Source organism: Eumetopias jubatus, unplaced genomic scaffold (assembly GCF_037043125.1).
Source record: "Eumetopias jubatus isolate StellerSeaLion01/CBP00866 unplaced genomic scaffold, mEumJub1_p1.0 scaffold_2, whole genome shotgun sequence".
Lineage (NCBI taxonomy): Eukaryota > Metazoa > Chordata > Mammalia > Carnivora > Otariidae > Eumetopias > Eumetopias jubatus.
The window spans coordinates 169,523,688-169,766,651 of record NW_028274808.1 but is presented as its reverse complement, the minus strand read 5'-3'; the positions used below and the strand labels follow the sequence as shown (position 1 = coordinate 169,766,651).

Sequence of the window (242,964 nt, the reverse complement as noted above, 5' to 3'; positions counted from 1 at the left end):
ACTTCCACATTACTTTGAGCAAGAAAAAGAAGCAAGTAGATCTGTCTCCGAGACAAGGTTCATAGTAATGAGCATATGATGATAAATGGGATAAATTATATTAGATCTTTGAATTTTAAAATGCGTTGAAACTGTTTAAAGTTATTTATTTGAAAATAGAACATTATTTGGCTATGTCCTACTCCAAAATTTAGAGTAATCCAGAGTGAATTGATACTGAAGGTAATGTTTATTCTGTTTTCATCTATGCACACAAGTAAATCTGGAAAGGAGGGTGCCTGTTCCCATGGAAAAGACTCTTGAATTGTTTCAGAAAGACCTGGGTTACTATTCTTGGATTATCCCCTGCCTCTAATACTGATAATTAAAAGAGACAATTGGTTAGGGTTTGTACTAGTTTTTTTACATGGCAAAACTGATTGTTACTTTATGTCTCTAGGGCATTCATAACCAGCTTTCAGCAGACCTATGACTTTTCTGTAGCCTGGAGATGGAATTGCTCCTGATGGGAATATCAGTATGAAGTGCTCTTTTCATGGAGCAAGCTGGATCTTTACATATTAAATCAAGAATAACATATGGAATTCAAGTGAGCTTTCATACCAACCCCTAGCAAAGGATGGTCAGATTTATAGGGTAGTAAACACTTGGTATAAGTTTTGTTTCAGTTATCAAAGAATTAAAGATTTTCAGTGAGATAACATGAATTCTCTAATACCTCATAGGAGTATGTCCTACAGTAATATACTATCCATGCATTCATGTTGTAATGTTCATTTTACCCCATTTCAGTAAAAAGACATTAAAGCACAACTGTATTCTAATCTCCGTATTGTAAAGTACCTTTTAATAAGATACAGAACCAAAGTCAAAAAGGCCAAGCTGTTTACATACTCAGTGTACAATATTTATAGAGCCTTTTATTAATAAAGGTAAAATAAGACAAATACTATGAAACTTAGACATTTGAGAAACCCAAAGTATATTTGGGTTAATATACCTAATACTTTGTTTCTCATTTACAGCATAAAAGCTTTGCTGCATGTACAGAGTATGCCTAACGAGTTAAGGGCAACTAGTAGTGCCTTTTCACTCACAACTAACAGCTCTTTAATTATTGTATTTATTCCTCAGTTCATTTTTAATATGTGAAGTACATGTATTCCTTTTTATGCACATTATTATTTGCATTATATTAGATGAATGACCTTGTGTCCTGAGCAATATTGAGGAACAAGAGTAATGGCATTGACATTGCACTGGTATCTCCTAACAATATTTATAGAATTGTATAATTTTAAGGGAAAAGGGGGAGCTTCCAGGCTCACTTTTTTTTTTTAATATAGAAAATTAAATGACTTGGATACCTAGAGTCACAAGGTTTTTGTTGTAGAAACCCCATCATATTAATTTATGTGTGCCTACTAGGTAGCGTTTTTAAGACGTTTTAATGCTATTCTTGTTTTCCTTAAAAATAGGAAATATGAAGGGATCATTTGCAAGCATGAAAAGGAAAACCAGTTCAGGTGGGAGTAAGGTCTTCAAGGAAAATGTACCCAAACCAGTCAAATCAATGGTATGAATTGAACAGAATATTTTGGTAAACTAGCTTCAACTGTATTTAAGGTTCCATGACTTCTTTTGAAGTTGCTTTACATGTACCAAACATACTATTTTCTGTTTTTGTAATAGAATAAATAGCAGTGTTCTTGGTTTATGGAGCCCATAGAAGATGATTTTTTAAACCACAAAATCTAATTGGCTCTAAAAACTATTTTATTCCATTTGTTTTAATATTTTATTCCACTACAGATACTTCAGTTCATAATTGAATAATGTCATACTTCTGTTTCTATGAGAAAGGTGTAGCTCATTTCAGGTTAACCTTACTAAGATGTCATGACATTAAGGTAAAATCAAAAGGCAAAATTTTTATAAAGGAACAAATGTGGGGCACCTAGCTGGTTCAGTAGGTAGAGTATGTGACTCTTGATCTTGGGGTCGTAATTTCAAGCCCCACATTGGACGTAGAGTTTATTTAGAAAAACAAAAAATGAATTCAGGATGATAGTCTGCTGAGGTGATTATTAGCATGGTTGATTTTCCTTTAAAAAATATGTTTTCCAAATGATAAACATGGATTTTTAACAAGAAGAAGTAGTGAAGAATTCATAATGGGAAATCTGTAGTCCTCTTCCTACCTGTAGTACTAATCCATTGAGAAAGTAGCTTTTAAATGTTTCTGGTTTTCCTTTTTAGGTTACCTCTAGGCTTTGTAACACCTATATTAATTACATTTCTGTTCCATCAATTATACGTAGTATCTCTTCACTCCTATTTTATCCCTAACCTTCATTTAGTACAGATAGTCCCTGACTTTCAGTGGTTTAATTTACAATTTTTTTTTTACCTTATGATGGTGCAAAAGCAATTTGCATTCTTTAGAAACCATACTTCAAATTTTGAATTATTATCGTTTTCTGGCTTAGTAGTTTGCAGTATGATAGTCTCTTGTGATGCTGGGCAGTAGCAGTGAGCTGCAGCTCCCAGTTAGCCACGTAATACAAGGGTAAATAATGATAGAATGATTCTGTACACATAGCCATCCTGTTTTTCACTTTCAATACAGTATTCAATAAATTACATGATATATTCAGCACTTTATTTCAGAATAGGCTTTGTGTTAGAGATTTTACCCAACTGTATGCTAATGTGTTTTGAGCACGTTTAAAAGAGGCCTAACTGGGGCGCCTGGGAGGGTGGCTCAGTTGATTAAGCGTCTGCCTTCGACTCAATGTGATCCCGGGGTTCTGGGATCAAGCCCCGCCTCAGGCTCCCTGCTCAGTGGGGAGTCTGCTTCTCCCTCTCCCTCTGCACCTGCTTGTGCTCACTCTCTCATTCAAATAAATAAAATCTTTTAAAAATTTAAAAAAATAGGCTAAACTAAGCTGTGATACTAGGTAATATTAAGTGCATTTTCAGTTTATGGTATTTTCAGCTTACTATTGTTTTATTGGTATGTAACTCCATTGTAAGTTGATGAGGATCTACAATGGAATTTAGGTTGAGGGAGGGTTGTTACATGCATGAAAGCATTGAGAAAGTAGGGTGACTTTGGGGGCAGGACATGGATAGGTAAGGGGCACCTACTCATTGGAACTGAAGTAGAAATAAGGAATGACTGAAACAAGGAAATTATATCTAGATTAGGGTAATAATTAGAAGAAGATATAATGGAGAGACCATGAAAGGAAGAAAGAAAAAGCAAAATGTAGTAAAAGATCAAGACTGTAAACCTGAGGAGGTCAGGAGAGGAAGGGAAAGGAGAGCTATGTTGGAAGACATCCATGTAGGGAGTGCAGCCAAAAATGGGGCCCTAAGTGGTAATCCTTTTAATGTGCTCAAGTTGCTGTACCAACCTTCTATCCCCAACTCTCTCAGTTGAGTAGATTAATACTTTCTTCACTGGGCCTTTGAGGAGCTTCTCTTCCCAGACAAACTTCTTTATATTCTTTATTTCCATGGTTCTTAGATGATTTTTTCATCATCCAGCAGTTCTTTATTCCAATGCCTTTTTCCATTAAACTGTTCATGCTTTTATTTTTTTCCCCTACTTTCTGTCACACTGAACAAAATGGTGCTTCCTGAATAGTTTGCTTCCTTAACCTTTTCTTTATTTAATTCTCAAATTTTGGGTCTTGGCCTCCATTATAATACTAAAGTTGGCCTGAAAATTCTGCAGCCCTTCAAATTACAGATATAAAAAAATGAGGTCTTTACTTGCCCAAAAGTAACCTGATGACTGATGTTATTAGATTGAGAATTTGGGTTTTCTATCCACTATACTTCTTTATTTTTAAAAGCATTTGTATGTGTGTGTATAATAAAAATATGCTCATTCAGGGAACTTAAAAATAAGTCCCAAAAAAAGTCCTAATCCTACTACCTCCTAGACTTAATATTCTGGAGTATTCTCTTCTTTACTGTTTTAATGCAACTAAGGTAATCCTATATAATTATCAATATTCAGCTTTTTTTTTTTAAGATTTTTTTTTTTTTTTTTTGAGACAGAAAGAGAGAGCACATGAGAGGGGGGAGGGTCAGAGGAAGAAGCAGACTCTGCTGCGCAGGGAGCCTGATGCGGGACTTGATCCAGGGACTCCTGGATCATCACCTGAGCCAAAGGCAGTCGCTTAACCAACTGAGCCACCCAGGCGCCCAACATTCAGCTTTTTAAAACTGATAATCACAGCTCTTAAACTTTATGTAAATATTTTGAATGGCTAAAGACAGGCCATTGAATAGGGTTACCATATTTTACATACCAGTTACCTATTTGATGTGCAAATTGTTTTCAATTACACATTATGCTGCAGGGGCTTCTGATTAAACATGATGCCTACAACAAATGCTTTAATGCTAGCTTCCTCCTAAAACTCAACTGAAATGACATATTTTTAAAAATAGAAATCAGTAGGGATGCCTGGGTGGCTCAGTCGGCTGAGAGTCTGCCTTAAGCTCAGGTCATGATCCCAGGGTTCTGGGATGGAGTCCCACATCGGGCTCCTTGCTCATTGGGGAGCCTGCTTCTCCCTCTGCCTGCTGCTCCCACCTGCTTGTGCTGTCAAATAAATGAATAAAATCTTAAAAAAAAAAAAAAATATATATATATAGTAGTAACCTAGCTATTCTCTTAACTACTGTACTCTTACCATGGAAGGAGAATTACTCTTGAGAATTTAAAATAAGTCTTCAGACAGATACCAGTTATAGTTTGAAAATGAAGATCAATTAAAATTCAGTATATTGGATAATAGATTCCTAGTTTCTAGAATGCTGACAGTTAAATCTCAGGGAAAGGGAGACAGGATCCTTACCCCACCCCCACCCCCAAGTGTGCTCCATGCCCAGCATGGAGTACAATGCAGGGATTGAATTCATGACTGAGATCCAGACCTGAGCAGAGATCAAGAGTTAGACACTTAACTGATTTGAGCTACCCAGGTGCCCTGGGAGGATCCTTTCCTATAGAAACTCCATGATCCCAGAGAAAAGACCTTCAAAGGGATTCAGACATTTGAAGGTTTTCCAGTGAGAAAGCAGAGTGCCCTACACAATGAGCCTCAAAGTATGAACAAACTCAAAAATTACCAATTTTTTTAAAAGATTTTATGTGTTTTAGAGAGTGGGCGGGGTGGGGGGGGGACAATCTCAAGCGACTGCACTGAGTGTGGAGCTCACTATGGGACTCCATCTCACGACCCTGAGATCATGACCTGAGTTGAAATTAAGAGTCGATCACTCAACTGACTGAGCCACTCAGGCGCCCCAGCAAGCACCAGGTTTGTGAAAATTGCCCCAAGGCTAATGACCAAGACCAAAACAAGATCAGTACAGGGAGAAGAAAATCTGAAAATACAACTACCTTCAAAGACAAGATAAGCTCTTGGGTCCATGAGAAAAGTACAGAATGCTTTATAAAATAGATTTTATAAATTACTACGACAAAATTTAGTTAAAACATTTGAAGTTTAATAAGTACAACAATAAAGGGGCGCCAGGGTGGCTTTGTCTCTTAACATCCAACTCTTGATTTCAGCTCGGCTCATGGTCTCAGGGTCATGAGATCGAGCCCCTTATCAGGCCCTTCCGTCTGCCCCTCCCCTGGCTCTCTTGCATGTTCTCTCTCTCTAATCTTTTTTTAAAAAAATAGGTAAAATAAAAATTAAAAAATACAAAATGTTTAAAATTACAGGATCACTCCAGAAGGTCCAACATCTAATAGGAACTTTTTTTTTTTAAGATTTTTAATTTATTTATTTGACAGAGAGTGTACAAGCAGGGGCAGCAGCAGGCAGAGGGAGAGGGAGAAGCAGGCTCCCCGCTGAGCAGGGAGCCCGATGATGATGCGGGGCTCGATCCCAGGACCCTGGGATCATGACCCAAGCTGAAGGCAGTTGCCCCAGGCGCCCTAGGAACTTTTTTAAAAAATTTTCTTTATTTTAGAGAGAGCACGAACTGGGGAAGAGGGAGAGAGAATCTCAGACTCCACACAGAGCTCAACACAGGACCTGAGCTAAAACCAATAGTTGGTTGCTTAACCAACTGAGCCACCCAGGCACCCTTAATAGGAACTTAAGAAAATGGAATGAGGCAAAGTATTAAAACAATCAGGGACATTTCAGGACACTGTACTGTGAGGGAGCCTATTGAGCACCCAACACAATGGGAAAAGACCCACAGTGAGGCATGTTTTGTTTCAAAACATTAGGAAAATGAGACCGCCCAAAAAATGGAATTGGGGGTTTGGGAAATAGGCCCCTTAAATGAACGGGGGATAAGAATGTCCTCAAGTGGAATTCTTAATCTCAGGAAAAAAACTGAGGGTTGCTGGAGTGGTGGGGGGTGGGAGGTATGGGGTGGCTGGGTGATAGACATCGGGGAGGGTATGTGCTACGGTGAGCGCTGTGAATTGTGTAAGACTGATGAGCCACAGACCTGTACCTCTGAAACAGTACATTATATGTTAAAAGTAGGAAGGGAAAAATGAAGGGGGGAAATCGTAGTGGGAGACGAACCATGAGAGACTTTGGACTCTCAGAAACAAACTGAGGGTTCTAGAGGGGAGGCGAGTGGGGGGATGGGTTAGCCTGGTGATGGGCATTAAGGGCACGTATTGAATGGAGCACTAGGTGTTAATGTGCAAACAATGAATCATGGAACACTACATTAAAAACTAATGATGTTATGTATGGTGATTAACATAACAAAAATTGGGAAAAAAATGTCAAGTTTCTCAGCAGTGATATGGGAAGCTAGGACAATGAAGATTGAGAAGTTTTGAGTGAAAAATTATTTCTAAATTCTGTTCCCAGGTGAGGTGTCAGTGTAGGCTAAAGATAGTTTTGGGCACCTGGATGGCTCAGTTGGATGCCTGGGTGGCTCAGTTGGTTAAGCGACTGCCTTCGGCTCAGGTCATGATTCTGGAGTCCCGGGATTAAGTCCCGCATCTGGCTCCCTGCTCAGCAGGGAGTCTGCTTCTCCCTCTGGCCCTCCCCCCTCTTGTGCTCTCCCTCTCTCAAATAAATAAATAAAATCTTTTTTTAAAAAAAATTTCACATATTCAAGTCTCAAAACATTTTTGTCTTTTATTGTCTTTTTTTTGGGAAGCACCTGAATCATGCACTCACCAAAATGGAGGAATAAGCTGTGCAAAAGAAAGACATGAGATACAATATAGGAGCTGGTTGTTTCTGGAATGAGTGAAGGGAAATCCAAATGCCAGTTGTGCAGCAGGCTTGAACAGCCATTCCAATATATAGAGGGCCCACCAGAAGGATGAAATAGTCTGGAGAAGATCAACAAAATGAAAGGAACTGATAGATTATCTAATATATTTTACCATATGTGAAATTACATTGGAATTAATTAGAGTGCAAGGAAAAAATAGTAGTAGGTATACAGAAAGCTAATTAAAAAAAAGATGTGGGGCACTGCAGTGGCTCAGTCGGTTAAGCAGCTGACTTGATTTCGGCTCAGATCATGATCTCAGTGTCCTGGGATTGGGCCCCAAGTTGAGCTCAGTACTCAGTGGAGAGTCTGCTTCAGAATTCTCCCTCTCCCTCTGCTGCTCCCCTTGATTGCTCTTGCGTTCTTGCTCTCTCTCTAAAATAAATCTTAGGGCGCCTGGGTGGCTCAGTCGTTAAGCGTCTGCCTTCGGCTCAGGTCATCCCAGGGTCCTGGGATCAAGTCCCACATCGGGCTCCCTGCTTGGCAGGAAGTCTGCTTCTCCCTCTCCCACTGCCCCTGCTTGTGTTCCCTCTCTCGCTGTGTCTCTCTCTGTCGGATAAATAAAATCTTTAAAAATAATAATAAATAAATCTTAGAAAAAAGATGTAATTGTTCTAGGAAAATAAAGATGTAAAAAACATTCAAAGCATGGTCATTTAGCAATCAATAACCACATAGTCATAATGTAAACTATTTTACCAGATTTGCCAAATACTAAAACATGAAGAATGGAAGGGGGATGGATGATCTAAGAGAGCTAAGAACTTGTCTACCTTTAAAGTATGTTTTAAGTCAATGAATAAAAATATAGTCGTGTAAGTATATTTTGAAAATGTTTGCCCTTAAATGAAATTATAGGCTGTGTGTGTCAAGATAAGCTATGTGTGTGTTTTTAACAGACTTGGTGAGATGTAATTCACATACCATATCATTTGCCCATTTAAAATGTACAGTTCAGGGGTGCCTGGGTGGCTGTTGGTTGGGCATCTGCCTTCGACTCAGGTCATGATCCTGGGGTCCTGGGATTGAGCCCTGTGTTGGGCTCCCTGCTCCAGGGGGGGCCTGCTTCTCCCTCTCCTGCCTGCTGCTCCCCCTGCTTGTGCACTCTCTCTCTGTCAAATAAATGAACCTTTAAAAAAATAAAATGTAAAAAAATATATATATACAGTTCAGGGGTGCCTGGGTGGCTCAGTCCATTAAGCTTCTGCCTTTGGCTCAGGCCATGATCCCTGGGGTCCTGGGATTGAGGCCTGCATTGAGCAGGGAGCCTGCTTCTCCCTCTCCCCCTGCTTGTCTTTTGCTCTCTGTCAAATAAATAAATAAAATCTTAAAATACACAGTTCACTGGCTTTTAGTATATTCACATTGTGCATCTCTTAGCTCATTTTAGTCATTTTCATTACTCCAAAACAGCCTTTACTAGTTGTTTTTTAAAAATAATCCTTTAGTTGACTTAAAATCTATATATACTACTTCGATAAAATGAAAAATGCCATATTGAATCACTTTGTATGCATTTCAGATTATTTCCTTAATTAAGGACAATCTGCAGGAGCACCTGGTTGGCTCAGTGAGGCATGTGACTCTTCATTTCGGGGTTATGAGTTTGATCCCCATATTGGGTGTAAAGATTACCTAAAAAATAAAAATTAAAGGGACTCCTGGGTGGCACAGTTGGTTATGAACATCAGACTCTTGGTTTCAGATCAAGTTGTGATCTCAGGGTCATGAGATTGAGCCTCGTGTCAGGCTCCACACTCAACACAGAGTCTGCTTGGGACACTCCCTCCCTCTGCCCCTCCTTCCCCATGCTCACTTGTGCTCTCTGTCTCTCACTGAAATAAATCTTTAAATAAAAATAAATTTTAAAAAAGGACAATTTGTAGGGGTTTGCTTTATTGCTAAAATACTTTCCTATGATGTACTAATTAATATTACCACTAACATACATGAAAGGGTCACCCCACTCTTTCTGAAATGTAAGTGATTCATTTAAAAAATACTGTTGGGCTCTCTGCTCAGCAGGGAGCCTGCTTTTCCCTCTCCCTCTGCCTGCCTCTCTGTCAAATAAAATCGTAAAAAACTGCGAAGGTGCAAGTAATGTGGGTTTGTTTTTTAAGGTATACTGTGATTGCTTGTCATTTCAAGGGTTAATTTGCATTGGTATTCCTCTCTGTTCAGGTCCCTTGTTCACTTGAATTTTGCAGTCTTAAGTATTTCTTAAGAAATTAGAATAATCTTAGCATTGTTTTTCAAAGCAGAATGTGAATTAATACTGGGTTTTTACTTTAGATGGCATTTTATTTAATTTTTTAAAGATTTTATTTATTTGTTAGAGACAGAGCACAAGCATGGGGGAGTGGCAGGCAGAGGGAGAAGCAGGCTCCCTGTTGAGCAAGGAGCCTGATGTAGGACTCGATCCCAGGACCCTGGATCATGACCTGAGCCGAAGGCAGATGCTTAATTACTGAGCCACCCAGGCATCCTCAGGTGGCATTTTAGATATTATGTATTATCTCACTTAATACTTCAAAACAAATGGAGTACTTTTTAAATTCTATTTGTTTTACACTGAAGAAACAGGATGAGCAGCTGACCAGGACTCAATGAATAGTAACCCAACTTCCTGTTTTATCTTCCTGTTAAGAGACACCTTAAATGGGGCACCTGGGTGGCTCAGTTTTAAGTGTTTGCCTTCAGCTCAGGTCATGATCCCAGGGTCCTGGGATCCAGCCCCACATCGGGCTTCCTGCTCGGCAGGAAGCCTGCTTCTCCCTCTCCCACTCCCCCTGCTTGTGTTCCGTCTCTCACTGTGTCTCTCTCTGTCAAATAAATGAATAAAATCTTAAAAAAAAAAAAAAGACACCTTAGTTATTTTCAAAACTACATTAAATATCTGATTTCTCTCTTTAGCATTTCAGTGCTGACTTCTGATTAAAGCTAAAATGGATTGGTATATTTATCCTTCATTTCTTTTAAAAGATCACATTTAAAGGAATACAAGGGGGGCGCCTGGGTGGCTCAGTCGGTTAAGTTGTCTGCCTTCAGCTCAGGTCATGATGCCAGAGTCCTGGGATCAAGCCCCACATCAGGCTCTCTGCTCAGCAGGAAGTCTGTTTCTCTCTCTATCCTCTCCCTCTCTCTCTATCAAATAAAAATTTTTTTTAAAAAAGGAATACAAGGTAATTATACATATAAGCTGACAACAATAAAGAAAATAGGATAGACTCAACAGTGGATAAGGCAAAATCCTGCAAAGTATTATCCAATGGGTGTGAAGTAATGCTACATAATGGTAAAAGCCACAGCTTAGCTAGAATGCAGAGAGCTTTGAACTGTGGAAAAGGATGGGCCTTGAAGAACCTAGGTATTGTGTGAAGATATAAGTTGGATAAGAGGCTTAAAATGTGAATTAAGTGAAAATGAGGATATATAACTTAATCCCCACCCTGCATGATTATCTGTTTTATTTTTTTAAGATTTTATTTGTCTCAGAGAAAGACTACAAGCACAAGCAGGGCAATCGGCAGGCAGAGGGAGAAGCAGGCTCCCCACTGAGCAAGGAGCCCGACATGGGACTTGATCCCAGGACCCTGGGATCATGACCCGAGCTGAATGCAGACACTTAGCTGACTGAGCCACCCAGGCATCCCAATTATATATATTTTTTTTACTTTAAACTTTACTTAGTTAACAGATTACCTTTTTTTTTTTTTAAGATTTTATTTATTTGAGACGGAGCACAGAGGGAGAATAAGAGAAGCAGACTTGCTGCCAAGCAGAGAGCCTGATGTGGGGCTCAGTCCAAGGACCCCAAGATCATGACCTGAGCTGAAGGCAGGCGGTCAACTGACTGAACCACCCAGGTGCCCCCTGCACGATTATCTTAAAGGAAAAGCCTGACAGTCAATAACTATAGTCACAGTACTCTTAATCTATCTTTCGGTGCCTCACTACTAGCCATATGCAGAAAACTAAGATAAAGATTAGAGAAAAGTCTTCAACATGAAAGAAACCAATGTAAAAAGAAAAAAATCAACCTGGAAGAAATAACATAGGGAACAGAAGAGTAGTTAAAACAAATCTAGTTAAGAATTCGTTGCACCCATCCAAAAAGAACAGGATGCTATGAAAAAGGAACTTAGAATAACAAAGCACTTAAAAATTTTAATGCTTACATAGTTAAAAAAGTAAATTTGATTTTCCCCCAGTTTTAAGGGACACCCAAAACATTCCTTGTAATACTGGTAAGACCACCACCATCTGTCACCCACTTCATCACAACAAACTGCCTAAGAAACTGATCCCAATAAGGAAGCTATAATCCCAACTGATTACCCAACCTCTAAAACTTTTCAAGACTTAATCCCATCATGCTTTTCGTCTTGGTTTACCCCATTCACCCAGTTCAAGATTTTTTTTTTTAAGATTTTATTTATTTATTTGACAGAGAGAGAGAGGGAACACAAGCAGTGGGAGTGGGAGAGGGAGGAGCAGGCTCCCCACTGAGCAAGGAGCCTAATGTGGGGCTCCATCCCAGGACCCTGGATCATGACTTGAGCCAAAGGCAGATGCTTAACCAACTGAGCTACCCAGGCACCCCAGTTCAAGACTCTTAAAGTTATTTGACGACACCTAGACTTTATACCCTATAAAGCTATTGCCTGATCTGACCCAGTCTTACTAACTGACCCTCTCCACCTCTTTCCACCATGCCCTAATTCATAGAATTCTCAGGAGCAAAATTGAATCTTGATTACTTCCTGAAACCACTGTTTTCTCTGGAGTCTCCTCAATTGGTGGTTATACTTTAAAAAAAAAAAAATTATTTTTTTTTAAGTAGGCTGTACACCCAACATGGAACTTGAACTCATCACCCCAGATCAAGAGTTGTGTGCTCAAAAAAAAAAAAAAAAAAAAAGTTGTGTGCTCTACTGACTGAGCCAGCCAGGCACCATCTGGACCTAGGATATTCTTTTTTGGAAGATTTTTAGGTACAAATTTGATGTCTTTAGTGGATATAGAACAATTCAGATTGTCTCTTCTTGAGTGAGTTTTGTTGTTTTCGAGGAAGGAAGTGGTCCATGTCATCTAAGATGTTGAATTTACGGGTATAGAGATTTCTGTAGTATTCCCTTATTATTCTTTGAATGTCTTTGGGATTTCTAGTGATAGCTCTTTTTTCATTGCTGATATTGGTAATATTTATCTTCTCCATTTTTTCTCAGTCATTTGGGCTAGAGCTTTATCAATCTTATTGCTTTATGAAACAAGCTTTAAGTTTCATTTACTTTTTTGCTTTTTTTATTTTCACTTTCATTACTTTCCCTTTAATCTTTATTTACTTCTGTTTGTTTTGGGTTTAGTTTGCTTATTTTTCTTAAGGTGGAGGCTTAAGTTACTGATTTTAGATCTTTCTTTTTTTTCTTAATATAAACATTTAATGCTGTAGGTTTTCCTCTAAGCACTGCTTTAGATGTAGCTCACAAATTTTACTGTGTTGTATTTTCATTTCCTTTCAGACTAAATTGTTTTTTTAAGTTCTCTTGAGACTTCCTCTTTGATCTAAGGACTAGATAGTTTATTGTTTAATTCCAAATATTTGGGAATTTTCTAAATATTTCTATTGATTTTAAATTTAGTTCTGTTATAGTCTGAGAACATATATTTTCAAATTTTTGTTGCTTAAATTTGTTAAGATTTGCCGTATGGCCCAGAACATGGTCCATGTTGGGAAGGATTCCATGTATACTTGGAAAGAATGTATAATCTGACATTTTGGGGCAGAGTATTCTGAATGTCAGGTCAAGTTGGTTGATAGTGTTGTTCAGGTCATCTCTATCCTTACTAATTTTCTGCCTACTTGTTAATTACTGAGAGCATAATGTTGAAGTCTCCAGTTATACTTATGGATTTATATATTTTTATTTTCGTGTCTATTTTTGCTTTGTGTATATTGAAGTTCATTTATTTTAGGTGCTTGTACATTTAGGTTGTCCTTTGTTGGAGAATTGACATCTGTCATTTTCTAATATCCCTCTTTGTCTCTGATAGTATTCCTAGTTCGTAAGTCTGTTTATCTGAGGTTAATTAAATACTCCAGCTTTCTTTTGGCTTGTGTTTGCATGATATAGCTCTCTCTATCCTTTTACTTTTATTTATTTATTTATTTACTTATTTATTTTATTCTTATTTTTTAAGATTTTTTATTTATTTATTTGACAGAGAGAGACACAATGAGAGAGGGAACACAAGTAGGGGGAGTGGGAGAGGGAGAAGCAGGCTTCCTGCCGAACAGGGAGCGCGTTGTGGGGCTCGATCCTAGGACCCTGGGATCATGACCTGAGCCGAAGCCAGACGCTTAACGACTGAGCCACCCAGGCACCCCTTTATTTTTTTTAAGATTTTATTTATTTGACAGAGAGAGACACAGTAAGAGGGGGAACACAAGCAGGGGGAGTGGGAGAGGGAGAAGCAGGCTTCCCACAGAGCAAGGAGCCTGATGCGGGGCTCAATCCCAGGACCCAGGGATCATGACCTGAGCTGACAGCAGACGCTTCACCAACTGAGCCACCCAGGCGCCCCTATCCTTTTACTTTTAACATGTCTATCTCTTTATATTTAAAGTGCGTTTCTTATAATTAGCATATATAGAGTTGGATCTTGCTTTTTAATCTACTCTAACAATCTATTTTTTAATTTTTTAAAGATTTTGTTTTTTAAAGTAATCTCTACACTCACTGCGGCACTTGAACCCACAACTCCAAAATCAAAAGTCATACTCCACTGACTGAGCCAGCCAGGTGCTGCCACCCCCCACCCCTTTTTAAAGATTTTATTTACAATCTCTGTCTTTTAATTTGTATGTTTAGACCATTTACATCTAAAGCAATCATTGATATGGTTGATGTAAAATTCTCAGTAGCTGTTTTTAATTTCACAGCCCAAATTCCTGAAGGTGAGGCATGTATACTTGTTATTCACCTTCCTCTTTACCCAACTTAGTTTCCATGGGCCATCATCATATATTTATCTCTTGCCCCTTACTTCCTGATCTCCCTTGCAAAATCTCATGTGTCTGCCTACTCAACTCCTATAACTTCATAGCAGAAATAACTGGAGAAAAACACACACAGTTAAGCTAAATGTTCTCACTGTGATCTGGTCACTGTTATTTTCAAGTGTGCCTTTAGCACTTAGCTTCAATCTTATATCTCCCCAAACATTTCAATCTTCTATTCTCTGAGGTGACTATTGTACAACTTACTTGCCTCCATCTCCATCAGCTACTTCTAATTCTTCATAGCTAATGAACTAACTTCTTATATTACTGAGAAATAGAAGCAAGGAGCACTGCATCTTTTTATCATCAAATGTATCTGCCCACCTGTTTATATACTTGCAAACTCATAATATACATATATACTTGCAAACTCATAATATTTCCATCTTAAAGAGAAAAAGGAAAGCTTTATTGTCTCCATACCCCATCTGGTCCAGGATTTGAACTCATGTAGACCATCTCCATGCTTTAACCACTGTGCAGGACATTTCAAACTTAGGTTTAAAAAAAAAACAAAATCTGGGGCGCCTGGGCGACTCAGTCGTTAAACATCTGCCTTCAGCTTGGGTCATGATCCCAGGGTCCTGGGATCGAGTCCCACATCAGGCTCCCTGCTCAGCAGGAGCACTCACCCTGCTTGTGTTCCTTCTCTCGCTGTGTCTCTCTCTGTCAAATAAATAAAAAAATCGTAAAAATAAATAAATAAATAAAGTCTTTTTAAAAAAAAATCTTTTTTCCCTCTACCTCCATCTAAATCTGCTGCTTCCTCCATCTTTCCTTAGGCATTTGAAAGGTACCATTATTTATCCAGTTGCTCAAGCCAGCCCCCTCCACCCCAATCACCCTTCACTCCTTTCTCTGCATTATGACCTATATTCATTAGCAACTCTTACTATGTCAGCCTTTAAGTATGCAGCTGACCTTTGAACAGCACAGCGTTGAACTGTATGAGTCCACTCTGGATTTTTTTCCCAATGACTACATTACAAGTGCTGTAAATATATATTTTTTAATTTTTTTTAAGATTTTATTAGAGAGCACAAGCAGGGGGAGGAGGGGCAGAGGGACAGGGAGAAGCAGACTCCCCACTGAGTAGAGAGCCCCATGTGGGATTTATCACCAGGGGCTAATCATGAAGGTGTGGGTAAGAGTGCAGAGATACCTCCAGGGAGAGTGCAGAAGCACAGGGCTGAGTAGTGCTTCTCAAACTCTGAATTCTTTTTTTTTTTTTTTAAGATTGTATTTATTTATTTGTCAGAGAGAGGGAGGGAGGGAGAGAGCACAAGCAAGGAGAGCAGCCTGCAGAGGGAGAAGCAGGCTCCCTGCTGAGCAAGGAGCCTGATGCAGGACTCAATCCCAGGACCCTGGGATTATGACCTGAGCTGAAGGCAGATGCTTAACCAACTGAGCCACCCAAGTGCCCCTGAATATATTTTATGATTTTCTAAACATTATTTTTTCTATATGATAAGAATACAGTTTATAATATATATAAAAGTACAAACTTTGTGTTAGTCAACTGTTTATGTCATCTGTAAGGCTTCTGGTCAGCAGTAAGCTATTAGAAGTTAAGTTGAGGAAGTCAAAAATTATATGTGAATTTTCAACTGCCCAGGGGTTTGGTGCCTCTAACCTCCACATCGTTCAAGCATCAACTGTATTCTGGTTCTGATTTCCACTTACTGCTATCACTGCCTCCCTAAGAAGCCACTTTTTTTTTTTAAAGATTTTATTTTATTTATTTGAGAGAGAGAGAATGAGAGATAGAGAGCACGAGAGGGAAGAGGGTCAGAGGGAGAAGCAGACTCCCTGCTGAGCAGGGAGCCTGATGTGGGACTCGATCCCGGGACTCCAGGATCATGACCTGAGCCGAAGGCAGTCGCTTAACCAACTGAGCCACCCAGGCGCCCCCTAACAAGCCACTATTACATTTGCTTTGACTATTAAACATCCTCCCTCCTTCCACTCTTGAGCTTCTATAGTCCGTCTGCCACATAGCAGCCAGAATGGTTTTTTTAAAGTGGTACTTCCAGCTCAAAATGACTTTTAACTAAATTTAGAATAAAATCCATGTTCCTTATCATGGCCACAATGTTCTATGTTACCTTACTACCTGTTCTGCTCCTAACCATTCCTCCAGCTTTATCCTTTTCTTCTCTCCCGTGCTCACCCTCCATTAGATGTACTAGCCTCATGGTATTTGTCAGTCACACCAGGCTTCTTAAAACCTCAGGTCCTTTGAATAGCCTGTTCTATCTGACTGGAATGCTCTTCTCCCAGATCCTCACATATCTCGCTCAATCATTTAATTCCTGTTATTGTTCAAATGTCAGACCTTTCCTGACCATCCTAATTAAAAACTTCTGCCTCCATTCACCTCTAGTTGCCCTCTACTTGTTAATTTTTTTTTTTAGGGCACTTACTATTAACCTACTTTTTAAAATTTTGTCCAACATGAGGATTGAGATTTGTTTTATTCACTACTTTATCTGCAATGCCCAGAACATTGCCTGGAACATAAAAAATATATAGTAAGTCATTCATCAGTAAATATTTGTTGAGCAAATGAATGAATAGAAGGGTAATTAATAAAGTAGATGTCTCAGTGGGGGTAAAAAAGGCAGAAAATAGAAGCAAGAATATGAGGAATGTACTGGATCAACTCAGAACATTCAGCAACTGATCCCGGTAAGAGAACAAACTCTATCAAAAGAGATTTTTAAAAATGTATTATATTACCAAATAAATAGTACAAGAACATCTCAGAGCTGAAGGACACAAATTTCCTGATTGAAAGATTCACCAGCTCAGTGCTATCAATGAAAAAAGACAAGGATCTTTGTAAAATTTTAGAGCACTGGGCAGAAGCAAATTTCCTAAATGTCCTTGAAAGAAAAGAGCAAGAATCAATAGCATTAGATTTCTTAAAAACTCATTGTATTCTGGAAGACAGATAAAAAGACTGATAAAAAAATTTTTCCATTTAAATTTTTATCAGTTCTTTAGAATAAAACCTTTTCTTTTTACATGAAAAGATTCAGAAATACACACCATTGTAAGAAATTGCTTGTAGATAGTCTGCTGTAGGAAAATGGAGTGTATCAAGAAATAAAGACACTTTGAGTCAAAGAAACAGTATCTAATCCAGAAGAGCAATATAGGAAGAACGCATTAACAAAGCACAAAGCCCGCAGCTTTATTAGAGCAGGACAGGGGCTTTGGGTGGAAGGACTCTTAGAAAAGAGGATTTGGTAAAATACTTGATATGGAAACAGATTGCCTTATTGCATAACCTCATTTATTCTTACCAGGTGAGTGGGGCCCCTGCAGTTGTACAGTTCATGTCCTACTTGGATGAAGCAACTGGAAATGCACAAGAGAAGGACCATTGTAAACCTTAGAACAAGACCCTATAATAATAGGAATAGCTAACTTTTTTTTACACTGTATACTAAGTGCCAGTAATTGTTCTGAGTACTTTTACATGCAATAACTCATTTCATTTGATTTTACAATTGTGTAGATCCTGTCCTCATTTTACAGATGAGGAAATGGGCAGAAAGATTAAATAATTTGCTCAAAGTTAACACAGCTAGAAAGTGCCATATCCAGAGTTTGAATTCCAGTATGGCTGCAGAGCTGGTACTCCTAACTAATATTCTGTATGTCCTCTCAAGAGAAGAAGTATAATTAAAATGCACAACTAGCTTTTTATGAGCCAAACACTTGCAAGGCAATAAATACTTGATAATCAACTTAACCAAATGTAGTGATAAATCTGTATTGCAAGTTGGGGGGAACTCTAAAAATGCCAGATTTTCATCTTTTAGAGCACATTGTAGTTATATGCAGAATTTATATAGGAAGAAATAGTATTCAAAGCATATTATTTAAAAATATGACAACTCCTGGGGTGCCTGGGTGGCTTAGTAGGTTAAGTGTTCCTGACTCTTAATTTTGGCTCCAGTCATAATCTCAGGGTTGAGATTGAGCCCCAAATTGGGCCTGCTTAAGATCCTCTCTCTCCCCTCTCCCTCTCCCTCTGCCCCTCCCCCAGCCACACATGCAAGCAATCTCTTTCAAAAAAAAAATATGTCACTCGGTGAAGAAACAGTTAAGAGAGCTTGTCTCTCAAGAGTAGGCCAGAGACTGGAAAAGGTTGGGCAGAGGAGATATTTTCATTATAAGCCTGTTCTTTCTTTAACCACCACTTTATTCTTTGCACAAAAATCAAAGTTTTTTTTAAGATTTTTATTTATTTGTCAGAGAGAACACAAGCTGGAGGAGTGGCAGGTGCCCCGCTGAGCAAGGAGCCCGAAGTGGGACTCAATCCCAGGACCCTGGACTATGACCTGAGCCGAAGGCAGATGCTTAACTGACTGAGCCACCCAGATGCCCCCAAAATAAAAGTTTATATTAGAAGGTCTTTCATTTTCTCCCTATAGTAATGTTTCTCTAAGTACACATTGTGCTTCCTGCCTCTTTATGTTTAAAATTACTGTTGCTTCTTTTGCATATGATTCTCTTCCATTTCAATAAATTGAAATCTTATCCTTCAAATCTGCCCTCAAATGCTGCCACCTCCATGAACCTTCCCAAATCTCTTATGGAACTTTATAAGTTCCACTGCATATGTACATTCTACCTTATATTCTTTTTTTTTTTTAAAGATTTATTTATTTGACAGAGAGACACAGCGAGAGAGGGAACACAAGCAGGGGGAGTGGGAGAGGGAGAAGCAGGCTTCCTGTGGAGCAGAGAGCCCGATGCAGGGCTCGATCCCAGCACCCTGGGACCATGACCTGAGCCGAAGGCAGACGCTTAACTGACTGGGCCACCCAGGCGCTCCTCTACCTTATATTCTTGCTGTTTTTTTCCCCTGCTTGATTGTAAACTCCTTAAACAATCTTGGTGCTCAATAAATGTCAAATGTGCACTGAAGAAATATCAAAAGCAGAGGAAATGGGACTAAGAAGGGCCCTATCAGCAACATTAATGGCATCAGAATGATGGAGCAGATGAGAGCTAGTCATTGCATATTGGCAATGGTTTCAGCATTTTGTTAGTTTTCTTCCAGTATCTGAGCAGTTTTCACAAACTGATGGAATTAACAATCAGCTTAGAAGTTAGAGAATGGTGAGCTAAAATAGAGAAGTTTGGCTATTAAAAAGGGAACTAAAATAATTACCAAGTATTGTCAGGTGAAGGTTTGCTTTCTAAGGCGAGAAAAACTTGTGCCTGGGCACATTTTGTGACAAAAAGAAGTCACTGGGGAGAGAGAAATTAAAGATGCTGGGAAGATGGAAAATGATCTCTCGGTGAGAAAAGGACTCAGAACAAATATGGATTCTATAATCAAAAATATATAAAGGGGTGCCTGACTGTCTCAGTTCGTGGAGCCTGTGACTCTTGATCTCAGGATTGTTGAGTTTGAGCCCCACATTGGGTGTAGAGACTACTTAAAAATAAAATCTTTAGGGGTGGGAGGCGGAGCAAGATGGCGGAGGAGTAGGAGACCTAGATTTCGTCTGGTCTCAGGAATTCAGCTGAATAGGGATCAAACCATTCTGAACACCTACGAACTCAACAGGAGATTGAAGAGGAGAGTAGCAACAACTCTGAACAGAGAAGCGACCACTTACTGGAAGATCTGTACTTCTGAAACAAATAATGCAACATATTTTAAGAAAAAAGAAAAAGAAGAAGATAACAGGAGAGGAAGAATGAAGGGGAGTAAGTCAGAGGGGGAGACGAACCAGGAGAGACGATGGACTCTGAAAAACAAACAGGGTTCTAGAGGGGAGGAGGGTAGGGGGATGGGTTAGCCTGGTGATGGGTATTAAAGAGGGCATGTTCTGCATGGAGCACTGGGTGTTATGAACAAACAATGAATCATGGAACACTACATCAAAAACTAATGATGTAATATATGGTGATTAACATAACAATAAAAAAATTAAAATCTTTAGGGGTGCCTAAGTGGCTCAGTCAGTTAAGTATCCTAAGATTCTGGGATCAAGCTCCGCATCAGCAGGGAGCCTACTTCTCCCTCTGCCACTCCCCCTGCTTGTGCTCTCTGGTTCTCTCTCCCTCAAATAAATAAAAATCTTTAAAAAATAAATAAAATCTTTTTTTTTAAAGATTTTATTTACTCATTTCACAGAGAGAGAGAGAACACAAGCAGGGGGAGTGGGAGAGGGAGAAGCAGGCTTCCCGCCGAGCAGGGAGCCTGATGTGGGGCTCGATCCCAGGACCCTGGGATCATGACCTCAGCTGAAGGCAGATGCTTAATGGCTGAGCCACCCAGGCGCCCCAATAAATAAAATCTTTAAAAAATATATACTATATGTATTAATTTATATATATAAATTGATATAAAATGCTGTTTGATGTGTTGTAACTATTTTGAAGGAATTATTGTCTGAAGTATAGATGACTACAAATGTACCCTGTCAGTAGGAGGAACCATAGAGATCTTTGAGACAGATCTCATTTTGCTGGTGAGAAATTCAAGCTGAATTGTGATTTGCCTAAGGTCATTTACACATTGTTAATGAATCACGTAGCTGGGATTTGTAGTTTCCAAATCTATATTCTCCCTATTTCCCTAGCCAGTCTAAAATACCTGTCTCCCTCCTGACGAAATCCTATTTAACTAAATGTCAGTTTTCTGAAACCTTTTTATGTTTCTTTAAACTCTCTCTCAGGCACAGTAAATTTTTTCTAGACTCCTATTTTTTTGTGTAAACTTTTATTATAGCACACATCACACGGCATTAACACAATTTATTTTCATGTCAGTCATTTCCACTTTAAGGGTTGGAATCATGTCTTCTTTACTTTTATCCCTAGCTCAAAGACGGGCAGAGCACTTGTGCTCAGCCATGTCTTCAGATTGGAATTCTTGTTATGAATCATTTTGATCTGTGGAAATTGTCCCACGGGTGCTATTTATAAGCCATGCCAAAGATATCCAGGCATTTTATGCTTGTGGACAAAATTTTGGAAGCATAAGGCATTTAAATAGCAAACAGAAATGTGAGGTGTCTCAAGCCCCCAAGGACTTGGATAATTCTAGTGATCAGGATTTTAGGCCTCTGTGAAAGGCAAGTGAAGGGCTATTCTCAGAAATGAGTTGGAAAAAAAGGTAAGTGAAATTGAGTGTAACAAAGCTCTGTTTATAAGGGTTGTATATTGTATTTTTCTTTTAAGGGTCTATTCCTACTTTTCCTTCTTCCCATATTTCTTATCTGTACCTTTAGAAGTACCAAAAAAGACTTGAGGCAAGTTTTAAGAGCAAGTAAAATAATTGTATTAGGTCCAAGGAAAAGAAAACTATGCAAGCACGAAATTATTATACATCCTAAGTGCTTATGTCCTCTTAAAGGGACCAAATCAAATACCATTAGTACTGTGTCCTGGCCTAAGTCTAAGATCTCTGGGTAATGTCTGTTTCTCTTTTTAATCTGATCCTGTCTAGATACTATGTAACCTGTGGAAACTTACTTTGAAAACTTAATTGCAAAACATTCTCTATATAAAATAGTGCAGAAAAGTGGAAAATAGCTTAAAATATATAAATATAATTTAAATTTTATATAAATTACTGAAATATGTAAATGTTATTCAAATCATATAGCAAAAAACCATAGTTCATTGCTGCTTCTTATATCTGCAACTGGTCAATGACACAGTAGCTGACAAGTGTCACCATTATGATTTCCCTTTATTACAAATTCACCTTCCATTAGCTAGCTCTTCAATAGATTAGGCAGCTTATTATAGAACACTAGTTTCCCTAGATCCCCCCAAACCCCTTTCTGCCACTCTTGTGGAACAGTAACATATTTCCATACTTGGTAATATAGATCATTCACCCCAAACAATTCTGTAACATTTTCTATTGGTGACATACCCAGTGTATTTAATACCTGGAGTGAATAATTTTTTAAACAGCTTTTATGCTACAAAATTATTTTCAGTAATCATGTAATAAATACAAACAAACTGAACATTTTCTTTTATTGAACATCATTTATGTATAATCATGTTATAAAATTTTGCAGTACAAAAGAGGAAAAGTAGTAGACTAATGATTTTAAATTACCTTAGTATCTTTTTTGAGACGAGGGGAAAATCTGTTAGTCTTGCACAGTGAATAATGTTGCGATTTCTATCTTTGTTTTAAGGATTTATTTATTTTAGAGAGAGTGTAAGCCTGAGCAGGAAGGGCAGAGGGACAGGTAGAGAGAATCACAAGCTGAGTGCAGAGCCGCAGTCGGGGCTTGATCCCATGACCCTGAGGTCATGACCTGAGTCAAAATCAAGAGTCGGGGCACTTAACCAACTGTGCCACGTAGGTGCCCTGATATTTCTTTCTTTCTTTTTTTTCTTTTTCTTTTTTTTTTTTTTTTGCCTGACTTCCCATCTATTTATTTTGCAATTTCTTTTTTTTTATTTTTAAAATTTTAATTCCAGGGGTGCTTGGGTGGCTCAGTCGTTAAGCGTCTGCCTTCGGCTCAGGTCATGATCCCAGGGTCCTGGGATCGAGCCCCGCATCAGGCTCCCTGCTCCGCGGGAAGCCTGCTTCTCCCTCTCCCACTCCTCCTGCTTGTGTTCCCGCTCTCTCTGTGTCTGTCAAATAAATAAAATCTTTAAAAAAAGTCATCCTAAAATTTGAATTCCAGTGTAATTAACATACAGTGTCATATTAATTTCAGGTGTGCAATTTAGTGATTCAACAATTCTGTACCATACTCAGTGCTCATCATGATAAGCATCCTCTTAATCCCCTTCACCTATTTCGCCCTTACCCCCAACCCATCTCCCTCTGGTAATCATTAGTTTGTTCTCTATAGTTTATTTATTTTTAAAGATTTATTTAAAGATTATTTATTTATTTATTTATTTATTTATTGAGAGAGAGAGCACGCTGCCTGGGCGAGGGAAGGGACAGAGGGAGAGGGAGAGGGAGGGGAAAGAATCTCAAGACTCCCTGCTGAGCGCAGAGCCCCAGGCGGGGCTCGATCTCACGCCCTGAGATCATGACTCCAGCAGAAAACAAGAGTTGGAGGTGCCACCAATTGAGCTACCCAGGCGCCCCGGTTCTCTAAAGTGTCTGTTTTTTGGTTTGTCTTTTTGTTTTGTTTTGTTTCTCAAATTCCACATATGAGTCTTTCTCTGACTTATTTCACTTAGCATTATACACTCTAGATTCATCCATGTTGTTGCAAATGGCAAGATTTCATTCTTTTTCATGTCTAAGTAATATATATATATATTATATATATATATTTATAAGAAGATTTGCCATATCATTTATTTATTCATCTATCAATGGACACTTTGGACATTTATCAATGGACACAGGTGCATCTATCTTTTCAAATTAATGTTTTTGTATTTTTTGGGTAAATACCCAGTGGTGGAATTACTAGATCATATGGTAGTTCTATTTTTAATTTTTTGAGGAACCTTGATACTGTTTTCCATGGCGACTGCACCTGTTTGCATCTCCACTAACAGTGCATGAGGGTTCCTTTTTGTCTACATCCCCACCAATCTTTGTTGTTTCTTGTGTTTTTGATTCCAGCCATTTTGACAGGTGTGAGGTGATAACTCGCTGTGGTTTTGATTTGCAATTCTCTGATGATTAGTGATGTTGACATTTTTTCATGTGTCTATTGGCCATCCATATGTCTTCTTTGGAGAAATGCCTGTTCATGTCTTCTGCCCATTTTATTTTATTTTATTTCATTTTTTATGTTATTTATTTATTTTAGAGGGAGAGAGCGTGGGGAGGGGTAGAGGGAGAGAGAGGGAGAAAGAATCTCAAGCTGACTCTGCACTCAGTGCAGAGCCCAACACAGGGCCCAGTTTCATGACCCCAAGATCATGACCCTAGCTGAAATTGAGTCAGACACCCAACTGACTGAGCCACCCAGGTGCCCCTCTTCTGCCCATTTTTTTAAATTTTTTATTGTTATGTTAATCACCATATATTACATCATTTGTTTTGGTGTAGTGTTCCATGATTCATTGTTTGTTCATAACACCCAGTGCTCCATGCAGAATGTGCCCTCTTTAATACCCATCACCAGGCTAACCCATCCCCCTACCCTCCTCCCCTCTAGAAACCTCAGTTTGTTTTTCAGAGTCCATCATCTCTCCTGGTTCGTCTCCCCCTCTGACTTACTCCCCTTCATTCTTCCTCTCCTGCTATCTTCTTCTTTTTCTTTTTTCTTAAAATATGTTGCGTTATTTGTTTCAGAAGCACAGATCTGTGATTCAACAGTCTTACACAATTCACAGCGCTCACCGTAGCACATACCCTCCCCAATGTCTATCACCCAGCCACCCCATCCCTCCCACCCCCGACCACTCCAGCAACCCTCAGTTTGTTCCTGAGATTAAGAATTCCTCATATCAGTGAGGTCATATGATACATGTCTTTCTCTGATTGACTTATTTCACTCAGCATAACACCCTCCAGTTCCATCCACGTCGTTGCAAATGGCAAGATCTCATTCCTTTTGATGGCTGCATAATATTCCATTGTGTATATATACCACATCTTCTTTATCCATTCATCTGTCGATGGACATCTTGCCTCTTTCCACAGTTTGGCTATTGTGGACATTGCTGCTATAAACATTGGGGTGCACGTACCCCTTCGGGTCCCTACATTTGTATCTTTGGGGTAAATACCCAGTAGTTCTTCTGCCCATTTTTAAATTGGATTATTTGTTATTTGGTGTTGAGTTGTGTAAGTTCTTGATATATTTTGGATACTAACCCTTATTCAGATATGTCATTTGCAAATATCTTTTCCCATTCAGTAGGTTGTCCTTTAGATTTGTTGATTGTTTCCTTTGCTGTGCAGAAGACCTTTATTTTAATGTAGTTCTGATAGTTTATTTTTGCTTTTGTTTCCCTTGCCTCGGGAGACATATCTAGAAAAATGTTACTACAGCTAATGTCAGAGAAATTACTGCCTGTGCTGTCTTCTAGGATTTTTATTGTTCAGGTCTCACATTTAGGTCTTTCATTTATTTTGAGTTTATTTTTGTGTATGGTGTAAGAAAGTGGTCCAGTTTCATTTTTTTGCATGCAGCTGTCCAGTTTTCCCAACACCATTTTTTTTTAGAAGATTTTATTTATTTGTTTGAGAGAGAGAGAGAGAGAGAGAATGAGCAGTGGGAAGGGCCAGAGGCGGAGAGAGAGAAGCAGACATTCTGCTGAGCAAGAAGCCTGATGTAGGGCTCAGTCCCAGGACCTGGAGATCATGACCTGAGCCAAAGGCAGACACTTAACCAACCGAGCCACCCAGGCACCCTTCCCAACACCATTTGTTGAAGGAGACTGTCTTTTTTCCCATTGCATGTTCTTGCTGCCTTTGTTGAAGATTAATTGACCATATAATGGATTTATTTCTGAGCTCTCTGTTTTGTTCTATTGATTTATGTGTCTATTTTTATGCCAGTACCATACTGTTTTGATTAATATAGCTTTGTTTTGTTTTAAAGATTTTATTTATTTATTTGACAGAAAGACAGCGAGAGAGGGAACACAAGCAGGGTGAGTTTGAGAGGGAGAAGGAGGCTTCCCGCTGAGCAGGGGACCTGATGTGGGACTCGATCCTAGGACCCTGGGATCATGACCTGAGCCAAAGGCAGACGATTAATGACTGAGCCACTCAGGTGCCCCGATTAATACAGCTTTGTAATATATCTTGAAATCTGGGATTTTGATACCTTTTTTTTTTTTTCAAGATTGCTTTGGCTATTTGGTGTCTTTTATGGTTCCATATACATTTTAGGATTCTTTGTTCTAGTTCTGTGAAAAACACTGTTGGTATTTGGTAGGGATTGTATTAAATCTGTAGATTGTGGGGTGCCTGGGTGGCACCCCACAGTTTGTTAAGTGTCTGCCTTCAGCTCAAGTCATGATCCCAGGGTCCTGGAATGGAGCCCTGCATAGGGCTCCCTGCTCAGCAGGGAGTCTGCTTCTCTCTCTGCCCCTCTCCCTGCTCATGCTTGTGTGCTCTCTCTGTAGATTGCTTTGGGTAGTATGGACATTTTAATATTTGTTCTTCCAATCCATGATCATGGCATGTCTTTCCATTTATATCATCTTAGTTTCTTTCATCAATGTTCTGTAGTTTTCAGAGTACAGGTCTTTCACCTCCTTGGTTAAGTTTATTCCTAGGTATTATTTTTGATGCAGTTGAAAACGGGACTGTTTTCTTAATTTCTCTTTCCTGCCACTTCATTATTTGTGTATAGAAATGCAATGGATTTCTGTATATTGATTTTGTATCCTGTGACCTTACTGAATCCATTTATTAGTTCTAATAGTTTTTTGGTGGAGGTTTTTCTTTTTCTTTTTCTTTTTCAAGATTTTATTTATTTATTTGAGAGAGAGACCGAGAGAGCTTGGGCAGGGGAGGGACAGAGGCAGAGGGAGAGCACAAGCAGATTCCCCACTGAGTGCAGAGCCCAACGCAGGGCTCGATCCCAGGACCCTGAGATCATGACCCGAGCTGAATTCAGACACCTAACTGACTGAGCCACCCAGGCACGCCCTAGGTTTTTATATATATAGTAGTATCATGTCATTTGCAAATAGTGAAAATTTTACTTCTTCTTTGCCAATTTGGATACCTTTTATTCCTTTCTCTTGTCTGATTGCTGTGGCTAGGACTTCCAGTACTTTGTTGAGTAAAAGTGGTGAGAGTGGACATCCTTGTCTTGTTCCTGATATTAGGGCAAAAGCTCTCAGTTTCTCACCATTTTGTATCATGTTAGTTGTGAGTTTTTCATAGATGCCCTTTATTATGTTGAGGTATGTTTTCTCTAAACCTATTTTATTGAGGGTTTTCTTTAATGAATGGATGTTGTACTTTGTCAGATGCTTTTTCTGCATTGGTTGGGTTGATCATATGGTTTTTATCTTTTCTTTTAATGTAATGTATCATGTTGATTGATTTGCAAGTGTTGAACTACACTTGCATCCCAGGAATAAATCCCACGTGATTGTATTGAATCATTTTTGTAATGATTCAGTTTGCTAATATTTCGTTGAGGATATTTGTATCTATTTTTCTTGGATATTGTCCAGAGTTCTCTTTTTTTGTTGTGTCTTTATCTGGTTTTGGTATCAGGGTAATGCTGACCTCATAGAATGAATTTTTGAGCTTTCCTTCCTCTTCTATTTTTGGAATAGTTTGAGAAGAATAAGTATTAACTCTTCTTTAAATATTTGATAGGTTTCACCTATGAAGCTTTCTGGTCCTGGACTTTTGTTCGGAAGTTTCTGATTACTGATTCAATTTCATTGCTGGTAATCAGTCTGGTCAAATTTTCTCCTTCTTCTTGATTAAGTTTTGGTAGGTTATGTATTTATAGGAATTTATTCATTGCTTCTAGGTTGTCCAGTTTGTTGGCATATAATTTTTATAATATTCTCTTGGGCACCTGGGTGGCTCAGTCGGTTGAGCGTCTGCCTTTGGCTCAGGTCATGATCCCAGAGTCCTGTGATTGAGCCCACATTGGGCTCCCTGCTCAGCAGGGAGTCTAATTCTTCCCTTCCCCTCTGCTTGTGCTCTCTCTCAAATAAATAAAATCTTAAAAAAATAATATTCTCATAGAATCATTTGTATTTCTGTGGAGTTAGTTATTTTTCCTCTTTCATTTCTGATTTTGTTTGAGTCCTCTCTTTCTCTCTCTTTTTGTTGTTGTTACTGTTGTGTGTTTCTTTTTTGATGAGTCTGGCTAAGGGTTAATCACTTTTGATTTTTTTTTAAGATTTATTTATTTTAGAGAGTATGAGTGGGGGAGGGGTGGAGGGAGAGGGAGAGAAGCATACTTTCTACTGGTTTCGGGTTTTGTTTGCTCTTTTCTAGCTCCTTTAGGTGTAAGGTTAGGTTGCTTATTTAAGTTTTTTTTGTTTTTTGGGTTTTTTTGGCTTCTTAAGGTAGGCCTGTAATGCTATAAACTTCCTTCCCTCTTAGAACAGCTCTTGCTGCATCCCAAGGATTTTGGACTGTTTCATTTTCATTTGTCTCCATATGTATTTTTTAATTTCCTCTTTGATTTCTTGATTGACCCATTCATTATTTAGTAGCATGTTATTTAACCTCCATGTCTGTGTTTTTTCCAGATTTTTTTCTTGTGATAGATTTCTAGTTTCATTGCTTTATGGACAGAAAAGATGCATGGTATGACTTCAGTCTTTTTTAATTTGTTGAGACTTCTTTTCTGGCCCCACATGTGATCTGTTCTGGAGAACGTTTCATGTATACTTGAAAAGAATGTGTATTGTGGGGTGCCTGGGTGGCTCAGTTGGTTAGGTGTCTGTTTTCAGCTTGGGTCATGATCCCAGAGTCCCAGGATCGAGTCCCACATCGGGCTCTCTGCTCAATGGGGAGTCTCCTTCATCCTCTGACCCTCCCCCATCTTGTGCTTTCTCTCACTCTCTCTCTCAAATAAATAAATATATTTTTAAAAAAAGAATGTGTACTGTGCTGCCAATGTGTCTATCAAAGCCACTGTTTCCTTGTTATCTGTTTGATATATCCATTGATGTAAGTGGGCTGTTAAAGCCCCCTACTATTATTGTATTACTATTGATAACTTCTTTTATGTTTGTTATTAGCCACTTTATGTATTTGAGTACATAAATACTTATAATTGCTATATCTTCTTGTATTATTCTTATGATTATATAGTGTTCTTCCTGTCTCTTGTTCTTTTCACTTCCGTTTGCATGATAAATGCTTTCCCATCCCCTTGATTTCAACCTGCATGTGTCTTTAGGTCTGAGATGAGTCACACTCAAACAACTAAGTCACCCAGGTACCCCAAGTGTCTTGCTCTTGTATCCATTCCATCATCCTATGTCTTTTGATTGGAGCATTTAGTCCATTTACATTCAAAGTAATTATTGATAGGTATGTATTTATTGCCATTTTGTTATTTGTTTTATGGTTGTTTTTGTAGTGTTTGTACCCTTCTCTTGCTCTCTCATGGCTTGCTGGCTTTAATGATATAGTTGGATTCCTTTCTTTTTATTTTTGCATATCTATTACTCATTTTTTATTTGTGGCTACCAAGAGGTTTATATATAATACCTTATGCATGTAGCAGTCTGTATTAAGTTGATGGTTGCTTAAGTTTGAACCCATTCTAAAAGTACTAAATTTGTACTCCTCTTCCTTCCACCATGTTTTAGGTAAAATTGTCATGCTTTATATCCTATTATTTTGTGAACCCCTTGACTGATTTTTATAGAGATAGTTAACTTTATTGCTTTTGTGCTTCCTACTTTTCTTACTCCTGCTTTGTTTCTTTTCCACTCAAAGAGTCCCCTTTAACGTTTCTTGAAGGGCTGGCTTAGTGGTGATCAATACCTTTAACTTTTGTTTGTGTGGAACTTTTTTTTAAGATTTTTTTTTTTTTAATTTTAAGTAATCTCCATACCCAACGTGGGGTTTGCACTTACAACCCTGAGATCAAGAGTCACACACTACCAATTTAGACAGCCAGGCGCCTCTGTCTGGGAAACCCTTTATATCTCCTTTTATTTTGAATGATACCTTTGCTGGATTGAGTATTCTTGGTTGCACGTTGTTTTCTTTCAGCACCTCGAATATATCATGCCACTATTCTCGGCCTGCAAAGTTTATGCTGAAAAATCAGCTTATAGCCTTATGGGGTTTCCCTTCTATGTATCTGTTTTCTTTTTTTCTTGCAGCTTTTAAAATTCTCTATCACTGCTTTATGTCATTTCAGTTCCTATGTATCTTGGTGTGGACCTCCTTGGGTTGATTTTGTTGGGGCCTCTGTGTGCCTTCTGGATCCATATTTCTGTTTCCTTCATTTGGGAAGTTTTCAGCTATTATTTATTTCTTCAAGTAAATTTTCTGCACCCCTTTTCTCTCTCTCCTTCTTCTGGGATCCCTATAATGTGCATGTTATTATGCTTGATAGTGTTGCTGAATTTCCTTAATACATTTTCATTTTTTAGTATTATTTTTTCTCTCTCCTGTTTAACTCGATTGCTTTCTGTTATTCTGTCCTCCAGGTTGCTGATCTGTTCTTCTGCTTCCTGTAGTCTTATTTATCCCCTCTGGTGTATTTTTGATGATTTTTTTTTTTTAATTTCAGAGATAGCGTGCACAAGCATGAGTGGGGGGATGGAGAAAGGGAGAAGAAGACTCCCTCTTGAGCAAAGAGCCCCATGCGGGGCTTGATCCCAGGACCCTGGGATCATGACCTGAGCCAAAGGCAGATGTTTAACTGAATAAACCACCCAGACACCCCCCTTTTTATTTTACATTTTTCTTTTCTTTCTTTCTTTCTTTTTTTAAAAGTAATTTCTGGGGGCGCCTGCGTGGCTCGATTGGTTAAAGCAACTGCCTTCAGCTAAGGTCATGGTCCTGGAGTCCCGGGATCGAGTCCCATGTCAGGCTCCCTGCTCGGCGAGGAGCCTGCTTCTCCCTCTGACCCTGCCCCCTCTCATGTACTCTCTCTCTCTCATTCTCACTCTCTCAAATAAATAAATCTTAAAAAAAAAAAAGTAATTTCTGTACCCAGTAGGGGGGATCAAACTCATGACCCCGAGATCAAGAGTCATATGCTCTACCAACTGAGCCAGACAGGTGCCCTCTAGTGTATTTTAAATTTTAGTTATTGAGTTCTTCATCTCTGACTTTTTTTTAATGTTTTCTCTTTGTTGATGATCTCACTGAAGTCCTCCACTTTTTTTTATTCTTCCCAGTACAGTGAGTATCTTTATGAGCATTTCTTTAGATTATTTGTTAGGTATATTACTTATCTCCATTTCATTTAGCTCTTGCTGTGATTTTGTCCTGTTCTTTCATTTGGGACATATTCCTCTCCCTCCTCACTTTGTCTAACTCTTTGTTTCTATGTGTTTGGAAATTCAGATACATCTCTTGCATCTTCCTGCTTGAAACTAGTGGCCTTATGAAGAGAGATCCTCCAGTGCCCTGCAGTGTATTGTCTCTTGTTTACCAGAACCTGGTGCTTCAAGGATGTCTCCTATGTGTGTCACATGGTGCCAGGAGGGTCCTCATCATTCTGCTGTAGGAGGGGCCTTGCAGCTGCCTGAGAAAGCTGCATAGGGTGGGATGGAGGGGACATGTCCACAGGAGAGCATGGGGTAGGATGCACTGTTAACAAGCTAGGTGGAGAGTGTTCATGCTGTGCTGGTTCCTATGGTGTCCATGTATCTAGGCTGGGGGATGTGAGAGGGAAATGGCACCTGCCAGCTATATTGTTCTTGGAGAAATCTCCCAAAAATCCCTGTTCCTCCAGCACTTGCTATGAGATTAGTAAATGAATCTTCCCGTATACCTCAGGCATTTCTCAAACTGCTGCTGCTTTGCTGTATCTCAGTGGGGCTGTTTGTTGTGCTGTCTCTTCAAGGGTGAGGACTCAGTTTCCTTTCACTTTCCTGTCTCTCCCAGAGCCAGACCCAGTGATTTTAAAGTTCCAGGTGTTAAGCCCCACTGATTGTAAGAACTCAAAGTTAGGCCCGTCTGTTTTTCAAAGCCGAATGTTATAGAGATGCATCTTCTAAGTGTGGGTTTCTTGTGCATGGCATGCCTGATGTGGTGGGATCTTCTCCTCTCCACTCTCCATGTTCTCGGAGTCCTGTCAGTCTTCAGGTTATTTTCTGGGTTATTTACACTGATGTGGGTGTTATCTAGGTGTATCTGTGGGATGAGGTGACCTTAGGATCCTCATACTCTGCCTTCTTCCCTGAAGTTCTCTCACAATTTCTGTTTATTGAGCCTTAAGTTCTTTAAATTTATTAATAGTATTGTCAAAATTTTTTATATTGTTCAAAAAAGACTATACCCAGATTTGTCATCTACCCTCACTCATAGTTAAGCAAACACTATTTATTTTAATTTTGAAAAGTATTGCATGAATCAAGAGATCAATAAATTATAGGAAAAGTCTGAAGCATAAGTTTACATGTGTCAGAATTTCATAAAAGTCTCGTGTCACGGGCGCCTGGGTGGCTCAGTTGGTTAAGCGACTACCTTCGGCTCAGGTCATGATCCTGGAGTCCCGGGATCGAGTCCCGCATCGGGCTCCCTGCTCGGCAGGGAGTCTGTTTCTCCCTCTGACCCTCTTCCCTCTCGTGCTCTCTATCTCTCATTCTCTCTATCTCAAATAAATAAATAAAATCTTAAAAAAAAAAAAAGTCTCGTGTCACAATATATTCCAGAGATTGCAATATTGTTAGTGTTTTTGCTTTTGAGGATTGATTCTAGCAATTCTAATAGAGAACAATTCAAACACAAAAACTCCAAGTTGTCATAGAGAATGACGAGGCTGATATAACTGAGGTACATTTCTTTATTTGATTATTTTGAATCTAGGAGCTTCTGTCTCCTGCCTAGAAGGTGAAGAAAGCTGTAAAGAGGGTGATTACTGCTAATCTGCAAAGTCATTTTCTTGAACCCATCAAAGAAGTGAAGTAACCAGATGGCCTGAAATCTAAACAAAGGTGCCTCAGACACAAGGGGTTTTCATCTACACATGGGTGCTTTCACGTGTCATTCAGTAACACTCACAGGGACCGTTGGGCACAGGTGGAGGCCAGAGAAAAGCCTTTCTTGGTGGTGCAGGCCTGGGAAGGTGAGCACCTGCTGCTGTGTCAAAGTAACCAAGCCCTGCCTGGACTCTTACCCTATGTAACAAAACTCATAGTTGCTGGGAAAGGAAAGCAACTCTTCACCCCTGAGTATAGGTGAAGATCAGATAAGGTTGGGGAAAGAAAAAGATCCCTGTCCCATGGGGAAGGAGCAGAAAACCATCCTGGAACCAGACCTTTAGAGGCTCCTATTGCTGGGAGAGGTCAGGATCACAGAAGAAGTCCCATCTCATGGAATGTTTCCTACCAGGGGATCTGTTTTCTGGCGAGGCCTCTCTTCCTGGATTGCAGCTGGCCATCTTCTCTCACGGCCTTTCCTCCGTGTGCACAGCTGGACAGAGTACACAAGTGAGTTCTCTGATGTCTCATAAGAACAGAAACTCCTAAGAGAAGGAACTGATCAGTCACTGAATATGGTGGCCTCTTGTTTATACATAGTCTTTTGTATCTTTGGTTAATAAAGTCAGTTGTGGCCATGACCACAGTGGAGAAAATGGTTTCCAGACCTGCCTAACTGAGAACCAGATTGACTCCAGCAAGTAACCCTGTGAGGAGTGGAACTCACTGATGAGAAGGGTGCTTTTTTTTTTTTTTAAGATTTTATTTATTTATTTGACAGAGAGAGACACAGCGAGAGGGAACACAAGCAGGGGGCGTGGGGGAGGGAGAAGCAGGCTCCCCGCCGAGCAGGGAGCCCAACGTGGGGCTCGAGCCCAGGACTCTGAGATCATGACCTGAGCGGAAGGCAGATGCTTAACGACTGAGCCACCCAGGCACCCTGAGAAGGGTGCTTTGCCTGCAAATTCAGATATTGTTAATAATGGTGTTTTTGACATGATGTGGGTTTGACAGTCAGGTTACTTAAGTGGATGCTGCATTGCTTTGCATAGTTAAAGATTTTTTGAAGATGTCTCATTTATCTTTTTTTTTTCTTTTATGTAATCTCTACTCCCAAGGTGGGGCTTAAATTTAAGACCCAGAGATCAAGAGTCGCATGTTCTATGGACTGAGCCAGCCAGGTGCCCCGTGTCTCATTTATCTTAAAGTTTATCGAGTTATAACTTACCATAAAATATAATTCAGTGGTTTTTAGTAAATTTATTGAGTTGTGTGATAATCACTGCATTCCAGTTTTAGAACACTTCCATCACTCTGATAAGATCCCATGAGCCCATTTACAGTTAATCCCTGCTCTTAGCCCTAGCCAACCACTATTCTACTTTATATCTCTATAGATCTTGCTTCTCTGGATATTTCATATACATGGAAGCATAGTAGTTCTTTGTGTCTGGCTTTTTTCACTTAGCCTTGGGATTTCACTGGGATTTATCTATCTTGTAGCATGATTAGTATTTCCTTCCTTTTTATTGCTTAGGATTCCATTGTATATACACATCACCACCTCATTGCTGTCTCACTGAACCCAAGCTTTCCAGAGTTCCTGCCTGAATTCCCAGAGCAAATGTCTTCTTTGCATCTCGGCAATCCGTACTCTCAATGATTCAGCTTTCCTAGGGGCAGAGATTCTAGTTGCAATGCCAGCCCTTTCTGAGCCTCTTTGCTCAACTATTATTGTTGAAAAATATTGATCACAAGCAGGGATATTAAAATGGACATGAACTCAGGCAGAAATCTTTCTAATCTGTTCCTTCCCACATCCAGAACCTTATTCTCCCCAAACCCAAATAGCAAGGAAGGCCATGTTTCCAAAATGGCTTTATTCATAACTCCCTCATCCTTCCATAGGAATTGTAATATTTAGGTAGTTCTCACCCTCAAAACACAATGCCAAAATTATCAGTAAGATAGAAATGCATTGGTGAAGATCAGGTCTTTGGGCAACAAACATTTTGCTATTTATGTTGCTATCATCACAAAAAGGTGGAACCAGCAGGAGATTGGAGATGATGTAATATTTGGTTTATAAAATATTTGTGAAAGTTTTCCTCTGAATCAGCTTTGGAGACTGAGATCTGCTTGACTATCATGACATGGTGGATGCCTTGTGATCAACAGAAGATCCTAGTTGTGCGAATGTGTAGAGAGAGTGAAAAGCAATGGGATCTGTCTAGTTTTGATCCCAGTGAGCTCTGACTTCTAAAAAGAGGGAGGCCCTTCTGTTCATAATTCTAAGATTCCATGGGCAGACCAAGCTGGGCCTGTTCTACATAGGATATTTAAAAGAACCTCTGTAAAATGGTTACAAGTTAGGTGGCTTTAGGGGTACCAGCCTTCTGCCTTTCAGTTCTTAGCCTGAGGTAGGTTGCAAAGGGGCAGGTTCCTCTTGTGTTCTGAAGCTGGCCTGTCTCTGGAAGGTACACTCCATTGTAAGTCAGGTGAAACCACATGGCAAAACCGCCAAACCTTTTAGAGGAAAATGGTCTCAGGCACTTTTTTGGGTTAAGGATGTATGGCCATCAGAGTGAGTCTCTTCTAAAAAGGCTGAGAACAAAACTAAAAGAGGTGCTTCAAGGTGACACTGCCTGGGTCTCCACCAGAATTTGCTTTTTGGAGAAGCACAGTAAGGCGCTGCGGTTACAGAGAGTTTGTCCAAAGAAGCCACAGGGATTGTCAGCACACCCAAATTTGTGCTTGGGAAGGGAGTGCACTGAGGACAGCAGGTGAGCAAGGTTTGGGGGCTGGGACCTGGTCTTGCAGTTTACAGAAGGAGTAATGCTTCACACATGGTAAGTGCTCAGTGTTTGCACTGCTCAACTAGCAGGCTTCTTTCTGGTCTTTCCCCAGCTGGACTTTGCCCTTCCTTACCGTCACCTTTGCCCAGGGGGTCCTCAACCTGAAAAGCCACCTCCTGCATCAGATCTAGCTCATTGTGAGGCAGAGGCTTGCTCAGCCCAGTCCTTTTTTAGGAACCTACATCTCCGCTAACACTTCTCAGAGTTGCATTTCTTTATATAGAAAAGGTAGGTTTTGTTTCTACAGCATCTATCAGGGCTCTGAAGTCCAGACAATATAGAACTTGAAACACTCATAGCTGTCTGTTGTGCCATTTGCTTTATATTGCTAGTCCTTCTAACGCCCCAAACTAGTGTTTTCAGTGTCAGCCCCTGGCATTGTGCCTAGTCTGTACAGATTAAATAAATAAATACCTGTAATGAGGAAATTGCTCACTACTCCTTTCCCTTCAGTTTTTACTGGCTTCCATAGACTTGGACCTTGCTCCTTACATGGATTAATGACCTCTAATTGATTGCTTTCCAAGCTTCTTGCAAAATTTGATACAGTGCTATTTCCTAAAAGGAATGGATTTTATTCAGAATGCATGGTCTTTACTAGAGAACAGGAGTAACTAGAGAATGAGGGGGAAGGAAAGTGCCTTTAGTTGGCAATCAAGTTCGATAAATGTTATTTGAGAAATTCCCCCAAATTGAAATCCTGATTACCAGCCTGGCACAGATTCCTTAGAAATGGGACCCACATGTTCTTGTTGGCGTTTCATCTTTTTAAATTTGAGAGAGAGAAAGAGAGAGAGAGAGAGGAAGTGTGCACAAGCAGGGGGAGCAGGAGAAGCAGGGTCCCCACTGAGCAGAGAGCCCGATGTGGGGCTCAATCCCAGGACCCCAAGATCATGACCTGAGCTGAAGTCAGATGCTTAACTGACTCAGCCACCCAGGCATCCCCATCGGCCTTTCAAATAAGACACAAAATGAAGTAAAGAAGGTTTATTACTCTTATGGAAGTGAAAAATTAGAGCTCTGTTTACAGGCTGAGGAGGTATGTGATTATGCACATTCATTTCCATTGTTCTACACTGTTGCTGGCTTACGACCTTTTTACTTCTTGTGAGCACGCCATCATTATTATTGAGGCAGGCTGCAAAGCTTGTCGTCAGACTGTTAAGAGACTTGCTGGTCTCCAGTGGTTTCTATGAACAGTTTATCCATGTGAATAGTGAAGGCAGAAAAGTCTTGACAATACAAATATCAAGGTGTTGAACGATAATCCCACTGAGGGTAAAATACAGAACCAGGCAGGATAGCTAGCTTTATTTCTCATTCTGTTCATTTCTTATTCCGGATACATGCAATTTACTTGCTCTTCATCAGTTTTTAAAATAAATGTGCATGTCCAAAATTTGCAATAAATAGATGTATCATAGTATAAATGGAAGGCCACTTTTAGTTCTTGGGTTAAAAAGCAACTTCTAAAGTTTCCCAAATGTCTATCAGAATTTATCATCTATTATGTTCTCCCTGTCACTGTAGGTCAGATCAGCGTACATAGCCAGGAAGTTTGAAGGTTTTTTTGATTTATGATTACATTTGATTTCTTATAAGGACATGCAGACTCCAGAATCCAAAGAGAAAATATGCAAATATTTTATCAGCTTGTGACATTCCAGGGGGTACATGAATATTCAGGGTTCCACACTACTATATAATGCTGCATTTCTTGGTTTTATTTGAAACAATGCATATTTTTAGCATTTTATGGTAGGATTTTACACTCATCATTTACACAAATTACAAGGTTCTGCTTCAAGTCTTTAAAAATTTTTTTTTAAAAATTCAGCCCATGTGCAGCACAAGAATATGCAAAACTACTTTACATTATACACACTTTTTATCAAAGGAGATACAAAATTCTGGCTTGTAGTTTTAGACAAATACAAGAAGCTTCAAACTAGACACAAAGGGTTAACATTAATTCTCAAATATAAGTCTGCACTTTGTGTTGTATTTCTCTGAGATGTGAATATCAAATTCCTAAGGGATTTAACTTTTTCCTTTTTGCAAAGGAAAACTGACAAATGTCCCTTAAGTCCCTCCCCATCATCTCAATCTTGTTATCCTCCTACTCTCCCTTCCCTTAGTGCCAGATGCATCATATTATGAAACCAGGGGCGCCATTTACATACACCTGAGGACCAGATCCTTTTAGCTAAACTCCTCTCCTGCAAAAAATCGAAGCAGCCACAAACAGATGCAAAGGGTTCTGCTACATTGTTATAAATATGACTTAACACTAGGTAATCTAGTCAGCTGTGACACTGAGTAATCAAAAGGAGTTGAAAAAGGTCCCTACTAGTGTGCTTTTTATTGGTGACAGATCAGTGGCCTTAAGAATCAACTTGTCTGATGCTAAGAGCACTTTAAAATCTTTCTAAATATACATGTCCACTGTTTGCTTGAGGGACTTCTCTGATGCTTATGCATAGATATTCTTTTTCAGCATGTTGGAGGCAATGTTTTATACTTCTAAAGGGTAATGAAGAGGCAATAAGAAGAGTGAGGGCTTTTCCTGCCCTTTTAAAAGGTATTGTTTTCTATCACTTGTATCCACTGTTCCCTAACCATCATCCGATACCTAAATGTGTGTACATGCGTATTTGAAAGAATTACCCATCTTTCACTGAGTCAATATACAGCCAACTCTTGATTATCTATAAGTGACACTACTAGCAAATTTCACATTTAACATAATCATTCTTTTTTGACATAGCTCACATTCACTGTTTTACATCCCTTGCAGACTACAGCCTTGCAAGACCAACTTCTAACACAAGTGTCATTTGTGTCTTCTGACCCTCACTAGGAATGTGCAAGGCAACTGAGTGAGCACATTCAGTTAGGGCTTCGGGAAAGAGCCTCAGGTACAGAATGGGGGCAGATACAACTCTGAGCATAAAGAAGGACAAATCTCAAGTTCCTCTTGAAATAGCTCTTGCAATATACTTGGTTTCATTAAGTTTGTGATTTAAATTGTGACTGCAAAACTCAAAACCTGAGGCATAGCCACTATTTTATATAGATAATGGAGAGTTGGCTGTAATCATGTTGTTTCTTTATGACTTTATTAGCCCTTTCACATAAAAACAAACTCACAAGAAAACATAATATGATAAAGAGATTAAAAAAGACTACCATATGACATCTAAAAGCATTTATTTTATGCAAAAAACTTAAATATGATTATGTGTACACAAAAAGTGCACACATTACCTATGCTGAACAATGCCAAGAAACAATATATTGATGCAACAGTTGTCTTCTAAAATAAACATAAAAACTGAGCCCAGATTGGCAGACAAAAGCAAAATACTTATTTCCCAACAGCACAATGCTGAAGATTGACAGCAATCCTAAACACCTCCAACTTCCTTACAAAGCTGCCAAAGTCCAACTATTTAAAAAAATTGACTTTTTCTTTACATCAATAATAAAAATCTGGTGACAAACATTATAAAACCAAATGCTGGGCAGTTTTTACTCCTTTAAAATTCCAAATATTCCAACATAATCACAGGAGTAAAAACCATTTTAAAGTGATATGCTTTATGAAACAAACAACAATATGTACATTTATTGCAAATTATATTAAGCTAAAATGGAGGGGAAATCAAAATATGAAGTGATATGAAATCAATAATAATTTTATTTTCTCACTCTGATAAAAATCAGAAAGCAACATTTATAAAATTGCCACCACATCACTTTTCATAGCAGGGAACTGAAATCTGTACATCTCATTTTTGCAGAAAAGTAGGCAGGCAGAAAGAATTATACATAAAAGTTTCCAAAAGGAAAAACAAAGAAATATTTAATCTGATCTCTTCTAAAAAATTAATTCAGTAGACTTTTATTTTTTTTCTGTGTAACATGGGAATTCCTGGCTCTAAAATTGATGAATTTTCAGTGTCAGTGTAAGGACATCTTGTTACTTTCTTTAAAATAAAAACTGCAGCATGGAAATTAATGGTGTATTATGCCTTTAAACTCCAGATATGCAGGAACTGGAACCAAGTGTTAAGCAATTTGCTTAATTATTGACTTTTCGTGAGAAAAGTCTAGGGGGGAGGGTAGAATAGAGTTGCTTTTAGCTTCTCTCTCAAGAGTTTCTGCTGTACACTTCCATCAAAGGACTTGTGGTCATGTAAAAGGAAGTAATAGTTTCTTTCAGTTTTCAAGGCAGAAAGTGTATTCTGAAGTTAACTTCATTTTCTGTTCAGGGACATTTGAATCCAAGTTTTTGCAGAAGCTGAAGCCTGCTTCTGTTTGGCTTTCATTTTCTCCCTTTGCAAATGAGTTTTCTTTTTACCTTGGGGAGGGAAGTAGAAGAAAGAAAAGTTAGAAAAGATGTAAACACACCAAACGAGAATTATTTCATTTCTATAGTTATTATCTAAAAATCTCAAAATTATTTTCCCATTTTCCACCTGAGACCTTGTTTTAAGGAATCTTTCTCTAAACTATATAAACACAGGGTGCCTGGGTGGCTCAGCTGGTTAAGCGACTGCCTTCGGCTCAGGTCATGATCCTGGAGTCCCGGGATCGAGTCCCGCATCTGGCTCCCTGCTCGGCAAGGAGTCTGCTTCTCCCTCTGACCCGCTTCCCTCTCATGCTATCTCTCATTCTCTCTCAAATAAATAAAATCTTTAAAAATATATATATATAAACACAGACAAAAAAAGAAATACAAATCTTGGGCCCCAAATAGAACTTGTAACTCAGAAACTCTGGGAACCAGTTATCTGTGTTTTAACAAGCCCTCCATGTGATTTTGAAACATATACAAGTTTGCAAGCCAGTGGCTTGGACCAAGTCATAATGCATAGTTTCTTCTACAAATAAAAAGGTATTGGAAAAAAAGAATAATGGAGGGAGTATATAAGTTATATTAATTGTATTTTCTGAAAATTATGAAGGACACTTTACCAATCCACTGATGTTAGTATGATGGTAATAAGTTCATAACTTCTTTAAGCCATATTTGAGACTCAGACATAAGATATTTTCTTTTTGCTTAATGTAATATACATCAGTTTTTAAACTATTATTCATTATATACTCACTCTTCAAGTATGGAAATGGCTATAAGTAAGATATTGATACAATTTAGGGGCGCCTGGGTGGCTCAGCTGTTAAGCGTCTGCCTTCAGCTCAGGTCATGACCCCAGGGTCCTGAGATCAAGCCCCGCATCAGGCTCCCTGCTCAGCGGGAAGCCTGCTTCTCCCTCTCCCACTCCCCCTGCTTGTGTTCCCTCTCTCGCTGTCTCTCTGTCAAATAAATAAAATCTTAAAAAAAAAGATATTGATACAATTTATAAAAAATTGAAATAACATGTCTACCTTGAACATAAAAAAAAAACCAATGAAGAAGTTTTTATTTTCAACCATTAGGTGCTGCTACCCAATGGCAGATTTGCTTACAATAATAAAACAATAAAAGCTATTTATTTGAAATAACTGTAATTTGTCATTAGTATTACTTCAAAATGGTATTACAAAAAAAAGTTACTGGACATTTATTTATAAGCAGCAAAAAGAAGTTCTCGCTTCCAGACTGGGTAAACACATACATCTTATTGGTTTTTTTTTCAAATATTTTGAGACAGAGCATGAGGAGGGTGGTAGCGGCAGGCAGAGGGAGCAGCAGACTCCCTGTTGAGCATGGAGACTGATGTGGGGCTCGATCCCAGGACCCTGGGACCATGACTTGAGGCAAAGTCAGACACTCAACCAACAGCCACCCAGGGGCCCCAAACACCTACATTTTAGTATACTAACAAAAAAAACCAAAAACCAAAAAAAAAAAAAAACCAAGGAGGAAAATTTAGCTTAATTCTGTTAAAGAGGTCAGAGGAATCAAATCCCCACTGGTCCTATTACCCTAGTAAGGAGAGAGAGTCTGATTTTTGGAAGCATGAGCATGGGGGATATGGTCTCTCTTCTCTCACCTAACTCCTCTTTGGGAGGAGGAAGAACCCATCTAATTTTAATAGGTGAGGGGTGAGGGGTGGGAGGAACTATAAGCATGCTGGGCTTGTCCTCTCCTGGATTTGTTTTCTTTTGCCTCCAAAAGGGGCATTCAGGTCAGCCTGTGGTGGTTCAATTTAGAGGCAAGGCATTAGTAGCCACCTGGCCTGTCAATTTCCACATCTTTCATCAGCCGTATCAGTATTAAAACTGGTCTCCTTCGCAACAATTCCAAACTTGGGAGAAAGATAAGGGAGTTGTTTACTTGTATTCCACTACATGTACATTTTATTAAGATGACAATGCTTAAAAAACAAGTGATTAAGATTCTTACGGAGACTTGTTATATAAAACAGATTTAATAATGTGATATCAAAGAATCCCCTGGAAGCTGCCTGCTTCAACTTCAGGAAGCTTCCCTTTACCAGCTCTGAGTCCTCAGTATCTTCCTGGCTGCTCTCACAAACTTTTAAATGATCCAGATCACTGGAAGAATTTCATGGACTTGATTCCATGTCCAAAAGTGAACTGTCATCACATCCAAGCACCTGGTTTCTAAGAAATGTCATACTATTTTGATAAAAATTCACCGGTTACTGAAAAAGTATTCATATCAAAGTAATACATTGTTGGGTAATACATGAGGATACATACTTAGGGATTACTATGATTTTAAGATGTGAACCCAGGCAATGACAGGAAACTTTCTCAATATACAAATGAGTACAGGAAGTACGAAATTCTTTGCTTAAAAAAAAAAAAAATCCAAGATTCTTGAACACTTCCACACTAAGCATGCTAAGCAAAACATATTCATCCAAAGATGGGAAAACTATAATGTTTTCCTATAGGTAATTTCTTTCTATTTAGTTTCCCCAGAAGTCCCAAATTTAAGGACTGTTTCTCCCCTGGTGTTTCCTGATAGTCTCTTCCTTGTGGAAGAATTTAGCCTTATAAGTGTAAGCAAAACATACTGAAGAATCAGTAGACCTATAAAAATACATTTTCAATGTAAAATGTTTGGAATTGTTTGCCATCTCAAAAACACAAAGGAAAAACAAGTAAACTAAATATTTGAAATGATGATCTACCCTTCACCCAAAACTCAGAAAGCCAACATTAACTGTCCAGTTGTCAGATACTGTTTCCTGACCGTATTACACAAATGGCTATTATAAATGTATAGGGTAAATCCAGGAATTTTCTCAAAAGAAGTAACAATTCCAAATAGAGCCCAAAATACAGAAGGGAACATTTACTGGAATGAATGTGCGCGCGTGCGCGCACACACACACACACTAGCTGAGGGAATAATACATTTACTGGAAAAATCCAAGGGGATCTAAAAATTTTACAGTTAAGTTTACAAGTTAAAACGCTCAGCATCAACTCTCAGATTAAGAAGTAAAATCTAGGGGCGCCTGGGTGGCTCAGTCATTAAGGGTCTGCCTTCAGCTCGGGTCATGATCCCAGGGTCCTGGGATCGAGCCCTGCATCGGGCTCCGCAGGAAGCCTGCTTCTCCCTCTCCCACTCCCCCTGCTGTGTTCCTGCTCTCACTCTCTCTCTCTGTCAAATAAATAAATAAAATATTTTTTAAAAAAAGACTAATTTTACCTTAAAATACAATATAGCATGGCAGTTACAAACCCTGGAGGGACACTGCCTGGGTTTAATCCTGGCCCCACTATATAAGCAGAGACCAAAAGCTACATGGGGCCCCTATACCTGGGTTTCCTCCTCTTTGTAAGCTGGGAATAATGGTACAACTTACCACCAAGAGGTGTTTTGAGGATTTAATAGGTTAACAAAGAGCTTAAAATTGAGCCTGGCTCATAATCAGTACTATATTAGTATTAGAGTATTATTCCTATGTAGCAATTTTTTTATTGTAGTAAAATTTATATGACCTAACATTTACCATTTTAACCATTTTTAAGTACATGGTGGCATTAAGTACATTCACAATGTTGTACAATCAAGGTGATTCATTTCTAGAATGTTTTCATCTTCCCCAAATGAAACTCTGTACACCCACTAAACACTAAAGCCTACTCCCCCTTCGTCCTGGTAACCACCATTCCACTTTCGGTCTATATGAACGTAATGGCAAGTGCCTCATCTAAATGGAATCATACGGTATTTGTCCTTTGGGGTATGGCTCATTTCACTTAGCATAAATGTCCTTAAGGTCCATCCATGTTGTAGCAGGTGTCGGAATTTCATTCTGTTTTATATAGTAATTACCAAAAAAGTCCTATACTTTTACTGTATCAACTAATGTGAAAGTTTTCTGGTTTCTTCTGGAGTTGACAAGCTAGGGAGATAAACTCTTTGAGGGCAAGAACCTTTCTACTTTGGATACATTTGCACTGCCAACACCCAGCATGATGCTTAGCACTCTTATCAGTTGAGTATTTGTTAAAAGAATGAACGACAAGGAGCAATACTGATGTGCCTACAAGGCATTCAATTCTATACAAGAGGGGATCATGAGCCGTACAGTTTGTGGAGTAAGTGAGCTTTCACTCAACAGTTCATCAGGATTCCAAGCCAAGCTTAAGTCAAATGCTAGAACGTAAAGGCAGAGTTGTATATTAGGTTTAAGAAAAGACAAAGGGAAGCTTGGGAGAAAGTTTCAGAATGTACTTCTATATTTTGTTAAATTAGTAGCAGACAGTTCAATCACAAGTTTCTGAAATACGTGTGCAAAATATTTGATCTATTCTACTGAGTTAACACAGTACAGAGTTGTCAAGAACATCTAATTTAACCACCTAGCTTCACTAAGAATATAAAACCATCACAGAACTCTGTTTTGGCTAACACACTGCCCCCCCCGTGACCTAATAGCCAGCATACTTGAGACTTCTAAGGTGTTTTTCACTCAAGACATTTTTAGATTTTCAAGAAGGCTCAGTGCTATTCTTAACCAGTCTCTGGCACCGAAGCTGCTTCTGTTGGTTTGATGATGTTGGGGCACATGATGCAGCAAATTAAGAGCGGGGGCTTTACCAGGCGCTAATCAGAGACAAGGTCTGGTGGCTCAAGTGGCCTGTGTGTGATGATCAGTACTAATGGAACGCCCAGAATAGAATTTTAGAAACCCTTCAGAAAATTCTGGCCATCTCAAAGGAAAGTGTTCAACTTTTGTGTAACTGAAAAGTGTATTAAGGGGTAGAGACTCTAGAATTCAAAACAATGGCTACAACAATGAGCATTTATTCTGTGAAAGGCACTTGGTTAAGTGCTTTATATTTACTGATCCATTTAATTCTTAGGACAGTCCTTTGAAGAAGGTATTATTATGCTGTCTTATTGAAGACAAAGAGGGGGCTGAAGTTAAATATGATCTAGATCTGAGGAGAAAAATAATAAATATGCCCCCAATAGCTTTCATTATTACACTTACTACACATAAAACTAGAAGTGAGTAGGAGAAACACCCATTACTTAGATCAGGTTTGGGCCTGAATCTGCTCCCATGAGATGTTGTAAAAGGTAGCTTGAGACACTTAAAATATAAGATTTAACATGAATGGTAATTTAAAAAATGTACTTGTTAACACAAGGCAACACCATACTTTATAAAAATACTGAAGCACGATGGTAGGATCATCCTGAGATGATCAAAACTGTCTCCTTCCTACAAGGAATTCAGATGCTTACAGTCTAATTCAAGGGGAGATGAGTTAGGTACAGACATACAAAGAAAAAAGAAGGGGGTAGGGCTAAGTTCTCTAACTATAGGCCAAGGCTCAGAGGAGCCAACTTCTAGATCTTCAGCTGGACCACCACCATTACAGGGTAGAGAAGCTGAAGTCCCAGCCCAAGAATGATCAAAGATGAGCAGCTCTGAGGTGGTTTCACTGGAGAGTGGGGGGAAGAGTTAAGTTGTTGACTTATATTAAAATTAACTCTTAACTAAAGAGGAATTCAAGAGCAGGATATACCTGTTTGTGTGTCATGACTTGAGACTCCCTCCACCCCCTTTTAAAGATTTTATTTATTTACTGACAGAGAGTGAGAGCACACAAGCAGGGGGAGCAGCAGAGGGAGAGGGAGAAGCAGGCTCCCCACTGAGCAAGGAGCCCGAGCAGGCACTCAATCCCAGGACCCTGGGATCATGACCTGAGCCAAAGGCAGATTCTTAACTGACTGGGCCACCCAGGTGCCCCATTCTGAGACCTTTTCACCCAAAAGGTAGACCTTTAAATTAAGTAAAGCCCATGTAACTATGTGAAGGATACCAAGCAAAATTTAATATTGTCCTTGCTAGTAAGCAGAAATACAAAACATGATATCCTAATTAAAAATTAACCAAAAGAAACAAGATCTCTCTTCAAATTGGCATCCTGGAAGTTATGAGACCAAAACAAATGCCATTATAACCTACTCAGGAAAACCAAGGGCAGTTTTCAGTCCCAAATGCCTAGGTGTTTAGGGGTGACCGGCACATACTAAGAATAAAACAAAATGTCTAAATTCACAGTCCAGAAAGAATGGTGTCCATTACCTTTGTAAGTCAATCTGTCTTTCTGCTGGTGCTGCCTTTTTGGCTCCGTCTTGCAGTTTGGGCGCTTTGGCATTACCTGCTTCCAGACCCCCAGGGCTTTCCTGACTGACTGCAGCTCTCTTTCTTCCCTTGCCCAGAGGTTTGTTTATGTCATCAGTTTTGGTTGCATTGCCCTGAGATTCAGACTTGGGTCGGCGCCCTCTCCTGGGTTTTGAAGGGGCAGGTGGTCCTGATTCGTCTACTTTCTCATCTGTTTTTTGTTGGATGTTCTCTGCTCCAGATGCCGCTACACTTCTTTTCTTTCCTCGGTCACTGCTGATGTTGCCCTGGGTAGTTTGATCAGAATTGATCTCCTAAAAGAGCACAAAACAATTCTATAAACATAAATTCCTTATATATCAATGATCTGTATTGGAAAGAAGTATTTTGAAAGTTATTTTCGAGGAGCTAGAATTCCAAGTCTTCTAATGAACTCCTCGAGGGTAAGGACCTGAGAGCAGGGCCTGCCATGGGGCTTGGCATATATAATCTATGCCATAAATGCTTATTAAAATGCACAGGTGGTATATATAGAGAAAATCTACTCAGTTTTGCTTTCACACTCATTCTAAATGAAAAGGTCCTTTTAATCGATGGTATGCTCTAAATTTATCACTTTTTAAAAAAGGGGAGCATGTCTGCATAATTGAATATGCTCTTTATCTATGATGCTCCTTTGACTATAATAATTTCTGTAATTCTGCATAAGGTTCTTCAATTTCTCACTCCATTCATACATCCTAATTTTTGTCACTTTTTGCTGCAATCATTAACCTACTTTTTTTCTGAACATTTTTTTTAGTTTATCAAATATATGTGTTAAGTCATCTAAAATGTTCAAATCCCATTTTAATATAACATATAATGGACATTAATAGTATTTAGAATCGAAAGTGACCTTATACAAAGGATATTTAGGAGTCATAATTTTAACTGATAAAATTTTAATTGATTAAAGGAAGACAATGGAGCACTATTATCGTCCAAAAAATCAGTTATCTTTCCTATTAACTAATTTTCATTTCCCCCAGAAAATCTTTTCAGAATGACTGGGTAAAAAATATTTATAAATCTTTCATGATTCAAGAAAATTTACTTAAATGAAAACTCATGAAAATAGTAATTTAAGTGAAAAAATTCACAAATCAGTGTTCCACCTTGCTGGGTAGCAATGTCAAGTGTTCCACGTCTTCAAGGAAGCAATATGGAAACATCTAAAATCTGCAATACATTTTACTCTTTGACTCAGCAATCCCACTACTAGAAAGTAAGCCCATAGAAATAAAAAATCACCAGTAAATGTTTGATGCACATTTAATTTTTAATGCAACATTGTTTGTAGTGACAAAAAAGGGGAAGGGAAATATTTATGTGTATATACACGTGAAAATGTAAGACAAGAAAAAAATTAATACAGATTACTTTTTTTTTAAGATTTTATTTATTTATTTGACAGAGAGAGACACAGCGAAAGCAGGAACACAAGCAGGGGGAGTGGGAGAGGGAGAAGCAGACTCCCCGCTGAGCAGGGAGCCCGATGCAGGGCTTGATCCCAGCACCCTGGGATCATGACCTGAGCCGAAGGCAGACGCTTAACGACTGAGCCACTCAGGCACTCCGATACAGATTACTTTTTAAAAGGAACAAAAGCTGCATTAAAAATCATGCACATGACTGTATTTACACATTTATGAATATTATGTACATGTGCATATGTTTAAAGAACTCATTAAAAGACAAATGAAAGAGGAAACCCATTGGTCAGCCACAGGTATGAAGAAAAAGAAGACTCCTTCAGGACAACACTGGTAACACTGCTTGCCTGAATCCATGGGGTATGTCTTGCTTCTTTTAACCACCTCCCTTACTCATCCTTCATATTACAATTTGATTTCCCTCACAGAGTAAATAACAAGAGAGAATGTCCTGATTTTTTTTTTTTTAAGAGATAGGGAGGGGCAGTAGAAAAGGGAGAGAGAGAATCTTAAGCAGGTTCCACACCCAGCACAGAGCCCAATGTGGGGCTCAACAGCACAACCCTGAGATCTTGAGCTGAGCTGAAATCAAGAGTTGGACACTTAACTGACTGAGCCACTCAGGTGTCCCAAGAATGTCCTGATTTGTAAACGCCCATATCTAATTTGCTGGATAATTTTTATACACATAATAAACTGGTTTACGCATTAATCTCTTCGAAAAATTGGTTAGCAAGAAACACTCTCTTCGATCTTTATCTTCTTTTAGTATACCAAGACAGTTTCTTGAGCCTAGCCGACTTTGGAAAGAAATGACAATTTATGGGAGACCTGACTGGGAAGTGACTAAGTTTTGTCAAAATACAACCCCTGTGTGTTCAAGGCTATAGTGAATTTGTTGAAACATTCTTTGGAGGGGCGCTTGGGTGGCTCAGTCGGTTAAGCGTCTGCCTTTGGCTCAGGTCATGATCCCAGGGTCCCTGCTCATTGGGGAGCCTGCTTCTCCCTCTGCCCCTCACCCTGCTCGTGCTCAAATAAATGAATGGAATCTTTAAGGAAAAAAAAAAAAAGAAACATTCTTAAAAAAATTCTTTGGAAGTGTGAAAAAGTTAAAGTAAGGGTTTGGAACACTATTATAGATTATTGGAACACTATTATAGATTAATCATAAAGTAACATTTTGGCTTCTCAAAAATTACAATTTAAATATCACATTTATCTTTTCTATTATTCAAGTATAACTGACATATAACTTCAATTTATATCTTACATAGAATTTTATATCACAGGCTAGAAAAGTTATAGTTGTTTGTGCCAGAAAAAACTTTTTTATCCCTGTACCACCTCTTCCTACACATTTAAGTATGTTTAAATGAATGTCTGTGGTAATATGCATTTCTGTATGTAAGTTTGTTTAGGTGAAAACTGTTTAATTCTATACAAGAACCCCACAATATTCAAGTCTATTGGTTTCTGAATTCCAAGAGTCTGACAGTGAGAGGGCTCCCTGTTGTTTGAATCTACTGACATACTGAACTTCAGATGACAAACAGCAAGAGGTTGAATAGTAAGAGACTGATCTAAAAATGTATCATCACCTATTCAGTTTGAATTCAGATAATGAGTTTGCATAGTTCAGCTATTGTGGAATAACTGTACAGTCTTGTATTTTATGTATCCGAGGGTGATTCCTAAAACATTTGATGAATACTATAAATATATGGTGGGCAATAAAAAGATAAATATGTTGAGAATATGATTCTGTAGGAAAAGAAGTAATAGTTATTTCCATACCATTGCTACTGAGGTAAGTTACCAGTCTCATTCTATAGTTTAATGAAGCTCAGAGAAGCCCAGCAATCTCCCTAAGTAAACACACAGCCAATGAGTGGCAGAGCCAGGATTCAGGGTCTGATTCTTACCAATGTTTCTCTCCTGCCACAAAACTGTTAAAATTGGGTGCCATAATTATAAGGTCAACAATAAAGAATGTAGCTGTTACACAGAAACTCAAATACATTTTAAAAGATTAACTCATAAATTTAACTTTTAAAAAATAGAAAAAAAAACAGTGTATACCTCTCTTATAGGAGTCAATAAACTTGAAAGTAAGATCTCAAAAACTCTCAATTCCTACTCTTTAAGTTTTGGGAGTAGTAGTGCGGGAGAAGGGTACTATTATAGGTGGCTACATCAACTCTTGAAATGGGTGGATGTAGGCAGTGGAAGCACGGTAAGTGTAGTGAGAGGTGGTATACACAAATGTAGAATATGTAGTATATATTAACTTGTCAAGTGGGGGTTTCTTAACATCTACCATGAAACTGTAATAATCTCTGGGAGAATTCCATTTGTTAAATTTTAAAAATTTACCTTATTCTTTACCGGGTCAATATTCTTTACAGGTGTGACAGAAATAATCCTCACAGGGTTCTCTTCATTTTCACTAACTCCAGTTTCTACTGCCTCTGAACTCTGTTCCCTGTTGAAGAAAAATAAACCAAAGCTTCTTTATTTCACCACATGGACAGACAGCCTACCCTTTCACTAACCAATAAGGAAACAGAAGCTTAGGCTAGTTTAGAAGCCCAGCCAATTGAAGCAACATTAGCAAGATTCAGATCTTCTGTGGTTATAAGACCACTGCTGTATTATATCATGTTACTGATTCCCTTTAACCTTACTAATGTAAGACACAAATGACTGCCTAAAACCACCATACAGAAACATAAGCTGTCTAGAAACAAAATCATACAACTATTTTAAGACTTTCTCTTAGGGGTAGGAAACCCTAAAACAAAGTAAAAATACAGTGATAGATGTATTATAGTGTATAGTACAGTTGTCTCTAGTGTGTGTGTGTGTGTGTGTGTGTGTGTGTGTGTGTGTGTGTGTGTGTGTGTGTGTGTGTGTGTGTGTTTTAAGATTTTATTTTTAAGTAATCTCTACGCCTCTAGTGTGTGTGTGTGTGTGTGTGTGTGTGTGTTTTAAGATTTTATTTTTAAGTAATCTCTACGCCCAACATGGGGCTTGAACTCAAAATCCCGAGGATCAAGAGTCGCATGCTCCTCTGACCAGGTGCCCCTCCAGTCTGTGTTCTTAATGCTCTGTAAGGGAGGGGACTGGAAGAAGAGGTCACAGGGGAGATGCTGGAGACTCACCACTTCTGTAAACCACAGATGTTCCATGTTAATTTATATTTTGGGGTTCTACTGCTAAGAATGTGTTTATAACAACACCAGTTGAGTTTATACTTAAAATTTCATGAGTAAGAATAAAATCTTTAAAAGCTTCAAATTTTAGTGTTGGTAAGAGCAGGGTTAGGTGGAAATTTTTATGCAGTGGCTAACATGGTAAAGACATGTTAAAATAAACATGGAATATTCTTGTATGTAGAAATGTTATAACAGTGTCATCTTAACTCACGCTATACTAATTTGAGTTAAACATTAAAAAGCATATAAATTCGATTTAAGAGTTCTATATTCATAGTTTTCCTAAGTGTTCATTTTTCTTATATAAACACTTCCATGAAAATTAGTTATATTAGATATTCCTAAATTTGGGGCACCTGGGTGGCTCAGTCGGTTAAGCGTCTGCCTTCAGCTCAGGTCATGATTTTGGGGATCGAGTCCCACATCGGGTTCCCTGCTCAGTGTGGAGTCTGCTTCTTCCTCTACCCTTCCCCCCATCGAGACCTCTCTCTCACACTTGTCTTTCTTTTTCAAATGAATAAAATCGTAAGAAAAAAAAATTTTAAATTTGTTCCATTTACTTTTTTACATACTTAGAATGTTACATGGGTTCAAAATGTAACTGTGCACTCTTAATTTCCAACATTAATTATACTAAAACTCAGTGCTATTATTTTATGCCAAAATGTTTCCTGAAGTCTATGTTTGTGATCTAGTGCCTTAGGTAAAAATTAAAAGATGAACCAAGTAGTGATAGTAACAAAAACAAGTGGAGAAAAAAAATTGCCTTGATCGATTTCCGGTTGAAGGGTTCAGCTCTGAATTTACATTAATATTGCTTCCAGTCTCAGCTCCAGTGCTTCTAACATACGGTTTCCTTCCCGTTGCTGATAAAGGCTTGTTTACTGCACCTAGTACTCCAGCAGGTTTTGGCTAAAAATTACATATGCATATTATTTTACACCTTACTGTAAGGAATTCACATAAATTTAGACACATGTAAAAGATACTGTTTAGCCTAAGCCAAGGAATTGTTACTTTAGAAAGTTAAATTCTAAACTTATTAGAAATGGTAATTTTGCAAAATTGAGTTTGAATACAGTTACAAGTCACAAGTATTACCTCTACTTAAAAATAACTTGGTAGTATTTATTTATTATTGCTCAATCAACATAAAAAGTGCCCCTGAAGATGAACCATGAGAGAAGATGGACTCTGAAAAACAAACTGAGGGTTCTAGAGGGGAGGGGGTGGGGGGATGGGTTAGCCTGGTGATGGGTATTAAAGAGGGCACATTCTGCATGGAGCACTGGATTATGCACAAACAATGAACCATGGAACACTATATTAAAAACTAATGATGTAATGTATGGTGATTAACAATAAAAAATAAAAAAAAAAAGTGCCCCTGAAACACACAGCAAAATACGTAAATATATAATGAAATGTCTTATAAACTATTAAATGTATATAATAGTTTAGACAGTTTTTATCAAAAATTAAATTTCTTTTGTTCTTTTAGGTGTCATGTTACTTTCACAGAATATAAATTATCTAGCTCAATACTTTAAAATTATTTCTTTTTTAAAATCTGCATATCTAAATTTATTATACCATTTTTCAAGAAAATCTGCTTTGTGTATTATCAGTAACTTGAAGCCTACTAGTACTGATGAGAACACATGGTTGTAATTCAAGAGTCATTTATGGCAGAAAAAAGCCTGAGCGAACAAATGCTTTAGATGCTACAATCCACAATACGGTCTTTAAGAATCAGGAACTATAAAATCCATGGGGCTTTTAAAAGTTATTTCTAAGAACAGCAGAAGTAATGTACACATGAGATGAAGATTTCCAAATTATCTAGTACACAATACCTTTCCTGTTAACAGAAGTACTCTAGTCTCTTCTGAAATATAACTCTTGTCATTACAGAAATCCTACAAAACAAACAAAGTGAACATGTGTATTTTTATTGTCCAAATAAGACTCTTCAGGCACTGTGCCTTATGATAACAATTACATTTGGGCCAGCATACATATTAATTCCTCAAATAAAGCATATTTAATGAACCATGTCATTAAGTCTAGCTTTAACTCAATGGCACATAAGACTTGGCAAATACCAGAGCTCAATTACTTAAATCACATTTTAAATAAAACACATTCCTATTTTTTTCATATAATTCAGGGCAAATAGTCTCCAGATTATTCTCTACTCTATTGTAAAATTTAACTTCATCTGGGATCCCAAAGCATCCAAAATGGTACAGTACATATATTAAGCACTTAATATTCACTAAAGTAACTCCACACTGGATCTCAAGAAAATTACCCTCATTGAAAAAAAAATTATCACTTTAATTGAAAATACTGGTCCCACATCGGGCTCCCTGCTCAGCAGGGAGTCTGCTTCTCCCTCTGACCCTCTTCCCTCTAGTGCTCTCTCTCTGTCACATAAATAAAATCCTAAAAAAAAAATATTGTTTCTTAGAACCATAAGAAGACTGTCCAAATCAAATTTACATTTGGCATGTAAATACACTGCCAAAATATAATTAAGTGAATTATAATGTTCTTTGGCGGCAGTGATGTTTACTAGTTAATAAATGAATTAAACCTAATGTGGACACTGATGGTACTTTCTTGAAAGTTTTATCTATATGAAACTTAAGAATCCTTTGATGCTTCTGTTAAATATCCGGGAATAGCACACATATAAACTACAATGGTGTCACATAACTAAAGTGATTCACTATGACCAAGAAGTTTATTAATTTTTTAAGTGATCTCACTTATGTTCTTCTGTAAAATACTCTAAGGGAGGGTATTACCCTGAATATTCTGAAGCATGTCTTAAGGTTTGAAAATGTATAAAAACTTTTAAATGACGTTATTTTTTCCAATTAAAAATACTTAGGACTCTGGGGGCACCTGGCTGGCTCAGTTGGTAGAGCATGTGACTCCTGACTCGAGTCCTGAGTTCAAGCCCCACGCTGGGCATGGAGCCTACTTAATTAAAAAAAAAAAAAAATTAGGATCCTGTTTTCTAAACAAAGAACAGGAAGGTTAAACTTCCAAATACTTCCTTAAAGCAGTAAATAAATAGAAAACTTTTTTCTAAAAAAAGTTTTTAAATTTCGATTAGTTGGAAAAATAAAGAGCTTTAGTTAGCTGGAAAATTTACTTAGATGGAAAACTTAATTTGCTGATAGCAGAATAAATGATGTATTAATTATTACTACCATTTACTGAATGCTTATTATGTGACAAACTCATAAAATTATAGACAAGTATTAATAATTGTTCATAGGTATTATCACCTGCATTTTAGAGAGACAGAAATTGAGGCTTAGAAGAGTTAACTTGTCTGAAGTCCCTGAACTTAGAAGCTGCTGATTAGAATACATCACTTGCCGAGACCCAATTCTGTTAATTCTAACATTTTATTTCATTTATATATATATATATTTATATTTACACTGTACCAAACATTTTATTTCTTGCCTCATAAAATATAGTGTTTTAATAAAGTGAGATTTAAGCAATTTAAGAAATCTGAAAACTCCTCTTAAATACTAGAAATATCCAGAAGGAATAGCTCACGCAAGAATACCACCATAAAGCTTGATTTGCATCCTCCTACTCTGTAAGGTGAGAATATTTGTTCAGGGCTTTGGAAGACAATCTCCCATTCCTTGATATAAATACAAAGAGCTGTTTCTTACTCTGTAGTCAAGAAAATCCACTATTTGCCACTAGGGTTGATGGTAACTGAAATTTAAATTAGTTTAGTGTGGTGGAACAATGAAGAGAAAAAAATTACCTTTTCAGGTTGTGTAAAAAATTTCAGTGGAAGGACTGGATCCTTTGGTGAATCTGCATTGCACAAAGCACTTTTACTATTTATAACACACAGAGCCACATCACATACTGTATAAAGTTTCTAAGGAGGAAAGAGAGAAAGATCATATATAACTTTCAGTAGCACAAAATAACCGCAAGTACCAATTCTACCAAATGTATAAAATGAAATCAAAAGAGGGATATGTGGGTATTATTTATTCCTTGAACATTTCACATTTGTGTTTGCATTTCTTCTTATGTAGCCTCCTGGTAAAAACAAAAAACAAACAAAAAAAAACCCTTTACCTAATTAACATGAATGTCGAGTATGCATTAAAAACAAATAAACCAAACCAAACCAAGGGAAACATACAAAAAGGAATACCTACTTGTCTGTAACTTATTAAAGATTTGTAGGACAGCAGAGTAGTAAATTTTATTAGTTCTTATCCCCCTGCTCTGTAGAAGTTTTAATGTCCTTTTCAGGGTAATAAACATTCCTCCAGTAATAGAATTCAATTATAATACAATAAAACTGACCATAAATATGTATTTTTATGAACATTCTGTAATCTAATTTATTATGTAATAGGAAAAATAAGTGGGACAAGGACTGTAATATTTTCTCCTGTAATTATCTTAATACACACTGGCCTAACACATATCTTACTTCATTTGTCTTGGATTCATCTGGAGACTGGGCATCTTTTGTTAACTTGATGTTCTCTGCCATCTTCTTCATAAAGGCATGGCTATTGTTTTCATTCTTTGTCATTAAAACTTCAAGCATGAACCACAGGCACCTAAATGATAAACATTTTCGCCTATTAAAAGAGACTAAAAGTAGGTGCTTTGCTTAATGGATTACACATCTTATTGGGAAGGTCTGTTGTCTGGATATAACAAAGTACGAGTAAAATATAAACTAAACCATAAAATATTTTTTTTTAAAGATTTTATTTATTTATTTGAGAGAGAGAATGAGGTAGAGAGAGAGCATGAGAGGGGAAAGGGTCAGAGGGAGAAGCAGACTTCCTGCTGAGCAGGGAGCCCGATATGGGACTCGATCCCGGGACTCCAGGATCATGACCTGAGCCGAAGGCAGTCGCTTAACCAACTGAGCCACCCAGGCGCCCTAAACCATAAAATATTAAAAATGAAAACAAAGCTTAATACAAGAAAGTCTGACAGCTTCATGAGGCATGTAAAGATTCATTCTGTAGGTATTCAATAGACATTTAGATGATTTGACATGTATCACTGCCCAGCAATGATGAGGAAACCAGCAGGCAGCAAAGCCTTTCTTCTTTTGACTATTTGCAAACTATGCAGGTCTAGGATTTGCATGGAATTCTGCTGTGACATGACTCCAAATTGCATGTGCACAGTAACCAGTCATTCAGCTAAGCAGTCACAACTCAAACTATTTTTGCTTTTCCACTTATACTGTATACTCATTTAATACATAAAGTATCTGAAGGGAATACCTGAATTTCTACAGTAAAAGTGAATCCCAAATCAGGATGAACATTAGAATCCTTGGGGAACCTAAATCAACAAACCTAGGGTAAGGCCTGTTTGTAATAAGTTCCCAGGATGATTCTCAGGCAGCCATGGGACTTACTGATTTACTGCATCAATAGGGGAGAAAAAATTTGATGATAATGTATGCGTACTTCTTAGTCTATATTCTATGTAAATGTTTTGAGGGACTACTGTAAGGGGGAAATTTAGCACTAGGTTAATGGAGTTCATTTTTAGCAGACCTGTTTTAAAAGAACTATTATAGTGAGTCCTTCAGGCTGAAATAAAAGGACACTAGACTGTAACTTAAAACCATAAGAAGAAATAAAGAACACTAGCAAATAGTAAAGGGTAACCACATTAAGTAAATATAAAAGCCAGCATTACGGGGCTCCTGGGTGGCTCAGTCGTTAAGCGTCTGCCTTCGGCTCAGGTCATGATCCCAGGGACCTGGGATCGAGCCCCGCATCGGGCTCCCTGCTCGGCGGGAGGCCTGCTTCTCCCTCTCCCACTCCCCCTGCTTGTGTTCCTGCTCTCGCTATCTCTCTGTCAAATAAACAAATAAAATCTTAAAAAAAAAAAAAAAAGCCAGCATTACTGTACTTTCAATTTTAACTATTTTTACATAAAGACTTTAAAGGCAAATGCGTAATAATTACATCTATGTAAATGGAAATAATGTAAAAAGATATAATTTCTATCACAATATCAATACGAAATGGAGAGGGGTAGAGTTGTATAGGACAAAGTGTTTGTATACTATTGAAACTAAGCTGCTATTATTCAATCTAGGTTGTTAGGAGTTGTAATCTCTAAGAAAATAACTAAAAATACACAGAAAAGGGAATCAAAAAGGTTCACTACAAAAAACAAGTAAATACAAAAAGAGAAGCTGTAATGAAGGAAATTAAGTAACAACATATATAAGACAGAGAAAACAAATAGCTATATGGCAGAAATAACTCTTTACCGGTAATTACTTCAAATGAAAACAGATTAAAAGCCCCCAATTAAAAGGCAGAGATCAAAATGGAAAAAGAGGAGAGGAAAAAAAAAGATCCACCTATGTCTGTCTACAAGAGATTTACTTCGGTGTAAAACCACAAAGCATCTTAAAGTAAAAGGATAAAAAAATACATATATTTCATGCAAATGATAACCAAAAGAGGGCTGGTAGCTATTTTATGATCAGAAATAGATTTAAGGTAAAAAAAAGATTGTAAGAGATCCAGAAGTACTACACTGATAAAAGGTTCAGTTCAGCAAGAAGATACTACTATCATAAAGACATACAAACGTAACAGAGCCCCAAAATTACATGAAGCAAAAATTGAAAGAATTGAAGAGAAATAGATGATTCTGCAGTAATAATCAGAAATGTCAATACCTTATTTTCTTTTTTTTTAAAGATGTAGGTATTTATTTCAGAGAGAGAGAGAAAGCGTGAGAGTGAGCACAAATGGGGGGAGGGGCAGAGAGAGACATCTTCAAGCAGACTCCCCCCTGAGCATGGAGACTGATGCAGGGCTCGATCCCACAACCCCGAGATCATGACCTGGGCCAAAACCAAGAGTTGGACGCTTAACCAACTGAGCAACCCAGGTACCCCTTCAATACCTTATTTTCAGTAATGGATAGAAACGCACGCCAGACAGAAGATCAGTAAGAAACCGAGAACTTGGTCTGATTCAAGATGGTGATGTAGTAAGACCCCAAGCTCACCTTCTCTCAGGAACATACCACATCTACAGCTACATATGGACCCAATTTCCTCTTAAAAAACCTAAACGCTGACTGAGTGATGACTACACATTAGGCACAAGAAAAAAAAAAACACATCAAAGTGGGCAGGAGAGGCTGGGACACAATCTCACCATGAACCCCACCCCAGGTGCTGCGACCCACAACTGGGAGGAAACTCAAAATACCTGGACCGACCTTTTTCCTGAGGAATGAAAGGTTCAAACCCCACACTGATCACCCCAACTTCTAAGACAGGAACTTCAGAGATGAATCCCCGAAATGTCCCACAGTGGGACCCACAAATCTAGCAATCTGAGAAATGACTCTTAAAGGCTTTGTGTGCTGGAACTGACCTGCCCCAGGGCCCAGCTCAGAAGCAGCTTAAATAACCTGCTTAAAACCTTCACCTGAGGGGCAGGCATCTAATTCAACTTACACATCTAGGAGCCTGCTGGAACATTCCCTAGGGATGGAGAATGGGGAGTGCCATCTTTGCATTCTCCCTTTGCTGTGCTCCAGAGGATGAGTAGCTCCCAGAAGGGAACCTTTACACATGTCTGGTGCCCTGATTTTTGTGGGTGCTGCCCAGAGGGACATCTCTTGAACACCTAGCTCTGGAGAACAGAGGAGCTTGTATTTCTGGTCACATGGGACCACAATAATAATCACCTAGAAAGGAATTCAGAACCCTCCCTGGTGCTCCAGTTTTTGTGACTGCCGCCAAGGGACACTTCTACATCACTTGACACTGGTGGCCAGTGGGGCGAATGTTCCTGGGTCCCAAAGGACTGTAACCAATGTGCAAAGAATGCCTAAAGAGCTACCAGCTACCACCCCTCCCAGGCACAGCAAGAGGCAACTGACCCAGGACCCTGGTTTTTCTGTGAAGTAGGCCTATTAACTAATCATCATAACTGCGGCCTGAGGTGCAGGCTTCTAAGTAAAACAATCATCTAGAGGCTGACTAAAATCCTTCCCAGAGACCTTGGAGGGCAGGTGCTGTCTTCACGCTCACCCTCTGCCATGCTCCGGAGTGCCAGTTCTCCTGGAAGGGAGCTTTGAGTCCAGTGCCTGATGCTCAGGGGGCACCCCTCAAGTCACCTGGCTGTGGTGGCTGGAGGGGCTTGCATTCCAGGGTCCCAAGGGACTGTGGTAATCGGAGGGGCAGTTGTTGGCAGGCTACTACCCTCAGGGCACTGCACAGACAGCAGACTGAGGCATCCCTTCAGTTTTTCCTGTCAATAGGCCACTTCGTCCTGGAGCTTTGGACTAAGGGCAGGACTTAGGTTTGCCACGCATTTAGTGGCCTATGGTGCTTCCTCAAGGAACAAAGGCTATAGATGCCATCTTGGTGCTCTCAGTCTTTCTCCAGCTTGTTGGTGTCTCCCGGAAAGGAGCTCATATACTCATTTGGAACACCAGTTTTTGTGAATCCCACCTAGGGGACATCCCTCAGGATGCCTGGCTCTGGTGGTCAGTGAGGCTTCTGCTCCTGGCCCCTCAGGATTGTATATATCTGCATACTTTTAAAAGCAGCTGCCTGAAGGTTTGGTTTCCAGTCAGTCTGAATCTAGGTGCAGAGATCCTCCATTAGGGAACACTGACAGCTCTTGGCACATCCTTAACTACTGGGAGCTATTAAAAATATAACAGGTTACTTGGATAAACTCAGTTTTGAGAGATGACCAAGAGCTGGGTAATGCTGAATGAAAAGGTTCAACTCCTCCCCAAGGTCACTCCTTCAAGACTGGAAAAGGGGATGAAACATCATCTCCTGTACAGAAACCAATTCAGAGGGTCAAGCAAAAGGAAGAAACAGAAGGATATGTTCCAAATGAAAGGATAAGATAACACCTCATAAAAAGGCCTTAATGAAAGGAAGATAAGTAAATTTATTAAGAGTTCAAAGTAATGGTCATAAAATGCTCACCAGACTGGGGAGGAGACTGGATGAACAGAGTGAGAACTTCAACAGGGATGAAATTTAACAAAGTACCAAACAGAAATCACAGAGCTGAAGAATAATGGAACTGAAAAACACAATAAAAGGGTTCAACAGCAGACTAGATATAAAATAGAAAGGATCAGTCAGCCTCAATAAAAGCAGCAAATAAATAAATAAATGAAATAAAAAGTGAAAATATCTTCAGAAAATTAAAGGTTATCAAATGGACTAATATTTGAATTGCAGAGCTTCCAGAAGAGGAAAAAAGAGGCAGAAATCTTATTTGAAGAAATATGGCTGAAAACTTCCTGAACACAGGGATGGAAACAGACACCAGATCCAGCAAACCCAGGGAGATCCAAAACATACGAACCCAAAGAGACCTACACCAAGACACGTTACAATTAAAACGTCAAAAGTTAAAAGACAGGAAGTATTATAAGCAACAAGAGAAAAAAAAAAGTTACATATAAGGGAATCCCCATAAGACTATCTAACAGATTGTTCAGTACAAACTTTGTAGGCCAAGAGGGAGTGGCACAATATATTCAAAATGCTGGGGAAAAAAAAAACAAACCACCAAGGATATTTTACCTGTCAAGATTATCTTTCAGAATGGAAGGAGAGAGAAAGAGTTTTTCAGAAAAGTAAAAGCTAAAGGAGTTCATCACCACTAAACTGGTTGTCAAAGAAATGTCAAAGGGGCTTCTTTAAGCAGAAAAGAAAGGGCCCTAATTAGTAACAACAACACATGTGAAATAGTATCACTGGAAAGGTAAATATATAGTATGGTGAAGGTAGTGAATTACTTATAAAGCTAGTATGAAGGTTAAAAGACAAAAATAGTAAAAATAACTATGATTCAATAATTAGTTAAGGGATATACAAGATAAAAAGATTCAAAATGTGGGGCACCTGGGTGGCTCAGTAGTTAAGTGTCTGCCTTCGGCTCAGGTCATGATCCCCAGGGTCCTGGGATCGAGCCCCGCATCGGGCTCCCTGCTCAGCGGGGAGCCTGCTTCTCCCTCTCCCACTCCCCCTCCCCCTGCTTGTGTTCCCTTTCTTGCTGTGTCTCTCTCTGTCAAATAAATAAATAAAATCTTAAAAAAAAAAAGATTCAAAATGTAACATCAAAAACATAAAATGTGGGGAGGAGAGTTAAAATGTTGAGATTTAGGGGCACCTGAGTGGCTCAGTCAAGTGTCTGCCTTTGGCTCAGGTCATGATCCCCAAGCCCCAGGATGAAGCCCCATATTGGGATCCCTGCTCAGCGGGGAGTCTGCTTCTCCCTCCCCCTGGCTCCTTCTCTCGTCCACTCTCAAATAAATAAAATCTTGGGGCACCTGAGTGGCTCAGTTTTTAGGCGTCTGCCTTTGACTCAGGTCATGATCCCGGAGTCCTGGGATCGAGCCCCACATCGGGCTCCCTGTTCAGTGGGAAACCTGCTTCTCCCTCTACCACTCCCCCTGCTTGTGTTCCCTCTCTGTGTCTCTCTCTGTCAAATAAATAAATAAAATCTTAAAAAATAAATAAATAAAATCTTTAAGAAATAAATAAAATAAAAAATAGCATGTCCTAATTTAAAAAAAAAAAACGTTGAGATTTAGGGGCGCCTGGGTGGCTCAGTCGTTAAGTGTCTGCCTTCAGCTCAGGTCATGATACCACGGTCCTGGGATCGAGCCCTGCATTGGGCTCCCTGCTCCGTGGGAAGCCTGCTTTCCCTCTCCCACTCCCCCTGCTTGTGTTCCCTCTCTCACTATGTCTCTGTCAAATAAATAAAATCTTAAAAAAAAAAGTTGAGATTTAGAATGGGATCAAACTTAAGTTGTTATCAACTTAAAACAGACTGCTTTAAGTTGTTATATGTAAGCATCATGGTAACCATGAAATAAAAACCTATAGTAAATACACAAAAGATAAAGAGAAAGGAATATAAGCATACCACTAAAGAAAGTCATTAAGCCACATAAAAACTAAGCAAAAGAAGAAAGGAACAGGAAAGAACTACAAAAACAGCCACAAAACAATTAACAAAATGGCAAGCACATACCTATCAATAATTACCTTGAATGTAAATGGATTAAATTCTTTAATCAAAAACACAGAACCGCTGGATGGATTTAAAAAAACAAGACTCATCTATAGGCTGCCTACAAGAGGCACACCCAGTGAAAGTGAAGAGATGGAAAAAGATATTACATGCAAATGGAAACCAAAATAAAGCTTTAGTAGCTACACTTGTATCAAAATACACTTTTTTTAAAAAAAAAGATTTTATTTATTTGAGAGAAAGAATGAGAGAGAGACAGCATGAGTGGGGAGGATCAGAGGGAGAAGCAAGACTCCCCACTAAGCAAGGAGCCTGATGAGGGACTCGATCCTGGGACTCCAGAATCATGATGTGAGCTGAAGGCAGGTGCTTAACCAACTGAGCCACCCAGGGGCCCAGACAAAATACATTTTATTTATTTATTTATTTATTTTTAAAAAGATTTTTATTTATTTATTTGACAGAGAGAGACACAGCGAGAGAGGGAACACAAGCAGGGGGAGTGGGAGAAGGAGAAGCTGGCTTCCTGCCGAGCAGGGAGCCGGATGCGGGGCTCGATCCCAGGACCCTGGGATCATGACCTGAGCCGAAGGCAGACACTTAATGACTGAGCCACCCAGGCGCCCCAACAAAATACATTTTAAAACAACGACTGTAATAATACACAAAAAAGATATGTTACATAATGAAAAAGGGGTCAACAAAGTAGTAGATATAACCTTTGTAAATATTTATGCACCCAACATAGGAGCACCTAAATATATAAAGCAAATATTAACAGACCTAAAAGGAGAAATACAATAGTATTTATATAATTATTATTATTTTTTAAAGATTTTATTTATTTATTTGACAGAGACAGAGACAGCGAGAGCAGGAACACAAGCAGGGGGAGTGTGTGAGGGAGAAGCAGGCTTCCTGCCGAGCAGGGAGCCCGATGCAGGACTTGATCCCAGGACGCTGGGATCATGACCTGAGCCGAAGGCAGACACTTAACGACTGAGCCACCCAGGCACCCAGTATTTATATAATTATTATAATTTATGATATATGGGGACTCTAATACCCCAATTAGTTAAATGAACAAATCATCCAGACAGAAAAACCAAGAAGAAAACACTGGTCTTAAACAACATATTAGATCAGATGGACTTAAGAGATATTTACAGAACATTCCATACAAAAACAACAAATACGCATTTTTCTTAAGTGCACATGGAACGTTTTCCAAGACAGATCATATGTTAGGCCATAAAACAAGTCTTAATGGATTTAAGATTGAAATAACATCAAGCATCTTTTCCGACTATAATGGTATGAAATCAGAAATTAATTACACAAAGAACAATGAAAAATTAGCAAATATGTAGAGATTCAACAACATGCTACTGAACAATCAATGGGTCAAAGGAAAAATCAAAAGAGAAATAAAGGATATAGCTAGAGACAAAAATGGAAATGCAACATTCCAAAATTTATGGGATACAGCAAAAGCATCAAACATGGTAAGTTCTAACAATGAAGTTAATAGTGATAAATGCCGATCTCCAGAAACAAACTAATTTTACACCACAAAGAACTAGGAGAAAAAAAGAACAAATGAAGCCCAAAGTCAGTAGAAGTAAGGAAATAACAAAATTTAGAGCAGAAATAAGTGAAATAGACTAAAAATGGCAATAGGAGAAAATACTGATGAGACTAAGAGCTGTTTCTTTGAAAAGATAAAATCGACAAACCTTTAGGTAGACTGACCAAGAAAAAAGGACTCAAAAATCAGAAACGAAAGAGGAGAGATTATGACTAATACTACAGAAATACAAAGGATGATAACAGAATACTATGAAAAATTACATGCTAACAAACTGAACAACTTAGAAGAAAGGGATAAATTCCTAGAAATAGAAAATCTGAAAGACCAATTACTAGTAAGGAGATTGAATTAGTAATTGAAAACCACCCAACAAACAAAAGTCTAGGACCATATGGCTTCCTTGGTGAATTCTACCAACATTCAAGGAAGAATTAATACTGATTCTTCTCAAATTCATCCAGAAAAGAGAAGAGGAGACTTCCAAAATCATTTTACAAGGCCAGCACTACCCTGATACCAAAACCAGACAAGAATGCCACAAAAAAGAAAAACTAGAGGCCAATATCTCTGATGAACATAGATGCAAAAATCCTCAAAAGAATGTTAGCGAACTGAGTTCAACAATACATTAATGAAAGGATCATATACCATGACTGAGTGGAATTTATTCCAGGGATGGAAGCATGGCTCAGCATCCACAAATGAATCAATGTGGTATACCACATTAATAAAATGAAGGATAAAAATCATGATCAACAGATGCAGAAAAAGTAAATGACAAAATTCAACATCCATTTACGATAAAAACTCTCAACGAAGTGGGTATAGAGGGAACATACAAAAGACAAGAATGTCCACTCTTCACCACTTTTATTCAACAAAGTATTGGAAGTCCTAGCCAGAACAATTAGGCAAGAAAAAGAAATAAAAGGCATCCAAACTGGAAAGAAAGAAGTAAAACTGTCACTAGTTGCAGATGAGATATTATACACAAAAAATCCGAGACTCCATCAAAAAACTGTTAGAATAAACAAATCCAATAAAGTTGCAGAGTACAAAATCAATACACAAAAATCTGTTGTATATTTTACACTAATAATTATCAGAAACAGAAATTATGAAAACATTCCCATTTATAAGTGCATCAAAAAGAATAACACCTAGGGATATACTTAGCCAAGGAGGTAAAAGATTTATATATCAAAAACTGTAAGGCACTAATGAAAGATATTGAAAAGTCACAAATAAATAGAAAGATATTCCATGTTCATGGACTGAAAGAATACTGTTAAAAGGTCCATATTATTTCAAAGCAACCTACACATTCAATGCAATCCTTACCAATGGCATTTTTCACAGAACTAGAAGAAATAATTCTAAAATTTATATGAAACCATAAAAGACTTTGAATAGCCAAAGCAAATAGTGACACAGTAAGTTAATAATTACCACAAAGTTAAAAAAGTTTGAAAAACATATTAACACTTCAAATTACATGCAATTAAAATAATTGTTTAAAGATCCTAAAAAATGTTGCATGCTAGACAGAACAAAAAACATGTGCCAGTGATTTCAATTCTAACTCCAATTACTTCCTGTACGTCAGTACTCTTCTTCCCACATCATAGTTATCTCTCTTAAGTCTAATCCTTCTTCCACATGACTGCTTTGCAACTGAAATATGCTAAAATCCTCTAACATAGACCTTGTGTTTTATTTTATGGAAGTGCTTTCTGGGAAATGCCAAACTAAAAGTTTTTAAAGAAAAAAATTGTAAATATAAATGTAAACATTTACAAGATAAACAAAAATAAGAATTGGAAGACATTTTGGGAATTATTTTATCTCGTGCATTTTATGGGTAAGGCAATTGAGGGCCAGAGAAGTTTTTAGTTATGCAGCTGGGACTAGAACCTAATTATGTGGCTTCTTAAAGTATAGATCAACTAAAAGCCCTAAAAAGATTTTTTTTAAATGTAGACTTATTTCTAAGCATTTGAAATAGACAGTATTACTGGAATGATGTATTGGAAGCAACAACAATGAAATGACAAGCCTTCAAAATATAAGGAGCTCAACAGGTCAATGCTTAACAGTAATGTTGGACAAGATATAATATCTCTTCCAATTATGATACTGACACATTTTCAGTGATGAAAGCTGTAGGAGGTAGAGATAAATGTTGATTACAATCTTAAATTAGAACAGGAACAAGGTTTAATGTCACACATACAAAAATCATAATGCTTTTATTTATTTTTTTAAAGATTTTATTTATTTGAGAGAGAGAGAGAGAAAGAGAGAGCAAGGGCACAGAGGGAGAGTGAGAGCAAGAAGCAGACTCCCCACTGAGTAGGGAGCCTGATGCGGGGTTCGATCCCAGGACAGATCACGACCTGAGCCAAAGGCAGAAGTTTAACCAACTTAGCCACCCAGGCAACCTCATGATAATTTTAAATACAAGCTGAAGGTACTAATTTAAGAGTGCAAAGCAAAATCATAACAACAGGACAGAAAGTAAATACTGCTTTAAAGTTTCTTGGAGGTCAGAGGCAAGACAATCCATGTGGTTGCCGTTGGCTACTGGGCGTGAACTGTCCCACCTCCTCTCCCTCAGTGCAACCCATAGGCTCTAAAGCAAATCTGAGTAATGAAGAAAATCTGAAATTGTTTGGGGAATGCAACAATCCAAATGACCATGGGCACAATTATAAAGACTGATCCTGTTACAGGAATGGTTATGAATTTGACCGACCTCAGAGAGTACATGGAGGAGGCAGCTGTGAATGCCCTTGATCATAAGAATCTGGATCTGGATGTGCCACACTTTGCAGATGTTGTAAGCACAACAGAAAATATAGCCGTATGTATCTGGGAAAACCTCCAGGAATTTCTTTCTCTGGGAGTTCTTTTATAAAGTAAAAGTATATGAAACTGACAATACTGTTGTCATCTATAAAGGAAAATTGCTTTTAGGGGTTAATACTGTAGAAAGATTAATTTCTTTCAAAGGTCTTTCTACCCTTGGACTATAGTAAGAAGTCATCACATAATTGTTACACCTGTGTACCATTTAAGAGTCTTTTATCTGTAGATTAAAAATCACTTCATTTTCAGTAAAATGTGGTGTAGAATTTAAAAGCAAAATAAATTTTTTCCCATCAAAAAGTTTCCTGGAGGTCATCTGTAGACAAACTTAGGCTGCCTCTCTCACTTTCACCCTGTATCATACACAAGAAGTACCAGTTATTCAGCAACTGCTTTTTAATTGTTTACTTGCCTGTCTTTCCACTAGATACAAATCTCTCTGTGACTGGTGTAACAAGCCTAATTTTGTACTACCATAATCCTGCCACAGAATATTTCATGCGTAAATGCATATTTTTAAGACAGCTTTTGAGTATGAAAGTATAGTTTCAAGAAGAGAAATTTTTACTACATGGCTTTCTAAATTATCAAACTAAAGTAACTGAAACCCATCCTAATACAAAATAGTCAAAATAAGATAAAAACTAAAACAACCAAACCAACCTATTTCAAAGACTCAGTTAAATTGCAAACAGGAAACAAAAGAATCAAAAAGAACTTGACAGATGGGAAAAATTTTGTACGATGAAATTTATAATAAAGCCACAAAGAAGTTTTTATTCTAATGGGAATAGTAACAGGAAAAAATTTATCTTTTCAGTAAGTAAAAATAATTTTTAAAATTCTTGAAAATCAACATGACTTACTCTTTAATATCACGAAGCTGATCAACATCTTGTGATCTTGTAAAATCTGGATCATGGGCTAGCAGGTGAATCATGTATGGAACTACATATTCAGGCAACAGTGATAATAATTTCTCTAAAGTGAAAACATTATTATTAACAATAGTAATAATAGCTTTTATAAAATCCCTCCCTAGTTTTGCATTCTAACCACTTCAGTTTCCATATTTTTCCTCAGTTATTTTAAAATTACAGGCAACATGCTATCTAGATGATAGTGAAATACATTTCAATGTTGAAAGCTACTAAAGCCAAAGGGATAATTTGAGATTATACAGTGGTAAAGCTGGGAAAATAATTCTTTACTCTCTGACATCTGAGCAATGTGTTTAAATCAAGTCACATTGAAAAATAGAATTCCTCCAGTTTTATACATTATAAATAGCACTTAGAAACCAGGATTTTAGATGTTAAGTATATCACAACTATAGCAACAGCACTCTATAAAAATTAAAAATTGTAGTGTTTTTATAAATATACTACAATGGAAATATATGAAATAAAACCCCCCTATAAATTGATACACTCACAAGATACATTTGCACACTTGGAGCTTTCAAAATTACTCACCAGTAGCCATGGGGTTTTGTTTAATGTATTCCCTGCGTATACTGATATTTTTTAGTAAACACTGTCGTGCATGTGCTCTTCTCTCCTTCACAGGATCTTTGGCACACAAGGCAAAGATCGCCATATACTCCAATGGGAGTAGTAACTTCACGAGAGCCTTATGCAACTTCTGAGCAAATATCTGCCTTACTTGGTAGCACTCATCCTATAGCGGCATAAAACCAAAAATACTTAAATAAAAATGTTAGTACTTTTAAAACCATGACAAAATAACCCAGTTAAGAAAAAAACTGGGAAACATTTACTAAAGAGCAGTTTGTTCCAAAAGTCATTTTTAAAAAAAACGATTAATTATATTGGAGAATAACAATACTTAAAAGATACTTAGTTAGAATAGTTATAATAGCAATTTCTTTTGTGCACACAGTAAATAGATCTGTATTCACAGAAAGTAAATGTATTTAACTGTGAAGACCAAGTAATTGACAAAAATAAGAGGATTACTTACATTAATAACAAGTGCACAGAGCTGAAATTGTTCTGGGGTTATAATTTCATGGTAACAAGGTTCCTGAGCAAGCTTCATTATGGCACTACCAGCAGCTAATCGCAAGCGAGACATATCAGATTTACTATAAACAAACAAAAAAGAAATAAACATTTCCTATAACCATTATCATTCATAACAATGCTTTGATCCCTTTTTGAGTGTTAAGGTCTTTAGCATAATTTATGCTTAAAATACATCATGTACAAATCTGGGAAAGCTACTTTGAGTCCTTGAACTCAACACAGGGAAAAAGGCTCAAATCATTGTGACTAATAATAAATTTAACTGCCTTTATTTTTAGTTATGTTGTAGTATAGATCCTCTACCACAGCCAAGCAGCTCTACTTATGATCACAACTACGGTAACTGCAATGCCAAGAAGAACCATTTACATCAGGAATGGTATTCCTCACTTTAAGAGGAATACATATTTGTTGTAAAAAACTTGATTAAATCACCTATCATATTAAATGTTTCCTACAGTTTTTAAATGCATGTACATACATACATACATACATGTAATAAAAATCTAGCCTAAGCCTGTGACTGATGAAATGGAGGGGCTAGCAATGGGGAGCTGATTTATACCACAGAAGGGGATGTATCAGACAAATATCTAAGACTAAAGGATATGGAAATGAGAGCCAGTGTCTATCTGGGAGCAGACTTCCTTTTGTAGCCAATTCCCCGCCCCTCAGGAGGTCCAGCCCTTCCACCCCCGCCCAATAGTTTTTTATTCCCTAACTGGTAAAATGGGACAATGAATGAGATGAAAAGGACAGTGTTATTTCAACTTCTATGTTAAACACAGCATGATTATGACATTTTAGACTTTAGGAAACGTGGAAAGCTGGCTGAGTCCATCATTAGCATACAAGAGGAGACAACATGCACTCCGGGACTACAGGATTATCAGAGTGAACACTGGTATTCTTGAGGGAACTTCAAATGGCTTCTGAGACAAATGATTCAGGAATTAAAAAAAATAGCCACCATCTGGGTGCTTAAGCTTGTGCTAGGCTGTGTGTGAACACTATCTCATTTAATTTTCACTCTGTAAGTGAGCAAATTGAAGCTTAGAAAAGTGATTTCTAGTTCACACACTTAATAAACGGAGTGGAGAGCTGTATAAGTTTCTGATTCTAGAGCTCAAGCTAAACCATGGCATATATAATACCTAATTAAGATTTGCCTAATATTTCATGACATGTGTGTTCTACAATTAACCATTCCCTTATTTTCTGTGATTAAAAATGCTGGAAAGAACATGTTTGTATGTATGTTTCTGTATGATTCTTTTATTATTTCATGAATGTAAAAATAAGAGTCAAACGGGTAACATTTATAAGGATCTAGACACGAAATGCCAAACTGTCCTGCCAAGACTGTGCCAATTTATATTAACAGGAGTAATGAGGGGACCCATTTCCCTGAACCCATGGAACAGTGATTACTTTAAAAAATATTTTTGCTGATTTGATAGTCAAGAGGTATTGCTAAATTTAAACTGTATTTATTGTATTTAGTGATGTTAAACATTTTTAAAAAGGTAAACTGATAATTCATAGTCTTATCTCTATTGGGGATTCTGCCTATTTATCACTGCTTTATAAAAGCTCATTATTAAGCCTTTGCCAGAGTTTCCCCAAATTTAAAAATTATCCCCAACTCAGCTCTAATCTTCTAATCTGTTCCTATAATACCCTTGGCTTATTCTATGATAAAGATAATTTTCCATGGTTTTCTTCAGTTTATCAAAGCATTCAGCATCTTTACCGTAATTTGCTCATTTCCTAATCTCCTCCACTAGAATGCATATTCCTTGGAAGGAGAGATTTTTATAGCTTTAAAAAAAGCACAGCAGTACCTAGGATGACAGTGCTCAATAAATAATGAACGCACAAATGAATAAATTTGTCCTGTAATAACACATTTTTTAAAATATTTTTTAAATTTTTATTGTCCTGTAATAACACATTTTAAAGTAGGAATGCATCACAAGTAGAATTCTGTAGTTTTATCTGTTGGTACTCCTGGACCCTAGTAAATCAAGAATTTGAAACAAACAAGGGTCATGAAAAATTTGCTTTTATTTTCATCTTAAAAAGAACAGAAAGAAGAAATGGTGATTTCACAACACACTGAAAATGTGCAGAAATGGAAACAATGTTTTTTGTTTTTTTTTTTTTTTGCAGCAGAACCTTGTTTTAATCTTCTGCAAACCACCAGGAGGGCTGTGATTTTTCCTCCTTTGAATCCCTCCACTGAAGCTGGTATTCCTTTCATGCTATCCAGTCACCCACCTTGTTCAATCACTACAGTACAGGGTAAAAGGTAGGAACTGAATCTTATCTGTTTTTGCTGCAATGCTTTTCATGGTGTTTTGCAAAGTGTAGTATTTCAACAGATATTTGCTTAAGTGAACCAAAAATGCTGAAGCCAACTGTAACATATAGTGATTATGACTAAACATTTACCGGAAAAAGTTTGGTCTTTAGAAAAGAAACATTCCATCATCACTGAGTTGAAAACCCGAAGTGAGTAGTACATTAGATCTGATCCCAAAGCATATGGTGCAATTACAACATGCAATATTAATTAGGTAAATAACTCCTATGTAAGTTCTACCAATATTTTGAGCTGTAAAAACTGGAAAGGAAGAAAGATCTCACCTGATCCTCTTTTGCTCTGTCAGGTCACCCTCACTAACCAACATCGCTGATAATAATCGAAGAGTTGAATTGGCAGATTTAGACTGGTTGTTTTTCATACCCAACAGCCACCTTACCAGAAGTTTAATTGCCTGTACCTATAAAATATTAACATGCTAAAAAAAGAAAGGAACTTAAAATTCCAATTAAAGGGAAGATTAATTTATGTCAGTTAGATTAGTGAGGTTGCTTAATTGCTGGTGGACATGTTTTATTAAACAAGTCTGTAGGATAGTAACAGTAACAGCAAGAATATTTATTCTGTTTAATGGATAATAGGCACTTTTCCCAGAGCTGTACATATATTAACTTATTTGATGTTCCAAACAAGCCTACAAGGGAGGTTTTTATTTCCAATAGATAAGGCAACGGAGACACATTACTATGATAGATAATTTGCCCAAAGTCTGGCTTCTGAACCCAGGCTTTTTGCAGTTACCCAAGATTTTCAAATTATTTGAAAATATATTGTTTAAAAATAACTATTTAAACTATACCTATTATAGTGATTAAAATGAGCTATTTAGATACTTTAATATTTTTATAGTACTGCAAAAACTACTTTGAAGAAACCACTAAGTCTGATTCTATCTATCCTGATTAAAAAAACTAGGAGATTCCATAATTATTTGTGGTCATAATTTCTTGGAAGTTTATACTCAAAAGATTGCTACCAATACATGTGAAAAAACTAGCTAAAGGATCTAGGTGTTATTTACGGTATTTATTGACAACCTGGAAAAAAGAATTGATGGAACAGACTAGGAAGCTATACAAGGTGAAACAGATTATCAAGGAAGATGGTAACAAAACAAGTCTTGTCTTCAATCCCAATACCACCACTTTAAAAATTAGTTTTATTGAGAGACATTTTGTATCTATCAAAAGTTACCAATTCGATAACAGCCATCTGTTTTTGCCAAGTTAATATTCATATTTTTGTAGAGAGTGGTAGTTAGGCTAGACCTGAGATGCTTCTGAGCATCAACATCCTACAATTTCTGTGTAAAACAGCCTCACTGAAATTATTTTAGCAGGCATGAAGTTCTATGGAAGATGCTGACATATATCTATATATAAATAACTCAATGAGGACTACAACTTTTGATTTAAAAATAAAGTACATCATTTATTAGCTGTCAGGTTAAAGAAAAAGGGTGTCTATGAATGTTCATTATTTCAACACAAAAGTTATCAAGGCCTACACAAATTTACCTTTGCTAGGACTTCGGGGGAAACCTCTTCATCTGGAGACCATAATTTTCCATTCTTCTCACCTGTTGACTATAGACAATTGAATATATTTAACTCTTAGAAAGATTTTTGAAGTTTCCTTCATTAAGTTTTTCATGCTGAACAATGCAGTGCTCTAGGAAACCTATAGGAAAGTCACCAGAGCTTGAAAAAGAACAAAGTTGGAGGACTTGAACTTCTTGATTTCAAAACTTACTACAAATTTATAGTAATCAAGACAATATGGATGAAACTGACATGTATAGGCACATAGACCAATGGAATGAAATAGAGAACCCAGAAAACCCTCACATATATGGTCAGCTGATTTTTAACAAGGTTGCTAAGGCCAATTACTTTACACAAATGGTGCTGGAAAAACTAGATATCCACAAGCAAAAAAAAAAAAAAAAAAATGATGATTTACCTTACATCATATACAAAAATTAACTCAAAAAAAATCAAAGATCTTAATTTAAGAGCTAAAACTATTAAAACTCTTAAAAGAAAATACAGGGGAAAATCTTCATCATCTTTGATTTGGCAAATATCTGACAAGGGTTTAATACTCAGAATATATAAAGAATTCTTACCACTCAGGAACAATAAACACCCCAATTAAAAGTGTGCAAAGGACTCTGAATGTCCAAGAAGATACACAAATGGCCAAAAGCACATAAAAAAAACAAACAAACAACCTTTACATTGTTAGTCATTAGCGAAACACAAACCAAAACTGCAAAATACTACTTCACATCCACTAGAATGGCCATTATCAAAAACAGAGAAAAGAGGAAGCATTGGCAAAGATTTGACAAAAATTGGAAGACTTGTGCATTGATGTTGGGAATGCAAAAATGGTACAGCCACTGTGGAAAACAGTGTGGTGGTTCCTCAAAAAGTACAACATAGAATGACCATGTGACCTAGCAATTCCAATCCTAGGTACAGATCCAAAAGATTTGAAAAGAGGTTCACAAATGTTCACATCAGCATTATTCACAAAAGTTAAAAGGTGGGAAAAAACACAACTGTCCATTAACAGATGAATAAACAAAATGTAGGCTACAAATACAACAATATTATTCTGGCATAAAATGAATTAACTTCTGATACATAACACAAATGAACCTTGAAGTCATTATGCTAAGTGAAATATGCCAGGCACAAAAGGACAAATATTGTATGATAAGAGGTATCTAGAAGAGGCAAATGCAAAGTCAGAACAAAGTACAATAGAGGTGTTACCAGAGGCTGTGGGAAGGAAGCAAGGGGAGTTACTGGTTAATGAATGCAGTTTCTGAGATTAAAATGGTCTGAAAATAGTGGTGACAGTTACACAAAAAATGTGGGTACATATTTTAGGTGGTGCTTTGGGTCATTTTGGAGAGTTGTTTGGCTTTCCTGGGTATTTCCTATGTATATAGGAGGTATACATGGTATAAATGTTTTTATTTTTTAAAAAACCAAATCCAACAAAAACACCCACCCAACAACAAAAACAAGAATGTTGGCGTATATGTGATAGACACTTAAAAATGGCAAAAATGCCATTTATATTAGGCATATTTTACCACACAAACAGCAACAAAAAAGAGCCATTGTAAACTACAATCTAGTCAAGTCTTAAGTTTCACGTTTGTTGCCATTCATATCTATCAATAGTGCAAAGAACAGCCTGAATGTGATGAGTGGGAAATGACACTTTGGCCATGCTCTTCCATTCTTGTCTATTACATCCAAAGAGGGTAAGGGAAAGAGGATGGAATGCACTGGCAAATGTCTTTCTTTCTAAGTTTAGATATCGAAGGCTCCAAAGACTATTGGATCATGTGGAAGGAATAGGTAAGCTGGATAAATTAGCACTGCACTGAAAGTCATCCACAATGATCCAGCAGGTAAAACAGATTTGTCTTCATTCAACAACTTTTTAATTTAGATCTACTTGGTAAAGTGGTGATTCGTAATCAGAGGTGTGTTTCAGCAATCACTTGGCGTGCCTTTTCAAGCTACATATTTCCAGGCTCCAGCCCAGAGTTAATAAATTAGCTTGTATGCACATACACGTGCGTGTACCCACCCCACACACTTCAATAACTAAAATATGCATCTAGTGCCAAAAATGCAATGTAATTATATTTCAAAAAACACTAAATACAAATCCACTCATATTTTTAACAACATCTGATAAAATTCTAACACTCCAGTAAACTGTCCTTCAAATGTTAGGATAATAGCATTTGACTTATATTTTTTACTTCATGATTCATCCATCTCATGTTCTCATTTTTTCTTTCTTAAATGTTAAGTTCTGCTAATAGCTACATAAAGTCAGGATGTCATTTGGAAATTTAAGTAAATAAGGAGGGAAAACACAATAATTTAAAAGGAAAATTAAATAGAGAAGCAGAAATGTTTCTGTGATAAAGATGTAAATAGTTTTAGTCTCATTATTCTAAATTTAATTAAATTAGAAACTTACCCTGTCATTCATTAGCAGATCTTTCACAATAAAATTTGCTACTACAGATTTCATTGGGGAAGCAAATTGATCTGGTGCTAACATAGAAATGTGGCCCAATGAAACTAATGGAGTTATAAGTTGTTCTGGTACATCAGCATTCAGACTCCTACTGAGTGGCTATAAAAATAAAACAGTCAAAATTACCAGTTTTGTTTTATAAATATCTAGACATTCTATGGAAACAGTTAATGTTCCTGACCCTCCTGAGTTTGTTGGGCCCAAACAAAGCTGTGCTAATATGATCAAAAGTAGCTTCAGCCATATTAGACACTCAATTTTTATTTCAACTACTGAAATTCAGTAAGATTGAAAGAATCCAGAAAAAAAAAAAAGCACACATAAAAGGCAGAAGTAAAAACAAGAACATTTCTGCGTCATCAAATCAGTATTATTTTCAAGCCATCTACAATAATAGGCTTGTTATGTTGGTGGACTTCTTACCCTATGGGGACATTTTAAAGACCATGGACCATAAATAAGTGTTCATTGGGTTCTGTTGATACTATATCCAATTTATAATAACAGGAGTACCTTTCCAACAGTGGGATCAGATCAAGGATCACACAAAGGAAAAGGCAAAGAGGACTAATTTTCAGGTAGGGTTATCAGGTACTTTAAACTGGGTAGTTCAAAGTTACTTTCTGAGGATACATACCACAGAGTCAATAAAGCTAAAACTAAATAAAATGTTCTAACACAAACACACAAAATATTCTTCTGTATGTAGTATTTGAACATATAATGTGATCTAAAGGCTATGAATACAGTGCTAAAAAAAAAAAAGAGAGCCCCTGCTCCCATAGAATTTATATACGAGGGTGAGACTAAATAGCCAAAAAAAAAAAAATCTACCTTCTATCTTCATCAAACCACACAGCATAAAAAATCAACATAAACACATCCTATATATTATATATACCTCAAAAATCTGTGCAAGCTGGACTTCTTTATTTGTGAATATGGCATGTATACAGTGAACAGCCTGTTTTGCTTGGTGTGGAGTACCTCTCTTTGCTTTCTGATGTAAAATGGGAATTAAGGTCCTGTAAAAAATAATATCATAGTTTAAAAAAAAAGCCCATACACCACAAGTAGTTCTTTTGGTTGTCCCCTCTACCTACTTTCTCATAACTGTTTGGATGTATGCTGGTAGAGAAGCCTCTCGTTATTTTTTTAAGTTTATTTAAGTAATCTCTACACCCAACTTGGGGCTCGAACTCTCATGACGCTGAGATCAAGAGTTTGCGTGCTACACCGACTGAGCCAGCCGGGCATCCTAAGAAGACTCCCGTAAAAATTACCTCATCTATGGAAAGATATCTGTTCTCAACTATAATCCAAGAAATACAATGTCTCAAGAAAAGCTACTTCCGGGGGTGCCTGGGTGGCTCAGTCGTTAAGCGTCTGCCTTCGGCTCAGGTCATGATCCCAGGGTCCTGGGCTCGAGCCCTACATCGGGCTCTGGGCTCGGCAGAGAGCCTGCTTCTCCCTCTCCCACTCCCCGTGCTTGTGTTCCCTCTCTCGCGGTCTCTCTCTGTCAAATAAATAAATAAAAAAAAAAAAAGAAAAAGGCTACTTCGGGAGACAATTTGTTTTAAAGCCACCTCATGAATACAGAGAAATAAACAAACCACCCTTAATTTATAATCTAAAACTTGCCCCATGCCATACTCTTATATCTACCTTCTAAGTACATATTCCTAATTTTCCATTTCCCTTTCACAATCCCCTTCAGTTATTTTAAAGCAGTCATGGAAAAAAAGTAGCAGAAGGCCAAGTTTTATTAAAAAGTTTAAATGATACCGGTGAAACAAAGTATGCAAGGATACAGACATATATTGGTAGAGGAGTAATAAAAGCATCTAACAATTATTGAGTACTTGTGCCAAGCACCATTCTAGGTGTTTTTACATGGATTAAGTCAATTAATACTCACAGTCACACAAAGAGGACTGTTATATTAAACAGATAAGAAAACTAAAGCACAAAAATATTATTAAAGCTTCTTAAGCTGACAGAACTAGGATTTGGTGAGGTTGGGATGTGAAGATGTGTACTTCTGTTCCAAGATCCATGCACTTAACCTCCAAATTGACACTGAAAATCCAAGTAAAACAATCCTTCCTTAGGACAATATGTACTTTATTGTACTACATTACAGTCTTAAGCATTAAATGTTGATGATATGGGAAAACACTGTACGAAGAAAACAGCATGTGTGTATCAACCTATAAAATAGGTATATACATCAAGTAGATAAAATACTCTTCAAAGTTACAAAGTGTTGATACGACTCTTTTTCTCCTTTATATATCCTAAAGTTTCAGCTTTTTACAATGAACATACACGTATTTTTTTTAATCAGAAGAAAATCTATTTAAGGCAAAAAAAATTTAAGGAAAAATACTTGTCATTCATTTACTGCAGTGGTCCTATTTTATAGATTATAAGGTCAGTTGTGTCAAATACAATGGTGAAAAAGGGTCCTCTCATGAAAACAGGAGGCTAGACATTAAGAGCAAGTACCCCAGATTCCAGGTCGTGCACCTCAACCAAAAAACTGGAACATATGCTAGTCTGCATAAATTGGATTTGACATTTCTGAGTATGCCACATTTCTTTGTACACAGGTTTAAAATGGTAAGCTAGGGATTTCTATGCCCAAGCAGCCTCCTTAACTGAACACTGTCTTTCTCTCACAAACTCATTTACCAGTAACAGTTCTCATAAATAACACAAGTAACAAAGGGAGACGCAGCATTGATCAAAATGTTGTTAAACGTATTATTAATTCTTCTTAGTCTAATGAAATGACAACACATAAATCAACTTTAACCTTTTTCCTTGTTATTCTAGTGTGCTATAATCTAATGATGCCATCAAGGTTATTGTTGAGGCTTGCACTGTTGTACTTCTCTGCTTTTCAATGATTCTCTCCTTCCTTCCTAATTAGTCTTTTTTTTTTTTTTAAGATTTAAAATTTTTTTTTTAATTAGAGAGCACAAGCAGGGGGAGCAGCAGGCAGAGGGAAAGGGAGAAGCAGGCTTCCCGCTGAGCAGGGAGCCCGATGTGGGGCTTGATCCCAGGACCCCAGGATCACGACCTGAGCCGAAGGCAGACGCTTAACTGTCTGAGCCACCCAGGTGCCCTTTTCTAATTAGTCTTAAGAATAAGAGGTTTTGGGGCGCCTGGGTGGTTCAATCGGTTAAATGTCTGCTTTTGGCTCAGGGATGGAGCCCTGAGTTGGGCTCTCTGCTCAGAGAGAGCCTGCTTCTCCCTCTCTCTTGCTGCTCTGCCTATTTGTGCTCTGTGTCAAATAAATAAAACCTTAAAAAAAAAAAAAGAATAAGAGGTTTTATTCCTTGTGTCCAAAAATTAACGATTCCATCTAACCCCATTTTTCCACTGCTTCATTTGGGATAGAATTCCTTTAAGAATAAATCCTTTACCTTAAAAAAGGTTTTCCTACCTTGAAAAACTCACCAGAAACTTTATCCTAAAGTTTCTATCCTAAAACTATCCTAAGACAGTTTTATCCTACTGTGTCAATGATTTTTTTTTCAATGTATAAATATAAAAATTATTGTCTCTAGACTATAAACTCCTTGAGAACAGGGACTGACTGTGGCAATTCTTTATTATTAGCCAGTACAGTTCTGAGAATGAAGAGAATGTACAATAAACATTGACTTATTTCTCAAATTAAACTATTAGCTCACAAATTTAATAAAAACGAGGAGTCAGGAGTCCTCTTACCCTATTATTACCCTGTAACGGAAAACTGGTTTGACTTGGATATATCCAAAACTATTTGCATATACCCTGAACATGTGATTCAACAGCTATCAGCAATGTGTTTTTCTTCCAAAAGACATCTCCCACATCTTTTGTCTAAATATAAACTCTCAGCATAAGTTTGATCCTAAGGCAACCTCTTTAAGATGCCAAAGTAAAAATATCAACATGTATTTCATTCTTATGGTGAAAGGGGAAAGGTAATCTTGAGAGATCAAAATTAGCAAAGCACCACTGCCAACAACCAAGCAACTAATAAGATATGCTATTAAGCACACTACTTGATTATCCCATTCTTTGGTGAGACATGAAGGTGGCAGCTATTGAATTTAAACCAGCTGAGAAAAAAAAAATGAACATACTTAGATAACGAAGATATATTAACTATAAATTTGAAATTCTGTGAAAACTCTTGATTATTAATATTTAAAAATCTTGTTATAAACAAAGTTTGTTTGTTCTTTTAATGGTGGAGGAGGAGAATGAGGCAGAGAAAAGATAAAACAAAGGATACAGAAAAGTAGTTTTTTTTTTTTTTTTTAAGTAGGCTCCACGCCCCACATGGGGTTTGAAGTCATGACCCTGAGATCAAGAGCTGGATGCTCTACCGACTGAGTTACCCAGTTGCCCCCAGACAAGTAGCTTCTAAGTAAAAATTCTCTTTCCTCGCTCCTATCTTCCTCCATGAAAGGGAAAACTGACTGTATGGCTCCCACACTTAAAAAACTTTTGTGTTAAAAAAACAAGAACAACAAAAACCACTTTGTGTTTACCATGAGAAAAAATATACTCACGATCGTATCTGGGGTAGGTCTGTTTCTATTTTGTGGCCTGTATTTCTAAAAATTTGTATAGCAGCTTCTGCTACCTTGTCATCTTCCATTCTGAGGCACTGTAACAGGGACTCATATGTCTCTGCAGAGTGGAACGAGGTAGGATGTGTGAAAGACAGAACCTGGAGGAATAGATACAGCTTTAGAAGTATAGACAATTGTTTTAACCCATTAAAAGATCATTATATTTTCTACTATAAATACAATTCAAAATATTGGGCTGCATATGCTAGCTATACAGAATGAAGATTTTATTTCATAGCCTCCTTTGCAATTTGTTGCATTTAATGAGACATTAGCAGAAATATCGTGCATTAGATTCCTTAAGAGAGTTGATTTATAGCCCTTGCCCTATTTTCTTCTTCACTTCTTAGTCTATCCTGATACTGAGAATGCAGCAAACGTGGCTCCTTTTTTATATGGACTGTGATATTGTGAAGCGAACAAAATGTTAACACAGCTTTATTTCGCTGGCAAAAAGATACTCTATAAGGGATATTTTAAGTGGAATCCATCACAAAAAGTGTACTGGGTGTAGCTATAAACAAGCCATAACTGTGAACTTTTATCATGATTACAAACATAAATAATTATTCCTACACAAGTCCCAGTCTATCCCAAAGGAATGTACAGCAAGTTAGACATAACATGTCTACAAAGTTTACTTTCCATGAAGTGGGAACAATTTACTTATAGCATAATATCAGTAATAAGGGCTAAGTGGAGAAGTGAGGGGCAGGGGATGGAGTATATAGTCTTCATTAACTTATTCAATAAGCATTTATTTACTGGTTTATAAAGTAAAGAGATTGTCTCATTTGGTTAGGTTTTTGTTGATAATATTTAGATAATATGTTGACATGTTAAATAAGTTGATAATATAAAACCTTATTAAGTTTTACTTACAGAAAAAAGGAGAATCAAATTTGAAAAACTGAAAAAACATATTAAAAATGTTTATCTTAAGGATTTCACTCTTAAAACTACTTAAAAATATAACCTCATTAAAAATATAATTAGAATCTTTCTTACGAAGCATCATATCAATTATTTCCATGAAATTGTATTTAAGACCATTCCAATACAATCCCATCACTGTTTTCTTTCTCACGTCCACCGCATTTGTCTCTTCTCCCTTATATATTGTAATGATCTAAACATTTTTTGCCTTCAATTTCCTCTCCTCTTTACTCCATCTGATGAAAGCTCTGTCAAGTGCTGTTATCATATTAAAAGCCAGAATGAAAGACCCCGATAATACCTTTCTGCTCCAACACCATTCCACAATCTAAAACCAATTTTGTCTCCCATTATTCCCCAAAGCAGTCCTTTTCTCTGGTTAGGGTGGACTCCCAACATTCCTAAATATGCCAAGAATTAACTTCTTTGATGATGCTGTGTTTCCCCTAGATTAAGTCATATCTTATCCATAAAGTCTTGTCTGAACTGGCTCTTACTAATTGCTCTATTCTCTGAATTCTTTGGGCATAAGAATATATATATGACTAGCAATTGTTTAAAAATTCCCCGATCAGACAGATGCTATTATATAATTCCTGTGAGCAATCCTACTACTCCAGATGAAAGGTAAGACTAGATCATTTAGAACATACTGGTACAAGCACATGTTATTAAATACAGGCATGCAAATGATGAAACCACAAACCCCCAAAACATTATTTTATAATGTAAAACAATTACATTATTGTAATGTAAAAACATACATTATTTTTATAAACTGTGATTTCTACCACAAATGTTTAATCTTTCAAATAGTTTCCAGTGAAATAAAGCCCAACTCTTGCATATCCTTAAGGGAGTTCAAATTAAAACTGTGGAAATGCATGGAGACAAAATTATCTCAAAGTACCTTAAGAAGTTCAAGCCCTGAACGAATAGCTGTATCTGGACTTACACCCTCCTCTTCATCATCTGCTGTCCCCTCTATTGATTTATTCATCAGTTTTACCAGTGCACTATTAAAACGAGAAAATCTAAATTAGTAACCTTACTAGATTAGTAACTGTATCCTAATTGCACTGTGGCAGAATACATACAGAATCTAAACATCAGATATAAATATGTTCATGGAGGAAAAAGTTATTTTATGACTTTTAAACTTTGCTCCCTATTTGACAGCTGAGATTTTTTTTTTAGTTTATCTCCCTACACCACCGACCAAACTCCATGTGTAACTCTACTGAAAAATAACAAAACTAAAATTAAATGACACATACTGGAAATATAATTTACTATTGATTTCTATGTATAAAGATATCATTTACAATCTTAGGAAAAACAATAGAGGGCAGCTGCTAAATGGACAAATGACAATTCACTCAAAGCAAAAAGCAAATAGTTAACAAAACACGGACAAAGATGTTTAAATTAATCCCTGATAATTAATTTACTGGATCAGTAATTACAACCCAGAAATTCATAGCAAAGAAGCACTTCATCAAAAGCATCATGTTATATTCATAAATACTCATCAATTAAAAAACCACTTAATTACAAAAATACAGATTCTAAGGGACACATGCACCCTGTTTATAAGCAGCCTTATCAACAAGAGCCAAACTGTGGAGAGAGCCCAAATGTCCATCGACTGATGAACGGATAAAGAAAACGTGGTACATATATACAATAGAATATTACTCAGCCATCAAAAAGAATGAAATCTTGCCATTTGTAATGATGTGGACAGAACTAGAGTGTATTATGCTAAGTGAAATAAATCAGAGAAAGACAAATACCATATGATTTCACTCATATATAGAATTTAAGAAACAAAACAGACAAACATATGGGAAGGGAAAAGAAAGAAAGAAAAGAGAGGGAAACAAACCATAAGAGACTCTTAATGATAAAGAACAAACTGAGGGCTGATGAGGGAGGTGGGTGGGGGATGGGTAGATAGGTGATGGGTATTAAGGAAGGCACTTACTGTGATGAACACCAGATGTTGTATATGTGATGAATCACTAAATTCTACTCCTGAAACCAATACTGCACTGTATGTTAACTAACTAGAATTTAAATAAAAATTTAAAAAACCATTTAATTGTCCAACATTATGGAATTAATTTTTCAAACATACCTAACCACCACAAAATGGAATATTACTTGGTCAATAAAAATCAGTCTATGTAGCAAGATGATACTAGTTTAAGTAAAAACAGATGTGATTTTTGGTTTTGAGACTGCTTCCTCATCAGTAAACTAAAGATAATACTACCTTATTTTGAGGGACATTAAATTATTACAGCAAATGACCTAGTATATAGCAAATATTTAACAAATGGAAGCTAATGATAAATTTTAGGTGAACATTTTTCCTTTGGAAAAATATGCATATTTTAAATTAAAAAAATTTTAAGTACAAAATATGTAAGATGCACAGATGCATCTTCTATATAATTTAAACCACATTTAGTACTTTTCTTTCCTTTTTAACACAATAATTTAAAAATCTTTGTATCTTCAATTGATTAAAAAAACTTTTTTTTTTGAGAAAACAAATTAGGGGTGTGTATAAACAGTAGCCTGAAATATAATTTATATATCATATAATTCACATATTTAAAATGTGTAATTCAATGGTTTTTAGTATAGATTCACAGGATTGTATAACCATTACCACAATCTAATTTTAGATTTCTCCCCATCCCCAAAAAAACCCCTTTCCAACAGGAGTCACTGCTATTCACTTGCACCTCCTCTAGCCCTGGTAATCTATTAATCTACTTTCTCCTGCTACAGATTTCCCTATTCTGAGTATTTCATATAAATAAAATCATACAATATATGGTCTTCTGTGACTCCTTTCACTTAGCAAACTATTCTTAAGGTTCATCCATGTTGTAGTATGCATCAGTATTTCATTCACTTTAATCCTGAATAACCTTCCAGTATATAAGACAATTTATCCATTCATCAACTGACAGACATTTGGGTTGTTTCCACTTTTTTGGCTATTATGAATAATGTTGCTATAAACATTCATATACAGGTATGGACATATATTTTCATTTCTCTTGGACATATATTTAGGAGTGGAATTGCGGGTTGCTATAGTAACTATGTTTTAACTTTTTGAGGAACTGCCAAACTGTTTTCCATAGCAGCTCCATCATTTTACATTCCCACCGGCAATATAGGAGGGTAACAATTTTTTTGCATCTTCTCCAACTCATCTTTTTGATTATAGCCATACATGTGCGACACACACACACACAAATAAAAACATTCCCATCTCCACACAAAAAATTGCCTTATGTCCCGTGTCGTCAATCTCCTTTCTCCATGCTGGCAATCACTGATCTGGTTTCTGTCACTACAATTTTACCATTTCTAGAATTTCATATATTTTGTGTCTGACATTTTTTAAGTGACAATTCTTTTGAGATTCCTCCATGTTATTGAGTAGAATCAGTAGTTTATGCCTTTCTACTGCTGAAAAGTATATATTGTATGGATATATCATAGTATGATTACCCAATTATCAATAGATGGACGTTAGGGTATTTCTAGCTTAAAGATATAAATAAAGCTGCTATAAGCAATTAAATATATGTCTTTATGGCAATTTATGTTTTTTTTTCTTGTAGGCAATATGTAGTATTGGGATTCCTGAGTTGTATGGTAATAGTATATGTCTACTTAATGTTATAACAAACTGTCTCCTACAGCATCAACACTTGGTATGGACAGTATCTTTAATTTTAGCCAAATGGTTGTGCAGTGGTATTTCTTATTGTAATTTGAATTTATATTTCCCTAATGAGTAATAATGTTCATGGTCTTTTTCTGTGCTTATTTCCTATTTGTGTATCTTACTTGGTGAAGTCTGTTCAAATCTTCTGTTCATTTTTATAGTCTGTCTTACTGAGTAGTAACAATACTTTGTATATTCTGGATATAATCTTTTATCAGGTATATGCTTTGCAAGTCTTTTCTCCCAGTCTGTAGCTTGACTTTTCTTTCTCATAACGGTGTCTTGCAAAAAGGAAAAATTATTTAATTTTCTTTCATTGTTTGTGCTTTTTATGTCCCATTTAAGCTATTTTGCTCATCCCATATTTTGTTTTAGAAGTTTTAACTCTGACATTATATACTTTTTTAAAAAGTTATTTTTAATTTGAGAAAAATATTCTGAATTAAGCTATTAGGAAGAAATCCTATAAAATGATACATGAATTTAACAAGATTAAAAATGTGTTTGAAAAAATTTATAAATGTATCTAATTATTTGTAAGAGGTCATCCATGCATTTACTTAATAAGTATTTATTGACCACCTATTATGTACCAAGTCTTAGGGTCTGTCCTGAAAGTATAGTGCAAAACAAGACAGACATAATCTTTTTCATTTATAATGTGGGTACATCACCATTATGAGTTGAGCTACAAGAAAAAGACCCAAGTCTTGAAACCAGGACTGTAGTCCTTCCTCTTGTAAAAGTACTTTCATTTCTAAATGAGAGAAATAATACATACACCATATACTTCACAGAGGTATCATGCAGCAAAAGATTATTACCAATTCAAGTACACGTTCAAAACTGCTTGGGAAGTCTTCTATGTGTCTCTTTCTCTTCCATGCTGTGTTAACAATGGATACAAATCTTCACCATTCTATCTCAGGTCTAAATCCTTCCACTGAGCAGACTACCTACTTTAGTTTTAACCTAATAGAGAATAATGGAGGCCTTGAGTGAAACCTAATTTCTATACCCTACCTTCTAACTTCCTCTAATTTGTATCTATTATTTTTTCATGTCATAGGGGAAGATTTCCTTCTTTCTATTCCTCTTCTTTAGGGATGTTGTACTATCTTAATTCTATTCCCCTTCTCCCACCTTCAACCTCTCTTCTTTTCTACTGGTACCCCTCAAAGGTATTTCAATATTCAAAATTCCTTCATTAAAAAAAAACAGACGACCCTTCTTCAAGTTTACTCTCTTCCCATCATCTCATTTTTCTCCTTTACTTTTTATAGCTAAACTGTCCACAGTGGCTGTCCCACATCTCAATTTAACTCCTAAAGCAGAGTTTCAAAGTGTGACAAGGTATTTATCCCCTTTGATTTTCTCATACCTAAAGGTTGCTGAGTGGAACCTACTGGGATCCTGTTGAGCTAGGCCAGTCACCTCTGGGCTTGGGCAGTCTTCTCTGCTCAAATATTATCATTTTCTCTGTGTATCATGATGTGTATTTGAGAAGGACTATCCTAAGCTCTTCTCAATAGTTGGGTCATGTGGGTTTGCCCTTGCTACCCCAAAGAAACTATTCTGGCCATTGTGATGTTTCTCCTTTTCTAAATCCAATGGATGCTTTTTACTATCTATTTTACTTCTGGTAGCATCTGACCCCTCCACTTTTTATTTTTATTTTTTTTTTAAAGATTTTATTTATTTGACAGAGAGAGACACAGCGAGAGAGGGAACACAAGGGGAATGAGAGAGGGAGAGGGAGAGGGAGAAGCAGGCTTCCTGCCGAGCAGGGAGACCGATGCGGGGCTCGATCCCAGGACCCTGGGATCATGACCCTAGCTGAAGGCAGATGCTTAATGACTGAGCCACCCAGGCGCCCCCCTCCTTTTTTTAAAAGATTTTATTTATTTGAGAAAGAGAGAATTAGAGACAGAGAGCACGAGAGGGAAGAGGGTCAGAGGGAGAAGGAGACTCCCCGCTGAGCGGGGAGCCTGATGTGGGACTCAATCCCGGGACTCCAGATCATGACCTGAAGCGAAAGCAGTCGCTTAACCAACTGAGCCACCCAGGCGACCCCCCCCCCTTTTTAGTCCCTCTTTTCTGTTATCACTCCTTCCCGATTTTCCTTCCACTTTTGACCATGTCTCCTTAAAAAAAATTTTTTTAATTGAAGAACTGTCATATGACATGTTAGTTTCAGGTATAGAGCATAGTGATTTGGTATTTATAAATATTATGAAATGGTCACGACAATAAGTCTAGTTACTATCTGTCACCATACCACATTGTTAGAATTTTTAAGAATTCAATGAATTCCTTATCTTCTGGCAGCCTCTTAATTTTCCTTAGGATTCAGTCCTCACCCTTTTCTTTTTAAATTTTACCCTCTCTCCGAGGTTTCAACCATTATTACAATCATTACCTCACTTTCAACCACTATCTAAAGACAAATAACTAACTGGAGCATGCATATGTGTATTTGTATAAATACAAGTCTGGAGAAAATACACTAAAGAAAAATTGGTTATATTTAGGATGATTTTCTACTATCCTCATTCCTTTCTTCCAAAATCCTTCATTATGGTCAAAGTACATGCAATTTTCTAACTACTTCTTGATTCCTTCTGCCTTTGTTTTGTCTATTTTTTCTTCCTAGAATAGCTACTAATGTTCATTCGGTAATTACTATGTGTGAAGCATTGTGCTAAGTGTTTTATATATCCATGTCTCTTAAGCCTCTCAACAATTCCAGTTGTTATTGTAATGTATTATTCTTATTTTAAACAGAAGGACATTAAAGCTCAGAGCAGCTTAAATAATTTACCCCAGGACACAGGGCTAGTGGCCTGGGCTGCTCTCCCCCTGCAGTCTTCACCTGGCCACCCTCCATAATTCCTACTCACCTTTCATTACCCATTTATGTGTGATGTATTTCAGAGCCTTCCCTAACAACAAATCCATCCCACACAATTTGGGTTATATAACGAACCTTCTGCAGTTACCCAATGTATTTTACAAACTGCTCCATTAAATGTATGTTACATGAATAAATAAACCCTCTATTTGTAATTTAATAGTCCATGAAGAGGTGATTATACAGAAAGAATATTATATGACATAATACATATTTCTCTTAAAATTAATAGATTGGAATTTTGCATACAATTAGTCTCTCAGAAACCCTAACCATAAGTGCATTTCCCTGAGCCTTAACACCTATGATGTTACTGAAAAAACTGAGTTTTTGGTCTTTTAGACTGGAGATTAACCACTAGCTAAATAATTTACTAAAAAAATGAAACGCTATGAAGCTTCATGGAAACAAACAGCAAATGCCATTATATGTCTCTTTCAAAGTCAATATGCAAAGGCAAGAGTACTACTACATGTACTATATCCTTGATTTACCTCATTAGAATTAAATGGCATAGAGCAAAGGACACTGACATCAGAAATAATAAATCTGGTGGGAATATAAATGATATGGCCACTGTGGAAAACAGTATGGAGGTTCCTCAAAAAATTAAAAATAGAAACACCATATGATCCAATAATTAAAACTACTGGGTATTTACCCAAAGAAAATGAAAACACTAATTTGAAAAGATATACACACCCCTTTGTTTACTGCAGCATTATTTGTAATAGTCAAGACATGGAAACAACCTAAGTGTCCATTGATAGATGAATGGATAAAGAAGATGCAGTACATGCACACACACACACACACACACACACACAAATATTATGCAGCCATAAAAAGGGATGAACTCTTGTCATTTGCACAACATGATGGACCTAGAGGGTATTATGCTAAGTGAAATAAGTCAGAGAAAGACAAATGCCATATAATTTACTCATATGTGGAATCTAAAAAAAAAAAAAAAAATGAATAAACAAAAAGCAGAATCAGACCTATAAATACAGAGAACTGATGGTTGCCAGAGAGAAGAGAGATGGAGGGATAGGCAAAATGAATGAAGAGGAGTGGGAGATATTGGCTTCTGGTTATGGACTAAGTCATGGGAATAAAAGGTACAGCACAGGGAATATAGTTCATGATACTGTAATATCACTGTATGGTGACACATGGGAGCTATATTCGTGGTGAGCCACAGCATTAGAGATGTTGAATCACTATGTTGTATACCTGAAATTAATGTAACGTTGTGTTTGAAGTATACACAAATAAAAAGAATTAAAAATTACTGCCATCCTTTGGAAAAATAAATCAATCTATGGTTTTTGCCATTACCCAGCTGTGAACAAACCATTTACTCTCTGAAAACCTTAGTTTTCTTACTTGCAAGTAAGGAAATTAAAGGAAAAGGAATTCTTAGTCAAAAAGGAAAAAGACAAACATCGCTGTTATTAGCTGAATTGTGTACCCCAAATTCATATGTTGAAGTCTAACCTCCAGTACGTGATGTACTTGAAATGAGGGCCTTAAAAGAGATAATTACGGTAAAAATGAGGTGAAATGTGTGGGACATTATCCAATATGACTATTGTCCTTATATGAAGAGAAGATTAGGACACAGACAACGTGAGACCTTGCGAGGAGACAGCGAGAAGGAGGCCATCTGCAAGTCAAGGAGAGAGGCTTCAGAAGAAATCATGACACCCCTATCTTGAATTTCTAGCCTCCACAACTGTGAGAAAATTAACTTCTGTTAAGTTTAAGTCACCCAGTCTGTGGTATTTTGTTATGGCAGCCCTAGAAAATCAATACAACTGGCATTTCAATACAACCAAAGCAGTAGTTCACATATGGTGAAATAACTAGCTAGAACCAGCTCTCCTAATCCAAGGCTGTTTAAAAAGAGAACCAATAAAAACAAACCAAAACGAGAGAGAGAGAGAGAACCAGTAAGTGCTATGTAATAACCCAATATGAAAAGGAAGACATATAGCTTATCTATTATACCAGGCTACTTAGTTTTATGTGTTCTAATTCTCATAATCATCCAACAGGGAGATATCACACACATACTGAAGTTAAAAATAAAATGAAAACTTCAGATAAATTACTGGGCTTCTTTCAAAGCCACAAAACTGGTATGTAGTAGACACAGGTTGTGAAACTATATTAGTCTAAGGGCAACTTGTGCTCTTTTCAAAATACTATTCTGTTTTCACATATCTCAAATAAACAGTGATATATGCTAAAGGAATGTTATGAGGCCATCAAAATGGTTAAGAAAACTCAAAAACTAATTGATAGCCTATAGATGTAAAAGTTTCTTCTTTCTCTAGTCTTAATATTCTTCATTTCTTTAATGAGCACATATAGGCTAAAGATAAAACACAAGAACCCTTAAAAAAATAAAAAGCACTGAAGTAAGCCAAAGACTAGAAAATAAGCAGGCCCTTCTTTCAACTTCAATGATACATCCTTCTGCCATTAAAAAGGTATACAGGGAACCTTTTTAGGTTTTCTTAGGGACCCAGAATTTAAACTTACAACACTGTGGTTTCAGATTATATTCTATTTTTGAGTGAATATATTTCCTAGCTTACCTTATGGCTTCTGAATCAATGTGCACAGGTGCAATTCTTTCCAACAGAAATTTGACCATCTCTAGAAAAGGATTTGTTGGCTGCTTAGGATTTGCAAGTTTTCGAGCTATTTCTCTCTATAGAAAGGAAAGATTTTTACCGTTAAGTATGATTTACTTCCATATTTTTCAAAGTAAAAATAATTATAGGTATCAAAAGCATTTTAAGATTCAAAATAAGCAGAATCTGCTTTAGACTTGACTAAATTTCTGCTTTAGATCCTGACTAAAATTATATACTCATTAAGTAATCAATGCAAAATCTGGACTGTGGGGAACAGAAAGGGGATGACACAATATAATTTACGCCTGTCTCCTATTTCTCCCATGAAGTTATTGATTAGTAAACAATCTTTTTTAATGCTCTACTTCCAAAAAGTTAAAAATTTATACTTTCATGGGTATGTCTTATTAGTTTATTTCAAAATTTATTTCAAACTAATGTTTATTAGTTTATTTCATAACAATGTCATAATATTTTATTTCAGTTAATGATTTGTTTTTTTAAAAGAGGGAAAGATTCATAAGTATGTAATTATAAAGTTTTTTTAGTTCTGGAAGAACATAGTTGATTTCAAACACAGTGGTATTACATCAAATATCTCCTACAAAGAAAACACATTATTGATGGAATTTCTAAAGAACATATTAGGACTTAATGATTATAGAACCTAATTCTCCCAAAGACAAGGTTAAATTTACAAAGTGCTGGGCATTAGGGAAAGAAGTTTAATAACAATGCTTTTAACTGAATATCTGTGATGAGTAAATGTAAATCTTGGCTGATAAGATAAAGCACATTAAAAGTGCTTTCCAAACTATAAAGCAATAACAAATAAGTCATTTCATGTACTCTTTTCATGAAAAAAAGAAAAAAAACATTAGTGATATATGTTCAGAGGGACAAGGGAAAAAAGAAAATATTTCTACTGTAGTTTCAGTGACATCCTGACACGAATTAACTATAAAACCAATTTTAAATTAGATACCATCCATGTTTGTTAATAGAGTGTAAGTCTCAGAAAAACTTTTTAGTCATTAAGAGGTGCCTATTTTGCAAGCTGTAATTAACTGAGCAAAATTTTAGCATTTGAGATAATAAAAGTATTTTAGCCAGTGCTCAGTCCTTACATACTTTGCTCTAACCAACAGGTACACATTTTAAATCTGAATTTAAGTATGTTACTATCTTTTGAAATCAAACTTATTTTGTGCAGGTCTCCCCAAAAGGGGATTTTTCCATCCCTAGTATAAAATTTAGTTGCTTTAACCTAAGATAAAGTCAGTGATCACTTAATAACAAATCTATTGGAAAATTGCTAGACAAACTATACAGTCAGTACTTTGGAATAGACTACTAAAAAAGGAAAAACTAGGCATTAGGAGAGACAGTCACAGTAGAAAAAAATAAAGGAAATGTTAAAGGGAAAAAGAATAATTCCTAATTATCTAATCAGTAATAACATTATAAAATACACCTATGTACATAAACAATAACACTAGACACAATGAACTTTTATTTTAAAGTAGGCTCCATGCCCATCGTGGAGCCCAATATGGGGCTTGAACTTATGACCCTGAGATCAAGACTTGAACTGAGATCAAGAGTCAGATCTTACCCAACTGAACCACTGAGGCGCCCAACACAATTAACTTTTAAAACCTGACATTTTTGTATTCCAATATAACCTTACATTTAGGTAATCCCTCATAACAATATTTTATGTATGCAATATTTAGGTACTCTCTCATAACAACTACATGTGATAATCTTAAGTGATACTGGGGATAAGCAGCAAGCCAAATTAGTTTGTGACAACAAAAACCAACTAATTAGTTTGTAGCGACAAGTCAACAGTTTCCTTTTTTTTTACACAAGAAAAAAAAATACCCACACATACTTCCAACGCATAAACAAGAAATTTTATAACTGAAAAGTAGCTGACAAACCTTCAAACAGAAGTAATCATTTGTAATCCTTTTAGAAAGTGACAGCAGAAAAGAAAAAAGAAAATTCTTTCTGCATCCCTGACAGTATTTCCAAAATTTCTCATCGATATGGTAACACTGTAGATTCATACTACTACTGATATTTACTAATTACATAAATTGTTTAGTAAATTAAGCACCCTTATGGAGTATCAAGGAAATAAAGAAATAGTCCCTATTTTTTTTTAAAGATTTTATTTGAGGGGCGCCTGGGTGGCTCAGTGGTTAAGGATCTGCCTTCGGCTCAGGATCCCAGGGTCCTGGGATCAAGCCCCGCATCGTGATTCCTGCTCTGTGGGAAGCCTGCTTCTCCCTCTCCCACTCCCCCCTACTTGTGTTCCCTCTCTCGCTGTGTCTCTCTGTCAAATAAATAAAATCTAAAAAAAAAAATTTTTTTTTTGAGAGCGCATGCGTGCAAGAACAAGTAGGGGGAGGGGCAGGGGGACAAGCTGACTCCCCACTGAGCAAGGAGCTAGAGGTAGAGCTCTATCCCAGGACTCTGAGATCATGACCTGAGCCGAAGCTTAACCGACTGAGCCACCTAGGTGCCCCAATCCCTATTTTAACACGCTTATAATTTATTAATTTTGTTACTACAAAAATAGCTTAAAAATTCTGCATCTATATATCCTTTGTTCTTCATACATTTTTCCTTTCTCATTTTGACAATAAAAACATTTGTTAAAAAAATAGTATTCTTTCACATACAGTGTTCCCTCTCATATACTTCTGTTGTTTTCCTAATCAAAATGTCTCCTAAGAGGATTTAACATTATCAATATTTTTTGTAGCTGAAAACAATAAACTAGATAAAGCAATTTCTCACAAGAAGCAGTTTCTAAAGGTTTAACTTTCATGTTACAGTGATCTGTTGTTTTTGGTTCGTGTGTGTGTGTGTGTGTGTGTGTGTGTGTGTGTGTGTGTGTGTGTGGTGGGTTTCCCCCACCAATAAGCAATTCTTGATGTCCTACAATTCAGCTCAATTCTGACACTGTCTACCCCAAGGCAGCATCAGTTCCCACAGGTTAAGAGTTCGGTCTTAAGAGACTGCTTCCTCCCAAACCCCCAGACATCAGTTGTAAGCCTAGGTTGTTACTTATACTCCTGACCAACCAGCTGTAAATCTAGATTCCCACAACCCCCTCCTTCCTTGGGTCTGATGAACTTGCTAGAGCAACTCACAGAACTCAGAGCAAAATTTACTTACCAGATTACTGGTTTATTATAAAAGGATATAGAACTAAGGAACAGCCAGATGGAAGAGATACACAGGGCAAGGTATGTGGCAAGGACAGGGAACTCCCATTCCCTCTGTGAGCCTGTCCCTCACCCCCAATCTCCACATGTCCACCGACCCGGAAGCCTCTCTGAATCTTGTCTTTTTTAAGTTTTTAATGGAGGCTTCACTACATGGGTTTGATGATCAAATCACTGGCAACTGGTGACTGAACTCAATTTCCAGCCCCTCTCCCCTTCCCAGATGTCAGAGGGTAGATTGACAGTTCTAATCCTCTAATCATGTGATTGGCTACACAGGGAACCAGTCCCCACCCTTAGCTGAGCTCCCAAAGGCACCTCATTAACATAACAAAAGACACTGTTGCAACTCTCAGGACTTAGGATGAGTTTTAGTTCTGTGCCAGAAATGGGGGACAAAGACCCAATATATATTTCTTACTATAAATCACATCACACCTTATATCATTCTCACTGAACCATAGAAAGGTTAAATGAAAAGAAAACAGGAAGCACTTGATGATTGTTAGTAAATAGCGTAAGTTAGCATCTCTCTCCCCTTTCGTTCTTTTCTTCTCTACCTCCTCCAGGAACTATACGTATGCTAATATATACCAACCAGTCTTAAATTTCAGATTTCTAAACACAACTGCTGTGAGGCCACACATCGTTATCTTCTACCCTTCAAACATCTTCTCTGATAACCAATCACTCAAGTTGTCATTCTTGATGTAGTGGTCTAATCCCTACTCATCCTTTAAGATTCGATTCAGGAATCACTTGTTCTACAATAAGCTATTCCCATTTCCACCCCTGCCTTGGACGGCTGCTGTTCCTTTGTGTTACCAAAGTGCATGATTCTATCAGAATACTTACCACTCTGTATTCTCTATTGAAATATTTGCCTGCTTCTGTCATCTAAACTGCAACCGCATGAGAGACCATGTATAATACAATTTACTAAATTACACAGTGAACTATAATGGTGTAGACTTGATCATGGGACAACCCAAAATTTGGCCTTCAGAAGATACAATGCATATTCAGATAACCTTGTAGGGAAGGATTTTTTAAGGTGTGGTCCATGAATGACTTGTATCATCATCACTTTGAGACTGTTAAAAAGATGGAGATTAAGGATCCCTCTCTACTTATTTTAAGAATTCCTAGTGTTTGTCATACATATGTAATACCACAAGAATTACTTTTCATTTACATCTTATAGGGCAGTGCAAGGGGTCTTGTATTAGGTCATACATAAAATTTTATCTTATATTATTCTAACATATTATGAGGTTGATAATATTTATAGATGAAGAAAAGGAAGCTCAGAAATATTGAGTAACTAACAGTCACAATGGCAAAAAATGGTCTAGCTGAAATTCAAACCTAGGACACTCTCAAATGCTCAATTAATAAACTTCTTGGAAAATCTTGAAATTTAGGTCATAGGGAGGTGTTAGAGCAAAAAATAGCAAGCAGAGCTCATGCTATGGCAAATATGTGATCCTTCTCTAGGACCAAGGTGTGGAAACTCAAAACCTGAAGTCCAAAGGAAAAGCAAATCTATTCGGCACATAGCATAATAGACTGCTCATCCTCTCTTAACTATAGCATCATGTATATATGTATTAATCCACAGTATGTGTCTATTGTTATTCCTTGCTCAAAGTATTTGATCTCCATTCCCACAAATTCTGTTAATGAGTAATGCTCACCTCTTGAGAAGTGACTGTCATTTAGAAAAAAAGGAAGTGGTAGTATATACACATTAGCAGGGGACAGAGAGGGACTCTCAGAGAAAGAATGAAAGCTACATAGAGCGACAGAAACTAAATTTTATGTTTGCATACTTCTTCTTTATTCTTTTCTTCAACTTCAGAATGAAACTGTCAGGAAAAGAGGGATGTGATACTAGAGGGTATATATAACTAGTACCAGCAGCCCTTGCGGAGAAAGACAAAATGATACAGATATTCTGGAAAACAGCAAAAACTCTTCTAACAGCGGTCATTTTCCTGAGTGTTTAAAGGGTACTATAAATCCTATTGTATACTCAAGAATACATAATGTTAAATAATGTGCTCAGACTACACAATGCTAATGTAAAAGCCAGAAATTACTGTGAAACATCCACCAAATAAAATAAACTAAAAAACATGAATAGCAGAAATTTTTTCTTCTAGAATAGAATTCTATTAGTTATTCTGTGGACCATTACTTAAAATATCTTCAGAATACCGCCCCCCCCGCCCCTGCAAAAAGGTATCATTACCATGCTCTTTCCAGTGCAACTGTGGTCCTCATCTCTACTTTCTTGGTTGCTAAAATCAGGAGTGCTGATTGGCTGCACTGCATGGCTGTGGTATTCATCCTGAGATATTTTGGTTACAAACATCTGTTTTGCATATACTTTTTGGATTTGGAAACTCTTAGGTATTTATGGTCTGACAAATATTAGGAATTCATGTTATTGCCATTTTCCCAAACTCACACTCAATTTCTGTCTTCTCAGACCAAAAACACCACTTGATTGTTCTTTCTCAAGGTCATTTATTGAGCAGTACTCAGTTTGTACTGGATCTTCCTACAAATAATGGAATGTATACAAAAAACACTACTGAGGACCTATGAGATTGAGACGCTACCTGCAGGTCAGCCACTATCACCAGCTATAAAATACTGGACGAGAAACCTTAAAATCCAATGTCTTTATTTGTAAAATGAGGTGGTTAAACCAACTCTTTTTTTTAAAGATTTTATTTATTTGAGAGAGCGAGAGTGAGTGAGCAAGTATACGCGTGTAAGCCAGGGGAGGCACAGAGGGAGAGTGAGAGAGAAAGAGAATCTCAAGAGGACTCTGTATTGAGCGCTGAGCCCGACATGGGGCTCCATCTCATGACTCTGAGATCATGAGCTGGGCCGAAATCAAGAGCTGGACGTTTAACTGACTGAGCCACTCAAGTGCCTCTAAACCAACTATTTCTAAGGTCTTTTCAAAATATTTCATTCTATGACCCAATTATATTAGTAGAGACCCTGTAGGACACGGTACTCTGGAACTAGAATCCTAAATGCCAAAGACATAAATGCAACCTTTAACTGTTTTCAGCAAACCACCCAGCACTTGGCATATCCTCATCCCTAGACCCAAGAGAAGAGTCCACTCTTCTCTTCCCTAAATTAGCTTCCCCTCTTCTCTTCCTAATCCTTTTTTTTAAATCCACTTAGAGACCTAATATCCCTAGAATGAGTAAAAAAAAAAGAACTATTCCATGCTCTCAGACCACTTTGTATATACATCTATTATAGTCCTCATCCCTTTAACACACAAATAATTATTGCACTCTAATTCTTTTTAGAACAAAGTTAGACATAAATATCTGAAATAATTTTCTTTTCTCTTATTCAGCTCTGTAAGCCTGGTCCCAAACACAACGGTTGTAACATCTGTAATACCACAGAAATACAATTTAAATCCTAAAGGGCAGTGCTGGGCCAGGTATTAGGATATATATACACAGATACACACACAAAATCTTCTAACAATCCTATGAGTTTTTTAACGTTTATAGATGAGAAAAATGAAGCTACAAAATATTGAAGAACTTACTAAAGGTCACACTGGTAGTAAATGGTATAGCTGAAATTCAAACACAAAACTCTCATAAAATGCTGTATAAATGAATGGATGAAGTTTTCCTTCCTGATATTTTCAATGAATACTGGTTTTCTATAAAATAAAGAATCCAGGAATAGAATGAAGACAAAAGCCTAAAAAGGAATTACCTTATCTATAAATGCATATATGGCAATGTAACTGTTGCTAATTTATTGATAAGGGTTATTTCCATGCTAATACATGAGTGAAGAAAATGCATACACACATAAGCATTTAGAAAATTCTATTTACTTAACAAACGTCTGCTAAATATAAAGCATACTGTTTTGCTCAATTCCTAGGACCAAACTCCCTGGCTTAGTTCTCTAGTGTTTTTCCTGGAATTTGGTTAAACAGTGGTAAGAGAGCTAAACTGACCACAGATATACTCCTGGGTAATTTAGAGTTCACAATATTGTTAAATTAACACAAATAATTTATGTAAAGCAGACTTTAATGAAATATAAATTTCAACAAACAAAGCTAAAAGAACACATGTAGAAGTATAATTTACTAACCACACAAACATCTGCCTGTTTGCACGAACAGGTTGGGCTGATTAATAACTCCAGCTGAGACCGCAATTTCTCATCATCACCGAGAACCTGGTTAAATTTCTTCACAAAATCTTGTGCTTTCCCAGGGTCAGGCAAATTCTCTACAAAATTGAAAGAGAATCAGTATTATAAAATAAAAACTACTATACTAAACTAAAAGCAAGCTGTCTTAAAAATTATGCTGAGCTGTCAAAAAACAATCAGCCTAACTGGTTCTTAGAAATAAAATTAAGAGGATTATTTTCTCTTACTTAGTATTAAATTGACAGTCCCATTATGTAAATTGTCTGTTTTGATGTTTATTATATACATATGGAGTGAATAAACAAACTTACTTGCTATGGTCATCAGTTTTCCAAACATGGCAGAACAGTTAGCCTCTGACTGAAATTTAAAACAAAAACAAAAGAAGTCATATTTGCTACCAAATTTCTGTAAGAAAATCCAATTACACATTTTTAAAGGAAAAAAAAAAAGAACCAAACCAAACCAAAAAACACCACACACCAGCCACCAGACTGAACTGAAGATAATTGAAACAATTATCATATCAAAATTACTGTGAAACCATACATCAAAGAAAATTAACTAAAAATGTGACGAGTAGAAAAAAACTTCTTCCTGAATAGTTCTATTAACTATTTTGTGGTCTATTACTTAAATAACCTGCCTCCCAAAAAGTAATTCTGTATGGACAGCACAATAAAGTTATTACCTTATTATTAAATTTGTATGAAATTTGAATAATTTGGATCAGAAATTGGTAAACTATGGTCCTATGGACCATCTGTTATTGTTCAAATTTTGGAGAAACAGTCACATTCGTTCACTTACATATTATCTATGACTGCTTTTGCAATTTTATAAAGGCAGAGTTGAACAGTTCACTAGACTTTATGGCTGGTAAAGCCTAAGTTTTTACAATCTGATCATTTACAAAAAATTTTGCCAACCCTTGCTTTAGCATCAATAGACCCTTGAAGGGTCTCTGTCTCTAATTTCCTAGTTAAGAACACTTATTCTAGTAGCAAACACACTTAGAAGTATATTAAGAAATTATTCAAGTTTCTTTCCCCCCATTTTCCAGAAGACACTGGGCAAAATTTTTTTTGTTAATTTGACTTTGCCATATTTATAGAATTGGTACCTAAATTTGATACTGACTACACTGAAGGACCCAAAATCATGGAGTAAAAAAAATCATGATTTCTCATAAAAATTTTATCTTGATGTTTAATTCTAATTATTTGAAAATTGATGAACCATGTGTAAATTCGTAGTATCTGAAATGATAAACTAGAAATTACCATTTCTTTGTTCATGCGAGAAAAGAAGATTTTGTTATATTCATTTACAGTTAAAATTTAGCTTGGAAAACTAGAGAATTATGTGTAACTGACATTTGGAAAACACTTGAAATAGTTTTTACTTGCTTCGTTATATGTAACTACATAAAAACTGAATAATGACCATAACAAACTATTAATTTAAACAAATCATGAACCTACTGTAGGTTGCTTGTGCAAATCCAATAGTTCTCGTACATGACTTCTAAGCATGTTCTGACACTTCCACATTTCATTGAGAGCTCTGTTAATAAAGTTATAAATATGAAAAAAATATGTAATATAACAATCTGGTAATTATTCAACTTTACTACTTTTCTTGTTGCATGGGATAGATCACCATGCTTCTACATCTACCTAAAATTTTAAGCACCAGCACTTATTTATAGGATTAAGACAGGTCAGTTTAAAGTAGTAAATAAAAAAGACTTTTTATAAGAGAAAATATTTGAGAAGTTTAGGAGGATGAATAGGATCTTTCTAGGTAAATGGGGACTGAAAGACATTTTTTTTTAGAAAAGATTTTATTTGAGAGAGAGAGAGAAAGAGAAAGCTTGACCATGAGCTGGGGGGAGGGGCAGAGAGGGAGAAGCAGACTCCCTGCTGGGCGGGGAGCCAAACGTGGGGCTTGAACCCAGGACCCTTAGATCATGACCTGAGCCAAGGGGAGACTGAGCCACCCAGGCGTCCGGGGACTGAAAGACATTCTAAGCAGAGGAAACTAGAATGTTCTGGTACAAAAAAAAAGATAAAATGTCATCAAAATACCTGGGATAGGTAACTTAAAAAACTCTTTTGTACAGATTTGGAGCAAAGAGTGTGAATGAAGTAGCATTAGGAAGCTGGAACATACTGTAGAAAAGGATCAGATCATAAAGGCATTTTCATGGCAGGCTAAGAGGTATTCATGAAGGGCTATAGAAATAAACTTCTTAGAAATGATGTAGATTCAAGACACCAAATTTAACTTGAGTGTGTTTATTATTCTACACTTCTTTCTCTCCATGAAAGCAGATTTTCTTCTCTCACAAACCCAGTCCATAATTCCAGGTGCCCAAAGGGATCTCTGAGACATTAGTCTATGTTGGAGTATTATTTGCCAATATTTTGAAATATAAAGAGACCAAAACCTTAGGCTAGGGATTTACTACGTAGGGTGAGCATTAGGAATCACCCCTGCAAAATTAAAAAAAAATGATGGCTAACGCCTCCTAATATAATACACTAAGGATACAAAGTTACCGCTGTTGAATTTCTGCTGAAAATGCATAATCCCAATCTAATGAGGAAACACTGGATGAACCCCAACTGAGGAAATATTCTACAAAATTGAACTGGACCATGCAATACTCTTTCCCAAACATCAAAGTTGTAAAAGACAAAGACCGAGGAATGGCTCCAAATTAAGAAACTAGAGACATGACAATGAAATATACAATCTGTAATCCCATAAAGGAAAAAAAAAAACATAAAGCACATTACTGGAACAACTGAGGAAACTTAAATACACATTAGTCAATAATATTGTATCAATGTTAAATCTCTTGATAGGAGTACTCTGGTCATATAAGAGAATATCCTTGTTCTTAGGGAATATACACTGAAATATTTAGGGGTAAAGGGATCTAACGTCTGCAAATTACTCTCACATGGTTCAGAAGAAAATATTTATGTAAAGAAAAAGTATATGCAAATGGCAAACTGATAAAGCAAATGCTGAATCTGGGTAAAATGCTTTGTACTATTTCCGCAACTTCTCTGTAAGGCTGAAATTACATGAAAGTTAAAAAACAAATACATAAAATATAATATACACACACACACAAGCTGAGGTTCTTTTCAGAAGAATCAGAATTCTTAGTGAGTGACAGGACGTGTTTACTTTTTTAAAAAGCTTTATTACAGTGGAGTGACCACACATCCTAGTTGGCCTGGGACAGTTAAAGTTTAGGCCAATTGCCTGATCAAAAATATTAATAGTGCCTTTCAGTTTCAAAAATATCCCGGTTCAGACAACCAATCACATGGTCATTCTATACAGAGGTGATCTCAATATACTTTTCTGATTAAGAAGCCGTATTTAGTTCTTAGGATTAGTACTGTAAAGCTCCAATAGTGTAATTTAGATCCCTGTGAATAGGTAGACAAAAGTAATTTTGACATGGGGATTTCTTTGAATCCCTGAAACGGTATTACTGACTCAGTTGCCAAATATGTCTATGCATATAGGAATATTTTTTGCTTTTAATTTATCTAAACTTATAAATTTTTCTGTATAAACATTTATCTAAGGTTCTTTCTTTCTTGAAAGCATGTGTGAGTGCGGGGGGGTGTGGGGGGGGGCAAAGAGAGAGAATCTTAATCAAGCTCCATGCCCAGACTGTCGCAAAATCTGAGCCAAAATCAGGAGTCGGACCCTACTGACTGAGACACCCAGGCGCCCCTGAGGTTTTTGATTCAACTAGAAGAAGCAACAACCCTATCAACAATTAGATAAGGTAATTTTACAAAATCTTTAACTCCAAACAATCATTTAAAAAGTAACTTACTTGACAGCATTTGGATCCAAACTAGCATATAAGTAATACAAGCATTTCATTCTCTCTTCTGTTTCCAGGTTGTGGGGGACAAGATACTGTGCAAAGATTTTCTCTACCAACAGTCTATGAAACAAAAAAATCCCAATAACAATTATTCTGGTTTTTTTCAGATGCAACAGCCCTTTTATATTTTAACCATCTCATGCAAAGATACCAGACCTATGTGTGTAAATACAATGGAAAAGATTAGTAGGTGACCGGTTCCTTTCCTTGGAGTATGGTTTTTATCTGATTGTTGGTTTTGTTTTGTTTTGTTTCTGAGTAATCTCTATGCCCAACGTGGGGCTTGAACTCATGAAATCACAAGTTGCGTGCTCTACTGACTGAGACAGGCAGGCACCCTGGAGTATAGTTATTTTAAAATTTAGAGCTGTGGTTGCTATTTGTGGCTTTACTTTTTGTCAGTATGGAACATTTGTTCTAAAAGGGTTATATGTTACCCCTAAACACAGGGTGCTGCTAGGCTGTTCCAGCTATTCTTCATCAGTCCTGAGGTATAGGAAATTACTTAACACTACATATAAAGCTACGATCAAGAACAGCTAATTCTCAAAAAAACAAAACAAAAAACCCAAATCCAAAACCAAAAAAACCCTAACACACACACACACAAAAACATTAATTTCCTCCAATTACAATCCAACTCCTTTCCCATGTCGTCGTTTAATAAAATCAGGGGGATCTTCCTTCATATCACTTCCTGAAAATTTAGCTTTTCCTGTGCACATCTGATCTCTCTTCTCTCCACAGTTTAAATTCCTTAATGATACTGGAATAACCTTCTTGCTAAGCTTATATTTATTATCCAGAACCATTAGAATAAGTCAATACAAGAAATCCTCATTAATCAATGAAATACACAGCCAGTGATGCTGAAATAATCAGTCTAATTCTATAAAACATTGCAAAGTACTTTGCAAAAACCAAAATCATTACTACAACCCAATATAGAATTACAAGTAACATTCAAAAAATGAAAACAATGTAAGTCCTTAACACAAGAAAAAAAATTTTGTAACTAAATATGGGGATGGATGTTAAGTTGACATACTGTGGTGATCTTTTCCCAATATATACAGATATAGAATCATTATGTTTATAAACCTGAAATTAATGTTATGTGTCAATTATACCTCAATAAAAAAACACCATAGCACTTCCTCTATTGATACTTACAGTGTCGCAAAAAAGTAAAAATAATAACTAGCAGTTACTGAATAGTCCCATATTGATAGGCATTGGGTTAGGGAGCTTTACGTTCATTTTTTATTTAATCCACATGACCATCTTGCATGGAAAGCTTTATTATTACTTTTTAGAAAAAACCAAGGTGCACAGAGGTCAGCTGTGCAGAAGCACACATCTAATAAGGGGCAGAATGAACATTTGGTCTCTGGTCTGACTCCAAAGTCCATAACTACTTCACTAATGATGCTACTTGACAATTTGTGCCAGAGTCTTATTTAAACATAGAACGTATAAATGGGCAGAAAGTGATTTCCAAATTTAGAAATTAAAAAATTAAAAAGTATATTATATGTCAAAAAATTAAAAGCACTTTTATATTCAACCATTCTACCAACATGTCAGACTCACTTGTCATCGATGCTATTCTGATAATAAATATGCAAAAGTTTGTCTTTTATCCAGCTGACTTTCTCTGCAGCTTCCTTTCCCGCTTCACCATGAAGGCAGTATTTCTTATAAAGCTGAGCCAGACCCATCATAGCTTCTTTTCTTACTCGCCACTAAAAAGTATAAAGTTTATTGAATGAGCGAGATACCAAACTTTAGTATACAAACTGGCATTTCTTCACTAGGTTTTACAATCATATGTACATAAGCTGGCATAGTATTTATTTTCCTAAGACGCAACAAATTGCTTTACCAACAATTTTGAATACATTTGTATTTATAAATCAGACTATTTTAAAAATTGTCGAATGCAAATACTACTAAATCACCTACCAATTTTTTATTTCACTCACAGCCAAGCAATCGGTAGTAAATCTTACAGATGATTTCATTAGATTCTGTCTAAAAAAATTTGCCCAAGTTTTAAAAGTGATAAAAGGTAAAAGAGAAAGTGTGATTTACTCTGCAACCAAAAGCCCTATCATCTGGAATATTTTATCCTAATTACATTCCTTTTGATATTAACTCAGAATAAAAACAAAATTTAGTATCAAGATCCTAGAATTACGAAGTTGGAAAGAACCTTAGTGATCATTTTAAGTGAATTTCCTTACTTTATAGATTAAAAGGGCAAATGATTTACCTAGCCACATACTAGTTAGTGGAAGAAGACTCTTTGGGACTTCCAGAGACTGGAACAGTTTGCTAGGAGGAAAGAAAGGTGGCAGGAAGAAGGTCGATGAAAAAGGAGACTATAAAAACCTACAGTTAGAACCATGACAGTGAGAGGTAATTAAAAAAAGATATTTGTCTCAATAACAAATCAGAGCATACGATCTTTGGTTTATTTACATTATTTCTTTATAATCTTTTGTATAATTTCCTCATTTTTAGGCTATTTAGATGGAATGAAACTTTGTTCCCATATAACAGGTAACAGATGCCTTTGACATTTCTCACATGAAACCAAAGACTGTAAGTAGCGAAATCTAAGATTAAGTCCTGTCCCCACATTTTATAGGGGAGAAAACAAATGGTACACAAGGTCATCTAATTTACTGCACCAAAATCCAGATCCTAAAAAATATCCAGTAGATGCTATTATGACCATATCATGCAGCCTCAGGAAGATTCATTTATTCAACTCCTTTAGAAACTATAAACAAACATTAGTAGAAGCAGGAGTGAAATGTTTCTAAAAGGAGGAAGTAACACAAATGGTAATACCTTAAATTGAGGTATGGAGGTGGGGGCGGGCGGGGGTAGAGTTACCAGCTAACCACTAGGTAGAGCATCATTTCATTTAAATTAAAGCCAAGAGGAAAAACTTGTTCAAAGTTATAATCACTGATATAGTTGAACATGTTAAACAGTGCCCACATGATATATTTGCCTCCTCTAACAAAACATTTAGAAAGAACTTAAAGAATACCTCTTGCTGTATTTTATAACCAAGAAAAATAGAATTTTACTCTGAAACTATTGCTAAAGGACACTTTTTTTTTTTTTACGATTTCATTTATTTATTTGTCAGAGAGAGCAAGCGTGCACAAGCGGGGGAGCGCAGGTGGAGGGAGAAGCAGGCTCCCTGCTGAGCAGGTAGCCCGATGCGGGGCTTGCTCCCAGGACCCTGGGATGACGACCTGAGCCAAAGGCAGACGCTTAACCGACTGAGCCCAGGCGCCCCAAGGACACTGGTTTTATGAGGACAGTGTGTTTTCAACCATGCCTCAAATAATAATAGCACACTGCAAAGGTAACTTTTGTTAAAGATGTTAATAAGATGTCTAATCAGCTTGCCTTGCATGTCTGTCTCTTGCTTACAGTTGATAATATTACTTAGCAACAGCTTTTGTTGTTCTTAGTACTACTCTTCCTTATCAAACCATGTTTTTAACTGTGACCACAGACAGGAAATCACACAAAAAAGTATCTGAACATACAACTATCATTTCAGCCCTTAGCTTGGCACAGCACTATACAAGTATCACTTTCATATAAAGTATGATATTCTTTTAGTCCAATGAATGACAGATCCAGCTAAGTTTATACATGGTCACTTTTGAAAATGTTAACTATAAGAAAAAAACATAGGTGATCACTCACTATACTTTTGAAACTAGTAAGTGAAAAGGTAAAATAAAACTTTAGAAATAATTTCTATTGTTTTTAGCAAACACTTTATTTTTTTAAGATTTTATTTGAGAGCGAGTGAGCAAGTGAGAGTGAGAAACAGCATGAGAGGGGAGAGGGTCAGAGGGGGAAGCAGACTCGATGTGGGACTCAATCCCAGAATCTCTGGGATCATGACCTGAGCTGAAGGTGGTCGCTTAACCAACTGAGCCACCCAGGCGCCCCTAGCAAACACTTTAAATATAGTAAATAACAAAAGAATAAAATTCCTCAGATTTTACCCGTTTATCCAGTGTTCTTTCTCTTACAAAGCCCAGTAGCTGATCATTTACTAAGGCAAGGTCTCTTTTGGCAGCTGTTATTATAGTAACAATGACATCATGACGAATAGCCTCTTCGGGATCATGTGATCTAACTTTCAAATATTCTGTAATAAGAGAAAAAAACTAAAGCTAAATGTTAGCTATGTTATTTGTCACGTTCAGAATGACAGAAAAGACTAATGCATTAGGCTTCTATCCATAGTGAAACAATGTTTGTAAAATGTGGCATGAATTAAAATCATTTTATTTTTGAGGTGGCAATACCCTACAGAATCACAAAATAAACTATACCACGCTATTTACTACTGGAGTCACATCTTAATAAATAATGTATTTTACGTCAACTGTTCTGGATAAGTCAAATCACAACAAAATATCTGATTTATATATTCAAAAAATAAGTTATAACACAAATTAAAAGAATTAAAAAGAAAAGTGGTAAAAATGCTTATAGCAAGTTTGCTGACAGGTGTATTCCTGTACATTGCACAATATAAAATACAGAATAACATTCTATGACCTCTAAAAAAGATTCCTAAATAATTACAATACAAACAAAACCAAAACAAAAAAATGTTTCTTCTTTTTTGGTAAACAGCATTTTGATAAAAGCATTTATTTGCCAATACCAAATAAGCAGGTTCAAACGCTCTATGTTCAAGTGAAGAATGAGAAATTCTAGTCTACTGCAGGAGATAATCACTTTCCGGGTTATTATTAGATTATGTTACTATATTTAATTATCACATAGGTATAATGATTTGTGCCCAAACCCAATGTATACTTCCTCAAACTATGATTTCCAAAAAATTCTAAAAGATTATAATATGAATGTTTCAAGTGTAATTTTATTGTATAAACATGAAATCATTTATCAGTCCAGGACTGATAAAAATCTGAAATAGTGCCAGAGTTAAAACTTATTCAGATACTAAATTTAAGGTCAAAGTCCACATCTAAAATATATTTGTGTGATTACTCTCATATTTATAATAAATCAGCCAGCTTACCTGTGAGATCCTTTGCTAAATCTGGGTGATTCATTAAACAGTGACTGGCAAATTTCACACTTTCTAATCTCACAGGAACGTGAATGTCATTAAATCTACATGGAAAAGGTTGCTAAAGATTAGTTTTAAGGCAAAATAATTATTTTCTAATAAGGTATATCTACAGTAGGTAAGTGCCTATAAACAACAGTTACTGATTAAAAAGTGTGTTATTTTATAATGACAATATGTTCTTAAGGGAGAATATAAAAAGATAGGTAGTTCCAAAAAACATTTTTGAAAACAGAATGTTTACCATGCTAAAACAAACAAAAGTATAAACATATCCCCAACCCAAACTTCATACTTTGTAGAGCCCCAAATTTAAGAGCCTAATTATAACACAAAACAAAAAATAATATTTAAAATCAAAAAATCTACTTGAAAAAAGTTTATGGGGGAAAATACTGGAGGAATAAGAGGTAGAGAGCAAATCATATGAGAGGCAGATCCAGAAGTTCAAAGCTAAGTTCATAAAATGCATGTTATGAAACTGCTTTACAATGGAAAAGTTTCATCTCCTGGGACGAACTTGTATTAAAGTACTCTTATAAAGCTTGAGTATATTGTAAAAATGCAATAAATATGAAACACCACACGTAGATCCAAAAATGCACATAATAAAGGTAAGCTTAACAACTCTCAAATTTAACATTATGGGCAATTTAAGAAACATTTGTTAATTATAAATAATCTGTTTTAGCAAGAAATATTTTTATTTTTAAAGTAATCTCATAAAATAACCAATTAAAAGTTATATAATAAATGTCTTTTTTAAAAAAGATTTTATTTATTTGAGTGAAAGAGAAAGAGAGAGCACAAGCAGGGGAAGGGCAGAAGCAGACTCCCCCCGCTGAGCAGGGAGCATGCTCCAGGATCCCAGAATCATGACCTGAGCTGAAGGCAGATGCTTAACTGACTGAGCCACCCAGGCGCCCCAATAAATGTCTTAATAAATAAAAATAAAATAGTTAATAAATAAAAATTAAATACATCTTACTTTTTTCTTACTTATATAAAGGTTAAAATTACAATAATTTTACTTTAATAAATCTTGCATTTAGGATTTATAAATTTTCTGCCAGAGAAAAATGAAAACACTACCATTTATGATAAACTAAATTACAAAGTATCAAAACACTTATTGCTAAATAATTAAAGAAAGTAATACAGTAAAACAGATACACTGGTAATATATCTTTGTTTCAATGAACTGGAGACTGATTAGAAATGGCAGTCAATGTAAAATTATGAATATAAGAAGTCTCTCTCAGTTGATTTAGTTTTTACAAGTAACTGTTTTGCTGTAAACACCAAGGACAGAATCACTCCTCTTGCTTATCGACAAGTATAGCTGCTTCATTCCAAGTTCTCATAAAATCAAGTTTAATTACCCAAAATAGCATTTACAGACCTTCAAAATGGCCTGTTCTGAGCAAATTAAGACTGTCAGTGTCAGATTTTTCAAATATTAAAATATAACTGACAAGGGGCGCCTGGGTGGCTCAGTCGTTGAGCGTCTGCCTTCGGCTCAGGTCATATCCCAGGGTCCTGGGATCGAGCCCCGCATCGGGCTCTCTGCTCCGCGGGAAGCCTGCTTCTCCCTCTCCCACTCCCCCTGCTTGTGTTCCCTCTCTCACTGTGTCTCTCTCTGTCAAATAAATAAATGAAATCTTTAAAAAAAAATAACTGACAAATCTAACTTGGGATTATTATAATGAATTTACTTTAAGAAAATGTCTAGGCCCACCTTCTGAATCAGGTGAATTAAACAATGATAAATCTAAAAGTTCTTCAGAATACTAACAGTAAAAATTGACTTTTCATGGTTTGAAGCAAGAAACATGTAAATGGAATGTATTTGATAAATTTCATAGATTTTTCAACCTTACCATCATGTTGAATAGATCCTAATAATTCTAAGTTCTTGAGAAGGAATATTAAAAGTTATCTGAATGAAAAGCAATGTTATTTTCAATTTCAAAATCATACCATAAAACCAAATTAGTTCATAACATACATCATTCAATTAGATAAGCTACAGACCTAAACAATAAACACTAGTGAATGAATACACTGATGGACTCAAGAATGGCATGGACTGGATCATTATGTCTTCAGTCTCATAATTTAAAAATCTTAAGATGGAACATTCTCAGATGTTGCCTATCTATTTATTCTAATGACATTACTGTAGCACAGAAAGATTAAAAAGTGTTATGTGGTAAATAATCATTCTTCATAAAACATCTGATCTACAATTTATTCTCCAAGCAAGACAGCAACACAGATACTAAAAAAAAAAAAACCCACATATCAATTAAAGTTTTGATATGTGTGGTTTTAATCAAATGGACCATACTGACTGGCCTCCAAAACATAAAAGTCAGAATCCATAGAATTGTATGTTCTCTTACCGTCCAAGAAAACACTGCCAAAGAGGACGATTCTGTGTTGCCAAATCAGAATCTTTAGAACCAAATAATTTAGCTAAAAGTCGAACAACAGCTAATCGCTCTTCTCCATCATTGCTCTAAGGAAAAAGAGAAAATAAATGAAGCCAAGGTTTATTCATCAGATTACAGAAAACAACATGAATCATTCCTGAGAAGCTATAGTTTCATATTTCTGTTTACAATGATGAGAACTTTAAAATATCATATGTTCTCATTTATTATGTGGAAATTGATGTGATTCCATGTCAGACTGTCTGGTTCTTTGTTCTTATTTCACACCCCCTCCAACTGCTAATTTTCAGTGCTTGTTTGCAATCTACCCAGACATTGTAGAAACATGAAGATAATCATTCAATTCTAACATTCCCTAAGAGCTTAGAAAAAATTCTGTGAAGGGCAAAGCTGCAAATAATTCCCACCCTAATAAATTTTTTCTTTCTTTCTCTCTCTTTTCTTTAAGTAGACTCAACACCCATTGTGGAGCCCAATGTGGGGCCTGAATTCACAACCCTGAGATCAAGAGTGCTTAACCGACTGAGCCACTCAGGAGCCCCCCATCCTAGTAAGTTTTCTTATAAGAAATCTTTCCTGCCATTTGAGGCTCCAACATATATTATATCATCTAAGGTTTTGACATATGAAATTTTAATCAAGGCTCCCCCTGGGGCCCCTACCTTCGGCTCAGGTCATGGTCTCAGGGTCCTGGGATCAAGCCCCACATCAGCTGCTTCTCCCTCTCCCTCTGCCCTCCCCTGGCTTGTGCTCTGGCTCCCTCGCTCTATCTCAAGTAAATAAATAAAATCTTAAAAAAAAAAAAAAAAAAAAGGATTTCCCTAACTTACTGGAGAACATAACACTGAAGAATATCATGATTCAGGAAAACTCATTTTTTTAAAAAAGATTTTATTTATTCATTCGAGACACAGAGATAGAGAGAGAGAGCATGAGGAGGGAGAGAGGCAGAGAGATAGGGAGAAGGAGGTTCCCCAATGAGCCAGGAGCCCGATGTGGGACTCGATCCCAGGACGCTGGGATCATGACCTGAGCAGAAGGCAGATGCTTAACCATCTGCGCTACCCAGGCACCCCTGGGAAAACTCATCTTAATAGAAGAACAAGAATGTTAAGAAGATCTAAAAGGTCAGCTAAACTGAACATTACAAAAAAATCAAAACTTAGTTTGAAATTGTTTTTTTTTTTGATAAAGGCCTCCAAATTTTTAAAAAATATTATTATTATTTTTTAGATTTTATTTATTTATTTGACAAAGAGAGACACAGCAAGAGAGGGAACATAAGCAGGGGGAGTGGGAGAGGGAGAAGCAGGCTTCCCGCGGAGCAGGGAGCCAGATGTGGGGCTCGATCCCAGGATCCTGGGATCATGACCTGAGCCGAAGGTAGACGCTTAACGACTGAGCCACCCAGGTGCCCCAAGGCCTCCAATTTTCTTATCCTGAATCAATACACGCTATGAATTCTGTTTCAGTTTCACTAGTGATGTCACATCTTACTATAAATTAAGTTATTCTGAAACCATGTGCTGTGTGAAACTTTAAAAATCACATATTCACTAGGAAAATAAAGGGAGTAACAAAAAGCAATTGCTTTTTCAAGTATTCATATACAACGTGTGTCTAGAGTAATACCAGAAATCCAATAAAGAAATATTCATGGAAAAAGACAGCAGTTTAAAAAAATAAAGTACATGGGATATAGTCTTTGTTATGAATAGCTTATCTTTCAGGAATAGGGGTTTTGTGGGTAAAATAGGCACACTTATCAAAGGGGTAAAAATGAAAACTGTATCAAGCTTTAACATTTGTAATTACAAAAATGATTTTCTTTGACAAAGCTTTTCTCAAGCAATGTGACAACAATGCAGATTAGGACCTTTTAGTAAGTCCAATCAACTAACCAACATGATTTATTTTTTTAAAGAAAAATCAGTCTATCTCTTAAATGTCAAAAACTAAAAATAAGTGGAAGTTTTATTCTACTTGTGACTACTTCAGTGGTTTAGTGATTATTTCAAATGATGTGACATTTTATATCTATATTTTTAACTACTGAAACTGAGTGAAAACTCAGCCTCCTACCTTTTTAAAATTTAAAATATATTCCTTGAGTGAGGCTGGAATATGATTATAGTGATGGTAAACTGATTTTGGTGCAAAAATCATTTGGTGTCTCTGAGGTGGTGTCTCCCTCAGTCCACACACAGAAACCTAGAAATCTAGTTCTCAATTCCTTCCCACCATCTATCATGGCAATCTTATTTAAGGATTGAAGAGGCATGACTTTTCATATTCAGACTCTATGAAGAGATTGAGAGAAAATATTTTAATGCCTTACGCTTAGAAATAAGCTGGTATGGAAACATCTTTAGGCTGTTATTAAAATAAACTCAATATTAAAAAATAAAACAAAGCCTTGTTCTCTATATAATATTTTTCACATAACAGACTTTCTTAGAAGCTTGGTATAATGTCCTTTTATACTATAAATGACAAATATTTATAATGAAGACAATATGGACAATTCTTTATTTTTAATTTTTTTGGAGAGGGAGGGAGGGAGAGAAGGAGAGAGAGAATCTTAAGTAGGTTCCATGCCCAGCACTTGTGGGGTGGGGGGTGAGAAGCAGACTCCCCACTTAGTGCAGAGCCCAATGGGGCTTAATCTCACAACCCTGAGATCATGACCTGAGCTGAAAGCAGGAGTTGGATGCTTAACACCAACTGAGTCACACAGGTGCCCCCAATATGGACAATTCTTAACCATCATGTATACATGTTCAAAGAGTCTGAAGATTGTAGTTCTAATCTCAAGTCTGTTTTAACTGTGCAACTGGGCAAAAAAATATTTCATCTTAAATTTTTCATCTCAAAAATCAAAACTATAATGTTGGTCCTAACTATACCACAGTTTGATTTAAGGATCAAATAAGATATTGGATATAAAAAGCCTTTCACAAAGTCGAGAATATTAAGCAAATGTAAGCTGTTATCTCACACAGTTCAACTGGGATAGGGGATCGAGTGTCAAGTTTTTCCTATTTTTTGAGGAGTTATGAATCTCTTGTTTAGTTGGCTATAAAAAATAAGATATGCCCCAAGTCATACAGTAAAATTTTTGTCCTTGACCTATACTATGGAAGGTTCATATAGTTATAATCAAGATCCTCTGAGCACTCAGTTTGAAATCTTTTGATGTTCTAAAGTATATCTACCTAATAATAAATACTATTTAATAACAATATGTATTATAAGGGATAATATCATTCTTCATATCTATTATTTGTGTCACTGTGTTTATCAGATATTTAACAACTAGGAGAGTTATAATTTTCCCATGTAATTCTCCTATTACACCCAGATGAGAGAGACTGTTTTACTGAAATGATTAAAAATGTATACCTTAACTAAATGTAAGAAGATAAATTGAACTCACATTTTATTCTTTTAAAGAGTAAAACAATAATTATCTTTTACAAAGTTATATATAAATTTTTCTCTTAAAGCTTAAAGAGCTTAAAAATTATAGTCAGTCCTACCTTTAGTTTGAATTCAAGCTGCGGCATGACAGATAATAATAAATGAGGATCTATTGCAAAAAGTTCCTGAATCAGATCAAATACATGTTCTGACAAATCACTTACTGATGATCTTCCCAGCACCAGGACTTGATTGAAAAACTAAAGGAGATATTAAACAAAAATAAAATATCCATTTCACTTAAAAACTTGGACAGATTTTTTTTTTTATAAACATGTCTAAAAAAAGATATAATTAGGCATTACATATACAACTGAAGGGGATGAAACAAAACATATTACTAATATATGATAGAAGTCATTAAAACAGAATAAACCTCTAAATATCTAATTATGAAAGTTTTCCGAATTAAGATGGTATTTCTAGGAATCTTCCATAAAAGCAAAACAACTTTGATAGTTTATGTAATTCATTATAAAGAATTTTATAGAGAAATTACCTTATAAGAGAAACTTTAAAGTCTCAATCTTTTATTTTCTGCCTTTTATTTATGTCTAATTTTGCCATTAAAGTAATAGAGAGTACTTAAAGGTGGGTTTTTTTTTTTTTTTAAATACCCAAAGTCAAATAGATTTTGACTCAGAGTATCAAGAAGGAAAAAAAGTGATGATACAAAAGCTAACTGGTAATTTAAAAGAATGCTAGAAAGAAACAAAGAGAATATCAAAAGCACAAATTAAAAGACACCTCCATTCCCTGCCAATACACAGACACACAAAGGAAAAAAATATTAAATTTAAAAATGATAAGGAGGCAGTTGCACATAACTGATGTTAAGTATATATTTTTGGTAGTATCATCAAATAATATATTTCCTTTGAAAAGCAAAATACACTAAAAGTTAGAAAATATTCTTACTATGTAGACCGAGGAAAAATGAAAAAAAAGTTTTAACAAGATTAAAAAATACACATATACAAAAATGATTACGCATAAAACACTAATTCTGGAAGGATATATTGAAAGTCTATTGGTAATGGTTATTTCTGAGAACTGAGAATAGGGTATCCAGAGTTGAAGAGAGACACTTTTCACTATACATTCTTTTGTGAAAAGAAACTTTTCTTTTACCATGTTTAAATATTAATTTAGTAATATAAGTAATACTAATAATTTATGCCATTAATATACTCTCACTTGGGTTTTTAGATGTGGAAAATAATTCAACAACAGATAAATGCTACACTCAAGACGGTAACTATTAAAGGAAAACACTGAAAATATCTAAATGCAAGATAATAAGGAAATGGTTAGATAAATTATGGATATATATCAATTCAAAGAAACATTTGTGGTCATTTATATTATAAAAAAATAATTTCAAAATATAGAAATATACAGACAATTCAAAATTTTATATAGAGTATGTAAAAAAAACAGGTACGAGTGTGAGCAAATATGCAATAATGGAATGAACAGCTATATTAGGAAGAATTATAAATTATTTTTTATTCTAGATTACTTGATTGATTTTAAGTTAAAAAAACTTCAATAAAGTAAAAAACAGTATTTTTATTAATATACAACAGATATTTAAGAGAGAAACAAAAGAGTTCAGAGGAATGACCTAGGAAAATAAAGGTAAAGAAGAAAGGAGAAAGTGAAAGAGATCAGCATACTCAGGAGATAAAAAGATAAATATAAATACAAAGGCAGTGAAAGAGGGGTGGGAGTTGTAGACAAGTTTTTATAAAATATCCTCTATCTTATGCCATTTAAAAATAATGTCAAAGCTTATATAGTTATACTGCATTTGGTCACATCTGGATACATCAGTTCTTTTATGTATTTGTTTTAAATAGATGAAACTGTTTATAGGCTAAGCAAAACTATATGTGAAAGGTCTCAATAAATTAATACAATGCATTAAGAATTATAAAATTACGGACAAAATATAAACAGAAATACATACATTGGCAATGCACGCCTCAATAGTTTGGACTGTCCTTTTCAATAAGACTTTTGCAAGGTCAAAGGACTGTTTATTTAAGTTCTGGAACACAATAAAAATATGCCAAGTTAGAAATGAATTCATGAATTTATGAGATAGAACCATGATAACACTATAATCTTCAAATCTCCAAACTATAAAGCAAAAAATATCACTGAACCCCATTCAAGGTTTTACCTAATATTCTCTAGTCAAGTGGTCTTAAATGCAGAAGTTGCAAAGAGCACTATAAATCAAACACTAAAATATATTAGACAGCCAAAAGCCAAACTCCTTATTTTGTTTAGTTTTACTAAACTGAAAACAGACCTAAGGCTTTTTGGGTTTGTTAACTAATTTGAACTGCCAATTATACCCCTGTATCCTAAATACACACCCATACCCACACCCACACCTACACCCTGTGTCATCCACCATCCTAAGTACTTCATTGTCTAATCAATGTGTGATCTAAGAAAGAGTACACCTGGAAAGTGTTCCAAGAAAAATACTTGGTCAATTAGATAGTTTTGAAACACTGAATCCTGTGTTTGCTTCTCAAGATTCCCAGTGCCACTGTAACAAATTAACGGGTCTGAGAAAGGCCACAGAAAAGACATATTCAATTTTTAAAGACTTATTTGGAAATGGATTTCTTGTTTTAAAAAAATAAGTACCTATCAGCATCTCTAAACTGAAGTTTTGGACCAAACTGAGATTCATTTACCATCATCTCGCACCTCTCCCAAAAAGACACTAGGAAACTCTATACTCTCAGTGAGTAATAACAAAAATTTTTTTTTTAAATATTTATTTATTTGAGAGAGCGAGAATGAGAGAGAGAGTACATGAGAGGGGAGAGGGTCAGAGGGAAAAGCAGGCTCCTCGCCGAGCAAGAAGCGAGATGCAGGACTCGATCCCGGCACTCCGGGATCATGACCTGAGCCGAAGGCAGTCGTTTAACCAACTGAGCCACCCAGGCGCCCAATAACAAACTTTTTATGCGAAGAGCCAGATGGAAATATTTTAGGCTTTTTGAGTCATACAGTTACTGCTGCAACTACACAATTCTGCTGTTGAGTGTGAAACAGCCACAGACAAAATGAAAATCAATGAGAATGGCTGTATACAAAAAAACTTCATTTACATAAACAGGTAGCGAACTAGATTTGGTCCACAAGCCATAGCTTCTTGACCCTTGCTCTAAGATTTTATTCCACTGGCAAAAGGATAAGATTAACTCAAAATTAAGGCAACCTTTCTATTTCCTAAAACGGTATATAAATTTCCTAATCATAAAAATACTAACTAGAATATAAACATCAAATATGCTATCTATTCCTCTTTGTTTTTCCTCTCTTATTTTGCCTGACATGCACCCCCCTACCTTTGCCATACTTTCAAAATTTTGGCAAATTACAGATTCATTTGAATTAATAAAATGCAAATAATATTTGGAGGCAGAAGAAGAACTTCTAATTAATTGCATTATTAGATAAGTGTTAATTAGATACACCGTTCATCTAACATCTGATCACTGTACCATTAGAGGAAAAGAGCAGGAGGGTAAATATCAACAGTAAGGTATGACTGAGTACGTAGAGCTTGTGGAAAGCTAAGTCCTTCAGTTTCTTAGGAAGAAGTAGCAGAAAGAAAGAGAAAAAGGAAACAGGGAGAAATATACAGCTGTGAATCATCTCTTTCCCCTTAACATTAACCATATAGTTCCTGCTTCTGCCCAAATCTTTTTCTGAAAATGCCCAAGAAAAATGGATTCTGAGAAGAAATACAATTCCTATGTCCCACATCTGTGTTACAAAGAAGGAAATACATTTTCCTTCCCCGCCCCCAAAAAAACCCAAAACAAAAAACCAACACCTAAGACAGTACTCTAATTCCCACATTACATATAAGTGGTAAAGGTGAAAGATTTTTGTGTTCCAGAAAATAGGAAGCACTTCACTGAATGAAAATCTTCTACAATATATATTAATCAATAAATCTTCTAAAAACAGTAATTTTAAGACTGATGTGTGTTACACTATTTTATTGGGGCTCGAAAATGATAGTGGGAATAATGTGAAATTACAAATTATTTTTCATATGTGTAGTACTATCTTTAAACATTAACTCTTAATATCTTCATATTATACAGACCTTATGTGCAGGAATGAGGTTAATAAGAATGGAGTCTAATAATTCTTGAGTAACTCCATCACCTTCCATGATGATAGAACTCATCAAGTCCAGCATGTGCATTTGTACCTTCTTATTGTGGCTATTGCTTAAAAAAAAACAAAGAAGAAAAAAAATCAGGCTTACAAAAAGAAAATTATACATCCCAGTTTAAAACAACTATCTCAGATAAAAGAATTTTTACTTGAAGAATCCATACCAATTAATAGCAATGAAATTTTGACTGCTCTATTTACTTTCTTGCTCTGCTGACTGTAACAACAGCTGTAAGGTATTGTTGTAAAGTATTTTACAAAACCAAAGACTTTTAAAATGAGTTAAGTCACTACACAATTAGGATTCAGAGTGAGTTAAATTCAACCAAACAAAAACATCAACTTTAAATAAAGGACATCTTTGCTTATATGTCCCCAGATTTCAAAAGGTGATAAAATTTTAATTAAGAAAACAAAAAAAGTACAAGATAATGATAATAGACAGTTTTTCATCCTTTTTATTCTTTTAGATCTTTTTTTTTTAAAGATTTTATTTATTCATTTGAGAGAGAGAGAATAAGAGAGAGCACATGGGAGGGGGAGGGTCAGAGGGACAAGCAGACTCCCTGCCGAGCAGGGAGCCCTATGCGGGACTTGATCCCGGGACTCCAGGATCATGACCTGAGCCGAAGGCAGTCGCCCAACCAACTGAGCCACCCAGGCGCCCCCTCTTTTAGATCTTAATACACTCCCCAAAACTATAAACACCAAAAAGCCCTCAACCAATACAAGCAATTTTTGCTATCTTTTGTCACTAGCGATTTTATTTTTTTTTATTTTCTTTTTTAAAGATTTTATTTATTTGAGAAAGAGAATGAGAGACAGCATGTGAGGGAAGAGGGTCAGAGGGAGAAGCAGACTCCCTGCTGAGCAGGGAGTCCGATGTGGGACTCGATTCCAGGACTCCGGGATCATGACCTGAGCCAAAGGCAGTCGCTTAACCAACTGGGCCACCGTCACTAGTGATTTTAGTTCACCAATACTGAAAATCAAAAGTCTGATAAAATTTTTATCAGAATTTATGACTAGAAGGTTCTGAAAATGCCATTTGGGTATCTCACAAAGAATTTCAAACAAAATGAAAAGTCAACAAGGTATAAAGCCTAGAATCAGCTTTAGTCCTACTTCTTTAGCTGAGCCAGTGAAAAGTCAACTGTAGACCTCCTCAATAAATATGTCTCTACTGCTGATCCAGTACTTACCTAAAAAGACTGGCTATAAAACTGTTATAACTAGTAGAACATCTAGGCTTCTCTCCTTCTGACTGCATCTTAACTAAAGACTTGAAATGTCCATTTTCACATTTATCAGATATATACATGTAAAGACAAATCAAGAGAAATGATACAATTTATACTACAGATACAGGGATATAGAAAAATTTAAATCAAGACAAAATTTTAACATCATTTATGTATCTCTGAATTTTTAAAAAATTAACCTGAAATAATGTATAAGAAACCTATTGAGCACTTGATGGTAAAATGCAAAAACGAAATTCCTTAAGTTGGTGGAAAAATTCTCCCATTAGATATACTGTTTCCCACAACTTTTAGAAATATACCCCTATTGCATGCCCTCTTCCAAATATCCTGTTTACTATGGGCCAAGATCATGAAGGATCAACTATATAGTATTAGGGGGAATGTGTGTAAGGGTTAAAAAATAGAAATATTCAGCTTGATGCAAAAAAACTGAAGAGAGTATTTAACTCTCAGACCCAAATATACTCAGTGATAGGAAAGAACAAAGTGAAGAGATACAAAAATAGGCCAGATGATTTCCACAGGTTCTAGCCAAGATACAATAACCGGGACAGGACTCACCCTCCTACCTGAAACAACTCAAAAACTGAACAAAATACATGAAACGACAGTTTTCAGACACTGAACATCACGCACATGTTGCTGAGGGAAACATTTTCCAGGCTGCAGGGTGGGGAGGGAAGATACGGACAGAGCCTAGTGGTTTTCTGAAGTCTGGAAAGACTAGAGTTTGCAGGGCAGAATATCAGAGGGGAGAGACCTATTCAGAGAGCAGGCTTGTAAAGGTATCCCTGAGTCTTCAAGTGCTTGCTTACTGATCAGCACATGCATGTGAGGAAATGTCTTGAGTCTGGGGAAGGCACCACCTGAAAGGAGCAGAGGGAATAATTCCTGGAATTTACAAAGGTCTTAGATGTTCCAACCAAAGTGGAAAAATCTCACAATTCACAGGGCATCCTGTAATCAGAATGGTAAACTCACATATCCAAACTCAATGAGCCCTAAGCACAAGAAAAAGAAAACTCCACCATGGTACATCATAATCAAATTGTTTAAAACCAGTAATGAAGAGAAAATCTTAAAAGTGGGTAGAGAAAAAAGACACATTATGTACAGAGGAATACAGATTAAAAATGACAAAAAGTTTTCATTAGAAACAATGAAAATGAGAAGAAGATGGAGCAACATCTTCAAAAGTACTGAAAGAGGGGGGAAAAAAGGCAAAAGAAAAAAGTCTATCAACCTAGAACTTTTACCATGTAAATAACTTTCAAAAATGAAAGTGAAATAAAGACATTTTCAGACATATAAAACCAAAAGAATTCTATAAGCACCAGACTTAAACTATAGAAATGTTAAAGTCCTTCAGACTGAAGAAAAATACCACACAGAAATCTGCATTGACACAAAGAAATGAAGAACACCAGACAAATGGTAAATGTGTCAGTAATGAGCTCCTTTCGAAAGGCAAGTCTTTTTTTTAATTTTTTATTTGTTTGAGAGAAAGAGAGCGAGCAAGAGCACAAACGGGGAGGGGCAGAAGGAGAGGGAGAGAATCCTCAAGCTGAGTCCCTGCTGAGCAGGGAGCTGGACGCAGGGCTTGATCCCAGGACCCCCAAGATCATGACCTGAGCCAAAATCAGGAGCTGGCCACTCAACCGACTGAGCCATGCTGGCGCCCCCAAAAGGCAGGTCTTTTATTTACTCATACCTCACTGTGAATTAATTAGATAATTAGGTCAACAATAAACTTAAGATCTTTAGGTTCAATAAATATATTAATGGATCAAAGAAAGGTGTGTGTATGTACAAGTAATTGTGAGAGGAAAGAAGTATAATGGCAGTGGACTTAAGTGGACAGTTAAGGTCAACAAGAGGGGCAGAATGATGACAATTTCAAGAGTTTTAAAATTTTGTTGGCGATTTTAATTTTAAAAGAAAAAGTTGCAAAAATGTGACAGAATACAAAAAAATGGCCACAAATTGTTCTCATCTCTATATTTATATGCCTTTAAAATGCTGTTCCTCCTTGAAGATATGGAGTCTATCTAACCAATCTCCGAATCTGGGCTTGACTATGTGCCTTCCTTGGCCAATGAAACATAAGTAAACATGAAGTGAGCAGAGGTTTAAAAAGTGCCTGTGAGGTAAAGCATGCTCTTTCTTGCTACTTTTGAAATCAGCATTTGAAGAGGCCTGGGCTAGCCAGCTGGATGATGAGAGAGAGACACACACATGACCTAGTTGTCCTATTACCTCAGCCAACTGCCAGATGTCCTGCCAACTGACTGCAAATACAGGAGTGAGTCCAGCCCAGACAAAAAGAACTGCTAAACAGAATCATGAGTTAAATAAAGTGGGGTCTATTTTAAGCCAGCAAGTTTGGGGTTGTTTTGTCATGCAGCAAAAGCTAACTAACACAAAAGGTAAAGTTTATATATTTTATCATTTTTTTACAGGCCTTCAGTTAGTTGCCAAAGGAAGCTTTTTCTCATGCAGTCTCTTTATAAGCTTCTATTTCTACACCAGTACAGTCCAGTTCTTTCCTGTTTATTCCAGTTAAATTCTATTCCTACCATTCTAAGGAAACAGAAAGCATAATAGCATAGTATTCATAAAAAAAAAATTTACAGAAAACTCTAGAAATGTGCTATCCAATATGGAAGCCATTAGCCAATAGCCACTCTGCCACTGAACACTTGTAGTATGGACAGAGCCACAAGTTGAAATAATAATGCTTTTGTGGGTGCCTGGGTGGCTCAGTCAGTTAAGTGCTGGACTCTTGATTTTGGCTCAGGTCATGGTTTCAGGGTCATGAGATTGAGCCCCACATCAGGCTCTGAGCTCAGTGGGGAGTGTGCTTGAGATTCTCTCTCTCCCTCTCCCTTCCCCCTGCTCACGCATGCGTGCCCATGCTCTCTCTCTAAAATAAATAAATCTTAAAAAATAAACTAAGCTTTTGAATATTCTGGGATAAAGTATATTATCGAAATAAATTTCATTTGTTCTTTTTAACCTTTCTTAATGTGGTTACTAGAAAATTTAAAACTTATGTGAGATATATTATGTTTGTATATAGTGCAATGCTGTAGAACACATCTCATGATAATGCTTGGTTTACTAAACAAAAAACCCAAAGAGAATAAAACACAACAAAACATTGAACTGAAATCAGAGTTTAGGCTCTCCTGTTCAGTGATTTGTCCTTGGGCAAGCCACCACCCTCTCTTTCCCTATTTCTATAAAGAAAGAGCAATGATTAAGGAGTTTTTCTAGCTTGAAAATGAGAAGTCAGTGTGCTTAACCACTGAGGTACTATGATTTTCAGCACTCACTAATGGTACTTACAATACTTATAATTTCCATTTCATAATTTAATATTTCATTACATAAGGCCTCACACCATTTGCTTTATAAGTCAAACAATGTAACTGATACCTAACCTAAAATAGTAGTATAAGAGCAAAGGCGGCTTTTAGACAACAGATTTGCTTATTTTCCTCATGTCAAGTCTTCTAAGGAAAACATTTCATTATAAATCTAAAAGATCATAGTTACAGGGACAGTACACAATACTTCAGTATGCACAGCAAGGAAAGAGACAAACAGAAATGCTTAAAAAATAACTTACTTGATCACTGAGAAGAGAGTCCTAAAAAGCTGAATAAAAATTTCATTGCAATCTTCCAATTCGAAGCAGATGTTATATGATTTAACCCAAGCTAAGTTCTTAAATAAATAAATAAAATGATTATTTACATTTGCACAGAATAGTTACACAAAAGCAAATTCATTACTGTAATTTAATTTTTAGAATTTTGAATCTATATTAAGGCTTATAAAGGTCTAACTATATAAAATTAAAGTTGTTAAAGTTGTCATATACTGTGACCTTTAAAAAGACATACATTTGTTGGCATTAACCTACTCTAATGGAAAAATACTAAAACTGTTAGAGATTAATAGACTTATATATATACTAAATATAAGGAACAGTGAAAATTAATTCAACCTAATCCCTCTTCAGATTAGAAAAGAATAAAAACAGAAAGATGAAAATAGTTTTATATAATAGGTTTTCCAGTGGAATGTAGTCTTAAAAAAGACATTTTATTAAGTGGGATTTGTAGAAAATGAAAAAATTCATTTTACATTATAAAGTTACTGTAAGGAATTTTCTATTACACAAATAGTGTGATATTTATTAAATTTTTTTTACCTCTAATAAATAAAAGTATCTATTAAACTGTGGACTCTTTGTATCCTCCAAACCTTTTAATTGTCTGGTAATAAACAAAAATATGTCCTGTTAAAAAAAAACGATAAAATTAATTTAGATACAAATACTTATCATTCTTTTACAATACATTAATAATAGTCTGTATACATATTCTCCATTACATACGATAAAAGAAAATTCTCCTTAGCCAAATGACTTGGGACTGGCTTAGTCTGTTATTCCAAATAATGAGAACAGAGCAAATTATATAAAATGATATCTTTTAGAAATGATAATAAAAATTATTATTGGCATAATCTTTAGGCTTTCTCATTCTCAGAGAACCGTAAGTTCTATATCTTGTTGCCTTTTCTTCTACTATAGAACTTTCACTTTACTCACTATCTTCACATCTTGCATCATGGCAAAGAATTTTCATTTTAAGGACCTGGACAAGAGTCTTTCCATTACTATTTCCTACATGAAAATAGTAATTTTCAGCATCTAGTTTGAATTTGATGTGTGACTACAAACTTGTGTGGAACAAAAACCATAAAAGACTGGCTCAAGGGTTGTACTTTTCATGACAATAATGTGCCATTTCTTAATAAGCTTTTTTTAGAAGTTTTAACCCAAAATAGAATCAATACGCAAAACTGAAGAGAAAGCAGTTCAAAATATTAAAATTTGCCAGGAATAAAATTATTCAGAATATGAAGTCAGCTCAAGAGATCAACTCAGAAGAGTTCCTTAAACATTTTAAACAAAGGCAGAAACTTCCAAGATAAGCATAATATAATTTTGCATGTAATGTGCAGGGGGAAATAATCATTTGAATATGTAAATTCTGTTATACTACTGTTTTATAAAGTGTCACTAATCCACTATTTATCCCTTCAATTCAGCCACCGGGGCTTAGTGATGGGTTATCACGAAGGTTACATATGAGCAGACAGGGACTAGTTTTGGTCTACACCTTTCAATGCCTCAATAAAAATACCAGTCATTTCTGTGGATATGCAATGAAAAAATTTTTTTTATCATATGACCTATGCAATGAATTTTAACTGGATGAATAATTTATCTGTTTTACAACTTATAATCTTCTTATGATGACATAAAAGCTACATTCCTAAAGCTAAGCTAAACTATAAACTACAAAAGTAAACTAAATTCTGTAAAGATTATATTTACCTTAAGTTTATCATGGGAAGTATATGGAGCTTCCGGGGCATAGATTCGAAAAATGTCGGCCAAACAACATGCTACAAGGAGACGCACATCTTTATTGGGATTCCTGAGGAAAAATTCAGATGCAAGATGCAAGGCTAGTGGGAGATACTGCTGTTTTTCGTCTTCTGAGTCCTGATCCATATCCATAAAAGTTTTTACTACCATCTGTAAAAATACATAAAAAAAAAAATACTCAACTCCTGATATTTAGAAATTAGAAGACATATTTTTTTAAAAACTCATGTCCATTACAACACAAACTAGTAATTAGATACTATCCGAGGATTCACCATCAATTTGTGTAAATCTACATTTAAGATTCTAATCATTTTAGGTAAAATTTAGCCCAGGTAAAAAAGTTCTTAGCGTCATACATACAACCAAATTCATTTGATATTTTGCAACATCATCAATTATGTTTCTTTACATTTTATTATCAAAGCTGCCTTGATTTAGGCTCTTTCAAACTGCTCTCATTTCACACTTTAGTAGCTTTTGCATTTCACAAAAGAAAACCATGCTTAAGCATTTTTATGTAGTTGTACTTCGGATTAAAAGCTATAATTATAAAATAACCTCTGTTGTTATTTGTAATTACAAAATTAACAAATGTACATTTCAGAATCACTCTAAAACAAAAAAGTCCATGCTCATGAATTTTAATATTGTTAAAATGTCCGTATTACCCAAAGCAATCTACAGATTCAATGCAATCCCCCTCAAAATACCAACAGTATTTTTTCACAGAACAGCAACAAAGAATCCTAAATTTTTTATGGAACCACAAAAGACCCTGTATTGTCAAAGCAATTTTAAGAACAAAGCTGGAGGTATCGCAATTCCAGATTTCAAGGTATACTACAAAGCTGCAATAATCAAAACTACACAGGTTACTAGGGGATGGGCAAAGTAAGTGAAGGCGAACTGTAAGTACAGGCTTCCACTTATGGAATGAATAAGTCATGGGGATGAAAGGAATATAGTCAGTGGTATCCTAAAGGTATTTTATGGTGACAGATGGTAGCTACACTTATGGTGAGCACAGCATAATGCATACAGTTGTGGAATCACTATGCACACTATACACATGAAACTAATGTAACACTGTGTGTCAACTATACTTCAATAAAAAGAAAAAAAACAAAACAAAACAAAACAAAAACACCTCCCAAAACATCAACAGTATGGCACTAGGACAAAACAGCCCAGAAATAAACCCCTGCTTATATGGTCAATTAATGTACCACAGAGGAGGCAAGAATATATAATGGGGAAACGACAGTCTCTTCAATAAATGGTGCTGGGGAAACAGAACAGCTACATGCAGAAGAATAAAACTGGACCACTTTCTTACACCAAACACAAAAATAAAATGGATTAAAGACCTAAATGTAATACCTGAAACCATGAAGCTCCTAAAGGAAAACACATGCAGTAATCTTTCGGACATCGACCTTAAGTAATATTTTTCTGGATCTGTCTCCACAGGCAAGGGAAACAAAAGCAAAAATTTACTCCTGGGACTCCATCAAACTAAAAAGCTTTTGCACAGCAAAGAAAACCATCAATAAAGCAAAAAGGCAACCTACTGAATAGAAAATATTTGCAAATGATATATCTGATAAGGGGATAATATCCGAAATATATAAAGAACCCATGCAAGTCAACACCAAAAAAACCAAATAATCCAATTTAAAAAAATGGGCAGAGGACCTGAATAGACATTTTTCCAAAGAAGATATACAGATGGCCAAGAGACACATGAAAAGATGCTAAACTAATCACTAATCATCAGGAAAATGCAAATGCAAACAACAAGGCAGTATCACCTCATGCCAGTCAGAATGGCTAGTATCAAAAATACAAGAATTAACAAGTATTGGAAAGGATATGGAGAAAAGGAGACCCTCATGCATTGTTGGTGGGAATATAAATGGGTGCAGCCACTGTGAAAACAGCACTGAGGTTTCTCAAGAAATTAAAAATAGAGGGTGCCTGGGTGGCTCAGTTGGTTAAGCGACTGCCTTCGGCTCAGGTCATGATCCCGGAGTCCCGGGATCGAGTCCCACATCGGGCTCCCTGCTTGACGGGGAGTCTGCTTCTCCCTCTGACCCTCTTCCCTCTCTTGCTCTCTATCTCTCATTCTCTCTCTCTCTCAAATAAATAAAAAATCTTAAAAAAAAAAATTAAAAATAGAAATACTATATGCCCCAGTAATTCCACTTCTCATTATTTACCTGAAGAAAATAAAAAAAAAAAATGAAAAAACATACATGCACCCCTATGTTTATTGCAGCATTATTTACAATAGCCAAGATACGGAAGCCACCTAAACGTCCACCAAGAGAGAAGAGGATAAAGGTGATACACACACACACACACACACACACGAATATTAATCATCCATAAAAAAGAATGAAATCTTGCCATTCGTGGTAACATGGATGAACCTACAGGGTATTATGTTAGATGAAATAGATCGTACAGAAGATGACTTTATCATATGTACTGAATTTTATCATTTTTCTGCGCATGCTGAGGTGCTCATATTTTCCTGAGTAAATCTCACTGACGGGTCTTCTAATTTTAATCTAAGTTTCCATTCCTAAAATCTAATTCTAGTCCAAGTCTCCATTTTAAAATAACACCAACTAGGTCATAACACTTGTACATTGCTAGATTTGAGATGCTATTTTATTACTTCAATTTTTGCATTTATATTCACGAAATTGACCTAAAACAGAGATTTCTTTAAGACAACTTTGTCCATTTTATTTTTTTTAATTTTTTAAAGATTTTTTATTTATTCTTTTTTAGAGAGAGTGTGTGTGAGAAGGGGAAGGGCTAAGGGAGACGTAGAGAATCTCAAGCAGACTCTGTACTGAGAGTGGAGCCCAACATGGGGCTCAATCCCATGACCCCAAGATCATGACCTGAGCTGAAACCAAGAGTTGTATGCTTAACCACCTGAATCACCCAAGCACCCCCAACCTTGTCCATTTTAGAAATGAGGTTATACCAGCTTAAAACAAATTGGTAAGTGATCCCTTTTTTCCTATTACGTGGAAAGTTTATAGTAATGCTGGTTTTATCTTTCTTCCTTAGATATTTAGTGATATTCAACTGATCAAAGAACCATAATGGAATTTAGAAAATATTCTGAACTGAATGACAATGAAAACTATCAATACTCGTAGGATGCAGTTAAAGTTGTACTCATAGGAAATTTAGTCTTAAATGTATAAGCTACAAAAGAAGGAAAAATGAAAAATCAGTGATCTACATTTCCATCTGTTAGAAAAATAGCAAATTAAATAGAAAGGAGGTAGAATCAAAGGGGGGAAATTAAAACAGACTTCAATGAATTGGAAAACAAACATACATAAGAGAAAACCAAACAATGCCAAATGTTGACTGCTGAAAAGACTAATAGAATTGACTATATAGAATTGTCTCTAAAAGAATAAATCAAGGAGAGAGAGAGAAGGCATAAACTACCAGTATCAGGAATTAAAAAGAGGACATATTATATTATTCACCCAATAATAATAATAATAATACACTGGAGGGGGCTGTCACACAAAATACACTATCTGAATAATTCTATCTCTATGAAAAGAAACTGAATCTGAAATTAAAAACCTTCCCACAACAAAAATCTCCAATGTTAAATGGCTTCACTGGTGAAAAGTCCCAAATCAAGACAACTATGTATAGATAGATATAGTACTAGCCCTCTAATCAAAATGCCAACCCTCTCCTGCCATTCTGTTACAGCTTTGTATCTTGGTTTGGTTATGCAGTTACTAGTCAGTGAGAGCCTACTTACTGCTCACAAGTACAAACATCCCTTTGAGATATTAAGCCTTATTTCTTGGTTATCTGTTAACATTTTAGTAGAGATTGTTATCTAGTTGGAATTAATAACAGAAGATAAAAACACCTGAAGTTTAGGAATTCTTTGAGAAATAAAGAGCACCAAATGGGAGTTGTGAAGGGATTAAAGATAATCCTAACATTAACTTCAGGTAGGACTAGCCAGGCCACCTGAAATCATCTGATTAGGATCCCTTCTACATAATTCATCTAACCTCAACCAACAAAATAATCAAAATTTGTATTTATGGATGAGTAAACTAAGAAATAGTTTAAATCCTCATGCAAGTTGATAAAAGCCAAAGGAGAGAACATGCAAACCAGAGATATTTGGCCTTTATCTTGAAGGCAAGAACCACTGACGTGTTTTGAACAACAGCATAATATGGTTAGATTTGCATTTCATGAAAATACCTTTTTATGAGGTAGGCAGTAAATGAATGTCTCACTCACAAGGTTGATGAATCCATCAAAGCTAACTCAGCCAAACTCTGAAGTCATCAGAGACATCTTACAAGTATTCTGAAGCAATCTCAAGAAGTTGAGTGGGAGGCAAGAGATAAAGTAAAAAAGGCAAACTGTATTCCTAAATGCCATAACAAAAGAGTTTCAGATTTTATTATATAGGAAATGCGAGTCATCAAAATATATTTGTCAGTAGAAAAGTATATGTATTTGTCATCTAATGCTATGTAACAAAATACCCCCAGACTCTGTACCTTAAAACAATAAACATTTATTTGTCACACAGTTTCTATGGAGGCAGAACTGGAGAGTGACTCAGCTAGGTGGTTTTGCTTGGACTCTCTAATGAAACCGTCGTCAGTTAAAGTTATAATCATCTGAAGGTCCAATGGGCCTACCAGATGTGCTATGAAGGTTGCTCATTCACATGCCTGGTAAGCTGGCACTGGCTTTTGGCAAAAGGCATCAGTTCCTCTCTACAGGTGCTCTCTGGACAGCTGCTTGAGTGTCCTCATGGAATGGTGGCTGGCTTTCTCCCAGTGAGTGATCCAAGAGCGCCAAGTCATAAATGGCAATCTTTTATGACCTAACCTTCAAAAACATACACTGTCACTTCCACAACAGCCTATTAGTTATTCAGGACAGCCCTATTCAGTTGGAATATAAGGAAATGGGGATCATTCAGGGCCATCTTGGAGGCTAACTACCATATTATGGCTCATAATATATTTATATCTTGTTTAGTCCTCTCTCATAAAGACTCTGGATTTGGTCATGTGACTTATTTTGACCAATGGGACATTAGCAAGTATAATGCAAGGAGAGGTCTGGTAACCAGGTGCATATAGAGGCTGGAATGCTCCCTCCTGGAACCCAGCTACCACAGTTAGGAAGACTGGACTATCCAAGAAAGAAGAGACCATAGATAGAACCCTGGAAAATGAGACAACACACAAAGACAGACTACATAGTGAGCTCAAAGCCCTGGCTGAGCTCCCAACCAAATTTAGCTTGTAAGAATAACCCCGGCTAACACCACATGGAGCAGTCATATCACAGAACTGTGAGGAATAATAATTTTAACTCATTAGGTTCTGTTTTGTTTTTTAAGATTTTATTTATTTGACAGAGAGAGGCACAGAGAGAGGGAACGCAAGCAGGGGGAATGGGAGAGGGAGAAGCAGGCTCCCCGCAGAGCAGGGAGCCCGATGCAGGGCTCGATTCCAGGACCCTGGGATCATGACCTGAGCCGAAGGCAGACGCTTAACGACTGAGCCACCCAGGCGCCCCTCATTAGGTTTTGTTTTAATACACAGTGACGATTAACTGAAACCACATCCATTCTGCAGTTTTTAAAATATGCCTTTCTCTACTGCAGAGGCAGGAAAGCTAAAAACTATGTATCCTAGGTCACCTTACAATAAGGGTTACAGTTGTAATCTAGTTTAGCCAATCAAAAGCACTTATTCATGATTTGGAAAGTGGAAGTGTGGAAGAAAGAGGCTGTGTTGCTATTGCTTTTTTTTTTTTTTGGCTGGCAACTCTGGAGCGAAGGCATTTTGTGGTGTGTGGAGCATCAGCATTAAGCTTTCTGACAACAGACAGGAAGGATTCATCCATTTTGTGCTGGTACTGATCTATTAGGTGTGTGAGGCTCTGGAGCAATCATTATGGCAATGGTTTACTCATGATAATGTTTCTGAGAGGTAGGTATTATTATCATCTAAGTTTATGGATAAGGAAAGTTGTGCACTTGTAGGTAGTTTGCCCTAGGTCACAGAGTCCCAGAACAAGATCAATACTAGCACGGAAGGGAGGGAAGAAAAGAAAATATTAGAGGGCACCACATATGATAAGGGTATAATTTAGCTGAAATTTTGTTTCAGATAAATATCACATACATGGCTGTTTGAACTGGGGAGCACAATGTAAAGTGTATTTCTTAACATGGGTTGTGGTTAAAAAAAAAATCTTTCAAAGCTATGAGAGTGCTTATTATATTAGTTCCTCACCAGTATCTTATATCCTTTTTATTTATTATTTTTTAAAGATTTTATTTATTTGACACAGAGAGAGAGTGAGAGCAGGAGCACAAGCAGGGGGAGTGGGAGAGGAAGAAGCAGGCTTACTGGGGCATCTGGGTGGCTCAGTTGTTAAGTGTCTGCCTTCGGCTCAGGTCATGATCCCAGGGTCCTGGGATCGAGCCCCACATCAGGCTCCCTGCTCAGCAGGAAGCCTGCTTTTCCCTCTCTCCCACTCCCCCTGCCTGTGTTCCCTCTCTCACTGTGTCTCTCTGTCAAATAAATAAAATCTTAAAAAAAAAAAAAAAAAAAGCAGGCTTACTGCTGAGCAAGGAGCCCGATGGGCGGCTCGATCCCAGGACCCTGGGATCATGACCTGAGCCGAAGGCAGATGCTTAACGACTAAGACACCCAGGTGCCCTGATTTATTTTTTAAAAAGATTTTACTTATTTATTTGACAGAGAGATAGAGCACAAGTAGGCAGAGCAGCAGGCAGAGGGAGAGGGAGAAACAGGCCCCCCGTCAAGGAAGGAGTCCAACTCGGGGCTCGATCCCAGGACCCTGGGATCATGACCCAAGCCAAAGGCAGATGCCCAACTGACTGTGCCACCCAGGCGCCCCTCTTATATCCTTTTTTAGAGTAACATATGATTTCACTTATATAAGGTACCCAGAGTAGTCAAATTTATAGAGACAGAAAGTATAACAGTGATTACCAGTGATTAACAAAGAGGAGGGAATGGGGACTTAGTATTTAATGAGGACTTAGCATTTAATGGGTACAGAGTTTCAGTTAGGGATGATGTAAAAGTTCTGGAGATGGATTGTGCTGATGGTTGCACAATGTGAATGTACTTAATACCACTCAACTGTACACTTAAAAATGGTAAATTTTATGTTATGTATACTTTACCACAATTTAAAAATTCAGTACAAATGACTTCTAAAACTGGGGAGATATTTTTCCTAGCTACATGTTAATTAATGTTACAACCAGGTGAATGAAATAACACAAATATATCAAAACATGTAAACAAAACAAAAACAAAAACAAAAAATAAAGTTCAGGATGAAATAATAATAGTGTAATAAAAAAATAAAAACACAAAAGAACATCTGATCCTTGGGAATCAGCTAGTTTGGTTTTTAAAACTTTCAGAAAGGAATGCTATTACATACACTGTCACAAAATTTAGCCAAGTATAGCATGAATGACCTAACCTGGCAAAAACACAGATGAGGATGACTATATATCACTGTCCCTATGAGCCCAAATACAAACATCAAGAATGGAATCTTAGAATACTGTATTTTTGTTATAAATGGCCTTTTGCTCACATAGGACATGGGAGTAGGCAGAGAGGAAAAGAGGAGTAAAAGTAGAAAAAGGTAACATCTGGAGAACACAGGAGACTCTTTTTACTATTCTTGCAGCTTTTCAAAGTCTGAAATCCTATCAAACTAAAAAACTAAAATTAAAAATGAATGCATTTATCACAAAATACAAGACAAACATACATATATTAATAGTTGAAATGAAAGTTTCACCAAACTTGTCTTAAAAAAAAGTTTCTGGAAAAAAAAAGTTTCTGATTTTAATAGAACATATTTACCATGGCATCACTGGCTTGATACACAGATGTTACAGATTTGGGAATATAATGACACGAATTAAAACCTTAAAATAATAAATTGAATTACAGGTTTCTTTCACCGAAGTTTTCTAAGGAAAATAATTTGTTAACATCTGTATCCTCAATGATTAGAACAGTGACTGACATAAAGTGGATGGGCATACACTTTTTTAAAAAAAAACATTAGAATTCACAAAATGCCTCTTTAACATCTACTGATTACATATACATATACATATGAGTGTTTTATACACACACACACACACACACACACACGAACATTATGACCCATGATACATATTCCTACCATTCTGGCATAAAACTTACTCAGTTCTAGATAATCAGTAAATATATTTGTTTGCTAGAAATTTATTTAGAATTTTTAAGTAAATATAATCCTAAACATGCATCTATAGCAGGGTCACAACTGGAGGGGAGTGACATGGAAACAAAGTACTGGGGAGAAATGGAGAACACATGCCCCAATTAAAGATAGAGCTAAGCTTTAGTTAGTTACTGCCAGGTGACAATGCAGCAAAATAATGCAAAATCATCCAGGTGATCAGGACACAACAAAATTTTAAGTGAAATCATCTGATTTGAGAATTTAAGCAGCTCCAAAAAGTTCATACTATTGCAAAGGAAAAGCAAAACATGTCTACATGCTCTATGTGGTCCTCAAATCAACAATTTACAAATTGTTGGAAATATTTTAAAGGAAAAATGTCAATACAGCCATCTTTTCAGGTAAATAAATTATTCTGAAAAGTTGTTTTCCCTCTTTTTTGTACTTATAGAGAAATATGAGTCTTTAAACAGGTTTAAAAAAACTATGAAGAAAATATCCAGTAAATGGAATATCATTAAAATTTACATAATCTTTAAAATAGTAAAAATTTAATAACACACGGTGCTCAACATTCCACAGAAAATATCATTAAAATTTTCCACTTCCAGAAAGTAATGGTAAAGACAGACCTCTATCTATCTATCTATCTATCTATCTACCATCTTTCTATCTTATTTATTTGACAGAGAGAGAGAGCACGAACAGGGGGGAGCAGTAAGCAGAGGAAGAAGAAGTAGGTCCCCTGATGAGCAAGGAGCCTGATGCGTGGGGCTCATTCCCAGGACCCTGGGATCGTGACCTGAACTGAAGGCAGACGGTGAACTGACTGAGCCACCCAGGCACCCCAAGACAGACAACTTTAGAATCTACCAAAAAAAAAAAAAAATTAATTCCCAGTGGAATAAAAATTGAAATTGGGGAGGGAAATCTAAGAAACTTAAAAAAAAAAAAAAAAGGAGAACTGGGGCACCTGGGTTGCTCAGTTGGTTAAGTTACCGACTCTTAATTTCAGCTCAGATCATAATCTCAGGGTCGTGGGATCAAGCCCTGCATCTGGCTCCATGCTCAGTGAGGAGTCTGTTTGAGATTCTCTCCTTCTCCCTCTACCCCTCTCCCTGCGTGCATGCACTCTCTCTCTCTCTCTAAATAAATAAAATCTTAAAAAAAAGAATGTATTTATCATTAAGTAGGATTTCTTAAGACACAAAAAGTCCTAAAAATTGATTCTATAAAACTAAAATTAAAGTGTTATTTATTGAAAGACATCACTAAAAAGTTTTTAAAAGACATGCTACCAAATGAAAGCAGGTATGTGTGACAGGCATAACGAACAAAGAACCAGTCTTGTACATATAAAGAATTTCTAAAATTCAACCAGAAAAAGAAAATGCAAATTATATGTCTACAATTTATTCTGAGTTAATTTCTGTATGTGTTGCGAGTTTCAGGTAAAGGTGTTCAGACACCATTTGTATAAAAAGACTATTCTTTCTCCATTAATTGTCTTGGCATCTTTGTTGAAAATAAAACTGACGGTAATGTGTAGGTCTATTTTTGGACTCTCTATTATGTTCCATTGCTCTATCTATCATTTTAATAATACCACATAGTTTTGATTACTGTAGCTTCACTAGGTGTATGAGTCCTCTAACACAGTATAAAAATAGGAGAAAGATATGAACAGACACTTTACAAAAAAAAAAGTATACACTGGTGGTAGGAATATAAAATGGTATAACCACTTTGGAAAACTGGCCATTTTTCATAAAGTTAAAGATACACCTAAAATCCAAGCCAAAAATTCCACCTTTAAGTATTTATGAAAACAAATGTTCACACAAATACAAGGTTCATAAAAGCTTTATTCAGAACGCCCTAAATTGTAATAACTATCTATTGACAGGTAAATGAATAAATCCATTGTGGTATACACATAAAAAACTACTAATAACAATAAAAAGAACGTCATTTAGGCAACACCATAAATAAATCTCAAAAATGTGCTAAGCCAAAAAAGCCAGACACAAATGGGGAGCAGAGTGGATTAAAAAGGACTGGGGGAAACATTTGGGGGTGACACGTATGTTCATTATCTTGATTATGATGACAGTTTCAAGGCTGTATACATGTATGTTAAAATTTGTGAAACTTACGTCCTGAGAGCAATTCTCTGACACCAACTAGGTGTACTACATTTCAATTCAATTATGACAGTAACTACCAGGAATTAGCACAAACCGTACAAGTTAGAGGACAAAATTCTTCTCAACACTGCACCCCCCTTCAGATGCCACCTACAAGCCCTGGAGGCCACCCATATTTCTGACAAACCAGCTATATCTTTGGGACTTCCTACAACACCCTCAGGTTCAATAATTTGCCAGAACAACTCACAGAACTCACCTAAAGCATGATACTTATAATTACAACTTTACTATAAAGGATGCAACTCAGGAAAGCCAAATGGAAAAAACACTTGGGGATGAAAGAGGGGGACAAAGAGCTTTCATGCCCTCTCCTGGTGGAACACAACACCCTCCCAGGACACCAATGTGTTCACCAACCCGTGAACTCTGAGCCTTGGTATCCAGGTTTATTGGGGTTTTAATATAGGATTATCATATGACTGAACTCAATCTCTAGCCTCCCACCTCTCCCAGGTCAGGTGGCAAAGTTCCAACTCTCTAACCCCGTGCTTGGACTTTCTGATGACCCCCTAAGAGTCTAGGGGCAGGCCAAGAGTTGCCCGATTACCATAACAAAGACACTCCTCGGACTCAGGAAATTCCAAGGGTTTCTGAATCTCTGTGCTAAGAACTGGTAACAAAGAGTAGATACATTATTATATAGTATTGCATGTTTAATATGTGCAACCTATTGTATTTCTCAATTATGAAGTCAATACAGCTTTTTTTTTTTAAGATTTTATTTATTTGACAGAGAGAGAGGGAGGGAGAGAAGCAAGCACAAGCAGGGGGAGTGGCAGAAGAAGAGGGAGAAGGCTCCCCGCTGAGCAGGGAGCCCAGTGTGGGGCTCCTTCCCAGAACCCTGGCAAACACTTAACCAAGTGGGCCACCCAGGTGCCCCTATAGCTGATTTTTATTATTTATTTAATTTTGTTATTTTTTGAAGACTTTGTTTATTTGACAGAGACACAGCAAGAGAAGGAACACAAGCAGGGGGAGTGGGAGAGAGAGAAGCAGGCTTCCCACAGAGCAGGGAGCCCGATGCGGGACTCGATCCTAGGACCCTGGGATCATGACCTGAGCCAAAGGCAGACGCTTAACGACTGAGCCACCCAGGTGCCCCCTACAGCTGGTTTTTTAAAGTCACTACCTTGGGGAAAGAGTAAAGTAAAAGATCTTTTTAAGTTTCCTCACTGCTAAAAATTAAATCAACCTTTTAAAAGTCCAACAAAGAAAATGAGAGTTCTCATTCGCTGTTAATTGAAATGTAAATTGTTACAACTACTTTGGTCTTTTCAGTGAAGTAGAAGATATGCATACCCAATGACTCAACAATTTCACCTATGTGTATGTCTATGCCCTAAAGCAGGTTGTACCTATACACAGAATATGTATACAAGTATATTCACAGCAATGTTGTTCGTAAATGCCAAAAAAAACTAGAAATCAAATGTCAACAGAAGATTGGATAAGTAGTACAATAGAGTACTATTCAGCAATAAAAATAACTGAAAAACAGATATAACATGGATGAAGCTCAAACATAATATTGAATAAGATGTATATCACAAGGAATAATATGATGTGATTCCATTCATATAAAATTCAAAAACTAAAACTAGAAAAAAACAAACTATATTTTTAGAGATGCATACACAGACAATGACATTATAAGCAAACTAAGAAGACTGCATTGATTACACTGCTTATAGAAGTTTGGGTGTGTTGATATTCTCTCTCTCTCTCTCTTCCTCGCTCCCTCCCTCTTTTTTTAAGTAGCCTCCACGCCCAGCATCGAGCCCAATGCAGAACTTGAACTCATGACTCTAAGATCAAGACCTGAGCTGACAGCAAGAATGGGACACTTAACTGACTGAGCCAACCAGGCACCCCGACACTCTATTTCTTTATTCACATGTTCACTTTATAGTTACTTATTAAACTACATAGTTTATGTATTTTTGTAAGCTATATTTCATACATAAAAGACATACCATAACATATGTATATGCTTTTAGTAAAACAGTTAATAGCTATTTTTAATTACAGTAATAATAAATTTTTAAGTGTGCTAACCATCATGTGATTTTGAAAAATATTCTATTTTTTAGGAATACATTTTGAAATAATAATGAAATGATATAATGCTCGAGAGGTTTGCTTCGGGAATTTATTATCCTATTTTGTCCATTTTTGGTTTTGTTTGAATGATTTAATAAAAAGTGACAAAGCTTTAAAAATAATATTACATGTACCATAAGAATCTCAGATTTCCTTTAAAGCAACTAATCCAATCACCTTTTAGATAATAAAAGGACTTCAAAAATTTCAACTCCATTAAAAATGAGAGGAAGAAGTGGCAAAAGGGGAGAGGAAGAGGTATAGAGGAAGAAATGGAGACCTAGAGATATTAACTAAAAAAATGTAATGAGTTAATGGCAGTTCTAGGACTAAAAAATAAAACCTGCACCTCAGGATTAGTAATCTAATACTTTCCTGAACACCATTTTAACTGTCATATGTCAGGGCTTTAAGTTTACAACCTTTTTTTTTTTCATTTTACTTATTATTTTCTGTCTTTTCTGCACTAGGACTTTTAAATTCTGCAAAGGCAATAAAAATGTATTCATTTGTGTGGTCCAGAATCTATAAAACTGTACTGATACACAGCATTCTATTTGTTGAATTATGAATGAAACCATTAGTTCAGACAACCTCTATACGTACACTAAATTTTTAAACAACAACAATAACACCCACCTTTCTGGGGTGAAAACATGTGAGCTTGGGAGTTAAATAAAACTTATGATTTTTATATCAAAATGGTGGCTCACTAAGTGTATACATGGACTGCTAGATTAGAGTGAGTACTGAGCTGTTAGAGGAGTACCAGCATGTACTCCTTTCCACTTTGATATAATTACTTGTAACATAAATCCTTCTTTTTTTTTCTTTTCTCCACTGGCTTTGATCAGGTCTTTATTTAAAATTAGCTGTCCAAAATGATATGACTTTTATAGAATAAACCTAAGTTTTTAGGCAGCAGGCTTCTCCGCAGTGGGTTTCTTTTCTGCAGGCTTTTTGTCAGCTGCTGGTTTCTTGGTAGCTGCAGCCTTTTTCCCCACCACAGGTTTCTTCTGCTTCTTTACACCAACAGCCCTCTTTCCTTTCTTCCCTACCACAGGCTTCTTGCCTGGAACCCCTTTCTCACCTGATTTGGCTTCTAAGGCTGCTGCTGCCTTATCCATTTCGGAGTCTGTGATTCTTGGCCTGGTGAAGAATGGTATTCCGGCGCATGGTCTTTGCATATGGGTTTAGCTTCAACATGATTCTCAGGTTCTTCAGTGGATTCTCCTTCAGGATTCTGCGATGAATCTTCTTGCGTGGTGCTCAGAGGGCTCTTTGGATCTCTGGACTTTTCAAGATTCTGCTAAGGTCTGTATTAAGCATCTTATGCATGGAAAGGTTGTAGTTACTCTTGAGGGGGGCAGCCTTACGCCAAGTGACATACAGATCGTCCAACTTGCGGAAAGCACTTCCAGTCCAAATGCAGAAACGTCCCACATGCCCACCAGGAGCAAGTTTCAAAATGTTCAGTTTGCTTACATTAAGTAAAGTAATTCCAGGGATGTTTCTGAAGGCCTTGATGATACCGCTGTCCACACTGTAGAAGTCTCCTGCGCTGGATACGACGGTTTCTCATTTTGCCCTTGCCAGCTCTCATTTGTGGAGAAGCATAGACCTTTTTGATCTCATTCCAGTCTTTAAGTTTCTTAAGTAGCAAAACAGCCTCCTTGGTCTTCTTGTAGCCTTCAACTTTATCTTCAACCACCAAAGGAAGATCAGGAACTTCCTCAATACGATGACCTTCAGCCATGACCAGTCCTGGTAAGGCTGAGGCAGCCAGGGCAGAGCAGATGGCATATCGCTTCTGTGTTGTGTTCAGTCTGCGATGCCAATGGCGCCAGGTTTTGGTTGGTGCAAACACGCGGCCCCCACGACATATATTTCCAAAAGCACCCTGGCCAGAATGGTGTGTGAGTCCCTCCGCCTAGAACTCTGGGAATTCAAGCCACAGCTCTGCCAGTTCCCCAAGACCCAGCACTGGTTTGATGACCTGCTAATTCACTGACAGCATATGGCTGTCTGTTGTTTTTCGCAAGTTGGTGTGAACAAAGTTCACGATATCAGATCGAATGGAAGCCTTGAACACAGCAGGCAAAGTAACATTTTTGCCAGATGATTCCCCCTTTTCGGAGTACAAAGGTATCAATGGACGAGCACATGCCATCGCAGGGAGAGGAGAGGGCCCGTAACATAAATCCTTCTATCTAATATACATTTGGGGTGAAACCGGAGAGAAGCAGGTGAGGCAGAAGCATAGTTAATGCATAAACCATTAGAACTACAAAAATGAAGTCTATCTAATACACACTCTAATTTGGGAGTTAAACAGATTAGAGCAACTTTTAAGCCTAATGCTCAAAGTTCAAGTGACATACTGACCAAATTTATAACATCATGTCTTTTCATTGCACCTAGATTTTAAATGTCTTTCAAGAAACAGTAATCTTAAGACCCCTGACTGTGTATCTCAAAAGTGAGTTACCTTAATACTCAAAAGTGAGTTCCTGATCTTCCTTTGGTGGTTGAAGATAAAGTTTATACAACTAACATTCCTTCTTCTACTCTTCTTACACCATACCTCATTTTACTTTAATTCTCAAAATCAAACTCAATGCTTTAAGTTGTTCTTAAAACATCTATTTTAATGTTACCACAATTCAAATAATGGTTCCCACTGACCAATATCTTCTGACGTTTAAAGCATAATTTATACTCTTATCTTACTTTTATGTATATATCCATGTATGAATATATATGTGTATATATACACATGTATAAATTTGTAAATATAAAATGTTATATTGATTTCAATCTACACTCTAGTCAAACTATATTCATTATCTTCCAAAAACATCCCAAGCATCTTTTTATTTTTAACTTTATTTATTTATTTGAGAGAGAAAGAGAGAGCATGCACGCATGCAAGCACTTGGGTGGAGCAGAGAGGGGGAAAGAATCTGAAGTAGACTCCACACTAAGTGCAAAGCCTGACCTGGGCTTGATCTCACCACCATGAGATCATGACCTGAGCTGAAACCAAGAGATGGATGCTTAACCGACAGAGCCATCCAGGTGTCCCATCCTAAGCATCTTTAAGGCTTTGCGCAGAAAAAAGAAAGAGCTCATAGAGAGCGCAACACTTACTGAAGAAATATATGAATAGACCCTAGAACTGTTTCTACCCCCAACTATACTCCTCACTCAAAATACTTTTTTCTTTTAAGATTTTATGTATTTGACAGAGAGAGAGAGACAGAGACAGAGACAGAGAGACAGAGAGTGCAAAAGCAGGGGGAGCAGGAGAGGGAGAAGCAGGCTCCCCGTTGAGCAAAGAGCATGATGCATGACTCAATCCCAGGACCCTGGGATCATGACCTGGCCCAATGCAGACGCTTAACTGACTCAGCCACCCAGGCAGCCCCCAAATACACTCTTGATTAAAATATTAATTAACTTAAAGTTTCTGTCCAAATTCTACTTCCGCTTTTAGTTTTGGAGAGAGGGAGAGAAAGCATGCACACAAGTGGGAGGAGGAGAGGCAGAGAATCTTAAGAAAGCTCTACGTCCAGCATGGAGCCCCATACGGGGCTCAATCTCATGACTCTTAGATCATGCATGACCTGAGCCAAAAACAAGAGTTGGATGCTTAACCCACAGAGCCACCCAGATGCCCCTCTACTTCCTCTTCTTGAAGCCCATTTGACCACCATAGTATGAATGGATCACGGACCCCTCTGAACTGAAAACAGAGTACCAATTACAAAGCATTTATATTATGGTGTCACCTTGCTGTATTTATTAAGGTAAAAATCATGTATCCTCAAAATTTTGATCTCTGAGGTCTAGGTGCCATGTTTTACATATTCTACACTGGTCTTGTAAAGTAAGATAGAACTGCCTATTTCCTGAAGGAATGAAATGTACTAATACACTTTTTGACATGCTCTAGACTTAAGTGGTGGACCATGTCTGAGAATGTAAATCTCTGAAATTCTTGTCAATAACTATGCAATCAATATACATTTCAAGACTAAGTGCTAATATTAAGACAAAACAAAACATTAAAAATGGGACTACCATATGATTCAGCAATTCCACTTCTGGATATTTATCTGAAGAAAACAAAAACACTAACTTTAAAAGATATCTAAAAAAAAAATAAAAAAAAAGATATCTACAACTTCATGTTCACTGCAGCATTATTTACAACACCCAGGATATGGAAACAACTTAAGTGTCCATAGAAGAATGGATAAAGAAATTGTGTTTTTTAAACACACACACATTCTCTCTCACACCAGAATATTATTCAGCTAGAAAAAGGAATGAAATCTTGCCATTTTCAACAACATGGATGAACCTCGGTGGTGTTATGCTAAGTAAAATAAGCCAGAGAAAGACAAATTATCTCTCTTATATGTGGGATCTTAAAAAAACAAAACAAAACAAAAACAAAATATCAAGCTCACAGGCTCGGAGAACACAAACTGGTGGTTGCCAGAGGTGGGGGGGTGGGGGGTGAGGCGTGGGAGAAATGGGTGAAGTGTTTATTTTTTTAGTTTAAGTTGAATAATTTCTAATTAAAAAAGAAAAAAGAAAGAAACCCTGCACCTGGGCAAGAGGGAAAAAACCCCCACAACAAACAACAACAAAGCATCAATATAGCTATTTCATTCAATTTCAACAAATTAAGTTGTTCTCCAGGGAAAAACTCAATAAGCTGTTTTACTAACAAGCCAGCAGAGATTACGTGATGATACAATTTGTTTTGTTACTAATATATTTAGTTGATGTTCGTATTCTTTAACGACATGTTATTATTTCATACCTAAATTGAGTGGTATAGAAAAGTTAGATGCTACACATACCACTACCCTCTTCCGGAACTCCAAACCCAAATTTATTCTAATGGCCCATTCTATTAGTCCCAAGCCATTTAATACGTATATACTATAAAACTACAATTTTAATGACTCCTGAGAAGTTTCTTAACTAGAGGAAATGTTTTACTACATTTATTTCCACTTTTAAGGTAATCCAGTACTAACAGGGAACTAAAAATAACCTGGATACTGACTGTAACAGAGACAGTCATCACAGAAGCTATTTTAACTTCAAGGGAAATTTATAAGGTCCTAAAATATGAATAACCTTGAAGCCTGAGAGGTTCACACCTGTACTGAGGCTTAAGAGGTTTTGACTTTTGTTTTAACATATCTTAGACGTTCTTGTGGTAGTGAGGTTGAAGGATAAAATGAGTGAAGGCAACATTATACAAACCAATTAATTATTCTACAGTTTGACCCTCATATAATAGAAAAAATTCTCAATGAAAGCTTATTTTTGTAGGTAAAGTATCTATAATAGTACTAATAGCTACCATTTATTGAGTTTTTGCTATGTGTGGGCATATTTCAAGTAATTTAAATGTACTATTAATTCCTCTAATACAATGATTACTTATGGGAGGGCATTATTATTGACATCCTCATTTAACAGATGAGGAAACTGAGGCTAAGTAACTTGCTCAAGAGTATAAAAATTCAAATCCAGGCAGTGTGGCTTATCACTCTCATGTCCTTCTTACCACTCAACCTATACATTATATATAGTATAGTATAGTACAGTAGGACAAGTGGTTGTCCAAAATGACTACAGAGAAATAAAATACCTACACACAGAGTATACTATAGAAACTATAGTTATAATGCTATAAATACTATGTGGTTATGTTCCCAAGCCAACTCAAAAAGCCTATTTTTCTCACAATGTAGCTAGGTGAAGACTATAGTAGAGAATTTAGATGGGAGGAGATGGCAGCTTAATGGATATCGGTAATATATTAATTTAACTTCAAGTTTTCTAGCTTTCCTCTTCCTAAAGGTGGATTATTTGCCCTTCTCTTAAAATGATCAATCATTATTCAACATCTTTCTATTCAAAAACGCAATGAGGGGATGCCTGGGTGGCTCAGTTGGTTAAATGTCTGCCTTGGACTCAGGTCATGATCCCAGAGTCCTGGGATCAAGTCCCGCACTGGGCTCCACACTCAACAGGGAATTTGCTTCTCCCTCTGCCTGCTGCTCCCCCTGCTTGTGTGCGCGCTCACTCCCGCTCTCTTTCTGACCAAAAAAAATCTTAAAAAAAAATGCAGTGAAAAGTAGCTGGCTTATCTTAAGGTTAAGTGGATTAAAATTTGGAAAGGAGAAGAAAAACGAGGTTTAAGCAGACAAGTATATATATGTGGGGAAAAAACAGATGGAATTAATTATGGTACACACAGTGACAGCCAGGGGATAAGCAATAGTAAGTACAGGGAAATTCTTGCTAAGGGCAAGATGAAAAGGGAAAGGTGGGAAAGGGTAGACAGTGGCAGGGAAGCTGAACTGGGCAAAGGCTTCCTTTATCAGTTGCCAGAAAATACTTCTGCCCAAAAGAACTTGATGATTGCTACAGAAAGGGAAAAATCAAAAGCTGGTTCTTTGAAAAGATCAACAAAATGGACAAACCTTTAGCTAGACAGACCAAGAAAAAAGAGAGAAGACTCAAGTGACTGGAATTAAAAATGAAAGAGGGGAGGGGCGCCTGGGTGGCTCAGATGGTTGAGCGTCTGCCTTCGGCTCGGGTCGTGATCCCAGGGTCCTGGGATAGAGCCCCGCATCGGGCTCCCTGCTCCTTGGGAGCCTGCTTCTCCCTCTGCCTCTCTCTCTCTGTCTCATGAATGAATGAATAAAATCTTAAAAAAAAAAAAAAAAGAGAAAAAAAAAAGAAAGAGGGGATATTACAATTGACCATACCGAAATAAAAAGGATTATAAAGGAATACTATGAAGAACTGTATGCTAATAAATTAGACAACTTAGATGAAAGGCATAAATTCCCAGAATAACACAAACACCACAAGAAAAAATAGAAAATCTGAATAAATCTATAACAAATGAAGAGATTGAATTAGCAATCAAAAATACACACAAAGAAAAGCCCAGGCCCATATGGCTTTACTGCTAAATTCTACTGAACATTTAAATAATACTAATTTTCCTCAAACTCTACCAAAAAATAAAAGATGAAACACTTCCAACTCATTTTATGAGGTCAATATTAACCTAATTCCAAAACTAGACAAAGATATCACAAAAAAACTATAGACCAATCTCTTAAAAAATATGGATGCAAAAATCTTCAACAAAATACCAGCAAACAAAATTCAGCAACATAAAAAGAATTACACGTTATGATCAAGTGGGATTTATGCCAGGAATACAAGGTTGATATATCACTTGAAAATCAATTAACGTCAGGGTGCCTGAGTGGCTCAGTCGTTAAGCGTCTGCCTTCGGCTCAGGTCATGATCCCAGGGTCCTGGGATCGAGCCCCACATCGGGCTCCCTGCTCAGCAGGAAGCCTGCTTCTCCCTCTCCCACTCCCCCTGCTTGTGTTCCCTCTCTCGCTGTCTCTCTCTCTATCAAATAAATAAATAAAATCTTAAAAAAAAAAAGAAAATCAATTAATGTAATGCATCATATCAATAGAATAAAAAACAAAAATCACATGATCATCTTAGTAGATGCAGAAAAGCATTTCACAAAATTCCAACACCCTTTGATGATAAAAATACTCAAGAAACTAGGAGTAGAAGGGAAATTCCTCAACATGATAAAGGGCATTTATAAAAAATCCACAGCCAACATCATTCTTAATGGTGGAAAACTGGATATTTTCCCACTAAGATTAGGAACAAGGCAAAAATGTCTCCTTTTACCACTTCTATTTAACATTATACTGAAAGTTCTAACCAGGACACACAAGCAAGATAAAGACATAAAAGCATCCAGATTAGAAAAGAAGTACAGTTATCTTTATTCACAGATTACATGATCTTATATACAAAAATGCCAAAGGAATTCATTAAAACCAATTAAAATAAGTTAAGTTTAGCAAAGTTGCAGGATCCAAGATCCTGCATACAAAAGATCCAGTATATGGGGAGCCTGGGTGGCTCAGTCATTAAGCGTCTGCCTTCGGCTCAGCTCATGATCCCAGGGTCCTGGGATGGAGCCCCACACTGGGTTCCCTGCTCAATGGGAAGCCTGCTTCTCCCTCTCCCACTCCCCCTGCTTGTGTTCCCTCTCTGTGTCTCTTTCTGTCAAATAAATAAATAAAATCTTTAAAAAAAAAAGATCCAGTATACAAAAATCAATCAAATTTCTAAATACTTGGAATAAACAATCTGAAAATAAAATTAAGAAAACAATTCCACTTACAGTAGTATCAAAACGATAAATTACATTTAGAATTTAACATAGGAAGTGTAAAACTTACACTCTCAAAACTACAAAATATTGTTGAAAGTAATCAAAGATCTAAACAAATGGAGAAACATCCCATGTTCATGGATGGGAAAACTTAGCACTGTTAAGATGGCAATAGTCCCCAAATGGTATACACATTCAATGAAATTGCTCATCAGATTTCAAGCTGATTTCTTTGAAAATTGACACACTGATGTAAAATTCATATGGAATAGCTAAAACAATGCTGAAGAACTAAGTAGGAGGATTCACACTTCCTGATTTCAAAAGTTACTATAAAGCAACAGTAATCATGGTAGTATATAAAGTTCTCATTATAAGGGAAAAAACCATTTTTTAAAAGATTTGAGAGAGAGAGAGAGAGAGAGAGATCGTGTGCACTCAGGGAAGAGAAGAAGAGGAGAGTCACAAGCAGACTCCCACGTGCGGCTCAATCCCATGACCCCAAAAGATCATGACCAGAGCTGAAACCAAGAATTGGACGCCCAACCAACTGCGCCACCCTGGTGCCCCCTCTCCCCAGAAAACATTTTTAAATCTACGCAAGATGGACATTAATCAAACTTATTGTAGTAATCATCTCACAATATACGTAAGTCTAGTTATTATGCGGTATACCTCAAATATATACGGTGTTGTGTATCAATTTTATCTCAATAAAACTGGGGGGGGGAGGCAGTGTGGTACTGCCACAAGGATAGACATACAAATCAATGGGAACAGAATTAAAGGTTCAGAAATAAACCCACACATCAATGATCAACTTATTTTCAACATGCGTACCAAAGCCATCCAAAGGGGAAAGAATAGCATTTTCAATAAATGATGCTAGGGAAAGAACAGTTTTTTCAATAAATGGTGCTGGGACAACTGAACATTCACTTGCAAAAGGATGAACATGGACCCTCACACAATGTAAAAAAATAGACAATTTTTGACCAATTTCAATTTCTTGAATACTTTGAAACAAATCAAAGACCTACATATAAGAGTTAACACTATAAAACTCTTTACAAAAAAACAGGCATAAATCTTTGTGACCTCAGTTTGGGCAGTGGCTTTTAGATATAACACCAAAAGTGTAAGTGACAAAAGAAAAAAAAAAGGTAAACAGTGGACTTCATCAAGATGACATATTTGTACACCAAGGACACCATCAAGAAAGTGAAAAGACAACCCACAGAACAGGAGAAAATTTCTGCAAATCATATACCTGATTAGGAGCCTATATCCAGAATACATATTAAAGAACTCTTACAATTCAATAATAAAAAGACAAATAACCCAATTTAAAAATGGGCATAGGACCTGAATAGATATCTCTTCAAAGAAGATACACAGATGGCTAATAAGCACATGAAAAGACTGTTATCATTAGTTATCAGGAAAATGAAAATCAAAACTACAATGAGGGGCGTTTGGGTGGCTCAGCTGGTTAAGTGTCCAACTCTTGATGTCAGCTCAGGTCTCGTCTCAAGATTCTGAGTTCAAGCCCTGCACTGAGATACCACTTCATATCTACAAGATTAGGTAGAATAAAAAAGTCAGATAATTACAAGTGTTGAAAAGGAGGTGGAGAAACTGGAAACCTCATATACTGGTGAAAATACGGTATACACACTTTGGAAAAGTTTGCATTTCCTCAAAATGACTAAAGAGTTGCCGTATGACCCAAAACTCTACTTTTAAAATCAAAAAAAGTAAAAATGTGCGTCCACACAACAATCTGTACACAGATGTTTATAGCATTATTCCTAATAGCCAAAAGGTGGAATTACTCCAAATGTCCATCAACTGATGAATGGATAAACAAGATTTGATACATCCATACAATGGAATATTATTTGGCCATAAAAAGGAATGAAGCATTAATGCTACAAAATCGGGGAACCCTGAAAACATTATGCTAAGTTAAAGAAACCAGTTTTGAGAAACTACATGTTATATGATTCCAATTATATGAAACATTCGGACAAGGGAAATGTACAGAGACAGAAAGTAAATTAGTGATTGCTTAGGGCTGGAGGGGCATATGGAAATGAAAGCTAAAGGACACAAGGTTTCTTTCTGAGGTGATGAAATTGCTCTAAAATTGACTATGGTGATGGTTCCACATATCTGTGAATATACTAAAACTTTAAATGGGTGACTTGTATGTGAATTAAATCTCAATAAAGCTGTTTAAAAAAAGAAAATACAAATGGATAAAAATGAACTGGAGAGATCTCCTAAAATTCTATTTTTCTACAAAAATATTCTTTTAAACAATAAATATTTAGTTCCTTTAAGGCAATGAAAAAGGCTCAACTGACAAAACTATGATTCATAAGCCACCTTCCAACACTGGAAAAGAGAGTTAACTAAAAGGGAATAATTGCCCTAGACCATGTAAGCCAAATACACTAACCATGGCTTTTCCTATATAACCACTGGACATTGACATCTAAACCAAATATTACCCTTCCCCTAACAAGTTCTAAACAAATGGGGGAGGAGGGAATGGGCAAGAGTCACGGAGAGAAACTATGGGAGACCGTGAAGACTCAAAAACAGGACAATCTCCTGCAAGGCAGAGTGCTTTCCTGCTATAAAGTGAAAAAGGCCTAGGGCATTATCAGACAGTATTGTAATATCAAAAATTAAAGTGGGGGGGATAACACATTAGACTGTAGTGTGTGTACTATATAACCCTTTACTATAAATGGGGGGCAGAGAGAAAGAGACTAAATTACCTATTTTCAAGAGAAGAAAAAGTTAACTTCAGAGAAAAGATTTTATATTGGTCACTTACTGGTAAGTAGAGTATCCAGGATTTAGACATAAATCTTCAGATTCTCAGTTGAGAACTCCCAGACTAAGTTTAAATTTACAATTCACTCTAGATCAAAGATCCAGTTAAGATCCTGGCATTATAGTTCCTTATTCATAAAGGGACCATATACCCCAATTTGCCTCAGACAGCCCTAGTACACACCTGTTGTCTCAGCATAATTACTAAAAGCATCTCTCATCAATGTTTTTCGTCTTTATGCTGCTTGATCCATCCATACCTGTAACCCCTCCATTAGAAACTTTTACTTCCAGGGGCGCCTGGGTGGCTCGGTCGTTAAGCGTCTGCCCTTGACTCGGGTCATGATCCCGGGGTCCTGGGACCGGGCCCCGCATCGGGCTCCCTGCTCCGCGGGAAGCCTGCTTCTCCCTCTCCCACTCCCCCTGCTTGTGTTCCTTCTCTCACTGTGTGTCTCTCTCTGTCAAATTATAAATAAACAAAATCTTAAAAAAAAAAAAAAAGAAACTTTTACTTCCAGTATCCTTAACTGTAAAATTTCCCTTTTAAAACAAAATATCCTGGGGGCGCCTGGTGGCTCAGTTGGTTGGGCGGCTGCCTTCGGCTCAGGTCATGATCCCAGGGTCCTGGGACTGAGCCCGCATTGGGCTACCTGTTCAGCAGGGAGGCTGCTTCTCCCTTTCCCTCTGCAGCTTCCCTTGCTTGTGCTTTCTCTCAAGTAAATAAAATCTTTAAAAATTTTATTCTGCCTCCCAACTCCTCCATTTTTTAGTCTCATTAAATCTACCATCTGCCTTTAATCTGAACTCTAAATCTTCATACTCTGTAACCAACCCTCCCACCCCCTTACTTATCTCCCTGTTGGCCCACACCCAAATGTACCATTTCAATCATGCTCTAACAATACTACACACACCCCCATCCTGGATTTGGTAATTCTTGACTTTCAATCTCCAATCCAGAGTGATTTTTCTTGGCTGAGTCCACCAGGCCAGCAAAGCTAATGACTGATGAGCATATACATCCATTCTACCTTAATCTCTGAAACAGATCCTTCCTTAGAGCGGAGAGGGAACACAAATTAAATTTTGGATTTATTCAGGCCACAGGTGTGAATTCCATTCTGCCTCTTAATGGATGTGTGACCTCAATAAATTACCCTTCTGTGCCTATAAGACAAAAACAAGAATACAACCCTGAAAGACTGTGATATTTAGAGATAATGAACATGAAGTTAGTTCCCAGTCTAGCGTCTGGCATACACTGGTCTGTGATAAACAAAAATTAACATATTTTATCAATTCTAAGACCCACTTTTTAACATGTCTTAAAATCAGTGGTCTTATAAAAAGTGACAGCCAGAAGTAATTGTAAAAGAACTGTTGCCTGCACTCATACAAACTTCAGTTTGAAAACTTTATGCTTATAATGCCTGATAGTATCACAAAACACTAGCACCAAATCTTACAGCATTAAGTGTTAATAGCTTGGAAGAACATCTCAGAAACAAAAACGAACCACTTTGAAAAGATATTCTGCATTACTAATACTTTTGATGAAAACAACACAATATGGAAAAACATAAATGTCAGTATCTAGTCAAAGGTAAGGTTTAGAAGGGCCAAACTCTGAATGTGAAGATTTTCGGAATGAGAGCCAATTTATTTCATTTTCCTTTACGTGTATGTAAAAATATGAAAAAAATTTTTGTCTAAGTTATCTACATGACCTGTTTCAACAAGTATAAAATAAAAATTTCTACGTGTTAAAAAATCATCAGATCATAACTAATTGGTCATCTTTTTTTGACAATGGACTCATATCCATGGAATTGACTGGTCTTCTATCTGTCCCATCACTAATAGCATTTGAGAGGGCAATGCCTGAAAAGGTGATGTTCTATTTTATAAGATGTGACATATGCTCTAAATTTGTGACCAATAATTTATGCTACTTCTCCTATAGTACATGGGCCTAGAAATTGAAGGGTAGAAATCAGAGTGCCTCCTCTATTACATCTAATACCCTATACTCAAAAGAATTTTTGCTTCCATCCCTAAAACTTTTGGTCTGCTAGTTAGAGATTTTGGTTTCCATGAGAAGAATGCTTCTATTATAGGACAGAATGGTTACACTAAACTAAAGCTGAGATTGCCACCTGCCCATTTGAGCTATTCAAACCACTGAAACAACAAGTAAAGATCGTTACTATGACTGGTATGACCGATCCCAAGTTACTATGGAAAACTAGTTGCTTACTATGCAACTGGAGCAGGGAAAATAGGTTTGGAATTCAGCAGATGGATTAGACAGTGTTGTCAAACTAGTGGTGTGAATAATCAACCAGCTGTGGTTCTTAAAAATTCCAATACAATTGTAAAATAATGTACTAAGATGTTGCAGTAACAGCTAATTGCCTATCAATGTTTTTATATGTTAACCTTCAATTTCTGCCTTCATCCTGTTGTGCAGTGGTACCATACCCTCAATAGCTAAGGCACTTCTTAGTATTTCTGCATGCAATAGTAAAAATTCATAGGAAACTACAGTGTCCTAATAAAGTCAGAATCCCTAAGGGTTTCAGTCAGACCCCCTGAGGATGAAGTTTAAGGACAATCTACCAAGTGAAAAATAAAACCGTACCAGCTGGAGGTACCGGGTGAGGGTGAAAGACACAGAATGGGTCATGGAAGAAGGAAGTTAATTAAGGCCCTATGACGAGTACAAAAATGAGGGCTGTAAACAGCTACGCAATTCTGGCATCCCTGCTTCTTAACATCTGTGTGCTGATGTATTAACTAATTTATTTTTCTTTTCCTGCTCCTTTCTCTTAACTAATTATTTTAGATAAGGATTGTCAGCGGTGGTTTCTAACACATGTGTTTAGGGAACTGACAAACTTTTTTTGTAAAGGATAAGAAAGTAAATATTTTAGGGGCACCAGAGTGGCTCAGTTGGTTAAGCAACTGACTCTTGATTTAAGCACAGGTCATGATCTCAGGGTGGGAGATCGAGCCCTGCATGAGGCTCCGTGATAGGCGTGAAGCCTGCTTAAGATTCTCTCTCCCTCTCCTTCTGCCCCTCCCCAGTCCTCTCTCTCTCTCTCAAAAAAAAAAAAAAAGTACATGTTTTAGGTTGTGTAGGCCATAAGGTCTTTGTCATAACTATTTAACTGCTGTATCAGTATGAAAGCAGCTAGAGACAATATGTAAACGAATGAGCACACTGTGTTCCAATGAAACTTTACTTATAGCCTTTGAAATTTATATTCTATCTAATTTTCAGGCACCATGAAATATTATTATTCTTTTGATCCCCCCCAACCACTTAATAATGTAAAAATAATTCTTTGCTTCCAAGCCTATAAAAACAAGCAACAGGCCAGATATGACTAACCCCAGTTAGACTATTCAAGTGGAATAGTGTTTTAACTAAAAAAGCAACTTAAAGAATTGGGTATGTTATCACTTAGATTGGCTAATGCATACATCCAACCACATCAATTAAATGTGATTACTCCAATTTATGCAAAAATTGCTAAAATGGATAAAAACAGTATTAAAAAACTTAAAAAGCATGACCCAACTATATGTTGGATGCATGTTAAATATAAAGACACACTAGTTAAAAGAAAAATGTGGAAAAATATATAATGCAGACAAAAACTATAAAAAGGGCGGAGTTTAGACATCAAGAACTTATCAGGAAGATCTAACAATCATAAATGTAACAATATGTGCCTTACAACAATTATAAAATAAATGAAAGAATAATCAACAGAATTAAGGGAGAAATATACAATTCCACAATCACAGTTTGAGATTTTATCAATCTTTCTCAGCAACAGAACCGGGCCAAAACTTTTTTTTAATTTTTATTTTTTAAGATTTTATTTATTTATTTGAGAGGGAGAGAATGAGAGATAGAGAGCACAAGAGGGAAGAGGGTTAGAGGGAGAAGCAGACTCCCTGCCAAGCAGGGAGCCTGATGTGGGACTCGATCCCGGGACTCCAGGATCATGACCTGAGCCGAAGGCAGTTGCTTAACCAACTGAGCCACCCAGGCGCCCAGGCCAAAACTTTTAAAACTCAAGTGAAGACTTCGATGATGAATAACAACCTCAATCCCCTGACAAAATGGACACTAAATGACCTTAGAGAACACTGCGTCCATCCAACAAATAAAATACACGTTCTTTCCAGGTGCACATTAATGCCTGCCAAGAGAGGCCATATGCTAAGCCAAAAAAACACAAATTTTAACACATTTCAAAAGACTATAATATGTTTTCTGATCACAGGATTAAATTAGAAATCATTGACAATCAGATATTTATAAATACTTCAAGTATTTGGAAATTAAATCACACATTTCTGAAGGATTCATAGGTCAAAGAAAAAAAATCACAAAGAAATGAAAAAACATTTCTAACTAAATGGTAATGAAAACATCAAAACTAGTGAGACGCAATAAAAGTGTTTTGAAAGAAATGCACAGCTTTAAAAAGCTTATGTTAGGACAGTGGTTCTCAACCAAGGTAGTTCTACCCCACCACAGGACATTTGGCAATATCTGGAAACATTTTTAGATGTCATTACTGGGATGAAGGGGCCTGCAACTGGCATCTAGTGGGTCCATTTGTAGGATGCTGCTAAACATCCTACAATGCACAAGACAGCCCTCCAAGACAAAGAATTACCTGGTCTAAACTGTCAAGAGTGCAGAGGTTGAGAAAATTCTGTATACGAAATAGAAAAAAGAACAAATCAACAGAAAACAAACAAGCAATTGAAAAAATGAGCAAAACCAAAAGTGAGATCTTCGAAGAGTAACAGATTTGACAAACCTCTTGCTAAACATATCAATTTAAAAAAGAGAACCAACATGAGGAATACAAAAAGGGAATATCACCACAGATCCTACAGACATTAAGAGGATAGTATTATAAATACCTACTTCATGTGGATAAAAAACTTAGAAGAAATGGACAAATTCCTTTAAAATACATTGCTGGTGAACCTGTAAAATAGCACAACCACTCTGGGAAAAAGACTAGCAGTTGCCTCCTAAATTAAACATAACCTGGGGCGCCTGGGTGGCTCAGTCAGTTAAGTGTCTGCCTTCAGCTCAGGTCATGATCCTGGCATCTCAGGATCAAGCCCCACATCAGGCTCCCTGCTCAGCAGGGAGTCGCTTCTCCCTCTGCCCCTCACCCACTTCTGCTCTCACTCTCTTTCTCTCTCTCTTGCTCAAATAAATAAAATCTTAAAAAAAATAAATTAAACATAAGCTATCTTATGATCCAATGACTGCCCTCCTAGGTACTTACCCAATATAAATAAAAGCATATGTCCAAAAGAAGACTTGTACAGGAATGTGTGTAACACCTTCATAATAGCCTAAAGCATAAACAGTCCAAATTTCCATCAATACAAGAATGGTAACACAAATTCGGATATTCATACAATGGAATAATATGGAGCCATAAAAAGGTACAAAACAATGATATAGGCAACAACATGGATGAATCTCAAAAGCATTATGATGTACGATAGAGGACTTCACAAGAGTAAATACATACTGTATAGTTCTATTTATATGAAGTTTTAGAAGAGGCAAAACTAATCTAGGTTTAAAAAATTTTAAGTGTGATTACCACTATGGGGATGGTAGAGGGGCAGAGATTACCTAAAGGGAGCATGAGGGAACTTTCTGGGGTGATGGTAATGTTCTATATATCATGATAAGAGTTTGGGTTATACATGGTAAGCATCAGTTAAAACTCATCAAATAGTAAGATATGTATATTACCCTCCCACACAGAAAAACTATACTGTGAATTCAAATTAATGATATCCGTGATAAAGTGTTTAGAGGTAAAGTATACTGATGAATGCAACTCACTTTGAAATACATTTATAAAAAGATGGATGGAATAGATGTATTCATACACACATATACACACACAAAAAGCAAAATATAGCAAATCCAATTCAATCAGTTAAGAATTTATTCAATCTCTCACACTAACAACCTGACAAAAGAAGAGATATGTTTACCTCTGTGCATAATTATTATTTACCTCAGTCTATTTTTTTAATAATGTCCAGCATTCAATCAAAAACAGGAGGGGAAGAGGGGAGACAGACCCATTGTCAAGAGATAAGTAAGTCAACAGAAGCATACCCAGAAATGGCCCAAATGCTTAAGCTATCAGACAGGTACTTTAAAATAATTAAAATTAATATGTTCAAAGATATAGTAGAAAAGGTAGACACATACATTAACAATGGGGAATTTCAGCATGTAAACAAAAACTGTAACAAACTGCTGAATATTATCAAACAGACTGGAGGTGCAATAGGGAAAGAAAAAAATGGGGAAGAAATATTTGAAGAGACAATGGTTGAATATTTTTCAATAATAAGGAAAAATAAACTATATATCTAAGAAACTCAGAGAACCCTAAACCAGATATATACAAACAAATGCACAAAAGACACTTAATAGTCAGAAAAAGGAAAAAAATTGGCAGCCCTTTTACTAAGTGATAGGGCGATTTGCTATTTGAAATGCTTTATTTAATCACTATCATGTATTTCAAGCATTGACAATTTGCAAATAACTGAAGTGAAGTGATAAGTAATAAAGCCACATAAACATTTCATTTTTGATCATTCAGAAGTCCCACAGGGGGAAAAAAAGAATTGTAACACATTTGTAAATAAGAATGATTAGTTTTAGAATGCCACACACTATTGAAAATGCAAAACAGTTCAATGCTTCCTGACCCTTCTATTTTGGAAAAGTACAACTCTCATTAGTAAAATATATACAGACTACCAATTTAACTTGAATTATTTTAAAACTCCAACATGGTACCTTTGTAGCTGTCAGCTCAAATTAGGAAGACTAGGATGGAATGAAATTTCATTTGGAAACCCATTATGTCTGCTTTCATAAGTAAATAACCCCATCAAATGACCCTGTGAACTAATTACATTTGAGGAAAATTTTTGTTAAATTAAACTTGTATAACTACTAGTAAAACCATATAACAAACATGTAGATGGAGGTGCCTGGGTAGCTCAGTTGGTTAAGCATCCAACTCTTGATTTCGGTTCATGACGGCTCAGGTCATGATCTCAGGGTTGTGAGATTCAGCCCCATGTCAGGCTCTGTGCTGGGCATGGAGCCTGCTTAAGATTCTCTCTCTCCCTCTGCCCCTCCCTTCCCTCTAAAAAAAATGTAGATTAATAGAGTTCTAAATAACTGACTGCTATTGGATAATGTAAAAGATGTCATGGTATACATAGTTGCATGCCTTCCAAATAAATTTAAATGTCTTCAGGATAGAGCGAAGTTTAAAATAATTAGGGAGGGAAGCTTGTTTCTGGGCACAATTTAAACTTAATGTAAAAATCCTATAACTAATTAAAAAAATCTTTTTTAGACAAAATTTTTGAGAGTAGTTAATATGAAATTTGGCAATAAGGAAAGTAAAATATATTTCTGGGGTTCTCAGTGTATATCTCTGTATCAAGAATACCAGAGGGGCTTAATGAAAATGCAGGGGGAAAAATGCAGAAAACTGAGCCCACCCTAAACTACTAAATTGGGGGTAGAGGGGTGGGAGATTACCAAGTATCTAATTTTTTTTTTTTATAACTGGGTATCTAATTCTTAAAAGCACCAGGTGATATTTAAAAATCTGAGAACCACTAATCTAGATTAAAGCATGCTGAGTATGCCCAAGATTTAAAATCCTCTTTTTAATACCAGCACTTAAAGCTCCACTTTGGCCAAATAAGAAAAGTCAAGATTAGGAATATTAAGAGGACAATATATTCAACTTGGATAAAAAATATAAGTAATAATAAACATTTGAGATTTTCCACAGTAAAAAATATATAGGAAGGGAGAAGGGATATATAGGCAGAGCAGAGACAACTTTTAGGGCACTGAAAATACTCTAGATGTTATTATAAAGATGGATATATGTCAATATACATTTACCTGGACCCAAAATGTGCAACACCAAAAATAAACCTAAGGTAAGCTATGAACTTTGGGTGAGTATGTGTCAACATACGTTCATTTTTGATAAGAAACGTACCATTCTGTTGAGTGATACTGGTAATGGGGGAGGCCATGCATGTGTGGGGGAAGGAGGTATATGGGAAATCTCTATACCTTCCCTTCAATATTGTTCTGAAACAAAAATTGCTCTAAAAATAAATTCTAAAAAAAAAAAAGAAATATGGATTTCGGGTGATGATGATGTGTTAATGTCCACGGAATGTAACAAACATACTACTCTGGTGCTGGATGTAATGGCGGGGGGAGAACAGAGACAGCAAGTTGATGGGAATTCTGTACTTTCTACTTAATTTTGCTAAGAACTAAAATTGCTCTAAAAAACAGCTTCTATTAAAAAAAACATTAAGTGAATACTAAACAAAAATGTATAGAAAAATATAAAGGACAAGTGAAACAGTGTATTATAAACTAAAAAATCTGGTAAAATATCAACTAAAGGATGAGAAATGAATATAACAGACAAAATTACATAACATTACTTCTAAGAGATCTAAAATCAATTTCATCCTATATCATCCAGCCTGATGATTTTTACCACTTTTTTCAAAACTGTTTAGGTACATGCTTCAAGAAGAAAACCATTTTCTAAACTTCTGCCAAAAACAAACTAGTCTTCTTACACATGCTGACTCAGTCCTTAAACATTTTTATTCAAGGATTTTCTTTTTGTATAATGAAAAATTTACCTCTACTTATTTTATAATGGCTAGATGAAGGATATTCAAATCAAACATTTGAAGTTATTGGACAATTATACATGCCCAATTAAATACAAGTTTAATTTTCAAGTATTAAACTTAACAAATTGGCATCAGTTTATTAACATTTATTTAAATTCCTAACACAGAAATTCTAAAAAATTTTGCAAAAAATTTTGGAAAAAATATGTGATAAAAATCCAATTCATATAAGTCTAGTACATAAAATTCTACTAACCACTCTTTTTAAAATTTTACTCACCCACAGTCTTTACACCTAGTGTCATATGACTAAACTCTCACCAACTAACAGATCTATTCAGACAGTATCAATTAGAAATAGATTACTGTTCAACCAAAGATGCTATCTGGTCTGGAAACAAGGACAAAAAGACCACAAATCAGCCACAAAGGTGGTATTCACGAGTAAAGAAACTGCTTGACCACTTAGCTTTGTTAATCATGCAAAACTATGACTTAGACACCAGACTCCTCAGCACACATTTTTTTTTTTAACTCAAATTCCTTTCTTTGGCATTTAAGAAATTTAACAATTTCAAGAGGTACCTTCCTCTTTTTTTCTCCCAACTACTCTCTCAAGATGCATTAGCTCTAGCAAAACTGTTCTACTAATTTTCTTCAAACACACCAAGCATGCTTCTGCCACTCAGTTTTTGTCCCTGCTATTTGTCTGGAATGTGTTACCACCTATTTGTCTACCACAGTCTGAGCCTTCACATTCCAGTCCAACTGTCATCTTCTCCATGAAACTTTTCTTGATGATCAAAATTCATAGTATTTCTTTATCCAAAGAAAAAAACGCAATCCTAGCACAATCCTAGCATGCAATCCTAGTAACTGGCATTTAATTTATGTTATATATGATAATCTCAAATATTCTTTCTTCATATAAATGGGAATCCATTCCAGTGTTATTCTAGTATAAATCTACTTTCCCCAAAGAACTAATGCTATTTAAGGGCTGGTTTTAAAAGCACCAATCACAGTACTCCTACCTTGGTAGGAAGTTTTGAATGTTTGATCTTAGTAATTTTAAAACATGAAAAAAAAACCGTATTATAGCAGTTCCCAACTTTTAAAATATCACATCATAGGGGCGTCTGGCTGGCTGAGTCTGTAGAGCAGGCGACTTTTGATTGTGGGGTTGTGAGTTCAAGCCCCATATGGTGTATAGAGATTACTTATAAAAAAAAAGTAAAAATAAATTTAAAAAAATCACAACATATACAAAAAAAAAGATAAAATATTTGTAACCTCCAAATATGGAGTCCGTCAGACTCCTATATTTAGGCACACCTGTAACTGTATGGAAGTACACCAGTTGGGAAGCTCTGCATTAGTGTAAAAAACCAAATGCCAACAGCAAGGGCAAGATTAGTAAATTCCTTTATTTTTGTATTCAGCTTTCTATTAGCACCATTATTTAGAAACCTCTTGATTTGTTGTCTTCAGCAAATAAAAACTTGTTAGGCTTTTATATAATGTATAAACTCTACTCATTTTATCTTTCTAAGTAGGGAATTCAACTGGACATATTTCCATGTGCCAACAACCTCAGCCTAGTGCTTAACTTAAAACATTAATTCTGAAAATAGAAGCTAATAGAAACAAAATTCATTAATGACCTTAAAACCTGTTCTCCTACTGTGAGAACTCATCAGTTTTTTCCTTGGATGTCTACAGATTTCTGATAGGAAAAATAAATCATGGTATTGGCATTCTACATATCAACGTCGCTTATTTCATATAGGATTTTTTAACATGCCTTCACCTAATTTCTATTTAATTCAAGGTCTTGAATTAAGACCTAAGTGAGACTTGATTTCAACACCATCTTTGTTACTAACATTTTGTCTCCACCACCTCATTTCTTTAAACTAAAAAAAACCTAGAAACTGAAACAGTCACTCAATTCCCTTTGAGTTTTTTTTTAAGATTTTATTTGAGAGAGAGAGAGCACGAGCCCAAGAGGGGGTAGGGTCAGAGGAAGAAGCCGACTCCCAGCTGAGCAGGGAACCCGATGTGGGACTCGATCCCAGGACTCTGGGATCATGACCTGAGCCGAAGGCAGTCACTTAACCAACTGAGCCACCCAGGTGCCCTCCCTTTAAGTTTTTAAAAATATGTGATAACCCTACTTAGAACCCTATCTAAGTAGGGTTCTTACCCCTCTGACCTCAATGTGATACGTAAGTTTAATCATTCCCATAAAGAACTCTTGTTGCCAGGAGTTAATAAAATGGCTTTTCTGCAACATATTAATTTGCCAATTTGCTAATTTAAAAGAAAGCATTATGGGATGTCTGGGTGGCTCAGTTGGTTAAATGTCAGCCTTTGGCTCAGGTTGTGATCCCGGGGTCCTAGAATCGAGTCCTGCATTGGGCTCCTCCTTGCCCAGTGGGGAGCCTGCTTCTCCCTCTGCCTGCCGCTCCCTCTGCTTATACACTCTCTCTCTCTGACAAATAAATAAAATCTTAAAAAAAAAAAGTAGGCATTACTTTAAATAAATAAATGTAGGCATTACTTGAGAATACATTATGAGAGCCTGGGCATTCTTATACTAGCTGATAGAAGTCCAAAATGGTACAACCCCTATGGAGGAGAATTCAACCACCTCCAAAAAAAAAAAAAAAAAACTATATCTGTATCTACGTATAGATAGCTCATAAATTTACCCTTTGACCCAACAATTCCACTCCTAGAAATCTGCCCTGAAGACACACTTCTACAAATACAAAACATGTGAAACAAGGTTATTGACATTAGCATTATTTGTAATAGCAAAATATCAGAAACAATCTCAAACTAACAATGAGCCTAGCTGAATAAACTATGGCACATCTACACATACAGTACTAAAACACCACGAAAAAGAATTAAAAAAAGATTTCCAGATATGGAAATTTCCAAGTGAAACTGGAGTGACTTCCAGGATATACTAAGTGAAAAAAAGCAAAGTACAAAAGAGTACATACAGTAGTCTACATTTTTTTTAAAAAAGATTTTTACTTGAGAAAGAGAATGAGCAGGGTGAGGGGCAGGGGGGGGAGAGAGAGAGGGAGGGAGGGAGAGAGAGAGAGAGAGAGAGAGAGAGAAAGCAGCAGAATCCCTGAGCAGCAAGGCTGAGGCGGGGCTCAATCCCAGGACCCAGAGATCATGACCTGAGCTGAAGGCGGATGCTTAACGGACTGAGCCACCCAGGCACCCCAGTAGTCTACACTTTGAATAAAAAGGGAGACAAGACAGAAAGGACAGACCAAGAACTAATGAAAATGACAAGATTTATTTATTTTTATTATAAGAAAGTATATGCCTATACGAGTGGGGGAAGGGGCAGAGGAAGAGAAATCCTCCAGCAGGATCCCTGATAAGCATGGAGCTGGACACAAGATGGACGGGGGCGGGGGGGGGTGCAGGTGGCAGCCTGGATCCCAGGGCCCTGAGATCATGACCTAATAACCTGAGCCGAAATCAAGAGTTGGTCACTCAACCAACTGAGCCACCCAGGCACCCCGAAAATGATCACCTATAGTGGGTGGGTACATGGAAAGGATAAGGATGGGAGTAAGGCTTCTGAAAAGTGTAAGTTTTTATATAGTACTGACTTTTGAACCATGTAAAATTAAATAAAAAGAATGAAGTAATCCCTAAAATTAAATACAAATACTCCAATTCAACGACAGAAAAACCAAACCAATTAAAAAATGGGCCAAGGACCTGAAGAGACATTTGTCCAAAGAAGATAGACAAATAGCCAACAAGCATGAAAAGATGCTAAATATCACTCATCAGGGAAGTACAAATCAAAACTACAATGAGACATCACCTCACACCTGTTAAATATAGCCACTATCAAAAACATAGAAGGGGTGCCTGGGTGGCTCAGTCGGTTGGGCGTCTGCCTTTGGCTCGGGTTATGATCCCAAGGTCCTGGGATTGAGCCCCACATTGGGCTCCTTGCTCAGCAGGGAACCTGCTTCTCCCCTGTCTGCTGTTCCCCCTGCTTCTGCTTGCTCTCTCCCTGTCAGAGAAATAAATAAAATCTTAAAAAACAAACAAATAAAAAAACAACCACTGAAAATAATAAGCACTGGTGAGCACCTAGAGAAATTGGAATCCTTGTGCACTTCTGGTGCAGCTGCTATGGCCAACAGTAATTTTCTAATTTTCCAAAAAAATTAGAAATGTAACCATCATATGATCCAGCAGTATATATTCTGGGTATACATGCAAAAGGATTGAAAACAGGATCTCAAAGAGATACCCAGGTTCACTGCAGTATTCTTCACAAAAGCCAAGAAGGAGAAGCAACCTAAATGTCCATCAACAGATTACTGTATAAAAAAAATGTGGTATATACACACAACATATTATACAGCCTTTAAAAAGAAGAAAATCCTGTCATATGCTACAAAACGGATAAGCCTTGAGGACATTTTGCTAAGTGAAATAAGCCAGTCACAAAAAGATGGCTATGTGATTCCACTTATACGAGATATCTAAAGTAGTCAGACCCCTAGAAACAGAAAATAGAATGGCGGTTGCCAGGGGCTGGGCAGGGGGGTGGGGGTGGGGGTGGAGGGAATTATTCACAGGGCACAGAGTCTCAGTTCTGAAAGATGAAAAAGTTATAGAGGTCTGTTGTATTAACAATGTGGGGCGCCTGGGTGGCTCAGTTGGTTGAGCGACTGCCTTCGGCTCAGGTCATGATCCTGGAGTCCCGGGATCGAGTCCTGCATCAGGCTCCCTGCTCAGTGGGGAGTCTGCTTCTCCCTCTGACCCTCCCCCCTCTCATGTGCTCTCTCTCCGTCTCTCATTCTCGCTCTCTCAAATAAATAAATAAAATCTTTAAAAAAAAAAAAACAATGTGTACATACGTGGAAGGGGCAGAGGGAGGCTCACAAAGAAACAACTCACAGTTGACAGCACCGTACTATAGACTTAAAAATGGTTAAGATGGTAAATTTTATGTTGTGTGTTTTTTAGCACAATAAAAAAAAGCAAGAATCACATTTATCAGTGGAAATAAAAAGTATTGTGTGTATAAAAACTGAATACAAACAGAAAGAAAGAAACCAATTGTACATAAAATTGATAATGTAATCACTTGGACAAAAGAATTCAAATTCAAGTAACTAACAAATACAGTACTCTATACAACCTTAGGGGTACAACTAAACTGCAAAAAATCTTGCAAGGGACACCAGTATAGTATTGAATTTTGTTTGAGTTTACAGCAGGGTAGTACAAGGAAATAAATTTATCAAAGTTTAGGGAAAACAGGATTTATACTGTAGAAGAAGGATGATACAAATATGGAATGGAGGAAGTTTAGGAAAAACTGTGGGGATGGATTTTTTTTTAAGTAACCTCTGCCCCCAACATGGGGCTTGAACTCACAACCCCGAGATTAAGAGTCACAGGGTGCACAGGGTGCCTGGGTGGCTCAGTCAGTTAAGGGTCTAACTCTTCATTTCGGCTCAGGGTCCTGGGACCCGGCCTCCCATTGGGCTCCACGCTCAGCACAGAGTTGGCTTGTCCCTCTCCCTCTGCTCCCCCCACCTTGCTCTCTCTCTAAAGTAAATACATAAAATCTTAAAAAACAAACAAACAAAAAAGGGAACTGCATGCTCTACTGCTTGAGCCAGCCAGGCGTCCCTGTGGTGCTGGATTTTAACTGAACAGAATGAACTCTAAAGTATGTATATTTCCCAGCACTACACACTGATAGGGCCTGAAAAATTACATCCTACTACCTATGTGAACCCAATGCCCATGCCCAGACCTTGGTTTATAAACACCACTCTCTAACTAAAATGGAAATAGGACTCTGTGGAAAAAATGACCTATCCAAATCTGGGGCAAGAAAGCACAAGGTGAACATGTTGCACCAGAAAACAAAGAAGTGCTCAAAGACTCAGAGAGACGTCAAAAAGACACTAGATGTTTCAAAAGGACACCAGAGCCAGCACGCTCATTTGGGGATAATTTGACTCTCAAAGGGAATAAAGACAGTAGACTATAATGCACTGAATGAAGAACCCATGAATAATTTTTTTAAAAAGGGGAGCAGGTGGGGCGCCTGGGTGACTCATATGGTTAAGCGTCTGCCTTCGGTTTGGGTCATGATCTCCAGGTCCTGGGATTGAGCCCCACGGCGGGCTCCTGGCTGGCTCAGCGGGGAGCCTGCTTCTCCCTCTCCCTCTGCCTCTCCCCTTGCTTGTGTGCTCTGTCTCCCTTTCTCAAAGGAATAAATAAAATCTTAAAAAGGGGGGGGGAGAAGGGGGAAGGCTCTTTTCTACAGAGAAAGGCCAGCTAACACATGTAGAAGGAATGATAGACTTTAAAAAAGGCAACATTTTATAATCACCAAAGTGGATACTAAAACAGTTAAGTAAAAATTGTAAGAAAACAAATTATTCTTACAAACTGTCACTTTAAATATTACTTAGTAATTGCAAAGCTGGGAAAGGTGTATTTACAATGAAAGAGTTGACCAATTGTAACCAAGTGATCAAACTTAGCATAACCAACAGGACAAAATGACATTCTGTGCCTCCTGATGACGCAAAGGAAACTAACTATACATCACCACTTGCATGGTAAAGTACACACCAAAAAAAGTTCAACCTAAGCACGAGGAAATGAGAAAAACAGATTATGGCACTCCTATGAGACCAATGCTTCAAAAATGTCACATCATGAATGACTCCCCCCCTTCCAACAACGGTGACAGAACTTTTTTTTTAAAGATTTTATTTATTTATTTGACAGAGAGAGACACAGTGAGAGAGGGAACACAAGCAGGGGGAGTGGGAGAGGGAGAAGCAGGCTCCCCGCTGAGCAGGGTGCCCGAGGCAGGGCTCGATCCCAGGATCCTGGGATCATGACCCGAGCGGAAGGCAGATGCTTAATGACTGAGCTACCCAGGCACCCCAGAACTTTCTAGATTAAAAAGGAGACTAAAGAGGGGTGCCTGGGTGGCTCAGTCAGTTAAGCCTCCAACTCCTGATTTCAGCTCAGGTCATGATCTCAGGGTTCTGAGATGGAGCCCTGCATCAGGCTCCACATTCAGCAGGGACTCTGCTTGAGATTTCCTCTCCCTTTCCTTCTGACTCCCTCCCCCATGCACATGTGCTCTCTAAAATAAATAAAAATCTTTAAAAAAGGAGACTAGGGGAGCCTGGATGGCTCAGTTAAGCGTCTGCCTCAAGTTTGGGTCATGATCCCAGGGTCTTGGGATCGAGCCCCACAAGGGTTTCCTGCTCCTTGGGAAGCCTGCTTCTCCCTCTCGTACTCCCCCTGCTTGTGTTCCCTCTCTTGCTGTGTCTCTGTCAAATAAATAAAATCTTTAAATAAATAAATTAAATAAAAAAGGAGACTAAAGAGACATGACATATGCAAATGATCCTATATTGAAACTTGGATAGAGGAAAAAATCCAATTTTAAAAAAGTCATTTTTAACTGATGGTTGCCAGAAGGGAGAGGCTGGGATAAATGCAAAATGAGTGAGGGGGGCATGTGAGGTACAGGATTTTAATCATGGAATGAAGAAGTCACAGGGATAAAAGGTACAACGTAGGCAATATAGTCACTGATATTGTAATACCCTTGTATGGTAACAGATGTTAACATATAGACCTATGCAATCACTATGTTGCATACCTGAAACTAATGTAACACTGTGTGTCAACAGTATGTCAATAAAAAAACTGAAAAATTAAAAAATAATTAAATAAAAAAATTAAAAGTCATTTTTAGGACAACTGGGAGAACTTTATTATGGACAATATAACAGATAACACTGTACCAATGTTAAGTTTGGAGTGCGGTAACAATCACTGTTCTAAGAAGAACACTGAAGCATTCACAGGGAGAATGTCCTGATGTCTGTAAGTACAAAAAAGTGTATCATGTCTGTCTCCTTCTGTGTGTGTATGGAGAAACAAAAGCAAACAAAGGTGACAAAATGTTAACAACTGGTAAACCTAAATGAAGGCATATAGGTGAAGGTACAATTTTTTCCAACTTTTCCAGAGGTCTGAAATGTCTCAAAATAAAAAGTTGAGGTAATTCTTAAAAAGGAGGAGGGAGTGGAAAAAACATCATAATTAGCCAGCAATATTCTCCAGTAAAAATTCAAATAATAAAAGAAACAGGATTCTAAGATCAAATCATGAGATTCCCACATAATTTCTCCCTACCTAGCACATAAAAAAATTCCTACGAATTTTTCTTATGGTATTTAAAATAAATTTCACAAATCTAGTGAGTTGGCTGCAAATATATGCTATTATTTTTGAAATTAAGTGTTTTTCAAATTTATGAATACTGCTACAAAGTCTATAGTATACTCTGACTTGTCAAAAGAGCTCCTGTGATAGATTAAAGATGGCTACAAATTCTTTCTTTCTTCTTCCATTGAGAAGTAGAGTCATTTTTTTCTCCCCTTGAATGCAGATTGGGCCATAAGTACTTTAACCAGTAGAGTAAGATAGATGTGACATTGCCAATTCTGAACCAAGCCTTTAAAAAGTACTGGCAAATTCCTCCACAGTGTCTTAGAGCCTGAGTCCAACTACCCTGCGAGAGAGACCATGTAGAGAAGCCCCAAGATTATATCACAGATAGGAAAAAGGGCCCAGGTGAGTTCAACCTTACAGCTGTTCCTACCAAAGCACAAAGTGTTTGAGAGAAACCAGTGTGGATCTTCTAGACCAGTTTAGACACCAGGTGAATGACTGAATGAGCACAGTAAGGAACGTGGAGAAGAATACTCAAGTCAAGCCAAGCCTGCCCAAATTCCTGATGCACAAAACTGTGAGATAAAGAAGAAAAGTGGCAGATGTCAAAGGTAGAAGCAACCCAGATGTCCACTGACAAATGAATGGATAAACAAAAGATGCTTTATATATACACAGTGAAATATTATCTAGCCTTAAAAAGTAAATTCTGACACATACTACATGGGTGAACCTTGAAGACATTATGCTAAGTGAAACAAGGCAGTCACAAAAGGACAAACACTATTATGATTCTACTTATATTAGGCTCTTAAGAGTAGTTAAATTCAGAGACACAAAGTAGAAAGGTGGTTGCCCCTGCCAGGGGAAGGGGGAATCAGAGTTACCATTTTTTTAAGATTTCATTTATTCATTTGAGAAAGAGAGAGAGGAAAAAAAAGAGCGCTCCCAAAAGCGGGGAGAAGGGCAACAGAGAGGGAGAGGCAGACTCCAGCTAAGCAGGGAGCCTGATGCAACGCAATGCCTGACTGATGTGATGCCAGGCTTGATCCCAAGACCCTGAGATCATGACCTGAGCTGGAGGCAGACCCTTAACCATTTGACCCACTGAACCACCCAGGTGCCCCAAGAGTTACTGTTTAATGAGTACAAAGTTTTAGTTGGAAAATATGAAAAAGTTTTGGACATGAATGGTAGTGATGGTTGCACAACAACGTGAATGCGCTTGATACCACAAAACTACTCTTAAAAAGGATTAAAATGGGGATGCCTGGGTGACTCAGTCGGTTAAGTGTCTGCCTTTGGCTCAGGTCATGATCCCAGGGTCCTGGGATGGAGTCCCACATCGGGCTCCCTGCTCAGCGGGGAGTGTGCTTCTCCCTCTGCCTGCTCTGCCTGCCACTCCCCCTGCTTGTGCACACTCTCTCTGATAAATAAATGAATAAAATATTAAAGATTAAAATGGCAAAATTTATGTTATATCTGTTTTACCATAATAAAAAAAAACCCGAACTGCTGTTTTAAACCACTGGTTTGGGGTAATTTGTTACACAGCAACAAATGAGCAGAACAGTTCCTCTACACAAATGCAAGTCTAAAATAAGAACTGTGCTACAGTTAGCATTACTTCCCAAATACATATTGGCTATATTATAGGGCTTCATTTTAAGAAATCTTGCCTATTTAATTTTTTAATTTCCTAGCAGAATCTTCTGCAAAGAAGATTTAATACAAATATTAAAATAAAATATGCAAACAGATTTTAGACTGGAAGTTAATACTGAATTTTATGTAAAATTAGCATCCTATGTGGCATTTAGGGATAAATAAAAATCTTTTATGGAAGTGAAAATAATTATAACCAAAGTAGGTATTTCTGGGATCCACCTGGAGGAAAAGAAGGAAAAAATTTCATGGCCTTCCTGCCCCTAATCTATTCTTCCCCTCTCACAACCTACATTTGATGAGAAAAGAGAGATGCCCTACCTTAAGTCAAGCCACCACATCCTAATTCCGAACTACATCAAACAAGCTATACTACAGGCAGCAGAAGTGAGAGTGTGCGGCAGAGGGAATGGTTGACACAAAGAGAAAGGTGACAGAAAAATACAACAACAACACAAAAAACCATAAATAACACCTGGTGGGAGAAAAATGGGGGACAGATTCAGAACAATGAAACCTTGTTATTTATTTAATCTTTCCTGATTCTTAGCACAAAAGTAGTAAGAATTTTTGATTCTGTGACTGAATGAGTATGGCAAATTTGGGTATGAAGTTAATAGCCAGAGAACTGTCTGGGGTACTGAACTCTGACACCAGATAATAAGAAGTGTATATAAGAAACAATCTTGAGGGCCCCTGGCTGGCTCAGCTCAAGTGTACAACTCCTGATCTCAGGGTGGTGAGTTCAAGCTGCAGGTTGGGTGCAGACATTACTTGAATAAATAAATACTTAAATCTTCAACTGGTCCGTCCCTCTCTCTAAAAATGAAGGCTTATAAGGACTTTCCAAAGTCCTTATAAGGACTTATAAATTACCTTATAATTTTCTAAAATAGCAAGAAAAGAAGGAATAAAATGTGAGTAGCATGCAGTTCTATATTAATACATGATTTGAAACCGACATGTATAACAAACTGTGGGCAGAAGCACTTAATGGAGCTTTGTACAGCACTGTTTATAGGTGTGTTTTGAATGTGTTATAAAAGTTATCAGATATGACTGCTACATTAGTTTCAGAATCCTTAACTATACAGAAAGAAGGCTATTTGTGAACTACAGATCTTGATACTTAATGTAACATTGGTAGTAAACAATCTGTCTGTCCTTTCAAACAGATAACTTTTGTATGGCCTTTAATAGTTCTAAAATTAATATATAATTGTAACTTATCTAAGTAACAAAACCATTTATTTACTTTAAAAAGTAGGCTGCACACCCAACAGGGGGCCTGAACTGAAGACACTGAAATCAAGAGTTGCATGCTCTACCAAATGAGCCAGCCAGGCAACCCTAAGCAACAAACTGTTAGTGAGTTTTCAGCTTTCTGTAACTAGGGTTGATCACAACATCTCAGACTCCATTTCTTCATCTGGAAAATGAGAACAGAACCAAATAACCTCTAAGCTACCTTTTGGTTCTAAAATTCTAAATATCCATGTTATCTCTCTGGTATGCAATCTCAGGTAAAGACTTAGTTGCAATTCAAAATATTTTCAAATTATCCTTCATTTCAAATATACAAATATTTCTCTAATCCACTATTATTATTTTTTCTAATCTAATATTAATACAAAATATTCATGTGTCCACTGACCAAATATTTGCTGGGCACCTAACTATGTGCCAGGCATTGAACTTGGTGCTGGTAGGGTACAAAAATAAAGAGAGAGATGGTACCTGTATTCATGAACATATGCATAAGTGTAACATCACATCTGTAATAAATGATATGAAGGAGCTAAAAGAACACATAATGGGGAATCTAAGAGACTTCCCTTAAGAAAAACAAATGAGTGACAAAAGATGAACAAATGAATGACAAAGGAAGTTGAGAAGAAGAGTACACATATGGGTTATGTAATGTGGCATCTGTCTAGGCAGAAATGGCATGTTCAAGGAACTGATCGAAGGCCAGTGTGACTGGACATAAGAATAGTTAAAGTAATTCCTCAGAAACTGAAATTTAAACCTGTAATATATATACAAAAGTATACCTTAGCTATTCCAAAGACATATTCTAAGAACCATTTTCTTTTTTTTAAGACTTTATTTATTTGACAGAGAGAGAGACAGCGAGAGAGGGAACACAAGCAGGAGGGAGTGGGAGAGGGAAAAGGAGGCTTCCCGCTGAGCAGGGAGCAGACGCGGGGCTCAATCCTAGGACCCTGAGATCATGACCTGAGCTGAAGGCAGACACTTAATGACTGAGCCACCCAGGTGCCCCTAAGAACCATTTTCAAGAAAGCTTCAAAGCATTACAATTGTTTCTAATGTCAAAAAAAAAAATGCCGTCCTATTATCTCCTTGCAAAAGAACAAAATAATTCACTGATTCCCTTCTCTTTTCACTTTACTGTTTTCAATTGCATAATAAAAACACAACTTCTTAGTTCTACTTAGATTCCTTTGAAGAAAATCAGCTCTAAGAATGAAAATAAGTATGCTATTGCCCTGACTCTGCCACTAAGCCACTCTATGACTGATCTTAGTACATGTTACTTGGCCACTTTGGGCCTAAATTTTCTCATTTGTGAAATACAGGGAGTTCTAGAATTTCCTTTAAGATGCTTCTAACTCTAAAATTATGGTTCTATTGTAAAAATGTTTGTCCCATTCTTGAAAACTAAAGAGAAGGGACCAAACATCTCTGAATTCCACTAAGATTTTACCTGCCTTTAAGCTGTTTGCATTTATACAGCATTTGAACATCGTTGCTATGTTATAATAAAAAAAAAACTACTGAATTTATAAAATTTGCCCATAATTAAGGGTCTAATAAACACAAGAATTATCAAAAATAGTTAAACATGGTTAAAAATCTATGCTTCCAATGAGACAGTACTACTTTAACTAACCAGGCATCCCTAGAAAGCACAAAGTCAAAACAGACTTAGAAAAACAAGGGGAAAAATCATTAAGATTCTTGAGAAAAGCAAAATTTTAGCAGGACATTCAAACTGGTTAATATGTATGTCAATTTTAACTTCCAAAAGAACTCATAACAAATGATTTCCTAACCCAAAGCTCATTCTAGACTTGGTTATATGTCCACTTAGATAACAGCATTTCTAATAATCTATCCACAAGTAGAAAAAGTACATATGGTCGTAACTTTTTTAACCAGATTATCCATCACTTGAATTCAAGATTTCAATACTCCTGATATGAAAATAAAAATTAAAAGATCTATAAATTGTTTACTTAACAGCTTTGTATTTCACATTTTTTCAGTATCTCCAAACACTCTCTATAACCTTAAGAAGCATCAATTAAGCACCTCACCTCGTGTATAATCTTTAGTATCAAGTTTATTTTAATGGAAGGTATTGTGTCCTTTTCCTTCAAAAGAGGCAACAAATTGCAGAATCTCATTAGATTTTAAAAACTAAGGTAAAGGAATACTTTAAATATTCATTAATGGCTCACAACTTCATAAACATTTAGTAGGCACTATACTAAGCTCTAGAACAAAGGGGCAAGATCATTCCCTAAAAATACATTTCACCAAGTTGCCCAAGGTAGAAACACTGTCAACATTGTTTCTTCCCTCACCTCCCACCAAGTCTGATTCTAGGTCTGAAACATTTCTTGGTTCCTTCCCTACCCTCTCTTCCCACTACCAAAGCCCAGCTTCAAGATTTCAACATCTTTCACCTACACTATTACCAGTTTCCTAGCTGGAATCCCTGCTTCAAGTCTTTTCCTTTCCTTGTTCCAATCTAGCCCTAGTTGTCACAAACAAAATATTTTCAGCACTGACAAATGTTCCCTGGGGGTCAAAGATGCCCTGGCTGAGGGGCACCTGGGTGGCTCAGTTGGTTCAGTGTTGAACTCTTGATCTCAGCTCAGGTCTTGATCTCAGGGTGGTGAGTTCAAGCCCGGCACTGGGCTCCACACTGGCCATGGAGCCTACTTTAAAAAAAAAAAAGAAAAGAAAGAAAGAAAGAAAAACAAAATGCCCTGGCTGAGAACCACTGCATCAAGTCCCTTAACAAGAACAGCACTTATCTTGTAAGGCTGCGGGCACAATCTATGTCCATGCAACAGAAAGCAAAAATCTGACCAATACAAGCCTGAAACTTACAACCTTGATCTTAGGGTCACCATGGTTTAAATAAGCTAACTTAAAAAGAGCTAAATATTCTCTCTTGAAAACCCCTTTGAACATGTGGACCTAAATCATCACCTTACTTCAAGTCTGAATTTTGAAGTCAGTACATTCTGTCAATGTTTAACCATACTAAATTCGTATTTAAGCTTCTGGATATTAGAAAATTGTGACAAATAAAATGCTTTGGTGATTAAATCGGTCTCCTCAGAAATTAATGGAAATAGGAACCCTGCTAGGCAAGCTATTGCCTACATTTAAGGTTGTAAGCTACTCTGAACAGTACTCTCATGAATATTTCTAGAAAAAAGTTCTAAAAAAGCACTTAAATTCTTATGGTTGAAAAAAGAGGCACACTCCTTTTAATTTTCCATGATTATATCCCTCCAGAACTATTCAAAGATACAGCCAAGAAAGAACAATACCTTTCAGAGAGGGTAAAAAAACGAGATGATACCTAAAAAAAAAAAATAACCCGGGAGGTGAAACTGTAAAGGCCAGGCCTAGCAGTGCAGTAATACCACAGGAGAGCACCTCCTACCACAAACGTTCTGAAGTGTGAACCCTGTGTCCAGACGCTCACCTTCAGTCGCTTGATCATTTCATCCGTGGTGATCTTGTCGGTGATCTCCTTTACCCCCGGAGGGTAAGCGATCTTCCCGTCTGCACTCACGACGCCACAGAGGGCCGTGGCAGGCTTGGGCGGCGCGGTGAAGTCCATCCTGGGGGACAACTTTTCTTTCACAGTCCTCTACCGGCCTCTATCGGTCAGAAAACAAAAGTTCAGCGAGAAAAGGGAGACTTTGTAACCTCTTTTTTCATTTCAAAAATCTCTAATCTGCAAAGGGCCCTTTATCCGGGGAGGCCGGGGACTCGGCGGCGGCCCCGCCACTCGCCCCTCCCCTGGCCTAGACCCTGGTGGCCGCCCCGCCACCCGCACTCACGCGGGCCCCGCCAGCCGCGGGCCCACGGGGCTCTCCGGCACCAGCCGCCGCGGCCGCGGGAAGCGCCGAGCAGCGCCAGGAGTTTCCCATTTCGCCTTTCACAATGAAATCCACCCCCAAGCACCGAGGTCCGAAGTTTGGCAGCCTCCCGAGCCCGGCGAGGCCCTCACGGCCCCCGCTCGGTCGGAGAGCAGCCCCGAGTCCCCCGCCCGGCCAGTCCCCTCCGGGAAAGGAGACGCGAGGCCTATAGGGCTCGGCTTAGGCCGCAAAACTAGGGACCCAACCGGACCCATACGCAGCGATGGCTCCGGCAAACGAACGCCTTTGCCGGGCCGAGCTTCGGGACCCCAGGCGTCCCCGCCACGCTCCCGCCCCTCCCCTGTCCCGCGGGAGGGGAAAACAAGACGCCCTCCACCCCAAACCCCACGCCAGGAAGCGGCTGACGCGGCTCCGCACTTCACATTTTGTTCCTTCAACTTCGGCGGAGGGACCCTGGCGGCTCTCTCGCCCCCGACTGCTCGGCGCCGTCCGGCGCTGCCGAGGCCTTATTGGCACCTCCGGGCAGCCCCGCCGGGCCTCGGTCCCGCGCCGTCCCCCCCCTCCCCGGTCTCCCCTTCCGTCCCCTCCCTCCACCAACCGAGGGCGGGAGCCGAGCCGCCGCCGCCTTTACCTCCTCCTCCTCATGCGGGCGGAAGGTGCATCGAGCGCCCGGGCCTCTGTCAGGTGGTTGCGCCGCCGCCCCTCGTCGGGCTGCACACAAAGCGGCTCCGCGGGTCCCGCCGCCGCCGCCGCCGCCGCCGCCGTCGCCGCCGCCGCCCGCCCGGGAGCGGCGCTGGGGCTGGCGGTGCCGAGGAGGAGCAGCCGCCGCGGGGGGAGACGCGGGGCGAGTGTGCGCTGGGCGGGGAGACACTGCCGCTCTCCGTCTGGCCGAGGAAGAGCAGCCTCAGAGAAGGCTCCTCCGGGAGCGTGTGCGCCCGTGTCCGCCCGGGACCCCCGCGGCCCGCCCGCCCACACCTCGCGCCGGCCGGGTCCGCCGATCGGGAGCCGGACGCCCCTTGCAGCGGCGCGCGCCCGGCCGTCCGTGCCCCCGGGAGCCGGCCCTGAGCGAACACACCAGCCGGTCACGCGAGCGGTACGAGAGCACGCGAGAGCAGGGCGCGCGCCTCGCTCCCTCCCCTTCCTCCGCCGGCCGTGCCTCCGCCTCCCTCGGGCCCGAGGCGGCAGCGCGCGAGGCGGACAGCGCCGCCACCCGGTTGGCGCCAAGACTTGCGCCTCTGGGAGGATTGGACCCAAAGGGCAAGCAGAGGAGGGGCCCCTGTGGCGGGAAGAGAACCCGGTCCCAGAGGCCCTTGTGAGGGCACGCAGGACGAACTGAGCTTTACGTTATGCCGCGAAGATGAGTTCATGACTTTTGGGGGTCATCCTGAGAGACATGGACAGAAGTGGTTGAAAGACGGTTGATTACTCGGTGAAAATGAACTGATTTCCTCCCCAGGAACAGAAGATCTGCAAACTGAGGAAAAGTTTTACAACATGACACAACGTGAGCTGCTCATTCTTGTTCCCTCTGACAGCCACCAGAGTTTTTGCCTTCCCCTCTTTGCATTTCTAAAATTAATATTTTGAAAGATGCAAAATATGAAAATAGCTTTGAGTCGAGTAGTTCTCAAAGAATGGTCTGAAACGTAGGTTCCTGGGCTCCACTCCCAAACCTAGAGAATAAGGATCTCTGAGTGACACCCAGAAGTAAGCATGTTTACAAATTAGCTAGATAGTTCTTGTGAATATGGAAATAAAAATATTTCTTAAAAATGTTTTAAATATACCCAGAATAACTTTTTCTTTCATACAAAGGAAGACCCAATGCAGTGGATTTGAGCAGTTTAATGTACAAAAATAAATAAAGCAAATGAACCTCAGGTGCACATGTATCAGAAAATGAAGTTGAAAAAAGAATACAGTAATATGAAATAGCATTCAGCTTTTGAAATTGACCACTACCATAGTTTAAAATTATATTCGATTATTATTCTTGATGGATATCCATTGGTCTTTTCCACATCCTTTACTTGGTCTGAAAAATATTAAAGGTACTGTACTCACTGAATTGTTTTTCAGGTATTACACAAGGGAGCAATCATCTTGGAATGGAACTGGCCATAGTTGCTCATTTGCTAGAAATGCCCAAAAGTCAGTGCTTTGTTTTCGGGCACTTAGAGTAGCCAACAATCCATTTAGGTTCATCTTCATCCAAACAATTAAACCGACCAAAACCTACTCTCTTTTAAGTGCTCCCTCTCAAGGTGTTTTTTTTTTTTTTTTAAATCTGCCATATTTAAATAACAAAAGAGTGGTGCTTTTTGTTTTCATTTTTTCTCTGAGTAATTTACCCATCATTAAATGAAGTTTTGTATATGCTCAGCAATTTTAATTTTACACAATTTATGACTTTGTTAATATTGTTTGACTTTATAAACACTCACAAGATTAGTAAACCCTAAGGATTACAACACATAAATAAACTGAATTTAGGGGTGCCTGGATGGCTCAGTTGGCTAAGGGACTGACTCTTGATTTCCACTCAGGTCATGATCCCAGGGTTGCGAGATCAAGCCCCGTGTTGGGCTCTGCACTGGGCATGGCGCCTGCTTAAGATTCTCCATTCTTTCTCCCTCTCCCTCTGCTCCTCCCCCCAAAAATTTAACAAATAAATAAGTAAATAAATAAATGGAATTTATACACTTCTAAAATTCAGGAATTCTGAAATCTCTGCTTTTAACCTCCTTTCTTAAACATTTGTTTCCACTTGCAGTAAATGAGAGGGATACATTTATTTGTGCAATGATTATTTAGAGTGCCTGCTATGCAAGGCATCGTTTTGGGCACTTAGAAAAAAATTGGTAATGGAGAAGGGGACAGAAATCCCTAACCACCCTGGTGGAACTTAATTTGGGGAGAGACAGACAAGAGAATAAATAAATTGCTATGGAGGAAGATGGAGTAGAAGAGGAATGCAGATCACATGTAGCCTTTTAGGCCCTTGGTCTTTGGAAGGACTTCAGCTTGTACTATGACTGAGATGGAATTATTGAAGTAGTTTAAACAGAGAAGTGACATGATACGATTTATGTTCCATGAGCCAGGCAACCTTGGGCAAATTACTTAGTCTTCCTGTGCCTTATTTTCCTTTCATCTGTGAAACAGGGATAATATTTTCTATCTCTGAGGGTTATTATGAGGAATAAATAAGTTGACATTTGTAAAGTGCCTAGAATAGTAACTGGTATATACTAGGCTCTACCTAAGTTATATGTGTGTGTGTGTGTGTGTGTATATATATATATATATGAGTGTATATATATATGTATATATAATGAAAGAATCATTCTAGCTGCTGGGTTGAAAACAATGTAGAAGTGCAAGTAAAGAATTAGGGTAATCAAGTATAAAACAACTACAAAAATCCCAAGGAGAGATGGTAATAAGGACCAGGTAATAAAAGTGAAGATGATGAAAAATGTGATTATATAACACTTGAAAGTGGCTACTATGACCAGGGAACCAAATTTTTAATTTAATTTTAAAATCTAGCCACATGTGGCTAGGTGACTATTATATTGGACAGTGCCATTCTACAGTATAGGGTTTGGAGGAGTGATTGACAGAAGATGAGGTTAGAAGATAAACTGTGTTCATATTGAATGCTACAGATGTTGAGCAGGGTGATAGTTTAAAATGATGAATTGGGGTAATAGGAGACTGAAGCTGTGCATAGTGAAACTGGACTAAGGTAAAACTATAATCAAACATAAAAATGCAAAAATATTTAAGATATTTAAATCAGTTTTTAAAATGTGTCTATTCTGTTTATCTGAAATTACTTATTTGCTCTTCAATTTGAAATGAACTAGCTAAATCTGAGTATTTTCACAAATTATACATATGAATCATCTGTGTACCTCTGGTCACAGAGAAATTAACCATCTGTCATAATCACTATGAAACTTGAAAAAAATGGTGCTTTATTTTAGTGTTTTTCCAGATACCACTGACATCTTGGTTTAGATTTGCTAAAATTGAAATATATTTAGGCATACAATAATAATTTATCTATTTCTACTGAACTAAATAAGTTTGACATGTTTCACTGATGACTGATAAAGACAAAAAATATGAAGTCTGAATCATTTTGGTGTATATGACCAAGACGTTAATGATTAACTTGTTTGTCATAGTAATTTAAAGACTTTATTTGAATTCTAATATCTTAGTCTCCGTGCACAATCTCTCTTCAGTTTAAACTGTGAAGGCTGACCTGCATCATCATTAGTTATATCAGCTTCCTTTTTTTTTTTTTTTAAGATTTTCTGTATTTATTTGAGAGAGAAAGAGAGCACAAGCCAGGGGAAGGGCAGAGGGAGAGAAAGAAACAGACTCCCCGCTGAGCAGGGAGCCTGATGCGGGGCTCAATCCCACGACCCTGGGATCATGACCTGAGCTGAAGGCAGACGCTTAACCGACTGAGCCACCCAGGTGCCCCTATCAGCTTTCTTAAATTTGTTTAATCAAAATTAAGTATTATTTAACTAGCAGGGAAAACAAAGTATAACTAAATATTTTCAAAATATGAAAGAAACTACAAGTATAAATAACATGAGTAAATCTTAGTGACATAATATGATAATTTGTTTATAACGTTCAAAAGCAAAGTTCAGGGTAGTGGTTACCCCTGAAGTACAAAGGGAAGGAGGGAACACAGGGAGACAAGATGGGAGAATGAGTACACAGGTAGATATATTCCTATTAAAGCTTTAGTCTTCGGCAGAATGGTGGCTTCACATATGTTCATTAAATAAGTGAATGAATGTATGAATGAATAAGGAGAGTCCATGCACCAATGAGGAATGTGTTTATAACCCAAGGTTGATGATTAAACCAATTCAGGGCATCTGAGTTGCAGAAGAGAAAAAAAAATAAGATGACAAACTCAAGAAATTGGAAAAAATAATATTATAATTTAATATTTTTGGAAATTATATCCCCCAAAGTCAAAGAAATTCTGCCCCCCCCGATAATTTTTTTCTAATAGTGGTGGTAAAATGAGAAATTATTTGGAGTTGTATTTTCTCAGATTGCTTCCTTCCTCAAACTGCTAGTATTAAGACGATAAATGATTATAGGACTGAAAGAATTTTCACGGTAATTAAACTTTGAACAATCACATTCCAGTGTATTTTTATTATGAAGCTTGGGATGCCAGACTCCTGTTGTTTTATATGATTAAAATAATTAAGAAAGTAAGCTTATGACAAATACTTCTTCACTACATTAAAGGCAGAAGAGATTTATTTATCGAAACATATTAGAGAGGATAATAATTGCCTCCCCTCCTGCAAACTCTTTTAAGAGAGTGGTTCCTATCTCAGCCTTACATATTCTCTCTCTCTCTTTCTCTCTCTCACGCGTGTGCGCACATGCGCGCGCACACACACACACCTGACTGAGCCTACAGTGGCACCTGAACCAAGAAAATGCAGTCCATAAGCTGAGCTGAGCCAAACAAAATATCATGAGATAGGCTGTGAATGAAGACTCAGCAACAGATGGAATGTTTAGCTGAATTATATCAATGCAAAACAGTAACGGTCTTTAACTATCTACATATGTGTAGGCTAAGGAAACCCGATGTGTCCTAATTTTTGTCCTGATTGTTCTGTCTTGCTTGCACTCCCCATAAGAATTGTTTCCTTACAGTAAAATCCCTTTTACCTGAGCTAATTTGAGTAAATTTCTGTTAACCACCAAATATGACTTGATTTAGAATGAACAATTGGACTTGATGAAATCTTAATCATGATCCATGAACCCAGCTTTACTGAGTCAAATAGTACCCCAAATTCATGTCCACCTGGAACCTCAAAATGTGATCTTATCTGGAAGTAGTTCTTTGCAGGTGTAATTACTTAAAATGAAGTCATGCTGGATTAGGGTGGGCCCTAAATCCAATGACCGGTATTTTTATAAGGAGATATGCAGGGAAGAAGGCCAGGTGACAATAGAGATTGGCATGATGTAGTTTCAAGCCAAGGAATGCCAGGGATGACCAGCAAGTACCAGAAGCAAGGAAAGAGGCAAGGAGGGGTTCTTCTCTTGAGCCTTCAGAGCGAATATGGCCTTGCTGCCATCTTGATTTTGGGCTTCTGGCCTCCAGAACAGTAAGAGAATGAATTTCTGTTCTTTTAAGCCTCTGAGTTTGTGGTACTTTGTTACAATAGCTCTAGGAAACTATAACACCAGCCATGTGTAAAATTTATCTTAAAGTAGATTGGTTAGTAGCTGTAAGAAAGCAAAAGCATTTTACCTTCTGAGAGACAAATTTCATCACTCTCGTTTTTGGACCTAACCCTGTGCTTTTTTGAAAGAGACCTGTAGAATATTTCTAAAGCTGTGACCAACAGTTTATCTTATTTCTACATTTTTTTCAGTCGTCCCAAGCCTCAATTTATCTCTAGAATGTGCGTTTTCATTTTTCCATTTTCTCACATTCTTAGGAAATAAGAACAATATGCAAGCAAATATTTAAGTAATTACACAACTACGATGGAGAAACTGTAAAAATGGAACTGTTCGTTGGCAACCAGCTTCGCCAAGCTTTGGCTCAAAGTGTTCATTTGTCAGCTTATATGCAAAAGTCCAAAACTGGAATTTTGAAAGCAGTTTAAGAATGAGGAGATATAATGTGCTAAACGAGGTTGTGTAAAATTGAATGGACCGAAGTCACAGTCAGCTTGTTTAATAATCAAATAATTCTTTTATGTTCACTTTATTAAGAATTTTTATAAGTGCAATATTTTCTATGACTTATAACCATCAAGTGTCATTATAATAACTGTGGCAGACTGTCGGAATAAGTAGCTGAATTTCAAATTTCTGGTTTAACTGGAAATGTAACCACATTACAACTGGTAACCAGCACTATCTGAATTGTACAAGGAATGTGCCAAGAATTTGTACAACTTTTGCCTTCTGAATTTTTTCAAGTAATTCCAGAAACTGAATAGTTCTTGGACTGTGGGCTACCTAGATAGATATTGTTTTGGAAAAACTCTTCGGAGTACAATTATGCATAGACTTATCCAGAGACTAAAGAAAGTTAAGCAGGGAATCTGCAGAAAAGTTAATATGAGCTGTTTCACCTTTTTTTTTTTTTTTTTTTGTAGACGTGGAGCCCAACACAGGGCTTGAACTCATGACCCTGGGATCAAGACCTGAGCTGAGATCAAGAGTCGAATACTTAACCAACTGAACCACCCAGGTGCCCCAAGAACTGTTTCACCTTCTAATCATACTTAAGATTTATCATGATTTTCAGGGGATAGGAAGTTTCCTGTTAATTGAATTCTTTGACAAATTGAAACTTAACCAGAAAATTCCTTTTCTGTCCACTCCATTGAAAATATTTCTAAAATATATCAGTTATCTTTTCAGTCTTTAGAAAGCACAGGATAGGGAACATAATGGGGAACCTTTGGTGTTTGAACGTACCCCAAATGCCTCAGGGCTGTCAATCTGAAAGCCACTTTAAATTTCAAAACTGTAAGTATAGAATCAGTGATTGATTTGAGCCAAACACATACTGAGGCTAGAACTTTCCATGGAAGTTAGTTTCATCTCTATGTGTATTTTCAAAAATACAATGGGGAGAGGCCAGTTGAGAACCTTTGGGTTTTGATACATTTAACTACTTAGCACTTACTATCTGGCAGAAAAATGTTGAGGATGCAGAGGTGACAAGATATTGTTCCTGAATTCAACAGGTGTTTTAGTTTTCTTGTTTTTTTATTACTATATTTTCATGTATTTGTGCTATCTTAACTCTCTAATTTGGAAACCAGAAGTCTGGATAGAAGATAATGGACTTGGGATTATGGTGGGGAAATAAGAATTTTCTTAGGTGTGAGCAAGGAGAAAGTGTTAACCTTGGCTCTCTCTTGTTAATGAGGTTATGGGATAGGCTTTTCTCTTTCTTCATACTTTCATGTACTTTCCAAACTTTCTGAAAAAAGTTTGTTCAGAAAAAAATGGTTCCAAGATATTTAAAATTGGAAAACAAATTTATTTTTAAAATGTTACAGACAAAATCTACATCTAATGAGATAAAATACCTAAAGTACTTAGCACAGTCCCTAGCACCTAGTAGGGGCTTAATAAATATTGGCTACAATTGTTGATATTATTATCATTATTGCCGTTTGTTCTCTTTGGTTGCAAGGAACAAAGGAAATTAAAACTGGCTTTAGCAAGAGATAGATTGGTAGGTAGGTAGGTAGGTAGATAGATAGATAGATATACTAGGTAATATCTCAGGGAACCCAAGAGCAAAAATTACAGCTATGCCTCAAGAAAGGAATGGAAGTAAGAACTGAAAAACCATCAGGATGCAGTCTGCTTCCTTCTGAACACCTGCTTCATTCTTTGCTGTTTGAAGAGACCCCCTTCTTTGCTTTTCAGTTCACATAGCACGCAGAAGAGAACCACCCCTCATCTTCTGACTCTAGATCTCCTTCGTCTTAGATCAGTCTAGACTAAACTAGAATTTCTTAGTCCAAATCCCAAATGCTAAAGACAACAGATTTAATTGTTTCCTTTTTCCCATAGCATTTATCAAGTATATACTAAATAATTTATTTATTATGTTTATTGTTTATGATCTGTCTCTCCAGGTGCCCATGTGGTCTAATCAGTTGAGGCCAGATGGGCAGGATCATGTCCAAAATGTACCTCTAGATGAGCCACTGCTAATGAATTGGGAGTCCAGTAGCAATTTCTAGGATTAAGGAAGAATTACTGGGTCATGAACCAGGGATATCCTCTAAAAGATCTCCACCAAAGTGTTTTTTCTCTCTTAAAGTAGTACCAAAGCAATGGTCTTTGTATTTACACACACACACACACACACAGAGTTCCCAATGTACCCACCAATGTGTAAAAAAAAAAAAAACTCCATTAGCAATGAATTTAATTATTTAAATGTAATTTTTGACTTCTTTAATCTTAAAAATTGAATATATTATTCACATTTTAATAAATAATACTTAATACATATTAATAAATTTAAAATTTATAACCCAGTATCTTTTTTTCCCATAAAATGGAACAGAAAACTATTATTACAGGAAACTCCATTTCTGTACCCTGATCTGCATTCCTGTTTCGCTCACTGTTATTGTGGCTGGACAGACATTCTTTTCCTCTCTGTATGCCATTCCCTTACTGGGGCATAGCACATACCATAGGGAACAGAAGGGCATTTGGCAATGTGCCTGAATGCCAAGGAAGGGACCAAGACCCTTTTAGAATATTAACACACTGGGGGAGGTCAGTTTTGTAATGTGAAAAATCTGATTGTATGTACTCCACTAATAGGATCTGACACACCCCGGGTGTCATCTAAAGTAGAATAGAGCTCACATCCTGTGCCAGAGGTGAAAAGAGATAGGATCCTGGGGAAAGGATGCAGGTATCCTGGAGAGAAAAGAAAAGAAAGGGAAGGGTTGTGGCGTCGGCTGGTTCCAGGCGTTTCGAGCTCCAGACAGGATGATCGAGGTTGTTTGCAACGACCGTCTAGGGAAGAAGGTCCGCGTTAAGTGCAACACTGATGACACCATCGGGGACCTTAAGAAGCCGATCGCAGCCCAAACTGGCACCCGTTGGAACAAGATCGTCCTGAAGAAGTGGTACACGATTTTTAAGGACCATGTGTCTCTGGGGGACTATGAAATCCATGATGGGATGAACCTGGAGCTTTATTACCAATAGAGCAGAATTCCTTCGCCCTGTCAAGTGCCCTGCCTTACCCTCCCCTCTCCTCTTCCCTTCTTCCCCCCATCCCCTCCTCTCCCACCCTCACCTCCACACTGGTATGGATGCTTGTTTTTAAAAACTCATGTTAATAAAATCTTAGAAGTTGAAAAAAAAAAAAAAAGAAAAAAGAAAGGGAAGGACCAAAGGTGAGGATGCTTTTTCTTTGCTGGCAGTGAAAGGGATAGCCAAATAGGGCAGCATGGTGGGCCTGTATGGCAGGACCCCTGCCTGTTGATAGTTGGGGAGGCTGATATGAAAAGAGTAGAGGAACCCTTTCCAAACTGCTATTCCCTTGTGACTCTGAGTTAGGAGATCCAACACTAACTTGAAGCAAGGCACTATTTTGTACATTCTGCTACAATATAAGTTGTGTGAGCTCAGGGATCTTTTTTGTTGTTGTTGTTCACAGCTGTGTGCCAAACACCTAGAATAGCGCCTGGCACTTATAGGCACTCAAAAAATATTAGTTCAATTGACTCAAAACATCTTGGACTATGTGTATCTGTGTGACTGGCTAACAGTATGGTTGTTTAATATTGGATGTACCTCTCCCGCTTTCCCTATTCGAGGCATAGTTCTGGTGTTTCATTAGAAATGAGCTAGGGTTGCCTGGCTGGCTCAGTCAGTAGAACATGTGACTCTTGATCTTGGGGTTGTGAGTTCGAGCCCCACATTGGGGGTAGAGATTGCTTTAAAAAATTAAAAAAAATTAAAACTTCCCTAAAAAAAATGAAGTAGTACATTTGTCAAGTGATGTACTAAGGAGAGGAGGGGGAGAAGGAGATACTTTACTACCAGTTGTATTAGACTTTCACTGCTATTATCCCTGACTCCATTCCAGATATAGGAGAAATTAGGGTCAACAATGGAGTAGAACTGGATTTTTCCAATATTACTTAAAGTTTTTTAAATATAGAAAAAAGTTAAATATAGAATCTGCTGCTCTATTTTTTCCCTCTTTACAGCATTTATCAATCATGTCAACTCTTGAAATGGATTGGCTTGGCCTAGGACCCAGGAGAAATAGGAGCGTGTTATATACTAACTTTAAAAAAAGGTTTTAATAAAAATACCATAGCTTTAATTGTGCCTAACAATATAGCAATTCGTGTAAATAAGTAGCTTCTTACCATATTTGAACATAGAACTACATAAGCAGGATCAGGGGTGTTTTATTATTCAGTCAACTGAACTGTTTTAAGATATGAGGCTGTCACTCTGGCTTTTGAACTCTAGGAAGTTTTAGAGTGGAGTTTTGGAAAGTTTTCCAATGAAATTTCCTTGGCCAAATGACTTATAAGTTTATTCAATGAAATAGTTATTTTAGTGTTTATTCATAATGCACCCCTCAACTGACTCCCACCAAAGGATGAGAGACATGGTCCATGGAGGACTTGGCTGGAAAAAAATCATCTCTTACTGTATATACCAAGGGTTCATTACTGAGTCAGATGTGTCAGTCCTGGCTGTGCTCTTACGATAAACTTTCTCACCAGGAGCTTCTTCCACTTTCTTGCAAATAGGATTCTTTTAGCTTTTCCCACTAGTTGACTCGGTATCTCCACATCATATATATATATAGTGGACAAAACTTGGACTGAGGCTGGGAGCCCATCATCATCATCGTCTTACCTCTGTGTAATTCTTTGTAGTTTAAAAAGTACTTTCACATCCAGTATATTGTTTAATGCTATCAACAACCTAGTGAGGTAGGCAGAGATGGATTTACCATGAAGCCAATGAAGTTCAAGTTTCAGCACCCTCTGGGAAGGATCTTCACAGAGTCACACAGTTATAAGATTTTGTAAAATTAGGAAAATTTTCTTTTAAAGACTTTGTCACAGAGACAGAGACAGAGAGAACACAAGCAGGGGGACTGGCAGGCAGAGGGAGAAGCAGGCTCCCCACTGAGCAGGGAGCCCGATGTGGGACTCAATCCCAGGACCCCGGGATCATGACCTGAGCTGAAGGCAGGTGCTCAACCGACTGAGCCACCCAGGCACCCCAAATTCAGAAAATTTTTAACATTAGATTAAGACTACTTTCACTCTCCACTCTGACTACCCTCCTTAGCACGTCCCTCATGTTGGGAGGCCCTGGCATGTCCTTAGGCATTTTTGGAATCCAGCTGAGTTTGGATACATTTAGTTTGGATTTAGTGGAATGTAGTTATGCTGTTTGAAATCACTTTTGTGCCAAGTTATTGCCAGTTGTCTCAATGTAGGAAAGGTTTCCAGGAGCTCTTCTACTGCAAACTATTAACGAATGTTGACAATGCAGAGTATTTAAGGTTTGTCACTGCACAAGCCATCTTCAGATGCCTTGCAATCTCGTACCTCATACATGAAAGAAACTTGACGGGGATTTCCCAAATGTAACAACAATCCTAAAACTTTGTATGACCTTACCAGAACAAACTGTGGAGCCAAAATAAATGTTTTAAAACTAGCACTAGGAAAAAAAAACCTTGAATAACCAAATTAGAGAGAAGACTACATTACTTTTCATTCACTATATAGAAAAAATATTACAAACATGATGAGCATCAGGTGATGTAAGGAATCACTGAATCACTATATTGTACACCTGAAGCTAACACTAGATGTTAACTAACTGGAATTAAAATAAAAACTTTCTTAAAAAAGAAAATAATATTATTAAACCATTGTCATATAAAAAGATGATCAGGGCGCCTGGGTGGCTCAGTTGTTAAGCAGCTATCTTCAGCTCAGGTCATGATCCCAGGGTCCTGGGATGGAGCCTGGCATGGGGCTCCCTGCTCAGCGGGAAGCCTGCTTCTCCCTCTGCCACTCCCCCTGCCTGTGTTCCCTCTCTCGCTGTGTCTCTCTCTGTCAAATAAATAAATAAAATCTTTAAAAGAAAAAAGGTGGTCAAAGATCAGAGAGTTTTTGGAAAATGAGAATATGGAAATATGGAGATATTCATTCTTTTGGCTGTTTAATCCACAAATATTTATGATTTGCCTACTACATTTTCTTTTCTTTTTTAAGATTGTATTTATTTATTTGAAAGAGAGAGCGCGCGCACATGCGCATGAGTGGTGGCAGGGCAGAGGGAGAGGGAGAAGCAGACTCCCCTGCCCAGCAGGGAGTCCGACATAGGGCTCCTTCCCAGGACCCTGGGTTCATGACCTGAGCCAAAGGCAGACGCTCAACTGACCCAGCCATACAGGCACCCCTACATTTTCAAGGATGGTGATAGGGGCTGGGAATAGAACAGTGAACAGACAGAAATAGTTCCTGATGTTGAGATAGTCATAGTTGAAGGTGGAGAAACCCCCTAACAAGTAATAATACCATTAATTGTTTATTTGTAATTAGGATAATTGTGGAAGAGAGAAGTACCAGATGTTCTGAAAGCTAATCTAAGTCTGGGTTTAGGGTAGTTTTCCTTGAGGGGGAAAAAAGAATATGTAAACTGTAGGATTTAGTTTGGATTTAGAGGAATGTATTTATGTAGTTATGTAGTCTGAAATCAGTTTTGCGCTAGGTTGTTGCCATTTGTCTCAGGGTAGGAATGGAAGACAGAATGTCTCAATGTAGGGGAAGACAGAATATCCTACTCGGGGAAGAATAGGAACAAAGACTCTGAGGTGTAAAGGTACAGTACTTGTTGACTTCAAAGAACCAAAAGAATGCCAGTGTAGCTAGTTTGTCATAAACAGTGGGGAAGGTGGTGAATGAATCTAACAGATTAGTTTGCCTGTTCTAAGACTTCACGTAAGTGAAGTGATGTATATAGAAAGCATATAACATATATGCTTTCGTATAAGGCTTCTTTAACTCAGCAAGATGTTTTTAAATTTAATCCATACTGTCACATATATTTGTAGGTATTTGTTGCTGAATTACTCTGTTATACGGATATACTACAACTTATCCATTCACCTGTTGATAGACTGAGTTCTTTATAGGTTTCGGCCATTAAGAAGAGAGCTGCTCTGAACATTTTTGTATAAGAGATGTGGTATTTTTAGTCCACTGTTTTTCCCACTTCACTGCAGTATAGACACAAGAATATGCTGTGTGTTGCACAAAAGTGGTTTGTTTGTTTTTTTTAAGATTTTATTTATTTGAGAGGGAGAGAGCAGGAGCAGTGGGGAGGAGCAGAGGGAGAGGGAGAAGCAGGCTCCACACTGAGCAGGGAGCCTGATGCGGGACTCAATCCCAGGACCCTGGGATCATGACCTGAGCTGAAGACAGATTCTTAACCAACTGAGCCACCCAGGCGCCCCTGCACAGAAGTTTTAATGAGAGTGCGAAGAACAGTTCAATACCTACTGTTCCTTTTGTTGACCTCATGAAGATACTTGGGTTCTAGAGTCTCCAGATAAGAAGGTCTAGGTCAGGTAATTCAATACGGATATGGCAGCAGCCTGGCCTGAGTTCTTCATTAACAACATCTGATCCATGAACCATACTTTGAGAGGGAGGATGTCCAGATAGGAAAATATTCTTGCCGATGCCTGAAGGGGGGAGCCTCTCTTGTCTACACACCCTCCTGTCTAAATAGGAATCTGTAACTACCTAAGAGAGTCTTTATCCCCTGCCAACTGATTTAATCTTACTTCCCCTTGTCCCTTTCCTACTTCCCTTAAAGGACTGACCTAATAGCAATGATCTGTAGCTCTAGCTTTTCTATACAACCCCATGGTACTTTTAGTGTATCTGCATATTCAGCAGTAGCAGTCCCAGCAATAAAACAATTCCTGTGCTGAGGCATGCTATGGAAAGTCAACTGCTATTCCCTTGTGCTTCTCTGTCTGATTGCTCCAGTTTTAGTCACTGTATCTGTGACTTTAAATTGAAGTACAGGTGTGCCGGGGTGGCTCCATCAGTTAAGCCTCTGCCTACCCGCTCAGGTTGTGATCCCAGGGTCCTGGGAATCCCTGCTCTGCAGGGAGTCTGTTTGTGCCTCTCCCCCAGCTCGCACAGTCTCAAATAAATAAAATCTTAAAAAAGAAAATTGAAGTACAACACTGTACAACCATGATAGTATTAAGAATATCCGTTTTTGGTACTTTTGTGTTTCTGTAGGTAACAAACAAAGATGGCATTTTTGAAGCATTCTTTTTTTCCTTTGAGAAGAAACTTCTCTTTCTCTCTTTTTTTTTAAGATTATTTACTTATTTATTTATTTGACACAGAGAGAGCGAGCACACGCAGGGGGAGCAGCAGAGGGAGAGGGAGAAGCAGGCTCCCCGCTGAGCAGGGAGCCCAGTGATGATGCGGGGCTCGATCCCAGGACCCAGGGATCATGACCTGAGCAGAAGGAAAGACGCTTTAACAACTGAGCCACTCAGGCGCCCCGAAACTTCTCTTTATTGCAGGAATTTTCTTTCTAAAGAGGATTTCTATGCCCGTTTAATATTTTACATTCTTTTTGTTTCTGCTGGATTTCTACTATATTTTATATATATATTTTTTTCAGCTCAATGTCAATACCCCACCCCAGCCTCCTAGATAATTCATTGTTTTCACACGTTTAACTGGTGCTGCCTATCCCATCCTATCATCTTCTCTATTGTCTAGATTTCTCTCAAGTGGATCTTTCTGTGCTACTGGCAAGGTTTTTCCTTTTAGCCTTTCCTCTTTAGCCTCTAACTACCTACTTGATATATATGGTAAGTAATATGGAGAGCTTCTTTATCTGGCAATACTGTGAACTGATAACTGGGAAAACCTCCCTACAAAACATCTAGGAATGCTGGATAAAATATAACAAACATTCTTTTAAATGAAGAGCTAAGCTAGCAAGAAAGTAGGTGTAATAAACTTGTGTAATGGCTACAGATTCCTCCCATCCCTGTATGCATGTGCCTTTGCAGACTTGCTGCTGCTTGTGTCAAGAGATGGAGTTTCCGGGACTGCCCTTGAATTTTGACACCAGCTGGTGTGCAGCAATACAATTCTATTCTAATGTTAACCATCTAGAGTTACTGTCAGAATCCACAGGTTAAAGGGCACAATCTCCAACAAGATTGCCCCACTTTCTAAAGTGCATGTCAGCTCCAAGTGGCATCCTCCAGCCACCTGCTCTTGTGACCAACTAGCTACGAATCTGGGAGGGTTCCCATGACCCCCTCTCCCAACCAAGCGTAGTAATTCATTAGTATGACTTCTAGAACTCAGGAGAGTGCTAGACTTACAAGAACCGTTCTGTTGTAAAGGATACAAATCAGGACCAGCCAAATGAAGAGACACATTAGTTCAGTTACAGTAATGGGTAACTGATACTGAAGAGCCAAAAACAAAGATGGTAAAACCAGAGCAGTAGGCAAGTGAGCGCTCACTCAGGTACCCTTGGACAAAGGTTAGTTGGGGTTTCCCTAGCTTCATAACAATGGGGCTTACAGGGGTTTTTTGTTTTTGTTTTTGTTTTCTTATGTTCAGTTAGCCACCATATAGTACATCATTAGTTTTTGATGTAGTGTTCAATGATTCACTAGTTGTGTATAACACCCAGCGCTCATCACAACATGTGCCCCCCTTAATACCCATCACCCGGCTACCTTAGGTCTTAAAAAGGCTGTGACATCTCATGAGGTAGGAAGCTGGAATAAAATCCCCTTATCGAAGTCAACACTTTGAAAGGCTACTGTAAGTGACAGGTGGACTAAGAAAAACTGCTTCCTGGAATAGGGAAAGGACAAGAAAGCTTGTCTATGAGGGCCTGGGATCTAGACAGTAAAAAGGAAGTATTCTATTTGAATTTATAGCTACTACCCTAACCTGTCCTCACTTAGATTTGGAGTTTGAATATATATCATCATTGTATTAGTATCAGTCTGGGAACTCCCGGTTAGAATTTCACATAAAAAGTGGTCTGTGGGAGCGCCTGCGTGGCACAGTCAGTCAGGCGGCCAACTCTGTTTTGGCTCAGGTCAAGATTTCAGCCCCGCCCCCCCCCACATCCAACTCTGCTCAGCACAATCTGCTTCAGGATTCTTTCCCTCTGCCCCTCCCCCAGATCACTTGTGCATGTGCGTGCTCTCTCTCTCTCTCAAATAAATAAATAAGTAAATCTTAAAAAAAAAAAAATAGTGATCTGTAGATGACACAATCATCTGTATAGAAATTCCTAAGGAATCTACAAAAAAGTCCTAGTTCTATAAGTGATTTCAACAAACTTTCAGGATAGAAGATCAATACAAATCAGTTCTATTTCTTATTAGCAATGAACAATTGGAAATTAAAAAATTTAAACACCATTTACAATAGAACCAAAAAGCATGAGGGATGCCTGGGTGGCTCAGTCAGTTAATTATCTGCCTTTGGCTCAGGTCATGATCCCAGGGTCCTGGGATTGAGTCTGCATCAGACTCCTTGCTCAGCAGGGAGCCTGCTTCTCCCTCTCCCTGCTGCTCCCCGGCTTGTGCTTTCTCTCTCTCTGACAAATCAATAAATAAAATCTTAAAAAAAAAAACAACAAAAAGCATGAAATACTTAGGGATAAATTAACAAAGTATGTGCAAGACCTATACACTGAAAATTACAAAACTGTTCTGAGAAAAATTGATTATCTAGGTAAATAGAGATACTGCATTAATGGATCAGAAAACTCAATATTGTTAAGATGTTAATTCTCCCCAAATTGATCTATAGATTCAATGTAATACCAAATAAAATCTCAGCAGACTTTTTGTATAAACTGACAAGCAGGTTTCAAAATTTATATAAGGGTGCCTGGGTAGCTCATTTGGTTAAGCAGGTGACTCTTGATCTCAGCTCAAGTCTTGATTTCAGGGTCATGAGTTCAAGCCCCATATTGGTCGCCTATGTAAGAATTCTTTTCCCAACCCAACTTTGCTTTTGGAAAAATTTAGGTTTAGGTCTATGCTCCATTTCAAGTTAAAATTTTTGTATGATATGAGATAAGGATAAAGCTTTATTTTTGCTTACGGATATCCAACTGTTCCAACACCATATGTTGAAAAGATTATCCTGTCTCCCATTAAATTATATTGGGACATTGACCATATATATGTGGGTCTATCCCTGGACTTTCTATTCTGTTCTATTGATCTACATGCCAATCCTATGCCAATATCACACTCTCTTGATTACTGTAGTTTTATAGTAAATCTTATATTCATGTTCAGAAGCAGAGAATAGAATGAAATGGAATATCAAATGAGATAATGACTCAGAATTTTCCAAAATCAATGGATGACAGCGAACAAAGAGTAACATGGCTTACAAGACCTCACATGATAGCCCTTCTTAAGCTTTTTAATTATTTTCTGTCATCACTCCTCTAACTTTACACTTCACTCATTTGCTAGGAGAAACAATACAAGAGGAAGAGCAGGTAGCTTGCTTGTGGAAATAGCAGAATGTTGTTTGTGTAATCCATTTCAAATCAGTGTTTTTCCTTGCACCATGAACTTCGTGCATGCTGTTCCCTCTACCTAAAATATAATGTTTAGTTGCTGTGCCGTTACATGTCAGGTCATATTTCCACCTCCCCCACCCCACCCCCATCCCACTATTCTGATTAAATAGCTGGAGTCTCCATTTTGTGGTTAAGGGACAGGTTATTTTCTTCCAAGAGTTTCTTTACTCATGATAAATCCACTAACCCCAGGCATTTACTCAGGCCTGTGATTAATGACCTCAAAGACACCAGAGAGTCTGTTCCATTAGTGGGTCAGCCATGGCGAGTGGTCAGCCTGACAACTGAACTTGCCGAAGAACCTTGGGGACTGGAGCTCAAATGTCTACCTTTGAAACTGAGAGTATGCTACTGCTGCCACAGCTCCCTTGTCTACCACCACAGCAGGAAGACCCTGGAGGCTCAGCACGGTGTTTGTCTGGGCCTTTGCCCAAGGGTGTGTCACCACTACCTGTCCTCCCAGAATCTCAACAGCAGCTCTCCACGAACTACCTACCCACTTCCTATAGCACCCCACACATACGAAGGTTGAAAACAAAATGAGAAGTCTCTTTGGCTTTTCACTGTAGTTGACCCAAATCACCACGGACCCAGAATCCCAACACTTCGTTCTTCACATACACATGGAGCACAGAGCCAGCCCCTGTCCCCATGGCATGTCCCCAGGGCCAGGATTTTGGTCACCAAATCCAAATAATTCTATTTCTTTTTGTTTCCTTTTAATCTGTGCTCTGTTTTTCCTCCCTTCTGCAACCACCATGGCTCTGATCCTCAACATCTCTTATCCAGACTCTCACAATAGTCTAGTCTTCCAGCCCTCATTCATCATTCACACTGCCCTGCTTACCTTCTTGACAACTGCTGTACCCTTACTCTCCTGAATTCCTTTTAGCTGTCACCAGAGGGATCTTTCTACATTCAAATCTGATTATGGTCTCCTGATTAAAGTCACACATTATAGTGAGTTAGAGTCTGAGTTTTAAGGTCAGCAAACTCTGGTTCCATGCTTTACTAGCTACTTAGCATTTTTGGCCTTTAGTTTCCTCTCCTATAAAAGAGAGAAAATAATAGCATCTATCTCATTAGATTATTTTGAGGATTAAATTATATAATGTGTATAAAGTTCCTGAAACAAGGCCTGGCATTAGTAAATACTGCATGTATTGGTGTCTCATTTTCCTCCTTTCTTCTTCCTAATTACCTATGATTAAGTCTAAATATTTTGTGAATAAATGTGACAACAACATCCCTAGCTCTTAAAGTAGAGCTGGCTCAATGTCCACAATAGCCAAACTGTGGAAAGAGCCAAGATGTGCATCGACAGATGAATGGATTAAGAAGATGTGGTATACACACACACACACACACACACACGCACACACACACACACATATACACAATGGAATATTATGCAGCCATCAAAAGGAATGAGATCTTGCCATTTGCAACGATGTGGATGGAACTGGGGGGTGTTCTGCTGAGTGAAATAAGTAAGAGAAAGACATGTATCATATGACCTCACTGATATGAGGAATTCTTAATCTCAGGAAACAAACTGGAGGTTGCTGGAGTGGGGTGGGGTGGGAGGGATGGGGTGGCTGGGTGATAGACATTGGGGAGGGTATGTGCTATGGTGAGCGCCACGAATTGTGCAAGACTGTTGAATCACAGATCTGTACCTCTGAAACAATGCAATGTATGTTAAGAAAAAAAAAGAAGAAGATAGCAGGAGGGGAAGAATGAAGGGGGGGAAATCGGAGGGAGAGACGAACCATGAGAGACGATGGACTCTGAAAAACAAACTGAGGGTTCCAAAGGGGAGGGGGGTGGGGGGATGGGTTAGCCCGGTGATGGGTATTAAAGAGGGCACATTCTGCGTGGAGCACTGGGTGTTATACACAAACAATGAATCATGGAAAACTACATCAAAAACTAATGATGTAATGTATGGTGATTAACATAACAATAAAAAATTTAAAGAAAAAAAAAAAGAAAGTAGAGCTGGCTCTCTCACATATAGTTTACCTGTGAGTATTAAGCTCCTATCTCTGGTATTCACCCAGAACATTCTTGTTCTTGTTGTGCAAGCATTTTGATCATTTGACTTTTTACTCTCCAAATTTATATCAGACTTCTGGGTCTTTCTGAAACCTATTTGAAATCCTCTCATCACCCAGCTAGTCTCAGGCCAAACCCCACTTGATTTTAATTTCACATTCTTATGTGATTCTGGTGTAGTTGGCATTCTCATCAGTTGACCCTGTCTGGGTATAATCTAGACCAAACTCCTCCCTCTGCTCCTCACCCCCACTTCTATACCCCCAGTTCCACTTCAGTTTTGGGGACTAGACATAAAGTCCTCTGGTACCCTCCCTGCCTTCTTTGCCATTTTCCCTCTTCCTACTAGTCATCCGTCCTTTTTGATATCTTTGTATGTTTACCTGTGCTGTTTTCTCTCTTGGCCACATGGGAAACTCTCAGACCTGTTTCCAGCAAATTTTCATTGGTAAAGCCTTGCTTGACTCTCCCCCTTTTTCCCTTCCCATGTCTGATTGAAGTGGGCCCCAGGTGGTGCCAGACATGTAGTTGGAGGTCAGTGAATATTTGCGGAAAGGCAGCCCGTGAAGGCTGGTCATTACTTCCAGATTCCTGGCCATGCCCTTCCACCCAGCTTCTCAGATCTTTAGTATTTTCTTTGATTTTGTGAATTACTGTGATACATTTCAGATAAATTTTTTTTTTGCTTAAGTTAGCCAATATGTCGCTTACAATAATAGACTCCTAATTGATTCACACATGTGTCGCTTTTACAAGGAGAAAAAAATGTTTTTTACAATGGGAATATAAATAGATTTCAATTTAATCAGTTGTTCATTGGGCAGCTATCTTGAGTGAAGTGAGAATCTTCACATTCACCTATTATAGGAGAGTTGAAATTTGAAGAGGATTTTCAATAATGAAGTAAGAACATGAGAGATAGGAGGCAGAAAACTCTGGCCAAGACATGGGCAAAATGCACACAAGAAATGTTACATAAGGGGCCTCTTCAGAGAGTGCATCCAACTTAAGTTGAATTTAATCCCTCAATTGGTGTCTTTGGAGAGGTACCGCTCCCTGAATTTATGAGAAGTTAGGCACATCATCTTTAAAATGGTACGCTGCACAAAAGGGCTTCTCAAAATATCCACTGAAAATTCTACTTAAAAAAAAAAATCAAGTCATGTACAAAGAGTGAACTGAGAGATCCCTTCTTTGATTTGGCTCTGAAAGGAACATGAGATAGGGAACAAAGACAAAAGACTTAAAAAAGGGGTGAGGGGGAAACTAGATAATCTGAAGAGGCATAGCACCTAAATATGTAAGGTGTAGATATATTCCTAGGTGTGCCTCCACCAGTGTGTGAGAAAGAATTAAATTCAATTAAGTTGTTGGGCGCCTGGCTGGCTTAGTCAGAAGAGCATGAAGCTTTTGATCTTGGGGTTGTAGGTTCAAGTCCCACATTGGGTGTAGAGATTACTTTAAAATAAATCAATAAATCAATAAATTAAAAATCAATTTAGTTGTCCATTACTAAGTTGTAAGAATCTTAGCAATATTGCAGTTAGGCCTAGCTGCCATTAATGCTTGCCTTGGGGTCAAACATTGCTATTTCTGCTCTTGTAAAACTTGCCAACTATACTATAAGAAGCCTAGGGAGGTCGTATTAGATGTCTCAGAAGTCTAGGGAGGTCATACAGGACCATGAGATGTTTCCTAGATCTTTGACAGGTGACTCTTCCTCCTAATTCCTGCCCCAATTTTATGTCATTCTAGGGCAGCTGTGCTCAGTTGAGGGTGCCCCTCAGAATTATTTAGAACTTTGTAAAAAAATGTGTATGTTTATCCCCAGCGCAGACCTACTAAATTAGAATGCCTGAGACTAGAGTTCCTTTAGAGTTGTTTTCGCTTGTTTGCTTTTAATTATTTTATGGAGATAAATTTAGCATACAATGAAATGCATAGATCTTAAATGTTCAGTTCAATAAATTTTAACAATTACATACACTCAGTAACCACTATCCAAAACAAGCTATAGAACATTTCATTCATCCTCAAATTCCCTTATGTCCAGTCCAGTCTGCTCCAGCCTACCAGAGGCAACCACTCCTCTGATTTCTATCACTATAATTTAGTTATGAGATTCTAGGATTTTTAGAAATACAGGTAAGTGGCATGAAGTACAGCTACATGAACCAGCATGAATATATCTCAAAAACACTATAATAAGCACCCCCCAAATTGCAGAAAAATCCAAGAAATTTGTTTCATTTATATAAATCATATACAGCTTAAGAGTAGGCAGGAACAATAACAATTATTCTTTGGAGTCATATATACATGTAGTAAAAATATAAAGATGTACATGGGAATGATAATCATTAATTTCAGGAAAGAGGTTGCCTTTTGTAGAGTGGAAAGAACTAAGAATAGGGAAGAACACTCTAAGGGTTTCAACACTGTAATATTTTATTTCTTAAGCCGAGTAGGGGGACATGGTTTCTCTTTATATTATGATTTGTACCTTACTTTATGTCTGCAATATTTTATAATAAAATAATTAAAACTTCACAGAGGATTTTGATGTGCATTCTCTTATAATCTCTAGACTCCAGGAATATTCAACATTTTAATAATTATATAAGTAAATATATTTCAAAGACTAGAATTAATTGTGCCATCTGTTCAAAGAGCATTTTTTAAAAATTTTTTATTTTCATTCCAGTTGGTTAACATAACCACTGATTGTTACATTAGTTTCAGGTATACAATATAGTAATTCAACAATTCCATACATCACCCTGTGCTCATCATGACAAGTGCACTCCTTAATCCCCATCCCCTATTTCACTCATTCCCCAACCCCCTTCCCCTATGGTAACCATCAGTTTGTTCTCTATAAGACTGTTTCTTTGTCTCTCTCTATTTTCCCTCTTTGCTTGTTTCTTAAATTTCAGGTATGAGTGAAATCAAATGGAATTTGTCTTTCTTTGACTGACTTATTTCACTTAGCATTATACTCTCTAGCTCCATCCATGTCATGGCAAATGCCAAGACTTCATTCTTTTTTTTAATGGCTGAATAATATTCCATTATATTTATATACCACATCTTCGTTATCTATTCATCTATTAATGGACACTAGGACTGTGTCCATAATTTGGCTATTGTAAATAATGCTGCTATAAACATAGGGGTGCATGTATTCCTTTGAATTAGTGTTTTTGTATTTTTTTTGGTAGGTACCAAGTAGTGTGATTACTGTATTGTAGGGTAGTTCTATTTTTAACTTTTTGAGAAACCACCATTCTGTTTTCCACAGTGGCTGCACCAGTTTGCATTCCCATCAACAGTGCATGAGGGTTCCTTTTTCTCCACATCTTCCCCAACACTTATTTCTTGAGTACAAATTCTTCTTACATTGCTACTTAGTCAAACTTAAGATGTGGTTTTAACCTCATGATCCAAAATGGCTGCTTAGCCTCCAATCATCATATCCTCATTCCAGCCAACAGAAAGGACAAAAGGGAGAAGTTCTTATTCCCTCCCTTCAAAGATACTTTCTAGATGTTGCACACATAACTTCTACTTTACATCTCACTGTCCAGAATTTAGAGATGACCACACCTAGTTATATGGGGATTTGGAAAATGTAGTCATTATTCTGGCTGGCCCCATGCCCAGATGAAAATCAGAGATTTTATTACTAAGAAAGAAGTGATATTAGTAAATCAAATATATAAATCTTATTATTTTATTATACTATACTATATATACTAAACTGCTTATTAATATTATATAGTATATATAGGATGGGTATTACATGTACTATATTTTTAATTTTAATTGAATAGCAGGAAAAAGTAGTATAAATGTTTATCTTTAAAACAAAGCTCATTCAGGGTCCCCTGGGTGGCTTAGTTTGTTAAGCATCTGCCTTCGGCTTAGGTCGTGGTCCCAGAGCCCTGGGATCAAGCCCCACATCAGGCTCCTTGCTCAGCCGGGAACCCTCTTCTCCCTCAACCTGCTGCTCCCCCTGCTTGTGCTCTCTCTCTCTCATTCCCTCTCTCTGACAAATAAATAAATAAAATCTTAAAAAAAAAAAGCTTATTCAGGGTCACTTGGGTGGCTCAGTCAGTTAAGTGACAGACTCATGGTTTGGGATCAGGTCATGATCTCAGGGTCATGAGATTGAGCCCCATGTTGGGCTCCTCGCTCACATTGTAGTCTGCTGGAGATTCCACTGGAGATTCCCTCTCCCCATCCCAACCCCCGCTCACATGTGCACGCACTAAAAAAAAAACAAAGCTTATTCATTTTTTCCTTTGTAAAAGTCTTTCTTGTTGTCTGCTGTGAATATAACAGTAGTTTTTAAAAGCACGGACTCTAGAACAGAATGATGATGTTTAAATCATGGCTCCATAGTTTATTTGCTGTGGATGTATAACTTCTAACAAGTCACTTTTAGCCACAATTTCTTCATCTGTAAATGAGGATAGTAACAGTACCGAACTTATGGGGTTGCTGAAAAGATGATATGTATTAATACACATATGCGCATACAACAATAAGTGCTCAGGAGTGCCTGGCTGGCTCAGTCAGTAGAGCATGTAACTCTTGATCTTGTGGTTGTAAGTTCAAGTCCCACATTGGATGTAGAGATTACTTAAAAAGTAAAATCTTAAAAAGACAGAAACAAAAACAGAAAACCAGTAAGTGCTCAATAAATGTTAACTATTATTATTGTTGAAACTTTTAGAATATTCAAAAAATTAGAAAGAGTGAGGAAAGGTAATCCATAATCCCACTTCCCCAAAACAACCAATATTAAAATGTTGATGTATTTACTTACAATCTTAAGTGCTATGGATATTTTACACAGTTGAAATCCTTATGTCTATTACTCGTATCCTTCTTTAGTCAGAATCCACTCCCCTCCCTTCTCCATTCTGCTTTGTGTCCCTGGATGTGGACCAGTAAGTACTTCGTCAATAGGTTCTATTGGGTTTTTCTATATAGATTTGGCCAATAGTGAACAGAGTATTTATTTCTATCTCCTTCTTTGAGGGATTGCTATGGGTTGGCTTTGTCCCTTTACTGAAGGTCCCAGCTCCTGTCAGAGCCTCTCTCTCTCTCCATGTAGCTACTCTTTCTGGAGTCTCTCTTTCAGGCCTGGGAATGATAGCCGTTGTTGACAGACCCAAAGTCCTGCAGTAATCTTATTGACTTCTCTTAACCTTTTGTAAATAATCCCTTTATTAAATCCCCTCAAATTACCCAGTTTGAGTGTACCAAACTTTTCTTCTAGGACTTTGACTAAGACATAGGAGGATAGGAATCTTTTCAGAAAGATTTTTTTGGTAGCTGTAGAATATTCTATATTGCCAATGTACCTTAACACTAATAGCAAATTACTTAATATGCATGTCCAAAATCTTATAGACATTACTTTATTCATTCCTCAGCACCCCAGGGATTGGTATTTTACAGATGAGGAGACTGTGCCTCAGGGAAGTCTGAAAATTTACTTCCCTGAGGTCATAGGGCTGATAAGCAGCAAAGTTAGTCTTACTTCAGAATCTATATTCTTCGTACTAAACCCAGTGGTTCCAAAACCCGGCTAATTGTCAGAAGAATCTAAGGAATTTTTTTCCTGTGTCCATTCACAGAGAACTTAATACTGTAGGTCCAGAGTGAGATCCAGAAATCTCTATTTTTAATAAAAGTTCCTTAGGGGATTCTGATAATCAGCTAGATTTGGAAATAAATTATTTAATTTTAATATACTTAAGTTTCCTTTTGTAGGCTATTTGGATCATCTATACATTTTGTTATAAGAAGACTGCAGTAAAGATGGTCATATGTAAAGTTTTGCCTGTATTTAGTATTGTTCACATAGGATAAGTCCCAGAAGAATGATTAGTGAATCAATGATATAAATCTTTTTAAGATTCTTGCGGTACCTGGGTGGCTCAGATGGCTAAGCATCTGCCTTCGGCTCAGGTCATGATCCTGGGGTCCTGGGATCAAGCCCCACATCGGGCTCCTGGCTCAGCGGGGAGCCTGCTTCTCCCTCTCTGCCTCTCCACCTGCTCATGCTCTCTCTCTCTCTGTATCTTTGTCAATTGAATAAATAAAACAAAAATCTTTAAATCTTTTTAAGATTCTTGAAATGTTTCATTCAAATATTTATTCATTCAGCTACTCAAATATTCACTTAAAAATTATGCATTCTTGGGGCACCTGGGTGGCTCAGTCAGTTAAGCATCTGCCTTTGGCTCAGGTCATGATCCCAGCAGAGGAGTCTGCTTCTCCCTCTCCCCCTGCCTGGCGCTCCCCCCTGCTTGTGCTCTCTCTCTCTCTTGCTCACTCTCTCTCAAATAAATAAAATCTTTTGAAAAAAATTATACATTCTTTCTACAAATATTTATTAGATATTTGTCATGCACCAAGACACACACTGGAGGAGATGGATATTAACAATTACATAAACAAAATACTTAAATTATAATTGTGATAGGGTCTCTGAAGAAAAAGTAAAGGGGAATATAACCCTGATTTGGAGATGATTCGTGAAGATATTCCTGAGGAAATTACATTTATTTATTTATTTATTTATTTTAAAGATTTTATTTATTTGACAGAGACACAGCGAGAGAGGGAACACAAGCAAGGGGAGTGGGAGAGGGAGACACAGGCTTCCCGTGGAGCAGGGAGCCCGATGCAGGGCTCGATCCCAGGATCCTGGGATCATGACCTGAGCCGAAGGCAGCCAAGTGACTGAGCCACCCGGGCGCCCCAGGAAATTACATTTAAATTGAGGTTTGACGAATGAGTAGAAAAGTTAACTATGCAAAGAGAAAGGAGAAGGCATTCTGGGCAGAGAAAAGTGACATATACGAAGGCTCAAACATGTAGGGAACCTTGGAAAGTTATGTAAAATTAGATTTATGTTATAAGATGGCTACGGATATACTGAGGTTTTGGAAATGTTAAGTTTTGAGACAACCAAATGTGGGACATCTTAGTGGAAATGTTGAATTGGGAGTTAGAGATAAGGATCTGGAGCTCAGAAGAGAAGTCTTTTGTAAAGAAATTAATTTGGTATTTGAAACCATGGAAATGGATGGAATGTACAGTGTAGAGGAAAAATGTATAGAGGGTCAAGAAAAGAGGGCTAATGACTGAGCCTGGAGACTCCAATATCGAGAGGCTGGATAAAGAAGTTTCAAAGGAGGGGTGCCTGGGTGGCTCAGTCAGTTAAGCTTCAGCTCAGGTCATGACCTCTGGGTCCTGGGATCGAGCCCCACGTTGGACTCCCTGCTCAGTGGGGAGTCTGCTTCTCCCTCTCCTACTCCCCCTGCTTGTGCTGTCTCTCTCTCTCAAATAAATAAATAAAATCCTTTAAAAAAATGTGTGCACGCTCTCTCTAAATAAAAAAATAGATAAATAAAATCTTAAAAAAAAAGAAAAAGGGTAAAAGATGTAAAGAGACTTTTTTACCAAAGAAAATATACTATACTGATGCAAATGAGATGTTCAACTTCACTAGCCATTAGTGAAATGAAAATTAAGGCGATAATGAGATATAACTACGCATCTATTAGAAAAGACATAACAAACAAACAAAAAGTAGTGACAACAGCAAATGTTGGAGAGAATGTAGAGAAACTAGATTGCCCATACATTGCTTATAGGAATGTACAATGGTATACCCACACTAGAAAACAAATTTGACAGTTTCTTAAAAACTAAACATACATTAATCACACAACTTAGTACTTGCATGCTAGGCATTTATCATGAAGAAATGAAAATTAATGTCCACATATCAACTGTACAGGAATGTTCATTGCAGCCTTATTTGTAATTGCCCTAACCTATAAATCATCAGAATGTCCCTCAGTAGGTGAATGGTTAAATAAACTGTCATACATCCATACCATGGAATATTTAGCAATAAAAAGAAACAAACTGGTGATACATGTAACAACTTCGATGGATCCCAAGGGCATTATGATGAGTGAAAAAGTCAGTCCCCAAGGGGTACATGCTGCATGATTCCATTTATATGCTTTCTACAACTGACAAAATTATAGAAATGGAAAATAAATTAGTGGTTGTCAGAGTTCTTAGGGTGTGTATGTATGGCTATAAAGGGGTAGCACAGGGAGACATCTGTGGTAATGGAATAGTTCTGTATTTCAATTGTAGTGGTGGTTACACATAATAAAATGGTATAAGACTATAAACACACATTGTACCAATGTCAGTTTTCTGGTTTTGATATTGTACTATAGTTACATAAAATGTAACTGTTGGGGGAAACTGGATGAAGGGTTCACAGGATCTCTCTGTACTGTCTTTATAACCTCCTGTGACTCTATAATTATTTCAAAATAAAAAAAATCAAATATAACTATGCATGAGAAGCAAGTTTTTAAAGATATATTTATGTAAAATTTTAACAAAAAAACCCATGGTCCATATTGTTTAGGGCTACATACATTTATACCCGATTGAATGAAATTATTTATTTTATACTGCTGAAGGATCAAATATTAAAAGTTTGTATAGTTAAACCTAACGGTAGAATTCAGATACATACAAAGATGGTAATGATATATATCAGTTTTAGAATAAAGACTGCCTCAGGGAAAGTACAGAAAAGAGATGGGAATGAAGCTTTTGGTGGATCCAAAAATTAGGAAAAAATGAGAAGTTTCCTTGCAAAGGGTAGTGGTGGGTTGGTAGATGAAAAGATGGAATTCAGATGCAGGGCTGTTGTTCACTTTGTTTTGTTTTGTTTTGTTGTAAAAGACTGTAACTTACTTGGATATTGAAGAAAAATATCCGGTACAGAGAAGTTGAAAATCCAGTAAGGGATGCCTAGCTCATCAGTTGGTGGAGTGTGCAACTCTTGATCTCAGGGTCATGAGTTCAAGCCCCACACTGGGCATGGAGCCTACTTAAAAAAGAAAAGAAAATCCAGTAAGAGATGGGAACTAGGCCAAATGTAAGGTGAAAAATCATCAAAGAGGGAATAATTGTACAGGTACTGGAAAGATTGAAGGTTATACTTAATGACTAGTAAAAGACTGAATATACAAATGGACAATGGCCAAACCATATATGGCAATAGAATTCTGACCATAACCTCGGCAGCAATGGGCATGGAATGATCAGGACTTGGTCAATGACTGCTCGTCTCCCTATTAATTTATTTATTGGACCTCCCTTCCAACTCAGAACAAGAGAGAGCCACATGTGCTCCCTAAAGCAATCACATAAGATGTCTCATTTCTAGCTAGATGCCTCCAGCTTCCTCATGCCAACAACCACCAACCAGAGCATACCTGGAGCCTTTTTTTTTTTTTTTACTGTAAAGCTTTCTTGCTTGCCCTGGAGACTCTGCCAAAAGCAAGTGATTGTGGCTGACTCCTTTGCTATAGCAAGCTCTGAAAAAATAGCCTCTGTTTGTTCTCATTTAGGTAATATTCCTTTATGTCCACAGTAGAGTGGTTGAATTCATGATTTTGAATGTAGACTTCATGACCCTCCAAGTGAGAAGCTGCGGTAGATTGAATCTATTGAAAGATGACTATGCCAAGAAACTGCAAAGACAAATTTTGGATGGATTGTCTTTGTAGATAATAAACCCAGAAAACTGGCTGGGTTTTTCAGGATATGACTATGGCCGAAAGTACTAATGTCTTCAATAAATGAGGGAAAGTGGATGGGAAGTCAACAGTACCAAGAGATAGGCTGGGGTGGGGTGGAATAGCACTGTTTTCATACTGCCTTTAAGGTAGTCCTTCAAGTCTTCCCTTAAAGGAATGCCAGGTAGGCTGAGGATCAACAGTGAAAAACAGTAATGATCTCTGTCCTAATAGTGAGTGGGGGAAGCAGATATTAGAGTAAATGTGTTAACTATCAGGGAACTATCATGGAAGCACCACAAGATGGAACCTAGTCAAGATTTTGAGGGCAGGAACTGTCAGAGATTTTCTGGACGCAGTGATAATTCATACTGTGTCCTGAAGGATGAGCAGGAAAGCACAAGCATAGAGAGGGTTTCATTGCTCTAATTTTATTTCTGTACTGAGACTATACTGTCTTGATTACTATGGCTTTATAATAGGTCTTCAGAGGACAAGTTCTTCCATCTTATTCCTCTTCAGATTGTTTTGGTGCTTCTTAACCTTATTATTTCTCATTTCAATTTTATTTATTTAATTTTAATTTATTTACTTGTTTGTTTGTTTTCAAGTAAGCTTACACCTAACGTGGGGCCTGAACTCACCACCCCAAGATCAAGAGTCACAGGCTCTACTGACTGAGTCAGCCAGGTGCCCCATTTTTCATTTCGGTTTTAGAATACACTTGTCCAAGTTTCATGAAAATCTGATAGGATTTTGGTTAGGCCTGCATAGAATTTAAACCTCTTTCTTCTTATTGAATTCTTATACATTCCTTAAGTGGCAGCTTTAAATTTTACCTTCCTCAAGAAGGCCTTACCTGCCTTCCTAGATAAAGTTAAATTTCCTTACTATGTATTTCCACAGCATCCTGTACTTCCCATTAATTAACACAAATCAGACTTATAATTCTTTACTCAAAGTCTGTCTCCTGGGCTGGAAAGTTCACAGGGACCACATCTGTCTAGTTCACCACAATATCCTCCAGCACACAGTCTAAAATAGTTCGTGCTTAAGCCACGCTTTTAAAAATTTAAACTAAAAATGTAAATGGGTGTTAGTTGGTAGGGGGTGAAGGGCTGAGGTTGTGAGTCTTCAGCATGTAATATGTAAGGCAGGGATAATCAGTGGAGTGAGACCCCTGAGGAGGTTGAAGAAACATGGTAAAGAGATTAGACTCAGACAGGAGAAGAGATGCCTTGTCTATTTCACAGGAGAAAGATCAAAGAATGGTTGGTTGGTGAGAGTTAACAGTGTTCTTCTTCTGTTATTATTTCTAATAATCTACTATTACTACTACTTCCTTTTCTTTCTAAAGTAAGAGATGAGGGGATTCGGTACTCATGAGGGAGAGGCAGCAAGATGGGAGATGGGAGAAGAGTGGAGGAGAGGGGTGAAGAATGGATGTGTGAACAGAAGAGGGGAGCCAAAGAATCCCTGGGCAGGATTAAGGGTCTAGCGGATATTGGAGACCATGAATTCATACTGGTCCCAATCATACCAATCTGTACCGTATGGTTTTCTCCAGGTGTCCATAGCAACACAGGTCCACCTACAGATGATACGAAATGTTGGATTGATCCAGGCTGGGATTTTTGCCAGACTGGTGCCAGTGAAGGACAATTAAACCAGTGAGTTCAAAATATTGGTCAAAAGTGGTTGATAAGAAGAAAGGGAGTCAGGGAGAGAGACAGACTAGAGACTAAAAGGGCATTTTGTCTGGTTTGTGACAATTTTCTATTCCTGGTTTCCCAGCTATGTTTCCAACCCATGGGTTCAAGAGATTCCCCTGCATCACTATGGCGAATTTTCTTTTTTCACTGAAGGGAGTTGGAGGAGTTTCTGTTTCAAAATAGTCTTAACTAAGAAAATGTAATGTAGACTCTTGTACTTCTCATACTGTTTTTGTGGTTTGGAGGTAATGTAGAGCCAAAGTTGATCAGTTTTTCAAGCATTTGGGGCATTTCTGTCGAACTCACCTAACAGCTCGATTGCATGAAAGGCTCAGAGTTCTGGCAGATGATTTTGGAGCCTCTGGGGCTTGGAGTCACCAGGAGAGTTTTCAGGGATCCTTGCCTCCTTGCCTTACTAATGCTATTCAGAAGGAGCCAGGACTTCATGCCTGGAGCTGCTGGGGTAGAAAGGCGTTTCTTTGATTGGCTGAGGATCTTGTCCTGGGAAAAGAGGAAGGTGAGCCCTCTGTTCCTGGCTATATTCAAGATCTTTCCTGAATTGTTCCCTATTGCAAAGTGAATCACTCTTGAAGTAGGCCAGCAATGCCGCAGTCATCTGTCTCTTTCCAGGCTCTACCACTTTGAGATCATACCACTGACCCTTGTGTCTTTCTTCCCAAAGCCATCAGAGACAGGTGTACCAAAACATTTACCTTCTGTTTCCTACTTCATACAATGCTAAATACTAACAACATGGGGCTCTGAGGCTACCTGTTTTGGGATTTACTTGATTGACATCACTATAAGGCATTTAGTTTTAGTTTCCCACAACAGTAACACACAAGCAACTTTCATTCTCCTTTTCTCAATTCCTCCTTTCAATTTAACAAGCTGCTCTCAAGGTAGGTTCTAAAATGAGTCCTTGGTACGCAGAAAAGGTGGTAATGCTATTAATTTAAATTCCATCAAGTGATATGTCATAATTTATTTAACTATTCCCCTCTGGTTGGACATCTAGATTATTTTTGCTATTTGATTTTATAATTACTTACTGTAAAGGATATCTTTATGCATAAAAGTTTTTCTGTGTTTAGGAAAATGTGGGATTCCTCCTTAACTTTCTAGAGTTTTCAGTACCCCTAGCATGTAATAATTGTGTACTGCTGAGCCTAAAAGTGTAGAATAATGATATTTAACACCTGCCCTTTTTCCCCCCTGCTTAGTTTTTTTGAATCTCTGACCTCTGTAAAATGCCAGTGAATTCCATTTTCCACACTATCATTGCCATTTCTTTCCCATATAGACCTCCCTCCTGGAGGTATTTGTCTTCCTACTTGGATCTGTACTGATTTCTTTCTAGACCTACTACACAGCAGTCATCTATGCACTCCCCAGTTTCCTGGATCCGATGACTTACTCTTTCGTCGTTTACTCTCTTATTTTGCTGGAGTGTATCCTCTAATGTCACCATGCAAAGAAGTGTGCAAAGAAGATAAACATTGTGGTAGTATGCATGTCTAAATATATCTAAATTAAAAACCATTTTTGAATTTTGAATTTTGAGGACAATGATCCATTGTCTTCTAGCATTCAGTGTTGTGGAGAAATTCAATATGATTCTAACTCTCAATCTTTTGTTTGTGGTATTTTTTTTCTTTGAAAGCTTCTAGAATCATCTCTTCTTTTGGTGTTCTGAAATTTCAAGCTGACATGTCTTAGTGTTGCTGTTTTTTAAATTTATTAAATTGAGCACTCAGTATGCTTTTTTTAATTGAGATACAACTGACACATTAGTTTTAGGTGTACAACATAATGATTCCATAATTGCATGTTCAACGTGTGTTTTTATTTTTTATTTTTTTAGATTTTTATTTATTTATTTGAGAGAGAGAGAGAGCATGAGAGTGAGAGTGAGAGCACATGGGCAGCAGGGAGGGGTAGAGGGAGAAGCAGACTCCTCGCTGAGCATGACCTGAGCCGAATGTAGACATTTAACCGACCGAGCCACCCAGGTGCCCTCCATATGCACTTTTAAACTGGAGACTTGGCCTTTCTTCCTTCCTTCCTTCCTTCCTTCCTTCCTTCCTTCCTTCCTTCCTTCCTTCCTTCCTTCCTTCCTTCCTTCTTCTTTCTTTCTTTCTTTCTTTCTTTCTTTCTTTCTTTCTTTCTTTCTTTCTTTCTTTCTTTCTTTCTTTCTTTCTTTCTTTCTTTCGAGATTTATTTATTTGAGAGAGAGAGAGCATGAGCGGGAGGGGCAGAGGGAGAGGGAGAAAGAATCTCAAGCAGACTCCACTCTGAGCACAGAGCCTGTTGCGGGGCTCTATCTCACAACCTCAGATCACAACCTGAGCCTAAACCAAGAGTTGGACGCTTAACCAACTGCGCCACGCAGATGCCCCGTTGACCTTTATTTCTAGGAAATATTCTTGTGCTATTTCCTTGATAATTTTGTTCCCAATGTCCTCTCTTTGGGGAACTCTTTTAGTTAGATGTTGAAACGCTCAGATTAATACTTTAATTTTGTTATCTTTTATATTTTACCCTCTTTTAATTTCCAAAATCACCTTTTGTTTCTAATTTTTCTCCCTCTCCCCTTTCATTTCTCTCCTTTTCCTTCCTTCTGAGAGAATTTCATTCTTATTTCATGGGATTAAAATCTTATCTCCCTGATAAAATTAATTTACTTTTTGAAATTTTCTTCTACCGTCTGCATTATCTGTTTCCGCTGAGTTCTTTTTCTTCCCCTTCGGTTTATTTGTTTTGGCCCCTGGGTTTACTGTTGGAAGCTTTCCTCAAAGATCTGGTGATCCTTGGATGTTTGTTCAGGTTTTTAAATGAATCACTGCAAAGCTGATTGGAAACTCTGTGTGAGTGGGCAGGTCTTGTTAGCTTGTGGGCTTATTTTTAGATTGAGGAGGTAGTCAGCCAGCTTGTGGGTGTGGGTGTGGGTGTGGGTGTGGTCCCCCAAATGTCTGTATGGGTAGGCATTTTCTCTGTAGCAATTTAGTTTATCTGGAGAGAGCCTCTAATCTGCTGCCTGAGAAGGATAAGCCTGGCTGGTGGTGCTGTACCACAGGGTGAGGTAAGGGACTGAGGAGTCTCATGGTTCAGTAGGCAGTCTTTCATTAAAGCCTCACCCTGCCCTCTTCTTGCCTGGTGCTCCCCCAAAGCCTCTCAGGTTGTTTCTCCCCAGTAAAGTACTTGTGAGAGTTGGGGAGGGGTGGGTGCCTGACTGATGGGAGTGGAGGAAGGCTTGTGGGGCTAACTGCTTCTTTTTAGACACCCCTCATTGCTTTCAGTGCCCCATTCCTACCACTGCCTTCTAAGGGACAGGCTGCAGTTGCTAAGCCTTTCTGGAGTGAGTTGTCTTGCTTCTTAAGAGCATTCTCCAACAAAGTTTGGCCTTTTTCTGCTCTGCTAATTTATTTCTTTATTTAAGTTTTTAATGGTCTTATTTATTTATTAGAGAAAGAAAGAGAGAGAGAAAACACGATTGGGGGAGGGGAGGGGTAGAGGGAGAGGGAGAAGCAGACTACCAGCTGAGTAGGGAGCCCGACATGGCGGCTGAGCCACCCAGGTGCTCCAACCCTTCTGCGAATTTAGTTTCTGTTCCTCCACCTGCTTTTTGTCTTCATGTGCTGTGGAATGGGGCTACAGATATTTCCTAGTCTTGTTGAAGAAGGGGTTTGTGTTTCTGTTTCTCGTTCTGACTGTGTTTGGAGAAGATTTTCAAAAAAAGAAGTTAGAAAGATCAATGCTCAGCCATCTTGATTCTGGAAATTATGGAGGTGACATCCTAGCATTTGCTTTGATCACCACTATCCAAACTTACTTGAAAAAAATACAAGTATTTTGAAGGCAGATCTGTCTGCCTATATTCTTTGCTCAGTGGCAATGCCAAGTAGTGTTATGCCTAGTTATATTGGAATCTGAGACAAAAGAGAAGATTAGTAATACTGATCCTATCTTTTTTTAAAGTTTTGATATTTTGGGGGCGCCTGGGTGGCTCAGTCGTTAAGCATCTGCCTTTGGCTCAGGTCATGATCCCAGGCCCCACGTCGGGCTCCCTCCTCAGCGGGGAACCTGCTTTTCCTTCTCCTGCTCCCCCTGTTTGTGTTCCTTCTCTGTCTCTGTCTCTCTCTCTGCCAAATAAATAAATAAAATTAAAAAAATAAAAATAAAGTTTTGATATTTTGTTCATTATAGGGGTGTTTGTACCAAATTTATATTTTAAAAATATTGCATTGAAGTATTATTTGTCTTAATTACTGAGTTTTTAAATTTTACACCCTACTTGAGTGACTTACTTGCTTCACTCTAATCCTGGTGGGGGGGAGGGAGGTGTATCACATTCCTTTTTTTTTTTATAGATTTTATTTATTTGAGAGAGTGAGCGAGCGAGAGAGAGAGAGAGCATACATGAGCAGGGGCAGAGGGAGAGGAGGAGCAGGCTCCCTTGCTGAGCAAGGAGCCTGATGCAGGGCTGGATCCCAAGACCCTGGGATCATGATCTGAGCCGAAGGCAGACGCTTAACCGACTGAGCCACTCAGGCGCCCTGGGGTATCACATTCTTCATCAGCTGCTGTCCCCACCATATACCACTACAAATAAACATAGAATCTAAGTAAAAGCAGCCTGTGTGCTATGCAAACTTTCAGCTTCAAGGAAAATCCCACAGTCAACCTTCCAACCCATTTGCCTTCCTTAGAGCTCCAGAGATACTCTTGAATTCTCTCCTTTGTTCATAGCAATAGTTGGTCTCTTCTAGAAAATATAGGGCTGTGTCAAAGTGAGTTCCTCCTAGTATAATTGAGGTATCCGAGTTTTATTGATAAATGTTGCAAAATGTAAAAGGACAGATGTGGCACTGCCATAATAATGAGGTCCACAGCTTTTTTTACTAAGATGCCATGACATCAACAGAATCAGAAGCATTTCTTCTATATTTTCTGGGTGTTTTTTTGCTAAAAACCTTGAGATGAAACAAAAGAAGTAAAAATTCTTCGGGTATTTCTATACCCATTATTAAATATGGACAAGTGTCAGAAAAGGATCCTCCCGTCTTTTTTTTTTTAAAGCTTTTATTTATTTTATTTTGAGAGAGAGAGGGGGAAAAAGCTGGGGGTGGGGAGGGGTAGAGGGAGAGAGAGAGAGGCAGAGAGAAAGAGAAGTAAACTCCCCACTGAGCAAGGAGCCCAGCTCAGGGCATGATCCCAGAACCCAAAGATCATGACTTGAGCCATAGGCAGATGTTTAACCGACTGAGCCACTCAGGTGCCCCAGGATCCTCCCTTCTTAATTACAAGATTTTTGTTGGCTAGGTGGGAGATGGAGGAGGAAGGTGTTTTGGCTATGGAGCACTATGATGCAATGAGAGTGAATTTTTTAATTCTTTTTTATTCTTGTTTTAATTAGCTGTGGTGATGTAGGTGAGTCTTTTAGACTGCTGTGCATTGCCACCTGAACAGTCGTGTTAAAGGTATAGGGGCAGACAAATTTTCCTTTCTTCCCTTTTATGTTCTTCGGCTGGTCTGATAATCAAATTGACATTAGATAGATTAACAGGACAAAAAGAAGTTAAATTTCCTATATGCCAGAGCCCCAAAGATCTGAGACTCAAGGGCCTGTCAGGGAGTTGAGGCTTATATGCCATCCTCAGCTGAGGAATGGGATAGTGGCCTGGGGCTTCAAAGGGAAGGAGGGTAATTCACAGGACGATAAGAAAAGCCCGTTTGGTAATTAACTGTTGTCCTGCCACACAGATAAGTCTTCTGGTAATAGCTCTCTTTCTGGGCCAGGCCCCCTATCGAAATTGTTTTAGGTAGTTGAGGGGGGGTAGAAGTTTATCTTGGGTCTTGACTGACTTCAGCTCAAAATAATCCACATGCCAAAGTGGCACATTTTGGAGTGGCATATTCTGCTCCCCTTCAGTCCGGCCTTTGAAACTTCCACAAGAAGTTTCATAGTCTAGAAATTGAATTGGTAGATTGTTCCATCTCATAGAACTAGTCTGTTCATCCTGAGGGTAGGTAGGTCACTTCACTTAGATAGTTGTGTCTCATTTCAGGAAGCAGAGATGTGGGGGGCTCCCAAAGTTAGACCTGTGGTTCAAACAATCAGGTAATTAATAGAAGACATTTCTATGGAAACAAAAGGAAAACAATGGTTAGTAATTGGAGCAGATTATGATCTCAGAATCTGGGTTCTGAAGGCAGCCAATCGAGAAGCTTACTAGATGTCCGGCTTGAAGCATCTTCAGATGGAGTAGGGGCTGGCGGTGACTCTCCTGGTCTGTAGTTTGAATGCCTGTAGTGATCTCTCTGAGTATGCACAGCAACAGACATGAAGACTGTCCATACGTGAGGTGTTGTGGTGATTTCTCTGAAGTTTATAACAGGTTGTTCAGCTTTAGCTTACATGGCTTTGGGAAAAAGGTGGTTTTAGTTTTCAATGGTTCCCAATCAGAAGGGTGAGAGGAAATTGAAAATGTTAGTTTGTTGATTTGTGGCCATATATTGGAGGAAACTAGAAGAATTCAGGATCTAGTCCAGCGTATAGGTAGAAAACAAAACCTCAAGGCAATTAATAGCAATAGAATTTTATATCCACAAAGGTGTTTTACTGAAACATAATTTTTCTCTCTATAATCACTCCCACTTTTATCACAGATAACCACAGTAAGACTAATTTGTTTGCAAATTAAGTCGTTTCAATAAACTTGGCATGATTATTTATATAAGTGCAGCAAGAATAGTGATTTATCTTATAGCCTCTTTTAAATCTGCTTTGCTGGAAATTTTCATATGGAATCTCAGAGTGGACTTTTATTTATTTTTTTAATCTTATTTATTTGAGAGAGTGAGCGAGAGAGAGAGAGCACAAGAGAGAATGAGCACAAGCTAGGGGAGAGGCAGAGGGAGAGGGAGAAGCAGCCTCCACACTAAGCAGGGAGCCCAATGCGGGGCTCTATCCTAGGACCCTGGGATCATGACCCGAGCTGAAGGCAGACACTTAACCGACTGAGCCACCCACACGCCCCAGATTGGACTTTTAAAAGCTTCTTAAGGCTAGGAAGCCAAGCCATGTACTCACCATCTGACTTCACCTGCAATACCTATAGATTTGAGTAAATTACTTTCTTTTCAAGGTCCCCAAAATATTCTGAGGTTTCTGAGACTGCCAGGAAGTGGCCTTCCTTATTCACCTGGTAAGGCTGTCAGGAACTCTGTAAGCAAGGTCAGGCCAAGTTTTCCAAGGGCCTTTGTTGGCTCCATAAAGTCAACCTTAGTCCCTTAAAGCTGTCTGGTCATATCTGATTCCATGCACATTCTCAAAATAGACATTCCAGCCAAAGCCTTGGTGATATAAGCAATATTTCCATTTCTGTCCTGTAACAAGGACAACAGACTCTTATTGAATTTATGCAATAACTATATTGCCCTGAAAAGAGGACTCAAGAATTTCTGAGTTCTGGGGGATCAGCTAGGGAGAAAGGGTAAATGTTTCATCTTTGTTACAAGGTCTATTTTACCAAACTGCTATAAGTCATAGATCGCTTAAGAGAAAAGTTTTCCTTAAATCTGGAAAAACAAGACATTAAGGAACCAGCAATATTTCAAACAAAAAGTCATAAAAAATTATAATCATCCTCCTCAGTTCATTCAGTGCCATTTAATTAATATTTGCTCTGCTTGGTCCAGGTTTTTCATTAGTTTTGGGAATTCTTATCCAATTCAGTTTATGATCAAAGAGTTATCAGAAACCTGTACTTGTCAAAGTTCTTTTCATGAATCTCCTTGAAGATGAAGAACTTGCAGGAACACTATTACAAAAGCATCAGAGTAAAACAACTGTAAATGACAAAAGACCTAAAATGGCCATGGTTAAAGATCTGATGAGATTTCATTATAATGCAATTGACAAGGAAATCTGTTTATTTCTATGATATACATTTTAAAATAGTAACTAGAAGTATGATAACATTATACCAGGACATACCAGATTTTTAGGCATTTCATACAAGATCAGGAATGCTTATATTAATAACATATATCCACACAAATATAATCTAAGAAGATTTAGCATCAGTTATTTGGCAGTGCTTCCCATTAAATATAACATACCAGATAAGCCTAATTAATGTAACATCTCTCTTTTTGTAATGAGAGAGAACAAATCTTTGAGATGTTCCAGGAACCCTTTGGAAAATCCTAAAGTTAGTTCAAGGTCAAAAAGCCTTCATTTAGAATTTGATTTTCTGAAGTTCTGAAAAAATATCAAAAAGTTTTATTTATTTTTTTTAAAGATTTTATTTATTTATTTGAGAGAGAATGAGAGATAGAGAGCACGAGAGGAAAGAGGGTCAGAGGGAGAAGCAGACTCCCCGCTGACGGGGAGCCCGATGTGGGACTCGATCCTGGGACTCCAGGATCATGACCTGAGCCGAAGGCAGTCGCTTAAACGACTGAGCCACCCAGGCACCCCTATCAAAAAGTTTTAAAACATTTCTTCAAATAGGATCATAGATTACTATGAAATAATACTTTGTCACCCATTTAACCATAGTGACAAAGATTCTGCAGGGAAATACAAAAGAAAATTAAATAGTTGTTTAAAAAAAGCTTAACTCTTTTAATAGAGAAGATTCAGCTTGCTTGCTTGCTTTTCTTTTTTCTTTTTTAAAGATTTTATTTATTTATTTGACAGAGAGACACAGCGAGAGAGGGAACACAAGCCGGGGGAGTGGGAGAGGGAGCAGGCTTTCCGTTGAGCAGGGAGAGCCCGATGTGGGGCTCGATCCCAGGACCCTGAGATCATGACCTGAGCTGAAGGCAGATGCTTAACCAACTGAGCCACCCAGGCACCCTTTTTTTTTTTTTTTAATAAGACTATTTTTTGGGACGCCCGGTGGCTTGGTCAGTTGTGTCTGCCTTCAGCTCAGGTCATGATCACAGGTATGGAATCCCGCATCAGGCTCCTTGATTAAAATAGAGCCTGCTTCTCCCTCTGCCTGACACTCCCCCTGCTTGTACGTGAGCTCTTTCTCTCTCTCTCTGACAAATAAATAAATAAAATCTTAAAAAAAAAAAAGATTTTACTTTTAAGTAATCTCTACACCCTCTGTGGGGCTTGAACTTACAACCCCAAGACCAAGAGTTGCATGCTCTACTGACTAAGACTGACTAACATTTTATAATTTCCTATTAAGAGCAGGCCAAATAGTCTAAGAAAACTGTCCTTTTAACAGAGAGAAAACTAAATTCTAATTTTGTACCAGCTTACTTACTTTTCATATTAAAATTCATTCACTTAATTAAATTCATTTCAATCTTAGGCAGTCCTGGCCATGCATAAAATTTCTTTCTAAAGATTCCATTTCCACAAATGTACAATTTTTCAGATTTTATGTTTTTCCTATTTTGAAATTGCCAGTCTCTCTTAGGACAAAATTACTTTCTTTTCTCTTAATGAAAATCCATTTCTCTTCCTCATACCTCTTTAATTGAAAACACACACACACACACACACACACACACACACACACACACACACAAGAAAACACACATTCTACTTTACTTGCATCCCTAGATATTTGCCCTATTATTTCTAGGCAATGAAATGATATAGGAATTTTTTTTACAAGGAGGTAACATTTAAAAAATGTTTTAATTCCAGTTTAGTTAACATTCAGTGTTATATTAGGTTCAGGTGTACAATATTGTGATTCAATAATTCTATATATTACTCAGTGCTCGTCATAATAAGTGTACTCTTTAATCCAATCACCTATTTCACCCATCCCCCCACCAGCCTCCCCTCTGGTAACCAACAGTTCTCTATATTTAAGAGTCTGTTTTGCGGGCCCCTGGGTGGCACAGTTGGTTAAGTGTCCAACTCTTGGTTTCCACTTGATTCATGATCTCAAGTTTACGAGATTGGGCTGAACTTCGGGCTCCACACTCAATGCAGAGTCTACTAAAATTTCCCCCTCTCTCTCCCTCTGCCTCTCCCCTCGCTTGCTGTTACTCTAAAATAAATCTTTAAAAAAGTCTTTTTTTTTTAGTTTGTCTCTTTTTTTTCTTTGTTCATTTGTTTCATTTCTTAAATTCCACATACGAGTGAAATAATGGTATTCGTCTCTCCATGTCATTGCAAATGGCAAGATTTCATTTTTTCCATGGCTAATATTCCATGTGTGTGTGTGTGTGTGTGTGTGTGTGTGTGTGTGTATAATCTCTTTTTTATCCATTCATCTATTGATGGACACTTGGGCTGCTTCCATATCCTGGCTATTGTAAATAATGCTGCTATAAACATAGGGGTGCATGTATCTTTTCGAATTAGTGTTTTCATATTCTTTGGGTAAATACCCAGTAGTGGAATTACTGGATCATATGGTAGTTCTATCTTTAATTTTCTGAGAAACCACCATTCTGTTTTCTGCAATGGCTGCACCAGTTTGCATTCCCACCAACAGTGCATGAGTTTTCCTTTTTGTCCTCATCCCTGCTGACACCTGTTACTTCTTGTGTTTTTGATTTCAGCCATCATGATAGATGTGCAGTGATACCTCATCATAGTTTTGATTTGCATTTCCCTGATGATGAGTGATGTTGAGCATCTTTTCATTTATCTGTTGGCTATTTGTATGTCTTCTTTGGAGAAATATCTGTTCATGTCTTCTGCCCATTTTTTAATTGGATTATTTTTTGGGGGGGTGTTGAGTTGTATAAATTCTTTATACATGAATGATAAAACCTTCATTTTTAGTGAAAATAAAGAACTGAACAATTATGAACTGCCTTTTGTATTAGCATTCTGTGGCCTGGCAAATTTATGATTACTTTTATAATTTTTGGAAACATATGCTTTCTCATAGTAAATTTCTCAGCATGGCACAAAACATGTTTATGAATACATCCAAATATCTTTAGTTCCTGTGTAAAAGGAAGCAAAAAGTGGATAAACCTATGTTCAGTAATTAATATTTCAGTATTTTATCTTAGTTGGAAATGACCTGGATATTTAATGAAATTAACTCATTCTTTAACTTACCCTAGCAAAATTTACGGCTTCAGGTTACCAAAAAGATTTGGGGGAAACTATCTGAAAAGTTCACCTAAGGGGCACCTGAGTGGCTCAGTTGGTTGAGTGTCCAATTCTTGGTTTTGATTCAGGTCATGATCTTAGGGTCTTGGCATCAAGCCTTGTGTTGGCTCTGCACTGAGCATGGAGTCTGCTTGAGATTCTCTCCCTCTCCCTCTGCTCCCCTCCGCTCACAAGCGCAGGCGCGCACTTGTGAGCACTCTCTCTCTCTCTCTCTAAAATAAATAAATAAATAAATAAATAAATAAAATCTTTAAAAGAAGTTCATCTAAAACTTTTTTATCCTACTTATATCTATTTAATTTACTCGTTCTTAACAATTATGCTTAGCCTATCCATACAAACTTCTTGAGATATTAGACAGTCAGTCATCAGACAAACCTCTTTTTCTTGCAGACAAATTTTGTAAGAGATAACATGAACTCATTTGATCTTTAGTAACCCTAGATAGAATAAAAGTATTATATTTAATGCGGCTAACCCTAAATATGTATCTATTTTAACTAAACCAAGCAACTTAAACTGGCTTCAGTATATTTTCCCAGATCATAAGAACCTGAAAAGCATTTGGGTTAATTTTTATTCTATTTCTGAAAATTTTTAGGAATACTTAATTTATATAAACAAATTTCTTTAAGCCAATTAAATGAGTTCTTTTACAGATTAATTTTAGTATACCATCTGGAGGTAGGAAAATGCACATATTTATAACACATGTTATATATAGACATACAAATAGACAGAAACAGAGATGTTATAGCTTCCGTTTTAAAATTACTGCCATGAATCAGGTACAATAAAATAAAACTCACTAGTTATAAGAAAAGTTGGGTGTAAGTCATATTTCTGGTAGATAGAATAAATTTATGCTACCTGCTCAGATGGTTAAAGCTTTTTTAAAACCAATATTTCTGGAGAAGACACTTAAAGCCTTTTTCATTTGTCTAAGTTTCAAATGAGCCTTCCCTCTTTCATTCTTCTGATAAAAATTACTTCCCTGAAGTTTGTACTTTATAGAAATGGCCTAGATAAGTTAACATTTATATCACACAAAGACATAGAAAAAGAATACATGCTTCCCCAAGAAGGACTTTGGTTTTCTGAGGCCAGTATTTATAAACCTTTTGACATAAATTGGGAAGATTTGGAAATCCATAAAAAGGAATAGTTAAATTTTGAACTGCTTCTAGAGAGGTATTTGTAGTTTCCCAAAGATTTGTAAGATAAGGACAGTTGCTCTCAATTCTTCAAAGAATTAGGTTGCAGCCTAAATGACATCCTAGGTCAATTCACCCATCCAACTAGTTATCTTTGATTTGCTTCACAATTCAACCTTGGACCACTTTACCTTAGGGGGAAAAGCCTCTACCATTGCGTCTGTCAGCCCATGAACATCGATCTTCAGCTGATCATTGTAGGAAGGCCTAGGAGAAATTCTGGTCATCTCCTTCCTCTGTTAATGGAGGTGGCGGTGGCGGCAGCGGTGGCGATGGTGGTGGTGTGGGGGGGTTCCTCAGGGAACTGTCTGGTTTGTTTTAACTACAGTATAACTATGGGTGGGAAGAACACCCCCTTAGCAGATAATCAAGGTCCCTGTGAGTAGAGTTGTGAATTGCCATTGATCTTTCTAACTCTTCTCTAAATTTGGTAGGAACTTTTGAAAATGGAGATAAAGTGGGACTTTATAATTTAAAAGATCTGATGCTGTCCAGAGGACATGAATTCTTTGTAGTGGGGGTCCAGGATACATCCACAAAGGACATTGCATAGGAAGGCCTGAAGCTGGCAGAGCCAGATTACAGAGCACTGGAAAGTAGAAATTGTGAGAAACAGCAAAGTGAGCCCTGTCTCAGATGCTTCTACTAAATTCAATTTCTGGCTTTCAGCATTTACATGAGTACCTATATATACCCTGGGCCTGAAGATTAGGTTGAAGTGCTCTCTGCAAATCTTGTAGGGAGAGGGAAGTTAAAACAGGCAGATGGGGCCAGATTTTAAGAAGGGGAATTTACACTGGATGTGGACATTATTTTTTGTTCAATTTCTGTTCTTTCATCCTGTTAAGGGAGTCTCTAAGCCTAGCTGTAATACTCCTTTGTGTCGTCTCTTTAATTTGGTCTTTCCATCAGTACTGATAAGACAATTGTTTAGAATGAGAGCTCTCTAAATTTTTTTTCTTTCAAAAATAGCCAAGGGGCGCCTGGGTGGCTCAGTCGTTAGGTGTCTGCCTTCAGCTCAGGTCATGATCCTGGGGTCCTGGTATCGAGCCCCGTATCGGGCTCCCTGCTCAGCAGGAAGCCTGCTTCTCCCTCTCCCACTCCCCCTGCTTGTGTTCCCTCTCTCGCTGTGTCTCTCTCTGTCAAATAAATAAATAAAATCTTAAAAACAAACAAACAAACAAAAACAAAAATAGCCAATTCAGAGGATTCATCGTCTGGCCATTGACAAATAGAATCTTAATCTCAATAGTGACTTAAACCAATATGCCTTTTTACAGCTCAACCAAGAACACAGAGGCATTTCAAAGGGCAGTGCAAAAGATATGGCCCTCACAGGATCCAGAAAGTTCAGTCCCAGAGTTAGCCTAAGAAAGCAGAGGCATTCATTGTCAGAGGTGGTAAGAATGGTATAGTGAAAACAGTGTCTCAGTTTTCCACAAGAACATGAGATGCCACTGGTCACAGACTTGCTATCTGTGACACAGGCAGATGCTACTGGAATGGGACTTTTCTAGCACTACCAAGGCAATGAAACTTGAGACGACAAAGGCGCCTTATGCACTAGACTCCTTATAACACAGTCTTCTGAGAGCTGGCATAGTCGGACAAAGGGAATCCTGCCTCACACTGGACCCAGTCCGGCTCAGGTCAGACCCAGTATGGTTTTTCATATTGGATCCACAGCCTATTTGGTTGTCTGCAAGATACATACTGGTACATGCATCCTGTAATTGATGGAGACCAGACAGAATATTCTCATTCATCATAAAGCCAAGCTCTCAGGACATGGAACATGATGACAGAAACAAAAGAAAATAATGACCATCTCTGGGAGGAAAGGGATCAATAGAAATCAAGATTACTCATACCAAATCTTTACCAGAGTCACTACACCCAGGGAACTCAGTTCACACAAGTATTTTCTCCTGCTAGTCTATGTTTACAAAAAGAAAAGGAGGGACACCTGGCTAGCTCAGTCAGAGGAGCGTGCGACTCTTGATCTCAGGGTTATGAGTTTGAGCCCCACGTTGGGTGTAGAGATTACTTAAAATAAAATCTTAAAAAAAAAAAAGAAAGAAAGAAAGAAAAGGACTCTTGTCACTCTTGGTTCCAACAGATCCTTCAGGCAGAGATTTGGGAGACTGACATGTAAGAATTCTTACCCTCTGCTGGCTTTTTTCAGGGATCCTAGGATTGCTCAGTTGCTGCAGCCCCAGAGTGAGCAACATCCAGCCGGTGGAAGTCCCTTCACGATTGCCAACTGTAAGAGTGGAAAAATTTCTCCTTCTTCTCTTTTAGGTTCTTCAGCTGGTCTGATAACCAAATTGACATAAGACAGATTAACAGGACAAAAAGAAGTTAAATTTTCTATGTGCCAGAGCCCCAAAGATCTGAGACTCAAGGGCCTGTCAGGGAGTTGAGGCTCACAGGCCATCCTCAGCTGAGGAATGGGATAGTGGCCTGGGGCTTCAAAGGGAAGGAGGGTAATTCACAGGACAATAAGAAAAGCCTGTTTGGTAATTAACTGTTGTCCTGCCACACAGATAAGTCTTCTGGTAATAGCTCTCTTTCTGGGCCAGGCCCCCTATAGAAATTCTTTTAGGTAGTTAAGGGAGAGGTAGAAGTTTGTCTTGGGTCTGTTGGGTCTTGATTGACTTCAGCTCAAAATTACCCACATGACAAAGTAGCACATTCTGGCGTGGCATATTCTATTCTCCTTCAAAGGCTTTCTCAGTCCTTGTGTGCTTATAGGAAATTATAAGCATTTTGGGGTGCTCTGTCTATAAGCCAGAGGGGGACCATAATTGAGGCAGTGGTTACCTCACCTTACTTGCCATATTACACCCTTGAGAAAGATCTAGAGAAGTGCTACTCAGAGTACAGTGTACACTGTGGGCTACAGTTCTTTTTTTTTTTTTAATTTAAATTCAAATTAGTTAACATATAGTGTAGTATTGGTTTTAGGAGTAGGATTTAGTGATTCATCACTTACATATAACACCCAGTGCTCATCCCAACAAGTGCCCTCCTTGATACCCATCGCCCATTTAGCTCATCCCCCTACCACCTCCCCTCCAGCAACCCTGTTTGTTTTCTATATTTAAGAGTCTCGTATGGTTTACCTCCCTTAGAGTTGGTTCTTGAACTAGTATTACCTGTGTCCAGATAATCATAGAAATTGAGAACAAGCATTTAGAAACTTCTATAGCAGTTTGACAGAATAATGTGTCTGTTGAATTTAATAATAAAAATATCAGCTTGTATTTTGCTGTCTGTTTTTTTTTAAGATTTTCTTTATTTATTTGAGAGAGAGAGAGAGAGTGCAAGCAGCAAGAAGGGGAGGGGAAGGGAACAGGGTGGGGAGCAGAGGGAGAGGGAGAAGCAGATTCCCTGCTGAGCAAGGAGCCTGATGTAGGGTTCGATCCCAGGACCTCAGGATCATGACCTGAGCTGAAGGCAGATGCTTAACTGACTGAACCACCCAGGCACCCCTGGAGAGCATTCTTAAGATTTAAAAAAAAGTCAAATTCTTCATGACACTGAATTTCCAGTGGTCTTGGATATGATATCAAAAGCACAGACAAAATGGCAAAAACAGACAAATGGGACTACATCGAACTAAAACTGTTGTGCATCAAAAGGCAGAGTCAAAAGAGTGAAAAAGCAACCTACCACATGGGAGATAATATTTGTAAATTATATATCTGAAATATCTGACCAGGGATTAATATCCTGAATATATAAAGAACTACTACAACTCAACAACAAAAAGATCAAATAACCCAATTAAAAAATGGGCAAAGAATTTGACTAGACATTTCTTCAAAGGTGATATACAAATGGCCAATACACATATGAAAAGATTATTGGCATCACTAATCATTAGGAAAAAGCAAATCAAAACCACATTGAGATATTACCTCACACCCATTGGGATGGTCACTATAAAAAAAAAAAAAAAAACCCAGGAAATAACAGGTATTAGCAAGGACATGGAGAAAATGGAACCTGTTGGTGGGAGTGTAAAATTGTGCAACCACTGTGGAAAACAGTATGATGCTTTCTCAAAAAATTTAAAATAGAACTACCATATAATCTAGCAATGCCACTTCTGGGTATACATCCAAAAGAATTGGATACAAGATCTCAAAGAGATATTTTTCACACCCATGTTCATTGCAACATTACTCACAATAACAGGGAAGTAGAAGAAGCCTAAATGTACATCAACGGATCTATGCATAAAGAAAATGTGGTATAAATATATACACAATGAAATATTATTCAGTCTTAAAAAGGGAGGAAATCCTGTCACATGCTGGAACATGGATGAACCTTGAAGACATTATGCTAAGTGAAATTAGCTAGTCACAAAAAGATAAATATTGTATGATTCTTTTTTTTTAAGATTTTATTTATTATTTGACAGAGAGGGAGAGAGCACAAGCAGGGGCAGCAGTAGAGGGAGAGGGAGAAGCAGACTCCCTGAGCAGGGAGTCGGATGCAGGACTTGATCCCAGGACCCTGGGATCATGACCTGAGCCAAAGGCAGACGCTTCACCAATTGAGCCACCCAGGAACCACATGCTGTATGGTTCTTATACAAGATATCTGAAGTAGCCAAATTCATAGAAACAGAAAGTAGAAGGTGGTTACTAGGGCTGAGGGGAGGGGATGAGGGAAGTTGTTGTTTAATAGGTATAAAGCTGGCTTGTCTTTTATCTCCTTTATATTAGTTATTTTTGCTGCATAAGAAATTATCACAAGCTTATAGTTTAAAACAACACACATTTATTATCTCACATTTTACATCAGTCAGGAGTCTGGCTTGGGTTCACTAGGTCCTCTGCTCAGGGTCTCACCAGGCAGAAATCAATGTGTTGGCCATGGCTACGATCTCATCTGAGACTTAGGGTCCTGGGGACTTAGGGTCCTCTTTGAAGCTCACTGTGGCTGTCCATAGAATTTAGTTCCTTGCGGTTTGTGATTAAAGTTGTGTTTCTTGCTTGCTATTAACTGAGGACTCTTCTTATTTCCTAGAGTCTGCTCTCAGGGCCTTGCCACATGGCACCCTATCATAAAATGACAGTTTGCTTTTTCTTCAGGGGATCAGGAAAACAACCCTCTGATGGTTCACCTTCTTTTAAAGGGCTCACTTGATTAGGGCAGGCCCACCCAAGATAATCTCCTTTTTTATTAATTAAAAGTCCAATTTGGTTATCTAATCATAGGAATGATACTCCATCATATTCACTGGGCTCACATATACAAGGCATATACATTAAAGGGCAGGAATCTTTGGGACAATCCTAGAATTCTTACCGAAACTTCTTCCTTTTATTGAAAGTCATCAAATACCAAGCAGGACTCGTGGCATAAAATAACCTTGGAGCGGGGAAAAAAAATTGTGTGATGATGTTTCTCTCTTTAATTGGACATAATGATAATAAGGTAGTTTATTCTCATTATTTATTCAAGTTTTGCTGGAGGAGAAATAAAAGGAAATAGGTTGCTTTGGCCCACTTAAAAATTAAGTAAGTGTTATGTTATTTATTCTCTTTTCAAGTATTACATGTATTTTTAAATGTTTTCTATAAGCAGGGAAACACTTTTTAAACTTAAAAAATATTTTTTGTTGGATTAGTTTATGATTTCACATATAAATTATCCTTCTCCATGTTTAGTTAATGATATTTCTGAAATATGACACATTGCTAAAATAATATTCCTTCCAGTATTTATTTATTTATTTATTTATTTATTTTTTAAAGATTTTATTTATTTATTTGAGAGAGAGAGAATGAGAGATAGAGAGCACGAGAGGGAAGAGGGTCAGAGGGAGAAGCAGACTCCCCGCTGAGTAGGACTCGATCCCGGGACTCCAGGATCATGACCTGAGCCGAAGGCAGTCGCTTAACCAACTGAGCCACCCAGGCGCCCCCTTCCAGTATTTATTTATAAAAGATTTAATTTATTTATTTGTCAGAATGAGAGAGAGAGAGAGAGAGAGAGAGAGAGCACAGGCAGGGGGAGCAGCAGGCAGAGGGAGAAGCAGGCTCCCTGCTAAGCAAGGAGCCTGATGTGGGACTCAATCCCACGACCCTGGGATCATGACCCGAGCCGAAGGCAGACCCTTAATTGACTGAACCACTCAGGCTTCCCTCTTTCTCGTATTTAAACCATATTTTCTAACAAATAAAAATTGGTACTCAAAACAATTTATATCCTTTTCAGATATATTCTTTTTAGAAATATTCTTTTATTTCCAGAAGTCAGAAATTTATACGTTTTAAGTTTTGTTTAAAGTACCAAGTATATGAGAAAAATCCATCTCTAATGTTTCTTATTCTATAGTTGCAATGTGTCTTGCAAAATGTTACTATTTCAATGTGATGGAAAAAATACTAAAATAAAGATGTGACTAGATTGGGAATTTTTAAAACCATTTGTTTCAGAAATTTTATATTAAAATGGATAAAGAAGTAAAGATTTAATGCCACAAAAGGCAATATTGAAAATTCAAAATTTTCCTTAACCCTTTCATGGCACATGTTATGTCACATATACTTAAGAGAAACTTATAAAGTAATAATAATAGTAATAACCATACAACACAATATTCTATTGGAAAGAGTATTGGCTTTTTAAGAAAAACCATATTTTTTTGAAATATCATTCACATAACCATAAAATTCACCGATATCATGTATACAGTTAGTATAGTATAGTATATTCACAAAATTGTGCAACCATCACTATAATCTAAGTTTGGAACATTTTCATGTTCTAAAAAAGAAACTCCTTTTTTTAAAAAAGTTTTATTTATTTAAGTAATCTCTACACCCCACCTGGGGCTCAAACTCACAACCCCAAGATTAAGAGTCACTTGCTATTCTGACTGAGCCAGCCAGGCTCAGTTTCACATTCAGTTTCTAAAAAAGAAACTCCTGGGCGCCTGGGGGGCTCAGTTGGTTGGGCGACTGCCTTCGGCTCAGGTCATGATCCTGGAGTCCTGGAATCGAGTCCCACATTGGGTTCCCTGCTCAGCAGTGAGTCCGCTTCTCCCTCGGACCCTCCCTCCTCTCATGTTCTCTCTATCTCATTCTCTCTCTCTCAAATAATTAATAAGTAAATAAATAAAAAGAAGCTCCTTACCCATTAACAGTCACTCCCTATTCCACCCTGCCTTAATCCTAGACAACCACTGATCTACATTCTGTCTCCACAGATTTGCCTATCAATGCTTTACATATAAATGGAATTATATAATATGTGGCCTTTTGTGTCTATCTTCTTTTACTTAGCATAATGTTTTCAAGGTTCATCTATGTTGTAGCATGAATCAATATTTTATTCCCTTTTATGACCAGGTTTCGTGGTTCCATTGTACAGATTTACAAGATTTTATCTATCCATTCATTACTTGATGGACATTGGCTTGTTTCCATTTTTTGTCTATTATTACTAATGCTGCTATGAATGTTCATGCATACATTTTTGAGTGGACAAATTGTGTTTTCATTTCTCTTGGGTATATATACCTGGGAGTGAAATTGCTGGATCATATGGTAACTCTATGTTTAACTTTTTGAGGAACTGCCAGATTATTTTATGAAGAACTGCACTATTTTACATTCGCAACAGCAATATATGAGGGTTCCAATTTCCCTACATGCTTTCCAACACTTTTTATTGTCCATATTTTTTACTGTAGCCATCTTAGTGGGTATGGAGATTAATGGCTTTTAAGTCAATCGGAATAATATGTCCAGGGCACCTGGGTGGCTCAGTTGGTAGACTCTTGTTTGTTTGTTTGTTTGTTTAAACGATATGTCCAAAATGCAAATACAACCAACTCACTCCCATTCAATGGTCCCCATTATTTTTTCCAGAATAAATGACAAAGTTGTAATATAACATAGGTGGCCTTCCATGTTGCTACCCCTACCTCCCTATCTCTTTAGCCTCCTGTTCTGCCTCTCCCCTTCTTTGCATTTTATACTCTGGCCATAATGAATTGCTTGAAGTTTTCTGCATGCACTTTGCTACCTCTAACCTCTGAAACCGTTTCTGCATTTCTCTCTGCCTCTATTCCTCACCCCTCAACTTTTCTTTGCCCAATTTATTTATATACATGCTTTGAGACTCTACTCAGGTTTTCCTTTCTCATGAGCTCTTCTCTAAATTCCCAGATGTTATTATTTTTTTCTACTAGGTATTAACTTATTAATACAACTATCCTATGACACAGAAACTATTATTATCCTAATTTTATACATAAGGAAACTGTCCATTAGAAAGAATGAGAAACAGATGTTAAGTAACTTGCCAAAAGTTATACAGTAAGGGAGTGACACAGATCAAATTAAATTTCATTCTTCTAGGCTCTCATAGCAGCCTTGCACACATGGGTTCTTTATCTCATTACTTTTATATTATCTCCTTAATATGCCCTTAATTCAATCATTCATTCATTTAACTATTCATTCTCTAAGTATTTATTTATAGTTTAACATATGTCAGGCACTATGGCAGGTGCTAGGAACACAGTGTTGACAAGTTAGATTCTATATGGGACCTCACTGAACTTAAGGTGTAGTGGGGTATACAAATAATTTGATTAAATGGGTGTGTGCTATGGTAGCAAGTAGCAGGGAGACATAATCAGTAGTTAAGGAAGCCTGGAAAAATTATTTTGAACTGAGAAGGATAAAGATCATGGGAAGTTAGTGAGGTAAATATCTTACGATGTTTGGCTTGGAGATGATGGGTAGCATGTCATATTATATTATATCTTTTCTAATCCCCCAAATTTAGTGGCCTAAGAAACAGATTAAACTATTATCTCCTCATAGTTTCTGTGGTCAGGAATTTGGAAGTGACTTAATTAGGTGGTTGTGGCTCAGGGTCTCTCACAAAGTTGTCATCAAGATATTGACTGGGGCTGCAGTCATCTGGACTTTTAACAAAGTTTGACTGGAAGATCTGTGAGATCGTCCACATAGCAATGGGCAGGAGCCTCAGTTCCTCACAACAAGGGTCTTTCTCAAGCGCTGCTTGAGTATCTTTGAAATATGACAACTTTCCCAAGAGCATGTGATCCTAGAGAGAGAACAAGGAGACCACAATGTCTTTCATGACTTAGTCTTAGAAGTCATGCAACATCACTTCTACAACATTCTATTCATTAGAAGTGAGTCACTAAGTCTACCCCATATTTAAGGAGAAGAGAATTAGGTTACAACTATTTGAAAGGAGGAGTATCAAAGATTACATAAACATATTTTAAAACCTCCACACATGTTTGGGGAAATGACAAAAAAAGTTTAGCATGGCTAGAATTAGAGTAAAAGGAGAGTAATGATGGTTGAAGAGAACACTAATGACCCATGACATTGGAAAAGTGAGCTGGGCCCAGAGTTCTTACTGCTTTATTAATCTTAGTGATTTGGTTTTTATTTTAAGAGCAGTGGGAAGCCATTGAAGAGTTTTTGTTTGTTTAAACAGCTTTATTGAGATATAATTCATAAGCCTTATAATTAGGAACACCTGGATGGCTCAGTCGGTTAGGCATCTGCCTTCAGCTCGGGTCATGATCCCAGGGTCCTGGGACTGAGCCCTGCATTGGGCTCCTTGCTCAGTGGGGAGCCTGCTTCTCCCTTTGCCTGCCGCTCCCCCTGTTTGTGCTCTCTCTCTCTCTCTCTCTCTGACAAATAGATAAATAAAATATTTTTTTAAATCTTAAAAAAATAAGGGGCGCCTGGGTGGCTCAGTCGTTAAGCGTCTGCCTTCAGCTCAGGTCATGATCCCAGAGTTCTGGGATCGAGCCCCGCATCAGGCTCCCTGCTCAGCGGGAAGCCTGCTTCTCTCTCTCTCACTCCCTCTGCTGTGTTCCATCACTCGCTGTGTCTCTCTCTGTCAAATAAATAAATAAAATCTTTAAAAAAATCTTAAAAATAAGCCATATAATTATTCATAAACCATGTAATTCATCCATTTAAAATGTTCAATTCAATGGCTTTTAGTATATTCATAGAATTGTGCATCTATCACCACATTCAAATTTAGGGCATTTTCATTACTCCCGAAAGAAACCTGTACCCCTTAGTTGTTATCCCTCATCCCACCTGTCTCTACGCAAATGCTAATCTACTTTTTGTCTCTATAGATTTGCCTATTCTGGGAATCATATAATATGGAATCATATAATATGTGGTCCTTTGTGACTGGCTTCTTTCACTTACCATGATTTCAAGTTTCATCCATGTTGCACAGTACTTCATTTCTTTTTATGGCTGAATAATACTCCATTGCTTGTATATAGCACATTTGGTCTATCAATTGATAGACATTAGGGTTGTTTCCACTTTTGGGCTATTATGAATAATGTCGCTATAAGCATTCACATTCAAGATTTTGTGTGAACATGTTTTCATTCTCTTGGGTATATACCCAGGGATGGAATTGCTGGGTCATATGATAACCATATGTTTAATTTTTTGAGAACCTGTAGACTGTTTTCCAATTAGGTGCACCATTTTACATTCCTGCTAGCAACGTATGAGGGTTTCCAATTTCGTGAATTCACATCCTTGCTAACACTTGTTATTCTTCATCTTTTTGATGACAGCCATCCTGGTGGGTGTGATGTGGCATCTCATTATATTTTTAATTTGCATTTCTGTTTTAAAATGTGGGTTTTGTTATTATTCAAGTATGGCAAGGTCAACAGACCAGACTGCCATTAAAAAGATAGCTGCCATACTCACAGATCACAAGAGGAGGGGTTATACCAAGCCCTGCCTGAGGAAGCCAAAAGGGGAGGCACCAAGTTAGGTCAGAAGGAGGGTGGAATGTGGGCAAGAGCTTTTATTGTGGTTTCTATGGGAAGAACACAGTTGAGGCAGGTAAGCAGGGTTGGAATTGGCTAGGCTGAATAATTTCCACAGGCTCTGCAGTGGCGAAGGAGCTGCTCCTAGTTGCTTGGTACCTGGCCTTGGGGTAATTAGGGTAGGGAAATACTAGTCTGAAGTGTAAGAGCCTGATAAGGGAGTGGTTGGGGGTATGGGCTCTGGATTCGTTGGTTTGCATATGAAAAGCATATGCAGGCAAGTCCCTTAACTATCTAAGGGTGGATAGCCCTGGGAAGGACAGGTGCTTCAGCATCAGCAAGACCCCCCCAAAATGTCAAAGCCTCAGAAACACATGGTTAATAAAATTTCACTGATGGCTAATGATGTTGAGTATCTTTTCACGTGCTTATTGGCCATTTGTATATCTTCTTTGGAGAGGTGTCTGCTCAGATCCTTTGCCCATTTTTAAATTAGGTTATTTTTCTTTTTATTATTGAGTTGCAATAGTTCTTTATACATACTAGCTACAGGTCCCTTATCTGATATATGATTTGCAAAAAAATTCTATTCTGTGGATTGTTTTTTCATTTTCTTGATGTTGTCTTTTGAAGCACAAAAGGGAGAGGTTTGGGTTTTTTTTATAGATTTTTAAAATTTTTATTTATTTGAGAGAGAAGAGAGAGAGCAAGAGCAAGGAGGAGAGGCAGAGGGAGAGGGAGAAGCAGAATCCCCACTGAGCAGGGATCATGACCTGAGCCGAAGGCAGACGCTTAACTGACTGAGCCACCCAGGTGCCCCAAGGGCTTTTTTTTTTTTAAGGGAGAGTTTTAATAGGAAAATGACCTAACCAGATTTACATTTTAGAAAGAATACAGGACAGCTAATTGTGTGTGGCTGAGCAAAGGGTGTAATACAGAAAAATCATGAAGGAAGCCCAGGAATCTTTGGCTTGGAAACTTTAGGACACATTGCAAGTATAATTAAAGGAACACTAGAGATGGATTTTCCTCATTAGTTGGTACTTTAAACGAATTTAAATATATACATTTCTAACTTCTGGAGCTGAAAGAAATGTAATCTAAATGGAACATAAAACTAGTTTATTATTTATTGAGAGAAACCAGGAGGTTATGTTTAGATGTAAGGAGTTCATTGCTACGAGAAAAATAAGTGTTTTCCTGGTCTGGAATAATTATAATGGAAATTTCTATTTGATTTTAGACAAATATGATTTAAATACTAGAAGGTGTGTCATTTTCAGCAATAAGTATCACATTTCAGAATTACTACTGAACAAAATATGAAACTCAGTATGAAAAATGATTAATTCATTTATATCTGAAGTCTTAAACTAAGTGAAGGGAAAGAGAGTGTTAAAAAGTGTCTGAGGGGACGCCTGGGTGGCTCAGTTGGTGAAGCGTCTGCCTTCGGCTCAGGTCCTGATGAGTCCCGCGTTGGGCTCCCTGCTCAGGGAGCTTCTCCCTCTCCCTCTGCCTGCCGCTCCCCCTGCTTGTGCTCTCTCTCTCTCTCTCTGACAAACAAATGAATAAAATCTTTAAAAAAATAAAAAATAAAAATAAAAAGTTTGAAAATAGGCTTATTAAAAAAAAGAAAATAGGTTTACTGAGGAGAATCAGGTCTGATGACAGGTTAATAACTGAACATGTTATGTCTGAAGTTCCTCTTCAAGTATACATTGGCTCAAAGACCTTTGGATATATGATTCTGGTCCTCGCTGGAAATATCTAAGTTGTAGTTCTAGATTTTGGAGTCATTTTCATACAGATGTTAACTAAAAAACATTGGCTATATTGAGATAATTCAGGGAACTGGACAGTAAGAATGGAAGGAGGTGCTGAAAAGAATCAGGGAAGCATCACCGTTGGAGGCATAAAAAGAGGAACTTGGAAAGAACAAGAGGATTAGTCAGAGAGGTAGCGGGAAAATGGGGAGAGTGTCTACCCTAGGTGTCAAGGGAAGAGAGAGCTGGACAGTGTGAAATATTTTTTTGAGAGGTCAAGCAAAATTTTGTCTGCTGATTATAGGAATATAGAGATTAGAAGTGATCTTAGTAAGAGTAATTTGGGGGGGAGTAGTAAAGATGGAAGTCTGTGCAATGAGTTCAAGAATGAATATAAGTGGAGAGAATGTAGATAGTGAATATAAAACTATTCAACTGCCTTCAGTCCTAAGGATTGTAGTGAAATGAGAATGTGGGATGAGAGAACAGTGTTTTTCATTTAGGAGAGGGCTTCGGTGTTTAAATGCTGATAAGAGGAAGGCATTAAAAAGATATTTAAAAATATATTTAGTGCCATTTTATTACTTGTTTTGTTGTTGTTTCTGGAGATTTTCTCTGTTTCCTTCTTGTTTTTGTCACTTTTGGTCTTTCCTTTCTACTCAGAGTCCCTCCCCTTTACTATTTCTTGCAGGGCTGTTTTAGTGATCACAAACTCCTTTAGTTTTTGTGTGTCTGGGAAAATCTTTATCTCTTCCATTCTGAGTGGTAGTGTGCACCTGAAACTAATATTACTAAGTAATATGTTAACTAACTGGAATTTAAATAAAAACTTTAAAAAAGATGAAATCTACTTACACTTTAATAAACAAAGATGTTAGTTGAAAAAAGAATATTAAAAATACAAGTGAACAGTATATGGACCAGATACTGTAAGACTAAAGACAAAAAAACCTACACAAATACTGTGCTGAGTAAATCTGTTTCTCACGTTGGTATGGGTTAACATTCTATAATTACTTTATGTGTATATTAGGATTGAACAAATGAGTAAATATATTGTAGATAATGAGAGCCAGGTTTCTCATTGTTGGAGGAAGAAGAAATTACAAATAAAGGAAGAGAAAAGGCTAGAATAAACTTTGTGATCTGGAATCAATAGTGTCAGAAAAAACTCATGGATATATATATATATATATAAATGGGTGTGCATAAGTGCATTAGTATACATGCATGTAATTCCTTAGCTCTGTTCACTAAGAGGGCCTCTGTTCATTAAGATACCCTAGTAGCAATTAGCACATCTAGCACCCAGATTGGTTCCTAAATGCCATTCTTTAATAAAGGGAACCAGGGGGGCTCCTTGGAGAAGTTGTTGATTCCAAGGAGCCTGGAATAGCTTCTGGCACAAGAAAATAAGGAAGTGCTTAAAAAAGGAAGTGAACATGTCAAAAGGATACAGAAACTAGCCTGAAGGAACTCCCAATGGCCGGAGTTGAACAATTTGAGAAACAAAACAATGATAATATTGAATTATAACCCATAGAATAAAATAAATATCCATTAGTCCATACTGACATAAATATAATTATGCAAATAAATTAGGGAGAAGGCATAACTATTCCTCACAGGAGAATTCCAATTTGTAAGTGTAGAATGAATAAGGGAAATGCACAATTTCTCTTAGGCAAACACAACAGTAATAATTGTTGCAGGCAAGATCCACTGATGCATGGTAGAGTCAATGAGTAACAGTTTGAGGAAAAAGAGGATTTTTGCATAGTCTCAAAGTACCTCAAGATTTTTATCGATACAAAGGAAAAAATAGTAATTTTACTACCTGGTAGATATCAGCTTAACTAAGTGATCAAGATTAATACCACCAGTAGTAAGATGTATTGATATCATGTACCCTTTGATATGATGCATTGAGAACACAGTATCACTTCTAGGTATTTTTGCCAAAAATGTATAACTTCAGTCTAATTATTAGAAAATATCAGAGAAACCAAATTGATAGAAATTCTACAAAACAACTGCCAATACTCATCAAAAGTGTCAAAGTCATGAAAGACAAGAAAAAATTGAGTAACTGTCATAGTCTGGAGGAGTCAGAGGAAACCCAATAACTAAATACAGTATGGGATCCTGGATTGGATCCTGGGACAGAAAAAAAAAAAAGACATTAAGGCAAAACCCAGTAATATCTCAATAATGTCTATGGTTTAGTTAATGGTATTACATGTTCACTTTCTGTTTTTGAACATCATACTATGGTTATGCAAATTGTGAATATTAGAAAAAGGTTGGGTGAAGGGTATACATGAACTCTGCACTATTTTTGTAATTTTTCTGTAGGTCTAAAACTATTTCAGAACAAAAAGTTAAAAAAAAAAGAATAAAGGTGAGGGGTTGGATCTAGAGCACGGGGTAAAAAGTACTCCTGGTTAGGAGGAGATGTGCCTCTCCCATGGAACTAAGAGGGCTGGTGGAAAGCATGAGTGGTCATGGAGGTAGGTTTACTGAATTGATGTCAGGAAACTGCTGGAGTTCTTCAAGGAAAAACCAAGGCTGTCCCGTCAATGTCCACCACAGGGCTTGTCATAGAGTAGGGATACAACAAATGTTTATTGAACTGAACAGGCTTGGATTTGAGTCATGATTATATGATTTCTAGATATGACCTTAGGCAAGTTCTTTACTCTCTGTGCCTCCATTTTCTCTGAAAATGGGGATAATAATCCCAGTTGTTGAGTTAGAAACTAATATATATTTACCAAAATCTATTTCCTTTTCTTCCTGGGCACATAGCTAGATAATGCTTCAGCCTCCAATTGTGCTAGATACCTACGGACTCACACATCACTTGCTTTCAATATATATTTAATGAAAGATTATAACTATTGAAATATTCCATTATAAACTTTGTTGTGGGGGCACCTGGGTGGCTCAGCCGGTTAAGGGTCTGCCTTCAGCTCAGGTCATGATCTCAAGGTCCTGGGATCGAGCCCTGTGTCGGGCTCCCTGCTCGCAGGGAAACTGCTTCTCCCTCTTCTCCCTGCTCATGCTCTCTCTCGCTCTCTCTCTCAAATAAATAAATAAAATCTAAAAAAAAAAAAACCCCAAACCCCAAACTTTGTTGTATTACCAGTTACTCTTTATCTTAATCCAAGATGGTATCTTGTCTGGCCATGGAGGTGGTAAAGGCCAAATGAAAATTTAATGGATAATTTGTTGTAAAGAATATGATTTTTTACACAGATCTAACTGATAATGATTAATTCTTCCCTAAGTATGAGCCATGGAAAAAAGCCATGTATTCTTAATCCTCTGACACTGGATAGAACTGGAAGGAAATAACAGTTGTGGAAAAAATTTACAGAGTATTTCTTCCTTTTTTCCCCCCACCACTCATCTAATTCGAGGACACACTATTTTTTTTTTAAAGATTTTATTTATTTATTTGACAGAGAGAGACACAACAAGAGAGGGAACACAAACAGAGGGAGTGGGAGAGGGAGAAGCAGGCTTCCCTCTGAGCAGGGAGCCCAATGCAGGACTTGATCCCAGGATCCTGGGATCATGACGTGAGCCAAAGGCAGACACTTAATGACTGAGCCAACCAGGCGCCCGTAGGACACAGTATTATTAGAAACAGTGTGAAGGCAGAGGGGTATGTTGTGATTAGAGAATGGGAAAAATGAATTGCAGCTAACAAAAACTTGCTGACCGCTGAGGTGGGGTCCTCTGGGGTTGTAATACCTTAGATTAAGCCATCAGTGGTTTAGATTTTGAATCTCGATTTTTCTGGTTCAGTTAACATGGTCACATCACTTAGATGAATTAAATGAATCCACGGATTCTCATGCCAACCAATTTCTTGTGAGAATGATATGTAAATCAGAATGCTAATGTACTAATTTATGATGATACATGAAACCAAAGAGCAGATTGTATGTTTTATCAGCTGCTTGATACACTTTCTTTGTAGGAATATCTATATGGAAAGCCATATAGTTATAATCAGAAAGTTTTCTGATAAACAGGAATCTGGAGCAAGAAGAGTTAGATGTGTAATCTTAAAGGCCAGGATTATCACATTATGATAACTGAGCACAACCATTTCAATGGTAAGGACAGACTTGCTAAGGAAGGGTTGCTTTTTCTCTACTTATATATATTTTTAATGTGGATTGGGCTAGGATGTATAACTCCTAGCTTCTCACTATCCCTTTACCCATCCCAGGGAAGAGAGAGTGATATCTGATTGGTAAATTTGGGAAGAATGACCTAGGCATCCTGCCTCATTCTCTCTCTTTTTCTTGAGTAAGGCTGCTCTCAGAGAGCACACACTTTTTTTCAGGATTTAAGACTTACTTGGTTCAGTGTGTTGCCTAGGGCCAACTTCTCCACTGGACACAGTAGGACCAATGTCTAGGGTCTAGCATACTTTCAGACGTCCCTAAAATGTTTTGCTTTAATTTAAAATCAGAAGGAAAAAAATGAACTTGTAGGTCAAAGAAAATTTCTTTTTAAAGATTTTATTTATTTATTTGAGAGAGAGAACGAGAGAGCACAAGCAGGGGGAGAGGCAGAAGGAGAGGGAGAAGCAGCCTCACTGAGCAAGGAACCCAATGAGGGACTCGATCCCAGGACCCTGGGATCATGACCTGAGCCAAAGGCAGATGCTTCACTGACTGAGCCACCCAGAAGTATCTGCCTTCGGCTCAGGTCATGATCCCAGGGTCCCGGGATCGAGCCCCACATCGAGCCCCACACATTGAGTTCCGCGTCGGGCTCCCTGCTCCGCGGGAAGCCTGCTTCTCCCTCTCCCACTGCCCCTGCTTGTGTTTCCTCTCTCACTGTGTCTCTCTCTGTCAAATAAGTAAATAAAATCTTAAAAAAAAGTTTAAGGGGAAAATGTTTAATATATATATTAATATATATAACATATATATATTAATTCAACATCTTCTTTATCCATTCATCAGTCAATGGACACTTGGGCTGTTTCCATATCTTGGCTATTGTAAATAATGCCGCAGTAAACATAGGGGTGCATATATCCCTTTGAATTAGTGCTCTTGTATTCTTTGAGTAAATATCCAGTAGTGAGATTGCTAGATCATAAGGTATTTCTATTTTTAACTTTTTGAGGAACCCCCATACTGTTTTCCACAGTGGCTGCACCAGTTTGCATTCCTACCAACAGTGCACAAGGACTCCTTTTTCTCTACATCCTCGTCAACATCTCTTGTTTCTTGTGTTGTTGATTTTAGCCATTCTGACAGGTGTGAGGTGATATTTCATTGTAATTTTGATTTGCATTTCTCTGATGATAAGTGATGATGAGTATCTTTTCATATGTCTATTGGGCATCTTATATCTTTGGAGAATGTCTGTTCATGTCTTCTGCCCATTTTTAATTGGATTATTTGATTTTTGGGTGTTGAGTTTTGAAAGTTGTTTATGTATTTTGGATACTAGCGCTTTATCAGATAATGTCATTGCAAATATCTTCTCCCATTCTTTTTGATTGATTGTTTCCTTCACTGTGTAGAGCTTTTTATTTTATCTTATTTTATTTTGATGTAATCCCAATAGTTTATTTTTGCTTTTGTTTCCCTTGCCCCAGGAGACATATCTTGAAAGAAGTTGCTATGGCTGAAAGAAGTCAAAGAAGTTACTGCCTGTGTTCTCTTCCAGGATTTTTATGGTTTCAGTTCTCACATTTAGGTCCTTAATCCATTTTGAATTTATTTTTGTGTCTGGTATAAGAAGGTGGTCCGGTTTCATTCTTCGGCTTGTTGCTGTCCAGTTTTCCCAACACCATTTGTTGAAGAGACTTTCTTTTTCCCACTGCCTATTCTTCCCTGCTTTCTGGAAGATTAATTTACCATATAATTATGGGTTTATTTCTGGATTTTCTGTTCTGTTTCATTGATTTATATGTCTATTTATGTGCCAGTGCCATACTGCTTTGATTACTACAGCTAATATAACTTGAAGTCCAGAATTGTGATGCCTCCAGCTTTGCTTTTCTTTTTTAAGATTGCTTTGGCTATTTGTGATCTGTTGTGATTCCATACAAATTTTAGGATTGTTCGTTGTAGTTATGTGGAAAATGCTGTTGGTATTTTGATAGGGATTGGATTAAATGTATAGATTGCTTAGGGAGGGTAGTATAGATATTTTAACAATATTTTTTCTTCCAATCCATGAGCATGGAATGTCTTTCCATTTCTTTGTGTTGTCTTGAATTTCTTTCATCAGTGTTTTATAGTTTTCAGAGTAGAGGTCTTTCACCTCTTTCGAACAGATTTTCTTGCAGCAACCTATCAAAACAATGAGAAATTTCAAATGCTCTATCATGAACAAATGTTCAATGTAGGACATATTTTGAAACACCTATATCTGTAGGGGACTCAAAGCAAAATCTGGAACTGTTTTACATATTTAAAAAGCACTTATGGAGTGCCTGGGTGGCTCAATTGTTTAAGCGTCTGCCTTTGGCTCAGGTTATGATTCCAGGGTCTGGGGATCAACCCCCACATCCAGCTCCCTGCTCAGTGGGGAGCCTGCTTTTACCTCCTCCTCTGCCTCTCTCCCCCTGCTTGTGTGTGCGTGCTCTCTCTCTCTCATGTTTTCTCTCAAATAAATAATCTTTAAAAAAGAAAAACACTTATGGGGTGCCTGGGTGGCTCAGTTGGTGAAGTGTCTGCCTTTGGCACAGGTCATAATCCCAGGGTCCTGGGATGGAGCCCCCCCATCAGGCTCCCTGCTCAGCAGGGAGTCTGCCTCTCCCTCTCCATCTGCATCTCCCCCAGCTCATGCTCTCTTTCGCTCTCTCTCGCTCTCAAATAAATAAAATCTTTTAAAAAAAAGTACTTATATTAGGTAATACTATTATATTCAAAGAGCAAGTTGGAATTACAAATAACATTTTTCTAGGAAAATAATTATATTCTTAGTTTTTTTTCCCTTACCTAGTTTACTTGATTAAAATTCTGTATGGGGTGCCTGAGTGACTCAGTTATTTAAGTGTCTGACTCTTGGTTTTGGCTCAGGTCATGATCTCGTGTTCAGGGGATAGAGTCCTGGGCTCTGTGTTCAGTGGGGAGTCTGTTTCAGATTCTCTCTCCCTTTCCCTCTGCTTCTCCCCCTGTTTGCGCATGCTCTCTCTCTCTCAAATCAATCAATCAAATCTTTAAACAACAACAAAAAACCCTATATATATTTCTTTGAGTTTTAGCTTTAAGGCAATTAAAATTTTAATTCTCAAAATGATTGAAGTTTTTAGTTAACTTCAATTTAAAGTTCACTGATGATAGAACTAAAGCATTATTACTTACAAATGAATAAAAATGAGTTAGAGAACATACATAATCCTTTCAGTTCAGTTAGAGAGTAAACTGATATTTATCAAGCTCCTCGCCCGATACATATCAGGCATTTCCTTAGATATTTTCATCTATGTTGTCTCACCTGATTCTTACAATGGTTCTCTAAAGTTAGCATCCTTATCCCTGCTTTACAATTGAGGACACTGAAGCTAGGAATAACTAGTTATCGTTACAGAACTCATATATTAATGACATGGCAGAACTAAAAATGAGAACCCTACAACTGTTTAAAAGCCAATATTATTTTCCATTTCACCATCCTACTCCCCTCAGTAAAAATGACAATGATGATCCTTTGTATGTATATGTCTTAACTCAGAAAAATTGCCAGTCTCCTTAAAGATAGGGGTTGTGTCTTTTACTTTTACAATAGCCCTAAATTCTCAAGAAATATTGGTTGAAAAAAGAATAGCTCCTGATATATATTTACATATTTATATATATATATTTAAAGATTTTTATTTATTTATTTGACACAGAGAGAGACACAGCGAGAGAGGGAACACAAGCAGGGGGAGTGGGAGAGGGAGAAGCAGACTCTCCACTGAGCAGGGAGCCTGACGCAGGGACTTCATCCCAGGACCCCGGGATCATGACCTGAGCCGAAGGCAGACGCTTAATGACTGAGCCACCCAGGCTCCCCACCTGATATTTAATGTTATTTAATTTTTCAATGGGATTTCAATGATACAAATAAATTGTGCTCTTCTACCCCTTAGTGTATATATGCAATTATTCTGACTTACTTTACAGCCGATATAATTTCATCATCCTGTTTAAATTCACCTTATATAAGAGGTATGCAGGGGCGCCTGGGTGGCTTAGTCGGTTAAGTGTCTGCCTTCGGCTCAGGTCATGATCCCAGGGTCCTGGGATGGAGCCCCCTTGCCCCCGCCCCCCCCGCCTTCCTCTCCTGCTCATGGGCACTCTCTCAGTCACTCTCTCTCGCTCTCTCTCACAAAAAAAAAAGGTGTATAAACACAAATGAAGCTTCTTTGCTATAATTCTTGGAATGTGCATTACAATACCAGGCTCATACAAAATATATTTAACTTCATCTGTAGGCTATTTTAACTCTAGGAGTTGTTTTACAAATATCATTCTGGACCTTCTAGGACTTTCCCAAGTTCTTCCCATCTTTTCAACACTGGGAAGGATGCTATAAAATAAATAGTAGTATCCATAGATTTGAAAACATGTTAAAAGAAATGGATACCACCTCCAGAAAGGTTTAGCCTCAAAGTGTTAAGTAGTCCTGGGTCTTGGAAATTTATATTTGAATATGCTCAAATAATTGCGCTGGGAATGGTGCTCTTCTTGCTCTGTTCCCTAATGCTTTTCCTTTCAAAATACAAATCAGCTTAAACTAAACCAACAAACTTGTCCTACAATCCTCAAACTCCATCCTAATAATTAGCAAAATTCAAGAATGCGTCTTTCAGAAATGCTGTCACCAAACATTCACTGAGAAGTCTCAGCTCTTAGGCAGGATCAGAGAGGAAGGTCTATTAGGTAGAATGTGCTACTTGGCCCCAGGCCTAGTTTATATTTTCCATCAGCAAACACTACTTTTACTTAGGGTGAATTTCTTTTAGAATGCCTGTTGAGGTTGCCCTCTCTCAACTTGAAAGAGGTGAGGTTTTTTTTTGTGTGTTTCTTTTTGTTTTTTTAATTTTTAAATAGTACAATCAAATTTTGAGAACCCAAATGGCTTTCATTATAGAGAATGTCACATTTCATTTTAACAAGCATTTACAAGAAACCTACTAAATAAACTCTGTTGGACATCACTATTAGAAAATACCTCAAGTTAACCTAGGCCCAAAAAGGGAGGTTTATTATAATAAAGGGAATGTTTTAAAGAAACCAAGGAGAGGGATGCAGCTAGCCCTGGGAAAGACTACAACCAAATCCTTGAGAGCACAGATAGTATTTTCTTTCCATCTCGCAATCTGCTTTGTCTGCTTCATCCTTTCTGGGACAGATTCCTTTGCTCCCCAGGCTTCTTGCAGAATAGATCTGCCCCCAACTCCTGAGTTAACCCCGTACAGGCTTAGCTGCACAAAGAAACTGTATCTCTCTAGAATATTTTATTCTTACTTAAATATTTTTTAAAAATATTAAATAGATTCTTTTGTTTCAAAAAGGTACCGTGAAAAGTCTTTCCAGCCCTTTTCCTCTAGTTACCTATTTCTGTTTCTCCAAGGCAACCAATGGAACCAGTTTCTTCCAGCTCGTTCCAGACCTATTTAATGTATGTATGATAAAACACATTTATCTATCTATCTGTCTATCTAGGTATTCTTCTCTCCCCATTTTTTTCCACTAATGGCAGTATAACACATACACATTTTCACCGAACAGTTTATTCTGAAAACTGTACAGTACCAGCATTTAGAGAATGCCATAGGATTCAATGTTGTGATGTAACATATTTCACCAGTTCTCTACTGATAAACATCTAGATTTCCCCCATTTTTTTGCTATTACAAATAATGTAGCAATAAAAACTGGAACACACACACATTTAAGAGTAATTTTTCTTTTTCTGTGAGCAATCTTTTTTATGCTTTGTCTATTTTTTCTATTTTATTGGTATTTTTCTTATTGATTTCTAGGTATTTATATATTAGAGAAATAAGTCATTTGTCTCTGATTTGAATTGCGTTTTTTTCTTGTTTATCATTTGATTTTACTAATGATGCTTTTTGTCTTTGTCCTAATTCTAAAATTTCCCAGGAAGGGCTAATCGGATAAAGACACCTACTCTTGGTTAATTCACTGTGGCTGGGGATGTAGAGTCATTTTTTTTTAAAAATCCTGGAGTGCACTTTATGGAATGGGGGTAAGTAAAACTAAGGGGAAATTGTGAGCAAGGAAGTACCCTAAAAGGGGTCTAGTACATTTCAATGTGTAAAGAACTGGGGATACGTCTTCTTGCCTAGGGAAGAGGACTCACAGGTTAGCAAAGATACACGATGACAAATAGTCACCATAGCAATCGGGTAAGAGAGGATATATAAATTGCTGTGGGCATAAAGGAAGAAGCAGCTCATTATGTTTGGGGTATCTGGGAGAACTTTCCGGGAGAAAAGGAATTTGAGCTGGGTTTGTAAAAACAGAAATAAGTGAAAATGAATGATTGCTGGCCAAGGGCTTAACATCATTGAAAGTAGGTTATATTGGGAGGTGTATGATGGTCACAAATGGAAGAGTAATGTGACTGACAGAAAGATGTCCCCAGGAATGGTTACGGGATGTAATATTTCCTTATTGGTAAATGATATGAAAGCTTAATACTTACATAAAGCTGGAGCTACCACAGTATGCTTCCGGACTGAAGAGTAGCTTCCTGTAAAAATCCCCCACAAAGACAGAACTATGGTTGCTATCATACCCACAGGATTCTCCCAGGCATAAGAAAGCTATCCTTGCCATTCTGCAGTTCTGGTTCTCTTAGGGTTTTTTGTTTGTTTTTAACCCTCTCTTTGCCAATCCCATTTCTACCTTCCCTGTCAACTTCAGAGACTGCCTCATGCCTGCCTACTCACTTATGGAGAAATTGGGTAAAACAAGGATAAATTTCTCAAGAGCATTCCTCAGTGTTTCTAGGCTTGAGGGTCTATTTGAAGTCCATTTCTGTAGAATTAGTGGCAGGATTTGGACGCATGGGCTGAGGGGCTGGGATTTTATCTTCAACCATATAAATGAGTGTTTCTTTCCAACACATGTTATAAAATTTTGTGCCCTGAGATGCTCTCCATGGATAATGATTTTTGTCAAGTAAATTTGGAAATATGTAACACTATTCCTCTCTTTTATAATGTACAATGTCATATTAAAATCTCTGAGAATTTATTCAAAGGACAGAATGCAATGAGAAGCCTTCCAGTTTAAAAGAAATGTATAATTTGCCCTTCATTTACATATTTTCTCACATAATGTTTCTTACAATTATGAGAAAAACTAAAATAGTGGGGAGCTGTGAAGTTTCTGAGACACAGGCAGGTTTGGTTTTTCATTAAGTTTTCACTCAGCCTGCAATGCCCTCGTTCTCATTTTTTTGTTTCAGTTTGCTTATTTTTGTTATTTATTTGCTTGCTTATTTTTTGGTATTGTTCTTTGGTTTCTCAATAGTAGGTTGACTTTTTTTCTCCTCATTCTGCCCCCCACCCAGCTTTACTGAGGTACAATTGATAAAATTGTATATACTTATGTGTGTACAGTGATTTAACATATACAGTGAAATGATTTAACACATCCATCACCTTACATGGTTACCTTGTGGGTGCATGTGTGCATAGAATACTTAAGATCTATTCTCTTAGCAAGTTTCAATTCTCAAAAGTTATCTTCTCTTGGTAGATGTTGTTTGTTAGTATTCTATTCCTTCCCTCAGGATATTTGTTTCCTCATTTAAAAATTTTTTAAACACCACTTTATTGCCTGCCTTTTATAGATAAATAATTGCACAAAGATAATTTTTCTTCATGATTGAGTCCACTAATAACTGCAAGTAATAACTACCTTCTATTGAGTCTTTACTTTTACATGGTTTATGTTAATTAATCAGAAAGTGAATGAATGCATTTGAGAGATAAGAGAATGAGTTTTAGAGGGCTTAAAGTAATTTTCCCAAAGTCACAGAGCTTGCAGCTCCTGTTGAGCATGGTAAAGCAATCCTTTATGAAGTCCACTGATACTTATTTACTTTAGATAACAGCCATATTACCCACTATCCAGTTTCCACCAGATTTAAAGTTGAAAAACACAGGGGTTCCAGCATAGATTGGTCCTACTTTCTTTTAATAAAGTTCTTGCAACAGTGCTATTCTAGGGGCACCTGGGTGGATCAGTGGTTGTGTCTGACTCTTTATCTTAGCTCAGGTCTTGATCTTGGGGTTGTGAGTTTGGGTCCCGTGTTGGGCTCCGCGCTGGATGTGGAGCCTACTTAACAACAACAATAACAACAACAACAACAACAACAAAACAATGCTATTCTAAGTTTAGTTGGGAATGAAAACAAGTATTTATCAGCTACGATGTAGAGGAGGAAAAAATCCTGAGACAGATTTTCTTTGATTTGCCATATGCTGTGTTATAGAGTAATGCTCACTCATTCTTTCATTCAGCAAATATCCATGGAGTGTTTATTCTGTACAAGGCTCTGAGTTTGGCAGTGAGGAATAAAAGATTGAATGGGAAGTGGAAACTACCTTCAAGGAATTGATGAACTACTAAAGGAAATTATAAATATGTAAATAATTATAATTAAGCAGAATGCTCTGAGTCAAAATCAAAGTATAGGAATGTGAAAGCAGAGATTAGTTTTGATTGGGAGGAAATCATACTTCTGTTCTAAACATAAATATAAACATCAACAAGCAGGTTTAGTATTTAGCCATTAAATAGGCTAAAGATGGCTTTAGACAAATATAAAAGGTTTATTTATGATGCATTGGCCATTTTATTTATAAAAATCCAAGACATTTTCTAAAACAGAAACTATTATTTCCTTAAAGGCCATCTTTCATATAAAGAAATGGCAGGGTTCATCTTATTTAAAGTGTTAGGTTATAGGCATTTTGTCATTCTTCAGATTCATCTGGCATTTTAGAGAATTAAATATTTTAACTAATTAATTGTAATGTAACCAATTGGAAGATTACAGAGAGCAGAGTGTGATCAAGAGTAGCAATTTGGCATTTAAGGTACATCGATAATCACTCAAAAATTCTTAAATTTCTTTTTTAAAGATTTTATTTATTTATTTGACAGAGAGAGACACAGCAAAAAAGGGAACACAAGCAGGGGGAGTGGGAGAGGGAGAAGCAGGCTCTCTGCAGAGCAGGGAGCCCAATGTGGGGCTTGATCCCAGGACTCTGGGATTGAGCCGAAGGCAGACACTTAACGACTGAGCCACCCCCGCGCCCCTTAAATTTCTTCTTTGAAATTAAAAGATATATGATCTTGAAGGAGAATGAGCATGATAAACAATCTGTTTATCCAATGTTTTAACCCAATGCTGATGTCTCACCCTTTGTTGTACTTTTCCTATTGGCTTAGAATTTAAACCAATAAGGAAGAAGAATATTTTTATAAATATTCACAAAGGAAGGCTGGCATTGTGAATGTTGAGTAAAGATTGCTTTGTTCTTCATTTGAGTCTGACTTTTAGAATTTTGTAATAATGTAGTATCAATATTTTTCTTTTATTGGTGTACTAAGCACTCGTTTTTTAAAAATTCAGGCTGGATGAAGTCTTGTCTTCAAATATATTTTCCCAATGTTAAGAACACTTTATTTCTTATTGTTCACACAAGAAGTCATGAATCTTTAAAATGTTCAAAGGAAAATAAAAAATTTAAATGTATTTTTATTATCATGGTGAACATATTTCATACGAACAAAATTGATACTAATTTGCTAGATTTGTTTGAAGTTCATAATTACTAGGGTTCTTTCATTTCTAAAGTGGCATATATCACTGTTATTAGTCTCTTTTAATGGCTGTTCAGAGGCAGAGTTAATGTTAGGTTCTCAGCAATAGCTATTTATATCTTGAGATTGTGTACTTTATTAAAATTTTTGTTTTGAAGTTTAATAAAAGCGTTAGTAAAGGTTTTTGTATTTTGATTTCTTAATATTGGGACTCAAGGATCTCTAATAATACAAAAAAACATACAAAAAAAACCCCTTCTTTGTATTTTTGTGTGTAGTTGGTTTCATTAGAAAATTTACCATCCTGAGGTCTCTGCTTAAATATTTCTGATTCTAAAAAAACCCCACTAGAATGTTTTCATTGAGTGTGAGTAGGTATTCCAGTTAGACCCAGATGAAGATAAAAATCCACTTGAACTTTCCCCAAATTTCCACTCAGTTTAAAGCAATTACTACATACAACACGGGCAGTCTGTCTCTTGGACGCAAAGAAATACTTTGTCAGCAGGCTATTTTGTTTCTCTATGAAACACAATGAAGGTGGAATAAAAAGTAATCGCAAAGGGAGTCGAACAGAGGGAGGAAAAAAAATGGATCAGCAAAACCACCACCACCACCAGAAAGCAAGGGTGAAAAATTCGTGCACCTGAAAACATTGATTTCACGTCAGAACACAGAAAAAACCAACTAAAGAAAGCAGAGTTTAGGGGAAAAAATGGAGAAGGCGTAGGAGACGGGCTAAGAGTGAAGTGATAGCAAAAGAGAAGAAAACGTCGTTGCTTTTTCTTGGCATCTGAAAACCGAAGCTCTAACCGGAGGGCAAAGGTCAGTGCCTGCAGGACCGCATGGCAAACAAACCCACGGTTTGGTGCTTCCGCAAGCGTGTTCGGACCGACGTGGGCAGCGCTGGTTGGGAGCCGACAGTCTCTGTCCCGGCCGCGGCCGCAGTCGACCCCTTTGTCTCCCGGCGGCGAGGCGGCCGGCGCGCCCGGAAACCTCCGCGGGCAGCGCCGCGCGCGCAACGGCCGGGTTCGCGCACCCGTCGCCGTGGCCCTGCACGCCCCGCGTCTACAGCCCAGTGAGGCAATGCTGAGGCGGTCTGGCTCGCCCCGCGGTCCCTCCCAACTTGCCGCCGGGACCCGCGCCCTAGCGGGCCCGCCCCGGCTCTCATTTCCTCCCCCGCCTCGACCAGTACTGAGTACGAGCCTGTGTTTCTATTTTGTTTTTTGGGTTGGGAGAGCGCAGAGGGCTAGAAACAGCCGTGGTTTCCCGCGCCCTTTACTTCGGCAAAAATTTGGGGCCCCTTATTGATACCGTTCACGGGCTCAAAACAGCTCCCGCCTTCCACGAAAACTCGACACACTGAGAAGGGCTTGCTCCTCCCTGTGGCCGCTCCACCAGGAAAGGCGGAAACAGGATTTCGGGGGAGCTTTTCGGCGGTGGTGGTGGAGGTGGAGGGACGGGTCCGATGCGGCAGAATCGGCCAGGCCCGGACTCGCTCTCCTGAGGGAGCGGGAGAGGCGGGAGCGCCCGCGGGCCCGGTCTCCGGAGCCGAACCCGCGGG

The 242,964-nt window shown here is 37.5% G+C and overlaps 1 protein-coding gene and 2 pseudogenes across 3 annotated transcripts; 1 reads left to right on the top strand and 2 right to left on the bottom strand.

Moving 5' to 3' along the window:
• Window positions 1-36,708: 36,708 nt before the first annotated feature.
• On the bottom strand, window positions 36,709-171,760 carry PDS5A (PDS5 cohesin associated factor A). 3 transcript variants are annotated; one of them, XM_028087460.2, is made up of 33 exons: window positions 171,622-171,759; window positions 170,591-170,768; window positions 123,316-123,519; window positions 122,122-122,208; window positions 121,534-121,631; window positions 116,564-116,690; window positions 114,389-114,469; window positions 112,476-112,616; window positions 108,886-109,001; window positions 106,430-106,524; window positions 105,378-105,523; window positions 102,925-103,076; window positions 101,278-101,391; window positions 98,891-98,972; window positions 97,718-97,766; window positions 97,344-97,483; window positions 89,902-90,017; window positions 81,538-81,643; window positions 79,629-79,789; window positions 75,959-76,082; window positions 74,998-75,156; window positions 72,498-72,566; window positions 71,244-71,380; window positions 68,530-68,653; window positions 68,022-68,226; window positions 67,413-67,527; window positions 55,496-55,628; window positions 54,806-54,925; window positions 52,857-52,919; window positions 51,767-51,912; window positions 50,159-50,267; window positions 46,272-46,624; window positions 36,709-40,099 (listed from the first exon to the last, which is right to left on the bottom strand). In XM_028087460.2, the coding sequence occupies exons 2-33, from the start codon at window positions 170,726-170,728 to the stop codon at window positions 40,096-40,098; spliced, it is 4,014 nt and encodes a 1,337-aa protein (XP_027943261.1). In that variant the 5' UTR covers window positions 170,729-170,768; window positions 171,622-171,759; the 3' UTR covers window positions 36,709-40,095. The 3 variants fall into 3 exon arrangements, with proteins under 3 accessions (XP_027943261.1, XP_027943271.1, XP_087877324.1); XM_028087470.2 differs by lacking the exon at window positions 171,622-171,759 and adding an exon at window positions 171,408-171,525; XM_088021198.1 differs by lacking the exon at window positions 36,709-40,099 and having other exon boundaries at window positions 46,268-46,624; window positions 171,622-171,760.
• On the bottom strand, window positions 136,922-138,177 carry LOC114196706 (large ribosomal subunit protein uL4 pseudogene; annotated as a pseudogene).
• Window positions 171,761-180,509: 8,749 nt separating the features above from the next.
• Window positions 180,510-180,927, top strand: LOC114197715 (ubiquitin-like protein 5 pseudogene; annotated as a pseudogene).
• The last annotated feature ends 62,037 nt before the right edge of the window (window positions 180,928-242,964 follow it).

What these genes read in the sequence shown, in the direction of transcription:
- PDS5A (XM_088021198.1), bottom strand. Translation starts at nt 170,728, where the DNA reads ATGGACTTCACCGCGCCGCCCAAGCCTGCCACGGCCCTCTGTGGCGTC. An exon ending in GATACTTTTATTTATTAGAG is followed by an intron (nt 121,632 to 122,121) that starts GTAAAAAAAATT and finishes TATTTATTTAAG; the next exon opens with AACTTAGCTTGGGTTAAATC. An exon ending in GACCTACCCCAGATACGATC is followed by an intron (nt 76,083 to 79,628) that starts GTGAGTATATTT and finishes TATTTTTTACAG; the next exon opens with GACCTTAATTCCCATTTTAC.